Here is a 205,861-nt window from a genome sequence, read left to right on the forward strand (position 1 = left end):
TCTCTCTCTCTCTCTCTGAAACGTGAAGAAAGTCACGTGAGCCTCAGACCCAGGATCCAATCAAAGAAATGAGATGGGCGTGACCGCGCCACATCTGAAAAGGGGTCGCCCAGCTCTAGCAATTCGCTTCTCTCGCTACGCTTCCTTGCGACACTCTCTTCTTTCCGGGCTTTCTTCTTTTCGCTTTTTGTCTTCTCCCTCCGCCGACAAGACAACTCTTCAAAAAGAACACTCTAAGAAAAGGACTTCACGCAACTCCCAATGACGGCTTGTGTCAGTTAGCAGTGCTATACAGAAACTACAGAGTAACGTCAAGTAATTGTCAGTAATCTTTTCTTTGTTTATTTGTGTTCGTGTTTGTAGCCCAATCCAAGTATTTAATTTTACGACTGATCAAAGCAGGTGAAACTTATTCGTGGCCAGAATAAAAGACACCGCTAAGACAGAGGAAAATCGTAAAATAAAGAAGCTAAGTAATTCGAGATTAGTTCTGGGAATCGGAGGAAACAGCTAGCTTTTACCTATCGGGAAGTGGAAAGACCAGCAGCTCTCTGTGAAGGGAATCCCCGACTGATGTCACACCGTCCGAAGGACTTCGAAAAGTGGCTGACTCACCCGGGAGGGTATCTCCCCACTGATCAGACTAACTTCAGCCGTGACAAGTCAAGCCCCAGAGAAACAACAGAGCAAAGATCTGCGGGACATCAGCGGCTGTGATTATAAAACCCGAAATCGGCAGAAAAGTAAGCTAAATTCCTCATTTTCAGAGCTGAACTTGAATTAAATCTCTTGATAAAATCATATCTTGATCAGATTAGATCATAACAAGCCTCACTCCCAAGCCATATCGCCTAGTCTTACTCTAAATTCGAACCGGTTTCACCTGCATTGATTCCGTGAGATTTTGATGATTGTGCTATGTTTATCAAATATTATCTTTCCTCTTAATAAAGTATTTCCATTATTTGAAATAATAGTGTGTGGAGTTTGTTCATTAAGAGTCTGATAATCCTGAAGAACTCACGTAGCGGTGACAGTATTCCCTCTCTAATTAATTGTTAATGTTTTTGTCATTTAAATCAATAATAATACTAATTATTATAAGTTAAATCACTATTAAGCATAACTAGTTCGAATACGGTCACTCCGCTACATTACTGTATTTAGGGTTACATAATTAGATACATATTTCTTTGCAATTTTAGGCCTAATATAAAAATAGGATTACACAGGATAAAAATTGACCTGTTTCCTTAAGATATTTAAAAAAATGTTGAAAAACAGACTTTTTGTTGTTGTGTTTTGTGGAATCACCATATCAAGAGCACAATGTACACTAATTTCACCATTTATTGCTTTAAGTTTGAATTTAATACACTATATACAGTTCTTATATCAGTATTTAGATTGTAAGAAAAAAAACATTGGGCATATTTGTGTATCTATGATATTTATGTAAACGATATCAGATGGGTTTTCTCGCTTCATTGTTCTTGTTTTGTTTTCTTAACTTGGCTTTATCTCAAGCAATATAATTAATGTCTTATTTTGTATTTGTGTTGAATAAACACAATTCTTTACTGCCAGTTACAACCCTCAGTCTCTATTTATTACAAGAAAAGTTAAACTTTATAACAGTGAATGATTATACTTGGTATGTAATTTTGTAATCAGTATTAGTATTCTCAAAGTAAACTAAATGCAGTTTACTGGCATGAAACATGAGCAGATGTATTTTGGTGAAAAATATAATAAGGAAAGCTGCAGAATAAAGAGAGTTGTTAACAACGGCTCAGATGAGTGATACATGCTGTTATCTTAAAATATCAGCACAGTTAGGAGCTTCTCAATCAGAGTGTGTGAACAGTTGTATAAATATGTAACAACTAACTGTTTTCTAGAAATATGCAAACTAATACCTATTTTTGTTAAAGGTGGTATGTGCACATGTTCATATAAAACATCAAATGTTTTATCCAAATCCTCCTTATAATTGTATTTTTCTATATAAAAAAACCAGACTGTCTCAGTCCAGTGTGCTAGACGTTCTTCTCTCTCTGCTCACACCAGAGCAAAGACATATTGAGTTTTTTTAGACAATGCAGAGAACTCAATATCTTGAAAGGCACAATCTGAGATGAGTGCTATTCCTGCTCCATATGTGGGTAATATTTACTTGTTTTGTTGTTTTCAATTACTTATAATATGGAATGTCTCCAAACTCAGGAGACGGCTAACTGCATTACCGAATGTGCTAAAAAACTAAACAGCTTACTGTTACAAATGAATTTCTGTGCTAATTGAAACAGACAAGTCCAAATATAGCCACATGCAAATGTCAGGTTTTTTTTCTCAAACAAACCGTTCCACCTTAAAAGACACAGAGCTTCTGAACATAAACAAACCAGAGAACAGAGTTTTATTTTATTATTATAGTAGCAACGACGAGGTGTTGGTAGAATGACTATAATTATCCCACATCATCGTGGGCCCCGTCTCTTCTGTTGTCTTCTGCCTTCACAACGAGAAGGGTATCTCTGCAGGCTGGAGGCAGCTCCAAGTGGGCCGTACAGCTCCAAGTGGGTGGTACAGTTCCAATTGGGCCGTACAGCTCCAAGTGAGCGTGGAAGAACATTTTAAGCACGACTCAAGCATGTCGCTGGCTTCGAGATATGTAGTTGTCATAAAGGCTCTGGAGACGACCCAGAGGCTAAAGCCCTTTTTATTTGTTTTTTAAAAACAGGGCTGATATGGAGCTGTTTCTAAAAGCTTGTGATGATGAGCAGGGTCTCAGGGTCAATGCGATGTTTGTGGTTACGCTATGCCCCTCACCCCAGAATTTTAAGGTATGTAAACTGGACTGTAAGGCCCTCACCTCAATTATTAAGGCACAGATACTAGACTGCAGGGCACCTTATACACCACAGTTCAGACAGTGTATATAGTTTGATACTTTTAGAAACCTAGGCTGTCTGGTTAACTGTGATGTCCTGCTTTGTGTAAAATGACCTGCACAAAATAGGTATCCTAGTTATTTTCTTTCTTCTAACAAATTTCCATAACTCATGCAGCTCAAATTGCTCTGTTTGAGTATTGTTTGGAAGTTTAAGAGAATGTCAGTGAGTTCTTTGGGACGTTGTGTTAGATTATTGTGTATTTTGTAGTACAGCTGTGTGCCTGGTGACCATGTAATAACTGTTTTGTTTTCAGTATTAATATTGTACCTTGCAAACATTGAGTACATTATATGGAGTACATTTTCAGCATTATGTGATTTACAGACTTGTTTGTGGTTGGCTTAATATGTGAAATTCTTGCAATAAATAGAGAAAATAACCATTTAACTGAGACCACATGTACTGAGAATGATAATGTTTGCTTACATATAGGCTACTACTCACTTCCTAACAAGAGACATGTCAGTAAATATGGGTTTATCAGCACAGCCCAGTGATGGGGTGCTATATATTCTTCGCCTGGCATTAGGTTCATGTTTCTCTACTCCAAAGAATCCAGTTCTATTGTCAGTATTTCTCTACAGGGATTAGAGAGGCAGTGTGTGCACATCTGTGTTAGTAACGGTTGCAACTTAATATAGAATATATTCATTACAAATTTGTCCTCAAATATTCGTACATATTGTGTATTTCTGAAATAAATTAAACTGAATTGGATAAGCGGTTACAGATAATGAATAAATATATGAACTATATTAAAATAAATTGATAGCCCTTCGGGCGGCACGGTAGTGCGGCAGGTAGTGTTGCAGTCACACAGCTCCAGGTTGTGGGTTTGAGCCACACTCCATGTGATGGTCTGTGAGGAGATGAATTAGATAAGCAGTTTCTGACAATGAATGAATCAATGATATTCCTTCTACAAATTCACATGCACAATCCAGGTAATAATAAAGGGAGGCTTTCTGACAGTCTAAGCCAGTGTTATCCAATTCTGATCCTATTCTACCTGTTCAAACAAACTTGATTCAACTAATTTTGTGAGTAGGGTGTTCCAGGACCTGGTTCTGATGCCAAATCAAAGCATGTGTGATCATCTGAATGCAAAGAGTAATACATAATACTCTACAACAAGGACATAGTTCTATAAAGAATCATTTAAAACCATGCAAAGGAACTAAATGAAGTACAATGAACTTCTCTGAATGTCTGTTTATATTCTTAATTGAGCCAAATTTCCTGAAAGGTTGCACCACTATCTTGGAATTCATTAAACAATACCTACATTACAGTGAATTTCCATCTTATTAATTTCACCTAACTTGTAGCTACAGGCACTGACTCTATTGTCATATACACCCACTATGACTGAGTGGTCGTGGAAGGTTTGCTGAATATTATGACTATTTGCAAATTATTAGCACCATTTCTCCCATGTCCATTAATGGAAAGGAGCTGCTTTAAATATTTATTTGAATAGTGGGCCATAAGTGTTACTTAAGGGTTTACACATTTAAACTGATTATAATCCAATACTGTGCTGAGTACAAAACAAATAATACAGTCCTATAATTCTGTAATCAAATTAAAATATTGATTGTAGACATGAGAGGATTTCATAAATTTGCAGTTCACCCCATAATCAGATTACCAAAAATATATCATTAAAATATCAGGAGTGTTATGTATTTCGTTTTCACTGAAACGTAATATTTTAAACTACAACTAGTAGAGGGTACCTAGTTCTGTTGGAGATGAACTATGCCCTTTTTTCAAATTACAAAGGCTGCATTTCCTACATTCGCCTTCCCACAAAACATCTAGATCCCCCACTTGCTGGTTTCTACCCACTTGCGGGCCTCCGGTCTGCAGAGATTTGTACTTGTTTTCACACCTGCCGCGCTCAATAAGGCCACACCAATCATGGCGGATCTGAGGGGCGCTCTCCCAGCCGCCGTGTGTCGTCATCACACTGCGCCCACTGATGGACAGCGTGAGGACTGAGAGTGCCTTGTACACGTGGGTAGGTTTTTGACAAAATAGCAGACACTGAGTGCCCACTGTGTTCATGGTCACCATAACGAAGTTCATGACTCACCATCTTTAATGACAATATAATGTCAATGTAATAATTCTCAGCCGTTGAGCGTTGCTCCATGATCACGGAATTGAGAAACGTTGTTTCGGAGAGACGCGGTATTTCGGCAACATTACATGAAATATTGCCGTTTGGCGATGTGGGGGTCAACACTGCAGAGAATGCCGTTTCTATTTAGAGTCGTCCCTGCTGCCATGATGCTTATTTTCTGATACAACGAGCTCAGTGACCTGAAAAGCCCAAGGCACTTCCCTTCCACTTAGCCAGCACGCTAAAGAATATCCCTAAAGCGCCATTGCGCAAAAGAGTGATGGAAAAGGGTTTTCGAATAAACGGTGACGTTTTTACTGGTTTATACACACTGCTTATGCGACACAGCGCGCGCGGGAGCCCCGGACTGGTCCCGCGATCACAGACTCCCCACGACTCTATTCCTCATCTCTCTCCTCTCCAAACTTTACCACTCTGTTCTCACACCAGCACGCGAGCTTCTTATTGTAGACATAAAGCAGCACTGAGCAAAAGTCTGAGACACAGCATTTTACATTCCTCTCAAAAGAAAAGGAATAAAGAACAAACTCTGCACCACAAATGACACGGTCAAAAATGGATGGAAACACGACTCATTTTTTTCATATTTCTTTATTGCGCAAAACATATGCGAACATTTTGGATGGAAACCCCCCTATTGGCTGGATACAGAATGTGTGTGGGGTATAAGTGGATTGTTCTTGGGCTATATTGGGTAAATGCGCGCACCCGAGTGGTTGTCCGGATTTGACATTTTTGTCTTTTTAGGTGATCTACACGTTTGCCGCATGATTAAGTCATGATTTTCACGGAGAGCCGCATGTCGGGGCAGCATTTAATTCATGTAACAGCTGGGCTGTCGTGCTCCACGAGTGTTTTGGCTGGCTTAAGGCGTGAATGTGAACCGTTTCTGAAGTTGATACCAGAAGATGCAGTCAGAACAAAATATTTTGTCTGGAAAACAGTACCATTCTGTTTGTCCTTTTGCCAAATTAATTTAAGATTAAAAAGCTGCTGTTCAAATTCTGTTTAAAACAAAAGGTAAACAGAAACAGCGCAGTACAGCTGTTGTATCAGTTTCCAAAACATCAACATATACACTGATAAACTGTAATAGTATGACCCCACTCTTTGTATAAGCCCTCACTGACCACACAGAAGTAATATGTAGTTCTACAATTACAGCCTATAATCCACCGGTCACTTATACTTAATGTCAGACATGGAACAGAAATTTGACACATCACACACATGTCATAAATACCATCCACATTTTGAAATACAGTAGTATACTGTATTAGTTATACTACCCAATCCTAAATGTATTAATTATACATGGATTTTCACCTGTTTTCTACCTTTGCTGTGCCTTCTATCCATGTTTCTGTTGATTGATGTACTTCCATTTCAGAATTCTTAGCAGAAAAAGTTAAAATGTTTTGTTTTAGGTGCCTTTCTAATCCAACAGGGCTAATGCAGCGTCTTAAATGAAATGCACCGGAGAACTGCATTTCAGGCTATGCCTCATATTTCCTTGTCCCCATACATTTTTTTTTTTTTTAACAGACTCATACACATTTGTCCCATTAATCAAAGAGATAAGCTTGTGATGTCTCTCTTAGGGGGCAAACAGTTTTGGACAGTTGGGTCAGGGTCATGCTGAGGACCAGGCTGAGCCACGGTGTGTGGAGAATGAACACAAAAGACAGAAGATTAAGTCCATCACTGGAGGAGGTGGACATTCAGCACTCATCACTGGTCAGACACACTCTAAAAACAAATATACTGATTGTCTGTATTTTGAATTTGTTAAAAAGGGAAGGATATGAAGATATTTATTAAATATCACAAACCTCATGTACAATCCTGTGCAGCATTTTTGGACTCCTGGTTAAATTATGTGCTTGGCTGTTTTAAAAGTAAAAATATTTTACATGTCCATTACAGGGAACAAATATGGCAGATGGTTCCAAATTGTCTGCACACACTCCAATAATCTTGAGTTTAACATACTGCAAAAATAGAAACATATGCAGCATAAAGCATTAGCATAAGCATTTTTTAAACATAAGCATTTTTAAAGCCACATTTTATGTCCTTTTCATTCTAGTACATTATTAGCAAGAGTAATTGTATATTAAATTAAATCTTCAGAGTCTGTTTCTCTGTAGTGAATGTTTTTTGTTTCCACTTTTAAAATCAACATGTAATTGGACCAAGGATACGCATATGTTTGCACACAGCTGAAATGTGTACTTCTGCCTTGATAACATGCACAGCCTGATTGAGTAGCTTTGGAGCTAGGTCTGTCATGTGGTAAATGGTGCCCTCTAGATGTCTTCCCTTCTATGTATTCACAGCAAGCAAATTTCTCTCTGTAGAGTCTGGAGAGCTGCTGGTATGTGGACAAAACCACAAAGGACAGCTTGGATTCAGCCACAACTCAGATCTCATGACCTTTCAGCTTTGCCCTTTGCCTGGCAATAAAACTGTTCAGCAAGTGTCTTGTGGCTGGGATTTTACCATCATTCTTACAGGTAACTTTACCTAAAATCATTTCTCTAAAACATTCACTTTTCTGTACCCCTAACACAGAAGGCGTAGACATGTTTGGTGTCTGAAATTCCCTTAGGCCTACTCATAGTTTTTGCTAACTGTGTCTGGCAGATGATGGCTATGTCTTGTCATGTGGCTCCAATGCTTTTGGACAACTGGGTGTGTCACCGGAGATAAATCACTCAGCGCAACCCCTGCTTATCAAGGTGAAAATTGAATATTGTTGCTGTTATACTATATGGGTAATATATGTTATATTCCGGTGTGGTGGTATTTTGGCATTGAAGTTATTAATTCTGACTTAGATACCATTTGATATAATTGATAAAATTCATTATAATTTCCAGCATTGCATAAGTCTACTGTAGTATAATATATAATAAGGGAGTAAATGTTGTAATAAATGTCCCTTTTTTTGTTGTCACTTTAGTCTTTGAGTGAACAGGTCGTCAGTGTAGCAGCTGGGCTTAGACATGCACTCGCAGCAACAGGTATTAATAATCATTCTTAAGCCCTTTTCAGACAGGATTAGTTTTATGGTCCTTTGAAAATGGGGTAATGTAATTGCTACAGGAGTACCTCTGTGATTTTAGTCCCTACTCTTTGCTGTGAATATAATGCATAAATTGAGTAGCCAATACCATTTGTTATTTACACCAATATTCCTTATAGAGTGTGAATCCATACAAAATTATATTGATGTCTTTGTGTAAAATGACATTTTACTCCCCACATAAATTTAATCCTGCACAAAAGGGTTTTATTTATTTATTTATTTTAATCTTTCATTGTCTCTCTTTCCTTGTATTATGGCATTATTTCTTGGTGCATTTGTGCGAGTGTAGGTTCAGGTGGTGTGTATCAGTGGGGAACAGGTTTGTCTGCTCAAGCTAAAAAGGCATTGAATCCTCAACCTGTGCCAGCCCATCTCACCTGCAAGGAGCCCTTTTTGGTCCCAGGTAATCACACACACACACACACACACACACATACATATATATATTTATATGTCCTTCTGTATACAAGAAAGTCAATCTTCTACACATCTATACATATGCTAACAGTGTATTGTTTGATCATGAGCCTTTACTGTATGCAGCTACACATATTCATTCTGTACAGCTATTGCTGATTGTAGGGAAAACTCCAACATTTATATATATTTCTTCACTTTCAGGACTGGACCAGATGACTTCTTTGAAAGTGGCAGCAGGCTCGGCCCATTCTGCCTGCTTAACAGGTGTAAGATAGTTCTATGTTATAACTATATAATTAAGTAAGTAATTAGGCCTGTCACAATAATTACATTATCGATTTATCATATAGTAATGAATGTTACCTCAGTAAAAGCCCATTGTGTTTATTGTGTTTTTGTTTACATATAAATTAACATCATCAATATTTTAGGCACTCACTCTGTTCTGTTCTCTGGTTTTCTCTGGTCTCTTTTTCTGGGGCCTTTAAGGTGATTTGTTTGAAAACAGTGGTGTTATATATTTTTATATTTTATTTATTTGGGATATTTACACATTGTCTATTTTTATAATTCCAGTCTTTGAATGTTCTTAATATAATAGAATTATATTAAATAGAAAGTTAATTGCACTTTAAATATAATTGCATTATTATTGCATAAATAATATAACATTATTTATTGGCATAAAATTGTGTTAATATGACAATAATATACCAATTATTTCTGGAACAATATTTTGTTATAAGCAAGCAAATAATAAAAAAAAATAAATAAGTAACCACAAAATGATTTTTGACTCCAAATGTTAGTATGTTTTTTTTCAATGTTAATGAAAAAATGTTGTGCTTAAATCAGGAAAATGTTGCTGTTTTTAAACAAATTTTCTCTTTATTTGTTATTGTTCATATCGTTCTTGTAGTGGATGGTGATGTTTTCCTATGGGGCAGTAATAAATATGGCCAGCTATGCACCAAAAAGCCCTTCCTTCCAATTCCTACTGCTTTAGATCGAACACTTCTACAAGGAGAGAGAGTCTCTGCTGTACACAGTGGCTGGACACACCTGATCGCTCTAACAGGTATGAAGACACACACTGTAAGTGCATGCATCTGATGTGTTAGTCTTAACACAAGGATGTTTGAGAACAGATTTCTTCTTCTCAAAAAACAAATATCTGCTATTTTGCAAATTTAGATTTAAAAGTCTAAGTGAAACCAAGGACAAAATGTGTTTAAAAATGGAGCATTTTCTTAATGCATGGCCATGTCTGTACTTTTCCACAAAGTGATAGTGGCATCACAAGTGTTTTATGAAAACCAACATATTATTGCTATTAATAATACATGTATATGCAAGTACATGTATTATTTTTTACATTCAGTATTTTTGTTTTTCTTAATGTTAGGGTAGTATTGTAAATGGTGATAAACTTGGTCATCAATTTGGGTCCTGGGTTTGACCCTCACCTTCATGGTTTGTAAGTTGGTATTTGACTTGGCTGTGTGAAACCGTCTCAAGGTGTTGGTGTGCAAGTGACTGGATGAGTGTCTGTTGCCCAGTGATGCCCCCACAGTGAACCTGATCAGGATGATGTAGTTACAGAAATTTGAGTCTGTGCTTAAAAATGGCTGCTGGAGTTATTCAATTGAAACCTACACTCTTCATGACACTGATTTCCCAGCACTGAGTTTGAGTGACTGAGTGGCTCAATATATGAATTAGATATCAAGGGTATTTTTGTCTTCTTGTGTTTGCAGACATGTGTGTAATGGAATCAGAGCCTGGTTAAGAACATTTGTTCTCTAATTTCCAGAAACAGGAAGAGTCTTTACATGGGGCAGAGCCAGTTATGGGCAGCTTGGGAGAAGCAGGCCAGTGAGTGATATCACAAGTTTATCAGATGCCTCAATGACAGCCTTGCCTTCAGAAGTCAAAGTGCTTAATGGAGCCACTCAGGTATGAAAAGCCTTCCGGAATTAGGATCACAATGAACACTATTTGGACATCACCTTTGACAGAGCCTTTAGTACAGGTTAAACCACAGAATTGCAGGAGACCACTGAGACCTAGATTGTGTTTAAAATAGCATACTATGTGTCCTACTAATATAGTATATTGTATGCTACTTTTTCAATATTTAAAATAACACTCATATATCAGGTTAGATGGCAGCCAAGGGATTATGTCTATGGTTGGTTGCTCCAGAAATGTCTGTGCTACATTACGTGGATGCAGTATAGTATTATTGGAAGTTTAGCATTATAGCAAGCTGTGGTTGTATACAGGACAGTTTGTCCATATGTTCACATATTATGACTTTTGTCACACTCAATTAGCAATCAGTATGTTTGAATCCCTTTAAGCCTTAAACTCAGAGCAAAGACTGTATGGTCAGTAGTAAGGGTGCAGTGCACCAAGTGGGACAGCAGGGGGTGACATCACTATAAGGTTTTTCCATCTTTTTTGCATCCTGCCCAGAGACAGCATTCACGCTCATCGAAGGTCACCACTAACCTTGGAGATACAACATTTGTGTATGTAGGGAAACATATACTCAAACCGGTTCAGTTGAACTGAGTGAATTTTATTTGTACTTTGAGATCTTGAAATAAATTTAGATAGATAAGTTGACTGTTCTGGGAACAATGCTAGTTTGTGGCAGAGTGAATAAGAGGACAGTGCGTAATTGTGCTCTTGAACAATCTGAGATAAAGTCAGACATGACATCTATGCCATGCTGGATTTATCTCTGTGTGGATTTCTAGGCACAAGAGTGGCCCTGTCCAAACCCTGTCGCAGTAGCTCAACGTTCTCCTCTCTACTCAGAGAGCTGGACAGGTGTCCTTATGAGACTTGCCTTTGTGTACTCCGCCTCTTTCCTGCCAGTGCACCACTTATCACGTTTAATCTTCAAAAGCTGCTGAGTCTACAGTGTCCCTATCGCCTTTGTTTGGTGTATGCTGCTGATGAGCAAAGGGACAGATTAAGGGTGAAACGAACTTTAATTCTCACTGAAATTGAGGGGAACAAAGTGGAGGAGGATCAACCCTGAGGACTCTCTATATTGTTAGTGAGAGGTTGTAAGTTTTTGTCCTCACAGTTTACTGATGGTAAGTCATTGCCTAAGGATTTAGTTTAATCTAAAACTGTATAGGAATTTATCCTAAAGGAAAGCCTTTTGTAATGAATTCTAAAGTAGATGTCTGTGAAAAGTATATTTAATTCACACTTCATGCTAGATTAGTGACCCTAACAAGATGATTATAATAACTACTACTCTGTATTCTAATGATCTGTTCAAGCAGTAGTTCAGTCTCATTTTCTGTAAATCCTCAGGCACAGTATAATTGTAAAGGAACTGTAAAAAATAAATGTCTGTCTGCTCCAACTGTACAGCTCATTACTATCGTTACATTTCCATGAAATAGAACAGAAAACCTGTTAACATAAACCTCACTGATTATAGTTGTCTTTATGAGGTTGCTGGACTCATGAAATTCATTTTCACATATGAACTCTGGAAAATATCCCAACCTAATTGTGCCCTTTCACACTTGTAACCTCCAGCCAGAGATTTTACACATCAGACGTGTTCTCACAGCTGGAAATGTTCTGCATGGTTTAGGTATGAGGCAGTGCCTGTGTAGTGCATGCATGGGGCACAGCATGAATTCACTGTGACCTCTGAAACATTGCCAGCTCTATCACGTGCACACTTAGATATTACCTGGACTTGGTACTAAGGGGCTAGCAGGGCAAAGTCTAGATGATGCTTTGTACAATAGTTATGGACATTTGCGTTCATACATACAGCTCCTCATACAGTAATGTCCAGTAATGTCATGTCCAGAACTTAATTTATGATGAAAAATGCTTGTGTTGCTCGGCTCCAGTGTCGCTCTGTCTGATTTCAGATAAATAGAGTCCGGATTTATACTGTCAGAATTGAAGTATTTTGGAGTAAGGTCTTCCTGAGCTTGTGAACAACTATAAATTAGAGTAAAGTAGCCAATGTGCCTTGTGTTGCTCTGACCACAGTCCCAGAAAACACACAGAGACAAAGTGTTCCTGTTTTAATTTCTCATTTTAAAAGAAAAGGTAAACAGACCCATATGGTTCTCTGGTCTTTTACCCAGAACACCATCAAGTACAATTTAACACATTGTAAATGATCCTACCCAGCTCCACCGTGTGATGTTGCTTTATTTGAGGCTCTGTGCTCTGCTTCTTTAGCTTGACACACCCACGGATGCTGTCACAGTGGAAGATATGGAAGACGATATAATAATAAAGGCATTTACTTGAAAATTACAACATAACATAAGTTAACATTCTGAATGGGATATTATGATGTTTATTTTTTTCATTTTGTTTTACTCCAGTAGAGATGGAATAAAAACGTGTCCTCAGGATTTTAATTGTAAATACAAACTAGAATGGCCAGTTGATGCAATATAGGCAGGGGTGCAGTGGGATAGAGGAATGTTTAAACAGACATTTTTCAGAAAAATATGACTAATCTGTCAGCCCTAATGTAGAGATTGGGACCCACGCCCTGGTTTTTACCACCACAATTGTATGTATTTATGTGTCTTGATAATGCACCATTTATAACCATTTGCATATCAACAAGCTTAAATGTATTCCTCTTTACTACAGCAGGTCCTGAGAAAGGCACTTGTGTAATTATTAAACAGGACATGCCAGTGTTAATATTAAATGAAAGTTCAACATATTGGAAGAACTTAGGACACATTAAGAGGTTTTTAGTAATAGACACTTATTCTCATTCAGATTAGTTCATTCACACAGTGTCACACAGGTCCTTGCTGAGCTGTGTATTAGGTTGTAGGAGGCCCAGAGAGGGGCAGGTGAAGGCTGTAGTCTCAGAAGCAGATGGGAGAGGTCTGTGCCATTGAGCATAATTGTGCCCCAGTACTTATCCACCTCAGCTATTTTTTTCATCCTTTCTAGACACCCAAGGATGCTTTATAATCAACACTCCAACAGAATGGCATTCCATTCAACATTCAATCAACACACACACGGGCAAGTTTATACTGGATATTTTTTCCAGACACATAAATATTCAATTTATATATAATTATTAACCCTTTGAAACAATCCATCAGTATCCATCAAGGAAAAATGTGAATTATTTGTATTTATTTATTTATTTATTTATTTTTAATGATTGGTCACAATTGTGACTGGTGGGATGATACGGTGTATATACATTTAACATATTTGTCTTATGCAGTCATGTAGATTCTCAGTGAAGCTAAAAGAAAAAACAGCTTAGAATGCTTTGTAGAAGAAGAACTATGTGTGTGTATAAGTGTATATTTAGATGCATTGTGTTATCCCACCGGTTACTATTGTTGCCATCAACATGTTTGCTCCTTCCGTGACCACACTAAACAAAGTTGATTAAATGAAACTCATACATCCAACTTCCTCTTCTTGTGGTGCAACCAGGACATAAAGAGTTCTGTTCATGTGACACTGCACATATTTCACTGAGACACTCCGTTGCTGGAAATGCATTGATATGTTTTTCAAGAACGTATTTAGAGCCACAGTCACTGTTTACAGTCACTATTGTGACCAATCAGATTAAATGAGTATAATAGTGGGTTCACTGTCAGAGGTGAACAATTTGGGGTAAATATCTGATTGCAGTTGCACACAAAGTGTTTTGTTGTTTCTGATTGGTCTAACTGTTAGATAGTAACGAAATATCACAATTTAATACCTTTTATGAGACTGTTCTAGATAATGTAGGCTAGAATTAAAATTGCACTGTGATATTGTGACTTTGATATAAAAACAAATTTTTTTCTATCTAGTTCACTGTAATGAGCTTATTTTGAAGAAAATTGGCAATTGCAACAGCAATTGTGCCATGAAGAAGGAAGAGGACTACAGGGAGCTGTAGATTGGCACTAATCCATCTGCAAATTTTGGTGTTCAAACAATGAAACGGCATTAGACAGCACAGTTTATAGAATGTTCATTCTTCAGATGGTGAACATTGTCACATTTTTGTATTTCAGTATCAGTGTTTGCATATATGGTTACAGCCATAGTAAAATAGTCTCCTTATCAGTTTTTACGTTTGGTTTTGGTCAGCCATGGTTTCCTGTAAGTGCATTGCTATTAGGAAGACTGAGAATATCCTGTTGCACTGCTGAAGGCACACGTTACTAACTGACAGTAATGACTAATCTAGGATGACCTGTATACAAAGACAGCTCATTGATTCAGAAACTGATCCCCCCTCTCCCTCTTTCTCTCTCTCTCTCTCTCTCTCTCTCTCTCTCTCTCCCTTTTTCATTCAGCCTTACATACTCCTACACAAGCACATTCATAAGCCCACAAGATTCTGCAAATTCAAGTAGAGCTTGCATATTGCAATACATATCCCAAAATAGCCTGTTGTTTAGGCTCGCCATGTACTCAGCCTGGTAAACCCAGAAATAATGCTAGAATCTGACATGATATCAGTCAGTTTCAGGGCTGAGCATCAGCGAGGTCACCTCAGTGCTGTGCATTGAGACACATGGCTGAGAGAAAGTGAGGGGTATTGTGCCTCATCACCCATACTTTCAACCTATCCATTACCCCTGCTGCAGTAATGTTGTCAGTTATTATTGCCTTCACGTATACAAGCCCGCATGCAAAAGGAATCTGCATAATGTATCTGAAGCAAAGCAAAAAGTGGATTTTTTGGAACAAAAAGAGGTACAACTGTAAAAGAAGACTACATGTATAAAGATGTATAAATGGTTTCAAAATCTGTTTAATACATGGTCATTAATTGGGCTGTGAACACCTTTTTTATAGTTATTAACACAGAAATAGAAAGGAAAACAGTGACCTTTTTGTGTACGACTGAAAGTGTCAGAGAACTTACTGAAAATGTTAAGGTAAAAAATAAGCAAAGACCTGAGGATGTGTTTTTAGACATTTCATATGTTATATTACACAAATTATCATCAATGTATAAAAAGACAGACTACCAGTTTAAACTTGGTGCTTAAATGGTTAAACTTAGTCACAGATATGTGCTGAAGCTGACACGCTTAATGTCGGCTGATGGAGAAGACAAAGCAAAGTCAGTATTTTGCAAGACATGAGGTTCAACAATGTAGATTGTTGTGAATTGTTGATACACTACAACATAATTAATAATCATTAATAAACAGATTGTAAACCATGTGTAAAACTCTAAGCGTAATCTTATTCTAAAGTGATACCCAATAAGAGTTCCGCTTTATACTTCAATTCACCACCACATTAAAATTCTTTTCAAGGAAGTGGTTCTGAGGTTCTGTCTTCTTATAGAGCCATTTTACATCAAAATTCTGGTTGATGCCATGGGTCCTGCCAAGGTTGCTGTGGCCTTTACAAGCTGTCCTTGCAGTCCATTTACCATCATACATCATGTCAGTGAAGGTTGTTTTCCTATTTTTACATATCCCTGTAGTTTTTTGTGAATGAAGATCTCAATTTTGGTTTGTTCTGATGGTAGAATCAGTTCTAAGGATTTGAATGTTAAATTTCTGTTGTGACAAGAGATTTTCTTTTTGCACAATTTTTAATAGAGTGGTTAATGGTCAAGGACATCTGATATTGATTTGAAAAGCCAACATTATTTTTGCCTCACAAAACATTTGTGGAGTATATATATGTCTGTTTGATCCTTTTAGTTTTAACAATCTTTAAAATGTGTGAGAAGAAATTGGGAATTAAAGTTGATCATTATGTGAGTCTTTGTGTCTCTCTGCATTCCACAGAGGCTGGTCCTTTCATAAATAAACGTACTGGCATTTTTACGATTCCTGGTATAGATTTTTAGACACCAAAATGTGGTCTGGATTCTTGATCCTGGAAGAAGGGATGAAAGGTGTGACTGAGGGTGAAGAGAAGCCACTGATAGTGACCAGGCTAAATTTCTGCAGATTATGTCCCAAAAACTCACATTCATCTCTTTATGCTACATATGTGAACTCTAATTAACTGGCATAGGGTGTTTTACATTTTATCCTGTGTATGATTACTGTCACTGAAAACATTTATGACATAACAAGTGTTATACCCACAATTTCACCATCTTAGTTTTCCTTCCAGGTTTGACTTGTGATACAAATTGTTTTGTTTTGTTTGAAAATAATCTTCTAAACGGTGAGTCAAAAGTCGCAGGACACTCATTTATCTGAATATCCCAGCAAGTAATGGGTGAGGGGACCTATCTTTTAGGGTATATCCATCAAGGGCAAATTTTTTCAATAGGAAGGTGGTCATGTAGCATATCAAAAAATAAAATGCGATTTTTGACTCACCCAGGTTTTATCTCTTACCATTTCCTGCCACCACAGTGAGCACTGTTGTTTTACATTTACATTTACATTTATGCATATGGCAGACGCTTTTATCCAAAGTGACTTACAAAAGAGGATCTAACATTCAAACTACAACACAAATTATACAAAATACCTTACATTAAGTTCAATATGCCAGCAAGTAATAAGTGCATTAAAGAAAGACATTCAGTGCAAGAGATTCTCTCGGAAGAGCTGGGTCTTCAAGGATTTCTTGAATGCGGAGAGGGTTTCTGTTGCTCTGATTCCATTTAAGCTCATTCCACCAGCGTGGTACCAGAGATGAGAATAGCCTCGACTGACCTGTAAGTGGGGTTGGTTGTGTTAGTTAGCGCTCCTTTGAGGAATGGAGAGGGCGGGCGCTAACGTATGGTTTTAAGAGTCGATTGAGGTAGATGGGAGCAGAGCCAGTGAATACTCTGAAGGCCATCATTAGTGATTTAAATTTGATGCGAGCAGCTAGGGGTAGCCAATGCAGCTCAACTAATAGGGGCGTGACATGTGCTCTTTTAGGCTGGTTCAAAACTATTACCTGTTTGCTTCCTCAGTGACAATGATTGTTTTGTGATTGTAAACAAGAACCATAAGTATGGAAGATGTTTAACCCGATTTAAATCTCTTTCCCCAGCATGCACATACACACCTACATGTTTTCACTCATCCAAAGCCATACATCTATACATACAAATAACTGCAGACATCAATCACTGGGCCTATTATTTGTATTTACTGGAATACTGCTTCAGACACAATATGCATTATGATAGAATATGTGATTGTGACTTTGTGTGTGTGTGTGTGTGTGTGAGACCTGTATGTGTAAGAAATATGTTTCAAAAATGTTGTGAAATGAAATGTTTCATTATGGAGGTGGCTTTGTTTTTCTAATTGATACTTTTCTATGAATGTAGATTGCATGTGGATCAGAACACAACCTTGCTGTTGTTGGTGAGTACATTTACTCCATGTTGTTATTCTGTAGTAGAAATATGTGTGTGTATTTCTTGGTAGATAAGCATGGCTGATACATGCAAATATTTTTGTTGGCTAGGGAGAAGTGAAAATATGTATGCATCCTCTACAGGAAACACACTTCTGAATTTGATGTGTTGAATTGTGAACAGCTTCTATGAATAACACAATAACAAAAAATACATTTCATAAACATTTAATCAAATCTAATTTAATTTAGTTTAGCTGAATTGGCTTGGGGCGGCACAGTGGTGCAGCAGGTAGTGTCGCAATCACACAGCTCCAGGAACCTAGAGTTGTGGGTTCAAGTCCCACTCTGGGAGACTCTCTGTGAGGAGTTTGGTGTGTTGTCCCTGTGTTCGCATGGGTTTCCTCTGGGGTGTGTTCCCAACTTGCGCCCTGTGGTTCCGTGTATGCTCATTCATTCATTGTCTGAAACCGCTTATCCAGTTCCAGGCACAAGGCAGGAACACACCCTGGAGGGGGCCCTCCCAAATCATAATAATTTTTAAAGGTTTTATGCTGTCTATTGATGAAAATACTGAATGAAAAACTAATATTTTATATTTTGCAGTCAGTTATATACTGCGTCGATATACAATTAACATCAAGAAACTAAATTTAATTTCTGTTTTTCTTGCTCTGACATTGAGAATTCATGTCAGAATTCATAGGGTTGAGGCTGTGACACTAAGGGAGGATTTGTGACAGAACTCAGTTTGCTATTAGGAGATAGCACTAATGCAGTCTGTAAGAATTAACCACAGCATTGTTTGTGATGCCTTAGAGAGCAATGTCTAGATTTCCATAATTGGAATCTTTTAACCTCTCATTAACTTGAGGATAGATGTGTATCTAAAGTAATTAAGTAGCCAGTTCTGTACAAAGTTTTCTTAGAATCATAGAAAGAGGATGTAACTTTTGTGTCTTGTTCTGTGTCAGACCTGTGAAGCTATGTGGGTACTACCCACCCTACTAATCTAATGGTATTCTAAACTAACATGCACGCTTGACTGAAAGTCATGAAGTTATAGTTCCTCAATTTTCAATACAAGTGACAAAGCTGAAAAAGGACTTTTGGTCTAGATCTTTTTTTTATATACACATTTTTATGTTGTTGACTACATGAAGGACATTCAAACTTCCGATCATCTGCCTGGAAGAACGATAATTGGAACTGCATGCCAACTGCCTTGAGGACTAAACTAGAACAATATTGGTGCTCATTTTACAGACGATATGAAGATGCTGAAATACCTGGTAGTTATTGTCTTTTGCAGCAACATCACACAAGGATGGCACTTGAGAAAATGTGTCATGAGCGTACTTGTTGATGGGATCTCGGACTGTTCTGGCAATCGTGCTGCTTACTGTCGGCGAGTTACAGATCTCAAAGTGGATACTGCAGACCTACCAGCTGATATTCAACAACTGTGTATTAACATGGAAAATCACACTCTGAATGGAGCACTTGTTAATGGTACTTTTGCACGCTTCAAATCCCTGGAGTACCTTCAGATCATTGGCTGTTTTTTTCAAATTAATCCTGGAGCATTTTATGGACTTTCAAATCTAAGGAAATTAGAACTTTTTGGAGGAGGCCCATGTTGTGAGTTTGCAATGTCACGCCAAGTATTTAAGGACATTCCTCAGCTGAAAGAATTCAAAATGTTGGATTTCAATTTTACAGTGGCTGCCAATGATGTTTTTTATGATCTCTCCCAAATTGAAATCTTATATTTTTATGAGCCTTGTGCTTCAGTCTATTCAAAAATAATATGCACAATAACAAATCTGCGATCTTTAAAAGATTTTTTTTACTTTACACAGAAAGAGGAGATATTAGAAGATCCTACCTGTGTCTTTAACAATGTATCTGTTTTTAACAAAACAATCATGCCTAGTATTTCAAGTGTCAGGCTGTCATTTTACACCATTAAATATTTTCATGAGCGAGCATTAGACCTTTTTCAAAACTTGTCTTATTTAAGTTTTGCTAAAAATGACAAGCTGTTCATGTACCTTTCCAGATCTGGCATCAAGAGTGTAGATTTCTTAAATTACGATTCGTCCAGTCTTGTGGTGGAGGATGTTTGCACTGTTGTGTTTAAGTTGTCAGTTAAAAAACTTAAAGTGGGTTTTCACACAGTTAGTAACTTCTCACAATTTATTAGTGACAGCTGTAGCATGCTTGAAGAGTTGAATATCTATGCACGGTTACAGCCTTTAGACTTGCGTTTTATTTATTATATGACAAACCTTACTACTTTGACAGCTAGTACAAATGGACTATGTAAACATTTTGAACACATTTGTATGTCTCCTGTAAATGTCACATGGCTGACTGAGTTGAATATTCAGTCCACTCGAATCTTTACCATTTTTGGCCATCAGTTCAGTTGTTTAGTAAATCTTGAGAAGTTTAATATTACATCTTGTTCTGTCTCACAAATAGAACCTTTTGCTTTCATGGAATTAATCTCATTAAGACTTTTGAGCCTCAACTACAACAACATCAGTGTGATTAGAGCTCATGTATTTGATGGCTTGTACAACCTTTTGGTATTAGACCTTCAAGAAAATCCCCTGCTTCAGATTGAAGAAATGGCATTCAGAACGCTCATTAACCTTCGAGAAATATATTTTAGTTACTCTGGAACAACACCACCAGGGTTTGTGATGAGATGGAATTTAACACATATTTTTGGTAATATTTCACAACACCTGACCTATCTGTTCTTTGCACATATGATGCCATTGGAGTTGATTATTGGCTCTGACATCATGCTGAAAGATCTTAATTTCCATGTGTGGTCATCTACTTTGATTATTGAAGATTGTGAACGTCCATTTTTTCAAGCCATCTCCACTCTTTATGCCAGAACTGAGTACATTCTCTGCGGATCCCAATTTATAGGAAAGTACATTAAAAATATAGAGTACTTTGAATATGTATCTCGTTTTTCAGACAGAATTGGAGATTTGACAGTTATTAATGAACTTGTTCACCTCAAGAAATTGACTCTTTATTATGTGGATCTTTCAAAACAATCAAATGTTGCTGTTATTTTCCACAACCTGACTAAACTAAGGGAGCTCCGCTTGTTTCACTGTAGACTTTTTAGTATTGATGGCTCATTATCAAAGGACCTGAAATCGCTAACTCTTCTAAAGTTTGTGTTCCGAGATTATATAACTGTCTATAATGGTTTTTTTACACCTCTCACCAGCTTAAAGAATTTGTATATGGATCTCCTTCTGCTTTATTGCAATTGTGATAATGTTGAATTTTCCAAGTGGGTGAAGGAGAACAAGAAAGTACAAGCTTATGTCAATATTCCAGAAGTAGATGAATTGCAGTGTTTACCAAACAATGGCTTGGGCACACTCAATTTAAATGTTTATGGGAAAGACAACTGCATTCTTGAGATGGAATTTGTGCTCTTTGTTTTGACTTCCTTGGGTGTGAGCCTCTTCATGCTTGCAGTGCTGCTCTGTCGAATGAATGTGTATGTCATTTTCCCCTTGTATCACATTGTTCGTGCCTGGCTTGAACAAGTTATAAGAAAAGATCAAAGGTTAAAATACCGCTATGATGCCTTTGTTTCTTACTGCAGCAAGGATGAGAACTGGGTAGTAAATGAGCTTTTGCCAAATCTGGAGCAACGAGGCCCACCATTTCTTCGCCTTTGCCTGCACAGCAGGGACTTCCAGCTGGGAAAGTATGTCGTGGACAATATCACAGACAGCCTCTATGAAAGCCGTTACACCCTTTGTCTGGTCAGCCGCAGCTATTTAAGCAGCAACTGGTGCTCTTTGGAGATGCATCTGGCAACCTGCCGCTTGCAAGTGGAGCACAAAGATATCCTAATTTTAGTTTTCCTTGAGAAGATCCCATCTCGGCTGTTGTCTGCGCATCACAGGCTGGCTCGCCTGGTAAAGACTAGAACATATCTTGACTGGCCTCAGGATCCAGATCAACATAATGCATTCTGGGATAGACTGTGGGACAAACTGAAGCCTGAAGCGGGGCATTGAAGAGATGAACGTTGAATTTCAAAGACTCTTATGTTTGAAGTAGGTTTGTAAATCACAGCCACAAGCACCTGGCATGAGCAAAATTTCTTTTCTGCTTCACATCTTGGAATTTTTAAGCTTCTCACAGCAGAAGACATTTACATATATGGGATTATATGGGACTCGGGGTGGAGCTTTAAATCAGCACAAAAGGGAAATTTGGGTTGACTGATAAGAATGACATTTCACATTATTCAACAATCAGCTGCAAATTAACTTTACTATAAGAATTACATTAATAAAATATAAAATTAAATGTAATATAGCTAAAATGCTGCAGTGAATCTGCATTTACATCCTTGTTTTCAGTGTTTTACTTTTGTTTTTCTTTTTCATCTTTCTCTTTGACAAGAAAGTTGTCTCAATAAAGCTTTTGTCTGGGTTCCAGGTTTTTATATGTGATGATTTCATAATTTTTACCAGAGGAAGTCCTGACAGTCTCCTGGTGTTTGATCGCCTGGTGTCATGGAGTCTTATGGAGCAGCTTTCCAAATTGAATGTACAGAGCAAAATGTAGATATTTTTTCTGCAGAGACAAAATAAAAGCAGTGAGCTGGTTTAGGATGCTCTGCTGAGAAAAAAAAGTCCATCATAAACGTTAGGCTTAAAACTTTATTGTTTTGCTTCCTGTCTGGGATCGGCTGATTGGCCTTATTAGTGGCCACCATTTCCCTGTGGGACACAGTTGGGTCCCATCGGAAAATCTTTAGAGGCATCTAGTGTTTGTCAAAGTTCACCTACTAAACCATTAGAATCTCATATATTGGGGTGTCAGCCCATCAGGAAAATTGGGACCAAAGTCCCAGCAGAAGCTTTTCTAGTAGCCTGATGATTTTCTTTATCTAGAAAAACATAACATACAGTAAAAGACTTGTTTCTTCTGTTAAAAGACAGGGAGATGTGAAGTGGAACCATGCTGTTCTCCTTCTGTTCTGGATTAGTGTGCTACTCTATATGTTGCCGTGATCTATAAGTTTGTTGCTATGGGAACAGCCTGATATTTCTTATCAGTAACTGAATGCTGCTGTATTAGTGAATTGGGTGACAGTAATTTGGTAGTGCATTGTATATTTTATGTGAAAACCAGTTTGTCTCTTGCTGTACCAGTAAGCATTTATTTACCAATGAGTGTTTTTTATCCTTACAGCAAAAAGGACAAACACGAACAAACCTGGTTACATTGTGTAAACGTGAAGGGAGGCTGAGAGTTGGTTAACAGCAGGCAGAAATAGGGAGTGTTTTGGAGTGAGCAAATGTGGGGTGTGTGAAGAGAACCGTGGAGCAAGACAGGGGACAAATCTGAGAAAACGTGTTTCCCTTGAGGAAGCAAGCTCACTTCTGGTTGCCTCGGCAACGGCCACTGTTATGTAAGAGTGTTGCCATGGCACGTGTTTCGGTGGTGGTGCAGGCTTGACCACACCCACCAGGCGAATGGCTTAGAGGTGTCTGTGTCCCTGATCAGTCACACAGCCGAAAGATTCTGATTGGTGAGTGAGTGTGTGCAAGTGAAAGTAAGGTTATGAAAGGAGGACTGTATCTATTTACAGAAACACACCAGTGCTTATACATTTATAAGCACTTAAGTGGCACAGAATTTCCCTGTGTTTGCTGTGTGAACTCTTCCCTCCCCAGAGCAGTGTTTGATTGTGTGGTTTGCTAACAGCTCTACTGGATAGCTCCTTGATTGCATTTCCTCTAGTTTCCTCAGTTTTATTTTGATGTTCTGTTCCATTACGTGTGGTCTACATACTGTGCAGAAATGGCTGTACATTTTCCTCAGCATAAGATGAAGAATTATAAAAAATGCCTTTGTTTAAGAGGCTGATATTTTAGAAAAGGCAAGTTGACTGAAAAATAGGCTGAGCTCTGCAAAACCATCAGGTCATTTTAGGCTTAAGATGTGTTGACAAAAAATGCCACATATATTGTTCTTCATTGCAAGGGCTCAACTGGGGCACAAGACTCCTGCTGTATTACTATGGAAATGTCAGAAGGCAAATTAATGCATACTTTCTGAACATATCATTCAGCATTTGTTGTTGGTGGACTTACATAAATAAATTGGAGTGTATTTATTATTTGAAAATTATGTGCATTTTGCAAAAAGTCTCTCGATTTTGCTTAGTTCACCGTACATGATGAAAACTAGAGCGTAACATAGCAGCACATATTTGGCTCAATTCAAACGGCTTATGGAACCATTTATTGGTTCAAGTTTGGAATGGCTGAAGTGCCTCCACTCTGCAAAGTTTTAATGTTCGTTATTAGATTCCTTTTGCTTTTAGTTTTTAAAAAATATTGTACATTATTTGATCACGTTCTTCATCGTAGGGGACCAGATCTTTTCCTGGGGCTGGAATGAACATGGAATGTGTGGAGACGGCTCCTTTTTCAACGTTGAACAACCACAGCCTATCCCTGCCCTCAGGGATGTCCAACCTCTTCTGATCGGCTGCGGAGCAGGGCATTCCATAGCTTTGTGTTTGAAGAACAGTGAACAGTTGGCAAGCTGAAATATTTTTCTCAGGTTTGTGTGTTTATGTTTTTTAATGTGACCTCCTTTGGAGACTGTTCCTGTCAAAGCCCTTATAGACTTTTCAAATAACTTTAAAAAACGAAATCACTACTTAAAGTATCTCAGAATTCTCTTAGTAAGAAAGTTATCACCTGTGAGATTTATTGTGGTGAAGCATGTGCCTGCTCACTTTCCATGTATTGTTGTTGTTTGTACCTATAACTCATTGACCCCATCTCAATATCTCACAGTTGTTTTGAAAGACCTTTATTCGATGAGGAGAGATAAATTCATGTGCTTTCTTTTTCTCTCAAAGTCTGTATAGGCAGCCATGAAGGAGGGGGCTAAAATACTGTCTGGAGTGGTGACACAGATGAATGATGGTCTTCTACTAAAGTCATCATTCTCCTGTTACATCTCATTGGGATGGGCAGGGCTGGGGCAGCCCTGGATTAGTCTTCCTGGCCTCATGGCCACAGGAGCTTCCATTAAACAACCCTTAATTTGACTGCAGGGCTATAAAAGAGGTCAGTTGGCTTACTATGCTGATTAACTGTCAGGAAACTGTCACTGTAAGCATAAACACAAATGGTGCCATTTATTATTCTACTACTGATTATATTCTACTTTTGATTTATTTTTAGTTATATTGTATTATAAAAATTTGTGTATGCAACATAAATCAGGTTAAATTCACTCCCAACACATTCTGTACAGTATATTTTATACATTATATGGTTTGTGGACACCTGCATATTCAATATTTCTTCTGAAATTAAATGTATTAATTTTGAGTTTGTTTTTTCACATGGTATTAAATGGAGGTCCTTCATTTCAGAGAATGCAGTTCTACTACTCTGCAGCACAATACTGGCGTCTTATGCCCCTTTGGTCAAGACATGACATTTAGCTCTAGAGACAAGGATTGTCCACAGACTTTTGAATACATAGTACAAATTTGATAAATTCATCATTACCAATTGTTCACTGAAGTGACAACATTATGACTTCTTAGCAAAAATTATACTATGCATCTGCATTGCTAGCTCTTTGTGATTTCTGTTTGCACCTTTATAAACCTTCCATGACAACCATAAATAAATTGATACCACTGTTTTTTAAAGGGTTATTCCAGTAAGCACCAGTAGGTGTTAGGATTGCCTTGGTCAGTTTTATTAATATTTCACTTACACTATGTCCATTTTTGTAAAAAGCTTATGTATGCCTTATGTAGCTCTGCTAACACTGCTGTCAGTGTTGCCATGACCCTTTGCAAAGATAGTACAGGTTCATGAGCCATAGCTTCACTATATCAAACCAATAGCCTCATATGAGATAGAAATGTGGATTATACGTGATTAATATTTAAGCATGTACAATTTTTTAAGTGAGCAATAATCTGATACAGGTGCATTTTTGTCCCCAAGTGCAAATAAAAGGCTGATGGCTTTTATTTGAAAAAAAAATAAAAATAAATAAAATAAGCACAAAACTCATAATTGCTCTATTTTTTTTATTCTTTTAATTTTTCATAGATTTTCCTCAGAAAATGACACAAAATTGATTTAACAAATCAACCATCAATGAAAACAACATTTTTTTGTATCAATAACCACACTATGCACTGCACTGTGCATGAAACATACACGGGACGTCTTACAGAACAGCACAAACAGTGGAGAGGCCTGTGTAACTGCAGTGACAGCATGTCAAACCCAAAACTGGAAAACTTTTAGGAATGTCATTTATTTGTTTACGTTAAACCCTTTTTAAAATTTTATTTATTTATTTAAACCAGTCAACAAATCCTTGACTGGAAAATGACGAGCTGCCATTTCAACTAAAACTTCGACATGAGTTTTAGGTAATGTGATTGATTTCATGTAGCTTCACACCAAATATTGAGACCCATTTTTTCACACTATGAAGTGTTTTGTTGTCATTCTGGTCTACAGATGCTCTTGTGCTTTTGTGTTGGGTGAATGAGCAGTCCAGCATATTAGTGAAGGATCTGACGTAGACATCCCCAAAGATATGACTGGCAGTGTTCTTGGTTGGTCCCAAAGAATTGGGTAGACTGTACATTTTCACAACAATGGAAAATAAATTTTGACTCAACTTAAGACACAGTAATTTTTTTTTTTTTTTTTAATTTATTTGCCTTCCTATTAAAACCCTGTAACTATATTTCAGATTTGTTATAAATGAGGCTACTAATCTAAACTTCGTTGCTCGTTGTGCAAGATTGTCTGTTGAAAATGTTCTGTCCCATAGCGTTTTCTGACAAAGAGACAGAACCATCCAGACACTCTGTGGCCTCTTATTTCTGCTTTCACAGGCACAAGGTTCAACAGCAAACGAGGGTTTTTGTTTTCTTAAACATTTCAAACACTATTTCAGTTCACACAATGAAGGACTTTTGCATTCATTCAGAATAATGAGTTTGGTCCTGTTGTTGTGTCAGCCAAATCTATTTATAGAGCAGTGCAAACTAGATTTTTTATTTTTTTATAACTATTATTATCCCTTAAAATGAACTGGAATGTTACCAGACTAAATATTAATCTACCAAGAGTTTTAAACTACCTTAACCTCTACTGAAAGGAATGTAAAAAGTGAACAGGTGCAAACAGTGCAAAAGGCATTTACTAAACAGTTGCTACGGTAGTAAAGGAAAAACAAGACGGGGAAAAGTGTTTCTCTGAGTAATGCTTTTTCTCCCTATTTAGTCATGACTGGAGAGGATGTGTAAAGTCAAACATAGGGGATACGTATTGGAGGAACATCTTACAACATTTAAACGGAAGCACACCACAAAACAGATTTTTTCCCCCCCAAAGTCAATAAAGGATAAACAAAAAAATAAAAAACTCACGTTTCGGATGCACCAGCACACAAAAGCACTATATACAACACAGACATCACACACACACACACACACCCAAAACAAGAGGCACTTTACACAGTACAACAGCACAATAATCACTCACAGAACAGAGGTACATATGGCTGAACAACAACAGCTTCTCTGTGCTACTGTGCTACATCTATGCTGAGTTTGTCTCTGTCACTTAAGAATAATGCTGATATACTGTACACACACACGCACGCACGCGCACACACATACACACACACACACATTCACACAAATACGTTCACATGCGTACAAATGTGCACAGACGCACACGCTACAACACTATCAGGTGGGAGATGTGGCTTTATGGTTGACACACATAGTGGTTGGCACACCATGGTTCATAACACACACTGACTCTGTAGGTTGTCTGCTTCGGCTCACTCGCTGGGCTTCTAAAGGACATATAAAAGGAGAGAACACAACAACAACAAACAACAAGGAAAAATCATATTAATACACCAAACAAACACGAACAGAAAAAAGAAAGGACAGATGGATGGGGAAGGAGGAAGGGCGAGGAGCAGCCTGCATCCCCTAAACTGTGCAAGCGAATGTCAGGCGGTGAAATGGCCACTAATGGAAATGGGCTCTGCTGGACACTCATGGAAAACGTGAGTTTACCATGCCATTGCCCATGCTTGGCCAAAGGAAAACTGCATTCACCACAACAGGGCAATGTGTGCAGACACAGAGTATAGTAAACATAGCCGTTGCATGCTGTGGGTACAAACGGACCGGGGCTCTTTAGTCTCATGCTCAAACGCTGTGTTTCATGCTGGAAAGTGAAGCAGGGCAAAGTTGTTGTTGCAGCTCCTGCTTTCTGCCTCTAGTTACAACCCCCTAAAATGTCACATATGATCTCTTTGACCTTGTTGACCTCTCCAGGGTCCTGCTGCATGCAGGGCTCATTTACAGCTGCAACTTTTTTTCAAAGAGGCAGGCATCCAAATAGGATCGAACCAGCGACAGAGAGGGGTGAAAGGTCAAAGAGAAGCCACTGTAAAGGAGGTACATAGCTTGTTGCCAGGCAACGAGGGTGATGTGTATGGGTGTTCTGTCAAATAAAACCCGAGTCCAACACACAGATTCAGTACAAAATTTATTGTCATGCAAGTATTTTTTTTTATTATTTACAGTGTCATTCGCATACTTTTTTTTGCATAAAAGTGCATGCATTTACCTTTCCCCAAAGAAGTCCAAAAGCACATACATATATATTCAGCACTTTTTTGTGTGTGAACTGTTGCACAGAATCATATATAATACATGAACATTGTTCTATATTTGCTACAAAGAACAACAGACCAGAATTGAATCATGATGGTATGAAACTGAATTTATGAAAAATAAACGCTGAACTTTGCTCAACAGCGTGCTGTACTGTTCCTCAGCCGGTTTATACACAGAATAAGTGGAATAGATCTGCTTTCTAAGGTAGATGATTGTTATCAAAGTTAAAGTGCATTATTTCACTATTTGCATTTTAGGGTTGTTTTTTTTCTTCAAGAAGAAAAGTTGAATGGTCAAAGTGACCACTGCTACTGTTAGAAACACGGCATGTGCTCAAACGCACACAAGGTCGTGGTTTTGGGGAAAGGCAAAAAAAATATGTCAGCAAAGAAAAAGTCTTCACTGCTACATGATACTTTATATCATCTGAAATGATATCATACTAGATCTGCATTGTATAATCTGTAAAGAAGCTTTGGATGTAACACAAAAAAATTCTTACAGGTTTTTCAGTAGACTTACATTTTTTTCTCAGTTTCCCATGCAAGGCATGCAAATGCAAATGAGGTTTCTTCAGTCATAGTTTTGTGTGGGTGACGTGTGCATCACTAGAATCATGATTGATTAGTGTTATATTAAACTTTTCTCTTTTTGAACTCAATGTTTACGTTCAGAAAGCTAAGCTATATGAAATAGCCATTTTCTTGTCTTTTCTTTTTTATGATTTTTTTTTAAATATAAAACAAGAGGTGTCCAGTAGCACCTGATGAAAAACCACAGCTTAGAAACACTGAAGGAGGAAAGGGGAGTGTGAGAGAGAAAGGGAAAGCATGATAGTGCAGGGAAGAGAATACAATAAGAAGAAATGACATGACAGTATAGAGATTTGTAGCAGATAGGAAGAAAGTATGAGAGACAATCTAATGTGAGTTGATGGACAAGAGAACAGGAGTGAGGAGAAAACCAGAAGAGTCAGGTCAAGAACAAGAGAAACATCGAGAGAGACAGAGAGAGAGAGAGGATGAGGAGCTGAGAGAGGAAAGCTGATGAGAGACGGATGGTACACAGTGTGGGCAGGCGTCTCAGCGCAGCGCTGCAGAGCAGGGTCTCTGATTGGTTAGTTTGGTTGTCCATGCTACAGGATGGATGGGATGGGGGAGTGGGCCTGCTGCATGAGACAGGGCGGGCTGCAGGGGAGGGCCGACACTGAGGCCACGCCTCCAGACATGCTGCTATGGCTCCATGGCTTTTCATAACCTTCATTTGAAGAGAGAAAGGGCTTTCAGTACACCACAGTGCAGCCTCAAATGCCAGATGTGCAATTGTATGCAATCGTTTGAAGACCCCTGCTCAAACTCCATGCTCTGTTGATTTTCTAAGAGAAAATAGTTACAAACTTAAATAAGACATTGTTTGGCAAATTCTAATTGACCGTTTTTATTTATTAGCTGATTTTAACATACTGGGGTGGGAGGGATAAGACAATTTTTTTTTCTCCAATATTTTTTTTCCATTATGCATTACAATATACAGAGGATATACAGTCATCTGATCAGGGGTGCATAAGCATTTGCATACGACTGTATGTGACTGTATTTGTGCGTGTTTAAATGTGTGCATGTGCTACTGGGGCTAAGTGTGTATGTAAGTGGATGTGATTTTTGGCACTTCAGGGTGTATTAGTGTGTTACCCTGGCATGTAGTTATGTTTATGGTGAACCAGTTGACAGTGACCATTCACCAAGTCAACCGTATCATCCTCCATGCGTGCTATGCATTATGCATTAGTCTGCCTTCTGCATGCATGGGGTGGTATCACAGTGCTAACCAGCACAACACAGCTTTAGAGAGATGCCAAAGAACACAGCCAGACAGATCAGCTCAACAAAACTAGAGCTTATCAGTTACAGCACAAAATCAACCGCAAATTGTCTCTGTTCCTTAGTAGTCCCGCAGATACTGTATTAAAAAAGTGTAAATTGAGATTAAAATCTGCCGATAGCACCCTTGGACATGCAAGAATATCAGGATATTCTGCTCTGCACTCAATCCAGGCCCTGTGTGAGGGAGTTATTTTACTGTGGCATTGACTCACAAACCATCATCATGCCACGCTAAATTCACTGCTTTGTTTGTGCTTTTATTGTGGTAAGTCGAAAAATATCAAGCTGTAGCCAAACTTACTGTGCCCAACATGCACTGCTTGCCACAAAAATCCAATAAAAACATTACTGTGAATGGATTTGTCTGCACTGACTAGTGTGGCAAAATTAATTAGTAGAATGATATTCACAAATTTGTAGACATCTTTTGTAAACGTTGACATCTTGTTGATTCTCTCCTGAATGTATGACTATGGACTGATCAACATTTGCGTTTTACCCTGCTCCACCACTGGAAACATTTTAGTTACAGCACCAGGCCTTTCTTTATGATCTTCTATGAAATGTTCAGTGGCATTTTGAAATTTTAAGCTTCTGTAGCGCTCTAGTTAGACCCTAATAAGTCTTGACTCCAGCCGTCATGTGTTTCCCAGTGATGCTTGGAAACAAGCTTGCCTCAGTACCAAATGGGTAGGATATAATTGGTGTCAGCCTGCTCAAGCAGCAGGAAACAGTCTGAGCCAGCTTTGGGTCATGGCTTTGGAGTTATGTAATGCTCCAGTATGAAACATTCACTCATCTTCTGGACTAATGCTGGTTTGGTGGTGCAGTGTGTCCATGTGATATAACATATTAAAACTGATCCTGAGAACTAAGAGCATCGGACTGGCTGAGTTCTTGTCATGGACCACATGCCTCATATCCCATGCTGCACCTCTCTGAGGTTCACCATCACCAATACCACCCGCCATAGTGAATCTGCATGCATGACTACTTATCAGGCAAGCACTTTCTTTAGTTTCCTTCAATATTAACAGCAGATTTACCAAGAAATTCTAAACTGATTTCGAGGCTCTGACACTGAGCACATACATGTCCACTTAAAGCAGGCTAAGTAAGCTATTTCATATATTACACCTAGCTGATAACTACCAACTGCAGTGTGCCAATGAATATGTATCAAAATACTGTGTTCCATAAATAGACCTGTAGAATATGTTACTACTATGGCTTTTACTTTTATGGCGATGTCTTAAGAGTCAAGCCACAGATTGTTTTGTGAGGCTACCTGCTAAGTGATCACTTTCCTTGAGTAAAAAGGCCATCATGACAGACAGCTGCTCCATTTCACAGTAAGCACTTTATAGGAACTCAGTAATCTGGAGATGGTAAACAGTGATGGGCTGGTTACGTTACGTACCCTTCCTGACTCTTCCCCCTATGTGATTGCCCCGTTCTCCAGAGGTGAGCAGAAAGCAAGGTCTTTCACGGTCTACGGGGCTAAAAACTTCTTCCGGTGACACTGCCTGGTCAATGTGGGGACAGTCCTCATTGGCTAGAGCTGCTTTAGAGGCCTCCCCATTCACTTTAAAATCTGCAGTCACAAACAAGACAGAAGATGCACTTCAGTTTTAGACACAGAGATTGTTCCTCTCACATCTTTAGCTCCATTGCAGCCTAGTCCAGCCAACTTTCCAACACTGCTTTTGTCCTTATTATAGAAGCATTCTTCCAGTGTAATTTGTGACCACACATAAATAAATGTGTTTCTTAAAAAAAAAATATTCAGAATTCCTAAGGGTTTGTATTCTCCACTGGTCCAAGTATTTGGACAGCAATATATAATAATAAGCTGTAATTGAAACAACTATGAGATTAAAATGTAGCCCAAGGTTCATTTCCATATTGAGAGAACCTCTGGCCCGAGCCCCTGGAGGTTGGTTGGTGGGGTCTCACTGAAGACACACCTCGCCTTACCAGCAAGGTAACGCAGACTGATGCAGGATTGAGGCCACATAATTCTCCTCACTCAGTTCAGCCCTGAGTACCTATGGGAAGGCACTCAAAGAGAAACACATGGCAAAGACACACTATTGAGTACAAAGGGCTAAAGAGAGAAGGAGAGAAAGAGAAAGAGGGACAGAGGTAAATGAATGGCAGAAATTCGACATTTAGGCTGTGGATGTTTTGTTTTATTTGGGGTTTTTTGTAAATAAATCATACGTTTGTGAACCTGGCTCCTGTGTCTAGTGCCTGCATCCTGTATTTTATCTGTATATTCTGTATTTTATTTTTTGTATAACATTTGTAACCATACAGAATCAAAAGACACTTTTGTGTGATGCAAGTTTCTTTTGTTCCAATGTCTGGTTCCTACATTCCATAAAGGTTTATGTATCTGTATATGTGGACTATATTGAATAGTCAATTCTGCACAATGACCTGTGATATATTTGGGCTGAATCTGAACAGGGTGTATGCTCTGTAGAAGCAGGGATAAACTGCCTCCACTTAAGCATTTCAGAAATCTAAGTACTCAGGAAGCCACAGCATTTTGCCTAAGTATGACCTCCAGGAAGCCAGACTCCTATGGCTGCATGAGTCTGATGGCTAACAGCTGAGTAATTGAAAGGACTCCGGATGTTTCTGGTAATTGCAAAGATCTGATGACAGCAGCCAGCATGCTCTCAATATGTTTCTGCAGGAAATGCAGTGAGAGGTGCTTGGTTCACCAAAGCATTAACAGTTTCATAATAACACAGCTGGTCAGTTGCAGGAGAGGGAATATATATCTTTGGTCATTTGTACGGTACTGCACTGTATTCTTCTGTGGTCTGTTAGCTTTGCTTTTAATTGTTCATCAGCGCCTCCTTACTTCATTATACAACTGTATAGTGTGGCTGATCTACATTTCAGAATGTTGTACTCGCTGATTTCAGTGGTATTACACGTAGTACTGAAGAGATACAGTAATTGGGATGCACCCAGTATTAGCTATATATAATGGTCATTTATACATGGAATATTGCCCAGGGCTCTATTATAATGCAAGGTAAATATGTAATTATCATAAGAGTATCCAGTGGACTCAAACCAAGTTCAACTCTAAATATAAAAACAAAGAGGATAATGCTGGCTAAGGCTACATACTAAAACTAAATGGATGAAATGCCTCAAAATTGCCTCCAAATCTAGCCCTGTGACACTTATTCCTGAGTGTACAGTAGAAACTTTTTTTCAGTATAGTATGTACCATTATACATTATAGTGATTCTGGACAGTTATTAATATTAATACTTAAGTGTGCATTCAGAAGAAAAAGAAATTGTAAAAAATAAATAAATAAAAACGTTAGTTGATAACATTACTAGTAATATTAAAAATGTTAAATAATTTTCTGCAAATTAAAAACAACAAACGTTCGAAAAAAAATAGCTTAGAGTATGAAAAGAATCAGCATTTCAATATATAAGCATCCCATAATTTCATGAGTAATTTATTTAGAGCACTAACCTTTTAACCCCCCTGGAAGCATATGAAAGAATACAGCAGATGGCAGTGATATTGATGTTAGGGCATTTGTTATTATTGACTATTTATATGTAGGTATATGTTATGTGAATCAGGTTTTCTGTGAAACATCTTACCTTGGTATCTAATCTCTGAGACTTCTTCCTGGGCCAGAGGGCAGGTATCGCTGTGTGTGCTGGGCCTTGGAGAGTTTATGACCGACTTACAGTAGTTGGGAGACTCGAGTTGGAGAATCCGGGGTATATGCTTGCTCTTTTTCTTTGGTAGTTTTTGTTTTGCCATTGCCAGAGAGTAATACATGCCAAAATTGTTGACAATCACAGGCACAGGCATGGCAATGGTCAGCACACCAGCCAGAGCACATAGGGCACCCACCAACATGCCTGATGTCGTTTGAGGATACATGTCACCATAGCCCAATGTTGTCATTGTAACCACAGCCCACCAGAAACCTATAGGAATATTCTTGAAATGCGTGTGTTCACTAGCACGAGGATCGTTGGGATTGGCTCCGATACGTTCAGCGTAGTAAATCATGGTGGCAAAGATGAGGACGCCGAGGGCAAGGAAAATGATTAGAAGGATGAATTCATTAGTGCTGGCACGGAGCGTGTGTCCCAGCACACGAAGACCCACAAAGTGCCGCGTTAACTTGAATATACGCAGGATCCGTACAAATCGCACCACGCGCAGGAAACCTAGCACGTCTTTTGCAGCTTTGGAGGACAGGCCACTTAATCCCACTTCCAAATAGAAAGGCAAGATGGCCACAAAGTCAATGATGTTGAGGGCGTTTTTTACAAATTTGAGTTTGTCAGGACAGAACGTGATTCGTATTAAAAACTCAAAAGTGAACCAGACAACACAGACTCCTTCGATGTACGTCAGCTGCACCATGGTCTCAGTCTCTGGGTAAACTCGCTCCACTGTCTCATTGTCTACCAGTTCAATCTCTGTGCGGTTGATGATAGGGTTAAAGGCCTCATGAGTCTCCAGACAGAATGTTGTGATGGACACCAGGATAAAAAAGAGAGATGCGAAAGCCACCCACTGTGTAGGGAAGAAAGAGAAGAAACACAATTAGCAGAGCAAAACAATAGAGCTTAACTGCTGCAGTTCAAGTTACGAATTACTATTCTTGGTGACAGATTCTCAGGAACCAAGTGATACATTGTGAACTGAGGAACAATTCATGGGAACATTTCCTACAAGTACATTTTCTCCCAGCTCTATACAAAACCGAGCCAAGGGTCAAACGCTTCATCATGGCAATACTAATTCCTCATGAACAGCTGATTCAGCAGGATTTAAAGGAATTCCACCAGGATAACGTTGCTAGTTCAGTTTCTCTATGCACCAAAGAATACTGCTGCGTCAACAGGAGTGTGTCACCTAAGCCCTTCTCCTTCTATTGTTGCTGCTGCTGAAGCTCAAGGTCACTGCATGATCTCAAGGACAGTGGAGAATGGCAGAGTGGCGCCAGCCCAACTGTTCTCCACCTCTTTTGTCTAATTTTAACTTTAGCCCCCCTCACTGGGGACTTTAAGATGCCCCTGGCAAGGTCAGCATGAACAGGCTGTGTAGTCTGGGATATATACAATGATCCCTTGGGGGACTCTGACCCTCTTATACTGCAGTATGAGATGTGAATCAGGATGGGATTGGTTTTCAGTAATGGACAAGTCAGTACGGTAGCAGCTACTGGCAATATGGTTTGCAAACCGGGATACACTGAAATTGTGTAAAAAACTGTGGACCAATGCAAACATCCAACACACACCTTATTGTGATACTAATGCCAATATAGTTTTTTTATAAAATAGAAAAAAATATGCTCTATGCAAGAAGCATTAAGGAGAAGTATTCCATACAAATATTTTCATAAATATTTCATTAAAACATTTTTAATGCCAATTTTTGCCTAATTATTAGTTGTCTCAAATCCCACCTTTTCAGTGAATACCCTCCAATCACACACCTCAGAAGGGTGTGAGTGAGCACGTGCTTCCTATGAGACAAATGAGACCAGCCCCCCATTACTTTTCAAACTGATGTAACACCACTGGACAGTTTAGAGCAAAAGAGGAGAATGCCCAGAATGTAAGGCCAGTTGTGCTCTCTAGTACTCTCAGGCTCGAACAGCCAAAGCATCCAACCTTCAGGCTCCTGGTGATAGGGCCAACTGCCCCGCCACTCAGCAACCACTTGTAACCACTCAGCAACCACATTATCTGACAATAAATATATCATCACAGAGGAAAATGAACAAAATTCATATATTCCCAATGATAAATCTAGCCCTCAGAGACATATGTTTGCTCTAGTCATATGTGATGGGAGCTGGGGTCAAGCAAGTATGTCAACCATCTGGACAGCATCACTAGTTTATGAAGCCAATTATTTTTCATGTAATAACGTGCTGATGCCAATCTGCTCCCAATATAATCCAGCATTTCAATTTATTTCACAAATTTAAAAAAAAATGCTCAGGCCTGCAATAGCAGTTATTTTCCAATATTAAACTGGTTATATGCTCCATAAAGAACCTTCATTTTAGTCTTTTTATTTAAATAGACTCAGGCTTTATTAGTATATAAGTGACAACAAATTAGCAGACATTAATTATATATCTGCATTTAATGGGGCTTTGAGGGACCTTGGTCTGCACGCACTTATCTAGCCATTCTTCTAAAAGCCATCCACACTGCTCAATTTTCAGCTCCTTCCACAACATATTGCTTCTCACAATATCTCTCTCCACAGGCACTTTATATCTGGGTCACCCAGTACTTAGTCAAACAGACAGAATTCCCTGGATGTGCTTTGTTGGCCGTTTGTGGGAAGTAGGGATGTTTTGTTGGAGGCACTGAGCATTCAAACTCACACACACACACATTAACACAAACACACAAATAGGCGCTTTTCATCTATCATTAGGATCACCCGCTAGTCTCTGTGCTCAGGCGGAAAGCCTGTGTTTGGTCTGAGCCTGGTTTGTGTGTCTCTGTGTGTGTCTTGTAAGGACAGCACTGCTTCATCTCATTCTGGGAGAGAGCTGTGGAATGGAACAGCCAGAGCGAGGGACATTAGATTTTAAAAGGAGAGAAGAAATGGAAAGAAGAGGGGGAAGGGAGAAGAAGTGTTGGAGAAAGAGGCACACACCAAAGGAGAGGAGAGCGAGAGAGAGGATTGGAGTAAAGCAGAGGAACAATCAGCTGAAAAAATGAGGAATATAGATTATGGATTATGCCAATGGGAGGACAGGAGAAAGGGGTGTTTTTACAATGGAAGGATGGAAATGAGAGAATTATCTCCTGTGGAGAAAATGAGGAGAGAAGAGAGACAGCATGATAAACATTGGCAGGGCATTAATGGAAGAATGATTGCAGTAAAGAGGGGAAGGTTAAAAGAAAGAGAAATTGAGATAATATGGCAGAAACCTGAGGCTAAGCTGCTTTTCTAGAAGTGTAGGCCCATCTTTGCAGCCCTGTTTTGCAGAGTAACCACACAGACAGCAGAAATGCTGTGAATAATTGATTACAGCAAGAAAAGAGTTTCGTAATCGCCATCACTGCATTTTCTTGGGCTCCCACTAATGGAGCCCACCATCTAATATTGTGGCTAAAAAAGGACTATTTCGAGTCCGACTGTGGATTACTGCACTCATTTATACTACGCTTTAGCGTCTGCGTTCCAAGCACCACTTGCTTAGTAACGACTCACTTTATTTTGCAGCTATTATTACTATAGCCCTTTTCACAAATGCACTGCAACCAAGACATTTATTGGAACGTACCCAAAGGAGCTGTCTGTGTGAACACAAGCTTGTACCGAACATTACCCGTCACCCACCTAATACAAAGTCCAGGCAATGTCAAAGTGAGTTTACAGTGAACTCACGGCATACCTCCTGCACATGCTACACAGACACTGCCCAATTCCTTATCCACATAGTACATACCAGCTGTGAGAAAAGGTATCTAACACAGAAGACCTCCACCTGTACCCTACATGTGTGAAAGAGCCACTCAGGAATATGTCTGGACCAGATATTCCCGATATTTTGGGGAGTTTATATGTCACAATGGCCTGAATGAATGGCTTAGAGCATATATTTTTATGTTTTAGCAACTTTTTTTTTTTTGCAAAATATAACGGCCGGCAACTAAACAAATTATCAGTGTAAAAGTCCATATTAAATCACAATGATTCAATATTCAGTGCTTCTTCTATTTCTTTAATTTGCTGTATGAAAATATATAACAGGTTGTATGTAATATGCAACCAAAGTTAAGCCTTTATGTATTTTCAATATCTCATTTTGAACATCAATCTCACAGATATATCTGGCAATGCTTCAGAAGCAACTGATTTGAAACTTTTAATCATACATGAGTAACGAAGTACAATCTTATAGCTCACTTCTAAGTTTGGCTTGTGCAACAGCAATGACCTCAGCAGGTGTGGTCATAATGTAATTTGCTCTACTGCAATATTAAAGCTAATGACCATCTAGTGTATGTCAGAGCTAAAATACTGACTGACACTTTCTGAGGTCCATCATGGACAATGATGTATAACACCATTTAGCTTCAGCAGATGTTTTTAACTGATGGATACATTTGGAATGTAGAAATGTGGCTGTGTGCTGAAATACTGGACATTCACAACTCATTTCTGTATTCTCCCAGGTTTTCAGCTGATGCTGTGCTGCTGATGCTAAGTGTTTACCATTTTGCAACCTACCCACCCACCTACAAACACACACTTATATGCACACAAATACACTCCTGCTAAGCAGGCTAATGAGTGACATGTGGGAGGATAATTACTGAGAGGGCGAGTCTGGACAAGTCACACTCACTATCTGGACACACATATCAATCTTTATTGCCTGTACACACAAGCTGACCAACACACCAACTGACCAGGTCTTTTCTATTTAACCATTCTCAATATTACATATTAGAAATCAGAAAATGTGTAGATTCATTTATTGTTTTTACCAGTAAATAAAACCTTTATTTGTGATGTAGTCATTGCAAATGCAGGGCAGTGTAAAGCTAAATAGACCCCAAAGGAAATGTAATGTTTTACCATAACCAACAATACCTGCAATATAAACTCAGAGAACACATGAATATTCATTAGTGGACTAAGAGAGTAAAAATAAAACTAAAATACACACTGTGCAACGTCAGGCTCCTGTCACTACCATTTAAAAAACAAAACAGAAAATCAGAAAGTTTCTCAGCAATGTACCATACCATATCAATCCACTCTGAATCATTTGCTTATATATAACTCATTGAATTATGCTGATACACTCTGATGAATCAGTGGAATCCCCGTTTTTAAAATCTCAGAACTATAGGTGTCAGAAACAAAACTTTTGGTGTGTATACCTCAGAAGCTAGAAAAGCAAACATCAGAAAACAATGTCAAACGTCCCTAAAAGGTGTCAGATTTCAGGTTACGTTTCAACAAAGTACAACTAAGCTGATATTCACCCTCACTGTGACAGCATAGCATTTTCATCTGATCCTCTCTAGTGGTTCAGTATTGTTCTGTCATCATTTCAGCATTAGCTCTTGATTAATGTTTATTTTGGTCCATCCTCCAAGAGAGCAACATCCATCATGGTTTAGACAAATTTTCTTTACTATAAATTTAAATTTACAGGTAGATCTACTAAGCGTTTCCAGAAACCATGAAGTTTATCTTCCTCACACACCTTTTAACACTGCATTAAAACAGCCACAGATTGTGCAGTCACACTGATTAATGACCGTGGTAGAGGCCATTCACTGAAACACTGTACAATAGTCTGCTGGTGAATTTCAAACAGATCCCTGACAATAACTGCCTCTACTTGAGCCATGGTAAATAAATACACCTGGCTTTGTTTCTTCTCTGTTGAAGGACAAAACAAGTGAAGAATCTTATTGGTCCCTCTGAGGCTTCCATACGTTAAGTAGAGTTAGAGAGATATGCCAGTGGTGATTGGAGCAAGTAATTGAGTTGTCACGTTAATGTAATTAAGACCTACAATTTGATGGAGGGAGACTATAAATATCTGCACACAATTGAATTGACTCCGGAAAACACATCTAGTTCCTTCACAGTGAGAAAAGGCCTTAGAAGAACAACAGAGACACAATTCTCACGAGGTGCCAGAAGGGTTCCTGAAATCAAAGACCATAATATGCAGAGATTAGAGTGCTCTTGCATTTCTCAGCACTGATCCACAGCTTAAAATGTGACCATTTTTTCACACATGCCTTCCACTGCATTCATTATATACACAGTACCCTGAGGGTTAAAGCACAACATGGAGAAAAGCCTCAGTATAAAAATACTTGGTGTCTTGAAAAGAAATGCATGTTTGATGTCCCAGTCATGTCACAGGCCTGACTCCAGCAGCGATGGTCACAGATTATATAATCCATACATTTTATACTGAGTTTTCTCAAATTACATAAAGTAGTTCCATTAATTAATGTCCAATTATAATTCATCTCATTGTAACAATATTCAATTTGCATTCTGTGTCATTTATTAATCTTTTTTTTTTTTTACTTTTGAACTGTTTAACTTTTAAAAAAGATGTTGCTCCCTAAAAGGTTTGCCTTAATGGGGTGAGAAAGAATGATATGAACACAAGGAATGCATGGATACAGCCGTGAAAAAAAAAACAAAGCACATTCAGAAACAAAGGCTTCATCTGGCCTCTAGGGAAATGTGAAGACTTCATTATGTTGCTACTGGTTGTTTTAGATCAGACAGTTCATCACTCTCTCTGGTGTTATCAGGTGATCCAGGCGCTCTCAGCCATGGCCCACACACTCAGGCCAATCTGGCTCCCAACAGTGGAGCAGCACAGCCCTGGTCACAGCCAAATTAATAAAACTTCTCCTTCCAGCAGCCCAGCATCACCACTTTCATCCTGGAGCAGATTCAAGTAGCCTGGGCCAGTGCTCTATTTGTGTAAAGACCAGCATAGAGACCAGCATATCTCTCTCTCTCTCTCTCTCTCTCTCTCTCTCTCTCTCTCTCTATCTATCTATCTATCTATCTATCTCTCTCCTCTCTTTCATTCTCTCTCTACATTACTCTCCCGATTCCTGTCTCTCCCCCTCCCTTGCTCAATTAAGCTACACACAGTTTTTCTCACAGCCAGCAAACTTTGTGTTTGGAGCCCTGCCATCCTGTGCCTTCCCTCTGCCAGAGCTTTGGGTCAGAATAAACACAACTGACCTGTTTTCACCCTGATTGCCAAAATTAGTGTAAACGCTGGGATCACATTCAGAAGTGTTAAAGAGCTTACTGGCCTCATGGTGAGACTGATGCTGGGAAATCAGTACAATAAGTGTCTGGGCATGGGCCCTGACAGCTGGGGAAAAAAAAACAAAAAACTAATGAGAGTCATACAGAATCACAGCTTTGATGTGCTTGTGTGTGTGTATGTGTGTGTGTGTGTGTGTGGGAGGGGGGGTTTGAGGTTGCTGCATGTAGCACATCAAAGTAAATGAACAGCAGTCAGTGTCAGAACACGCCAGGAGTGAACATGAATAACAGTTGTGCACAGGCTGCACTGTCAATACTTAAAGGAGAATTTTTCAAAATGTATGCATAATTCTGTTCACATTTATATCATTCCGACTTAACATTAAAAAAAATAATTGCAGAAATACTTACAGACTTTTAATACCTTACTAAAGCAGTGACGGGACAATGGTGGGCTGTGAACATACCTTGGTCATTTACAATCTAATGTATATGTGTGTGTGTGTGTGTGTGTGTGTGTGTGTATTAATTTTAATCATTTTAATTTTCTATATTTATTCTAAATAACTGTAAAAAGTTAATGTTATATTGCAGCTAGGGTCAAAAGCTTTTCATATTAGTGGCTCCTAAGTGTTGCAGCAGTCTTAAGTGTTGGCCCCATTGCAGGCCAGGAGTCTAAGACTGCACAAGTAGCCTCACACTCTCTAGGTGTGTAGGATGGAACCCCAACCCTCCGCATCACACAGGCACAGCACAAATCAGTGCAGGGGTTTGATGATCTGACATGACAGATCAGGATAGTTAGCATTCTCTTTGAAGCATTTTCAGCTGTCCAGTGGAGTTGAAATAGCAGCAGTTTGAAAAGGTGGTTGGCTTTACATATCTCAGAGGAAGCATGTCCTTGCTTTCACTATGATTGAGAGAGTCCTAGCTATCAAGGTGGAAGATGGGATGACAAATGATTAGAAGAAAAGTGGACCCCCCATAAAACAGTTTTGGTAACTGCTACCTATCAATTCGATTGTCACTCAGACATTTTCATATTTCACATATAACACACTCTGGGTGATTTTATGTACATCATAGTATTTCAGCTATGCTGGATTTTTGAAAAGCTCATTCAGCTTCCAGACTGAAGTCTTAACTCACAGGTTGACACTAGGCCTGAATGAAAGTAACTGTCAGGATTCGTCATTGATAAGTCAGTGTTAGCTAACATCTGTGAGTTACCACTGTGTTGCTTCATCTCTGCCTTGCAGTTTATAGTATCAGGAAATATTGATGCATCCCTCTTTGAGGTCACTCAATAGTGAAACAAGAGCTCTTGGAATAAGCGGGAATTTTCTGCAGTGATGTCACACATTTGGGCTAATCTTGTGATGGAGAAGGCTTTCATTGTCCATCATTTGTGTAGATTCAGGCTTGTGTAGGCCATTGTGTAATGGGAGACTCTATGTTAGAACTGAAAGGACAGGATGATGGATATGATTGGCTGGTGAGCTAGGTCATTTGGACATAAGGCATTGTGTTAGGTTAGGTATTATTGAGAGCGTGGTAGGTCATGAAAGGAGTGTTAGGTCATGTAAGGCAGTGTGTTGATCATATGGGAGGGCATCATAAATCAAAGACGATGGTGTGTTAGGTCATTTGGGGAGTATGTTAGGTCACACAGGAAAGTGGTAGGTCCCTTAAGATGTGTGATAGGTCATGTATGATGTGCTTGGTTATTATTATGGGAGAGCGTGTTAGGTCATTTAAATTGTGAGTTTGGTCACTTGCAGAGGTGACAGCTTCTCTAATCATCCTAGGCCAGCTTCACATGTGTCAGGGTCATTGTAATATAATTCTGGTAAGGACGGTATTTATATTCCTAACCTGAATTTGTCACCTCTATTTATATGTAATCAAAACCATGACACTCTCTGTGTCTATTAGAAGCCCACAGCACATTTTCAGTTAAAATGAATTGAATATAGTTCACATATGGCCTGGGGGTCCTGTGTAAGCTAAACCCAGTTCCATGCCAGACCGTGTTTTCTGCCCATTTTCAAAGCTCTTTTTATACTCAATTTAAAGATGCCAAGGCAAATTATTACTTCCAAAGCAATCAATCATAAAATATCTACTTATATGATCCATACATTTTTTTATGCCTGCCATGGTTTTACACTTCATTATGTTCCGCTTGTTGGTTTGTTTCTCAGCTTTGATTTGTAATATATCTCAGCTTTGTTTGGTGGTCTTCACAGATGTTCATATTGTGCCTGTCATTATGTAAAGCCTATGTCCTTGCTGACTGTTAATTCTTGTATTGTATTATGGATTTATAATAAATGGAATGATGACTGCATTGCTACCAGTCACCAGCCTGATTTTAAGACATTGTGGAGTGTTTGTAACAGTTTAAATTTATTTTGTGACTTTCTGTGCATCACAAATATCCCAGCACTGGCTATATGAAGAAGTGTGTCAAGTGTTAGGACATGGTAAAATATTATAGGACAATATATTCTGTATTATGGGACAGCACATGAGAGAGAACACTCATTAGCTAAAAGTGGAGAAAACACCAACTTCTTAGGAGTCTAAAGGCCATAAAACTATTTCTCAATTGTTATGTTATACAGGAATTTTCCCAGACTCATCCAAATCAGGAGCTTAGCCAACCTGCGAGATGGGGCAGGGCTGCTACTTGTAGAAAGTTCCCTTTACACAGACAATTACTCCTCCCAATGTTGGAAAAATCACAGTATTTACTAGGGGAGCTGAACCTACTGATCTGAGAAATGCAGATACTCTACAGAAAAAAAGTTAATGGACACCCTTTTATTGCAGAGGCAGCTTGCACTTTTCTGTGAAGTATTTAGAGTAGATTATGGAACAGTTCTGTCAACATTTGATGGTATTCAGCCATGAGAGCCTTAGTGTGGCCAGGTACTGGTGTTGAATGATTATTCCTCGATCACAGACCCTACTCCAACTCATCCCATAGCTACTGAATGGAGTTGCATCGCACCTGAGAGTTGAGACAGTTACACTGCTTCACAGTCCGAAGTTGTGTTGCGGGATTAATGCCCCTATGTTTAAACCTAGGCATTATGGTGACCTCTGGATCATGTGCAGCTGTTCCGGTTCCTGCTTTTCAGTGAAGATGATAAACAGTGCCCACAGTGGTTAAACTCTAAATTACCTGAAATCACTGATTATTACAAGGAATGTCTACAAACCATTGCACACGCAGAGTACTTTAAGTGTTAATTGTATGAACCTCAGTGGATCTTTGGTATCGGTGGTGGGTAAGTCGAATGTCCACCCCTACCCCTTCTCCCCACCACTCCTGCAATCAGTACTGACCTCCTGACCTCTCCCTCGTCCCTGTGTACATAGGGTCACTCACCCGCGCGTATCGTGAAGAGTAGGGGTCCTCAAAGAGCGCCCACATCTTCTTCTGCCAGCGGCTCCAGCGGCCACCCCTGCTGTCCGCCACGTCCCCGTGCGCGAGCCTGCGCGTCATCTCAGCCCCTTCGTCGCCGTCCGCCGCCACCACGTCGTGCGCGCCCTCGCCGACCTCCGCGTCCACCTCATGCGCCAGGTCGGGGGCCGCGCCGCCGAAGTTGACGAGCGCCTCCTCGGCCTCGCGGTGCTGCCGGTAGGTCATCCAGCAGCATGGTTCCACGTCCGTCTCGTCGATGCCCCAGAAGGCGAGCTCCTCTTCGTAGAGTGGGCCGCACACGTCCGCGGGGCAGTGCAGCTTGCCCGTGCGGTAGTAGTTGAGGATGTGCGCAAAGACGCCCGGGTGCCGGTCGAAGAAGAAGTCGCTCTCCACGCCATTCGCTTGCTCGGCGAGGCGCGCCAGCCGCGTGCCAGGCAACGTGCGCAGCGTGCTCCGGTACGTCTCGTGCCTCACGCCGCCAACGTTCAGCACCACGCGCTCCTCGTCGTCGCCCAGGGCCATGGCGGGGTCCTTCACCCCCCTTTGCCGCCCCGCTAGCCCCTATCAGCAGGAGCGTGTGCTGACATTTTGGGGTGGCCGGGGATTAAGAGGAAAGCTGGGCAACCTGAACATGAATCACATATATCACCCCTGGAACCTTAGGCCAACTATTGTTTATAATCTTACAATATGATAATAAGGGTTAAAGGACTACAAATCTTCCACAAGTTGTATAAAACTAAGTTAGGCTATGAGCCTTAAAGGAGGGGTCACATGGGCCCTAATTTGAAATATAGGCTGTTGTAACTAATTACATGTTAATCATGAGTCAGCTAAAGCCCAAAACAGTAGCCTAACTCGTATCCAGTCGCGAACCTGCGGATCAGTGACGTCACATAATGCACCTTTTAATCTCGACAATGAAAGTTACTGCCGACATTATGACTGGCTGCTTTTCCAAATAAGCCCGTTGCGAGGGGAATGTCAGTGTTTTCCAGGTGCTGTGCTGGTGAGTGACAGGTTGTAGAGGGTAATCCTACCAGAGGGGGCGCTCAAGAGCGATGAAGCTCGTCGAACCCAAGCCGACCCTCGAGCTCTGTTCCTGCGGTGAGGCTGAGCCTCGCCTCGGCAACACGGACCCTGAGGAAGGGCGGAGGCAATAGCCTGTAAAACAATGAGCCTGTCATACAAACACGGGCACTCGGGGTAAAGGAGCAGGGGCTGAAGGGCCCCCCTTGAGGGTCTAGCTGGGCACGTGCCTGGTCCCTATAGACTAGACAAAGAGTGAAAATAACAACACACACTGCTCCTCTTCCTCTCCAGTCTGAATTCAGCTATAGTCCAGGCTACTACACTGTACAACAGCCTGCCTCTAATTTGGGAACACAGCCTAATTGTACTGCACGCTATTGGACCGCAGGTTATATACTGAGCTGGGCTGCACTGACTCTGAGGGTGTGTTGACTCCTGCCACTGTACTCGTAGGTTTCACTCAGGGTTCTGAGAAGCTGCTCCCTCTGTGGGATATGTGTGTATAATGTAGAGTTAAACCTGGTCTGAGGTGCACGGACGGACCATAGCTGCACGGCTGAGGCTACAGTAATGCTCTTTGCTCCTTGGTGAACACACAGGCTGTGTACCAGTAGCTACAGTACCTCTCTTCTCTGACAGTGTAAACGAGCGGCGCCTTTGTTTGATTCAGCGCGCCATTCAGCAAATCCCGAGTCCACCTCACCCGCTTCTCACGAGCCAGCAGCGTCCAGCCCAGCCAGCAGAGCCGAGCCGAGCCGGGGTGCGCGCACCTGCAGATACGAGTCGCCAGCTGGGGTCATCGGGCGCAAGGTGACCGAGCGCGGATAGCCTTCATCTCTCTGGTCCTTCAGTGCGCTCCAGTGCTCCTCGGAAGGACGAAGCCACCCCGCCGTGTTGCGCTTGCTCGTCCGTTCACTCGGCTCCAGTCCTCTGAAGCCAGGGGCGCTGGAGCGGAGTCTGCATGGCAGGTGGTGGCGGTGTTTGAGAGCAGAGCGGAGACGGACGCGGCGCGACGGGGGTCCTTCATTCACGGGACGCAGCGCCGTCGCGCGCCAAACGTGCTCCTCCGCATGCAAACGCACTAGCGCACGTGTGTGTCGCTCTGCATCCTCGAGCGCGCATCCTGAATCATTTAACCGCAGGTAGCCTACAGGTACTGTTCTCACGCGCTGCTTGACCTCCCTCCCCCTCTGAGAGTGTGCATGTGCACGCTTGTGTGTGTGTGTGTGCGTGCGTGCGTGCGTGTGCGTGCAATTGTCTTGCCACCCCAGTCAGGACTAAACCTCCTGTCAGTAGGAAAAAGTCTGTAGGTGCGCACTTTTCACCACAAATCAAAAGTGCTTTTGGTCACTGAGGTGAAGGTTCAGTTAGGACCAGGTCCATGTGTAGTTTACCTGGCTACAGTAATACAGAAGTCAGTGGAGACCCTCACAAGTATAGTAAGACCAATACGAGTGTGTGCATGCGTGTGTGTGTGTGTGTGTGTGTGTGTGTGTGTGAGAAAGGTACTGGGTGGAGGGAGAGTGGTGGTAATGGTTTTGGCATAGTTATTGCACGCTTTTAAAGGCGCGTGAAAGACAAACCCCTTGTTGATGTGTCTATCTGAAATGAGCAAACTCAATATCGCACGTGTTTGCATAGTCTCAGGCTGGGGTTTTAATTCAGTGAAATTATTGAAATGCAGGTGTTTTAGCACATAACTTTGTCTGAGCATCCTTTCCAAACACACAATACACGTCATCAAATATTTGTGCAGTCAAAACATTATGTCCTAATGTCAATCTTTTTCAAAGCAAAAATTATAGGTATTATTTATTATTACACACACACACACACCCACACTCATACCATCATGGATGCCTTAACACACCTCTGATTTTCATCAAGATATGAATCAGGTTGTTTGGTCTGAAAATGGATCCACAGTGTCCAGGCTTGAAATAGAAGTGCCATGATCTGTAGTAGACAATAGGTGGCAGCAGTGCTTTATAATCTGCCTCCGATTCCTCTGCATTTCTCTCTCATCTGCAGAACTCATATAACATTATTTTAATTTGTTTAGTTTTATTTATGCTTTTGTTGGTTTGTTTGTGTTTGGAGGGGGTGGGGTGGTTGCTGATTAACAATTGTTTATGCCTTTCACAGGGGCACTCAGGCTACATATTAAAGTATCAGTGGTGGTGATACTGTACAGAGACTAAACCCTTGTGGGTTCGATTCCCGCTCCGGGTGACTGTCTGTTAGGAGTTGGTGTGTTCTCCTTGTGTCTACATGGGTTTCCTCCGGGTGCTTCGGTTTACTCCCACAGTCCAAAAACACACGTTGGTAGGTGGATTGGCGACTCAAAAGTGTCCATAGGTGTGAGTGTGTGTGTTGCCCTGTGAAGGCGCCCCCTCCAGGGTGTATTCCCGCCTTGCACCCAATGATTCCAGGTAGGACCCACCGTGACCCTGACCTGGATAAGCAGTTACAGATAACGAATGAATAATCATTCTTTAATTGTATGTAATTGTTTATCCAATTCAGGGTGACAGATGGTGTTATGATATTTATTCTACTCCTTTACTTCATCACATAACACATTAGATGAACCTACCCTGAATCAAGGCGTAAGACAGCAACATAACAGTGCACATTTTTTTTTTTTTACATCGAAGCTTAGCTCAGACGTCTAGTCTCCTCATTCATGGTGAGTAAAAAAAAAGAAAAGAAAAAAAACCTCAGTAGGATTATAAGACCCATTCAGACACACCCAAACATTTGCCATCCATTCTTGTAGCCACTGGGTGTTCCCAGACCTGGTAGAAATAATTTGTTACTATTAAACAATTTGGAACGAACAAAATATCCATAGTCAACATCTTAAATCGAAGCTTAGCTCACACCTCTAATCCCTTCATTCATCGTAACAAAAAAAAAACAAAACAAAAAAAAACACATGACCCATTCTCTGTCAACTCCAGGCAAGAGTGCGTCAGATACAGGACCGTATGGATAAGAAGGTGTCGCACGGGCGAATGAGGTGTTTCTTCTGTTTGTGGCAAGCATACTGTCCCCTAGTAGAAAGACTATAAGAAAAATTAAGTTTTCCTACAAATATAGAATGCCACAACAGCCCAGCTTTTGGGAAACGGTTGAAAAGAGATGTCTGTGTCCTCTATTGTGGGACTAGTCAGTGGGACTAGTTTTCTCTATCGTGGTAGAATTTTCTTTTTTTTCCCTGCACCATCAATGAGAATCCTAGTTGCTTCCTGGAAGCCCAAGGCTCCATGAGCAAGCCAATCTCAGGCATCGTGGAGCGAAGCCTGAACCCAAGGTGGCCACTGAGGGTTCCCTGACCTGGTGTAAACAATTTGTTACTATTAAAAAATTTGGAATGAACAAATTATCTAGAGTCAATATCTTAAATCAAAACTTAGCTCATACCTCTAATTTCTTCATTCATGGTGACTAAAAGACACTTCAACAGTATCACATGACCCATTTGGGCACACCCATAATTCTACCATCCACTCCAGGCTAGAGGGCGACCTCTGTGGGCCATCTGGATTCTGTCTTTAATAGAACCACAGAGCTCTATTCTCCTCATTTATGGTGATAAAAAAAATTATTCATTCATTATCTGTAACCGCTTATCCAGTTCAGGGTCACGGTGAGTGCAGAGCCTATCTGTAATCATTGGGAATACACCCTGGAGGGGGCGCCAGTCCTTCACAGGGCAATACACACATTCACACCAAAGAACACGTTTTTTTGAGTTGCCAATCCACTTATTAGTGTGAGGTGGAAACACTCGCAGATCCAGAAAGAACACACCTCCTCAGTCCTCAGAGACAGTCACCCAGAGCAGGAATCGAACCCACAACCTCCAGGTCCCTGTTGCGGGGACACGCCCAAAAAGCTGCCATCCAATTCAGAGGGCAAATGCCCTCAGCCAACCTGTCTGATCTTTGCTTAGTTCTTTGCCAACTCCGGGCCAGAGTGTGTCACTGGTCCTGTATGGACTAGAAGGAGTCACAAGAGGGAATGAGGTGTTTATTCTGTTAGCATACTGTTCCCTAGTAGAATGCCTACAAAAAAAATTGGTTTTTGACAGCCTTGAGTCACTAACCATGCCCAAGGGTGTGGCTTTAATCCAGTATGTAGATGATCTATTGATAGCAAACATGCCACACTTTCCTTACTGAAATATCTAGCCAAGGAAGGTCACAAGACCAGCTGAAATAAACTGCAGTTTTGTAAAACAAGGGGGTGGGGGGGGGCACATACACTGGCTGTAGACAGGATGTCAGTAATTGCATAAATTCCTAAGCCATTAACCAAAAAACAACTGTTGTCTTCCCTAGGTATGTCTGCAGGCATGTTTGTGTGTAATCCAGTGTCACTGGCCTATTGCCAATACATCTAATTAATTAATTAATTAATTAATTAATTAATTAATTATATATGCAAGGCCCAAATCCAGCATTAACCACCTGTGGTCTTTGGGGCCTCAGATGGTACTGAATTAAAAGCAGACATGTTTCTGTAGTTGAAAACACTGAATGGGCTCAGAAACACTTTCCAAAACCACTGTCTGTGAACATGATTCATTCTAACGCAAGTTGTTTAGTCTGAATTACAGAACATGCAGCTCCTGAGTCTACCAAAAACTTTAATGACTTGCCATGTACCATGTACACTGTAATTAGCGGGAGCTCAACTGTTTAGCATATAAAGAATAATAATTATTAGTTACTTCCCTATCAGGTGTCTCTGTGTGTCCACCCCTTCTCACCACCGCCAGTCATTCTTCAGCTTGCTCCCCAGTCACTCCCAGCTGGTCATCAGTGCAGTCTCTAGCAAAGTGTCCCTCGTTGCCGCACACATAACATCGGTTCTACCAGTTCTCAGCTCTTCCATTTCCCTTCCCTCTTTGCCCTCCTCTTCATCTACCACAGCCTCTGTGTCCTCTTCCCTGACATACACTGCCTCCATTTCTCACCTGCTGTACCATGGGCAATATGGCGGCAAGTAAGACATCTTCTCGTTTCGCTTTCTGTTTATTTGGGAGAAATCAGTCCCCATTTTCCTCACCAGGATACGTCTCAGTTCATGGGTGGTTGGCTTAAAGGACTGACAGAAGCTGAGTATCTGTTCTGAGAATGGTTCTCTCCCACCTCTATGTGATTAGGTCAGGTCATCCTCTGTCGAGTATCTATGGACCAGTACATGATGTACTGTGACCATGGAGAGTTGAATGGTGTTCTCATACCACTGATACTTTGGTGATGACAAAGCTGGCCCTTTGTAAAATGCAGGTTCTCTCCTCTCCTCTCTTTATGGGATACTTTGGGATCCCATAATCAGTTCTCTCAAATACCTTTTACTTCAGTGTAATTTAGTTCCCCTAGTGCAATAAGAACCTCACACAATTTTCATTACACACACACTTTGTTCTTGCGGAACCCAGAGGCCTCTGTGTTATTCTAGCACATGTCTAATACTAGAAAAGCAATATCAAGGGATGGTCTGCCCCTACGGCTATACCATTGTATACCTAACTGTCAGACAGTCCTGTTATACAGTTCTATAGCTCCGATGAGATACTTTGAAAACTGAGGGGGAGAGAAATTGTTCTACTCACTGTTTTTAGGTCGGACGATGGGTCCTCGAGTGCAATAGGGAAAGAGCGCACTCTTCACTGGTACTTTCCCCCTTGAGCGGTGTTCTTTCTTGATTCAGAGTTTTCTCCTGAAGAGCGTCATCCAAGTGGCTCTGTCCCTTCAGCATCCGAGGGGTGTAGTCATCCTGTTCATGATGCCAAGTTTGTCATGGAAATTATCAAGTAATAAGAAATGAGACTGAAAGTGGTCTCTGAATAACCTTTATTTAGGGCAGCTAAAAGCATGCACTTACCCACTACTCTGCTCTGGTCTGGCCAAAGGAAAAAACACTTTTTTATACCCACACACACAGATAAGCACTTCATTACCATATAAGGGTTATTTTGTAACTGAGCCACATATAAGGGAAGAAAGAGATAATAGTTTTGTGCAGAAACTGAATTCTAAGAATCAACTAAATCCCATACTCATTACAATGAAAAACATCCTTGATCTCCTGTATGCAGGAGTGTAACTCTTTCAAACTTCACTCCCATGTCCTCCCGTCACATTCCTTTTCTACAAAAGACTCAGTTAGTAAAACACTTTGAGAAAATGGAATAATGCAACATACAATCATAAAACAACTCATCTTGAAATAAAACAAAGACTTCTACTAATTGCCAATGATTACTACTAATTATATTATGATTACCATTAAACACTATTCAATGAGCACTCATATAGGTTAAAAAAAGCATACATATAAATAGAACCACAGAGCACTATTCTCTTCATTCATGGGGACGAAAAAAAATCATACCAAAAATACACCTCAGCAAGATCACATGACTCATTTTTACTCACTTGCACTATGCTATTTTGCACAGCTGTACAGAAGTTCTATTTCTGTAACTTCTACAACAATATATAATATAACCTACTTTAGGAATATTTGGAAACATTTATATTCATACTCATATCTGCACAGTATAGATTTTATATTTTATGTTGTCTAATTTATGTCTTAACGCTCTTTTTTTCCTAGTACTTAACTGTATTCTTTAGTTTACTTATTGTTTATTGTACCTCTTTTAGAGTTATGTTTGTTAACAGTCTGTGTACGTGTTACATGTCATACATGTGTTGCTGTCACCAAGACAAATTCCTAGTATGTTTAATATACCTGGCGAAATAAAGAGATTCTGATTCTGATAAAGAGATTCTGATAGACATACCCATAACTTCACCATACACTCACGGCCAGAGGACAACCTCTAGTGACTACTTGGATTCAATATCTTAATTAGAACCACAAAGCTCTACTTTCTTCTTTCATCGTGACTAAAAAGAAATCATACCGCAACACCTCAGCAAGATCACATGACTCATTCAGACATAGCCATAAGTTACACTCCAGGCCAAAGGACAAACTCTGGTGGCTAGCTGGATACTGGTTCTTAAATACAAGGTGGGCCATTTATATGGATACACATTAATAAAATGGGAATGGTTGGTGATATTAACTTCCTGTTTGTGGCACATTAGTATATGGGAGGGGGAAAATTTCAAGATGGGTGGTGACCATGGTGGCCATTTTGATGTCGGCCATTTTGGCTCCAACTTTTGTTTTTTCAATGGCAAGAGGGTCATGTGACACATCAAACTTATTGGGAATTTCACAAGAAAAATAATGGTGTGCTTGGTTCTGCATTCTGTGTCTTAAATAGAACCACAGAGCTCTATTATCTTCATTCATGGTGACTAAAAAAAAATCATACCAAAAAAATCACCTCAGCAGTATCACATGACTCATTCAGACATAGCCATATCTTTGCCATACACACCAGGCCAGAGGACAACCTCTGGTGGAAATGTGGATTCTATCTGGATTCTGCATCTTAAATAGAACCACAGAGCTCTATTCTCTTCATTCATGGTAACTAAAATAAATCATACCAAAAAATCACCTCAGCAGTATCACATGACTCATTCAGACATAGCCATAAGTTGACCATATGCTCCAGGCCAGAGGATGACCTCTGAAGATGTTTTGGATTCTGTGTCTAAAATAGAACCACAGAGCTCTATTCTCTTCATTTTTTTTTATCATGTTATTGGATATCAGTTCTACCTTAAGGGTTTTTTAACTGTTTGAAATCGATATGGACTAAATTTTTCATAATTTTTATACCAGTTTCTATTTACACATCTAAAAACACATGTCCACTATTAAGTTGCAGTTTGTCTCCTCCTGATGGTGTAATTAAATAATTGTAGATAGAAGGATAAAGTTTTTGCAGGGTTGCTGATAGATATATACATTCTTGTTGCATCTGCTAGGACAGGGGTCAGCTACTTTTACCATTCAAAGAGCCATTTGGACCCATTTCACACAGTAAAGAAAACACTGGGAGTCACAAAACCCTTTTGAAATTTTACATTTATGAAGTCAATGAATGACTGCAGAAAAATGAAATAACATTTCTGCATGCAACAAAACATTTTTAACTCCGAAAAAAAGATGTTGTGTTGACGGTTAAGTAAAATATTCAATGTCTATTTGAGTCCTTGTAGTAATGAAAAAACACATTTTAACTCCGAAAAAAAGACGTTCGGATGTCCTAAGAAAGTCAAAAAAAGACTTTTAAATGACTTTCCTCAAACGTCCCATTATAGTCCTCTGAAGTTTTCCTGGTGGTCCTACCAACGTCCTATAAGAACATCCCATCATAGTCCTCTGAATGTTTCCTGATAGTCCTTAAAACATCTTAAGAAAGTCGAAAAAGACTTCCCTTTTTTTTGCATTTGCAAAGGCTGTGAGATTAATAAAACCACGCTTGTTCCTTCAAAACGAATGTCTGTTATTTCTTTGCACTTCACATCAGCTGTAAAGCAAACATGGTTACGTTGTGACAACGTTTGACTATGTTGTGACAACGTTGAAATATAATTCCTCAGGTTGTCACAACCTCCCAGAAAGTTGTCAGAAAACTTTGTCACAAGAATTTCATTTCAGCGATGTGACAACGTAATGACAACCAAAAAGACAACGTTGTGGGCACCAAAAAAAAATACGTTGTCACAACGTTGTCACAACGTAACCGTGTTTGTTGGGTTAAAGGTTCTATAAGAATGTCCCCTGTAACGTTTTGGCGACCCTACAAATTAACACTGGAGTCAAGCTATCCGCACTTTGGAAACTGACGGTCAAGCCATCCGCGCTTCAAATCCGAATGCACGTATAGGCGCGTCATTACGGTTTTTCATTGCGGAGAACACCACATCCGCTTTGGGACAGATAGAGAGTCTGAAACCCGCGTTTGAGCAGCGATGTCTCTGTTACTAAATAAATGCACGCAATGCTAAAATGGACTAAATGGGCTAAAATTAACAAGCCATTAGGAATATATTTCGTTTTAAATCACTTTAAAGAGGCAAACACGCTTTGATTTTATTATTTCATACATTTACGTATTTTTTAACTTTTCTATAAACACTTAACTGGCTTTGAATAGTAATCCTGGTGGACATGTAGAAATACAGATTACATTTTACTGTCATTAAACAGAGGTAGCTCACTGTATAATATTCTCATGGATTTATACTGAATACCTACCAATATGGATTTCTCAAAAACTACCCATAATGCCTAAATCATTCCACTGCCATTAAACAGAGGGACCTCTTGGCTATTACCTGTATGATTTTGGCAACAAGTGGGACACAATCGGGAATAAAATAAAATATGCAATATTATTAAGAGGGCTGAATAATATTGCATGCCCCACTTTTCAGTTTTTTATTTGATATTTTATTTTATTCCCGATTGTGTCCCACTTGTTGTTGATTCTTCACAGAAAAATTAAAATTTCATATATTTGTTTGAATCCTGAAATATGGCAAAAGTTTGAAAAGTTCAAGGGGGCCAAATACTTTCACAAGGCACTATATATTCTGCTGTTGCATCAGTGGTCTCTTCCCTGCAGTTACATAAGCATGGCATGCTGTACTCTGGGTTGCTCTGTAGCGGATGGATGCTCTCATTTGATTGGTTGTCATGTAGGTTATGTTCAAAAACATAGACAGCTAGGGTTAGTTTCCAACCTATACCGAACCACCTCTAACCCCCCCAACTCCAACATCCTAACAACTTGAACGTTAATAATTATCAAAATTATGAAGAACTTGAATTACTGTGTATTTCCAGATTCTGTTTAAAAACAGCTGTGCAGTCTGCCTTCCAAGCATCACAGAAAAACAACTGTAACTCAAATGCTTTTGCCATATGATATGAAAATGCACAAGGTCCTTTCCCATGGGCTTCAGAAAATATCTTTCTTACCTATGCAAAGCATATACAGTGAAATTCTGTAAAAATCATACAGCTGATAGCCAAGAGGTCCCTCTGTTTAATAAGAGTAGAATGGTTTAGGCATTATGGGTAATTCTTGAGAAATCCATATCGGTATATATTGAGTATGACTTTATGAGAAAAGTATACAGTGAAATCTTAACAAAATCATACAGTTGGTAGACAAGATGCCCCTCTGTTTAATGACAGTAGAATGGTTTAGGCATTATGGGTAATTTTTGAGAAATCCATATTGGTAATATTCAGTATGATTTTATGAGAAAAGTACACAGTGAAATTCTACCAAAATCATACAGCTAATAACCAAGAGGCCCCTCTGTTTAATGACAGTGGGATGGTTTAGGCATTATGGGTAATTTGTGAGAAATCCATATTGGTAATATCCAGTAAGTGTTTATGAGAAAAGTACACAGTGAAATTCTGCCAAAATCATACAGCTTATAGCCAAGGGGCCCCTCTGTTTAATGACAGTGGAATGGTTTAGGCATTATGGGTAATTTTTGAGAAATCCATATTGGAATGTATTCAGTATGATTTTATGAGAAAAGTACACAGTGAAATTCTACCAAAATCATACAGCTAATAGCCTCGAGGCCCCTCTGTTTAATGACAGTGGAATGGTTTAGGCATTATTGGTAGTTTTTGAGAAATCCATATTGGTAGGTATTCAGTATAAATCCATGAGAATATTATACAGTGAGCTACCTCTGTTTAATGACAGTAAAATGTAATCTGTATTTCTACATGTTCACCAGGATTACTATTCAAAGCCAGTTAAGTGTTTATAGAAAAGTTAAAAAAATACGTAAATGTATGAAATAATAAAATCAAAGCGTGTTTTGCCTCTTTAAAGTGATTTAAAACGAAATATATTCCTAATGGCTTGTTAATTTTAGCCCATTTAGTCCATTTTAGCATTGCGTGCATTTATTTAGTAACAGAGACATCGCTGCTCAAACGCGGGTTTCAGACTCTCTATCTGTCCCAAAGCGGATGTGGTGTTCTCCGCAATGAAAAACCGTAATGGCGCGCCTATACGTGCATTCGGATTTGAAGCGCGGATGGCTTGACCGTCAGTTTCCAAAGTGCGGATAGCTTGACTCCAGTAAATTAACGTCCAGGGGACGTTTGCAGTGTTGATTTTGGGGACGTCCTGGGAACCTTTTTTGTTATCTGGAATGTGAACTAATGTGTATTATATTTATGTTGCATTTTTAATTTCTTAATGCACAATAAATCAGTCTATTTATCTAGCCTTCCATTGGTCGATCACTACATAGGGAGGAGTGATATTGGTTTGGGATTGAGCCCCTTATGTGTCTGTCTGGAATGGGTCAGGCACCGACTACCAATCACAGCCGCGGAAACAGTCGCCTCCTCCTTTGCTCATACAATGGCTGCTTTAGGAGATCTTTAAACAACTTTCTTTCGCTAATTCGTAACCCACATGTCCGCCTTTGTCAACATGTCTGCCGGTCTTATACTGAAGAATGTACATAAACTCAGCAGCTGTTCCCCGTGGCTGTGTAGACCGCTGTTTTATCACACGGAGAGAGGGGTTTACGGTTATAAAACACGGACAGAGACCCCGGAGAGGGACGCTGAGCTATCACAGTTAGTCCAGGTCGCTTCACTTAAACAAGGTCAGTGCCTTTCATTACTGATAAACAAAACCCAGGAGTCTTCTTGAGTATTGGGCTCACAGCTGCCTTACGTGTGTTAGCTATTTCGTGTAAACATACTCAGGTATTTCGTGTTATTTAATCCCTTTTCTGATTGAAATCTGTATGAAATAACAGTAGAAGACCAGTGCTGTTTAAATTTACTGTGTGTTTGTTATGATATTCTCTGGGAATAGATCATGGACTGGCTCGACTGGTGGAGGCCTATCGCACACATGGGCACAAGGCAGCTAAAATTAACCCTTTACTCCCACACAGTCCTGTCATGGAGAGTGTCCCAGAAATCTCCCTCCTAAATGGAGCCCTTCCAGGAGTCTTCGACACAACAGGTAGGTCTATTGCCACATAATGTTCTTTGCTGATTCTCCCTGCGTTTAAAATTCAAGTATATATTCAGTTGTTCTGTCTGCCATAGGGCAGTGTTTCTCAATGTTCTCACTTTGCCAAACACATGTAAATGAGCCAGCTTGATCCAACCAACTGATCTGAATTTGGGGGTTCAAGCAGGTAAAGCACTAACATGAGCAGGGATGTGGACCTCTAGAAAAGTGTAGGGTTAAGAAATTCTGCTGTGGTGCACACTAGGGTGGTAAAACAAAAAGAAGGCTTTGTCATTTAGTCTGATAAATTGAGCCAAAAGACAAGACTATTGAATAGGAAACGAACTGAGGGACATTCACTCCTTTGGACAGTTCTCAAATCAGGTATTAGTTTAGCTAAAATTAAGTTATGTGGAACAGCCCCAGCAATACACCTGATAGGAGTACTTGGAGAACTACTTGTTTGTACACTCCTTGTTCATTTTATTAGCTCTGCACACCGTGGTTCTACAGTAAAAGTCTGTAGCTATGTAACTAATAAAAATCTGTTGCTGTGCATAGTTTGTTAGCCACATTCTTTCTATCCTTCATTGGTCAGGACCACCACAGGGCATGTATGATTTGGGTTGGGGGTGGTCATTCTCAGTGCTGCAGTGACACTGACATAGTAGTGGTGTGTTAGTTTGTGTTGTGCTGGTATGAGTGCATCAGACACATCAGTTCTACAGAAGCTTTTGATCACCTCAAGACTTAGAATAGTCCATCATCCAAAATATATAGCCAACAGCATCCAGTGATCACCGATGAAAGACTAGAGGATGATCAACACAAACTGTGCAACAAAAGATATGCTACTGTCTCTGACTTTACATCTACCAGGTGGAACTATATAGTAGGTATGTCTAAGTCATACATGCTCGGTAACACATCAATGTTCCAGAGTTTACCTGGAGGAGCTGTATGCGAAAACACAGACACCTGCAACATTCATACAGGATTTTACACAGACATTATCCCACAAGCCCCCTAGTAAAGACTCCTGGTAAAGGCTGAGTCGGTGCATGTGAGGACAGAGAAGCTGATGTTCAAGAATATCTTTTGCATGCGCTGCACAGACGGTGCCCCATGGCTAAAGAACGCAGAAAATTTCCTGCTGAGGGAAAGTGTCTGACACAGAAAATCTCTGCTGTGTGCCTCATGCATGAAAGGACCATTCCTGGACATCTCTGGAGTTTCTCTAGATTTTCTCTGGAGTTCCTGTGTAAAAGAGCTTAATTGAGTTAAGAGTGAGTGGCCACAATTTGTTCTACACTGTCAGTAAAGCTATTACTGAGGTGGTACACTCAAGGGAACATATTCATTCATATTCAGTGTCTTTAGTTAGGGAACATAGCTAATTAAAAATTGTGTTAATTTCCTGTCCCTTTTCCCCTCTCTCTCTTTCCTCTCTTTCCCCCTACTTCCCTCTCTGAGAGTCATCTAAATGATCTAATTTGTGGTTCTTCCTTAAGGTTTAAAGCATTTTGGGAAAGCAAGGGCCAGTTCAGAGGAGGTAGTAGCTTACTTGGAGAGCACTTACTGTGGCAGGATCTCTGTGGAGATTGGCCAGCTGCAGAGTCTGGCAGAAAGAGTGTGGTTGGCGGACCGCTTTGAGGAGCTCAAAAAGGAGACGTTTTCTCCTGAGGAGAGGAGGAAACTGGCAAAACTCATGCTTGAATCACAGGTAGGAGCTCGTTGAACATTCTTGGTTCAGAGTAACTGCTTGGATATTGCTGCATCAAGGATACTTTGGGATATAGCATGTATTTTTCCATAACACAAGTTCTTCCTTCTCGAAGTTTGCACATTTTGTCAGCTGAGTGGATTTAATTAGATAAGATGCAGATATGAAATAATCTTGCATCATGGAAGTGTGACATGTAAAGCTCATTGCCAAAGACTACAAATTTCTTTTTGTGACTTTGACTGCTTGTGTTGTTTTCTTATATCACAATAGGAGTTTGACCACTTTCTAGCCACTAAATTTGCCACAGTGAAACGCTATGGAGGTGAGGGAGCAGAAAGCATGATGGGATTTTTCTTTGAGCTATTCCGTTCTGCAGCAACAACCGGAGTGACAGATGTGATTATGGGAATGCCTCACCGTGGCAGACTCAACTTGCTTACTGGACTTCTGCACTTCCCACCCGAAGTGAGTTAAAAAAAAAAAAAAAAAAAAGTAGAACTCTGTTTTATATCTAAATTTAGTGATAATTTAAAGTGCAATGTCAATATGGTCTCACTATAGAAAAAGATAATATACTGGAATATTTTTTTTGTTTGCAGACACTTGATAAAAGAGAATATTAATACGGGTATGATATATAGATTAAATAGCTCAAACCTGTGTAATATTAAATGTGTTACAGCAAAATATATAATCTGTGAAACTGGTCTAAAACAGATTATTATTATTATTGTTGTTGTTATTGTTATTATTATTATTATTATAAATAATAATAGTAATCAAATAACTTTTCTTACAAGTGAGAAATGTTTTTCCACTATTTTCATTACTGGAGCATCTACTGTGGAGAAATCTGTAAGGTATCTAGTGGATTTAAAAAAAAAAGAAAATATAAGAACAAAAGACAGCATTGTGAGTGAGTACAGAATGTTCATACAGTTAAGGCCAAATGTTTAAAGTGTAATTCAGTCAAGTTTGAATTCAATTTTTCAGTTCAGTCAGGCGTGGTGTGGAAACATTTTCATCTGATTTTAAACTTTCTGGACTGAAGCCTTGGTGAAGTAAACACAAATAAGGCCAGATTGTAGAATGTGGCAATATATCTTCCTATGGGGATGTGCTGGGCCTGATAATTTTTGGAATAGTTTGGGGGTGAAAAAAAATATTACTACGCATAGTTCCAGACTACCAGTGGGGTAGACTTAATTAGACAAGAAAATAAGCCTTTGTTAGTGGCCCTCTCACATTTTGGATATTATTATTTTGCATCTTGATGTGGCTTGAGTTTTGCAAATTAGTCAATATCGCTCTAGCTACACGTTCAAAGTGAAGTAAGGCTCATTAACAAAATTTACTATTTGCAGTAGCTGTAGAGGGGACAAAGAGGTGGCCTTTGTGCACTTCATATACTTTAAAATGAAATTTGTTTTCTTTACTCTTTAAACATTTGCTGTTTTTGGAGGTTTGTGGAATGTGAGCACAGAGGAAATAGATTAAAAATAAAAGGTATAAAAGCCTCTATGGCTATTAGCCATAGCAAAATAAGCATCAACAATTTGGATTACGCTGAAACATGAAAAATATTGATGTACTGAACAGTGAGCAGTGATAAGTTTGTCAATAGTGAAACAATTTGGCATTAAGTATTGCTGCTGGAATGATATGAAAATGTCATTCCATACTTCCTGCTACTTTTGATTAGATATAATGATTGATCAACAGGTTCTGTGGATCATTGAGTAACCAGGTGGAGAAAATGCTGATAAATATGCCTATGTATAAAGAATTTTCCTTCCTTTGTTCCAGTTAATGTTTCGTAAAATGAGAGGCCTGAGTGAGTTTCCAGAGAGTTCTCCGTCAATCGGAGATGTGCTGTCTCACTTGACTTCTTCAGTGGATCTTGATTTGGGAGTTGGACAACCACTTCATGTGACTATGCTGCCTAACCCGTCCCATCTTGAGGCCATCAACCCAGTGACGATGGGGAAGACACGTGGCCGGCAGCAGGTCAGACAGGAAGGGGATTACTCTAATGACATCCACGCTCAGCCTGGAGACAAAGTCATCTGTCTGCAGGTACTGGAGCTAGACTGCTGTGCAGGCTGAGTAATTCACTCATTTTCACTCAATCGAGTTTATCACCAGGGGATGCTATTTAGCGCCTTGCACCAATAACACCATGTGCGTTTGTAATTAAGTATCGGTGACAATGTAATGTGTGGTATTTTTCTTTATGAAAGAGACAGCTTTCATTTGTCATGTCACAGTTACATGAATAGTTAACTAATAGTTACTTCAGACATTATCAGTGTACCTATAACCACTATTTTCTAAGTGTTATATAGCTTTTGGTTAAATACTTTTCTGCTTTCTTGTAAATTAAGGAAATATATAGTCGCTAAACAAACTTTTAGTTTACTACATTTTTATCATTTGAACATTATAGTTGCCCTTCATATTTGTGATAAGCTTGCATGATGAATGTGTAGCAGAGTCAGTGATAATTTATTATTTGATTGATAATTTAGTATTTAATTCATTTTGCTAAGCTCCATAGTTGGGAGCCATTAAATAATATGTAGTGTCTTTACTTGTCCAATCTTAGCTTGGACATGTAGGTCATCATATTGGATGACTTTACATATTATATAGTAGAATTAGCTAGAATTAATCATTATTAATGAATTATTATGCTCATTGTTCCGGTGTAGGTTTTTGGCTCAGAAATTGAATCTGACCCAAAAGTAATAGTTCTGTACAAAAAAGGTGCCCACACCAACAGATGAGCAAGGATTAGTTTTATCATACAACTGGTTTATTCATTGTAATATCAAATATTGAATATTGATTATACATTCATATAATGAAATGGATTACAGTGATACTGAGGGAGCAATGAGATTAATATATGGGAGAATATCTCTATGATAATTACGATAAATTTTAAAAATGCTATAGTTTATCCCAACAAAGCATTCAGCACCAATCTCCTGAGCTTATGAAAGAAATGAAACCAAGTGACCTTACGTGTCCCTGGAGAGGAGTGAAGATGACTTGCAGGACATCACAGGCATGCTGGGCTTTCTTCTCATAGACACGGGCCTTGTAGCATTGCACTTCTTCCATTTGGCTTTTGGTCAAAGGATATGGCGACCACTCCATCTGAGCTGGTGGGGTTCTGAAAGTCACGTGGGGATTCTCTGTCATCGCTGATCTGCCTCCTTATGGGAGACACGTCTATGCAGGTCTTCCCTGGGCCTTTACTCAGAAGATTTTTCTAAGGGAGCATGTGGCCTTCTTCATTGCTGATCCTGAAGCTCTTGTCACCATTTGAGGGTCAGAGGTCTGAGGTCTCTTTCATGCTCTGGGTGTGGCATTGCACTTTGCTGGATTTAAACTATAGCTTTTCTTAAAATATAATTTTTCTACTAGAAAAAAAAAAAACTTCAGGTTGGAATTTCTGGGCTCTCTTACTTGAGCTTCCAGGCTGGAAGCAGATTCATCCTTCTCCTTCATTCTACCCTTCCTCTTTCCTTTTCTCTCTACATTTTCTTTACATGTTCTGAGTTTGCTCTGTCTGGACCCTGCTTGAAGAGCCCAATCCTGTTTAAGAGAGAGACATAAGAGTCTGTGTTCTCTCTGGAAGAGAGTGAAATCTGTTAGAGACTAGGAGCATAGGAGCCTTCAGGAGTTCTGAAGAGTCCTCCTTGTGAGTTCTGTGAGTTCTCTCACCAGTTCTCTCTTCTAACTTAGAAATCTGCCACTGATAGATCCTCAGGGATTGAGGATTGGAGCATCTCTTGCTCCTGATTGGATGTTTCCTGTACCCAATTTATGACACTTGACAAAACGATTTAAGGAAGGTTCCTGTTGAATGAATATCCAACAATTCTGAATCATGCTTTTACAATATAAAAGATTATATTGATTATAAGATTATAAAACAAAGTAATAACATTCAGACAAAAGCATGTTTTACATAATTCTTAACCAAATAACACACAGAGGGGCTACCTTGGTTCATACATAAGTTCATACAAAAAGGTGATTTTAAACACACGTAAATTAATTCCACCAGTTTTGATTGTCTAAATGGAATTAATTTCACACAGTCCTACCCATATGTAACTTCAGAATGTTTTAAACCAATGGGAATTATGTCTCTGCCATCACCAAAGATTCCTCTCTTGAACCTACAAGACCTTGGGTCATTAACCGTCCCTGTAGTGTGGTCTACGATCTCTCTCTGCTCTGTTATCTCAAATTCCAATCTGGGTTTATGTGATGAGAGGAGTGACTGAGAGTGAAGAGAGGCCACTGATAACTTTCGGCATATTTAAATCCCAAAAAGTCACAATCCATTTATTAGAAATGAATGCACATTCATCTTAATGTACATCAAATGAACCCATAAAAAGGCTCCAATTGTACTCGAAAAAACCTTTTACATTAATTCCACTAAAGGTTAAGAAGATATTTTCCTTCTCCTGTAAACTTTTTTTTTTTTGTTTTTGACAGCGACAATATATTTTTTCCCAAGTCACATTTTTCCTCTTGTTTCCAAAAATAGTTGTTTCTTGAAATATGTTCATTCTGGTTATGTATCACCTCTTCAGGTTCATGGCGATGCCTCATTCTCAGGTCAGGGAATTGTACCAGAGACTTTCACCCTGTCAAACCTACCTCACTTCAGAGTTGGTGGAAGCATCCACCTGATTGTGAACAACCAAGTGGGCTATACTACTCCTTCTGATAGGGGTCGCTCATCATTGTACTGCAGTGATGTTGGTATGCCTTATCAATAATTCTGAATGTCTTGTGATATTTAGACTTGTAATATTTTGTACAGTTGATTTTGATGGAAAGAAACCTGACTTTTATATCTGTTTTGTGGTAGATGAAATTAGACCAATCCTTTTGCTGGAATAAATATAATAGTTTTTAATATTTAATATTTCTTTGATAAATACGAAAGTTCTCATATAAGCATCACTTTTTTTTTGTTATACATTTTCAGTCCTGGTCATAATGTGTATTTCTTAGCCCATAAAACCATAAAATGTGCTTACAAAATCGTTTATGTATTTTATGTTTTAAAAAACCCAGAAACGTTACCTAATTTAGTACTATGTGTTTCTACTTGCAATTATGCACAAATGTTCATGCAAAATATAAATCTGATTATATAATAGATTAATGGTTCAAAGCCTTCAGAGTGTGCATAATTTAGCAAGGTGTAAATACTTAAATACAGCAGTTAAGGGGTTGTACTCTCCAGTCTTTGTTATGCAACAATTAGATTAATATCAGTTATAATACAGTTCAGTACAAATGTTAGTACGTGTAGTGAATGATAGGTTTTATGTGTCCTGCAGGTAAGATGGTGGGTTGCGCTGTGATTCATGTGAATGGAGATGATGCTGAAGATGTGCTCAGAGCTACCCGGCTGGCCGTGGATTACCAGAGACGTTTCAGAAAGGATGTTATTGTTGACTTGCTGTGTTATCGCCAGTGGGGTCACAATGAGCTAGACGAGCCCTTCTTCACAAACCCAGTAATGTACAAAATCATCCGGTGAGTACACTGTCTCTTTCTGCGCCTGTGTATTTGGGACATTTTAGATTCACTTGCATGCACATGAAGAGTTTAGGAATGTACTTATTTCTTAAATGCATACTTTTTCATAACCAACTTCAAAGTGCTTTAAGCTCAACAGAACTGAATACATCACATTAGTGTGCTTATAACTACTTTTCTTGTCATATTCTCTAGCTCAAGGAAGAGCATCCCTGATTTGTATGCTGACCAGTTGATTTCAGAAGGGCTGATGGCTGAGGAAGAGTGTGGTCACATCAAAACAGCTTATTACTCTATGCTCAATGACCGTCTGGCCAACATGACTTTTTTCAGTCCTCCACCCACTAATCTCCAGGGTCGCTGGGGAGGTCTAGTGGAGCCTCAGAACAGGATTTCATCTTGGGACACTGGTGTGTCTGTACCTCTGCTTCAGTTTGTTGGAGCCAAGTCAGTTGATATACCTGAGGAGATTCAGATGCATAGTCATCTAAGAAAGACTCATATACAGGTAGGAATTTCTAGTGAACTTTTTCTGTATACAGCGCTGTATATAGAGCTGTATATAAACTGACAGGGTCATTTTTTTTTTTCTTTATTTACAGCGGGTTCAGATCAGAGTGAGATATGATACACATGTGGAAATATAGTAGAGTTCCAAACTGTCCTGCCAGGCTTGAAACTGCGGAGAAAATTAGCTAACGCAGAGTTGTGCCTCTGGCCAACGCACCTCATGTCATGCTAAACACAGTCACAGAGAGACACACAAATGACGGGTGTTCTGGTTTTACTTCGTATTATTTATATAACACAATGTAAATGAATGTGTTCAGCTCCACTGTGTGATAACACTTTATTTGAGGCTCTGAGCTCTTTCTATAGCTTCTAAAGCTTGACATGGCCACGGACAACATCACGATTCATGGAACTAACTTTTCTTTGTTCTCAGCCGAGATCAAACTTTTCTGGTTCTCAAACTTATTTGTCGGTGGACATGCACTGAAAGGTTTCTTATTAGGTTTGTGAATGGGAACTGTTTTTGTACTTTATTGGTGGAAAAGCGCTGTTGGTGTGACTAGCTTTTAGAATGCTCATTCTTATGTGCTCCCTCACTTCTGCACACCATTCACATATTCTTCCTCAGAACCTGTGTCAGGCGGTGATGGTTTTTTGTTTTTTTTTTGTTTGTTTGTTTTTAATCTGTAGAAACTTTAATTAGAATTATTTACATCCCATTCAGCCCACCCTGCTGTGAACAACATGTAGAGTCCTAATGAATAATTTGCTGTGTAAGATATGCTACAGCAGGTTAATACAGTAGGGAAGTGATTCCAAATGTCTCTCACAACCTGTCATGCAAGGAACAGCAGATTATAATGAACACATGTAAGCTAGAGCCTAATATACAACGACTGAGCATGTGCTGACAGGACACAAAGGACCTTACCTGGCCTGTCCACTCGCAGCAAAGCCTGTTATGCTTTCATAGAGTCCTGACTGATAGAAAAAGGCACCACTGGTGTGCAATTTTGGCCCCCAAGTCTGCTGTACAAGCAGTCCCTTGAAGAGTGTCTTACTCTTTATAAGACAGTAACAAGGAAACGTGTTTATGAAACATTTCCTGCAGTCATTATAATTCTTTTGTATGCAATGACCAGCACTGAAATTAAGTAGTTTTTCTGGTTTGGCATAAAAATGTGGAAGCTCTGCTGAAGGTTGCAGTTTATTCATGTATGTACTAGTGTCCTTTAAAAGTTGCTGGAAGTGACTGAATGAAGTGTGTTTCCTGTTCAATTTTACAGTCAAGGCTACAGAAACTTGAAGAGGGAACCAAGCTGGACTGGTCTACGGCAGAAGCCCTAGCTTTTGGTACACTACTTTGCCAAGGTAAGCACTCCCTCTATTAGACCAAGAATAAATTCTAACACCAGGTATTTCTGATGTGTTATTTTCTGAAGGATAATGCTTTGTGTTTGCAATCATGCTTGGAGAGAACATTATGGCTGAGCCTGGTTGTAATGTAAAAGCAATTTTTTCCCCTCATTGAAGGCTTCAATGTGCGGATCAGTGGGCAAGATGTGGGCCGTGGTACATTTAGCCAGCGTCATGCAATGGTTGTATGCCAGGAAACCAATGAGATGTACATCCCACTCAATAACATAGACCCTCAGCAGAAAGTCTTCCTGGAGGTCAGATTAGCAGTTTCACAAATTAACCGAGTAAAATTAACTTTTATATGTTGGTTTAAATAAAGTACTCATACTGATTTGTGCCATTTTTAAATTTTTTTTTTGGCTTTTTTTTAATCAAAGCTGTGAACACTGAATATACCAAGTGTTTTTTCAGGTGTGTAACAGTGCATTGTCTGAAGAGGCAGTGTTGGGTTTTGAGTATGGAATGAGTATTGCACAGCCAAACCTACTGCCAATCTGGGAGGCTCAGTTTGGAGATTTCTTTAATGGAGCTCAAATAATCTTCGACACCTTTATCTCTGGAGGTACAACTTTTCTTAAAGAATGAATACAGTTAAAATTCTTAATTATAAGAAACACATGATCTCTGTTTACTGGTTATTGATCACAACACCAGACTACAGATTAATAAAAACACTGATATAATGTTAAAATGGTTCAGTAGAGCTATGTGTAACGTGATCTTTTTCTAGGTGAGGCAAAATGGTTGCTGCAGAGTGGCATGGTGGTGCTTCTGCCACATGGCTATGATGGAGCTGGACCTGAACATTCTTCCTGCCGAATTGAACGTTTCCTACAGGTGAACATGTGCACACACTTCAACACAAAAAAAGGACTTGCACTTGTCTCTGGTCAGGCACAAGAATTGATGGTATTGAATGTACTGAGATCAAGCTTTTCCTTCCCTGAGCAGATGTGTGACAGTAAAGAAGGAGGAGTTGACAGTGATACAGTAAACATGGGGATGGTGAATCCTACAACCCCTGCTCAGTATTTCCACCTCCTGAGGAGACAAATGATCAGAAACTTCCGCAAACCACTCATTGTGGCTTCTCCCAAAACGCTACTACGATTCTCTGTGAGTTTTCTGTGTTGTAAGATATGATTGTGATATTTTTATTTACTTTTCTTTAGTGCAGATTTGATTGGTACCTCGCTATGTTTATTTTTCTCTTACACTAGGGGGCAGTGTCAAGCTTAGAAGAAATGGGACCTGGCACTTCTTTCAAGCCTGTAATTGGTGATACCTCTGTAAAACCAGAAAAGTGAGCACTGTTACGGCAAAACATATCCCACTGAATTGGATTCAGTTTAGTTTAAATGTTGCTTATGAGATGATGATGATGATGATTATTATTATTATTAATTAATTAATTGATTAATTAAGTAATCAGTTCTATCTAATTTGTGGTACCAGTGTACAGCGGGTGATCCTTTGCTCAGGTAAGCACTATTATGCACTGCTGAAGCAGAGGGAGACATTGCCTGAAGCATCTAAGAACACAGCACTGATCAGACTGGAGGAGCTGTGCCCCTTCCCCACAGATTCTCTGCAACAGGAGCTCAGCAAATACTGCAACGCCAAAGGTGAGGCTTGGCATACCTCTAGTAGGCAGTTTCTTAGTTTGATACTGGGACTTACAGGCCTAAAAAAATTGTTAGCTTTCTTGCTCTGCATTTTTTTTTGCGCTTTGCCACAAGTTTCCTGTCAGTGCTATCCTTATGTATCATTAATAAGTATAAGTGTAGGTTTTCTTCTAAAAAATGCAGATCTTGGCAGTATTGTCTAAACATTCAGCATTTCAAGTAAAATAAACAAATTTTTTGTAAATTAATGCATGTGGGAATTTAATGACTTATGTTGTAAAAACGTAAATTATTTAACACTAACTGAAAAATTTACTAAATTTGACCACTTTTATTTAGCGACTTAAACACCGCATCACTATTGCTGAGTTCAGAAGGTTGAGGTCAGGCCAGTTATTCCACACCAAACTCGCTCATTCATGTCTTTATGGACCTTGCTTTGTGCACTGGTGTCCAGTCATGTTGGAACAGGAAGGGGCCATGCCACATCCCACACTATAATCCCCCCTCCATCAAAGATTACACTTCACACTATTCTCCTGATATCCGCCAAACCCAGACTCGTCTATCGGCTTGCCAGACGAAGAAGTGTGATTCCTCACTCCAGAAAGCATGTCTCCGCTGCAGTAGAGTACAGTGGCACCACGCTTTACATCGTTTGCCATGGAATCCCATTCTATGAAGCTCACTACACACTGCTCCTGAGCTAATCTGAAGGCCACATGAAGTCTGGAGGTCTGTAAAGATTGATTTTGCAGAAAGTTGGCGACCTCTGTACAGTATGCACCTCAACATATTCTGACTCTGCTCTGTCATTTTAAGTGGACTACCACTTTGTGGCTGAGTTGGTGTTGTTCCCAATCACTTTCACTTTGTTGTAATACCACAGACATGTTGACTGGAATATTTATTGGCAAGGAAATTTCATAACTGGACTTGTTACACAGGAGGCATCTTAACACAGGGCCATGCTGGAATTCACTGAACTCCTAAGAGTGACCCATTCATTCACAAATGTTTGTCAAAGCAGTCTTAGATGCTTGGTTTTATACATATGTGGCCATGTATGAGTAAGTGGAGTGAATACTTTTGGCAATATAGTGTAGCTTATGTTAGTTTAAAGCTATAAAGAGGAGATTTTTTTATTTTATTTTGCTGAATATAGTATGTTTAAACTTTAATATGTCGCACTGTTGTGGTAGGACATTGTTTTTTAGCTGGAGAACTTGATCAAAATGCAATCAGAGCCTTTTAAACCCTCTCCTAACACTTTATTTGTAGAATTTATCTGGAGCCAAGAAGAACCACAGAATATGGGATGTTGGTCATTTGTGTCACCTAGATTTGAAAAACAACTTGCCTGTAAGGTGAGGATGTGTAATATGTTTTCTGACCTGCTAATTCCACGTTTGCCCTTTTGGCCCAAAATGATCTATTGTACTTTATCAGATAGTTTGGCAGACAATGTACTTAAAATAAGTACCTACTAACTTGCTCATTACTTGGTTTTTGGCTTTTACTCCTAGCTGCGAGTGATCAGTAGGCCTGCTCTGCCTGCACCAGCTGTTGGCATTGGAACCCTCCATAATCAACAGCAAGAAGCCATCCTCACAGCCTCCTTCTCTTGAGACTACACTACGCAATACAAATCTTTTGCTCAATACAGCACAATACTAGTAGAGTATAGTAAAGCCTACAGAACAATTCTCCCAAACAATTTAAATTATATCCTTTTAATATGCTTTATATTTACATATTTTCAAGCTTTTAGGGCCCTTTCACACTACCCAATTGGCAGTATCATGTTTGTATTTTAGATTTTGTTAAAAGGTAAAATACAAGTGAAGCTGGACAAAGATTAAAGAAAGAAATAAACGAAAAAATGTGACATACTTGCAGGTGCTAAGTATGCAGGTATTTATCTGAAGTCTAGATTAACAATTTATATTTATATATTTTTTTTCATTTTCAGTTTTAAATGCTTATTTATCTAGCAGGCATAGGTAATTGAAAGAGTGAAAAATTCAGAGTGGTGCCCTATAATGGGAAGAGTTATTTCTTTTTCTTGAAATGTGCATTGTTTACATGTACACACTTGCACATGTTTATACAACGTGCATTGTTTAGTTAAAATAGTAGTCATTGAATCAGCACCATGGCTCCTTAACTACTAAGATGTTTTATGTGAAGTGTTTTGTAACATGTTAGAAAAAAAAAAGATATGGTATAGGTACATTATTGGTCACTAAAGTTAAAACAGTGTAAATGTATCTTTTAAAGGTACAACAGTGATTTTTAAAATCCATTTTTTCCCCTAATGTTAGGGGTAGAGGCCTTACAGTCTCTTCTCCAGAAAGAGGTGAATAATAGTAAGATTTCATTATAGACCTGTGTAAAATAAATGAATATTAAAATAATTTCTGGAGATAAATGGCTGTATGAAATCAATACAATTTTAAAATCAACATTTATAATAGAATAAGTTAGTTATGTTCACTAACTACGGGGACAGAATGTGTATATTTGAGAGTGCCACTGCAGTGACAGTTTTTCTTACATTGTATAAATTAGTGTTCTACTCAGATATTTTTGTCTGAATGCTACTGGACAATTTACTTGAATTTCTAATGCGAAAAAATTAATTATCTAGTTGACATTATACTGTTGATTTAGACATTTTGTGAATGTGTGACTAGTCTTACTATATCTGGGAACAATCTGTTTGTTGGTATGTTATGTAAGTAGTTAGTTTTCAGAACAGGGACTTCATCTCATCTTACTTCTGTTAAGATATTTCATGGAGGGCAATAAACATGATTTATGAAATAAAACACCTGCATTTGTGACTTTTTTGCGTGTCATGTTCTGGCAGGTCTGGGAGTAAAGCTGATATTGCTGAGTCCTATTATTTAGCCAAAATGTGTTCTATTAAACAGTTCACTGCTTTTTTGTTCCCCTGAAATAACTTTGATGGGCCCAGAACCATCTCAGGAACCTTTCTCACATTATTTTGTAAGGTGAGGGAGTGTAAACCACTAGGAAAAAACTTACACTAAGGCAACACTACTCCAATTTAACTCTGCTAAATTAGGTTAAAGATAAGAGATAACTGCTGTAACTGCTTATCCAGTTCATGTTCGCGGTGGGTCCGGGGCCTACCCGGTATCACTGGTTGCAAGGCAGAAACACACCCTGGAGGGGGCGCCAGCGATACACACACACACACACACACACACACACACACACCAATCCACCTACCACCATGTGTTTTTGGAATGTGGGAGGAAACCCACGCGGACACGGGGAGAACACACCAACTCCTCACAGTCAGTCACCCAGAGCTGTACTTGAACCCACAACCTGCTGCGCCACCATGCCATTCCAATGAGATATTTATACACTGATCAGCCATAACATTATGACCATTTTGTTTCTACACTCTTTGTCCATTCTCTCAGGAACCCTCTTATTTCTACATTAACATACTCCAATTCGTTCATTTCTCAATGTGTGTGCATGTATATACACAGGTGATTGTCATAAAATTAGAATATCATGCAAAAATATATTTCAGTAATTCCATTCAAAAAGTGAATCTTCTATATTATACTCATTCATTACACACAGACATATTTCAAGTGTTTATTTTTTTTAGTTTGATTATTATAACTGACCCCTAATGAAAACCCCAAATTCAGTATCTCAGAAAATTAAAATATTACTTAAGACCAATACAAAAAAAGGATTTTTAGAAATGCTACGTCTCCTTTTGCCTGAATTACTGCAGCAATGCGGCGTGGCATGGAGTCAGTCTGTGGCACTGCTCAGGTGTTATGAGAACCCAGGTTGCATTGTTGAGTCTGGTGTATTGCATCTTCCTCTTCACAATACCCCATGGATTTTCTATGGGGTTAAAGTCAGGCATATTTGCTGGCCAATTAAGAACAGGGATACCATGGTCTTAAACCAGGTACTGGTAGCTTTGTCACTGTGTGTTCAGATACCAAGTCCTGTTGGAAATTGAAATTTGCATCTCCATAAAGTTGATCAGCAGCAGGAAAAATTACATGCTCTAAAACTTCCTGGTAGATGGCTGCATTGACCTTGGACCTCAGAAAAGTTGACCAAGATGACATGGCACCCCAAACCATCACTATTCTAATTTTATGACTGAGCATGGACAGCCTGCTTTAAATCACATCACAGATTTTCAATAATATTCAGGTCTGGGGACTGAGATGGCCATTCCAGAACATTGTACTTGTTCCTCTGCATGAATGCCTTAGTAGATTTTGAGCAGTGTTTAGACTCGTTGTCTTGTTGGAGTATCCAGGCCCCAGCACAACTTCAACTTTGTCACTGATTCTTGGACATTGTTCTCAAAAATCTGCTGATATTGACTGGAATCCACAACTTTAACAAGATTCCCAGTACCTGCATTGGCCACACAGCCCCACAGCATGATGGAACTGCCACAAAATTTTACTGTGGGTAGCAAGCGTTTGTCTTGGAATGCTGTGTTCTTTTTCCGCCATGCATAACACCCCTTATGTCCAAATAACTCATTTTAGTTTCATCAGTCCACAGCACCTTATTCCAGAATGAAGCTGGCTTGTCCATATGTGCTTTAGCATACCTCCAGCGACTCTTTCTGTGGCGTGTGCGCAGAAAAGGCTTCTTCTGCATTACTCTCCCATACAGCCTCTCCTTGTGAAAAATGTGCTGAATAGCTGAACGATGCACTGTGACACCATCTGCAGTAAGATGATGTTGTAGGTCTTTGGAGCTGGTCTGTGGGTTGACTACGACTGTTCACACCATCCTTCACCTCTGCTTATCTGAGACTTTTCTTGCCTGCCACTTTGAACCTTAACTAGAACTGTGCCTGTGGTCTTCCATTTCCTCACTATGTTCCTCACGGTGGAAACTGACAGTTGAAATCTCTGAGGTAGCTTTTTGTATCCTTCCCCTAAACCATGATGTTGAACAATCTTTGTGTTGAGGTCATTTAAGAGTTGTTGTGAGGCTCCCATGTTGCCACTCTTCAGTGAAGATGAAAAGAGGAGAAAAACTTGCAATTGGCCCCATTAACGCTTTCTCATTATAGGATTCAACTGTGTATTTAGGTCAAGGGTCAATGAGCTTAAAAAACAAATGTTGTGTTCCAATGATTAGTGCTAAAGGTTTTCAAATCAATAAAACGACAAGGGTGCCCACATTTATGCACCTGCCTAATTTTGTTTAAATAATTATTGCACACTTTCTATAAACTTAATTTCACTTCTTGAATATCCCTGTGTTCGTCTGCTATATGATATATTTAACTGAAATTGCTGATCTCAACAACCATGGATTTATAAAGGAAAATTGTGATAATTATCAGGGGTGCCCAAACATTTTCATACCACTGTATACAGAGAGAGAGAGAGAGTGAGTTGGGTATTGCATTAATAGTAAAATCCTCCTCTGGTCTTCAATTAAACCCTTCAACACATCTCTATTGATAAAAAGTACACATTTAGATGTTATTTCTACCACAATACTTGCAATGCTTTCAGTGGCTTAGATTCAGTTACACTCTCTGCCACATGCCTGCAGCTCAGAAGTGCCACCCTGTAAGATGACAGGATTTGGTTCCTTAGGTTACTGACGTAAAAAACCCTGGCTGACTGAATTTGCCCATTTAAGGCTTTCTTTTGTTATAGTGCTGTTTCCAAATGGAAATGCCTTGGTGCTAACGGTTTATTTTACTCTTCATATATATTCTAGCGTAAACAACATCATAAACATTGTATCAAGTTTAAAAGCCCGATTTATTTTTTTTTCTAGAACGGGACTGTAACATTAATGAACACAGTTGTTTCAGGGTAACAGGACTGCTCCTTGTGATGCTGTTCCTCTCTGGCAGCCCTCCTGTGGTGAGTGTGGTGTAGTGTGTGTTCGTGTGCTCTCAGTAAATGAGTCACAGTCTATGTTCTGTGTGAGTATGATAATTGTACAGTGAGACAGTCGCCTCAGCGCTGGCTTCTGCTGTGCCCCCAAAGCCCAGTCCTCTCAGAGTTAAAGACAGAAATGAGTCAGACATGTGTGGAGTTTGTGTGCGTGTTCCTCTGGACTGTTTCTCTCGGCAGAGGCGAGTCTGAGAGGCGTTCTCTGCAGCAGTCACTCCTCGATGGGATTAGTCACATTTTAAACTCGAGCTGCCACACACGGCTTCGTGTTGATGGTAGTGGACAGTGATCCTGCGGTGGACAAACACACGACTGAGCAGCGCTGCTTTCCCCTCCGCCGTTAGATTGTCTCGCGCTGTAACCGCACCCTGGGTCACAGAAGTGGAGATCTCGGCGTGTGTTATTTTCTGCTGTTAGCCCCGGCGCCAACATGGCCAGGGGAAACGAGGAGTCCGTCAACGGCTCTTGGAAGAAACAGGTCGATGACATTAAGAAGATTTTCGAGTTTAAGGAGATCCTGGGAACGTGAGTAGCGTTTCTAACCACACACGCACTGGATTTGGTCCTCGTACAATCCAGTGTGCGATGTTTGAAGCCATTCTGAAACTTCAGCACGACGCTACAGTAAACGTTTACGTATTTGGCACATTAGAAGCTGCACGTATCGATTATAAACCGTTAGACTTTCACATAAGGTAAATTGAACTCCACACAGTCACAGCTCTGCTCCTCACACTTGAGGAATGTCAGCCTCCAACTAGACAAGTCCCACGAACAGAAAAGCCTTCCCTCGTTCTGTCTAGATCAGTGTAAAAGCCACAATTAGGAATATGTACAGGTGTTTTAGCTGTAACCTAATTAGTGCACTCCCATTCATTGCAGAAATCACTCTACATGTCTATGCACATGACATAACTTGATATGTAATGTCTCCGAGGTTTGGTAACATTGGAATGGACATATAGCTTGCTATAGAACCTACAGCTAACCTTGTTTATCATTTGTACTGCACTAAATGTAGTGGATCATCAAAGTATGATTTCTTAATGAAACGTGTTCTTGAAATCCTGGTGATATTTACAAAATGCTCTGTAAAACATGTTGTGGTGTAATTTGTCATGATAACAGTAAATTATGCTATAGACCCCCTCTAATATACACCTCTTTTTCTCCATCGAGGATAGGGAATACATAACTAAGCAGAGCTTGATTATGTCTGTTTTTATGCCACTGATATGGTAATTCATTCAGAGCCTTGTAAACTGGAGGAAGAATGAGGTGGAGCATTCCCTCACATCTGATCAAATGTAAATGAAGCGTCAGGGCTGGTTTTATGTGAGTAAATAAAGGTTACTGTTCAAAACAAACTTGCTTTTTGCTAGGATTGCTCTGAAAGACTAGCCCAGTTTATTCATGTTGAACCATTAGAGGCTTTTAAACCTGTAATTACCTTGTGTACTAACTTGTGTTGTAAACAAAGCTAAGCCCTGCCAAGCTCTAATTGTTTGTTTATTTTAGACACCACCCAGTGTAAGTGGCAGAGTTTACTTTTTTTCAGTGTTATTACCATCAGAATATTTTTAAAAGACCATCGGATATCAAAGAATTAATGATGTCAGTGTTGTCAGTTAACATGGTGACATTGAGGTGGATATTGGATGGTGAATTAATATCCTAAAAATAACATTTAGTCTTGACAAGTGCCAGTAAAACAAAACAAAACAAAAATTCTTCTGTGCAAAAAGCTGGATAGGTCAACAGCCTGCAACGAGGCATCTGCAGACATAAAGATCCTTATACAAAAATGTTGTATTCATGAATGACATAAAAGATTCTCTTGTACCTCAGTATAAGGAAAAAAGAGTGGCAAGTTGTTTTGGCAAGATTTCTTAAAATAAACATCCCAGTGGACAAGGAAAAACTGGAGCACAAGAAAGTACCTTTCACTTAAGAAATAATTAATTTTAACAGCATGAAATGGATAATTGAAAATAATTTACTGTATTTGGAAGGTTTAATTACAGTTATCATCCTTGGTTGTTTCAGTAGAGATAAACATTAGATAAGGGTCCCTTTGGCTTATAGCTTACTCCATAAATAAAACTTTTGTGGAAATCATCTTGCAATTACAACAGCAGAATCCCATACTGGACTGCTTTACTGTTAAACTCTGTTATAATCTGGAGATTTGTCCATTAATCACCTGTGGATCAGCATTATCCCACTAAACACACACACACACACGCTCGCGCGCACACAAATAAAGTGTTCCCAAAACTGCAGTGGAATAAAACAATATTGATGGCTGAGAGGCTTTAATTACAGCTTGGAAATACTTGTTCAAAATCTTTACAAACAAACACTCTGCTTGAACAGTACTTTTCAGAGCTTCTTAAATTAGAAAATTGGAAGTCTTTCCAAAAGTTAGTAGTTTAGTCTGTGTGAAAGCAAATTGAAACCTGGAACAGGTTCTACCTGGATTATGTCCTGAGGATTTCCTATCCCATCTCTTATATAAGAATCTGTTAATGCGTCTTACACAAGATAGTTCACTCTGATTAGTCTGCTTACTGATAGACCAGTTAACATCATGTAATAACACTAAAATAGTATAAAATAACATATATATATATATATATATATATATACATATATTAAAAAACATTAATATACACTCTCTGAAAAAATTGGTCACTAAAGATACACGCAGTCAAGCAGTGAAGATGTACAACAGTGGTGTTAAAGTCCAGTTTTGTTCCCTAAATGTACATTACATTCTCTTCTCCAGAAAAAGAGGTGAATATTTGTAATATAAAATAACATAATATAAGTCCTGGATATGAAATTTGGCATATGAAATAAACATAATATTAAAATCTACAATTACAAGTAGTGAGCTTCATGGAATGGGCTTCCATGACTGAGATGGGGATGGCCCCTATCCTGTTCCAAAATGATTGTGCACCACTGCACAAAGCAAGGCTCATAAAGACATAGATGGGCAAGTTTGGTGTGGAAGAACTTGACTGGCCTGTAGCGAGCCCTGACCTCAATCCGACAGAACACCTTTGGAATGAATTAGATCGGAGACTGTGAGCCAGGCCTTTCTCATCCAACATCAGCATGTGACCTCATAAATGTGGTTAGAAAGCCTTCTCAGCAGAGTTGAAGCTGTTATAGCTGCAAAGGATGGGCTGATACATTAAACCCTATGAACCGTAGGAATGGGATGTCACTCAATTTCATATGTGTACGAAGGCAGACGAGCAAATACTTTTGGCAATGTAGTGTACATTCTTACTCAAACCTCTCAACTTTCATTCTCATCACTTTTCTTGTTCAAGTTAAAGCACCACAGCTGAGACACGGGCAGCATGTGGTCATAATTGTGCCCCAGTCCTTTCAAAAATAACTCAGTCATTCCCTCCAGTGGTGACTCAAATGAAACTCATTCTTAATCTGCACTATCCCACACATGCACACACAAAAATACACTGCACTGTCATGCACTGCACAGATCCACCTCATTATTGTTCTCTGGATGCATATCAGAACTTAATCCTGCAACCATTTTGGATTAAGACTTTCATAATCCTCATTATGCCTAGGATGATGTACCTGAATGCACTTGCCCTCGTGCACACAATGTATTCAGTATGTTTCTATCACTGTTATTCATTCACAGCATGTCATACACTTGTTAATGTTTTTGGATGATGACACATTAGGGGTCCAAGCACTGAAGGTGCCTTTTCTTATTTGGTTTGTTTTTATCTTCTTTGCATTTTCTTCTTTTTCCTATATGAAATGCAATGGGCAGCCTAAACTGTAAAGCCTACAGACTTGATATTTGGTCAACAGGTTGTAAACTCTCCTGCTAATCATGCACTCAAGCTCAGCCATGATGGTAATGCGTTGAGATCCATATCTCCTACCCCATGTGATTTAGAGATTAAATTCTTTTTTAACGGTTTCCTCAGGTCAGAGACTACAAAAAAGCCTCAATAACCTATAAGCTCTGCCCACTTAAATTTTGACCTAATTTGCATAATATGCAAGATCCCACACATTTATGAGCGCAAACTATTCTCTGGATATCACGTATGTGGTATCAGCACAATCCGAAAGACCAAAACTTTAACAATTATCCAAAAAAAAGTTGGAATCTCATCACTGCTTGGCTTCCATGGCAGCACTTCCTAAGCACATAAAAAGTTTCATAATGATAGCCACTAGGTGGTGCAATTAAAATTTTCAGTATGAAAATATGGAATATCTCAGTGAAACATAAGTATATCGACAAGCAATTTTATATACTCTGCATAATGTCTCACAATTTTGCAATTACAATATTAAACAAATATGAGTGGGTGGAGCGCTATAAACTCTTTGAGATATAACTCAATCAAACTTGGCCCAAATCAAACCAAAATGAATATGCATGTGCATGGCATTACTTTGAAAGAGTGTACAATATATGCTCAAAATGCATATAAAGGGGGCGCTACAATTGGGTAAAAACTGGTTGCATAGCTTTTTTATTTATTAAAGCGCCACCTAGGGATGCAGTAACTCAAAAATGAGAATATTTCTGAAGCCTATGGGAAAGGACCTTCTGCATTTTCATAACATATGGCAAAAATATTTTTGAGATACAGCTGTATTTGTGTGGTGCTTGGAAGGCAGGCTGCACGGCTGTTTTTAAGCAGAGTCAGGAAGTCACTCAATAATGAATGTTCAACATATTTTTGATAATGATTAAAGTTCAGGTTGTTAAGATTCTCCTGATACCACATATGTTAATATTGGGTTAAAATCCAGGAACGAGTTTGCATTCCAATATATGCGGGTTAAATCTCACCTGTGCATTCAAAGTCTGTTATGCTCTCATCAGCTCATCACCCCTCTCTCTCCCACTTCTACTCACATACACACACACACACACACACACACACACACACACACACACACACACACACACACACACTCTGACAGAGGCCCACAGTGATAAAATGACACAAACAACACATACTCACACAAGTTGCTTTTACACCAATCAAACACAACGTTATGACCACCTCCTTGTTTCTACATTCACAGTCCATTCTCTCAGCTCCACTCTCCAGCGGAGTGCTTTGTAGTTCTACAATTACAGACTCTGGAGTGAAGTATACACACACTACCAAAGAGCATTCCAATAGCATGTAAGGCCTCATACTTAGAAATCAGAGCAAAATTTACCTCTACAATTACAGATAACAAATCGTGCTTCAGCAGATGAGGTACTGTCACTGCCTTTATATCTATAAGGTATATCAACAAGGTAGGTGTGTCTAAAATATGGAACGTGTGTTGACACTGGTTTTAAAATCTCCAGCAGCACTGCTGTGTCTAATCCACTCAAAAGAGTGCAACTCACACTGACATATCACCATGGAGGTCCTGAACACTGGGGTGAGAAACCAGGGTGAAACTCCTGAGTGAGATATGTGCTCTTTGCTGTATCTGTATCCCAGCACCTGCCTTCACCTATAAACTTTGCCTCCCTTTACATCTCCACAAAACACCAAGGACCAACTTTAAAAACATCACAAAAAATATCCATATAGGGTTATTATTTGGGGACAAATTTTCGCTTAATGTGGGTTAAATCTCACCAGTACATTAAAAGCACAGTCTCACATTCCTACACACACACAACACACACACACACACTGTCTGACCAGGGCCCAGATCAACTCCTCCCTTTCACAATCCATCTTTACAGAGACAACAGAACACCAAGAACCACCTTTAAAAACATTACAAAAACCAACCTAAAGTATGGCTTCTGTCTCAGAAAAGGTCATAGGCTGACGCATTGGGGGTCTTCTAGCGAATATAGTGCTTGGACACCTTAAATATATTTTATCTTGCTTTTGCCACAAAATGGCACAGAGAAAAACCTCAAACCAGTTTGCACACCTTCAGGTCTTTCTAAATGTTTCATTAATTTGAATTACAGTGGGAAACCCAGTGTCTGTACTCAACAGTAACATGGTAAATATCCTGTTCTTGAGTTTTCATTTGAATGATCTTTCAAACCCCAAAGTTTTATGACAACTAAGAATCTTCAGGATGGTCCTGTTATGTGATCAGAGATGGCATGTTAACACCTAAAAAGAGTTTAAAACCTAAGGTTTGTTACAATAATCCCATAAACTCTGTCTTGACATTTAATTTAACTTTTTTTAAAGCATTTATTAATGTAAAGATACACATATGCACTTTATCTGGGACATAATGTGTAATGTAGTTTTAAAACCTATTTAAGGTACCAAATTGAAACTAAAGCACCACTGGTTTACATTTGAGGGTAAATGTTTAGTGTTTGTAGCTTTAAGGGAGTAAAATTTACCAGGACAATCATTTTATTAAATGTATCCCCTTATAATCGTTAAAACACCCAACAGTACAGATATTACAAACATATTAATATCAGGTTATAAATAAAGCTTGACTACTATAACATAAGTATCTTTTGTGGGTTGAAATGGCTGTTAAGATTTTATCATACAGTGATGCATGATGCTTGCAGAGGGAGTTCCACCGTGTGGAAACTTCCGGTGGTTTCATTGGTTTGCTTCTCATTGCAACACAAAACTAAAATATTCTTTCTACCTGATGCAAACAAAGGGAAACTCCTGTTGTGATTTTGTAAAAACAATAGAGCAGTGAGTGCAGGAAGAACATCAGACCTGCAATCACATGACCATTTAGTAAAATTCTCAATTATTTAATGTAGTGTAGTGCTAAGATATATACGTGTGCAGTGTTTAAACACACATGTAGGTTTATGTATTGTTGTTCCTACAGTGTATTTTGTAAAACAGTCTATGTTTGCAGATTAGGCCTAGCCAAAGGAATTCAAGACCTGATAATATTTGATCCACACTGACCGTGTAGTTCAGCTAAATAGGCTGAATTAATGTCCAGAAAATCAGCCTGAAATGTCTGCTGCTTGCAATGCTCCCCCCTGAGCTGTTTGACTGCATCTCCTCCACTTGCAAAGGGCAGTTTCTATTAACCTGCTTATGTTTTCTCAAAATACATGAGGGAGAGATTAAATCAAGCATGTGTAATTGGTTCTAATGTCATTAACACATGAATAATCATTGTTTACTGCATAGTTTTCTTATAAAGCCTATTTGATACAAGACAAGGACCTTTTGGAGTGATACATATGCCAGAAAAACATACTAACCTCAGGACCTGTCCTTACAAGTGCGAACATGCTATGTGTATTAGAGTGGGTCAATTTTCATGGGGTATTAATTTTTTATCATATCTTATCCCATACTATTTATCCTGGGTTTTTTTTTCAGCTGCATAATTTATTTTGAGTATAGTTTATTTTCTACTCGAGCTAGACAGAGATCTGATTAGTTTTCTGTTGCATAAATCTGATTAGTTCTCTACTTCAGATCTGATTAGTTTGTTGTTCTGTTTTTGCAGTTGCAGTGACAGCTGTTTCTGTTCTTGCTGCTGTTGCTGGTGACAACAGAAGGTGGCTAATGTATTGTGTTCATACCATATTGATGGCAATGCCCCACTGCAAACCTCAAACATCAAAACAGTACCTTTAGGTGTTTTCATTTACTCAACTCCCAGAGGTTTTTTTAAGATATGTGTCAGTTTAAAAAAAAAAGTAAAGGCTTAAAAATCAATTTATCACTCAATCATAAGGTTCTTTATGCATTTAAACAAATTAGCAAAAATAATTGTCTATGGAACCAAGAGTTGTTCTTCTCTAACATCGCTTAAAGACATTAATACAATAATATAAAATAATTGTCACTCAAACACTGTTATCAGATTAACTAGGACACTGTTAACCCTCTATGTTTAACTGCTAAAGAGCAATTAAAATTTGGGTTTAGTACAATCTCTTTTTCTTAACAGTTCACACCTCTCCACAAAGCTGCTGGTTTTCTGACATCAAAGAAAGGTGTATAACAGATGTAATATAAATTAAAATATTATATAAATTCTTTTAAAAATAACGTTCATCTGCTTGCACACATATGAATTCAAAAAATTCTGTTCACTTCTAATTTGGCAATATGATGTTTTAAGTTATTTATACATTATTTTACTGCAACCTCTGTGTCATGCAGAAGACCTGTGGAGTGAACCAAGCAATGGTCAATTGGTGGGTTTGACCTGAACTCCTGTGACCTTGCGCTGGGAGCTCTGTGTGTGTGTGTGTGCGTGTGTGTGTGTGTGTGTGTGTGTGTGCGCGCGCGTGTGTGTGTGTGTGTAAGGGATTACTGGGGATTTTTAGTGACCGCTGAAGGCTTAGCTGCAGACTGCAACCCACAGTTGATTTAAGAACCAACTATGGGCAACTGATTACGGTCAGTAGATATAAAAGGACGATCCTGAAGAGTTTTTTTCAGAAGTGTGTGTTTGTGGTGTATGTGTGGGTGTGTGTGGGTTGGTGGGTGTGTGTGGGTGTGTGTGTGTGAATAGAAGTGAATAAAAATGCACCAAGTGCATGTATGGTTCCCACTTGAGCCAGCAGCTTTTCTCATGTTTTCATGTTTCCCTTTTTAAACTCATCCCTTTTAAAAATGCTTTCCTATAAGTGATTTCTCTCTACACTTCTTTTTTAGGGGAGCGTTCTCAGAAGTGGTTCTCGCTCAGGAGAGGGCCACAGGGAAGATGTATGCAGTGAAATGTATCCCTAAGAAAGCTCTAAGAGGAAAGGAGAGCAGCATTGAAAATGAAATTGCTGTACTCAGGAAGTAGGTATCTTTGAACATACAGAATTCCTCTGCATGAAACATTCAAATCATTACTTAAATTGTTAATCAATATTGAAGATTTTGTATATTAATTGTATTCACTTGACTGAATTTGGAGAGCACAGTTTAGAGGGCTTTTCCTATTTTAAGTGCAACATCCTGTCATGTGCACTCATACACACCCACATGTAAACTATATATGTTTACAGGCAGTTGCATAAACTGATTCTAATGCATTAGATCTTTTCAGCCTCATATGGTTCCGATAATTAGCAGGACACAAGGTTGCTGTTAAACAGTTAAAATATTTTAAATGTGTTTAGACTAATGAACAGTACTATGTTATATAGCAAATTTTAAAAATGTATAAAGATATAGTAAACAGCATAACCTGAATTTATGACATATTAAAAGAGGATCACAAATCTCAAAAGAAGAACACTTGATGAAAGATTTATTGCAAATTAAATTAAATATTGTAAATTACAATATATATTTTACTATACAAACACAATATATGGAAGGATTGAGACATTTTGTATAATGGAAAAAGAACAAGAATCTGTATTGTTAATTCTCTTAAACCTTTATTTAACAAAAAATGTAAAGAAATTATTTTGATCACTGACCAGCTTGATGGTATATTGTAAATACTGGCATTTGATGTCTGTATTGCACATTTAAAAGAAAAAGTTGAAAAAAGGCTGAGGCAAATTAAGAGTGAAAATTGTAAAGATTATTATAATTACAGTTTTAATATATTCCACTAAAAAATGACCATCGTCCAAAGGCTCATTCTTTGCAAACAGAAGGCTTGTGGCTAACCATTTTTTTCCCAAACATTTCTAACAGAACTTTTTTTTCATGTAAGATTGCAAGGAATTTAGATCCTTGACCATCCTAATATTGTTAAATGAAATCTCAGTATGTGTGTGGGACAAGGCTAGACACATCTATTGAATGTGTGTGACATTCGAGGCTTCAGATGGCACTGCATGAAAAACCATCATGCCTTTGTGATAAATATAGTCACATTGGCTTGGGAGTACTTTGGAACACATCCAGAAATGCAACCTGAAGCTCTCTTACGCAATAAGATGAGAAATGAGGGAAATGTGCACTGTGATCAGATGTGTTCACATTTCAACTAGTTTTTGGAAAAAATAAATGTCATGTGGGTGGCACGTGATGTAACAGGTAGTGTTAGTATCACACAGCTCCAAGGTCCTGGGGTTGTGGGTTTGAGACCCGCTCCAGGTGACTGTCTGTGAGTTCTCCCCGTGTCTGCATGGGATGCCTCCAAGTGCTGTGGTTTCCTCCCACTGTTTAAAAACACATTTTGGTAGGTGGATTGGCTACTTAAATGTGTCCATAAGTGTGTATGTGAGTGAATATGTGAGTGTGTGTTGCCCTGCGAATGACTGGAGCCCCCTCCAGGGTCTGATCCTGCCTTGCGCCAAGTGATTCTGTGTAGGCTCCGGACCCACCATGACCCTGAGCTGGATAAGTGCTTACAGACAATGAATGAATGAATAAATTAATAAATGCCAAGCTGTTTGTGCTAAAAGCAAAGAGAACCATACAGTGTCCAAAAGCCAGCCTTGGTCATGGTATGGACAATGCATCTGAGACTGTACTACGTGAGACAAAGAGGCATTTATTTGGGTTTTAGAGTGTCATATACTACCTTCAAAGCGACTTTTTTTTTGCAGGAAGTCTGTGGTTATTTCAACAAGAGGATGCCAGACCTCATTCTGCACATGCTCCATGTGCATGACCTTCTTAGACACAGAGTGCATGTGCAAGAGTTTTATGCAGCAAGAATGGGCAAAAATCCACTCGCAATCTAAAACAATTAGTATCCTCAATTCCCCCAAAAAATTAAAAACTGTTATTAAAAGGGAATATGATAAAAAAAACAATTAAGTTGATCATACAAAGCAAGTCTTTGGAATGACATTATATAATTTAATACATTTCTGTTCACAGACATTCTTTGCATTTTGGATAAAATGTCTAATTACTGTTTATACAAAGTTTTATTGGTTGGACCATTTTGACTGACACTTACTCAAATAACTACTTGAATAGGTAATTTGTATATTACTCAGTAATGAATCTAATTGCTTATGTCTGATGCTTTATTAAATTTGAAAGTAAAACATTGGTATGATATTGTATAAGACAGATGTTGAGCAGAAGTGAGGAATTAAGCAATGCTAAGTGGTGTTTTCTCTCTTGTATAAGAGTGAGATGAGTCAGGCTTTTAGAGGTCTCTCAGTCACTCACTCTGTCTGTCTCTCATTCTCAATCTCTCTGTTCTACCTGTCCTACACATTCACCTGCACCTTGTGTGCTGCGGTGTTGTGTAAGGCACACACATACACACACTTTCTCCGCCCTCATCAGTGACTCATGCAGCCTCCTCTGCAGCTCTCACTATTCCTCACACGTATGCGTGCAAGCACCAGCATGGTTGTCATGGTAAAAGAGGAACGAGCGCTAAAAGCAAGGGCTGTTTGTGATGAGGAAGAGGGGCTGTGCAGACAGCTAGGGATCAGCTGCTTGTCGCTCTGCAGCAGACAAACCTAGACATGCTCATTTAACTTGATAACAAAAGTGTGCTTAGACATGCTACCTAGCTGTCCAAGTTTTTATTCATCGTTTCATTTACTTTATGATGTAACAGTGCATGTACAGCTTATATTATGTGTATAAAGAAGCATGAAACAAACTAAAATGCTCTGGAGCTGTCCCACATGGCCTTGTGTTTGAATACAACTTTATATATTACGCAATGGAGTTTCATTTTCCTTCTTATTTTGTTCGAATAGTAAATGCTCTTAAGGTGAGCCGTTGCCATTTAAAGCAGCTATTTGTATGATGTACTGGCCTCTTTTTATCCACATATGAGCATGCCCACACCACCAGCCTGAGAACAGAAGGAACGCAATGTGTGAACTGTTTTAATAGTCTGATGGGGTTATTCGTTCATCATGGTGCATTCATATTCATATTTATAGCATTGGTTTGAAGAATTTTGCATTTGTTTGTTCATATTTGCCTTAATGATGCTTTTACAGCCTTTATTTTGGCCCTTGATCATGCGTTTTTTTTCTTTCTGACACAGTTTCCAAGGTGTGGCTCTATTTCCATTGCAGACTGCAAGTAATTAGATATATAATGTTTGTTGTTTTGTCCCTGTACTTTGGCATGCTGGATTTAACATCAGTCAATGACTGTGAGGATAAAATATATATCATATCAGCTTTTATTTGAAGGTATTTACATGAATGCTGAATTTTTATGTACACAGAACCCCTTTTCAGTAATAATGTATTAATATGTTTAGTACGTAAATGCCTATTTGCCGTCTGTTATACATCAGTGGCGGAACACTATCTGCTCTCGTAATGCTCTATAGTGCTCTATTGTGGCAGTTTTTGCTGAATGTCTTAAGTAAATGAAATTCACACTCAGCAGGGTTCAGATTAGGTGAATGTTTTGTCCACCTAAGAACTGAAATATGAGGACTTGTTTTTTTACTCATCATTTTCCATCAGACTAGTGCAGGTTACACTTCATCTTCTCAAGGCTGGGTCCTAGAACTCTACAAGGTTTTCCCCTGAACTCTTGATCTATGTAACATGACCTTTCCCTTCTTTCTTTTCAGGGGTTTGCCCTTAGTTATGATGTATTTTCTTTTCCACCCACATCCTGAAACAGGCCTCCTTTCACATTTAACGTATTCTTCTGTCATCCACCATAACTTACTGAAGTTTTTGAAGCATTTGAAGTTGTTTTCTTATTTTGCTTATATTTCTGATCAATTTATTCAGCTAACACTGACACTTCTTTGCTTTTCATTCTGAGAGACAACAAGAACACACTACAAATGCATTCATGTGTGTGAAATATTGAAGAGATGACGCATAGCTAGCTGGGAAACAGCTGAATAGGGAGGTGTTCAGTTACATATGGTTTCCTAAAATGGGTTGTATTAAATGGAATTAGAACATGGCTTTTTGTTTGCTCATACAAGCAGCATTTTATTGGGTTACACAATAGCTCACAGTGTACAGTAAAAGACAATAGGAGTTAAAAGTTACAGATATTACACCTCACAGCAGACTAGTTACTGAAAAGATGTGATGTCTGTAAGCTTCATATATTATAATATATATCTATATTTTAACCTTTTGCACATTAGCAATTAAATGCATTTTGTTGGAGGCCCTTTGTTTTAGCACTATGCATTTTTCTTTAGCAATGATAACTGACTATATTCTTTTATTTATCAAAACAGTAATTAACTAGGTTTTTGTCATCAAAGTTGCTCAGGTGATTTCATTGTATTCAAATGCTTTCTTTTATTGTGGAATATTGTGGAAAACTCATAATCAAAGTTAAGTTCCAAGTCCAATGTACTACAGCGCAAAGCCAGGACCACAGAAGCTCTGGCACAGCTCTGTTATTAAAAGACTGAACTTTATTTCAGTTGAGAGCCTATGAGTGTGTAGGTGCTAAAGATATTTTAAACCTGTATAGAACTGCTTTGCCTTGAGTCTGTTCACAATACCACAGTACAATGGTGTAGACATAAATAACACTGAATGATTGTTATTTATTGCTTCAGGATCAAGCATGAGAACATTGTTGCCCTTGAGGATATTTATGAGAGCCCCAACCATCTGTATCTCATCATGCAACTGTGAGTAAAAACATAATGAAAGTGGCTGCTTTGGCGCGCCCTATGCAGAATCTGCACTTTTACCACCAAGATAATCCAGCTCCATTGTTATAAATTGAACTGCAAAAGCAATTAACATACTGATTAATATAATATTAAACCATGCAAATGTGGCGCTGTGCACTAGTATTACTTTTCTCAGTTTCATGAGGGCATGTGAGAAAGCAGTTGTCATGGCACCTGCTGTTATTTTTGTAACATGATATATCCAGTCGATTTCAAACAGAATCAGCAGTGGGTTGTTGTGGTTTTTAGTTTCAGAAATAGAAATCCAAACTTTGTGATTTGTAATGTTACATAATGCCATGTAGCATTTATATTCGTGGGATACTGAGGGAAGGAAATAGGTTTTCAGGTTCCATTGTGTTTTTCCTAGTGTCTCTGGTGGAGAGCTGTTTGATCGGATTGTGGAAAGAGGCTTTTACACTGAGCAAGATGCGAGTGCTTTGATAAAGCAAGTTCTGAATGCAGTCAACTACCTTCATTCACTGGGAATAGTGCACAGAGACCTCAAGGTATGGGCCACTTGTGTCATCCTACCAAAGAAAGTCATTAAACAGAGGATCGAGAGCAGAGACATGGAATGAAATATTGTGAACTTTGTAGCTGTAACATAGTTCAGTTTAACATACTATGGCTTTTCTTTTGTTCAAGTACACCTGGTGTCTTCTCTCTCTTCATAGCCAGAGAATTTGTTGTACTTCAACCAAGACGAGTCCAAAATCATGATAAGCGACTTTGGCCTATCCAAGATGGAAGGAGCCACAAATGATATCATGTCCACAGCTTGTGGAACTCCAGGATATGTTGGTGAGGTTGTCAATAACAGAATTGCTTGAATTTACACATCCTGCCCACATTTAGGAACTTTAAATATATTTTGTATTGCACTAACAGAGAAACAGCAAGATATTTGGTTCCATGTTTCATTATTTTCCACATTTAGTTGTTCACAAAAGATGTTTCATTTTTTTTCAGTGTTTCTTGTTCAATTTTTTATTTTTGATCTTTTATCATTAGCTCCAGAGGTCTTGGCTCAGAAGCCCTACAGTAAAGCAGTAGATTGTTGGTCTATTGGTGTCATTTCTTACATACTGTGAGTAGCTATTCCCATACTCAGATACTTGTGCTTAAATGTTCTGAAAAATAATACTTTCATTATAAAGGGTATAACCTGAGAGTTTTCTGTGCTACAGGTTGTGTGGCTATCCGCCATTTTATGATGAGAATGATTCCAAACTCTTCGAGCAAATCCTTAAAGCTGACTATGAGTTTGACTCACCGTACTGGGACGATATCTCAGACTCGGGTGAATACTGATTTGGTATTTCATTATGTCACAGTCTTAAATCACATGCAGCAATAATGTAAAGTCCTGTAAAGTACACTGTCAGAAAACTTGTCTCTGTGGTGGTACCCTCAAGGGTACATATTTGTACCTTTAATGAGGGAACATGAATGTACCTTATTCTATTATAACTGTAGATTTTAAAATTGTGTTGATTTCATATGCCACATTTCAGCACCACTGTTGTACCTTTACATTGTTGTACATTTACACTGTTGTTACCTTTAGTAACCAATAATGTACCTCTACCGTACCTTTTTTCTGAGGATGTATTCAATTTTACCTGAGGATTGCAGACAGGCTTTGGTTAAAAAAAGAAATCATGTTTAACTGATGCTATTTGTATGAACTGTTGTCTCACAGCCAAAGATTTTATCCGTAATCTGATGCAGAAGGATCCAGAGAAGAGGTTCACATGTGATGAGTCTCTTCTGCACCCCTGGTTAGTGCTACTTTCTGAATGAAAATAAAGGTTATACGCTTAAAGATGCTTCAAACTGGAATAGAAGGGATTAGCTCAAACCTAAATAGCATTTATCACAGAACTGAACACAATATGAAAAACAAACCTAGGTACATACATTTACAAACAGAATTAAGTATATTTTAAGTATATATATATATTTCAATTATTTAATTATTCATTAAGTGTGTGTTTCTCAACCCTAGTGCTGGAGGCACCATGCCCTGCACATTTTAGTGGTTTTGCTGCTTCAAAACTCCCACTGCAACTCTGTGAAGTTTGTTCATTAACAGATTAGTTGAATAAGGTGTATTAAGGGAAGGAAAAGTAATAAATATGCACAGCAGGGTGCCTCCAGGACCAGAGTTAAGAAACAATGCATTAAGTAATATAAAAGAAATGACAAAAAATTATAATAATAATAATACAGGTGTTTGTCCCCAAAAAAATTTAAGTACATTTCTTATGGTTTGTAACTTATATTGTAACTTATAAAAATGTATTTCTATGTTTCTACATTTATATATTTAAAATGTATGTTATTAAATATTTTGATACATGGACTGTCCATTAAACAAATAAGTATCTTTCCCTGTATTTTAGGATAGCTGGCAACACTGCTCTTCGTAAGAACATCCATGAGTCTGTCAGTCGGCAGATGAAGAAGAACTTCGCTAAAGCCAAATGGAGAGTGAGTAATGTGTCTTTGGCTCAAACTGGGCCTCGTGACAGAAGGAAGAGAAGGAAAATGAGTCCAGTGCCATATGCAGCCTACAACACAGTAGCATATGCAGTGTAAAACACAGATATTGCAGTATAGGTCAGGAACTGTAACCATCCGACCTCCCTCTGTCTTACAGCAAGCTTTTAATGCTACAGCTGTGATCCGACACATGAAGCGTCTGCAGCTGGGCAGCAGTTTAGGCAGCAGTATTGACTCCTCGCAGCACAGGAACCAAAACCAACCTCCCGTGCCTGTCAAGAGCCAGTCTGTTGATGTGTCTTCCATCAGCCATAAGGACTGTAAGCTAATAATAATAACTTTATTTTTTCTACTTGTACCTTATGGATTAATATATGATACAGCATAACATTCACTATGTTTATTTACATTGATATATATAATACTTTAATACTTTAGTTCAGCACATAATACAATACATGCAGTTTCTGACATACATTTATGATATGTGTAATGCTCTTATTCAGAGTGGCTTACAGTTTTAATTATTTTATACTACTTAGACATGGGTACAGTACACTATAAGGATAAAAGTATAGTGACCGCTTTATATTACACCCTGTTCTACACCCAATGGGAGTAACATTGGACTGTTTCTGCCTTTGTAGCAAAAACAGCAGGTTTGGAGTTTATTTAGTCAGTAGAGCATTGGTGTCTTAGCACTCTGTGACCCCACCTCAGTAACTTTAGCAACAGAGTTTTTGTGGTTCCTAAATACTGTTAGTGTTCTATTCACTAAATAGCTGTTCAGTGATATTACTCACAGTATATCACAGAATTTCTAGGAGGGAAGAACTTTCACAAACTGAGTTGTTGTATTAGTGATATCCTATTACAGTACCACAACAACTCTTTAGAATGAAACAATACCCAATACCTTTGTCCATATAGTGTATTCTGGGGTAAGAGAAAAATTGCGAAAGCAAGTTATTTTGAGGTTCCAACTTGTGATGTTTGTACTTTATTTCCATTATTTTGTACCTTTTCTATTGGTGCATTCAAAAGATTTTCAGTATGCAATGTTAAAATTGAAAAAACAACAAAAATGGAGACAAGGAGTTTTGAGACAAAGCTGAATTCCTGAATCATTGACAAGAGTATTTTTCTGTAGATGGATCCCAGAAAGGCTCAAACACAGGGGCGAAAGAGACGCGATGTTCACGCCCTTCCACTGTCACCACCATCATCACTGGGTCCAAGTGATACCTCTATCTCAAAAAGACCATAGCACCTTCAGATTTTAAAACACACTGTTCACCGCCCATTGATTCTATCTCTCAGTTTTGACCAGCTCTTATTCCAGCAGATGCTGGTCAGCAGCACATATTTCACCGTGCCTGAATGTGCCATGTACTCCTCCTCGAGGAATTTAATCAAATGGTGTGACAAGAGACTTTCGCTGAAAGCTGCTGTTGATCCCTATGGCTCCTGATTTGTTTTGTGGAGCGTTAATGAAGTGATGCACTTTGGAGTTAGAGTGAATGAACGGATTTAAGCTGATTTTATTCTGGAATTCTGAAGAAATACCATAAATTAGATATATAATCTATAGAGTTATAATACAGCATATTTATTTCTGCTGTTTTCTGGGTTTCTACTATTATGACTGGACAATAAAATACAGCAGCATTTTCCATTTAAACCAAATGAGACGTCAGATAATCACATACAGTCAAGTTCAGGTTAGATGTCCTCCAGAACTGCAGCTATGTTTTAAGATAATGTCAGTTACATATTGGTGATTGGTTGCATGACCAACTACAATCCAGTAATGAACTATTACAATATATAAGAACATGTTGTTTTATCAATTTTTATGATGTCAACTTCATGTTTACAAAACAGTAATTCAGTCATTTGTAAGAGAAATAAGTCAACTATATGATTATCAAACTGTATGACTAGAGCATGTTTCATCTTAGGGCCCAGTTTCCCACAGCACTGTACTGTAAAAGCTGTAGTGTCTCTGAAGTGATACTTACTTTTACAGTGTTGTTTATGGTATTGGTCTGGGTAAAAAAAGACACTGAATTATCACTTATTTTTCATCTGTGTGTAAGTCACTGAGTAGCATAGAGCTGTAGTATCGTAGTACTGAAAGATACAGTATCATTTGTGTAGGTATTGTTGCAGTGTGATTTGTTTGATGATGTAAGATTCTTGGTATGAAATGTAACCTGGAGTTTGTATTTTTGAAAGTGAGTGGACATTTATATTTTCATGTATTCTTGTGTATTTTTTGGAGTGCTCTTGAATTGATTTTTTTTTTCATTTTATTGATATTTATAAACACTCAGGTGGAATTTTGAAGGTGTTTTGCAGCAGTTCTCTAGATCCAGCTTTTATTATGTTTACTTCTTTTTTTATGTCAGATTAATACAAAACAGTTACCGTAAGAACATATTTAGTATGCCACAAGGTATATTTTTGACTGCATTTGTGTTACACAGTGTTTCCTTCACTTGAAGAAGGCTCTTGAGAAGGATAAGATGAGCAGATTTGCCTGAGGAATGAAATGAGTGGTACTTTGTGTTTGCACAACTAAATCAAATATATGACTGGATTTAATACACCCTCCCTTACTGCTGTGTGCTCTATTGTGTGAAATATGACTCTGGGAAAGATGGAAAACAGAATTCTCCTGGTGTGCTCAGTATTTCTTCACAGTCTGTGAATTTAGCAGCTAGGTGCAGCTTCTTTCGTTCACATCCCATACACAACCAAAGCGAGAGGCAATACTCATGCTTCTGCTTCCCACATTCAGGGTTTATTCAATATCCCACTACTGAACTAAGTGGTTTTCATCGTTCAAAAGAGAAAAAAAAGTGTAGTTCCCAGTTGTATATCTTTTATTTACTTGCTGTACCACATTACATTCAATCTCAGCTTGCTCCTTGTCAAATGCAATTGGCTGAGTTCCTATTGTGAGTCTGATTACAGGTACTGGCCTAATATCTATAGTTTGCACAGTCATATGGGTGTGTTATCACATTATTATAATAGCTGTATGATATATTCTACATAATTTTTAATGTTAAAATAGCTTTAAGAATAACTACAACGGAACATAGCCTGAGCTCAAATAAAAGTGTCATTTGCAGCATGTCATACTATAACTGTTACAAAAGTATACATCCATAACCAATTTAAAACTGAAGAGTATACTACACTACAGCATGCAATTTCCCAGATTTGCTTTGAATATATTGTACAATAATTCCAGGTATATCTGAAATGACTGGGATATTCAGTTAGCTATATATATGGATATGTATTTTGTGCAATTCCATGTGGATAGTGTCCGTGTCCTAGCATGACTGTGGTAGACTTAAACACACTTATATTCTGCTTAGAGGCAGAATCACACAGGTGGTTAGCACAAAAACCATTATGCAGAGATATTTGTACTAAGATCAAGAATGAATTCCTAGATCTGTTCTATGTCTGGTAAAAGGCTTGTATTTTTCATGGCATAAGGCTTTAGGTTGGGAAGGTTCTCACTCCTTTTAATGCTCCATCTGCCTGCCTCCCCACAAGCAACTGAAGCTTTAAAGCTTTTGTCCAGCAGAGGGTGCTGTGGTTCTGATCCAATAAATGAGCGCTTAACAAATTTATGCGTTCTTGCTGGTGATGATGGTTTTACTCACATGATGGCTACACAACGGTCAGGGAATATTTTTGTTAGGTAGCACATTTCCTCTTTTCCTCTTGGGAAATAAGCGCTGCTGGGTAGTTTTAAATGGTGTGGCGGTTGTACTCATAAGAGGGGTCCAGGCCGTCATAGTGGAACTCCCTCCACTGCTCTGTCTTCTCACGGGTTCTCTCATCTTGCTCTGAAAAACATGTTCGGTGAAAAAAAATAATCAGCTCTCAATAGACTGATCTGGAGATACAGCAGCACCCCGGTACAAAGGTTGGATATACTCACAGTTTTAGACCATTTTAGAACATAAATAATATAATACACAACATAATATATAATACATAATATGGAAGAAGGCATATTACGCAGAAGGGAAAAAAATAATGTGGAGCCACCTGAAATGGAAACGATCTAAAGGAAATAAATCATTATATACAAAGATAAAGAGAATACACAAGACATGCAGCAAACTCTATTATTAAATTAAATATTATTCATTATTTATATATTTATTTAAATCTTTTTAACTATCTATCTTCAGGAAAATGCACTCTGCAATAAAAGTTGGCATGCTGAAACTGAATGTGAAAAGAAGCTAGAATACATAACAAGACAATGATCCAGATTCATTCATTCATTATCTGTAAGCGCTTATCCAGTTCAGGGTCGTGGTGGGTCCAGAGCCTACATGAAATCATTGGGCGCAAGGTGGGAACACACCCTGGAGGGGTCGCCAGTCCTTCACAGTACAACATACACACACTCACACCCACAGACACTTTTGAGTCGCCAAACCACCTACCAACATGTGTTTTTGGACTGTGGGAGGAAACCGGGGCACCCAGAGGAAACCCATGCGGACACGGGGAGAACACAACACACTCTTTACTGACAGTCACCCGGAGCTGGATTCGAACCCACAACCTCCAGGTCCCTGGAGCTGTGTGACTGTGACACTACCTGCATTTTGCTATAAAGAAAGCATGATTCATTCATTCATTATCTGTAAGCGCTTATCCAGTTCAGGGTCGCGGTGGATCCAGAGCCTACCTGGAATCACTGGGTGCAAGGCGGGAACACACCCTGGAGGGGGCAGCAGTCCTTTGCAAGGCAACACAGACACTCACACATTCACTCACACACTCACACCTACGGACACTTTTGAGTCGCCAATCCACCTACCAACGTGTGGTTTTTTTTGGACTGTGGGAGGAAACCGAAACACCAAAGGTGTACAAAGTACATCATAGACTGGGCCATGCTTTGTCAGGTAATATACAGAGATTTTATAAATGACATATTCACCGTCATGCTCTTCCTCTGCGTAACTCTCAAACTCATTCCTCTGCTCCTCATGGTATTCTCTCTTCCTTTCATCAGCTGCCAGCCTCTGTCTCTGCTCAGCTGTAGTGTAAACATTAAAATGAAAAACAATGTTCAGAGGGACAGTTAAAATCAGTAGACACTAGATATGAATGGAGTGTTTTATAACAGTTTTGAACTTAAATGCAAAGCAGATGTCAGTGTTCTGATGTATTCTAAAGTTGAGGCAAAACAAGGTTTATTTTGATATTGCGGTCTGACAATTAATTTTACGTTAATTAAAGTTTTCTTCTTTGGCCTGCAATTTCAGCATTTAGCTCCTAGTTGCATGAAGAATGAACACAAATCAGAGGACGTATTACTGCGTGTACTGTAGGCGTTCAGACAGATGACAGATGTTAATGTAGACTGATAAATGCTTGATGCTTTTGTATCATTAGGTGCAAGATTACCCATCATTACTTATCATGGTTCCTCAATACTGAGTATTTTACAATTTTGAAGCCCAGTGGTATATAAATCTATAATACTGTAAAATATTACAATAGTAATTGGAAAATGATTTATATTTAAATTATTGTAAACCTAGCTTTTAACACATACACACTTAGTCTGGTTTTGCAGGCTAACGTTTTCAAGAAGAAGAGCTATTGTCACTAAAGTAGCTTATGGTGTTGTGTATAAATGAGAATTTCTTGTTGGTACATATATAAACCTGTTCTAATACCAAAACAAACAAACAAAAATAAAATGAGGTGTTCCAGGTTCTAAGGGAAAATCTGAACATGTCCTGTATTATGTACAAGTAGTTCCAGACTTGACATAGCCATATGGTCAGCATTAATGAGCATGCTGCACCACCTCAACAAGGGCAGCATTCATAGATATTGGTGTCCTCGCAACATGGCAGCTCCTGGTTTGTAGAAGAGCCGTATTTCAGATTCTGTATGATAACCCCTGACCTAACCGACCACTTCCCTTAACTCTTAACTCTCCTTGACAAAAATTCAGTCTGTACTTGGCCCAAAGCTGACTGTTTTGGTCTTTAAATAATCTAAATATCACATTTAAATATAATGTTTGCCATGACATGGCATACCTCAGTCTTAAACATATTTTAAAATAAACAATCAGAATTAAAGAAAAAGTGTAATAAATGTTGTAACAACTACAGTCAAAAGCCAAACAAAAGCCAAGTCTAAACCTTTAGACCACAGGCTCTGACAGTGACCGTGGGCTGAAACCTGCTTTCTCCATGTTGGCCTGTGGCTCCTGCTCACCGCTGTGGTTAGCCTCTACTGCATTCCTCAGCAGACTCAAAACATAGTGGTCAGGGGCAGCACCTGCAGAGCCCATGCTTCTCTCAAAGGCTGTCTTAGATGTTTACAGCTGGGATTACTTTTTTTAATATTATTTGTACACAGCATTAAGAAATCCTCAAATCCTTGAAAAATTTGCTTTGACAAGGTGTTAATCAAACATTACTTTGCTAAGGAGTTTTCAGTCAGGCATTTCTTCACAGTATTTGTTCCAAACACAGAAGCAGCCACCTTCAACACAGACTCTTTACAAACGGTATCCTACATACAGACAGCCATATTTGTCAACAGTCCAGATACTGTAGTTTCACTGGCACTTCATTGAGACATTGTGCTGGAAGTCATTAATGTGTATAACAACTCATAAAACATTTCTTAAGTGACCATCAGCTGGAGAACATCAATAAACTCACCATTGATCTCATCCTGTGATTTCACTGCCCTCTTGCCACGACGCTTGAAAAAGCTGCTGGCATCACTCTCGTGCATGAAAATCCTCTTTAGTCCACCTTAGAATAACATAAATAAAGTAACTACCTGGGCCATGTATCATCTGTATCAAGTATGCTGAGGTCTTCATGTGAAACACAGAGACACTGGAATCTAGACATAGCCACTACTATTATATGAAAGTGATCATTTTCGTGGTCACCTTGTGGGCTTGCTGCATTCTTGCCCACCTTTCCCTCAGATTCACTGTTAACCTCATGGAGCACTGTAATAAACCAGAAAGAATGTCACAGCCTTTCTGTGAGCCTTTCATGCCACAAAGCAATCATAGCTACAAGGTAAACACTTCTAAACTCTAGTATTGTTGTTGTTGTTGTTTGGGTTAGGTCCAGAAGTATAATCTCTAGAAAGTAATGCTCCTGAAACATTCTATATGCTGTTTTTAAAGGTATAGCAACATCTTTCACCTCCTGTGTGTCATACTCACAGGTGAAGACGAACAACACAGTCAGACAGGTGAGAAAGACAAGTCGCGTCCACCACATTTTAAGAGCCGTGTCCAAGCTGCACAAGGTCAGAGGCAAAGGGTATCCACACAGATCTTTGTTGGGGATTGTGACTGAAGGGGCAGTGGCAGGAATTTGGGAGATCAGGAGGGTGGGTGATGGGAGGGGCATAGGGAATGTGTTTCCTGAGGGTTGACTCTAAGTCATTATAAGAACTCTAGCTGTGACTAGGGCTTCCTTGTAAGAACCACCAAAACTAAATTATGATATTAGCACAAATCAATAATTAATTGTACATTTTACCACGATTATGATTATTTTGATTTTGTATTTTACAGTTTAGTGACTATGGCTTGTACTGTAAATATGCTCCAGTATTAAAGCTGGGATATTTTTTCTAATGTTGCTGGGAGCTTGTTCCTCTCTTGATTTCTGTATTTGGTGTGTGATTGTGCTTTGATCGCTGAAACAGTGATCTTTTTTCACAGTGTTTACAGTTGACTTCTTTTTGTTCAGTGTCATCTTAATTAAAGTCAAAATACAGCACGTCCAAACCACAGACGCTGGGTTTTTCTTTGGTAAATCGCTCGGTCGGCCTCTGCATTGAGGTTCTCCACCATGTTGCAGATAGGGGCAGAATCATGTGACTATAATGTGGTAGTGTGATATTAAAAGGACAGTAAATGAACACAGTGGGAACATAACAGAATTATGTATATAATCGATATAGACAAGATTATGTTCTGAATGTCAATACATTTTTGATTAACTGCCCAGCCCTACTCTAAATGTAAATGCACTGACAAGGAATCATTCATTTTTTTTCTCATTCTCCCTTACAGATTTGCAGTCTGACTTTCTGACACTGATTTTCTCCATTAGAATGAGGGTTATGTTAGGTTTTGGATTAAGATTAAGTTCAGACTGAACAGATTCAAGTTCAGTTGCATTAAGATGGATAATAAAGACAATCTACAAAGCATCTACTCTTGACTACCAAAATAAAGTGTTACTGTTATGACAGCATGCAATGTGGGTGAAGGCCAGTAGTAAATATATGAAATTCACATTGTCTCAGAAGGTAATGGAAACTCATTTGATGTTTCTGTCATATATATTCCTCCTTTTAATGATGTCCTGTATTTTTTGTGAATATGTAAAAAAAGGTTCTGGCTATGACTCATATCTGGTTGTCTAAATATCACCATCTTAACTTGAAATACCACAGAAAGAGACAGGTGAGAGAAAGGTGGGTGTAGGTGAATGGTGGAATTAACAGTTAGTTCACAGAAAATAAGGAACAGGAAATCATATGTTCCCCTAACATCAGTTAAGCCATATCTTAACAGAAAATTCTGAGTGTTTACATTTTGCTCTTTAAGCCAAAACTTAATCAATGCAAGTAAACATTTAGCCAGCTACACATACAAATTCAGCTTACCCAGCCCCTGTCTGGTGCCAGGCCCAGCAGAAGCAGCTTTAGGCTCAGAGCTTCATAGTCCTACCAATGAACAAGCCCTACTCCCAACTGAAATAGCAGGTGACCAGCATAGTGCCTTTAATTCTTACACAGGGAATCAGCACAGCATCAAGTAATATTTATTTGGATCCAGAGAATGTTTCATTTATGACTTAACTACAAGAATTTATTTGTTTGTCTGATTTTAAGTTCTCTTGAATAGGTGACTTTATAAGCTGAAGTTAGTTTTTGTCATTTGTTTTATTTATTTGTATATTTTCCATTCAGCATTTCAGAATTAGCTTCTTAACATTGAATAAAAATATGTAGAATGAGAAGCTAACTTCAAAATTGGATTTTTTTTCTGCATCTCATCTTAACATTTTGCTTCTTCTTGACACACAATGAAATAAACGAAATTGATTATTTTTACTGCAGCATTGTGTTTAATCATGTTACAAACGAATCATACATTTAAATAATAATTTAATTCTCACAGGAAATATGTTTGATTATTAAATACACTTTCATTCATTCATTCATTGTCTGTAACCACTTATCAATTTCAGGGTTAGGGTGGGTCCAGAACCTAGCTGGAATCATTGGACGCAAGGCGAGTTTCATTTATTTCAGATCACCAGAAGAAATGATTAATTTAGCAGTAAATCAGCTACCCACTTTGTAAACATAAGCCACTCTTGTAGTCTCTGTATAAAATTTGTTGTCATGCTCCAGTCCATTGAACTGTTTTTGGTGCAGTTATTGGTCTGGTTTTGAGAGAATGTGCCTAGGCCCCTTCACACAAGAGCTCCTCTCATACATAGACTGTAGCGCAGCAGCTACTGAGGTGTGTACTCACTGGGGTTTTATCTGGAGTCTGGCCAAGCCACAAACTGACCGTATGAATGTATGATTTTGAGGAATTTTGTCTCTAAGGAAAAGGCAGATGCGGAAACGTGTGAAGGTGTCTAAGAGGAAAATGCAACAAGTTTGTTTTTGTTTGGGACTGTCAATAATTCCTTAAAGTTTTTGATGGCTTCAAAGTCCCATAGGTCCATTTGTGTGCTGCGCTGAATTATACCTAGCAATAAAGAAATAAACTGGACTCATTTTGGGTTATTTTGCTTACAAATTTAAATTATTACAACAATAATTAGCTTCTTAATAGTTTATTAAGTTGGTAATTCATTAACTCCATGTACTACAATGCAAACTAATTGTGTTATTCCTAGACTGAGATATATTAATAAATGATTAACTATAATTAATTCATAACTGAACGCTCATAATTTAAAGTGAACATTTAAAAATTTCACAACATGAGGCACATTTTTCTGGTTCACAACTGTTGTGCAGTTAGATTTACAATGCTCTTGCAAGCTTATTTTTAGGCTCCTGTCAAAACTTACTTTAGTCTCCAAAAAGGCTTTATAGCAGACAGCCTAAAATGTTATCATTATATGAATTGTAACTGATGTTGTATAGCCAATTATGCGCACAACTAACCTACTCTCAGTTTGTATGAAACTGGCTGAACACAGCACCTGATTTTGGCTAGATGACAGAGTGCCAAGTGCTTATTTGACAGAATAAGTGGTTTAATGTGTAATTCCTGTAAACTGTGAACAAATACATAGATTTAACCTTTTTCACAATTCCACATATTTCATGTCCCCAAATTTTTCATTTGGCAAGTCAGTTAGAATGTATACTTTGTACTAATGACTACTGATTTTTGGATCCTAACAAGTCTGGTTCCCCTCAACAAGCAATTTCAAAACAACTAAAATGACTACAATGACATTTGGTCTGAAACTGAATATGAGAACATAGGAACTGGTGAAGGGACTGCAGTCATAAGGTACCAGCGTGTTTACACACACCATTGAAAGAGCGCTATGATGCCATAGCCTGAAAGAGTTCTCTGCAAGAAATATGTCCCTACCCAGGTAAAAAAGACAGACTGGAGGTTGCACCTGATCGTCAGGACAAAAATATGGTTGAGTAAAACAAAAACTGGTCAGTAATAATCAGTGCTATGGAAAAAATGTGAGACATGGGGAGTGGCAACATTATGGTGTGGACAGTTTTGCCAGGAAAGCAACTGGTGAACTTCAGAAAGTAGATAGCATCATAATGACGGAGGATAGATTATACCTTATTAGGAATACTGAATCAGCCCCGAATGGCCTCAGTCAGAAAGCTGAAACCTAGAAACAAATCTTTCAGACAGAACATGATCCTATGCATTACTCCAAATTTGTGACAAAATGTCTTAAGTGCAGCTAGGTGAATGTATTAACTGAATTACACTAGTTCTGTCAGGGGGAGTGGGCTACAACTCCAGTGGCGTGGAAAGCTTGTGCAAGGCTACTGTAAGCATTGGATTCAGGTTCAGCAAATAATAGACCAAGCCACAAATACTGTCAAAGTCTAGATTGTTAATCCGCTGAAAATCTGATACAGAAAATAGAACCTGAAATAAATTACTATTAGTTATTATTATACTACCTTACTTGACTACCTCACATGGTAGTTTCAGTAATATTCAGCAGGCTTCTGTCTTCAGAATAAGTTATTATATGTTATATTTCATATTTGCAGTTTATTTCTTTGAGGTATTCAATGAGTGAATGTGTTCGTTTGTGTGTGTGTGTGTGTGTGTATGTGTGTGTGTGTGTGTGTGTATTTGTGATTGACTAATCAACAGAGGGCAGAGATAACTAACTTAAACACAACCACGGGTTCAGCTGCCCATGCACTGAGGAGGAGTTCACCAGGTGGCCTTTGATTGGTCAGCTGAAGCTGGTGTCCTTCACTAGACATGGTCCCTCACACACCTTTTTTTTTACAGTTCAAAAGTGCGTGGACATCAGAGCTGATAAACCATTGCTTTACAATGCCACGTTTTACGGTGCATGTGAGGGATGAGTGGCTAATGGTTCCCTGTAAGGACACAGCCAACACTGTGAACTGGTTAGGACTGGAGGCTCTCAAACGATATGCCAAGAACAAGCCTGATAATGGAGGAATCCAGCATATAAAAGAGGTGCGCTTTGTGGCCAGGAGGTGTCAGGGACAAGGATTGCTGGATGGTGATGATATAATAGACGATGTCTTGGAAGACAATGACTTTGTGGAGCTCGGTAATGTTATTTCCTTTAACAGTTCCCATCAATTTGCTATGTAAGAACTGATTATCTGCTGCATGCATATGTCCAAAGTTTGTAGACATCTTCTCACCCAGTCTTCCTTCTGAAATCATTAGTTTCATAGGGAGTTGCAGTAACAGCCTCTACTCTTGCAGGAAAGCATTACACTAGGTACTGAAACATTGTAAATATTTGATTGCATTCAGCCACAAAAAGATTCATAAGGTTAAGTCCCAATGTTGGATGATTAATTCTGAATCAAAAGTGGCACTCCAATTGATCCCAGTAGTATTGAATGGTGTTCTATCATTCCAAAGAACATAGTCCCACAGCTTCAGAGCCCAATACTTCTCTTGGACATCGTACAAGCTGTTTGTGCACTGTGTCAGCAATGAATGCAGCTTTAAGTACCTGAACTAATTAGAATTGGTGGTTACAAATTTTCTTTGGACATATAGTGTATATAAGGATAATTACATACTTTAAAAGAACTGGTCTTACAAGGCAAATCTTCACAAACCAATGTCTTGGATTAATTTTAATTTGTATAGAGATTGAAGGAGACACCATGTCATCTGACTTCATACCCAGCCAACCTGGAATGTCATATTTGTATCCTTTTAAACATCATAAGAGGCACTGTACTAAAGGTTGTCAGATCACATTTCACCACACTTTCTGACAAGTTTTGCACTCTTTCAAAAATGTATTGGAATTAACTTAAACCATTGCTTTGACAATTTCAAAGTTGAACTTTTTTATGTTAGAGTTTTACATTTTAGAGAATGCAGAATACAATTAAAACTGCAAGGAGATGTATAGCCTGTATATATATATATATATATATATATATATATATAGATAGATAGATAGATAGATAGATAGATATATAGATATACATACAGGGTGGGCCATTTATATGTATACACCTTAATAAAATTGGAATGGTTGGTGAAATTAACTTGACAAGCTATATGTGAATGTTTAACCTACACCACCTTAACAAGAGAAACAGAACAAGACCTTACAGAGAGCCACATGAGGTAAGATTATTTATTAAAGGTGCACTAGACAATTATATTTCATGTTGTTACTAATTCAAATTAGCTATAAAATATGAAATTACTTCAGCATGCTGGACTTGAGAAACTCTGTTGGAAATCACTCCCTATTCACTATTCACTATATTACTCACTATACAGTGCATTATTATATGAAACTGGATTTGGGTTTTTACCAAACAGCGTGGTGGATTATAGGTATCCATTGTCTACTAGTGTAAACTGGTTTAACACTGCATTTTGTAATGCATTGTGGGATTGTTTGAGTGCATTGAAAACTGTCCACTATGTTTTTAGACACTAGAAAATGAGCCCAGTTTTGGGCACAGCATCTGTCTGAAAATCTGCACTCTGAGACAAAGTGTCTGTCTTTGATGCTGTGGTCTGTCTGCTTGTGCACTTGAGGTTGCCTTAACTACTAGTGCATTTGTCAGGATTCGGGGTGCATAGCCTCTGGTGGTTAGATAGTTGAACTGAAATAACACAGACAGGATTTCTAGTGCAACTTTAAGTCATTATACGTATTCTCTGAATGTGCAAGTGAAAAATATCTTGCATATTTAAAATGATTTTGCATTTGTGATTAATCAAAATTAATCATTTTTATGTGTTTGGCTGTGTTCAGTACATTTTTCTAGATGGAAATAGTTTGAGTTCCACTGATCTAGTCAACCTAGGACAAGGCCTCTACAAGATTAAGGTAAAACAAAAAAATAATAATACAGCCAAGGAACTTCAAATTATGATTTGTTGATTTTCTATGTAGAAATAATAAGTAATAATAATAAGTTGAAGATTTAGCAAAATTAGAGCACAGTTTCACTGGCTAATTTCTGCATGCTCAGAACAGAACAAAAATGTGCCATAACACTCATAAAGCCTACTTTATTTCCAATTTGCAGATAAAGTGTAAAATGCATTAAAATGTGCAGGAACATTCTCCCTGTGGAGGAACACATACTATATTTGACTTTTTTATATTTGAATATCAACAAAACTGTTTGAAAAGCTTGTACTTTGAATACTACTAACATTACACAATACATGTAATTATTATAATTATAATAAACTTTCCCAATCACAGCTGCCACATAAATCCTAACATGCAGCACTGCTCTAACTTATTTTGCCTGATGTTTTGACATAAGTAAAATGTGCATGGTTATGGGAATCTGTCTTTAGCTGACCCCTGAGGCTGAGAAGAAAGTAGAGCAGTCAAGAGAACTTCTGGACACCATAGTAAAAGAAAAGAAAGGTAAAGAAGTGTAGCTTTATTTAGCAATGTGTACTGAGTCTACCTCTCCTCTTTATACTTAATCCATATATATCCTATAGATCTATATCTAAATAAAACCATTTTGGTTAGATACTGTAGAGTTGTTTTAAACTTACTCATGCAGTGGTATGCAAAAGTTTGGACCCACCAGGTCAAATGATATGTTCTTGGAAGAAATGTGTTCTACATGGTGTTTGTGTTAACTTAATTTTAGCTGCAACATTAATAAGACATGTATTTTCACCAGTGGTGCACAAATGTGCAAATGATTCTAAGTGTCTATTGCGAGTTTAATATTTCAAATCAGACATTGTACTGAAATCTAATTGTTGAATCTGCTCTCCAGTTGTGTATGGTATCACCACTGGATTTGGGAAGTTTGCCCGGACTGTCATTCCCATCAGCAAACTCAAGTACAGTCATTTTTTTGTCAGTCATGGTATTGGGGTAGTTTCATGTTTCCTTTGTTTTGTCTGATTTAAATTCAGCTGAAAATATCTCAAATTTGCATCAGAATTGGATTTATACTTTTTTTTCTTATAGGGAACTCCAGGAGAATCTTATTCGCTCACACTCAGCAGGTGAGATCAAGGTGTAATTTAAATGTTTAAATGTGTTCTACTTGAAATCTGGCTTCTCCTGTCTTTTATTACTCTGTGTGTTACTTTGTGTTACTGTATGTGTGGACAGGTCTGGGCAGTCCTCTGAGTCCTGAGCGGACTCGCATGCTGCTGGCCCTCAGGATAAATGTTCTGGCTAAAGGACACAGCGGCATCTCTCTGGAAACCCTCCACACCATGATCCAGGCCTTCAATGGTACATAAAAGCCTCTAGCAGTGCTGAGCTCAGGGGAATACTGCCTTGCACTTTTGGAAGTGTCTGAGAATTCTCTCAGAAATACAAAAGCTCTTTCAGAAAACACTTCGGTATTAACATCTGAGAATAGATGCTTCTTTGATGGTCCCTTATTTAAAAAGCCTTTCACTGACAGGAATTTATAATTTTTCTTTGATGTTGTGTCTCAAACAGAATCAACATCAGTTTTATTTTGGCAAATATGGTACATATAAAAATTAACTCTACCTTAATTTTTCACATGTAAGTGATTTGCTTTTTGTCAGTGCACACCAGTACAATGAAATTTAGACTCTGCATTTACCATATACACAGCAGTGAACACAAAAACAGACAGATTATTAGAGGCAGTGACTACACCCTGAGCGCCGTGTGGCCACCTCAGCTCCCGAGGAACAGTTTGGTGTTAAATTACTTGCTCAAGCCATGTGTGTTGAGAAAGGCGAAACTGCTGTTCTTTCATTCCCCCATCCGCATTTTTTCTGCCAGTCCTGAGCATCAAACCTTTCAATCCCATGCTCACTAATCTAAACTTTTGGTCATGGCTGCACCTGTTTAAAGAATTACAACACATAACATACTAAACAGACCAGGTAACTATGTGAGACAGATAGAAAACACTGAAAATATAAAAAATTTTAGACCTCAGGCCCTCTGAACCTTTTGTATAATCTTGATTATTATTTCTGGCAAGGCATTAAACCAGATATTATTTCTGTGAGGATTATTTCTGTGGGCTCCCACTTTGATGGAGGAATTTTATTGGTAATATAATATCATACTTTATTATTGTCATATTCTTGTAAAAATATTATATAATTAATAATCAGACAATTAACATATAATATTATTGTTTTTACTGCATTTTACAAAATACCCCAAAGTTACTGGAAATAGGGTTATACACTAATGTGAAAATATTAGATCTCCCCTGGTCAATGAGTGGGTCTGGTGTCTACCCTTTACCAAAGGGTCCCCAGAGCTTTGACTGTATGTGTAAAGTCTCAGGAAACAGTTGTGTCTTCTTGCTTAGATGTTCTATGTGTTGTTTTTCAGCTTCATGTCTATCATTTGTCCCTGAGAAAGGGACAGTGGGGGCCAGTGGAGATCTGGCCCCTCTCTCTCACCTGGCTTTGGGGCTGATGGGAGAAGGGAAGATGTGGTCACCTAAGAGTGGCTGGGCAGATGCCAAATACGTAAGTGTCCACTACTCATGCTATATTCATGTCACGTTCCAAAGGACAAGATGAAAGCAGAGCTTTAGGATATCTATTTACTTTTGCTCACCCCCTTTAAAGTTTGACCTATGACCTTTTCATTGCCCACAGGTTTTAGAAGCCCATGGACTGAGGCCTATTTCGCTGAAACCAAAAGAGGTGCTACTCTGATCTTTTGTGTCAGGCTTTAACTACATTTATCTCTGTTGACATAGTTCTGCTGTCCTCACCTGAGGAATGTGTCCTTCACCCACCTGCTGTCTTTTGCAACTGACCTGGACTATATAATTATATCATAGGGTTTTATATAGTGTTTTTCATGTTTTGTTTTGTTTTTAACTTTGTTTAAAAAGTAAAATATATGCATAGAGTGGCACGGTAGTGCAGCAGGTAGTGTCGCAGTCACAGCTCCAGGGACCTGGAGGTTGTGGGTTCAAGTCCCGCTCCGGGTGACTGTCTGTAAGGAGTTTGGTGTGTTCTCCCTGTGTCTGTGTGGGTTTCCTCCCACGGTCCAAAAACACAGGTAGGTGGATTGGCAACTCAAAAGTGTCTGTAAGCGTATGTGTGAGTGTGTTGCCTTGTGAAGGACTGGCGCCCCCTCCAGGACGTGTTCCTGCCTTGCGCCCAATGATTCTGGGTAGGCTCCGGACCCACCACCTCCCTGAAATGGATAATATTAGTATTTCATATTAATACATAAGTATAGTAATAAATTACATTTGATACTAACAATATTATCTCCATTTAAAAATGTTTATTATGAACTACTTATGGCAGGGTCTGGCTTTGATTAACGGAACACAGATGATCACCTCACTGGGGGCAGAGTCTGTTGAGAGGGCAGAGTCTGTTGCCAGGCAAGCTGACATCATTGCTGCACTCACACTGGAAGTCCTGAAGGGGACCACCAAAGCATTCGACAGTGGTGGGAAATTATGTTTTGTGAAATATTTTTCATGTTTTATTTTATGTTCTTAAACTAAAGTTCACATCTGGACAGATCTAGTTAATCATTACTTTGTGTAGCAACATAAACAGATTGGGTTTATTAGTTTTCTATAGCCTTTTACAGCTTCTATAGCATTCAGGTTTTGGCTCTATTTATTATGGAGATTTTTTGTGACAATATTATATAATTAAATGAATAAATAAATATTTCAGTAAAAGGAGAATTCATTAATTAAAATTTTCATTAAATATCTTAAAATAAAAGTAAAAATTTGCAATAAAAGCTGGGCAGCACACAGCAGGTAGTATCACAGTCACACAGCTTCAGGGACCTGAAGATTGTGGGTTTAAGTCCCGCTCCAGGTGACGCGTAGGTTTCCTCTGGGTGCTCCGGTTTCCTCTCACGCTCCAAAAACACACATTGGTAGGTGGATTGGTGACTCAAATGTATCTGTAGGCCTGAGTGTGTGAGTGAATGTGTAACTAACTACTAATGATAATTTTAAGAGGACAACATTTCCGATAGGCTAAGATTTGTTCTTCTTGGCAGCTCGTGCTAACTACAGGCTGTCTGTCAGGTGCTAGGGTGGAACCTGATGGAGTGGAAGATAATGGAGCAGCAGGGATGTTTCTCAATGCCTATTCAATTAAATTTGCAGACTCATTTAAAAGTTCAGGGCAGGTTCATTTTGGCTTGTTAAAGTTATTAACATTAGTAGACTGAAATATGAATCAAAGGTATGTGATTAATCTGCCAATCTAGCCAATCAATCTGTCTGAATTGGAGTTAAGCCCTCCCACTCACGGATGATGGATGATATTGACAGATTGAATTATTTCATGGTGCAAGGCGCAAAAAACAAATATATAAATTGTTTTATAATCATGATTAAATAAGTCAAATAATATGATTTAAGCGTTTATTAAATTTTAATTCTTTAATAAAACATTTAATTAATTCTCCTTTTAATTAAATTCTTTCTTTATTGATTTATTTATATAATATTGTCACAAAATATCCTCCATACTTTATCGGTCACTACATAATAGGAATGGTTTGAGATTGTCATTTAACCAGATGGTCATTTGCATATTTGTAATATAAATCTATTGTAATCTATTGTAATGTCTGTAAAATGTATATTTGCATATATATCATGTGCTCATGATTTTTTTATGTTATACATTTATAACTGTAAATCAAATTCAGCTTTGCTCCAAACCTCTCACAGACATTCATGAGCTGCGTCCTCATCCAGGACAGAAGGAGGTGGCTTTGCGTTTCCGTGCTCTTCTGGATTCTGATCACCACCCGTCAGAGATTGCAGGTAAAATGATCTAATGAGCAGTTTGCAAACACAAAATACACTTCTGTGTAACAATTTGGGCATGCTGGTCAATGTTTCTTCGAGTTCTTCGTTATAATGAATGAATTCATCTTCTGTAACCGCTTATCCAGTTCAGGGTCACGGTGGGTCCTGAGCCTACCTGGATTCACTGGGCGCAAGGTGGGAACACACCCTGGAGGGGGCGACAGTCCTCCTCATGGCAACACACTCACACACTCACACCTATGGACATTTTTGAGTCACCAATCCACCTACCAATGTACATTTTTGGACCACGGGAGGACACCTATGCAGACACGTGGAGAACACACCAAACTCCTCACAGACAGTCACCCGGAGCAGGACTTCCCTGGAGCTGTGTGATAGTGACAATACCTGCACCGCCACCGTGCCAACCACAGAACATATATATATAACTTTTGTTCAAGCTGCTTTCTTAATACCTAAATGAACTGTGTATTGTCCATTGAGCACATGAGAGACAATGGGTAATTGCTTGTGCATGTTTCAGTAATTTGACCATGAGTGTCCAACCTTCCACATTAAATATTGCAGGTTTTTCTGTCAGTAATCTGTGTTTATATCTTTCTGTTTTTAGAAAGCCATAGGTTTTGTGACAGGGTCCAGGATGCGTACACCATGCGCTGCTGTCCCCAGGTAAAGCCAGACTCTGCTTTCAACAAAGCAATCTTCAGCCTTTATCATCACTTATGAGCCATCTGTTTTAATTAACTTACTTTCACAGGTCCATGGCATTGTCACTGACACAATTAGTTTTGTGAGAAATATCATCAATACAGAAATCAACAGTGCTACAGATAACCCTGTATCCTTTATGTATTCATTTGTGATTATTATAAACTATCCCTAGAGAAAGCATTTTGTTTGTTCACTTTGGCAACCCTTGTCTGATTTGAACATTTTGAATAAGAAGATCTTACCATCACCAAACTTACAAGTGTTCTTACCATGACAAATCATCTAGATGGTGTTTGCTGAGAGAGGAGAGACCATTTCTGGAGGCAATTTCCATGGAGAGTATCCAGCAAAGGTATTGCTAATACACTGTAAAAATCAAAAAATTAAATAAAACAAAAATAAGTTAAGTGTTTTGGTCTAAAAGCACTGAAGACCATTTTCATAAATGCTATCTAACATTCATTATTAATGTTGTTGTTAGTGGATTTTATGCCACATACATCATTTTGGAATGAAAAAAAGCATTAATAAAATAAAATGGAATGAAAATGTCTCACTTTACAAAAAGCCAGTGACCATGTCAGTTGGCTCAAAACAAAACAAATACAAACACAAGCCTTTCCAGAAAAAAAATAACATTTATAACTGATTACTTGATTATTTTGATGTCAGAGTTTTTTTCCCAAGCAAATAATTTAATGGACATATAATGGAAATTTGGGACAGTACTGTGTGAATGTGGAATGCATGTTAATTTGTTTCCACCTGTGTGTGTGTGTGTGTGTGTGTGTTCCTTTCCAGGCCCTAGATTATTTAGCTATAGGAGTGCATGAGTTGGCGTCTATCAGTGAGAGGAGGATTGAACGTCTTTGTAACCCGTCTCTTAGTGAACTGCCTGCCTTTTTGGTTAACGAGGGAGGACTGAACTCTGGCTTCATGATTGCACACTGCACTGCTGCAGCCCTTGGTCATTAATTTATACATAAAACAATAAACTTTGTATTCTGTTCAAACAATAACCCAAACTTTCACATATGATTTTATAACATACTCCTAATGTAACAGTCATGCCACTAGCAATTTGCCATAAATAAAAATTAGAAAATATAGATTTTCTTTCCTTGCAGTTTCTGAAAACAAGGTGCTGTGCCACCCCTCCTCAGTGGACTCTTTATCCACCAGCGCGGCAACTGAAGATCATGTGTCTATGGGCGGCTGGGCTGCCCGGAAAGCACTAAGAGTCATTGAGCATGTAGAGCAAGGTATGAGCACCTTCAGGTTATATCCACCACACTAAATATAATTTGCAGAAAAGCTGTCACTGCGATGGTACTCTCAGGGGTACATTTCTGTACCTTCAGTTAGGGAACATAATTGTACCATGTTATATATTAATTGTAGTTTTTAGGATTGTGCTGATTCCATGCCCCAGTTTAATCTCCAGGACTGATATCATGTTTTTTTATTTTACAAATTCTATAATGAAATTTTACATATATATAATGTACCTTTAGGGAACAAAACTGGATTTTAAAACCACTGTGGTATGTTTAAAGGCACATCTACATAGTTTGTAATTTTAGTGACCAAATATGTCCTCTACACTACAAGTGTCAAAGGCTCAATAAATCAAATATTGACTGATAACTACAAATATACAAATATGTGTATATCCAACATTTTGTATATGTTCAGTCATCTTGAGACATCTGCAGCTTTATCTCTCTTAATAGCAAAAAGGACACATTCCACCTACTCTCCTTTTTTTTGTATCAGTGACAGAAATAAATGTGTGGTTTAAATATTTCAGTTCAGTTCCGTTTAAATTAGGTTTCACAGCTGTAACAGAATTAAAACTGAATAAAATAAAGCTTACTCAGCAAAACATATTAATAACTGTTTTTAGAGATTATATACTTGTTTAGAATATTAATATTTATGTACAGCGCCGAGGTGTAAGTATGTGATTCTGAAGCTGTGCTGTGTGTGTGTTTTCTCGCTAAGTACTTGCGATTGAACTGCTGGCCGCTTGTCAGGGGATTGAATTCCTCCGTCCTCTCCGGACCACCACGCCATTGGAGAAGGTATATGACCTTGTGCGTTCTGTAGTCAAGTAAGTATCTTTTATCAATCCCTTTTATAAACATGTCAATACAAATCTTACAGCTTAAAACACTTAAAACCCTTCACATTGTAAATGAATATTTACTAATTCATTTTCTTTTCCCATCCTCTTTCTATCTCATTATAGGCCCTGGATTAAAGATAGGTTTATGTCTGCAGATATTGAGGCAGTCCATCGGCTCCTTGTAGACCAGAAGGTAACTGTAATTCACGTTGTATTCACTGTGTGAGACAGTAGTCTTTGAAGGATGTTTTTATTGACTGTTAATCAGCCTTGTAATTCAGAGCATCATGTGATATTCAGTGTGAAAATGAATCCAGGACAAAACATATCAGTGTGCATCAGCAGCGAACGAATTCATTCCTGTCCAGTGGTTTATGCCTCTTCCACCTCTTCAAAAATCTAAAAGTAACAAAGTATAATAAGTGTATGAACTGGCCATCTAGACACTGTTTAATTCAGTTTAATTCAGGCTTGACGGATAAAATTTCCATTTTCATCTGATAGGATTGTAGATTTATTCACAAATTTGCCCAATGACTGATGTAAGACCTACATGGCTGGGAGCTTGGTTGTTTTCCTCTACAGCTCAATGAATTCTAGTGATTGTAAAATGTATTTGCATACTAGATATTGTAGTGTGGGGAACACTGCTATGCAAATCTGACTTGGTCACCCAGAACAAATCTTGACTATAACCACTCTACACTGGTTTGATCCCCAGTGATGCCTCAGTCTTCCAAGGCCTGGAAGATTATTTTAATTTATGAGGATAGAACAAAAATAAACTGTTTGAAGGGAAGCAAGCAAACTGATCTCCAATTCCAAGCTGCTCCTCATTCCAGAGCAACCCTTTTCCCATTTTGTGTGCAGGTGTGGAACGTGGCTAAGCCGTACATTGAGAAGTACTGCACTGAGCTCTTACCAGAATCACGCCCCTGCTCTCCCACCGCCTTCTCCCTGGAGCCACCTTCGTCACCACGGAAACGTGTCCGACTGGAGTGACCAAGAACCCACTGAGATCCTATAAAGGCTAAAGATACATTATTCTTAATGCAGATAAATATCAACCCTACTATATGCTGTATTGGAAATTTTTAGGAAAACTTTGATGCCTTCATATTAAATGTAGTGTGATCTGAAACGTAGATGCCCATTAAAACATGTCTAGTCTTCATTCATCATTTTTTTCAGTCATCACTAATCCACTGTAAACTCATGAAACAAAAGACAGAGCTGTTGAAGTTGTGGCAATTTGGAAACCAGATAGATAAACATTTTTTGATGCAATATCAAATCATCAGGTTCGCTGAGAGTACAGTGCAAATCTCTTAGGACATCTGAGAAAATTACATGTAAATCTGTTGGTCTGATATATTGTCATGTGATGTGTGTGTTAGTTAGTTTTGTTAGTTCAGTTGACGTAATTCCAGGTTGAATCTAATAGATTTTCATTCTGTTAAATCAGAAATAAGGCTGATGGAATTTCTATATCCATCTACCACTTTGAAATCAGAAGTCTATCTGCATTTTTCTTACCAAAATATTTATATTCAGTAAACACTTTTTCACAATTGTTTAACATTGATCACAATGGGCCCAGAGCCAGTCACCCACACTCACACAGTCACTCATATGCTCAAAACTGTGGACAGTTTTGTACAGCTAATCCACCTACCAATGTAAACATTTGGCTTGTGAGATAACTGTCCAATAGGAACAGAATTGAGGGATATTCCTATTGGACAGTCCTCAAATTTAGGCTTAAATTAGCTGGCTAACTAAGAAATCCTGCTTTGTGGAATACACCACCCCCCATTGGTGGAGACATATGAATTGTCTCCGTGGTAGAACAATACAGGACTGATATAACACATATGCTATTCTATGTGCTTTTAAATTATTCCGACTAAACATCCATCCATCCATCCATTATCTGTAACCGCTTATCCAATTTAGGGTCGCGGGGGGCCAGAGCCTGGAATCATTGGGCGCTGCAGAACCAGATAGGGAAATGTTGCATGTGATCCAGCTCCTCCCTAGTTGTGTTTTCCTTGGATTAGACTAAAACTGGCTCCTCCCAGTACAACCGTACCCTTACCCTAACCCTAACCCCAACCCCAACCTCCCAGAAAGATTTGGATGTGGGCGGAGCTGGATTTGATGCAACTCCACCCAGTGGATTTCTGTCTCTGCATTGAGGAATACTTCGATCAAATTATTGGTGGGAACAATTCAATAATCTCTGGATATTGGTGGTCCACCTCCGTCCATGCTAATTCTACACCCTTGCCCCTTAGTAAAGGTTTTTTTTGTGAAACACATATTTTAATGCTACAGGGTGTTTTACTTGCAAAACCAAACTTGCTAACAAGCTGAATTCATACTGTATATTTATTTAAAGACAGAGAAATCTTGTAATATGAGCTGAACATAAATGTTTTCTGACTCCCATAGAGAGAGTTTGATTTCTTTTTTTGGGCCTGGAGCCTTGCCTGGGCTTGATGGGTGGTTATGAATGGCGTTTCCTATGGCTATACCAATATATTGTCTTACGTTATTGGTTAATAAAATAATAAGCTGATTTAAAACAGTAAATGGTTGGCACCAGTAAATAAAAAAACGGCTGATTTCTAAACAAAAATGTTTGATATATGCTAACTGGATATGATTTTCAGGTTTAAAGCAGTATCATCACAGATGTATTCCTTTGTCAGTATAGTTTTATTTTTTCCATGTATAAAATGTGTTGAATTTCAAATTGGGTCATATGGGTCTTATAATTAGCTGCACTACAGTATACAGTGTAAATGAAAGAAGGGTCAGCTATAGAAGCACGGCAGGGAGCAGCATGTCACATGCAGCTGTTGTGTGTTACCAATCCTTAACAATACTACTCTCTGCCTCTCTCTCTCTTTCTCTCTCTCTCTCTCTCTCTCTCTCTCTCTCTCTCTCTCTCTCTCTCTCTATCTCTATCTCTGTGTGTGTGTTCTTTTCCTTCCCTCCTAAGAGGAGAGAGAACAGCAGAAACTGAGTAGGACTGAATTAGGAAACAGAGAAAAGCCTAAGCTAAGTTTTAATTTGCATTGCTGAGAATTACAAGGAGTTACAGTACACGCAAGGAGAGGAAATTCCATCTTCAAGTAAGTTTCTGAAAGACAATGCATCAGAGATTCTACAATCCATACATTTGCTTTAATGTTATATGCAATGAGCAATTTGCAAAGTGAAACATCAGACAGGCTACAGTTTAAATTCAAATTTCAAAGTAGATCATGAAATTGCTTTCTTTTTGTTCAGTTTTTTTTTTTTGTATGATGTATTCCTCCTGCATGGACATTTACAATTTAACACCACTGCATCCTGCCAGGTTTGTAAATGTTATTCCTGAAACATTGTTCCTGTGAATTTTCGTTGTTCCCTTTCCTTCAGGAATCATCGTGTTCTATTGCAATATTTTTATTAGTGTTGCTCACGTTTCTTTTACCCATGCCATCCAAAGACATGTGTTTGAATCTGCTTTTTTGGGCTGTAATTGATTTTCATGATCTCTGCTGTTCAAGTAAAAGTGTGTTGATTTCAGAGTCATGAGTCTGGATGAGGATACGCGCTGGCTGGAGTGGGTCACCAAACAATTTGAGAGCATTGCAGGAGAAGACAAAGAGATAGACCTGAACCAGTTTAAAACAGCTCTAAAAGTCAAAGAGGTGAGGGATGGCTGAGGGTGTGAATTTTAGAGAAACAGGAATTACCAAAAAAGTTTAAAAAGACTTTATAATCCAAATGGAAAACATCTTTATTTGGTGTACAGCTACAGGGAGTCTGAACTTTCTTGGTCTGGCTCTCTATGTCCATACTTGTTGATTTCTTACATATTCTCTTGTTTTCTTTGCCCATCCCTGCAGTGGGATGACATTTCAAATAATATATCTGGATGAAAATTAATGAATGAATGTAAAAAGACCCACCTGCCTCATTGGTCCACCTTGTAGAAATCAGAGATGCAGAGCAGCAGGTGTGGACTGCAGTATGTAACTGTAGAACTACAACGTGCACTTATATGTTAAGTGAGTGTGTGTATATTATTAGAGAAAAAGAGATATCCCAAAATCATCATAAAATATCACCTCTTGTGTTTACAAGCATATTTTTTTAGAACCTACAAAACTGTGATTTACTGAATGTTGCCGTGGGTGTTGCTGAGGGTTTACAGTGACTTTAAAGCTGCCGCTAGTCGGTGTAAATTGTGTGTAGGCACATGTTAATGTATGGTTACGGTTTCTAGAGGAAGCCCTTTATATTGTGATTAATTTATCTGCGGTTCTAACTCTCACTGTGCTGCAATGTTCACTTAACTCTAAAACATTAAAACAAACCAACCAAGAAAACCAAGTTTGGGACCGTTTGTTACGACCATTCCAAACACTGTGAAGACATGCTGAAAAAACATTTCAAACTAGGAGCTGTTATGTGTCTTCTTTTAGCCACAATGCAATACAACTGAATGAATTTTGTGAATAGTTATAGTGCTGATAAGAATCTAATTGCTTCAAAGTCTTTATCCATTCATAGGGTTGTTATATGGTTTATTAAATGTAATATAAAATAATGAATATTTATTATACATTCAAATAATGGAATGTAGTACAGCTATACATGAGGGAGATTCATACCCCTATGCTAACTACCCTAAATTCTAAAACTCCCAGCAAAGCATTCAGCACTAATCTGCTGAGTTATGAAAGAATTTAACCAGTAACCTTATGTGTCCCTGGAGAGGAGTGGAGATGGTTTGCAGGACTTCACAGACGTGCTGTGCTTCCTGGAACTTCTCGCAGACACGAGCCTTGTAGCATTGCACTTCTTCCCTCTGGGCTTTTAGTCAAAGACACAGCCTTGGACATGGCAACCAGTCTGTTGGAGCTGGTGGCATTTTGATGGTACATGTGGGGAGTCTCCTTCGTTGCTGATCTGCTTCCTTGTATGAGACAAGTGTCCATGCATGTCTCTCCTGGGCATTTGCTCAGAGATGCCACCACAGAAGGTGATCATTCAGATGGAGCATGTGGCCCTCTCCTTTGTTGATGATCCTGAAGCTGACCCCCAGGCCTGAGGTCTCTTTCATGCCCTGGGCAATGTGTCAAGCTTTGCTGAATTTAAACTGTAGCTTTTTAATATTACTACTAGAAATAAAGATAAAACTTCTGTTGGAATTTCTGGGCTCTCTTAGCTGAGCATACAATTTACAGCACTTGACAAGACACAGACACCTGTTGAATGAGTATCCAAGATTTCTGAATCATGCTTTTTCACTTATTAAAGATTATATGTTAACACAAAGTAATATCATTCAGACAATGTTTTACATAATTTATAACCAAATAACACACATATATGAACATCTTGGTGGTTCCTAAATGAAGTTCATACAAAAGGTAATTTTAAACACATGATTATAATTCCCATTTTTGATTGTCTAACTGGAATTAAATCTTGCAACATTGTTTACTATGTGATAAACTTTTTATGGAAATGAAATGATTAAGGAATGTTCGATTACTTTAGCTTTAACAGCCTCTATAATGTGTGAGTGGAAATTGAATTAAAGTGGGACATCATGCGAGTCTTTGTGTCTCTCTGCATTCCACTGAGGTGAGCTCGTCCTGTCATAAATAAGCGTATTGTATTGCAGACTTTTAGGCACCAAACTTTATCAAGATTCCTGATCCTGGGAAAAGGGAGTGAAAAAGTGGCCGAGATTGAAGGGCGGTCACTGGTATTGACCAGGCCAAGTTTCTGCAGATTAGGTCTCAAAAAGTCAAACATGTTATTAGAAATTAATGCACATTCATCATACTGCACTACAATAATAAGAATTCTGTTCTTCTTCTCTGTTGCAGTCTTTCTTTGCAGAGCGGTTCTTTGCTCTGTTTGACTCTGATGGCAGTAACTCTATCAGTCTGGATGAGTTGCTCAAGGCTCTGAACCTCCTTATCCATGGAAATGAGACTGACAAGCTGCGCTTCCTCTTCCAGGTTTATGATGTAGACGGTCAGTTTCCTCATAATCCACAATGAGAAATATATGATGATACATTCATAGAAGTGACTATTTATTATTTGTACATATTATCTATAAAGTACATCTCACATGAAATAAAGACATGGCCACAGTCATGTTTGTAATATGTTAAGTACAGAGTCTGTGATACATCAAGACCTCTACATCAAGAGCTTTTTTTTTCATAACATGAAGAAGGAGAAAGTTCTTCAGTGACTTGTGTGTCAAATGCCAAACATTTGTTTTTTTCCTCCAGTCCCATCCAATTCTTCCATTTCTGGAGTATATTTTTAAAGTGTGTTTTGTGATTGCTGATGTTACAGGTAGTGGTTCTATTGACCCAGATGAATTGCGCACAGTGCTGAAGTCCTGCCTGATGGAAAGTGCTATTTCTCTGCCTGAAGAGAAACTGGACGACCTGACTCTGGCCCTGTTTGAGTCAGCTGATAAAGACAATAGTGGCTCCATCACGTTTGAGGAGTTAAAGGCAGAACTGGAGAACTTCCCTGAGGTCATGGAGAACCTTACCATCAGGTAGGAGCAAGAGAAGAGAAAAGAAGCAGATTCAACCCCCTGTCCCCACCCCCCCCAAAAATATTATAGATTCCTCTTGTATCATATATTGTAGTCCCTTAGTCTTAAGATCCCTTTATCTGGGTCCTCACAGAGTTCCTCACAGTCAGCTGCGCTTACATATTTGTACCCTGGTAGTTGCTGAGTAATTCATAGTAGTTCAAAGCCTTGTGTTCCTCCCTCTTTCCCAGGTGGTTGTGAGACTAGGCAGTGCTAGCATCAAAGATAAGTTTGAAAATTTCTATTAGAGTTTCATATGGTGTTTTGGTAGCTCATTATTATGTTGATTCTTCTCAGTGCTGCCAACTGGTTAAAGCCTCCTGATCTGGAACAGCAAACAAAGCAGACCCCACGCTACCTGACCCGAGCGTACTGGCACAACAACAGCAGAAAACTGCTCTTCCTCTGTCTGTACTCTCTCCTTAACGTGTTCCTCTTCATCATATACATGCTGCAACATGCTCCTGGTGGACTCTGGTTAATGTTGGCAAAGGGCTGTGGAATATGTCTCGACCTCAACTGCACTTTTATTATGGTCAGTATCTTATTCTGAAATGCAGACTGGATTTTTTTCCCAATGACACCTCAATGTCTGAAGCTAAAGGTTTATATAATGTTAATTGAATTAGACACCATACTGTAGCCTGCTGTTGTGTGCAGGTGCTGATGTTACGTCGCTGTCTGACCTGGCTGAGGGCCACCTGGGTGGTGAGAGTCTTACCCTTAGACCAGAACATCCTGCTGCACCAGATAGTGGGTTACGCTGTACTCGTCTTCAGTGTGGGGCACACACTGGCTCACGTCATAAACTTTGGTAAACAAATTGTGAAACTGTGAAAAACTGCCATTCTCACAACATTTGAGCTGCAGTAATTGAAGCTGTAGTTGAATGGAGATCATTTAGGATTACAGTGAGAAAATGAGATCTAGTAGATTCCAGCAATCAAACATTTGCTAATCTGTTTAAATTAATACAACTGATTCACACCTAGCAATTCTATGAATCCCACTTATTGAATGTATATCATATTAAAGGTTTTTCTCTCTGAATGATCTGTCTGTGTATGCTCTGCCATCACTCAGTTCGCCTAACTAAAGCAGATGACAGTTATCAGCTGTGGGAATATCTCTTAACCACTCGTCCTGGTATTGGCTGGATAAAAGGCACTGCCTCCATCACAGGGGTGGTCCTGCAAGTCCTTATCTGCCTCATGGTGGTCTGTTCCAGCACATTTGTCAGACGCAGTGGTCACTTTGAGGTAAGAGGGACAAGTGATTTCTCACATTAGGGCAGTAATTTAAAAGATGTTTTAAAAGTCTGACTTAAAACTTTGAGTTCAATGAACTTGACAGTCAAACTGAATCAAATTGACAGATCAAAGACAGATCTTTCTTCTGCCATCTTACAAGTAGTTAAAGTAACAAAAATTGTAAAGCTTAAAATTTTCTTTACACAAATACATACAGCAAGGATGTAAAGTGTTGATGTTTCTCTGCTGAGCTGAACTTAAATGTAATGTCAAGTTCATCTTGTACACATTTGTCAAATATTTTAGAGCCTTGGCCTTTGCTTGTGCAAATTAAAGTAGAAATACACTGATTTCTCTGAATTGTCTTTCAATAAGCTAATGCGTATTGAATGGAGTATTATGTTAATGCAATTAACTGCATAATGCTTTAAAAATGACAATAAAACCTTGTGTCTGTGGCACAAAAATATATAAACTAGGATAGTCTTATGATGATAAATGTAGTGAAGATGTTACAGAAATATTTGTATATGACAGCGATGGCTTTATTTATGTGGGTTTAGGTGTTCTACTGGTCCCATCTCTCCTATATCTGGGTTTGGGCACTACTCATAATCCACTGTGCCAACTTTTGGAAATGGTTTGTAGCACCTGGTATAATTTTTCTTGTGGAGAAGATAGTTGGCATTGCAGTGTCTCGCATGGGTGGCCTGTACATCGTTGAGGTCAACTTACTGCCATCTAAGGTACCATCAAACTCTGTGGTTTAGTATGTAGGAGATTATATATTCTGGTAATTATGTTTGTATTGGCCTGTAGAAGGGTTCTTTATAATGTGCAGTCTGTAAGAATCTAGACAGGCACTGTAATTGTTGTAGATCTCATATCTTTCTTGGTTGTAGATCATTTCATTGGATATTAAACCAAATGACCCTGAAGTTAAAGCACTTCAGCTTCTTAGCCATTGTTTCATTTCAATTAGAAGAAGCTGGAGTACAGAATCTAATCATGAAAATGTTGTCCTTGCCCAGTTATGTATGGACCACACTGTAGCATTAGTCCAGATATTTACAGTTAAGCCTTTTTTTTTCGTTTAACATTGAAGGTAACTCATCTGGTGATCAAGCGCCCACCATTCTTCCAGTTCAAACCTGGAGACTATGTCTACATCAATATACCAGTCATAGCCAAGTATGAGTGGCACCCCTTCACTATCAGCAGTGCCCCTGAGCAGCAAGGTACAGTGCACATGCTCTAAATTTACTGTTAAGTTTACCCAAATATGACTAATAGTCAATAGGCCTAGATTTGAGGCCCCTTATTCCAGTGCTGCTCAAAGAGTACATTAGATTTGGCTAAACAGTTTCTTACCCTATGCCCACCCCCCTCACCCAAAGACAGATATTTTGTACTTTATATAATTACTATATTATTGTAAACATAAATTGGTATTTACTATTTTAGTAACAATATATGGTTTGAATATTTGGGCAGGCCGGATCTGTACATTTGAACAAATAAACAGAATAAAAAAAATAGTGGGAGGTGTTAAAGCATCTAAATGAGACAAAAATAAATTGCATTAAATGTTATTCTAAACATCTCATCCTTTTCACTGCAAGACAAAACTAATAAGCCTTTAAAATGTATATATAGCATGGCTTTCAGTGATGTGTGGTAACAAAGTAATTTATTGCTACAGACACACTATGGCTGCATGTGCGCTCAATGGGACAGTGGACTAATCGACTCTTCGAGTATTTTAGACAATCTGAGAGCCAAGCCATCTGCAACAAGAGGCTCACCGCCAGCCTGAGGAGCCGCCGCCACCAGAGCAGAACTCAAGTTAGTGAACACATCTCATCTCCTCCTTTTCCGGAGAGATTTCTATTTGTTTTTGCATTGTTTCTATAACGTCCAACTTACTTACCAAATTACTTTGTAGTACACATATTAATCAGTTTATGCGCCATAGATGGATTCCTAATATGTTGGAATAGGTTTGGTTCTGAATCTCTGATGCATCCAGGCCATTTGTTGTTTTTTGCTTAATGTGAAGAAGAATCAGCTGAGGCATTAAGTTTAAACTGATCTGTTTTTCTCAAACATGTCCCTGACAGGAGGATCTGTTCAGGACCATGAGTTGTGATGGAACTGTAGCATCTAACGAGGACGATGCTGTGGCGTTAACCCTGTATCGGATGAATGGAGCACGTAATGCTCCCCAGAGGCCTCATGTTGACCCCACAGTGCAGGCAGAACTAGGAGATGCTCCTTCAGCTACTAGAGAGGTCCGTTCTGCTTCTACTGGATTTGCTAAATGGCCGGTACTATACTTGCTAGCTGCCCCAGATTTGACCAGATAGTAACAATTTTGGTGGAAGCTGTTACCATTTAATTCATATGGGCCTCTTATGTGGTTTGATTTATCAACATTTACTGCAAAATGCAATAATCATACATCTGGCCATGTAGTATATATAGATATGTTGTGTATTATTGTTATATTCAGACTTTTACTGCATAAATTGCTGTATTATACAGCAATAAAACAACATTGTAATCTGTATTCTTCCAGATATCCACTAAACTGAGTGAGAATCACAGGTATTGTAATATCAAGGTTAGTGAGAATAATTTTGTGATTGTCATAATTTAATAGTAATATTATTAACTGTTTTTACAGCATTTCATGTGTGCTAATAGATATGAGTATAAATTGTATGATACTACCTTATACTATAAATATATATATATATATATATATATATATATATATATATATATATATATATATATATATATATATATATAAACTGGAATTGTGGTGTATAAAGATTTTCTTTCTCTGTACTGCAGTGTTATGTGGATGGGCCCTTTGGCACTCCTACCAGGCAGATCTTTGCTTCAGAGCATGCAGTGCTGATAGGAGCTGGCATTGGGATCACACCTTTTGCATCCATTTTACAGAGCATTTTATACCGGTGAGATCCCACAGCACAGTTTTTAGCCTTTGAAATGTATTACAGTGAAGCACCTGTGATACCATTCAGTGAATTTCCAGTCAAGGAAAAATTATGTTATAAAAGGCTTCCTACATTTAATTCAGACTCATTTAATTTTGAAATATTAATATTGTTTTACGTTTCTTAGAAGACTTCTTGGTTTAATGTATGTTTTCTCCTGACACTGAAATATAAAAATATACATACTATATTTCATGTATCTTAAATACATAAGCGGTAATCTCTGCACTTTCCTGTACATCATAAACCTATGCACAGAAGAAAAAACATGGAGAATATGAAGTATTCTGTAAGATGATGTGAAAAAAGCAAAACCACTTTGTTTTACTTTGTCTTCTGCTGCAGCTATCGAATGAGGAAGCAGAACTGTCCTAACTGTAACTACTCCTGGTGTGAGACTATCAAAGACAATGAGATGAAGCTAAGGAAGGTGAGACCTGACCACATTTCACTGCAGGGAGTAATTTTATTGGCAGAATGGACAATGAATGTACAAAACATGGAGGTTGTTTTATACCAACGAGCCACAACAAACTCCTTGTTTCCATAATCATGGTCCATACTTTCTGCTCCACTGACCATACAGGAGACCTTTGTAGTTCTACAATTACAGACTGTAGTCCACCTTTTGCTAAGCATGCTTTGTTTGCCCCATTTCACCCTGTTCTTAAATGGTCAGGGCCCACACAGGACCCCCTCAGAGCAGGTATGATTTTGGTGGTGGATAATTCTCTGTCCTGCAGTGACATTGACGTGGTGATAATGTGTTAATGTGTATTGTGCTGGTATAAGTGGTTCAGACACAGCAGTGCTGCTGGAGTTTTAAACCCCTCAGTTTGCTGAGCAACAGATGGCCTCTAGTCTGTAGTTATAGACAAACAAAGTGCTTTTGTATAGTCAGTGGAGCCAAGAGAAAGGCCAATTAATGTAGAAACAAGGAGGTTATTATAATGTTATAGCTGGGCAGTGTATTGTTTTGGCTGATAAGTGTGTATCAGTGTTACTGGAAAAACTGAATTTGAGCAAAACAGATATTATGTAAATTTGACATTTTTAAACAATTTGGTCTGAGGGTTTAAACTGGCTTATAGATGGACCATTACATTCTCTTCCTTCTACAGGTGGACTTCATCTGGATAAACCGGGATCAGAAATCCTTTGAGTGGTTTGTGAGCCTGCTTACCAAGCTGGAGATGGACCAGGCTGATGAGGAACCTGAGGGTGAGAGAAAGCAAGAGAGAGTGACTGACAGACAGACAAAGAGATACTAGATTTTTGATGGTTTGCCTTGCCTTTCCAGGTCGATTTTTGGAGATGCACATGTACATGACCTCAGCTCTTAGTAAAAATGACATGAAAGCTATAGGACTGCAGATGGCTCTGGATCTTTTGGCAAAGAAAGAGAAGAGAGACTCGATCACTGGCCTCCGCACACGCACTCAGCCAGGCCGACCAGACTGGGGCAAGGTGGGAGTCAAGATGCCTGCTTCGTTGGAACATCGGCATTCACAGCTTTATAGCCTCTAATACTCATACAGCATATCTAATTCTGTGTGATGTAGCTGTATTTTCTGTGATCATTCTGGAGCAGATAATCCATTAGGATTCCTTGTGTTCTGTGGGTTATGCTCTAGGTATTCCAGAAAGTATTTGAAGAGAAGAAAGGAAAAGTCCATGTGTTCTACTGTGGCGCTCCAGCTCTTGCCAAGGTCATTAAGGCTCACTGTGAAAAATATGGATTCAACTTCTACAAGGAAAACTTCTGAGACTTCTCTCACCTCTCCAAACACATTCATCAGTTTTGTCTTACTCTGCACCTTTTGTGAAAACTACTGCTTGTTCTTCCCTGAACCACCAGCATCAGACTTCAGTCTTTAAACTGCCACTTTCTCCTTTTAGAAGTTGTATTAGTCAGTGTTTGTGTATCCCTGCACCTGCCTTACACATTGAATCTCATTAATGTTACAACACTAGAATGTTAGTAATAACCTTTAAATTATTTTAAATACTAATAATGTAGATTACATTTTGCACCAGTAATTTACAGGTGCATCTCAAAAACTTAGAATATCATCGAAAAATTAATTTATTTTAGTAATTGAATTCAAAAAGTGAAACGTATATAGATTCATTACCAACAGTCATCTATTTCAGGTGTATATTTCTTGATAATTATTATGTATATAATGTAATATAATATTAATGTAATATTGAAAATTATGGCTTATAGCCAATGAAAACTCAATAGTCATTATCTCAGAAAATTAAAATAATCAACACAAAACACCTGCAAAAGTTTCCTAAGCCTTTAAAATGGTCCTTTAGTTTGGTTCAGTAAGCTACACAATCATGGGGAAGACTTGACAGATGTCCAGAAGGCAGTCATTGACACCTTCCTGCTGTTTCCAAGCATGTTAATGGAAAGTTGAGGGGAAGGAAAAAGTGTGGTAGAAAAGGTGCACAAGCAACAGGGATAACCACAGCCTCAAAAGGATTGTCAAGAAAAGGCCATTCAGAAACACAGATGTATCCAGGACATGGGCTACAACTGTCGCATCCCTTGTGTCAGTCCACTCATGACCCAGAGACAACGGCAGAAACATCTCACCTGGGCCAAAGAGAAAAAGGACTGGACTGTTGCTCAGCGGTCCAAAGTCTTCTTTTCAGATGAAAGTAAATTTTGCATTTGATTTGGAAATCAAGATCTCAGTCTGGGGGAAGAGTGGAGAGGCACACAATACAAGCTGCTTGAGTCTAGTGTCAAGGTTCCACAGTCAGTGATGGTTTGGGGAGCCATGTCTTCTGCTGGTGTTATATTAAGTCCAATGTCAGAGCAGCCATCTATCAGGAAATTTTAGAGCACTTCATGCTTCCCTCTGCTGACAAGCTTTATGAAGATGTGGATTACATTTTCCAGCAGGACTTGACCCCTGTCCACACTGCCAAAATTAGCAATACCTGGTTTAATGACCACAGTATCACTGTGCATGATTGGCCAGCAAACTCGCCTGACCTAAACTCCATAGTGAATCTATTTTCAAGAGGAAGATGTGAGTCACACAATGCAGACCAGCTGAAGGCCGCTATCAAAGCAACCTGGCCTTCCATAACAACTCAGCAGTGCCACAGGTTGATCACCTCCACGCTATGCTGCATTGATGCAGTAATCCATGTATAAGAAGCCACAACCAAGCATTTAGTGCATATACAGTACATGCTTTTCAATTAGTCTTATATAATATTCAAATTTCTCACAATAATGATTTTTGGGTTTTCATTGGCTGTCAGCCATAATCATCAACATTAAAAGAAATAAACGTTTGAAATAAATCACTCCGTTTGTAATGACTCTATATGAGTTTCACTTTTTGAATTGAATTAATTAAATAAATTAACTTTTTGATGATATTCTAATTTATTCAGATGCCCCTGCATGTATACATTTAAATATTAAATATGCTTTTAGAATTTTTAATCAGTCGTTCTAAATGTGCAGTGAGCTAATGGTGTTTTAATAGCAACATAATTCAATGTATTTTCTTTTTACTGTGTCTTAAAACAGTATATTAATATATTCTGCTTAGGAAACAGCGCATATGTTATCATTTACATTGTATTTGTGCATGTCTTTTACTTTATCTTTAATTCTTATTCTTAAATTTCTATTATATATAGCCTTTATTATTATTATTGCTATTATTATTATTTTTAAATCTGGTGCATGCCTATACATTTATTAACTATGGAGTGTACATATAAAGTATATACCTAAAATGAGTACAGCAAATGTAACATGAATAACACACACACACACACACACACGTGTGTGTGTGTATATATACATAGATACTGATGACATCAGTTTGGAAAGCACATCTTTGGACGTGTGTTCTGCTCTTCTTCACATATTAATAATTTCCACTATACTTGAGAAATAGTTTTATGCAGCCCCACTTTCCAATTAAAGATCATCGTTCTTTTGACAGTGCATCTGGTGGCATCTCTCACACAAGTAAGCAATGCACAAAGACCCAGCCATCGACCTGAAATAAAACTGAATCTTTTTCATTAGATCAGGCCATGTTTTCCTTTCCTCCCTGCTCAGCTCTAATGCTCACATGCCTAACCCATTTGGCGGTGGACAGGTGTCTGCTCTGACGCTGACCAGTCTGCAGCTTTTGGGTCTAGCATCATTCCCAATGCACATTAATAAACACTGGGCACCCATGAGCGTGTCAAAGGCGGTCCTGCTTGGGCGAGTTTTTTTTCTGAATCATCCACATGCCTTTAATAGTGCTAGCGGACTATTAAGTATTTTAAAATTCATTTAATATCCAGAATTTCACGTTCATGTTACGGTCTGCATGGCAATTGTTATTAGAAAAAAAATTAAAGCATAGTTCATCTGACATGTCACATAGTAAATTTGCAAAAGCCACGCCTCCCCGGTTATTGATTGGCCAGTGTTAGTGTCTCCGGCGCTTTGATTGGCTCAACTCTGTGTCACTCCGTGTCGTACAGTGATGCAGGGTTGGAAGAAGAGGGCTTTGTTTGTGCCCAGTTTTATTGTTCGTTGCTTATTAAATAGCTTTTAATTTTAGATTTTAGTGGTCCTTTCATATTCTACCCAGCTGGAGAGTTCAGATGCAGGTAAGCGGTTCGCTTTCTATTTTCTATTTCTGCCCAAAAACCCCCTCTTTCCCACTGAACATCACGTGAATACCCGTCGCCTGAGACCCAAACCCTGCTGCCAGCTGTCAGAATTAAAATGAGCATTCTTACAACTTAGAGGCGTCGATAAATATTAAAGGTTTCACAGCAGTAGAATTTAAGAACAGATTATAACGGCCTCCGAGTAAACGTCCTCCAATCCATCTCCGTTATCCCTTCAGGACTTAGCCTATTGTAAACTGTACACCCTACAATGGCTATTCAGTCGGTCTTATGTAAAATCAGTGACCACTATTTCTTGTCTCCCATGATAGAAAACATCTAAAGAAGCTTTATTATATTATTAAAGGTTTTCCACTAAGCAGTGGTTTTTATCTTGCCTGTAGTACTGGATCAACATAATCACAAAATTACTAATGTGTTTCTAACCTCTGATACACTGATATGATGTAGCTCAGTTGTCCCATGATCATTGTTGGAATTCCTTCTGGCAGCCAGCAGCAGAGCCTGAAGGCATACTTTGGGCAGGCCACTCCTGCAGGGTTCTTCCTGATGTCTCCCAGTACAACATCTGCTGCCTCTGCATGGCTGTGATGTGAGGATGCGCTGCCTGGTGGCGAGAGTCAACCACAAGACTCTGATTGTCATCTGTGCAGTCTTTGCTCTGATTACTGTGCTATTATGGAACAAGTGCTCCAGCGATGTGGCTTTCCATACCCCGACCAAGCCCCAACTTGAGCCTGCACCCACCCCGGAGGAAGAGGAGGATAATGGGCAGCCACCAGAGGCACCACCAGTGGCTAGAGAGGTCCCATATGAGCAGATCGACTGCCTCATCAATGAGGATGTCACCATCAAAGGGCGCCGGGAGGGCAGTGAGGTGTATCTGCCCTTCAGCTGGGTGGAGAAGTACTTTGATGTATATGGACGTCTGGTGCAATTTGAAGGTATGGAGCGCTTTGAATTCTACCACAGTTACTCACGGGTGTATGCTCAGAGGGAGCCCTATCATCCAGATGGAGTCTTTATGTCCTTTGAGGCCTACAACGTGGAAGTGAGAGAGCGGGTGAAGTGCATCAGTGGAGTGGAAGGTATGTGGTGTCTTCCGCTAAGATATCTTATGATGAGGAAATCATAAGATATGAGTTTATCCACATGAGTTTCCTCCGGGTGCTCCTGTTTACTCCCACAGTCTAAAAACTTTGGTAGATGGATTGGTGAATCAAATGTGTCCATAGGTATGACTGAATGTGTGAGTGTGTGTCGCCCTGTGAAGGACTGGCACACCCTGCAGGGTGTGTTCCTGCTTTGCGCACTGTGATTCCGGATAGGCTTTGCACCAACCACAACCCTGAACTAGATAAGTGGTTACAGACAGTGAATTAATTAATAAAAATATTCTACCATAAGCAGGTGAGTATAAAAGGAATGAAATGAATATCCCACAATGGTACAGTCTTACAAGCAAAAAGAAGTTATATCTCACAAGTCATAAAAGAATGTATAATATATAATAGTGTGAAATATTTAAGGACGCAGAAGAAATCTTAGTCTTTGTTTAGGGCACGCCCAGAGACACCTGAATGTATGTGATCTTCAGGCCCTTAAGTACACTGCCATACTTTGAGAGCTGCAGGCTTGATTCCACAGAAACAATGTTGTCGTTTAACACAATCCACCTCTTAAAAAAAAACTAAATAAATAAATAATATAAAGCAACATAAAACTCTATTATTCAGTGCAGAAAAATATGAGTTGTCTCGGCCCAAGCTCATCTTGCATGGTCTGAAAGACAGTGGAAAGAGATTAGTCCATTAAATTATTAATTAACATAACATAACAAATTAACATAAAGCTTTCTGTGGCAAAGATAAATGGCACCATCCAGACTGTTATGTGAGATGCAATAATGAGCTGTCATTTTATGGAGATGCATTAGTGCCCAGAGAATAAGTGACTTACATATGTGTGAAGGTATTGTTGACCCTATTTACACCTAGTCACTTCATGAGTATCTGGATTGTATCCTGATAAGATTTTAGTGACATTTGTTAGTCAAATGCGTCTCTGGTTAGTTGGACTGAAATCCGGTGCTGTGTGGGACGCAATATGCAAATCTGCCTGTTATGCAGCAAGTTGTTTATCTGTTCAGTCTCTTCTCGTGCTGTGCTAAAGAAGTCTTAAAATCTTTAAATCTTACTGGGGTGCGTTTAAATCATGCTGGGAGGAGTTTAAATCATACTGGGAGGAGTTTTAGTTGTCAAATGCATCATGGAGAGACAGATATGATTATACTGCAATAATATGTGGCTGAAATGCATCTGAGACAACCTCCTAAACTGGTTTGAGCAGTTTTTTATGTTTTAAATGTGTCGTCTGTATTTTTACACTAGCATTTTTATGTGGCTTGGCCTTATCGAGATATAATCCTGATATTCAAGATGGATGAAGTGACTATAGGTGTAAATTAGGTCTTTTACTTGAATATATTATTGGGTTTTTAGAGATATCATGCTGTTATCAAGTCACTGTCTCTGTTCTTGGCACGTCCATGTTTATTTCAAGCAATAATAAAATGCCAGGCCTCATTCTGCATGTGCTACAACATGAGTGTTACTTCATGAACTACTACAGACAGGTGTAATTAAAAGGAGAAATGATGTAACACAATAGTAAACAAACCTCTGTCCCAAAATATTTTTGAGTGTGTTGCAGATTCTAAATATGTTCATATTTAGAAAATACCATTACTTTTTTTTCAGTTAAAATACTATTTGTAAATCAATTTAATTTCAAGACACAATACAAATCAAAGATTCTTGTCTCATTCCATTTTCCAACTTTGCTAGAAACAGGGTTTGTAATTTTAAATTTAAAGTCAAATTAAATTTCTATAAATAACCCATACATATCTAAAATCCTTTTTTCTAACTTTATATCTGTTTGATTTTTTTCAGGTGTGCCCATATCCACTCAGTGGGGCCCACAGGGCTACTTTTATCCTATACAGATTGCACAGTATGGGTTAAGCCACTACAGTAAAAACCTCACAGAAAAGCCACCTGATATAAAGTCATATGGTATAGTGGAAGACACAGATGGCAGCCTCAGTCCCTGGACAGTCCCCAAGGGCTGCTCCCTTTCCAAGGTCCATGAGCCTGGCCACCCGACTGTTGTTCACCAGTTCATCACACCAGGTAATTTCTCCCATAGTTAAGATATTCAGTGAATACAAGTTAGTGACAGAGATTGACACCAAAATTTAACACAGTATAGTTCTGGTGTTGATATACTCAAGATACCAGATATACTGGTTTTATTATTCTGGTTGGATTAAGAGGAAAGTTTATTTTATGGCATCACAATAGGTTCTAAAGTTCTGAGAACCAAAAAACAGAAACCATAATCAATAAATGACATTTTATTGATTATAATGAAATTGAGAAAACTGTCATTACTATTGAGAGTTATAAAAACAGGTTTGTAAACAGAATATTTATGTATGTAATTCTCTATTTTGAGTTCATATTCTTGAAGAATGCATTTTCACTTTCATTCTGCCTTTTCTCAGTTCTCAGTTGCGCTTCTCTCTCTTGCTGTCGCCTCCAGAAGTTTCTCGCTTTTGATTGACAGGATCTAGGCAGTCATTGGTTGCTGAAATTAAGCCCTGCCCACCCATTCTGCACACCCTAGATAACCAGTTAGTAGTTTGACTCTAAGCTTCTATGACAAACTGTGCAATCCTGAAAGACATAATCGTTAAAAATCGTTGATATGGCTTACCTGTGTTTGCCGGTCAGCCATTTTCCAAGCAGGGTAAGATTGACGTGCTCTTGCCAGGTGTGCAGAATGGGCTGGGTGGGCCGGGCTTAACTTCAGCAGCCAATGGCTGTCTAAATCCCACACCCCCCAACCCCCCAGCACAAAAAAAGCCAAAAGTGAGAAACTTCTGGAAGTGGCAGCGAGACGGAGAGAAGCGCTGCTGAGAAAAGGCAAAAAGAAAGTGAAAACAATCTCTTTAAGAATATAAACTCAAAACAGATGATTATATACAGAAATATTCTGTTTACAAACCTGTTTTTATAACTCTCAATATTAATGACAGGTATCTCAATTACAGAATGTGATTTATTGGTTATGGATTCTGTTTTTATTTTTGGTTCTCAAAACTTTAGAACCTATTTTGATGCCATTTTTTCCATAAAATAATCAGCAAAACTATTCAAATTTGAGGAACAGCTATTTTTATATTATTTACTTCTGCCAACTTAGCAGAAGACCTATTTTGAATCCCTAATACAAATATTTATGAGACAAAACACGTAAGTGTATGTGGCAAGGCAAGTCAAATCTACAGCTGAAATTAATGGGAACCCAAGACGTCATTTTCATTATCCTAGTTGATTGCATACTTCAATCTGTAAACATAATTGTTTAAACAATTTGTTTATTATTAAACTGCCTTATAAATAGTGCATAAACTATTTGCTATGATAAAGATCAGTATTCTAATATTTCACATACACCGAATGACTGCAAAATCAAGATAAATATTCTCAGCCTTTTCCTCACAGCAATGTATTTAAATTTTTCCCCTTTGTTTTGTGCAGATAATTTTGAGGGTGTATCTCTGACTCTGGACAACTCAAAAGATTTTGTCCTCTCCTTCAATGTGAAGTTCACTTCCAATGGCAGCATATCAGTGGTGCTAGAGACAACAGAGAGAGGACCCCCTTATGTCATCCACTACATCACTAGCTCTCTTCTAATTTCTTTTAAGGACAGGCAGGTCACTTATGGCATTGGTACCAGAACAGCCTGGAGTGTGCTGAGTCGGGACTTGGTGACTGACCTGCGTAAGGGAGTTGGTTTGTCCAACACTAAAGTGGTTAAAGCAACTCGGATCATGCCCAGACGTGTTGTCCAGCTGGAACTACGCGGCTCAGGCTTTATCAGCAATATCACCATCTCCTCCACAGCCCACATGGCTGCTTTCTTTGCTGCGAGTGATTGGCTCCTTCGCAATCAGGATGAACGTGGTGGATGGCCCATCAAAGTGGCTCGGAAGTTGGGAGAAGGTTTCAGGACTTTGGAGCCTGGCTGGTACTCAGCCATGGCCCAGGGCCAAGCAATGTCTACACTGGTGAGGGCTTACCTGATCACACATGACCCAGTGTATCTCAGCGCTGCCATGAAAGCCACAGCACCTTTCAAACGAATCTCAGAGCAGCATGGAGTGAAGGCCCTGTTCATGAACAAGTACGACTGGTACGAAGAGTACCCAACAGTCCCTAGCTCTTTTGTGCTTAATGGCTTCATCTACTCTCTGATTGGACTGTTTGATGTGGCAGAAATAGCAGGAGACAAATTTGGCAGAGAGGCAGGAATACTGTTCAGCCGAGGATTAGAGTCACTGAAAGCCATGCTGCCATTGTTTGATACAGGTTCAGGGACTGTGTATGACCTGAGACATTTCACATTGGGTGTGGCACCAAATCTAGCACGTTGGGACTACCACACCACTCACATAAATCAGCTGCAGCTGCTAGCCTCCATTGATAGTTCTCCCATTTTCAGAGACTACGCAAAACGTTGGAAGACTTATCTGAAAGGGGGTCGTGCTAAGCACAACTAGTTACTCCAAAAAGAATGATTTTGATTTTTACTTCAAAGAACGTCCTGAAATGTTAAAGACAGAATATGTATGTCCTTTCATACTATAGACGTTTTGACGAGAGGTGTAAGAAATGGCACAGTTAGTAAAATCTAACTGTTATGATAGTTCAAAACTGCATCCAATTAAGGACAATTTTTTTACTGGATGAAACCAGCTATAATTAACATGCAGATTTGAATCCTTTCTAAAAGATATTTAAGATAGCTGCTTTTAATTAATTGAACAAACCATATGTGAAATTAGTGTATTCTATGGAAACATAAGTAAAAGCTATGATAACTTAAAATGAAGTGATTTAAATGTAGCATTTTAAAGTAATTGGGAGGATAGCTTATTTTATATAGATTGAGCTGGTTTAACTAACTATAATAGACACAGACCAGTCCATTCTTTTAGCAGGTCATACAGGAGCAATGAAGTAGCAGTTTTACAATTAGAGACTGTAGTTTGTCTGTTGCTCTTCATACTTTATTTGCCCCATTTCAGTCTGTCCTTCAATGGTCAGAACCCCCACAGGTATGGTTTGGGTGGTCGATCAGTGCTGCGGTTACACTGATGCGTGTGTTGTGTTGGAATGGGTGTTCACTCACTGTCCACCCTGTTAGACACAACTACCTTATTGGTCCACCTTGGGTTAGGGTTAAACCTAATCCTTGATGAAAAGTCAGATAGTTCTTCTCATCTGTTCAGCTCAGTTCTTGCTGCATAGTTTGTGTTGGTCGTCCTCTGTCCTTCATCATTGGACATGGGACGCTGCCCACAAGACACTGTTGGCTGGATCTTTTTGACTTGTGGGCAATTCTTCGTCCAGCAGTGACACCATGGGATTGAGAAAATCCAGCAGGCCTGCTGTGTTTGATCCACTTGTACCAGCTCAACACCACCACAACAGTGTCACTGCAGCACTGGGAATGATCAACCACCCACATCATATCTGCTGTGTGGGGGTCGTGTTGCAGTCCTGAGCATTGAAGAACAGTGAAAGGTGAAAGGAGGCAAATAAAATATGCAGAGCAAGAGATGACAATAATAAAAACCATAATAAACACATAGTCAACAGATAGACAAACGGAAGTCAGTCTGAAATTGTAGATCTACAGAGTGCTCCTGTGTGGTCAGTGAATGTGAAAGAATGGACAGTAAGTGCAGAGATGACCATGTTTTGCCTGATCAGTGTACATAAAATGTGCATTGTGTGGCTGTATTGTAAAGGACATAGAACTAGTGAAATGGTAGTTGGTATTAGCAGAGTCCTAAAATGACTCTGTTCAAGAAATTTTTTGTCATAATTGTACTGAGAAAATCATCCCCAGATTAACTTACTTAGTACATCTTACACATCAATCCTTATTGCGTGATTTTATAATGCCCCCAAATTGTAGGGGATTTGACCATTATACATGAATGGCTGTACTAAAAATGATAGACATTTAGTATAGCAGTGACGCAGAAAAAGTGATTTAAATATTTAAATGCACTTTAAGGTAAGCACATTTGTTAAAACTAGCAATGATATACTCAGATATGAACAAATGTGAAAGATGTAAACTTTTTGCAGCTCCATAAGAATGAAGCTGGTCTTTTTATATGATGATTGTGGGCTTATTCAAGGTCTTGTGGCGTGTGCAATAGATTTCAGTGATGTACCATTATTGTTACTACTTTTTTTTGTGGTAACTGTCATTTTGAAATTTATTTATTTATATAATCCAATATTTAATATTGAGTCTCAGCTCAGTACAGATCTCTGATAAATGTGCTGGTGTAGGGATTCTTTTGATGGTTTTTATATGATAAAGTGCTTTAGCGTTCAAATAAAAGTGTTTAGGCATTACTGCGTGCACTTAAAACTTGTATGTCACTTCTCAATGTTAGTTCTAAAAAAATGATTCTATTAAAATGCATAGAGCTACTTTGTTAAAGTACAAAATATAGGTGTCATTTTACACTGAGGTTTTTTTATGTGCATAAAAATCATTACATTTATTATCACAAGGAGCGCTGGTGGAAAAAATACATCCCCTACAATTGCATTAGCACAAAAAAGCAGCCCTTTAATTTGGAAAGATATGCATTGACTACCATTATCTTCTAAGATTTAAAAAAATGTATTATATTGAAAACTAGAAATGATCTGAGAACTATGAACTTGACTGAATTATTATTATCCAGCATGTGATCTTAGATCCATAGATTCTGACTTTCAACAAATACCTTCCAAAAAGTACAAAAGAGAAATCTTTCTGTTTCTTATTCCTGTCCACAGAAGTAATGTATTCCTTATTTTGTTTGCAGTTTTATCTTTACAAATGATTCTGATTCTGAAGCTGTTTCTCTGTGTTATTGATGCTGCTGATATCCTCAGAATAACATCATATACACATTCCAGAAACAGTCAAACACAGGTGTACATCAAATTATTAATGACTAATTATTAGGCGTCATGTACAGGTGCTTTTTATGTTTATCACCATACATACTCATTAATCTTCACCCATTTATCCTGATCAGTGGGAGTGCGGGTCTGCAGCCTTCTTGGAAACATTAAATGCAAGTAAGGAACACAACCTGGACAGGCTGCTGCTTCATCACTGAGCATCACATACTCACACAGTCACACACACTCAAAGTCACCACCCCCACCCCCAAACACACACCTACCTAACATACAATCCACCTACCTAACAACATTTTTTTTATTACAGAAGGAAACTATAATAATAATATAATATATTAATTATATAATAATAGATTATATAATAATAATCATATAATCTATACTTTTTTAAATAGAAGGCAACACAAGGAGTCTGTGTGGATTTGTGCTTGTGCAGAGAGTGCAGATACTGAAATTAGCTCAATATATATATATATTTTTAAATCTCAGTTTCTGAATCAGTTCTGATTAAATATCAGCTCTGAGAGTGACTGAACATAGGTTCATACATTATAGTGCCAAAAGTGTTCCCTCATCCATCCAAATAATTGAATTCAGGTGTTCCAATCACTTGGCCATGGCCAAACATCTGTAAAAGAAAGGGTCTCTCTCAGGAACTCAGTAAATTCCAGTGTGGTACCGTGATACAATGCCACCTGTGTAACAAGTCCAGTCGTGAAATTTCCTGACTATTAAATATTCCACTGTCAATTCTCAGTGGTCTTACAACAAAGTGGAAGCAACTGGGAACAACAGCAACGCTGCCATGAAGTGGTAGGCCATGTAAAATGACAGTGGGGAAAGAGGATGCGGAGTCACATAGTTCACAGATGTCGCCAACTTTCTACAGAGTCAACTGCTACAGGGGGGGGATGAGCTCTCGGCCCTCGCTGCCATTGTATACTAAACCTATGTGTGCTTTTAGGTCCTTTACACCTTTATTTGCTACACATGTGAAAGCATGGCAATTTCTTTTTTAATTCATCCGAGAATTTACATTTACGTTTCGGCATAGCTGCTCGAGATGAGGGTAGGTACATGAGCTTTGCCTGAAACAAGGACTACTGACGTGCAGACTGACCAATTAAATGTTTACAGAGAAGGTTATCGACCAATCAGAAGATTTTAAGATTTTAGGCCACTTCATCACTCCCCCTTCTCACTCAAGCGAACCAAATGGAGTAGGGGAGGGCGGGACTAGTTTGTGAACGAAACGTTTCTCGAAATTCTATGGAAATTCTAGAAAAACAAAATCACGGACGTTTGTGAAATTCTGCCCGGACATTTTTTAAGTCTAAAAAAAGAGGACATGTCCGGGTAAAAGAGGATGTCTGGTTACCCTACTTCAGACTAGTTCAAGAACAGTGTGTAGAAAGCTTCATGGAATAGGTTTCCATGGCAGAGCAGCTGTATCCAAGCCTTAAATCACCAAGCACAATGCAGAGCGTTGGATACAGTGGTGTAAGTACGTCACCAATGGACTCTAGAGCAGTGGAGACGTGTACTCTGGAGTGATGGATCACGCTTCTCCATCTGGCGATCCGGGTTCCATGTTTGCCAGAAGAACGGTACTTGTCTGACTGCATTTTGCCAAGTGTAAAGTTTAGTGGAGGGGGATAATGGTGTATGGTTGTTTTTCATGAGTTGGGCTCTGCCCCTTAGTTCCAGTGAAAGGAACTCTTAATGCTTCAGCATACCAAGAGGTTTAGGACAAGTTGATCTTCCCAAGTTTGTGAAAACAATATGGCATGACCCTTCCTGTTCCAACATGACTGCACACCAGTGCACAAAGCAAGGTCCATAACCACATGGATAAGCAAGTTTAGATAAGTGAGTTAGAGCAGAGACTGTGAGCCAGGCCTTTCTCATCCAACATCAGCATTTGACCTCATAAATGTGCTTCTGGAAGAATGGTCAAAAATTCCTATAAACACACTCCAACCTTGTGTAAGCTCTTTCTAGAGAGGTTAAAGCTGTTATAGCTGCAAAGGGTGGCATATTAAATCCTATGGATTAAGAATGGGATGCCACTCGATTTCATGTGTGCACATGCGAAGACAAACAATCACTCAATACTTTTGGCAATATAGTATATTTTTTGCTAAGAAGTTCCAGGTTCAAGTTCCCTCAGAAATTAAATGGCTTTGAGGCAGGTACATACAACTTATTCAAGACAATTCCGTGAGTTATTTTAATATTTTATACTAACTTCCAGTAGATTTATAGCAATAAATGTCTTATAGGAAATTGTAAAAATATATATTTATATATCATTACTACCTCTGTTTGTTCAAGCTCTCTGCAGAGTGGCTAAGGACAATAAGATTAGTCTCATGACATATATATATATATATATATATATATATATATATATATATATATATATATATATATATATATATACACATTTTCAGCCCAATAGCTGAACTGAATTAGGTGATCTATGTTTATGTTCAACTGGAAGCAATTAATGAGATTTTCCAAAAAACATCCATATATTGATTAATTTAATTTCATGCAGATGATTCTTAACAGTGTTTTAGTGCATCGTGTGGCAAATATTTATCTGTTAAATTGATATTCCAAAGAAAAATAGCTTGTGGGACAAAATATTTAAAGTTTCAAATCACTTTTCTTAGCACAGGGCTTGGCATGCCTCAATTTCTGACAGAGGCATTGCTACGATGGCATATTTGGTTGAGCTTTTTGGATTGTTTGTTTGGGCAAGAACAACAAAAAATTCCTTTTTCTACAAAGATTATGTAAACAAGGGAGTAGTGTAATTTCTTGAAGGGGGTTTTCTACAGAATACCATTAGGGATTTGGTGGTCTAGGTCACAGCCATTGGTAAATGGTTGTTTTTACTATTATTAGAAAAATCTAATTATTGAGGCAGGCACAAAAGTATTTTAATTGTTAAAGACCTCCTCCAGTAAAAATGAATATACCCTGTTAACTTGTCCATGTGGTATTTTTAATGTTAGAAACCATACCATGGGTGAACGGTGAAGCATTTCTGTTTTGCAATTACAAACAGGCAAATTCAGACACCCAGGATTTCACAAATAAAATAAACCAATCCATCACCTTGTGGGATGGGGTTATAGAGTTGCAGGTGAGTAGTCATTTTATATATGTTTAATATACTGTACATAGTAAATTAATGGGAAGGTGTTGAGGCTTTAGGGATTTTTTATTATTATTTTATTTGAAAATTACTTCTAATTTGTACCCATATTTTGATGAACAGTTACATGTTTGGCGGTGGGACCAGAAGAAGATTTAAGGACGTCTATTCATTTAAAATCAATACACAATTTAAAACATCATCCTACCTGGCTAAAATCTGACGTCAAACTGGTTAAATCCGAATTCGTGCGCTCTGTGTGCTGTTATTTTCCCTGCCTTGGAGATGCTCCCTGCCTCTGAGCTCGATTGGGAGGCCTGCCTACGCCGAGGCGTCCACAGACCAATAAGCTAGTGCAGCTAACGCCGTATTTTTCGCCGTCGTTTTGCAGGAGTCGTATTTAAAGTGGGGGTTAATGAGCATGGCCTGAGTGAGGGGTCTCTGTGGGACATGAGTGTGTGGTGGCGGGTGTGCTTGAGCGCGTCGTGTGTGTCCGGAGGCTGTGCGAGGCGGTAATGGTCCGCTGTGCTTCGGAGAGTGAACAGAGCTTCGCTAACATTAGCTGTGTTAGTCCTTCCACCACCATCATCATCATCATCTTCGTCTTTACACGCTCTTCAGGCGGACATCTAGTGCCAAAGGTACCTCTCCTCCGACAATTTGTCGTGTTCACTCCTCTTTTGATCGCGCAGGTCTCCTCGGGCCGCTGCTGTCGGTGAAAGCCTGTGTTCTGGTCGTTTAAAATCAGCAGGAGCTGGCTCTCTGCTGCTGCTAGCTCTGTGTTGCTAATGTAATCATTGCTAGCTGCCAACCCGTTTCCATATTTGGGCGGTACTCACACTGCTGGAGTCCCTCGATATCTGTGTCTCTGTACCTCTCTGTCTATGCCATATTATCCAAGTTATAGTTCGCTAAGCTCAGACAACGTGGGAATGTTTTAAAGGTGTGTATTCCGTGTTGTGTTGTGTTATGGTGTTGTAACGTTTCTCTTCTCCACGGAGCTCTGTTCCTGAGAGCCCGAGCAGATCTGACGCAGTTCTCCAGCGGAGAGCACCGCTCATGGAGCTGCTCTTATTTACTAAATGATTAAGAGTTACAAAGCATGGTTGGATATTTTTGGATTAAGCTCTATAAAATATATAGGGCCTCCTTTATCGTTTAAAACCTCCCCAAAATGACATCAGTTCAACGCACTGACGCAAAATGACAAAATAGGGGAGGGGGAGGGGCGAGAAGTGTCCCCTTCACTTCTTGAAATGATTGTCAATAAAAGTTCCTAGCTTAAGAGCCCTGCATGTGACATACCTTCATATTGAAATGTAATGCCTGCGAGTGAATTGCTTCACGAAAACGACAGAAAAACGTGAAAACTGTGTACTTAATGCATGGGAACCAGAAATAAAATTAAAATATATTCATTTAATTATCTCGTTCCCATAATTTCGTTTATTTCCAAGGGATATCATCAGCAGAGCTGCTTACATAGTTTAAAGCATTGATAATATATCTTGCATCATTAAAATGTCATTGCAGGTCCCTTTTTTATTTTTTACCGGGGGGGGGCGGGGGGATTTCTTCTCAAATATATTTTCTTTAATAATGTAATGTTTAAAGTTGCATGCAGATTAGTGTGAGAAATGCAGCAACACACTGGAAACTGCCATTGGAATAAAATTATTAGATTGAAAATATATTAAATGAATGGTGCTGCTTTGTTCGTGAATACAGTAGCTAGTTATTGTGCTTTAATATCTGCATATAAATCATTACTTATACCACAATCTCAAGCTGTTGGTGTTAGTAGTAGACCCCTTGGGCAGCTCAAGAAATATTTTTGTTTGCCAGTTTGAAGCTACTTTTAATGTCAGATTAGACTTTACAATGAAATGACTTTATTTTTAATTTGTTTTGTAGCAAGTAGTGTTTGTGCAACTAAGTAGAGAGCAACATATGGGAAGTCTCATCTGTTCATGTGTGTCAGTCAGCTGACAAAATCAATCACTAGAGGTTGGACATAGAGACTTTGTTGTTTTTGTAAAAGAACACACTGCTGGTCTGAGGTTATGACTAGTCTACAATGTGTAGTAGGTTAAGACAGGAATTATAAAATTTTTAACCGTTTTTGGTCAATTCAGTCGATAAAGGAACCTGTGTGCAGTTGCAGAAAAATTGCCACATTAAATATGTACACAGATGTGGTGACAGGTACCAGACCCCAGGAGAGCCCCTGAAATCTATCTAAAATTATTTGTAGTAGTTATGAAAATGCTGCCTGATAGACACTATATATATATATATATACATACAATAATTTTGAACAGAGGATTTTGGCCTAAAACAAATTTTTAAAACTCATTCATATTGTATGTACGTTTCAAGTATCAGTATTACCTACATAACATTACAAAACATGACTTGCTTTGTTTTTTAAATCTTAGTTTCATTACAGTAAACTAATTAACGTAAGATCATTCTGAATTGTTTCTATGATTGATCTACAAAAACGCCAGTATATTTTCTAGTTGTTTTGTAATATTCTAATAACAGTTATAAGATTTGAGCTGAACTGATATTTTAAAATATATCACCCTTGATTAGATATGAAGTGAGAAGAGTGTCCTCTGTCCCTGTATCCTGTGCCTCATACACACCCAAAGTATGTGTTTTTATTTATTAATTTATTTTTTGTAGTATCCCATTAAAATACCATATAATGGCTGATTTGACAGAATCCGTTTCTGAACATATACTTTGTTCTCTCACAGTCTGCATGGCCTGTGTTCTGCTGAGTTCGTGATTGGCCTTTGTTTGAAGAAGGGCCGAGCCAGGCGCTCAGCCTGAGAAAGAGAGAGAGAGATGTCTGTGCAGAACAGGAATGCAGTGCTGGTGCTGTCGGGTCGAGAGCGTGGGGCCCGAATGTTGGGATCCCAGCGGCTCTTGCAGCAGTTGGTGGAGGAAAGAACTCGCTGGATGAAACTGCAGAGTCAGGTAGACCTATCCTTTCAGCTCTAAAATATTCAATACTGCCTGTGCAGTTTATTGTGCCATATTCTGTGATATATGTGTAAACAAGTGTGTTTAGAAAATAAATGTTTCTGCTTTGTGACACAGCATGCTCTTGCTGAAATAATCAAAACCAATTGAAATAACATCAACGGAAAGTAGAACGACAGTTCTACTTTCCGTTGATGTTATTTAAATTGGTTTTGATTATTTCTTTGTTATATTTCCAACAGAAAGTAGAACTTCCAGATAACCCTCGCTCAACGTTCTTGCTGGCCTTCAGTCCAGACAGGTAAGCCATTAAGGGTTATGAATACATTAGCACATTTATTATTGTGTTATTTTTGTACTAGTATTTTCTATTAAAACCCCATAAGTATGATCAGGTTACAATAACTCCTGGCTATGTTTGTAATGTGCTTATATTTTCACAGGAATCTTATGGCCTCCACTCATGTTAACCACAACATTTACATAACAGAGGTGAAGACAGGAAAGTGTCTGCACTCTCTGGTGGGTCATCGGCGGACACCGTGGTGTCTAACATTTCACCCAACTATCCCAGGCCTGGTGGCTTCTGGATGCCTTGACGGAGAAGTTCGCATCTGGGATTTACATGTAAGTACCTGTTCAAAGCTTTACACGTAAGCGTCAGGTCACTGAGTTTTTTTAGATTTTGTAGCTTTAGACAAAATGTGATGGATATTATCAGTAAGAGCTGTCATTTTGTAAACATAAGAAAATGTTTTTGTAATATACATTTTCTTTTTAAACCTGAGCATCAGTGTCTGTATCGCATAATAACATTACTAGTGGCCTAATCCTCCCATCTAGGCTAGACATGATTGTATGTTTTTAAAAAGTTAGCTGATGTCTACAACATAGCTATAATTTTGGCAGTTGCTTTTATCCAGAATGATTCTTGATCATGTGAATGCTATGTCTTGTCCAGTGAGTGTTAATGGTGCAGTGTGGTGTCCTTGCCCAAACAGGGAATCGAAACCTAGTCTGTCAAGAGAAGAGCAATGCTGTTGCTACACTCTACCAACATCAACAGCTGTTAGTGCTTCTTCAGCACTGTTTATTTTAACAAACAAGTATATTTAAATGGAATTGTGGAAATACCATAATTGGTCAGCCTTCATATTTGGTAACAAAGTCCTGGATTTTCAAACATTTAGGTTTAGTTTCTCAGCCAGCGTTTGTGCTTACTATGGCAATTTATTTTCTTTTCAAATGAGAATCTCCATACAGATTACTGTATAGTCCAGGCCCTTGTTTAGTTGATTTGGAAAGCTGACCCCATAATGTTCAACTGTCTAGTCATCATCTGAATCACATTTAGGAAGTCCAGAAAACTTAATGTCATGTCAGAAACATTTACAAATTAACTTATATCTAAAGTTGACCTTTAATGGTAATTGTGTATTTGAGGAAGCCTGACTTAGAATCAAACCTCTTGGCCCATAGATACCTTACTGAAGATTGAGGTCTTAATCGTTCAATTGATGGCTTATATTGGGTGTTTTTTACTTTCTCCAAGTAAGCATGTGATTGCAGATAAGATAAATGCAATTAACATTTTTTTGTTTTTATTTCTTCGAATTAAACACTGCCAGGATGTTGAGGTGCATTTTGCTTGTTGTGCAGGGTGGCAGCGAGAGTTGGTTTACAGAGGGGAATGTAGCCATTGCATCTTTGGCCTTCCATCCCACTGCCCAGCTGCTGCTAATTGCCACCAACAATGAGCTGCACTTCTGGGACTGGAGTCGTCCCGAGCCTTTCGCTGTAGTCAAGACTGGCAGTGAGACAGAGCGTGTCAGGTAAAACATTTTGTAATAGAATGTTTGACAGTTAAGTAGATTTTCAATGGTGCATGTTTGTACTTTTAAATATTTGCACATTCTTTGTATTTCCTTCTCAGGCTAGTAAGGTTTGATCCTCTTGGCCACAATCTTTTGACTGCTATTGTGAACCCATCCAACCAGCAGGTACACATCTATTTAAAATTTTCCAAGTTTTTACATTCTTTTGATATGAACGTTGTTGCATTTGTGGGTGTTTTGCTAGATTCCTTAGTTAATAATATAAGTTATGATGAAAATCCAACCTGTCCAGTAGTTGAAGCTAAGGAATATTAGTCAGTCTTCACATACAAACAAAAAAAGTACAGTAAAGCGGTAGCATACAGTTGCATACACTTAAACTAATGCTTTGTTAAAACATCTTTTGACTTAATGACAGCATATTGCCTTTTTTTTTGGTTAGGCATGGGAAACACTATCGTGGGAATCTCTGCCTGGTTTTTCCTGTAAAACCGCTTTAAATCTGTCAGATTGCAAGGGCATCCCATGCATAGCCCATTTCAGGTCACCCATACAGATATTCGGCTGGGTCTTTCCTGATCTTTTGGTGAAGCCATTCTTTTGTTGTGTGGGTTGCTTTGAGTTGTTTTTGAGTTGTCATGCTGAATGGTCATATTCCTCTTCATCTTCAGGGTTTTTTTTTTTTTTTTTTTTTGGCCAATATTGACAGATATTCGAAACCGATCTAAATTCCCTCCACCTTGAATAATGTTCTAGTTAAGGATCAACAGGCCTAAAGCACAATGCTGCCTTCACCATGCTTTACTGTGGTTATGGTGTTCATTTAGTGATGTGCTTTTCTGCCAAAAACTGTTTGGATTAAGGCCAGAAAGTTCAACTTTGTTTCACCACACCATATCACATTTTCCCAAATGCTCTTGGCAGAACTTATGTAAGTTGTTGCAAAATGTAGCTGGGCATTTTTTTACACTGTTGTCACGTGTAGTACACAACCAGCGCTTGCCAGAAATTCCTGCAGCTCCTGTAATGTTGCTGTAGGGCTCTTGGCAGCCTCCCAGACCTGTTTTTCTTCTTGTGTTCTCATCAAATTTGAAAGGACATCCAATTCTGTGTAAAGTCACTGTTGTGTCTTATTTTATCAATTTTTTGATGATTATGAGTGAGATTCTTTGATGCTTTGTGATTGCTTTGTTACCAAGTACATATCAGTAAAACCATACTAACACAGATGAACTAAATATGGGGTTGAATAGAGTCATTTTAATTTGTGACAGGTGTACACTGACTACTGTTTAAAATGAGTCTAAATGTAGTTGTTTAATTCTGAACACATGCACATCCTTAATAATAACAGGATGTGAACACTTATGCCATCACATTAGTTTATATATATTTTCCTCCTCTAAATGATTTAAGTTTTGTTTTTCAGTTGAATTGAACAGATTTACATTAAAGATGTAAATAAATCTGAATTGATTGGTCTTGGCCAAGTTTTTTTTTTTTTTTTTTTCTCCCTCTTCCCTCCCTTCAATCACACACTTTTTTTTTTTTGCATCACAAAAACCTGCCATTTTAACTGGTGTGTAGACAGTTTCTAAAAGTCTTGCTTCGTGGAATACACCTTTCTTTATAATTATTAGCCAATAAATCTATATAATAATTCATATTCTTTATAATTTCTGGTGTAATTTTGCTCACATAGTAGTTCTGAATTCAGTTTTGAGTCTTGTTCCTCTTATGTGTTTTGTAGAATGAGGAGGACTCTGAGGTTCCCATGGACAGCATGGAAATGGCCCTGTTCCGCCAGCGCTCCCTGTTACGTTCCCCTCCGGTCCGCCGCACCCCAATCTTGCACAATTTCTTGCACATTCTTTCTTCACGGTCCTCTGGCGCGGCTCCTGGGGACCAGGCTCGAGCTCCTCCAGAACCCCATGAGCCTCCTGCCAGCATGTCACTGTTCCAGTATCATGGACGTGGGGCTGAGCTGGGTGATCACCCTTCACAGCAGGGCTGCACTCAACACCTGGGTCTTGGTTGCCTTTGCAGCCGCTGTGCTGCTTCTCAAAATGTTCTTGGTCAGAATCCCTCAACTCTACCACCTTCAGACTCTCCGCGTTCTCACCAACACCCACAGACTCATGCCCCTTCTGGCCCCTCTGCCTTCTCAGCCACTCCCAGTCAATCACGGCCGCCTTCAGACAGGCCTTCTGCTTTTAGTAGTGTGTATAGCGCTGCAGCGGGAACCTCGCTGCACAGAGGTCTTTCGTCTCTAAGAACTAGCCTGCCTTTGGGCCCTCAGTCGGGCAGTCCACTGGAGCCGGTGAGATTGCCTGGGGCAGAGTGGTCGGGCAGTTTGCTTACTGCAGGGCCTGAGGCTGCTCTTGGACCTGCTTCTGCAGTTATAGGGGCCAGGGGTGTTGTACTCCCTCCTAGGACTAGCTCATCATCCATGGGCTTGCACACTTTACATAGATATCCCAATGGATCGTCTTCCTCCCCCATATACACATCTGCCACAGAAGGCCGTGGCCTGGTGATGCCTGATGCAGACCCCAGGCAGGGTAGAGCCAACGATGGCACCAGCAGTGGCCATCATCCTTTTTATGACAGTGCTCAGCGGAACAACCCTGCATCCATTCGAAATGTCCTCCAGTGCAACCTGAGCCGCTACTTTATGGAGTATGAACGCATGCAGGACTTGGAGAGACCGGGAGGCAGCCGAGAGGTGGCAGGTCAGGGTCCAGTGCAGGAACTGCTGGCCAACAGCATCGACTCTGAGAGGCCCGGGCCCTCCCACCGAAGCTCCTCTCATCCTACTGATGGAAGCGCCAGTACTGGACCAGCACTGCCTCACAGTCACCCAAACCGCTGCCGCTCATGCCACAATCTCCTCACCTTCAATCATGACACTCAGCGCTGGGAGCGCTCAGGCCAAGCTTCCTCCACCACTGCTCAGGAGAGTGCCTCTTGGCAGCTGCCCATGCCTGCTTTTGAGGACCCTGCTCAGAGCTCTAGAGGGGAGTCCCATGCCTCAGACATGAGAGCTCTGGACCCAACCGAGGCATCATCCAGCATGCGGGGACAGCAACCCATGGGACTGGTGTACAACCAGGAGACAGGTCAATGGGAGAGAGTGTATAGGCAAGCCACCGCCAGCCCCTCCGCAGAAGCAACACAAGAAGCCTTAAACCCAGAGGTGCCTGTGGACAACCCTGATGAGGACACACTCAGAAGGTAGCACTGACTTTGGGATGTTTTCTGATTTAGTAATATAATGTATTGAAATGCAAATTGAACCCTGAAAGGTACCATGTCAAAAAGCAAACAAAATTCAAACCAGGTTTGGAGCTCTATAAGTCACATTTCTGATTTGAGCCACAGCAACATGTTTGAATGCAGAGACAGATCTATGAAAATGTAGAATTCTGGTTTATTCATTTAGTCAAAATTACAATGAAAAACAGTCTGTCTGTGCATGTGCAGAAAAAGTTCTTAAGCAGTTTCTCTTTTTTTCAGGAGGCTTTTAGAGTCATCGCTCTTCCCTTTCTCCCGTTATGACATGTCTGGTTCCCGGGATCATCCTATTTACCCAGATCCCGCAAGGTATATGAATGACACTGAAACTCATTTAGCTGAAATGTAACTGCGCTTTGGTTTCATGCTGACTTTGTCTTCTTCAGGCTGTCTCCTGCTGCATATTATGCTCAGAGGATGATCCAGTATCTGTCCCGGAGGGAAAGCATTCGTCAGCGCTCTTTACAGAACCGCCTGCGCACCCTCTCTTCTTCCTCTGACAACCAGGCTGGCAACCCAGCCACAGCACCAGCAGAGGGCAGTGATGCTGATTATGAGGAGATAGAGTGGGTTACATTTCTCCCTATATTCTCAGTCTTAGGCTGAAACAACTTAAAGCTGACCCAAGCACCAATTAGACCTTGTACATGTTTGTGTTCGGTTAGCAGCATTAACCAAAAAGAGTGTTTCTTTTTTCAATACACATATAACATAAACTCTTAGTTTTATAGTTGCTTATAGTATAGAGACCGTATAATAAATTATGCATAATATTAATTTATAAAGACAGTCTGTTTTTATAATTAGACCAGCTGCAAAGTATAATAGTCTTTGTAATTGTAGAATTATAAATTGTCGACACCAATTGCAGGCTCTGATAGGGTTAATAGAAAGTACCCAGTAGTTTTGATCCTCTAGATGGGTCAATCTATCAGACACAAAGAAATAAAAAATAATAAAAAATCATTAATTACAGGGGCCACAAGGTATGTATTTTCACAAATAAGCTCTCTCTCTCTCTCACACTTACACACACACACAACTGCCATACTACAGTAACCACAACTTCTAATGACAACTGTAAACCAAATCCAAATGTTTTGGATTCAAGGGTTTCAATTCCAGACGCATGAAGCATGACATTTTTGGGAGTGGACTCCTATTCACTGTTTATTTAAAATTTATTCCACCACTCCCACTCTGAACAGAGATACTGTTCTAACTCTAAGTGCAGTATCTAAGTTCTAAGATACTGCGCTGTGAACAGAGACACCCTGAATATAACAACGGATATTTCAGAGTAATATCTGCTCTATGTTGCAGGACTAAGAGGAAGAAAAAAAAATTTAGGACAGAAATAGTGTTGACACACCATTTTAAACCAAAATTTACTCACATCCCTAAAGGAAAGCCCTCGTTCCTCCATAGCGGGAACCTTTTTGTCATGTGTAGAATTATTTCAGAGTGTGGTTCTAGGCCTGTCCTGCTGAGAAACAAAACAAAGAATACAAAATTATCAAATGGCCCAAAGTTTTTATTATGAGTGGAAGATTCGGATGTACAGAGTAAGAGCCGCATGCAACTCACACTATTGCAGTGTTGGCTAACCTGGGGCTTGTATGTTGTAGTATTGTGTCTTAAGCTGGTTGTTTTAAATTGCTTTTCCTGTAACTGCTGGCTGATTTTTGTTCCTTTTTTCTTTTTTTCTGTAACAGTGTATTATATGCAAAAAGTTCCTAGTATTTTATTTATTTTTAATTCCAGGGAGCCTGGAGACAGGACTAGACACAGAATGCCACGCAATGCACGAATGTCTGCACCCTCACTTGGCCGTTTTGTGCCAAGGTCAGTTAATCTGCACTGTTATTTCTATATAGAAATGACATTTTAAATATGTGGTTTTGCTAAAAACAGTAGTAATTATTTCAAATGAAGTTGTTGTATAACATGCACATTTATTTTTGAAGGAGGTTCCTGTTGCCTGAATATCTTCCATATGCTGGTATTTTTCATGAGAGAGGTCAGTCAGGTCTGGCAACCCACTCCTCAATCAACAGAGTATTAGCAGGTACATATAATATTTAGATTTTAACGTCTGTGTTCCGCATGAAACCATTCATGCGGAACCTGCAGTAAATCTTTGATAAAAGTATATAGTTTTTAAATATATTTTTTAATATATATTATTATATATTAATAATGCTTATTAATACTTAATACTTTAATTCAATGTGAATTTGCTTTAATTACAAAAAGATACAATTATGTTATTATGGGTATTGGGTATTCAACGGTGCTAATTATCAGTTATCATATCTGCCCAAAAAAATTTAAAATTGGAGCATGCCTAGAAATAAGTTAAATGTTGCTAATGAACCAGCAAAGAGCTCTTCATTTTCCTGAAAATCTCGATGCTGTTCTCAATTGTAATGTATTTTATTTTATTTTTATTTTTTAAATTTATTTATTTATTTTATTTATTTTTTTATTTTTTTATATAAAGGTGCATCGATTGGTGATGGCCAATCAGCAGTGGCAAGTAATATAGCGAACACTACATACAGACTGCAGTGGTGGGATTTCACAAAGTTTGACCTACCTGAGATCAGCAATGGTGACTTTTTATTTACTTTTTTGAAGAAATGCAATAATTTAGGTACATTTAGAAAGTCAGAAAAAAATTAAGCATTAGAGGTTCAGGTTTTATGTAGACATGTCATTTCTAGTTTCTTGCTGTGAATAGAAATTACAATAATTAAATTCCATGATTATGCCTAGTTCAGAAAGCTTGTGGCCTTTTTTAAATGTCAACCACAACTAATGCTCTTTATCTTTTGTAGCCTCTGTGAATGTGCTGGTTCCACACTGTAAGATCTACAATGATGCTAGCTGTGATATATCGGCGGACGGGCAGCTCTTAGCTGTGTTTATACCCAGCAGTCAGCGAGGCTTTCCAGATGAGGGCATTCTTGCCATCTACTCTCTTGCTCCTCACAACTTGGGAGAGATGCTTTACACCAAGAGATTTGGTCAGTGAGCTGCGCTTATTGATGGGAGACCTGTTCCTGAAGATGTGTTAATAAATCAATGTCTTTATAAACGACTTGCATGTTCTTAAGTGCCTTTAAAGTAATCAATAAATATTAATGCAGGATGGCTCTTCAGAAACTGGTCTGGTTAGAGAAAAAATAATTTCAGTATGTACAGTGTTTAATGACTTTTATAATTAAATAACTAATACATTGTCCCATTTTCCCCATGATATCTCCAGGTCCCAATGCCATCTCTGTCAGCCTGTCTCCAATGGGCTGCTATGTGATGGTGGGATTGGCCTCTCGCAGAATCCTCCTCCATCCTACTACTGACCACATGGTGGCACAAGTGTTCCGCCTTCAGCAGCCCCATGGCGGAGAGACATCCATTAGGGTCAGGGGCATATATGAATGTTTGCTCTTTTCTATTATTTGTATCACTTTTCTGTACCCCTTCTTTTAACTCTCTTTTACTTGTGGTGTAGATGGTGTATAACGTGGTGTACCCAATGGCTCCAGACCAGCGTAGGCATGTCAGCATTAACTCGGCACGCTGGTTGCCTGAACCTGGGATGGGCCTGGCTTACGGGACCAACAAGGGAGATTTAGTCATCTGCCGACCTGTGTGAGTGATCCTCAGGCGCCATCTAGTTTTTAAACTCAGATTTGTGCGTTCTGTCTGTCACCAAAACAATGCTTTTAGTAACAAGAAATAAGAACTTTACACTAATATGTAAAAGACGCATAAAATATATGTTGTCCACAAAGTTAAAATAGCATTTAATATAAATCTGGAAAAGTGTAAACTGCTTCTTCTTGAGGTAGGCATAGTTGACAAATTTAAGAGTTTAGTGGGTCAGCTCTTGTCTTTTGGAACTCAAAGCTGTCAAGGATTTCACTGCTAACAGAGTTTGGAGGCAACGTATTTGAGTCCCTGTTTTAGGCTAATAACTGTTGCTTTATTAGAAACTAGCAACATAAAAGCCCATATAGGAGATCAAAATGTATGATTTATGAATATAATAGCTATAATGATGAATTGGCCAATTACTTCATCAATGTGTTTTTTTTTTTTTTTTAAACTATTTACCCCAATATACTTGTGTGTATTAAAACCAAAATGGTGATTTGTGTTTGCAGTGATTACAGGAATGATGGTGACAACAGTGCTGACCAGAGCTCAGATCCTCTGTTCAACATCAACAGCAACAGCAGCAGTCGTACTCGAGGAGTGGAGCGACCAGGGTCAGAAAACACTCTGTTCTCAGTGCTCTTTCAAAGTTCCAGAGACATTCAGTTATTTGCTACTTTATAATGCATTGGCCTATTCACCTCCAATGATTTTGCCCATTTATATGCTCTGATAAAGAACGAGTAGGTCTGGCTGGCGTTTGGACAGGGATATGGGCCTGATGAATGCTATTGGCCTGCAGCCTCGGCAGCCCGCTCCCTCCGTGACCTCCCAGGGCACCCAGACACCGGTGGTGCGTCTCCAGAACGCAGAGACACAAACTGAGAGAGAGCTTCCCTCAACAAGTGTGTTTCAGACCATACACACACCCCGACACTGTAAGAGTTTCACAAACAGACATGCAGTAGTTTAATTCATCTTTATACTAATTTAAGTATTGACTAAGCCATTTTCAGCACTAGTGTGGGGAATAATGAGGTGATGTGTTTATTGTAAGTTTGTATATAAAAGTTATCATTAACTTTTTAGTGTTATTTGTGGACACTACAAAGATTAGTGTTTTTATTTGATGTAACTGTTCCTTTTTATATTAACTGTGCCTTTTTTTAAATCTGTTCTTTTTTCAGTGGTGGAGACTAGTGAGGTGCAGACTTCTAGCACAGAGAGACTCTCACACAGCGATTCACGACAAACATCGGCATCCACACTGGGCCATGGAGCAGCCTCCCAGGAACCCTCAACCCATACTGACACTCTGACCACCAGCAATGGTAACTATGTATACATTTTTGTTTTTGTTGTCTCTGCCGTTTTTTCTTTCCAATGTATTCTTCCTGTGCTCTTTGCTCCCTTTCTCTCCTGTCTCCACTTATTACTTGCAGCTTGGCTGATGCCAGAGGCACCGATTGAAAAGCAAACCGAATTTAAACTGAACAAGGCTCTGGTGCAGAGTGCTGCGTAGTGTTTGCTTGAATGATTCAGACAGTTATTGGTATACAATTGCCTGTTATTGTTGGTCTAATCCAGTTTCCCCCATCTTTCAGATTTGCAGGCATCTTTGATCATTTGTGGACAGTCAATCTCAAAACTCACAATAAAAAAAGTGGAAGACAAAAGTATATGCTTCACATATTTGCCTCATTTTGCCCATCTTATGAATAAACCCCTTTTAATGTTTTTAATGAATAATTAATTTAATTAATTAATAGTCTATCAATATCGACTCCAAATATGTGCATATTATTCAGGTTTTAATCTTTTAACTATCCAATAACTTGAGAATAAATAAGTAGGTGATATGAAAATATATCTGCTATGTATTTGAGAAAACCAAGATTTAATCATAATATTAGGTGGTTCTTGTGTCTGAGTATTTCTCAGAGATGGTCTGGTATCCCCTCCAGAGTAATAAATAAATAAAACGGGTGGCCTGTCCAGGTTATGTTTCCTGCCTTTCGAAGTCACCCCTTTTTCAAATAAGTGACGTGTGGTGAGCATACTAATGCAAATTGGTGTCTAGGAAAGTATGAAGTGTTAGTAAGTAACTATGTTTTGTCATATTCTCTCAGGAGAGGCCCAGGCTGAGCCTGGCTTGGGAGAGGATGCTCTGTCCCGGATTCGGCGTTTGATGGCTGAAGGTGGTATGACTGCTGTGGTCCAGAGAGAGCGCAGCACCACTATGGCCTCCATGGGTGGCTTTGGCAACAACATCGTGGTCAGTCACCGTATTCACCGCGGATCTCAGACTCCAGCCGGAGCGGCACAGTCCAGCAATCCAGAACCTGGCCCTAGCACTGGACAGTTATTCTCTTTCAGTTCAGAAGATTCTGCTCCTTCTGGCTCTCTTTCATCACAGATACCCTCTAGTCCTGCTATTCTGTCTGTAGGCTCCAGCACAGTATTAGAATCTGTGGCACCGCCTGTGGCCATGGAGGACGTGTTGGTGGACGGTCAGGCAGAGCCCCAACCCCAGCCTTCCTCCAGTAGTGTATACACATCTGACATCCACAGCAACAACAACCACAGCAACAACAGTCATGAGAGCAGTAGCAGAGATTATTCGGGTGACCTGTACAGCAGATAGTGCTACTTTTTGGCTGTTAAAGAAACCTATACATCTCATTGTAGCAGGCTGGTCTGCACATGGCAGGCGGGGAGTAGTTCTTTGTAGAACCTGATGGGATGGAACATTAGGACGGACCTGCATGACTGTTTTTGCCTCCTCCTGCTTTGGCCTTATTGCAGAAGAATGAGTGCCAAGTTTCCATACAGTCTCCCTGTTCAGAGGAGACGTCAGCCTGCCTCTCATACAAACGTTATACTGACCTTTATTTCTTTTGTTGAAGGCCATCATTATTGCACTTGGTCATTGCACTTCACTTGTAGTTTTGCTTCCTTTGATACGAGTCTTGGATGTTTGATCATTCCATGCCAGAAAGGGCTTCTACTTGAGTTATTCTTGTACTGGGGTACGGAATCTGTGGGGTTCAGTTTACTGCTCTTTCAAGTGTCATCAGTGTCATCCACAGCCAATCAAAGTGCCAGGCAAGGCTGCGGGAACAGGTCTGTTGGTCCTTGTTGGCCTCAACCAGGGCTGTCGGACCATATGTTCATTTCTGTAAACAAATCATTTTCGCTTGAGGAAAGGTGCAGATCCAAAAGGACTCTGTCATTAGGCACTGCTGTTAATTCTGTAATCATGTTTTCTTCACTGTTAGATATGGTTTGTGTGTTTGCAGAGCAGAGATTATGATGACAGTGGTTTAACGGTTCCACATTTATCCTCTCAGATGTTCTAGACCTTCAACAAACAGCATGTACTCAAAGGAGCATAGGATTTCGCCAGAATGTTTTACAGCGATGGCTTTTAAGTTACTTTAAAGTTGGTTTGAACAATATTTATTTGGACTAATTGTTAACTAACATTTTTTTTTTTTACAACCTGGTGATGTCTAAAGTTAATTACCAGTTTATTCAGATCCAATTTTAAGACCCTTAAAAAGGGCAGAGAATTGAAAGCTAGCACCATGTCAATAATCTTTGCCTGCAGTGAAATGTCTGAAGTGGTTGGGTTGGGCTGGTTTGCTTTTTGGGCTCCAATCCCAAGACAATGCTGCTTGTGCTCACCTAAGTTCAGCCTGCAATTCTAACTAACGGTTCTGTCTTGATCCCCACCAGTCACAGCATGCCTAGGACACCTAAAGTGACAACTAGTATCTGATTGCACTAATAAACACCCTGGTTTCTCCTCAAACTACCCATGCGGGGACGAGAGTCATCACACAAGGACAGACTGGACATATCTCCCTTAACTAAGCTGGGTATTGGAGGAAAAAAAATACTTGAATTTGAATTGCATACAGTAGAATATCTCTAATGGGTGAGGCAAGGTATTCTTATTAGAGAAACAGCCTTGAACCAGCTACTGTGCTGAAACACACATTGCGTAAAATGACTGAAGAGGGTCCGTGTGCTTGTGCGTGCGTGTACTACTGTGCATGAATGGTTGTATCACAGGTAAGTGTAGCATCTCCAACAAAGAAATGATGAATCAAGAAAAAGACTTGAAAGTTCAGGTTTTTTTTTTTTTAAAGATAGATAATATAATGTTTTCTCGTACGTCGCTGACCTTCTGATATTCATCAACCTGTGGTCAGAGATGTCTGATGTAGAGCTTTCCTCATTCCTCTGTTTGAGGGGAGGAAATGTACACGTGGAACATCCTGGCTTGATTTTATTTGGTGTCTGAAAAACTGAGCCTGTGGTTCTTTTAATAGTTTGGGTAAATTTGACAATGTGCCCTTCAATAGCCCCCCTTTTAGCTGACTTGTATTTATCCCTTGTTTTTACCACCATGAAAGAAAAAAATGCTGAAGGACCCTCACCTTCACTGTTTAATGCCTTGATTATGGGAGATTTGGTCAGTGTTGAAATTCATGCACCACATTTTTCATAAGGAACTGAGTACGAGTGAGAGAGAACATTGAGATGTTGAAAAAGTTGGACTTGACTGTCGAGCCTTTATGCCTTTTTAAGCTTTGAGTGGTTTTGATTGCTATTGTTTAAAATGTTAGTAGAACTAAAATCTCGTCGTTGGTGCTGTTTATTTATTTTACACTTCATAAAGTTAGCCTGGTACAGTTGTGGAGTATTCCGACAGAATTTCTACTTTTTTTTTTCTCCTTCCCCTCCTCTCTCCTCTCCCCCAACACTGTTACCAAGCTGAGAACTGAAATAGAGCAATATGAGGTAAGGACACAGGGACAGAAGTGTTATTGAACAAATTGCATCATTCACTTTTCATGAATGGCTGTAGGATCTGTTATCTTTAATTATGTTGAAATCATAAGCATCAGTTCATAAGGGTTACTTATTTTCCTCTCTATAATTTGCCTATTTCAGACCATGCAGTACACTCTTAAGTTTGAGACAATGTCTTGTGTGTCTCTAGGGTTTGTTTTAGTGTTTTAGGCTTACTTAAAGCTCATGTACATATTTACAGTTGAAGCATATACAATTAGAGAAGATACCAGCAATGTAAAACAACTTGTAAATGGACAGATGTATGTTACTGACTCTCTACAGTTTGTGTCTTCACTGCTGGGTCAGTGCTGAAAAAAAAAATCAAAGGCATGAATATGATAATTGGTGGTATAACAACCCTTATCTCTCTCCTCTCCCCCCCCCCCCCCAAAAAAAATATCCCCTTGTCCTCAATTATGAGGAGAAACTTTTATCAAGTAAAAATGCGTGAACGTCATTCTTTCGTTAGCTAATATAGGGGTTAGGTGTTTGTTTAACAAAGTGCTGTGGGACACCAAAGATCCAGTGTTATGATGATGGTTAAAAGAGATTTAATAAAATGGGAATATTGAAAATACCCAGCTGCTTGTGTTGCTTTTGTTTGTTAGCTCTGCTGAAACCCTGGAAGTTGAAGGCTGAAATTCCTGGAGATTAAATGTGACACATGAAATCAACAGAACTAAATAGGGAACATAATTATACCTTATTCTGACTAAAGATACTGAATATGTTCCCTTGAGTGTACCAGCACTGGGACAGTTCTTCTGACTGTGCTAGTGCCCATGTTAAGGCTAATGCTGGCCAATCCCGTGTTCTTTATTCAGGTTGTACTTCATTAAAGTCCTCCGTTCATACTGTTCTAGAATACGGTCGAGTGATGGATCAAACGAGCTCATGACCTGCTCTCCAACATGAAAACCAGACCTAGGTGCAGAGAAAAATCCTATAGCTGCAGCATAGTAAAAATTCAGGAGAGGGAAGTAACATTCTTTACTTATAATGCAAGTCAATGTAAACCTCATTCTAATATTTTGATGACAACTTCCATCAAAAGCTTCATCCTCCAGCCCTGTACTATGCAAATCCAGCCTACACTTTCAGAAAACAAGAAGCAGAGACATGTGAGAAAGAAAAGGAGAGTGCAATGAAGACCATTCTACTCATTTTTCTCGACTCTAATTCTGCATCTGGACTTCATACAGTAACAGTGGGGAACATTACCTTGTTTCCTTGCTGTGTTCCTGTCACACACAGACACTGCTACATCAACAGCTGTGTAAACTGCCTGCTGCATACTGTAGCACTGTAGTCTTCAGAAAACGGTACTGTGACACTTTGAAAAGCTTGTCATCCAAATAAATAAAACAGTAGGAGGCTGTACGCTCATGGCTCACTTACACATTCAGAGGAGCCTGGGCCAGCTGCCAGTGCTGCATGTTGACTGTGCCTGTTTTGTACGGAAGATTTACAGCAGAGTACAAAGAAAAGTTGCTCAATTTATATTCCATGTGCGTTTTGAGCGATTTACAAGAGAAAACCATTGAAAATACACATTTCTTATTTATTCACAGACCTGAAGAAGTACTCAGTTAGTGATGTTGAGTTTTTGATTGTACATTACAAATCTACAAACAAGGACGTGTTTAAGCATAGATATTGGTAGGTGGTCTACCTTTGCAAAATGTACTAAAGATCTGAGGTTTCTCGTCATAGGACACAATTATTCCAGTGGAGGTTTTTTTTCCTTGTTAATTAAATCTTTAAGTTTCTTTTTTTTTCTATTTTTGCAGTTTTAGGATTCATTTTCCAAGGGCCAAAAAAAAACAACATTGTTTCTGTTTCATGCACATCTACGCCTTTAGTAAACACAGTGGTATGCTGTGCTTTCCTAATCATATATATGAAAAGTAAATTACAGTTAACAACATTCTACAGAAATTATTTAAAAATACAACAATGGAAACAACCATAACTGTAGCATCAAAAGACAGAATCAAATATAGATAGGGTTACAGTTTTTTTCCTCATTGCAAATTAACCTCCACTCAGCAACACTACACTCACTGTACTGAGCATTAAGGAGGGGTTCGTGGGGATGTTCCATTGAGGATTTGGAGAGTGGTGGGTGGACAGCAACGCTAATTTTCTTTCCCCTTCTTTACCTTCCTCTCCGGGCCCTTGACTTTAACCGGCTTTGGAGTGCAGGGTTTGGACACTTTAATGGTCGACTGGCAGTCAGCGTTGAACATGGCTTTCTTCAGTGTCCCCATTCTGCTCCGAGTGCCGGTGGATGTGTCGCACTCGGCCCAGCGGCCAAACTTATACTTGCAGTCAGCTACAGTAAAACAAAAATGTGTTTAAATAGTTTGAAATAAGCTGCTATAGTATGAGAGTGTAATATTTCTGGTTAGATTTGTTGTAGGTTTGAATCACAATGATACTTCAGTAACAAAGAATATATTACATCCAAGGAAATAGCCTCCTCTCTCTCTTACCACCAAAATCCTTCTTCCAGTTGCATGGCACTTTACACTTGTGTTTCTTGGACTCTCCATTGCAGGTGGCCTCTCGAACTCCCAGGCCACAATCCCCAGTGTTGGGCACACATCTCCCGTACACCCAGTCAGAACATTCAGTATCTACTTTTCCTTTGTCTGGAGCAACAGAATATCAAAACAAGGGTGCGTTATGTTACTTATACTAATAACAGAGCAAATAAACAGAGCAAATGGGGAAATATGATAGCAGCATGAACTGACCTTTTCTCTTTACGGCTTCTGCAGTGATTGTCAGAGCAACCAGCAGCACAACTGTAGTTGAGAATACACTCCGCATCCTGTGAAGAGCAGAATATTGTCAGTGGAAAAATTCCAGGCGTGAGACGTCAATGACAAAAGTTTACCCTTAAACTGAGACACATTAAAATGTAAAGTATGTTTCAGATACTTGAGAAAGTAAGTGATTATTGGCTTTAAAAAACACTACACACTTGTTGGACCAATATGAAATTCTAATTAAATTGTTAGCTCTTCCGCACAGTAGGGTAGATTCACAGTGTGTCTGTATTTGATCAATCATGGTACTGAAATGGAGACGATCTGTAGAACTGGGGTTTGCAATTTACACTGTATGCCTTCATGCAGTGATGAGTAATGAACTGGCTAATGTGTTTGGATAGATGGGAACAGGTCCAATATGTGTGTGTGTGTGTGTGTGTGCTGTGTGAAGCTCATCCAACACTCATGCAGCAAATGTGTAAAATCAAAAATATTTGATTTTACAAATACTCCCATTAGAAATTGAGTCTTGAACATTACATGAGCTGTTTTTAGTAAAAGCACTTAAGACAATCTTCTTAAGGAGACAGACTTCTCAAAATTCTCTGGCACTTTACTACTTCACAGGAAGAAATACACAGCATCACATTGCACAATGTGAGTGCGCTATTTCAGGCTAGATTTGTTACAGGATTAAATCACATAGGCATCAACCGCTAGAGCATGGCTGCACAACTCCAGTGCTGGAGGGCCAGCTCAGACACACCTAATTCTGCAATAATATTTAGGTTTAGTGGGTGTGTTTTGAGGAATAGCTACCAAATTATGCTCTACACCAGCTCTCCAGATTCAGAATTGTGCATTCTTGCTCTAGAGCCAAAAACCCTTAAATTACCAGGTTAAATTTACGGATAGCCATAGTACATTTCCCTGTCACTGAGTTTAATAATCATACAAGCCCAATCTATGGCTTTTATGTTAATTGGGCAAAGTTTAAGGGAATATTGTATTAAATAATAAACACTGTATTCAAGTTATAAGGCTGTATACCTTCAAACATAAGGAGAACCGCATAAACCCTAGATTGAAACATATGGAAATGGATTAATAACCCCCCCCCCGTATTCTATCCCACATTTGCTGTTAATATTGGCTCTTTATCAAAGCCTGCCGTTGCCTCTAGCTACAACTACATAGAAAATGGTCTTTCAGATCTTTCAGTTCTGGTACTGCTGACTGCATTTACGTTTACATTTACAGTCTTTAGCGGATGCTCTTATCCAGAGCGTGCTTAGTGTTCAGACAGGATGTGTATCCTAGCTAGTACAAATAGGTTTAAGTTCAAACTCCCCTTGAACTCAGACACTGTCAGAACATGAGCCAGTGCTGAGACCGAGGAAGAACAAAACTTCCCCAATAAATTACATGATGGAAAAAATACAGAACAGATAAAAGCTTGCTCTTTATCACACAGGAGCGCAACATGTTGATGCAAGTGGAAAATTTTATTCGAGTGAACTTTACATGGTCATAAAACGCATGGGAGCGCATAACATTTTGCACTATCACAGGGACAGTTTAATCCCTCATTTTTGTAATTCTGTTTTCACGTGGCTTTTTATAAAGACATAATAGACTAACAAAGCACTAAACACTGAAACAAAAACACTCTGCTCTGTAAGCATTGGTCCATTTACTGAGAAAATCTATGCAGTGAAACCACTACAGTGAGCCTTTCACATTATTCTAAAGGTCCAATGCCACAGGAAACTTCATTTTCCTCACCAAGCATAAAGGAGCCATTTGGCCTGAGTTATTTTGTTGAGATGTGCATGTATGAATGGGGATCTGGCCAGCGACCCATACACTTTATTGCCAAAAGTATTAGTCATCTACCTTTGAACGATGAACTTGAGTGACATATCATTCTTAATCCATAGGGTTTAATGTTGTCCACCCACCCTTTGCAGCTATAACAGCTTTTCTGGGAAGGCTTTCCACAAGATTTAGGAGTTTGTATATGGAAAATTCTGACAATTTTTCCAGAACTGCATTTGTGCACTGATGTTGGAAGAGAAGCCCTGGCTTGGTGTTTCCGCTCTAATTCATCCCTAAAGTGTTTTATCCGGTTGAGGTCAGGACACTGTAAAGGCCAGTCATGTTCTTCCACACCAAACTCTCTCATATGTCTTTATGGACCTTGCTTTGTGCACTGGTGCATAATAATTTTGGAACAGGAAGGTGCTATCCCCAAACTGTTCCCACAAATTTGACTGTGGAATATTTAGTAGCAAGGAAATTTCACGATGGAATTCACCAAGCTCCTGAAAGTGACCCATTCTTTCACTAATGTTTGTAGAAGCAGTCTGCATGCCTAGGAGCTTGGTTTTATACAACTGTGGCCATTGGGATAGCTGAATTTAATTATTTGGCTGGCTGAGTGAATACTTTTGACAATATAATGTATCTGCCTGCCACAGACATCCCTTAATTCAAGAGTGTTCAAAAAGTCTTTAACTAACTGTGTCATATACTGTGTTTTTGATTGAAATATAATTTAGTACCTTTGTAGAACTGGTTCCAATATACACTGTAATTAATGACTTTTATTTATTTATTTTTTATACTGATGGTGTGACAAATGTATTTCAGCAGTACTAGACTTGCCTGGGCTTGCCTGTTTCAACCATTTCAAAGCATATTTACTTATAGATCCACATATTCTCTCTATAAGAGTTTATATTATATATATATATATATAATTCTCTTTTTTTCAAACAAAGGCATAAATACATCTGTCCTAAAATCACAGTTCCAGACGTATTTTGTTTTATATATATTTTTTGGGACGATAAGTGGCTCTTATTTAGAAAGAAAAATAGGGGTAAAGGGGGGGCGGAAAAAAACACCCTAAACAGATCTCATAAAGTCTTTTCTAAACAAATGGTCGACTCACACGCTTCAGAGCTAGCAACACCCAGTATCACCATAAAGCCCCAGTGTGTGAGTCCTTTTAAAGTGCCCCTCTTTCTCTATTCTCGCAGCTCTCTCTATTCCCAGGAAGCACACCCACAACACTTCTGCTTTTCATTATCCTCATCCCTCCATTAAAAGCTGTCCCTCTTTCAGTGCTGCTGTCTGCGGCACGGCTGCCTTTCTTCAGTGCCTCATAAATGTAGAGAGGGGCTTTTTGTGGAAAAAGAAACAGGAGATCGGCAGGGGTGCCCACACTCCACCCTCCCCGCTCCTTCTTCCTCAGCCTGGGCCAGAGATAGAGAGGAAGGAAGAGAGAGAGAGAGGGGGCGGTGGAGAGAGAGGAAATGGAGATACATTTCAGAGGAATTATATATATATAGAAGGAGGGAGACGTGAACCAGAGACGAGGAAAAAATGTACTGAAACTGAAAATAGGGAAAGAGGAAATGGAGGAAAAGAAAAAATATACCGAGGGAAGAGGGAGCGCAGATAGACAAGAAAAAGTGTGCTAGAGAAGAAATGCGAAATGAAGAGAGAAAAGAACTAGAGGGACGAAAAAAGAGAAAGAGAGGAAACAGAAAGAAAGGCCAAAGTGCTTAAAGGCCTCCAGCTCAGTCTTAGAAGAGCCCGATTCAGTGGCTCCAAACAAAGATAGCTCTCGCCTGTTTTCCTTCTCTTTTTAAAAAGAGCCCTGAACACAGACCCCATGCTGTGTCCCCCGGCAGGCCCGCTGAATATAAGCTTATTTGCATGGGAAGACAAAAACAGCTCTGTGAAAGAGCGAGAGAGAGATGGAGAGATTTTTTTTTTTAATGCAAGGCCTGGACATTTAGAGAACTTCCTCCCAACGTCCAGAGAGTTCAGAGGCGAACACACTGGGGTCTGCTTTTAAAGCTGAGGAGCTCCAGGCAGATTTCTGCCAGCTATGGTCTATGTCTGCATTTCCATTAAGAGCAGAGCTGATGCCATGGGAAAGAAAAAATACAAATCAACAGGAGGGGGGCGCTCGGAAACCCCCCACCCCCGCCCTCGCGCACACACACAACACACACACACACACACACACATACACACCCGCCTCGGTCTGAAATGAACTGGAGAAGCGGGTCAGCAGAGCTGGCACCAACAGCAGTTCTGGCACTCGAAAGGGCAACATCTCCATCATTGAAGTACCCTCCTGCCCCCAGAGACCCCCCCCCCCCCACACACACACACACACATATACACAGCAAGAGCAGCAGAGCACAAGCCTCTTCAAATGGCATAGCTGCAGAGAGGGTCTTAAGCCATGGCCCCTGAACAAACAATAAACCTTTTCATCCTTGAAACAGTCTATTTTGCCACTTCTCTGTCAGCAGTGCCAACTCAGATTAACAGAGGAGGAACGCTGAAGAAAGAGAGGACAGCACTACTACACTGGGCTTTCCTTTTCTTAAACCCAGGAACAGAACAATGAAGACACCGCACAGTAACAGAACAAGGGTAAGTACACAGTAAAGCAAGAACCGGACATTGATAGTTAACCGAGCTGTTTATAAGAGCGCGCAAATATAACTCTGCAAGAAGTACAAGTGCTGTTAAATCCTGCTAATATTCCCTTAAAACAGTGCTCCTTATTTTGGAAAACCATGTCTGATAATGCAGATAGAATTTCCTACTTGCCTTGCGCTGAGGGAGAGCTCCTTCACCAGCAGAAATATGTGTCTGTCCTGCTTTCCGACCGACAGCTCCTCCCTCCGTTTAGCATCCTTTTTTCCTCCACCCGTTTTCAGACTAACTCCGCCCACTCTTTCCTGAGTGGTCACTGCTTCCAACATAAACACACGCACAGCTGGTGGTCCCCAAAAAGTCCTCACAGTATGAGTGTTTAAACCGTGTTTGGTCCCCACAATGTGTCTTTACACACACAGACGTGTTTGTTTTTATGCATTGTGCTGCCCTTGCACAGTCTCCCATTCAAACTGTGGAGAATAACCCTCACTAAGAAGGTACATACTGTCGACAGAAAAAATAGGTGGTCTGCGTCTCAAACCGCCCTAAATAATCCGTCTCAATAAATAATAAATCAACTGTACTACACCATTATCAGTACAGCGGCCTTTCATAGCTGTGTGTTTAGTGTGGATGGTTTGAGACACAGCCGAGCAGCTCGCCGCTCGAATTTTTACCACCAGCCAATCACAGCGCAGTAGGGCGGGGCTTGTCTGAAAACGGGCGTGAAACAAAAAGCATGTCTCGCCTCTGACCACTCTTTGTTTTTCGGGAAACTAGTTTGAGCTGGTCGCACTAGACTAAACAAAAATGCGCCTCACACTGCGACCATTAATCCACATGACCCAAAGTTACATATTACTTAGTTACAAATTATAATATATCATTTAACTCCTCATTTAAAGTCATGTATTGTGTATATGTGCTTTGCTTTAGTGGCTGTAGGTGATGTAAATGAGCAGACTTGAACATGCTGAAGTCCAAATACAGTTCATTAACACAGCCACAGTTGTTACAGGAGAATGAGCCTTTTACATCTGGCATGTAATATTTTTGCACAACAATGACGTAATACCCCAAAGCCAGTAGAACTAGCAGAGTTGCAGCTGATGCATTTTTAAATTTACGACATATTACAGAGAAAAGATAATATTGTGTTAGGAGTCTTTCCCAGTGTGGTGTAACACTGGGAACAACCTTTGCCTGCCATTAACAAGTTATCAGCTACACTCCACCAACCACAGTATGTTAGAAGGGTAAACAACATATACATACATGATATATAACCTATTCACAGTATAACCAATGTAACGATATTGAATTTTTTTGTAGTTTAACTGACATTATAAGCATAATTCACAACCAAGCCCAGCTCCCTGTAGAACAGCTCGGTGTGAAACTGCTATGGAAGTTTAAACACAAAAATCCAAGTACAGTCTAAATCAAAAGAAAAACATTGAAATGTAAGAATTTTATTATTATTTTTAAACAAGTAGACAATAACAAATCATCCCAAAGAACAAACATACAGATACCAATTCTGATTTCCTTTATATATATATATATATATATTTATATATTTATTTATATTTCCTATGCCTATTTAAGTCAATAATGTGATATAAATGCTTGAACTGAGTAATGGAATAATATAAATATTCACACATATTTATGTGTGCATATAGAAACACACACACACACACACCATCTATAATATACTTGAATTGCACAGCAACTCAAAACAGAGCATTGATAATGCACGCATAACTCTACGATGAAAAACATAAAAAAAACATATGTAATGGCAATGACAGCAGAGCAGTCAGCATTCTCTTACCAAACAGTAAGTATCTTAAATACTTTATGATATTTGTTAACAACATGAGAACACCAGACTGAACACATGAAATAACTAAATGAGAATCTCTGCAAGGAAAAGTAAAAACAATTTAAGATATTTGAATATTTTTCCCTCCACCCCCACAGCATCAGTTTGACAGATCCTCCTAACATCAATCTATTTTAATGACTTTATGTTTGGAATGTGGTCATTATGGCTAATTGAAGAGTCGTCACCACCGATGGGTGTCCACTCAGAACTAATGACCTAATATTTTGGCCCCAGAACACTTAAAATATTTTACAATAAAGGAATATGTAGTAGTCTATGTTTTATAATAACTCTCGAAAAAATATCAGCATAGAGTTCTCCAGAAAGTTTCTAAGGGAGGAACAGAGTCCAGTATTTGGAAGCAAGGAAAAAAGAGAGATAGGGCTTGACATAGTGACCTGACATGATACATACAACCAAGCTATTAATTATGTTAAGAATTTAGAACTAAATTCAAGCTTTTCCCCAAAAGAACAACAAAAAACGTCCCAAAAGCAGTAGCCACTTAAACAAGCTTTAAAAAGCAGATGGCTGTCCAACTCTAATTCAGCCAGAGTGACAAAAGTTGCAGGAGTAAAACTAAAAATAATTAAGCAGATCATATAATTACTTAAACATCTGAATAAAATCTCAGATTATAATATTTATTATAAGAGCAAAGCATGTTACTGAGTCAAAAGCAGGATTAATGGCTTTTAAGGAAGGAAGAAACACTTCTACTCAATTTATTCCCTTCACGTAAATTAATTTGCATTGAGGTGTAAGCGGTTTGCTTCTTGTTTTAAAGCTCCAGTCCCTCCATACACAATTCCTCTAGACCTGAAGTCCATACATTTTTGCACATAATTTTTTGTATGTAGACCAAAACTGCAAAAGCACATTCATGCGCTCGGACAAAGAACAACTTATTAAAATGATACACTGGCTTTACATTCAAAAGAGAAAAAGGACAGTCTCTTTTCCTGCTAACATATTCCAATGTTGACATTCCACCATGCTGAGTTTGTTTTCAGGGTTGGGAGAGTCTTAGAAGCAGGTTACACTGCTGTCTCCTGGTCATCCCTCTGGATCATCTGGTAGTGCTGCCGGTTCTCCAGATACTCGACCAGCTGCCAGTCCTGAGCTTTCTCTGCATGTGCCTTGGCTGTGTCACCCTAAAAGTAGCACAAAGACGATGTTAGCACTATGCTCCTCCAAGTCTTTTTCCATCTTCAAAACTAACTCCACACTGCCTAAATGCCCCCCCCCCATACTGTAAACAAACTTTGGTTTGTGAAAGGTGCTACATAAGTGTAGGTAAAAATAAATAATAATTCAAAACTAAATTAAAGAATTGTGTGATTTATGTCAATCTCACTTGTAGGTCAGTCATGGTGAGGGAAGCACCAGCTTCCACCAGATAAACACAGATCGTCCTGTGGCATAGAGCTGCAGCCTTATGCAGAGCTGTCTCACCACTGAAACGAGTATAAAAACACATACGTCTACAACTCAATTTAAAACAACAGAAACAATGTACAGTATATGAAATCAATCAATCAATCAGTCAGGTGGAGGTGAAGGAAGTTAAAGCCAGAAAGACTGTGTGTTGCCCAATATTTTTAGCAGTTCTACTTACGTCTCTTTCTCCATTGCATCCAGTATAGAAGGTGGAGCTGCTCAGTGTAACATAGGAAAAAAAAAAAGAACATTAGATAGAACTACACACAACACCAGTAATCAATTTTTTAAAGACTGAGTAACTAAGACATTGCACCATTTTTAATGATGTATTTGACCATATCTTTGTTCCCCACATCTACAGCATAGTGAAGCAGAGTGCAGCCCAGTGCATCATACACTGCCAGACTGGCCCCTTCCTTGTGAAGCTCCACCAGCTGCAAAAATTACACCATAAATGAGTAAAGACCTATAGTGGAATGTGAAAGATGTGGTAGGACTACGAAGCAATTTCATACCTTTTCAAAGTTCCCAGACTTGACACTCTCATTTAGCATCTTAATAGTCTCTATATGGTAAAATAAATAACAGCAATTAAGTTTTAGCCCAGCTTGTAGTTTTCAAAGTGACATTTCCACATACAAAATATGACTTGAAAAAAGCAGCTAAGAACCAAAAAGTTCTTGATGCACAAGCCTCAAGGCACGCTGTGATTTTTCACACTAATTGTTCATTGATCTATTCTCTGGATCCCTATATCATCTACAACACATTTACATAAGCAAATAAAATCTAACCCCAGAAGTTTCTTTAAAACTGTGAAAGTGAAGCTCTGTGTCATTCTTTGTTTCTGCAAGCTACACTTTAAAAACAGCAGCACAATATTAAAGATTTAGGAAAAACCCTTTAACTGGTCAAGAAACATAACATTCTGTGAAGGTCTTTAAACCTTTAAAAGTTTCTTCACACTCACACAACATATTTACAAACATGGAACAAAAGTGATTCCTCTGTGGCACTGTATAAATAGACTTCTGGCAACATATTTTATTTGTGTAGAAGCCTCACTTCTCTTCACACCCTTTCAATAATTCAAACAAGGACCCAGAGCACGTAATACGATAAGTTGCCCGTAATTGGTAAGAACATTAACGCTGAGCTGACTTTTGTCAAGTTCAATTAGAAACACTGCCCACAGCATTTTTAAAACTCATTTTCAGGTTTGATTGATTGTACCTTCATCAGCTGTGTTCCAGACATCATCATCTGCCCTGTGAGTTCAGGAGGCAAACAGAGGATGAATTCAGAACTTTGTTGTTGTACATTAGCACCACATTGATACCACTATATAAAAGAAAGGTGTGTGTGCGCGTGAGAGAGAGAGACGTTATGATTTTTTAAGTGATAAATTTAACACTGATACAACCCATTTACAGTCACTTCTTGATCTCTTTTGGGATTTGATCCCAAACATACAGGTCATGCATTCTGGATATTACATTTCTAATAACGCTCAGTGTTTTACTGTTTTAAATTATTACAGAATCACACACAGCTCTACAGTTCTGGGGACATCTCCAAATGTCTCCATTTTTACTATTTCCATGCAGATTATTTGACATCTATGAATTTATAGAATAGTAGTATCACATTAGACACAGATGTTACAGATGGTTTAATATTGGGGAAAACTATGATTTGAAGCTATCTACAACTGTGGGGTGTGACAGATACAAAACCTGCTGTAATTATGTTAGACTTTGTAAAGTCACAGTTTTGATCTCCTATTTCAAAGACAATGGAGGGAAATGAGCCTCCCTGAAAGTATTTGTTCAAGCACAAGCTTTGTTTGCCAATTCTTCTGGTTCTATTCATGCTGAAACACGCCTCATTCACCCATGTGCACAAAAGATTCAATCTTAGTTTTGGTAGCAGCCCTGAAACTGAAGTGTTTTGGTACAGGATCAAATTCCCCATTGTATTTCCAGCTACATTGTATCAAGCAGCATATTCTCTGAGTACTTTTAAATTTCACACTTCTTATTAACTGGCATTTACATAGGCTGGAGTATCAACACTCAGATTTAAACTTTCACCTGCAACGGTCTTTATTTATGGACACTGATGCATCTGTGCATCCCTCTGCATTGGTGCCATCACATAATATTGGCTTCCTCTGACCCGCAGCCTGTTCCTCATTAACCCTGGAGAAGACGAGCAGAAGGAGAGAACAATAGAGAACACAATGGCACTGCTGATATGTATATTACGGCTCTATAATGAGTGTCTATTGCAGGGGATTTAACAGAGGGGGAGGGGCAATTTCATTTACAGTAAAAAAAACAATAGCAATAGGAAAGAAAAGAGGTCTGACAGATGGATGATGATTTACTAAGTGAGAACACACGCTGCTTTCAGGGGAGGGGTAGACGCCATATGTGTTGAGAAACAGATTTATACTGAGTGGAAAGAGGTTGAATTGACCAACCAATGGCTAACATTCTTGACTGGGTCATAGATTTTCTTAATCTGACATAATTTGTAAAAGATAAACTAGAAAATAAACATAAAAATTTATTTGTTTTACATCATATTTGCAAACTCACAAGGACTCATAGGAATAACAATATGATAGTACTCTAATACCAAGCAGCACATTTTACTTCCGTACAGCCTGTCTACTGATGCTGTTAACACACATAAATAAAACGCTTGGTCAGTGAACTTTACATTTTTATTACATTTTATAATTTGGCTACTAAATTTTGAATCTTTGAAATCATCGTTTTTATTGAGCTTTATATTATGATAATGACATTAAGCTTAAAAACATGACCATTTTTAAAATTATATTAATTTTATTCCCCAACATGCAAAAGCTATAAGAAAAAATAAAAATGTAAATCACCCTAGGTTTTTGGCAAGACTGAACTTGTCCTCCCATTCAAGAATACCATAGCAACACTGTTAATAATGAGAATCACTTAAAATCTATACTTTGTTTTCATTGTGTATGCACTGAATTCTAATTGTGGCACTAGTTTTGCTCTCACTCTTATTGTACCTGCACAGTGGAGAGGGGGCTGGAGAGCATGCTGGGTAGGCAAACTGGTCAGAGCTACTGGAGCTCTCTCCCTCTGCCTCCACCTTTCCCGGCATTCCCGGAGATGTGCCTACTGTCTCCTTAGTGACCAGCTCCGGATCCAGGATGAAAAGCTCATCCTGGGAGATCTCAGTCACATAGTTTAGATGCTCCTTTAGTGAACAATATAAAAAGATGCAAGTATTTTAGAGCAAAACTGTATGGAATATAAAGATAACGCATAATTATTTACTGTTTGTATAGCTACTAAAATTCTGTCATTAAAAAAAAAAAAAAAAAAAAAAAAAAAAAAAAAATCCCTAGTAATTATCAGTATATCTTACCTGAGCACGGTCTATTCTGTAGAAGCGATCTGCAGTTGTAGCTGTGAATGTACATCAAAATTTGCTTAAAAAAATGTAAAGATAATCATTTCATAGCTACAGTAACTTAATGCTGACTTTAGGAATAAAATGCTTAATATAATAATAATAATAATAACAACAACAACAACAAGAATACATTTAATTTACAGTGTGGATTTACTTTAAAACTAAGTGGTGTTAGCAGTGCTTCTAATTTCTAAATTATATCTTACAGTCCAAGAAGCACCATTTTGGAGAAAGCTTTGGTATTTTTACAGTTTCTGAATTCTCATCACATTCCTGTGGAAGAGAGGGAGACAAGACTTTTTACTGAAATCACAGGACACTTTCATGACATCCATCGTTAATTTTATAAAGGGGAAATTGTCTTTTATAAGTGATTAAAATTGCATCTGATATTTACAGTGAATCTAACAGCAGCACAGCGATATAATGAATTGATTATATTATATGGAAGTCTCGTACACTACTGGCTTTTACACACAAACTGGGTTGGAATTATTAGAAGTGAACAAGTACCTCATGCAACTTCTCAATTTGCAGTCGACAAGCCTCCAAATCACTGTCCCCAGAGACCGTGATGACACCCAGAGGAATTGCTGAGAAAACGGATAGAAACAAGGGCACAAAGTGTCACTGAGGCAAAACACAAAACCATACTCTTCTGGAGCAGTCCCTAAACATGAGTGAGTAAATGAGAAATAATGACCTTCTGCTGCACTTTCTATGAGTGAGTGAGTGAGTGAGTGAGTGAGTGAGTGAGTATGTGCATGAGTTACAAGTCAGTTTTACTAGGTCTTTTGCATCAAAAAAAAGAAAGTTTTCAGTAACACAGGTTTCAATTACTATTTACTACTGTCCTAAAAATACCTTAAATTGAGTTTGAGGACAATGAGACATTATGGGATAGCGGATCTAAATGCATCTCCTAAATAGATTTAGCTACAATTCATGCTTTCAGAATGAGATTTTAACCATTTGTAAGATGTTAAGTGTTGATTTATGTAGAATACATTATAATTTTACATGTATATATTTTTTTAAATAAGTCGTTTACTATGGTTTCACAGCTTTAATTGATGTATACTTTAAATATTTTGATGTTTCTGACTCATTATAAACCAAATCCTGTGCCAAAGTATCTATGTTTACAGTTTCTGTTTACATATGAGTTTATTTTTTCAGCAAGGGGAGCTCAGAGCCTATTAGAACATTTCGTGAAATATTGAGAATCCATTGAGATTCTTTATAGGAGGACTGAGATGTGTTTTAGCCTAGATTCTTTACCACCTCTGTTTATAGTACAGCAGTTTATAGTATGTATTATTTTTAGTGTACAACATAAAAATTCAGTGTCACTCACAGGCCTCCTTCAGCTTGTCTTTGTCATAGTGTAGAATCTCATAATCATGCATGCTGATTCTGCTCACACGAATCTGCAGCTGTTCAGAGATGGGCTGCTGACTAGCACCGCAAACAAAAAAAGATGTGACCACTACAGTATTACCATAACAATTGTATTAATTTATATTTTATTTATTAAATGTTAGTACAAGGTTTGCCTTTTGAGTTTAGAACATATCTATGTAGATGTGTCAAATATTTTTCTCTAAACAAATCTGAATTAAAACAATAACCACTTAAATGCCCAGCACTGTTGCATCCTAATGCTTTTTATTCAGTACCAACATGGACTACAATATACTCCAGAGAGGAGTAGATAAGTATTTATCACTCTGGGAGACTCTGGGGACTCACTCATTAAGCTGAGGGAGGGAGATCCGCCTCTTGGTTTTCTGCACCATGTTGGCTTGGTTCCTGAGGGAGATACGGATGATGGAGGGGGCCAGTCTGCAGGGCTCACCATCCACCTGCACAGGGATAGGCTTAAAGGTGGTAAGCATCACCTCCCGACACTGATGCAGCCTCTCTCCACGGCCTCCCACCTGCAGAGTGGCCTGCACATCAACCAGAACCCAGCAACCCAGCCAGTTACTCCCGATGTCATATAAAATACAGTCATAATGTTTTTCGTTCAGGGATAAACTGACAGTTGCTACCTCACAAAAAACGATTAAAGCCTATATGAGGTTACTCAGCAACTTAAAAAGGATAGGTCTTAGGTGGATTGTTTTATGCTGCAGTAACCTTTGCATCAGTGGAGCAAAAAAAAGCCTACAAAAACTGACATTTGGGATAATGATTTTTTCAAGTTATTCATTTAATCCAATCTACATTATAGATTGTATTTTGTTCTCACTGACTCAAATGTAACTTGGATGCTGAGGTGACTTTACCAGAGACGTCATGGTGAATCCAATAACTTCTATGCAGCCATCGTCATGTCTCTGAGGCTCAAAATCTTGGTGTTCACTCGGGTTACCCCATGGCATCGTACCAGCACAGTATCTTCAAATAACCAATACACATTACTCAATATTTTCTTCATAATACCTACACTACAGCACTCAAGAGACCCACGACAGGACTTGGGAAGTAGCCGTTACATACCTAGGAATGTTGAGGAAGAGCAGACACTGCAACTTCATATCCTGAACTTTATTAGTGAGATCTGTTCCATCACACTGGACAAACCAACCCACAAAGAAAAAACACAGATGAGTATGCATTAAGGACACATTTCAAATATATGTACTGAAGAAATGAAGACCAGAAGTATAATTTAACTAATTCCAGTAGCTCAGAAATAATAATAGGAAAAAAAAAAAAAAGCTTGTCTGAAGAGATTATACCACATGCAATTATTCAATATTTTCAGGAGTTTCTGGATATGAAATAAAAATAAGTCACTTACGACCACTCTAATGTTCTTAGACAAGTCTTTGGAGCTGCGCATGATGAAGTCAGAAAATGCAGTCTAGTAAAAGACAAATACGTTAGACAAACAAACAAACATAGCAGAAGACCTCTAAAGCATGGTCGCAGACTCACCCCTGCATAAAACATCTTGTTCCGAAGACGGCTGTTGAATTTTTCTGGTTTGGCCTCTGTGAAAATGGTAGGAAAGTTCAAAAGAACATATTTCAGCATTAGATTCACACAAAAAAAATTAAACTTAAATGAACAAACAAACAAATAAACATTATATTTGAAAATACAAACCTCTGGATTCGTGGAATTCCAGGGTCACATGTGCATCAAAACCCAGGCTGAAGTAGTTATTGAAGACATCCATGGGAAGCTAATCATATGGATACAAATATAGTATTTGCTGTAATATTTCCAGTTCTGTATAAATCTACTTCTTTCATAAAAGTGATGAGAGTAAAGAGTAGATGTTCCTGAGCTCATGATGAAAGCTGACCTTGTCTGATTGCTGCTCATCCTTCTCCTCCTCAGTCACCTCCGGGTTGGGCTCCACACTCATATTCCATCGGTCCAGCTGCACAACGATCCCGTCCTCCACATGAGACAGGATTTTAGATACAGGCTCATCTGTGTAGCCCTGAACACATCAAACCAACAGCGCAAGAACTGTCAGACATAAATATCAATGCCAGTGATGTACATACCAATAAGAGTCAATGGGCAAGATAATGCTGCATTACTTCTGTACATCACAATTCAAAAATTTAAGTGACATTAGGTAAGACTGTCACTCACCCCTCCCCAGTTGAGTGTTCTGGCCAGGTCATTCCCAGTGCCAAGAGGGAGGACAGCTACAGCAGGCTGAGGATCCAGCTTCAGCTCATCCAGCACAGACAAGATCCAGCCAACCTGCACATCCAGCAAAAAGCAAATCTTTCATCCTAACTTTTGAATTTTTAATTACAATTATACGCTACACAAAAAACACTTTGGAATTTGTACTCCTAATACATTTGAGTGAGGTATCTGACATTAGCCTCACTGCCAGAACTTTAACATGAAATCTCTCTACTTTGCTTGTTGGCGAGAAAATATGCAGTTTTACTGACCGTTCCATCTCCTCCACATACCAGGATTCGCAAGTTGGGCACTTTGCGGTACATTTCTAACCTTAATTAAAAGCAGAAAGGAGAACAACTATGAAAACATGAAGTAAAATAAGAGTAGGAAGGAAACATTTCAGATCATTTCATAAGCACAAATTTCAGTTCTTACCCTTCTTTAGGCCCTCCCTGAGTGAGATCAAACACTTGTCGTGGGTTTAGGTACCACATCAAAGACCTGATGATTTTTGCTCCCTTACAAAGCAGGAAAAACAGATGTAAATTGTTGAAAGGTCAGTTGGGGATTGGTACTGTCATATGCATTTTACACTTTATAAGTCAGGAACACTTCACCAGCCAAGAACATGCCATTTCATTTAATACAACAGGGCTGAAGCCTTCTGGAAAATACTGACCTGATTTCCACCACTCTTTGGGTTCACAAACACAAGCAATGGCTTCATGAGTTGAGAGGGTATTGGCTTCACTATAAACTGCTTCCATTTTCCATCCTAGTGGAAGGATTAGGTACAAAGGCTTACTATCATACTAAACACAGCAGCACTTTGACTAACCACTCCAGTGCTACTGGAATTCACTTTCCTCACTGCGTAATTTAGTGTTTTGAGAATAACGGAAAGTGTTCAGTTGAATGGGTTACCTCTGGTCCTTTTTTGCTGGCCCTGCTTTTAAGAGATATCTTCTTTCTTCTTTTACTTGACTTCAGCGATGCCTGCATGGAGCAGAGTTTAAAGTCAGCTTTCTGGGTTATTTGGCAACACCTATTTAAGAGTAGTAAACGATCAACAATGCTTTGCAAGCTGAGCTTTTCCCTGGGCTTTAATGTCTCTAACCCCTGCATTTCGGGGTCAGTTAATGTGTGGAACGGTCTGATTTACACACATAAGCACTGGTTTCTCAGTCTGTTAAAATCTGATAAGAGCATGAACTGATTTACAAATGCAATGTTGACTTAGTGCTCTAGTGGCATAATCAAAAAAGACTGTCATAAAAGAGATATATACACATTCAGAAATTATAGGCAATATTAATGTCTTGGGAAGAGGGTTAGATGAGCATGTACCTGCTGTCTGCGGACCCTGATGATCCAGGTAGGAGGCACTATAACAGCAGCATGAGGCCCAAGAGAACATGTCTCCTCTATCTGCTGCAGCATGAAGCACGATACTTTATTGTGGTACTGTAAACAAGACACAGACCAATCGACTCAAACTTTTACCAAATCAACTGCCACAGGGACAGTCAAAGAGAGCAACCTCCAACAAACATCTTCAAGTAACTCACTGCCTGTTTACACCAAGAACAGCTGATGGCCACTATATCTTTACTGTGGAAGGCAAACTTCTGCTGGAAACCCTGAGAATAGAGAAGTGAAATGAGTACAATTAAGAGATGAACAAAAAAACAAGCTAAATTAGAAAATAAACATATGAGGATGAGACCAAATGATCATGCTTTCTGACATACCAAACATTAGGGCATATATATCAACTTATGATCCACTTTGAAACAAACAATGACATCATCTTTATAAGAGAACTAACAAAATAACAGAAACCAAAAGGTGTAAAGCATTCTGGGTAGTTATATAACTGTGTATATATATATATATATAAATATATATATATAAATAAATAAAAAGCCCTTAAACCTCAGTAGATTTGGCCAAATTTGGTCAATTTCTACTGAAAATGAAACTCATACGCCAAACAAAGTATCATTGCAGCTTTCCAGCGGCTATAATGATCCCTTTTACTAAAGATGGACAGTAACCTATAATATACCTTTCCACACTGTCTGCATTTTCCCTCTTGTCGTCTCCTATGGACCCAGTGATGCCTTACAGCAGAGGTCTGTGGAAAAAAACAAAATCCCAGTCAGAATGCACATCTTAGATTCTCTTTGCTAAATCGAAACCACAGAAACCAAAGATAATAGTACACTGACTCACCTCTCGTATATTTCTCATTCCTGGTTCCCTAAATGATGGCTTACATCTGAAATTAATCTGCAGACAAATTCATGGCTTAGTTAAGAGAGACATATTATACCACATGATTTACAAATATGAATATACAAGGATTTCATAGTTTTAGGTCTTACCTTCTCTAACTGGTCCATGCACATTGTGTGGACAGATATTTTGCATGCAGCACATTTGTAGCGAGGCACTGATTTTTGCTGTTTGTGAGAAAAAAAAAAAAAATATTCACAGTTAGGACAAATACCTGTCAGTGGACCTGTGCTTACACAGTTTCAACAGAGGCGGGAGCTCTTGCATAAGGTTCCCCAAAGATACGCAGGATAATATGCACTAGAGATCGAAATTCAAAACGAGATTTTAGTTCCTCTTTTTAAAAATAACATAATCTTTTGCCCATGATACTAATTAGTAATTCTCTACCTCATGGCACTGATGGTGGTGTAAGAAAAAGGAAAAGTGAAGAAAAGCAGCATATGTGCTCACCAGTGCTTTGGCAAAGCAGTGAATCTCTCCGACATAGCAGAAATCCCCTGAAAGACTGGTCTCAAACCAGACGTGCTGTCCATACTGGGCATTCTCCTGTGGAGGACAGTAAACCAAGACAAGAACTGAAGCAAATCTGAAACTAGATTTATCATCAATACTGGCCCTGCCCAACTGTTACATTTATATTAATAAAACAGTTAATATGATATTAAAATTAATTCTAAGGAGTTTTAGTGTTATCTTCACAGTGCTAGGTAGCACAAGCATGGAAGTTCAGGGAAACTCACAGTGTTCGGTAGCTGTGTGATTGAGGGAGAATCACTGACAGGTGAAATTGGCACACATGCATAAGTTAAATTAAGCAGAAAGTTTTTGCATGTGATACAATTTTAATTTGTTTATATTTACAAAATACAATGAGGTTGGTCAGTAAAAACACTGGAACTCTTTTTGTTGTTCCTTTGTCAGTAAAGTACAGTAAAGGATCAAAAATAGATTTAGTTTTTTGTAATTTCTTTAGATTTTACAAAAAAAGTATTTGTCAGCACTTTGCCGAAATGGGTAATCCAGCTTTGTTTACTTTGATTTAGATTACATTTCCTTTGAGGAACTGCTTACTGCCAGTACAAACCACAAGGATGCAATTATGAGTAAATGAATGCAGAATTGCTAGCTGTCCATAACATGCCATTATAGCATACTGATCCTGGTCAAAGATTTCTTTTAGACGAGAGGGACTCACTGTCCAGTCGACTGTCTGGGAGACCTCTCTGTTATTTTCAATTTTGGCTGGAGCCGTGGCACTGGAATGGGCAGGCAGCTGTTGAACACCAGACTTAGCAATAGCTTTCCTGAAACAACACAAATGGACACATACTGATGATCTCTATTTTGCATTAGAACCTAAGCCAGTCATCACTCTTTACCAGACAGCACACACAAGTGTTTCTATATGGGTAGCTCAGCTGCATACAAGCAAGTTTTATCCATTGTTAAAAATTGGCCCTGCATATATGCCCACACACACGTTCAATCCTTGTGGGGCCAATTGGAGTGTGCTGGCTAAGTTATGGTCATTCAAATTCAGGAATATATTTAAGTTGCTTCTGTTTATGCTCATATCAATCCATGGGTGTATGGAGCACTCCAGTACATGATTTACACTGGGTTTTCTATCCCTTTTATATTGTTCTAACCAAACTACACTGTTATCTTCACTAAATGCACACAATATCCCATACGTAATTACAACAGACTATAGATTAGTCAAGACATGCTGTCCTTGTCGACAGTAGGACACCCTCAGGTTCTTCTAACAATTTCTGCCATTTTATATACACACCAGGCATGTTAAACACTGCAATTACTGTAGTAGTTATTGCATTCTGTTGTAATGCTTTGTTAGTAAACAAAGGATAACACACCATCCATTTTTTTCTCTGTGGCTTGATATAGATCTCCCACTGATTAGGACTTCAGGAGCCGGACTCGAGGCCTATCATCAATATTTGTTTAGAAAATCAACAAACATTGTTGACCGCAATTGGTCCATGTACATTTTGTACATAGGTGTCCCTCTATTGCCAGGACAAAAACCCCACAAAATGCAGGAATGTGAATTATACAGTCTGATTAATTTCTCCTGCACAAAAACAAAACCCAACCTTATCCCTTACACAAAAAGACTGAAAATGTGAGCTTTTCTGATTTTAGCATTGGTAACATTTCATGAGTGGCTTAGGATGATGATGCTTCAGATGTATTTTTGCTTCCTGTGTTAATCAAGACTTTGTTCACTGTGACCTTTGTGTCCAATCCCTGCTGTTCAAATCAGTGACGCTTAGCAACCTGAGGAAGGGCGGCCCACTGGGTGATCACTGGCACTGATTAGTCATGTCTCTGTGCTATAGTACTTGCCCCACTAATGAGCTAGCGCCATGGAGCTCACATCCACAGGACAGAGAATTAGAAGGTCAGCACAGAAGGGGAAAAAAAGCATTATATACAGACAGCCCCTTCACTCGACTCAGATTTCCTATCTAAATGTTCAAGCTAATAAGTGCAGGCCATTAAAACCACAAAACCTTTTGGGGCTTCATCATAACGGCTCTTATTTGACTGCACTGAGAGTTCTCTTGGATTTTTAAAAGCTATAAACATGACGATTTTAATGCAAAGACAGATTTATTGAGAATAAAAAAATTATGAAACTAGGAAGGCAGAGGTTCCAGTAACACAATCATTTTCTGGAATATACTCCAGGGTGGAAATGGGTGCTACACCATGTACCAACTGCAAAAACAATGGGGCACAACATATCACCATTTTAAAACACAAGCAAACGGTGATTAAAACAATAATCTCAAATACTTGAATAGCTATGGCTCTACATAAGGCACAGTAATAAGCACACACTGTTAAAATATGCAGTTTCTGGCCCCAAACACACAATTAGGAGTTTCAGTCAATCTAAGTTGCAATGTTAATACACAAATTATACGATTCAGGTAAATGCATTTGTGGTGTATCTGAACACTGCTGCAACTTGTAAAGGCCAGTCTGGTCCATTTAAGAGCACATTCTTCAACTTACTTTGCACCCCTTGCTACTAAAATATACGGAAAATGTGATGGTCTATTTTATGGATTCACTTTACCCACTTGTTTAAAGTAAACATGAAAGAAAGGGACGATTTGTTGTAGATTAATCAAAATTAGCCAGAAGTTATGATTGGTTCTGTTCTATACGTAAAAAATAACAACATTTTCCAAAGAACCCTTGGGCCTGATGACCAGTGCTACAAACCAAGGCTGTAATTTGGACTGAATTGAAGTAAAGGTTCTACATACGAGAGAAATCCACTCCATGACTCCAGTCTGGGGTCATAATGGGCTCCCATTAGTGGGCTAAGCGAAGTGTGAGTCTTCCAGCAGGAGGAGTTTCTGCGACTGGGCAGTGGTAGCCCTCTCCCTGGCCATGGGCTGCCCGCCTTGGAGATGGTGGAGATGCGTCTACGGCGCCTCCGCTGGCTACTGCGACAGTAGCGACCCTGTGGGCCAGTTTCAGGATGTCCCAAGTGGGAGGAGTTCCTCCTGAGGCAACGTGGGACCCGGATTAATGGGTGGGCCTGCACTCGCTCTATGACCACCCCCAAAGGCAGGCACTCTTGCTGGCACAATGTTGATGAGTTCTTAAACTCCCATTCTGAAGAATCTGCTTCTGTAAGACACTCTTCATAAGTCTCAGAGTAATGATTGTTGTCGGAGTCAGCAGTGGAGCTTGGGCTATCACTGTTACTATCACTGTCCCCTTCTGAGAGCAGGGGGTCTGAACAGATGCGGGACTTGGGGGTACTTCCTTTAAGCTCCACTTGGCCGATGGCAGAGTCAGGAACGTCCTCGTCCTCCTCTGTCATCTGGATAAGGCTGGCCAGCAGCATGGAAGGGCCAAGAAGATGTGTATCAATGTTGCGAAGCTTGCTGGCCTTCTTCCTGCGCACAGCAAAGCGTGGGTTTGCTCCTGGGGTGGTGGTGCTTGAGCGGCGTCTTGCACTGCCACATTTCCCTGAACGGCTGAAAGCAGCGTGGGGCAGCGGCTGCAGGTGGACACTGGACCGCCTGCGATGGGCTAGACCGGCCGATGGCAGACCAACACTTGAGCGCCGACGAGCACGGCTGGTTGGCACTGCAACGCTAGGCCTTCTGATTCGACAAGGCTCAGGCTCCTCCCCTTGTGGCCTGGCAAGTCCCGCCTCCTTCCTTTTGAAATGACGCCGAAAAAATGTGTCCATGGTGGCCACTGTAGGACAGCTCCCTGTCTAAAACTTCTCTGTGGCTGTTGATGCAAAGTTCATCCCATCAGCAAAGAATATTCATTTCAAGGCAAGTCTAAAGCCTTTAATGTCATGCTGCTTTGCACACAGCTCTAAGACTTTCCTTTGATGATATTAATCCCTGTTTAATTCCAGCCCTTACTGTAATTACCAGACAATTTATTCAGCATGTAGTTTCTATACATAATCTATTGCTGGTGCAGCTTTCCATACAATTAATGTACTGCCATGTTCCCAAATTACTCTTAAAGCATGAAATAATGTAGCCACTAAGAGCCAGAAATGTACATTCAAAGCTACTTTCATAACATACACTGTGCCTCAGCACATCTGTTTAAATATTACATAATAAACATATTCCTTGTAATTCGCTGATAGCATTTTTCTGCTTCATGTTGCAACCTGCTGCCTTGTAAAGTTCTGATGGCATCATCCTTCAGTGATGTTGCAAGGCATATGAGGAAATGAGGCAGTGTACACCTCCTGATTATCTCTGTTTGACACCGAGATGGCCCAAGTAGATTAATAGGGATTTCTGATCCTTCACTAATGGCTGCCTCTGCTAATTATATCCTTTCCCTATCTCGTTTAGAGGTGCTGAGCAGCAGTTTGGTTTCTTCTAAAGTTATTAAAACCTGTGTACATTGCCCTCTACACACGTTACATGACGCTGCACTGCATTTAATAGATACAAATTTCCTCCACTGACTAAAGAACAAACAGTAACATGCAGTGATGAAACAGAAAATTATCCTCGCAAAACATTAATCAAAAAAGCCATGTTTCCAGCTTTACTGGAAGCAGAAGTGTATAGGGGCTCTCTGGGTTGTGCCACTGAATAACAACAACATCAAATCCATCAGCAGCTTGTTTGGATCTCACTGGCCTAACCTGTGATCTAAATGCAGACTATTTTCAGCCAAGCCAGCTGAGGTAACAGGATATGATTAGGAAGCTCTCTAGGTCTTTCCTGCTTCTCTCTACTCACTCAATTTCCATTCACATCCTCCCATTAACAAACATTTTGCAGCAATCAAGACAATATTTACAATACAGCTAAATCAAATACAGCTGACTGCGATCTTGGATTTATTTTTCTCATATGAACAGCTCAACTTCTGCCTGCAGTCTGATTAAATATCTCACATTAAGGGTCAATTATCAAGAAAAACGACATTGTACTTGAACTGATTGAGCTTAGAATTACACCAATAGTGAGTCAAAATAATTCTAAAGTATATCTAAAGTAGTTCCAGAAAGATAAAAATGACAAGACCTAATTAAAATAAGCAACTCACTGCTTAAAAATCTGGAATGATTCTAGTGCTTACATTCAGCCAGTGTCCAAAAAAAACTTCCTTAGCACAGTCAAAGAACCAAAACATCTAGTTGTCGCTACATATACCTGTTTAAAAAAATGGTCCTGCATTAATGAACCTGACTCAACTGAAACATCTGTAAATGTCCCTGTATCAAAGTAGAGAAAAGTAGGAGCATATGACCTGACAGATGTAGCCGTCCTCCTCCTGTTCCCAAACACAATGGACCAAGAGTGGATGACAGAGGGAAAGAGAGTGTGAAAGGGGGAAGAGAGAGAGAGGGAGAGATCAGGTAAAGGAACAGAGGGGGAGCTAGAAAGCTCAGAGACACACAGGGCTCATCGATTGGCTGTTTAATAGACAGCAGGAGCCAAGCCAAAACCTACGCCTGTGGTTTAAAATAATGTCAGATTACCAAAAAGTAGCAACACATTGTGCTTGTGACTGACACACACCCTCATACTTGCATACACACTTGTGTGTGTGTGTGTGTGTGTGTAAAACAGTTTGTTGTGAAGACTTCCTAAGTTCATTTCCAATTGAAAAATGCAGCCTACTTGTCTATATCCTAAAGACACTAAACCTACAGAGGCTACATCACAAGCTGTGAGTGGAAGACCACAGCTCTAATGATGATCTAATCAAACATATCCTTTTGCAAATAGTTCAGTGGTTACTTTCAAACACATGCTTTAGTGAAATGATTTAGAGGAAACATTATCCAATATTAAACAATCAAACAAACAAAAAAATGAGTGTTGAAATAATCAAATTTTTAACCAATTCTGTGACTGAAGGGAGTCCGACTGTTGTTTGTGGTTTTGCACACATATTAGAAGCATTTGATTTCTTCTGACTGGTCTCTATAGAGGCAGTTCACAAGTTTACCTTGAAACTTAGAAGATTTCAGAATAATGTCACAGAAAAAAGAAAAAGAAAAAAAAAAAAAAAAAAAAAAAAAACTACTCCAGTTCACTCAGTAGAAAGGCTTTTCAAAGAATCAAGGTAGCTCCTCAGTGGTATTTTTATAAGAACATTTTTGCACCTTTTAAGACTCTAAATGTGTACCTGTGTTTGGATTTCACTGTGTACTGGTCTACATCTAATGTTTGATTTCCTTTTTTAATATTTTATTTATTTTTTAATCATAAGAGAAAATGTCCTGCAGCTGACCAGAGGTCAGTCCAGTGCAAGGCAAGCCTCTTCCATTCTGTCAGCTCTTCACTATGCTTTTCCCCAGATAAAAAGACACAGCAGAGGCACTTCAACAACACCACAATGCCATTCATTTCCACTTCAAGGCCCTTGGGCTCCTGCATTATGTATCACTGTCGATAAACCAGCCCAAGGCCTGAAAAAAACTGCATACTAATTTAACACCATAGAAAGCAGGCCAGGCCTGGACGCCCGCTGGCTGTTTATTATGAGCCTCACTTAAAATACAGTGTGTCAATGCCCTCCACTTCATTAGATTCTCATCCTCGGCAACACTTCCGCTCGTGACAGACGTACTACAGCACACAAAGCACAACCCACATGAGGAAACAATTACTATACTTTGGGGGGGCGGGGGGATTCTGCTTCCCACTGTGTCTGTTATCATAGAGGAGGACCTGGCAACCATACTGACAAACAGATCTTAGTGTGGGATACAGAGGAAAACTTTCTGCACTGATTTGCACCCATCATGTCTTAAACCTACTGTAAAAACAACAGGGAATTTAAGAAAACAGCTGTTTAAAAATAAAATGATGATGGCAGTTTTTTGACATTGGCATACACTACTACATTGAGAGGTATCTTGCAATTGATATGTGAATTGTAAATCTAATTGTATGAGACTAATAATTAGATTCTGAAACTTACTAACAATCAGAGGGCTTTAGCCTGTATGATTCTGCTAAATGGACGGACTTAAAGACGCTGGATGAAGAGAGAGGTCAGTGTTGTGAACCTGTAACACTTCTGCCATCTGGTGGCAAAAATATATTCTGCAACTGCCACTAGAGACATGAAAACAGGCCAAAAATGGTCCAATCCCAATACTTCTCAATGTTCAACTGTGCTCAGTGTGCCCACAAAAAAAAACGCTTGATAAAAGATTACATACAGCAAAGGAATAACATCACCGTAATTCAAGGACCTTTAAATGCACTAATGTCTCCATGTGGGCGCTCTGTAGGACTCCCAGATCCTAGGCATCACTAGGATTCTAACATGTGATTAAAAGGTGTACACATAAGACTCCTGCACTTATTATTATTTGGAAAATTATTAATTGGAGAGACATGACACTAATAACCTAAAAAGAAATAAAAAACAATGCTACATTCAGTCACAAGTTGGACAATTAGCACACAGCCATAAATATGGGAAGAGTCCCTTATACACAATCCCTTAACTCACAGAATCATAAAAATAGTGATAACAGATTTTTAATTATTGTTACAGACTTCTTATTCATATTAAATTCTTTATTATTGCAGCCTGTCTGCTAAATCTAATGCAGCAATTTATTAATCAGTGAAGTGTATACTGTTACTTGTCTATAACAAACATTTTTAACATTAAAATTACATGTAATATTGTACAGCTCATTGTTTTATTTTGTTTAGTTTGTTTATTACGATGCAGACACATGTAGATACATATTTTCGAAAGAATTGAATGCCTGTATTTGCAGAAAAACCAATACACCGTTTTATAATTGTTTCCTATGAAATCCATGTGATCACTGTATTTTGACTATAAACCTATCCACATTAAGTGCAGTATTTTTGCAGCTTTTTAGCAAGTCCAGCCTCATTTGAGGTTCGGCAGCTCAACCTTGGCCCCACAGCCAAACTTCCACCCAACGGCTGGCCTGATTCCTCAGAGTCACAGCTCAGGGGAGCATCCTTACAGCCCCAAAGAAAGCATGCGTGCGCACACACATACTCACACACACACACTCACACTAGCCCATCCTGAGACTCTGACCCTGATCTATACATAGCAGGAGTGGAGCAGGAGTGCTAGTAAAGATAGCAGCAGAAATGGGTCTGTCCCTTCTCAGGACTTGACTGGTTCATGCAAACACATACAACTCTCGTAGATCTTAAGGTTGCACAATATAGAGTTTCCTAATCCTTATCACAACACACAATATACTGATATGTCAGAAAATAGAAAGGAGCCAGTTTTGCTGTGTGCCTTGAGTCATTTTTGGAGTGTTTGTGTAAATATAAATTATTTCATTCACATTATCAAACAAACCACATTAATCAATTTTTATATTAATTCAGGTCAAGTCCATTTTAAGAATCATTTATCTGGGTAAATCCTAGTAAATTTATTCAATTGCAAGTAACAAATTTCATGGACAAGCTGTGTTATGGATCTAAGATTTTTCCCCAGTAAAATAGAGCACTACTGGGTATGTCTGGGTGATCCATTTTTGATGAGTCCCTAGACCCTCTAATGAAGAGCTGTCCAGTTCAAAAGTACCAGAGTTAAGCACATTTCAGTAAAAGGTGACTGAGCAGCAGAACCACCAACTTTGCTGGACCACAGTCTTTCAGGAATTTTTACTCGATATTCTAAAGCAGGGGTGTCAAACTGGGCCACATGTCTGTAGAGATTAGCATTTTTACTCTTTAAACAGCCTCAAGTTACAAATGAAGGCTTTGCTGATGAAGAGTTGAAGCAGAGGTGCTTAATGAGATAGAGCTGCAGAATTTGGCCAGGATCTCTGTTTTATAGCACTGCATTCAAGGCATTTGAAAGGAATCGGCTTGTTTGAAAAGAGAGCCGCCATGCCGAGATGTAGCCATGGGGCTGTTCATTAGCCAATGAAATTTGCAGAAAAATCACTTTTGCATTTCAGCTCCACTGCCTCGGTGGACTCCCACTTTCTCAAAGCTAAACTCAGGTGTCTGCACAGCGTGTGACATTATCAGATTACACTAGCTCAACGAACACACACTAACAGAGGGGGCAAAAACAGGTGCCTCATCCCTCCACAGAACAGGTGGAGCACCCACACACACTCATATGTACATGTTCACAAATACATTCACTAAACAAAAGAGCTGGAGGGTGTTATATGGTGGATTTTATGGCAGAGACATAGGACACCACGTCAACATATACGAGTTTTGTATATCAGGTTTTCTTGAGCACGTTACGGGTTATCAGTACTTGTAGAACATTCATCACCTATATGACTCTTAAACAATAATTGGAGTTATGTAATAACACACTTTCAGGAGGAGGACCACGCCCAAACTCTTCCCTTCAATACTATATATACCTTCCCCGGTCACGTCATTTCCGCAACAGACAAACTCACTCCTAACTCTGCCCCGTCTCCACCCTTTCTCTGGCCTTCACGTACATTTTGAGGCCGCCCTGAACTTCTGTCCAAAACATATATCTGAGTTTGTCTGCCTAACTCAGCCCTCACAAAAAGCCATCAAAATAAAGCCTGATATTTCCTTACCTTTAAAGCATTATACTAAAAGGCAGCTGCTATGTTTTAGATCATAGTTTTATTTTTTTCCTCAGACATATGCAGGCTTGCATCCAAATGTTCCTTTACTACACTGACAGTAAAACATCAACTACACTTGATGGGTGGGGCTGAAACGATTATTCGGGTAACTCAAATAATTTGATTACTAAAATACAGGCTTCGTTTAATTTATGTCACCTAAGCTTGGGTATCGTCGTTTTACACAGATTATTTTAACTGACACGCATTTCAAAAGATTTAAGGTGGCACAATTTATTTTGCTCTCAACGGCAATGGCGAAACACACACACACGTTACATCTCAAAACACTCCTTTCCCATACATAGGGTAGTAATAATAAATGCAACATGGACAAATGAATTTATGACTACATGAATAACAGCCAATTGCTTGCTCATTTTAAGAAATCTTTCATTTTGCATAACACAATTGATATAGTTGTTTCAAAATACAAATGTATGCATTATCCGATTACTTGACAAAAAACAAATTGACAGAAAACTCGATCCCAAAAATATTCGATAGTTGCAGCCCTACTGAGAGGTAAACACATTTTGCACTCACAATAAAACAGTAATGACACTGACAGTAAGACACTACAATCATAAACTTTTATGACGTGAACATCTTTGTAGTTTTAATCGAAGTTGTGAGGCATTGTTTTACATGTTCACAAAAGGAGCCATAAAACCAAGTCTTACACTATACAAAGGCAGACTGTACTTTCAGGACAGTTGTACCTTGATCTCTAGGATCATTTGCAATTTGCTTCTACGCTGAGCTTCTGTAAAAGGTCAAATCTTGAAGTTGTGGCACGTTGGCTGTGTATGGTGTTGTCTCAGACTGAATCATGATGTTCTCATCATCACATTCCATTCTGCAACAGTGGAGCTACTCACAGCTTGCCACTCATCAGCAATCATCCCAATCTCATATCACTCTCACCAGGGTTGTTTCAAGGAAAGCCTCACTCAAAACTTTTTTTTTTTTTTTTTTTGAGTTTGACACTTTCCCATTTCAAAAATCTGGGTGGACACAATCAAAGCAACATTTCCTTAAAAATATAACTCACAAAAAACTCACATGTCCGCATAAAACCTTTGTTTCTATGCATTATATGGACATTACATTGACTTTCAATTGTTTGTGGAGATTTGCCCTAACTTTAAACATAACATGTCTAAAGGGGCCATTTATAAATAAAGCATTGTCATGTTAATTTGAGGACCTGAAGCTTCTACCAACCCACAAACTGTGAGATTAAAGTCTGAGGAACTGGGATAAAGCGAGTCATTCTGGTTTTGTGCTGCATCCTAAATAGAGCACAGACATTTCAGGGTTGCCGCACCTCTTTGTCTGAGTATCTCCAATCGTTGCATTGTACCTGATTTTATGTGAAAGGGCAAAGACGAGGTTTACTAGGGCAGAACAAACACAAGAATTGAAGAGAAAATGTACTGTTCAAATATGGCCAACAGGAATAAGAATAGAAAAATAATCAGGTGAAAATGGCTGAACCCATCCTGACTCCTGAGTTCTAGCACTGTCTTGATCTAAGGCTCATAGTCACTTAAAAGAACAGCAGCTGAAACCAGTCATTCTGAACAGGGCTGTTCAGGACAGCAAGCAAACTGTGCTCTGTTGTTTGATCCATGTGGTACTTGATAAAGTCCTCTAAACTTGGCCTGATTTTAAAAAATGTCTTCACCTTAAAATTTAACAAAATGCTGGGGACTAGCTTGTGGTCCCAACAAGGAAGAAATGTCTTTAAAATGTGGGTTCCAACAACACATACTGTTAAACACCACCTTAAACTACGTTTTCATCTTAAAATGTAATGACTTATATTGTGGGGACTTGCTGGTGAAAAAGAAAAGTTCACATTGTGAGTGTGTAAATATGTTGTGTGCTTCTCTCTAAAAAAATCCTCTAGACAGACCAGTAGCACCAGTCTGCTCACATATACCCGCACCACTTAAATGTCAGATGGGATGACGCAACTACAATGTGAATTAAATAATATAAAATTTATCTTTCTAATTTTCTATATAGTGTATAATCTGACTACATGTACCATAATCCATATAAAGACCGGCCATAACACTTTAGTTTTTGCTTCAATAGAACTCTTTATACTGAAAATCCGCCAAGAACTTAAGTCAACTCAGAAAGCCAAGGCCAGAAGTACACCTCACAGGTGGGTGTGACTATTGTCCCAACAGGTTCACAAATATAGATCAAAATTAATTGCTTTACCAATCCATTAAAGACACCCATTTTTAGTGACCCGCAAGAGACTGCAGGATTAATATAACCGCTTGATGAAATGTGAACTTGCACATTTTAAAAATATCACACCTTGGGATCAGTCACGATGAGAATGCTATATGGGGTATGACTTTGTCAACACAACAAAAAGTAGGAGAAAGACGTTGTTGAAAGCATGGTGCAATTGTACTGGAAATCTTTCCGGCTGAACGGTGGGGACAAATTCATGAGACTAAAGTCATAACACAAACAAATAAGAGGAACAGTGTCTGATTAGCAGAGGCTTTACATAGAAGAAATACAGATCTATCCACAACTTTCAAGATTTGGCCTCTACAAAAGTTAAGCCTAGAAGAAAACTGCAAATGATCATAAAGTTCAAGGTGCAACTGTCCTGAAAGTACACAGTCTGCTTTTGTTTAATTTAAGACTTATGGCTCCTTTTATGATACTTTTATTAGCAATTTGCTATTATTCTCAGTAAGTCAGGTAACCTAAACATGTGCCTGTCTACTCATCAGACTTGATTTTGAGCTGAAGTTGTGTAGCAAAACTGAAAAAAAAAATACAAAATGAAACTGAAGGCACCTGATGTAGAGATCTCAGCAAAGTCACACAGTGATTTGATGAACTAATCAACCATTTCTCATCCCTCATTTTAGTCGAATGATATTTCTTCTAGAGCAATATTACAGGAATCATCATATGGTCTCCTGAATTAAAGAGTAACATTTGAAGAATACATGATTGTTCTGGGATCTTCAGAACAAATGTGCTTTTTAAGTAACGTTTCAAAAGAACAACTTCTGAAACTCAAAATAATATTTTAACAGATTATTAAAGAACAGTTTTTCTAAACAAGTTGTTAGTGTGAAGAACAGAGATGACAAAGACTCCTTACTCTTTTCCCAGAAACGTACAGTCACAAACATTATTGGTACACACCTGGTCAAACATGTTTAACTGATTTTCTAATGGAATGAATGGTTGACAGGTACACTTCTATAGGGCTTTTGTAGACCCACAAAGCACTTTACATTTTTTAGAACATCAGCAGATCACCTCAACAAGTGTGCAGTATCCATCTGGATGATGCAATGGCAGCCAGCCAGTGTGACAGAACACTCACCGCACATCAGCTGTTAGAGAGGAAGTGAGGGGGATTAACTGAGCCAGTTTATTGCAGATGGGGGAGATCAGGAGGCCAGAAGTAGCCACAGTGACAGATTTTACAGGACACAGGTGTAACACCCCTAATCATTTTGAGGAAATGCTTAAGGACCTTTAAGCCCTCAGAGAGTCAAGACCTCATTTTTTCAGATCACCAAGTGGGCTAGACTGGAAGAGGCATTTTAACTTACTGACTAGTCCTGGAGTTGGGGGTTCAAACCCTGTCTAAGGTGACTGTCTGTGAGACGTTTGGTGTGTTCTCCCAGTGTCTGTGTAGGTTTTCTCTGAGTGCTCAGGTTTCCTCCCACAGTCTAAAATCATTTGCTGGTAAGTGGATTAATAGTTCAAAATTTGTCCACAAAAAGTTGTGAGTGACTGGGTTAAGTTGTGAAGCCCTGTGATGGACTGATGCCCCCTGTACAAGGCGTGATCCTGCCTAGTGTCCAGTGATTTGGGGTAGGCTCTAAACTGCCCACGATCTAAACAATATAAATCAGTTACAGAAAATTAATGAATAAATTATAATAATTTGGCGGCACGGTGGCGCAGCAGGTAGTGTCGCAGCAGGTAGTGTCGCAGTCACACAGCTCCAGGGACCTGTGGGTTCGATTCCTGCTCCGGGTGACTGTCAGTGAGGAGTTGGTGTGTTCTCCCTGTGTCCGCGTGGGTTTCTTCCGGGTGCTCTGGTTTCCTCCCACAGTCCAAAAACAAACGTTGGTAGATGGATTGGTGACTCAAAAGTGTCCGTAGGTGTGTGTGTGTGTGAGTGAATGTGTGCATGTCTGTGTTGCCCTGTGAAGGACTGGCGCCCCCTCCAGGGTGTATTCCCGCCTTGTGCCCAATGATTCCAGGTAGGCTCTGGACCCACCGTGACCCTGAACTGGATAAGCGGTTACAGAAAATGAATGAATGTATGAATTATAATAATTTGGCACATGTACAGAGTATTAAGGCATATAAATGCATAACTATATTTTGATTTTTTTATATACATGATTTAAATTCTATTGGTGTGTTTGGAAAAATCTGCATTTTTCCCCATTGAATTTACTCAAGTTGTATATTCATTCATTCATTCATTTTCTGTAACCAATTTATCAAGTTGTGCATCACTTTGGGTCCAAGAGCCCACCTGGAATCACTGGATGCAATGCAGGGTTACACTGGAAATTCATTCATTATCTGCAACCGCTTATCCAGTTCAGGGTCGCGGTGGGTCCAGATCCTACCTGGAATCATTGGGCGCAAGACGGGAATACACCCTGGAGGGGGCGCCAGTCCTTCACAGGGCAACACACTCACACATGCGGAGGAAACCCATGCGTACACAGGGAGAATACACCAACTCCCTAAGCGGGACTTGAACCCACAACCTCCAGGTGCCTGGCGCGGTGTGACTGCGACTCTACCTGCTGCGACACCAACTCACACCTATGCTGGAACACAGTGTGCTGCCCGGTTATATATATATTCAAGATTTATTTTCACATTCTTGTTTAAATCTCTTTGTAAATCTACTTTATAATCTACATTTTCCTGTACACCAATATCACATAGTTTAAAAAAAAAAAAAAATTCCACGTAAACGTAAAAGTCATTGATACGAAAACACCAAAGCATCTCAAGCATTTCTAATGTATTTTGGATCAAACCTTCCTATTTTGAAATGCCATACACACATGTACGGCCAATGCTATGCAGCCAGTTGCAGTCTGGCTAAACTAAGCTTGCCTAGTCTTGTTGGTCGCGTCTGAAAAATTGTGCAATTTATTCAATGCACGGCCCTCATGGAGATTCACACAGACAGCAGGGACAGCGCCCTCTGTTGGCACCACCATCAATACCTACAGCAGCCAATGAAGCTTTCTTTGGAGTTCGCACATTCTACAACAGGTCAGGTCCAAACCTGTTTAGAGTCTGTGGCTTTGCATGTTCTGGTATTCAGCTGTTATGGTTGCTGGCTACATATTTAAGTGAAGCTAACTCCACATTGGGCTTCATTTAAAAATATTTTACACTTCTACACATTTTATGAAACAAGTATTTTTAATTTCCTGGATTAAAAAAAACTTTTAAATATATGATCTCTACATTATGGCACATTTTATATTTTTAAATATGACAATGTCACTAAACAAATGGAAATTGGCATCCTTACGTTTGTTCCCTGCTGTGAATCTCTAATCATATTTTTTAAACTAAATTTTACATACACCTAGGCTAAAGACATTTAAAACTAATTCACTCGAATCATTTTAAAATACATTTGATATAGTTAATTTAGGGTATGTACTTTATTTACACAAGATGCAATTTGAAAATAATAACCAAGTAATTTAATTTGTGTTTCATTTTATATATTACATTCTCTACGGATCAAATGTTTTAATACACTGCCTTATTATTTGGTGGATTGTTATCAAAAACTTACAGTAGTCTTGCACAAGCTTCTCACACTACTGATCCGGAGGGTTAGCCCACTACTCTTGACAGAACTGGCCTAAATCAGTCACCTTTGTTGTCTCCCTTGATTAGACACTTTATTCAACAAATGTTCTAGGGAACTTCTTAAATGGATAGCATGCTTTCAGATTATGATGAAGTAGCATCCTTTCAATGGTAGACATAGATACATTGCTACCACAGTTACTTGCCTGTTCTTTTTGGTTTTATTTTAATCTTTCAGAACAAAATATGTCCAACTTTTGGAGCTAATTTGTGTTTCTTTTCTGAATAATGTGTTTATGTTGTCTCAGATTAGCATTTATTTTTTGTACAGTTGCTTGTGATAATTTAATTGTTTGGAAAAGATTTTTTGTGATGGGGGTAATAATTAGCTCAGAACAGTTGGACAATCAGAAGCATCAAGTTCCTCAGATTGATTGAAGGGAGTAAGTTGTGTAAATGTACATTTCTGAACTAGGGATGCACTAATATGAGAATTCTGGGCAGATGTTGATGTCCGATATTATACATGGACTTATCTGCTGATGCCAATACTGATATCCCTGATTAACATTACAGACAACTGGTCTCCTGAGAAAATTGTTAGCCAAGTTTATTTAGCTAACTGTTCCTTACAGAGACTGGTGACAGCTTTAAAAAGTTAAATTAAATAAAGTTCTCCTCAAACCATTAGAAATAATGAATAATACATATACGAAAGTTAACTTAAAGCAAAAGATTAAACAGAAATAAATACCAGTAGACCTATAACAACGTAACTATTCTACAATACAATGATACAGAAATAAAAGCTTCAGCACTGCCTTTGTGCTTCTCCACACAGTTGGGGGGAGAATCTGAGTGAATTATTTTTTCTACAACTTAATCTGTCATTTTTATTTTTTATTTTTGTCATCCAGTCTTTATCTGGCATAAAATAAATGATTTAGCAATTATCACTTATAAATATTAATAATAAATATTACCAAAATTAAAGCATAAATCTGATGCCTATTAATAAACAATAATCTGTCATTTCTGATGTCCTCATGCATCACTATTCTGAACCACTGAAAATCTGCATTTGTTCTAAAATAATAAATCTGACTCTAATCAGTCATTTTAAAATAAATTTTAATATAAAATAAACAAAGCAGACATCCTAACTGATTTGCCAAATTAAATATATATGGGGACATGAAACCTGTGTTGTGAAATAATGAGATTTAAAATCTTTATTGCCTCTGTGTATGTTAACTTTTTTCCAGGGGGTTTTGACAGGGACTGGGGGTCTAAACTTTAGTAGCACTCTGCTGAAGGTGTTTATGACTGAGACTGAAAACCCTTGGAAATCAGCCACAAATACAAGTGCCCACACGCGGGCACACACACACACACTCACTTTCTCCTGAAGAGGCCAAGTGCGCTGAACGTCCTGGTGCTGTTCCTGGAAGGCGGCACTGTAGGGGTTGAGGGGGACAGGTCCGAACATGACGATGAACAAGAGTCTGGAGCAGCCGGTTCCTCGCCGTCCACCACATCATCCAGGTGACCTGGGCTCCCGTCCCTTTCTCCATCTCCATGACCTTCCATCACGAGCTCAAACTGAGACCAGCAGTCCTCCACTCAATGACAGACACACTACAGCAAAGCAGAATGAGTGCAGGTAGAAATAATCCATAACAAACACACGAGTTCCTTCAGCAGGCTGTTCCACCGCACGAAGAGGAAGAGGGAGGGGGGATTAAAAAAAACTCCGAAAAAAAGAGTCAGGAAATTGAAAGTTTCGTTTACTTCACAAAACACCTCTTCTCCTCCATGGTCCAGACGTTCATTCCACAAAACAGGTGAGGCTCTCTGTCAGAGACAGCAGGAAGTGTAGTTGTCTGTGGGCTGTAAACTTTCTTTTCTGCTCCTCCATGCTCCGGTTCCTGCTGATGACTTTCTCGCTGTGCTTACTCCACCCCCTTACAAACACCACAACTTCGCCGTGGGCTCAGGCTTCTCTCCAGGTGCAGTGTCTTTTTTCTCCCTTTCCCCTTTCTCTGCTTTCTTTCTTTCTCTTCTGACACTCACACAAATCAGCGGGAGGTCCAGGAAGTGTCAAACCTTCAGGCAGGAGCAGCAGGACTCCTAGGTTTCTAGATATCTACCTCTTCGAGCCTCGCCCTGGATAGAGCCACGCTCGTCTCTACTCCACTTTCATGCGTTTCCTGCCTGACTGGCTCACTCAAACACAAACACGCTTTCTTTTATCAGTTCACCTCAGTGAGCTGGCTCCAGCCCTCCCTCACACCTCCTCTCATTGGCTCACGTTCGGCTGAAACTCTGTCGCCACCTACTGGGGAAGAATTGAACATGTATCTATCCAAGAAAGACTGGGGTCTGCCTGCTCCAAATCAGGGGTCCTGACTACTGTGAGCATAACTGAAAGTGCCCAGAAGTGTCATTACTGCAGGTTTAGTAAAGGTGTAACACACATATCCTAATTTTTCCAACAACATTTTCAAGAATATTTGTGCAAAAGTCCAAAGTCTGTCATTCAGTCATCTTCTGTCACTGTCTCATTCAGATCTGGGTCACTGTGGGTCCGGAGCCTACCTGGAATCATTGAGTGAAAGACACACAGTCCCTCCATCTACCTCCACCTGCCATATGCCAATTTCCCCATTTTAACCTTGACATGAATGGGCAAAATAAAGTTGATAAAAATCATTTTAACGTGTGTTTTTGGACTGTGGGAGGAAACCGGAGCACCCGGAGGAAACCCACGCGGACTCGGGGAGAACACACCAACTCCTCACAGACAGTCACCCAGAGCGGGAATCGAACCCACAACCTACAGGTCCCTGGAGCTGTGTGACTGCCCCATATTCATTCAGTTAAACTATATTTATTACAAACTATTAAAATATATTTTTACATAGTCATAAACTCTGCACCCAAATGTGAGGCAAATAGTTACACAGATGTAGAATACAGAAAATAAAAAAATACCTCAATCAATACAGTTTAACCACCATCCTTAGGCCAACACATTACATTTACCTTCATCCTCCACAAACAGAACATTTTCTATATGCACTCAGTTAGATTCCGAGTTGGGGTCTTTAATGTGGGTAATAGTGGTACTGCTATGGCTGCACTTGTGCTCTACAGCTTGAGCCATGGTCAGCCTCCCTCCTACTCAGCTTTACATAAACCCGGGTGGACACAAGCCTATGCCGCACAAGCCACACATCCCGGGGCTGCTTTTAGAACACACGCTACAGCCAGCCACGGGTTTACACACAGGCTGCTTCTCACACACACACACACACACCTGTGGTGGTAATGGCCTAGTCCATCAGTTCTTTGACAGACTGATCAAACTCCTTCTGCAGTGTCAGTTTGATACATATTAGTAAGCTGAGTTCTACACTAACCAAGTAACATTATTACAGTAAATAGTAATATTCAGTGTGTGGGTTTAACCCCTTCCAAATCTCTCCTCTTGATGTTAACTTGATGAAATGTTAACAAGGTAAAACCGTGAGTATCACTGGAGGGGGGATTTAAATCTGAGCCCAGTTTGTCTCTTTATTGAGAGCTTTCCTAAATCACCAGGGTCTTTTCCTCAGGAGATTTTGTTAGACATCATACAGAAACTACAAATGTATAAAAACAGTCATATTGATTTACATTGGGAAATTTAACAACCTCAAATCCCAGGCTGTTTACATCCCATGACTTACTGCTGAGTAATTATATGTACCCCCCAGTGTTGAGCTGTAGATCCATGTAGTTGTGTTTTATGTTTAGTTGTATTATTTTGAGATGAGTTGGAGTGAAAGTTTTTGATCAGTACCACACACTTACCAATGCATGTTTTTGCAATGTGGGGGGGACACACCAAACCCCTCAGGGCAGTCACCCAACGCAGGTCTCGAACCCACAACCCCAGGACTCTGGACCTATGTGACAGTGATGCTACCTGTTGCACCACTGCCCCTTGCACTGAAATAAATACATGAATCTGTCCAAAATTACTAAAAGCAATGAACCCCAGACAATTTGCCATCTCGGCTGAAATTGCTGCACTATTCCCATGTTTCTGACTTCAGACGTCATGCTGCATAAACTCAACTCTAACATTTAAGATCAGTTAAATCTCTCATATCCAGCTTTTTTTACTTTGAACTACTAACAGAACTCTGCTAAATCTAAATTTTACAGTTTCACAAACTCAAAAAGAAGAAATTGTTGAAAATATTCGAATTATTGTGAATTGAGTGAAAATTTTCAATATGTTTTAAATTAGAATCACTCAATCCAGTTCATTACTTTGAACATTAGGGTTTACAGTGTAAGATCCATTAAAAGTGGTGAATCTGTCAGTTTATATCAACTAAAAGTGAGAGCAAGGCTGTGGTGTCAACATTCTAGGTAGGAACATGCTGATTCATCTTTGCGGCAGCATTGTGCTGGAGCTTTGAAGCATCTGAGGTAAGTGTAAAGTCAGTTTTTTCCTGGTTTGAATGTGTTGCGTGGTGTGAGAATGTTGTACACTGTGGGTCTGCAGTGGAGAGGTGCTGTGGACTACAGAAGTGCACTTCTTTTGCACCATGTGCGGCTGATATTCATGAGCTCATGGATATAATCCCCTCCTACACACGGCATGTTGTTAGATAACATATTGAGCACTTCAGGTAGGATGGACGCAGGAGGGATTTGCAAGGAAGAGGGTGGAAGGGAGAAAGAGAAAGTTAAAAGGAAAAAGCAAGAGGAATATAAATAATGAAAGACAGGGAAGAAAAGAAATGAGGAATATAGTTAAGACCCTCCTAACTCACCATCCTTCATAAACTCTCAGCTGAGTCAATAAAAAAACAATTACTTCCAGCACGAATGTGGAGACAGCGGTTCAATACGACACACTGCAGCAATTACCCACAGTGCCTTGCTGCAGGAGTATGTCTATAATGAAAATATCAAATCTTCTTTGGCTCACACTTTGAAAATATCCATGATTAATCCAAGCTTTCATTTGGTTAAGTGATACGCAGACATTGCAGAGAGCGAGGAGTACCTGTCAGGTAATGTGATTGGAGCTGTTTCAACCCAGGCTTGAGGTTAAAATGAGGTGACACCTCACAGCGCTGTGTCTCTTTGCTTTCTCCATTTCATTTCAGCTGAGCATGGCTGAGACGTCACCTGCTCATTTCAAATCGGGAGCATGCTGTCGGGAGCCCCCATGATCAGTCTCCTGAGCTGATACAGTGTGTAGAGACAAGATTGCAGTCAGCAGCAAGAAGAGTCACACATCACTAAACACAAGCCCAAATCCATACGGTTCGAAGCTAACACTGTTACACAAAGAGGCAATAAAAAGCCCTGAAAGGAGCTGAAGTACTCAATAGGAGGACGCTACAGGGCCTTGCGAGGCTGTCAATTATTATCTCCAAGCATTCTGGCTGTAAATGAAGTTGATAAGTCCAGACATCTTTGAGTCTGAAGTTAACTTCTTTCCTTCTGCACTGGAGTGCCAAAGCTAATTTAGCTAAAGTTTATATCTCCATAATTAGCACTTTGTAAAACACGCTGTAAAAAACACACATCTCAAACTACATCTAATTGATAAGGAATGTCAAATAGATGTACATATATTGTTTCTGAGTCTATATATAACATACTGACAGAATGACCCACTTGGCAGGCTGTTACAGTGAGGGATATCATCATCAGAGAATTATGAAACATGTAAATCCAAACATGTCTTGGCTGTCTAAGTGTTGGCCCAATCATCACTCATTGATGCCTCTGCAATTCAAACCTGGGAGTTCAAAAAAGTACAAATGGCTTTGCTCTCTCTAGGGTTGGTGAAATAGTCCCCTTTTTTCCACCGTTCACTGCCAGCACAGATGGCATTTTCCTCCAGAATATTCAGCTGTAAAATGATGTTACATTAGCTGCGGTTCAAGTACCTTGTTCCTAAAACCACCACTGTAAAAAAAGTCAGTAAGTCAGTACGTTTATCTAATTTCATACCAAACCACGCTGGTTTACTGATTTCATCTCAACCGTTGAATGGCACAGCAACTTGACATATAGCCTGTACTGTACATGAAATCTGAAAAGGGTGATTTTGGTTTGTTAAAGGCACGTCCCAGTTTTTGTGGCCTCTCCACATCTGGAGTCTATTTCTGGCCGCTCTCCTCTGTATGGATGCCCCTCAGGCACCACTACACTCCTGTAGAGACTGATAACATCTATTTTAGTTTATCCTCACTACTTATTCACTGCTAGTTCACAGCTGTTCTTAATCAACAATTTAATAAGAGATGTCATTGTTTAAATGTAGATCATTTCTCTAATAATGATGACAAAGAAGGATTTGGACATTGTGTTCCATCTGACATTACTTGCTACTGTTTATAGACTCTTCACATTAGGAAGGCTTATGTAAAAATATAGACAAATATCTACTTTTGAGCATGTATGTTATTGTCAGATTTGCAGCACCATAAAAACTAGACAAGCAATATCACAATTATTGTTTAACTCATATTGCTCATATCTACTGGGCAGCAAAGCGCTCATTTTCCAGAAACACACAAATGAGTAAAGACAAGAAATAATTACTTGAGATGACTGAAATGGGTCAACTCATTTTTTATAGTTTTTTGTGTTGTTTTCTGCTGTGTATACGCATGTGTGTGTGTGTGTGTGTGTGTAAAAGTATTGAGTTTACACAGCACTCAGAAAGCTAGGCTCTGTCTGATTACAGTTTTGCTTGAAAAAGCAGACCATGTGTATGCTGGTAAATTGACTGGCACCAGATCCGGAGACCAAAGAACAGTGCACAGGCCAGAGCCCATTATGTTCTGTGCAACCCCTTTAATGTCTGCATCACAGCGTGCTTTGAGCTCCAGCTCAGCCTACACAAAGACTGCTCTGCGCTGATGAATTTAAAGTTACTTTGGGGACATTGTTGTTTGATGTGATGGGCCAGGTGTGGCTCAGTATCCTTTGTTGTAACAAACCCACTGTCATCAAACCATCCAAGCTTATGTTGCTCACACGACACAGGGACCCAGTCGTCTAAAGCCTGGTTGTGGCATCAGTAAAGAAGCATATTAAAACAATGGTCAGTGCTTTCTTATGTCAATTCTAGTTTGCTAATTTTTGCAGGTTAATTTGTAGTGGTCATAAAAACAAAAAACACAGTCCTTTGACTTGTTGATAGGTTACAAATGGTTGCAAACATCTCAGTGGGGTTCTAGAACCTGGTCTATTAGAAGAGGTAATTAGAGTAATCTACTCAAGAAAAAGCTTAAGAAAAAATTGGCTAACTTTCTTAGAATAATGACTTAATTAGAGTTCCCAAGTGGGGAAATAAAACACTTAAGTAACTGCTCAAAAACAAGTTGAAGTTTTGAGTAACTTCTAAAAAAGTAGTACCTTTTTTTAAAAAAGTAATACACCCTGCATTTATCAGCACAGGAAGTGAATTTACTAGATTCTGTTCCTCTATTTAAAGGCACTCTTGATCTAAAATATAATAAACATCCAAAAACATGATCTAGTTGTTCTTTGTCTGATCAGTGTTGTGAAATTGTTTTATCATTAAATAAATAAATTAATCCTATTGGGTCAGGAAAACCAGCATAAATGCTTCTGTGTTGAGGCTTGAACAATGAACACATTGTGCCCATCTGTTAGTAGTTGTGACTGTCTTTTAAACTGGTTTATCTCTTCTATTAGCAGTTCAAAAGATCTATGTTAAATTTACAACTCAAGATAACATTGTTGATGTTGTAAAAATCATGCAACGTGATATTAGCATTCTTTCAAATTTCAGTTTAATTAACATTTTATTTAACATTTTTAATTAAGGCAGTCATCAACATCATATATTTTAAACAGCACAGGCTTTGTGCCATGGTGGAATACTTTATAATTTCGATTATTAGTATTTAGGATTTTAAGAAATTCAGATTTTTCCATATAAATATCTGTATGCAACCACTTATTGAAAAGATTTTAATTCCACAGTCTGGATTTCTTAAATGTACAACACATACAGAGAAAATAGTGTAAAATTAATTTCAGAAGTAAAGAAAAAAAGAGAAAAAACTATCCTTTTCTCTCTTCTCCCTATTCCATTATCCAAAAAGCTCCTAATCTAAAGCCTCTGCGAAACCTGAAAACAAAGTTACGTTTCTGGACAATATCACCTCTGAGTTGTTTTAATGCAGCCTGCTACAATAAAGCCGACCATGACAAAGGCTCTGTAATGAGAAGCTAATGCAATTTGGGTGTTTTCATATGGAGCGGATGGTGGTGCCTTGTTTAGCTGAAAGGGAGAATCAGCTGCTCTTTGACAATTTGCCTGTTAGAAAATGGTCAGTTACACAGAGTTTTAACTTTTCTTCTCTTTTCCCTTATCTTCTTCTTCTTTTTCTTCTTCTTCTTTTTCACTTTTGTCTTGGAGTAGTAGGGCCCAGGGTCAGGCTCTTCAGCTTGGTGTTGGGTCTATTTCTCTTAAAACTGTGAAGTTAAAACCCAGCATCTGTTTTTGCATTTTAAAATAGGTCAAGGTACTGAAAATAATATGAAAATTAGGTAAAGACCAGGAAAATTGAGCCAGGTACACTGCTGGGCCAAGTTTGTTTTTTGTTGTTGTGTAGAGTTCTATACAAAAACATACAGTGTTTGTAAGATTGTAAACTTTTAAGAACTTTATTTGCTGCTGTGTTCAAATGATGTAGTAAAAACTAAAAATACACAAAAACAGAGATACATGTTTTTCTTTGCACAGTGACAATATATTGTGAAAATGAGACTTTGAGAGCATCCAGTTCTTTAAATAAAACAGGACACCCACTCACACCTGACTGTCATCCCAATGATTGAAAACACCTGACACCTGATTTCACCTTCTAATTATTTCCTAATCCTAAAGGTTCAGATACTGTTGCCACTCAGAGATGTTACACTGAATCATTTTCCTTGATACATAAATAATACATTTTAATATCATTAGTTTGTTTTTATGTCCCTTTTAGGGCTTGTGTTAAAACCTACTAAAGTTTTAGATTAAATTTATATGGAAATATTGAAAATTCTAAAGGGTTCACAGATATTCAGCATTGAAGTACGTTTCTCTGAGATTTGCAAGTACAGTGGAGGTGCAAGTGCCGAAGTCATGGTGAGTTGCCATGCTCCCTTTGTCCTACACAGTCAGCAGCATTTTAAATAATTTCATAAAACACATCATTGAGTCACTGGACTCAATTAGACAGTGGCAGTAATTCAATTTTACTGCAAACATTACCCAAGTATTATTGTTAAAAAAGAGGACATCTTTTTTTAAAGTTCAATTTAGCAAATACAATATTTATGTAGCGGCACGGTGGTGCAGCAGGTAGTGTCGCAGTCACACAGCTCCAGGGGCCTGGAGGTTGTGTGTTCAATTCCCACTCCGGGTGACTGTCTGTGAGGAGTGTGGTGTGTTCTCCCCGTGTCCGCATGGGTTTCCTCCGGGTTCTCCGGTTTCCTCCCACAGTCAGAAAACACACGTTGGTAGGTTGATTGGCGACTAAAAGGTGTCCGTAGGTGTGAGTGAATGTGTCTGTTTTGCCCTGTGAAGGACTGGCGCCCCCTCTAGGGTGTATTCCTGCCTTGCGCCCAATGATTCCAGGTAGGCTCTGGACCCACTGCAACCCTGAACTGGATAAGCGATTACAGATAATGAATGAATGAATAATTATGTAGCTGCCATTTGCCTAGACAGCTAGCTAGCAACATTTACAAATTATATTACAAACTTTAAAATGAGTAAGAGCTAAAATAACTAAACGAAACTAAAGAAAAAAAGTGCCTATGAATTCAATTCATTTTTAAATAACCTACAGAGCTACAGAGAATTCATGTAGATCCTAAACTAAGATACATGGAATGTTGGCCCTGTTTTATTATAATTTAGCAAGTTACATTAATACCATTTAGCAAGTTTGAATCCTAAAACCCCTTACAATTCTTAACTTTTAAAATATAATTTGGAACTAAGCTAATGTTTTTAATATACAGGATCACTGCAGGGAGAAACCGTTTTGCACAATAGCTAAAACTGTCTGTAAACAATGCACCCTGAACTACACAGGTGCAGGTCATAAAATTAGAACATCATGAAAAGTTGCTTTATTACAGTAATTCCATTCAAAAAGTGGAACTTGTATATTATATTCATTCATTACACACAGACTGATATATTTCAAATGTTTGTTTCTTTTATTTGATGATTATAACTGACAACTAATGCAAAACCCCAAATTCAGTATCTCAGAAAATTAGAATATTGTAAAAAGGTTCAATACTGAAGACACCTGGTGCCACACTCTAATCAGCTCATTAACTCAAAACACCTGCAAAGGCCTTTAAATGGTCTCTCAGTCTAATTCTGTATGCTACACAATCATGGGGAAGACTGCTGACTTGACAGTTGTCCAAAATACGACCATTGACATCTTATACAAGCATGGCAAGACAAAAAAAGTCATTGTAAAGAAGCTGGCTGTACACAGAGCTCTGTGTCCAAGCACAATAATACAGAGGAGAATGGAAGGAAAAGATATGGTAGAAAAAGTGTACAAGCAATAGAGATAACTGCACCCTGGAGAGGATTGTGAAACAAAACCCATTCAAAAATGTGGGGGAGACTGGACTGCAGCTGGACTCAGTACTTCAAGAACCACCACACACAGACATATGCAAGACATTGGTTTCAGCTGTCGCATTCCTTGTGTCAAGCCACTCTTCAACAAGAGACAGCGTCAGAAGCGTCTTGCTTCCAAAAAGAACTGGACTGCTGCTGAGTGGTCCAATGTTATGTTCTCTGATAAAAGTAAATTTTGCATTTCCTTTTGGAAATCATGGACCCAGAGTCAGGAGGAAGAAAGGAGAGGCACAGAATCCACTTTGCTTGAGGTGCAGTATGAAGTTTCTGGTAACACTTTAAATTAGAGCCCGCTAGTTACTGAGTAAGTACAGAGTAAGTAACTGTTAAGTAAACTGTAAGATAAAATAAGTACTGAGTAGGTAAGGAGTATGATACTAGAAATATGTGGTTATTACTGGGTATCTTACAAACATTTTACAAATGAGGCATGGTGTCATACAGAGAAAGTACCTATTAGGAAAACCATAAGATATATTAAGTACTGAGTAAGTAAAGGGTATACTAGAAATATGTGGTTATTACTGGTATCTTACAAACATTTTACAAATAAGGCATGTAACTACATTCTGAATCCATTGTACTTCTGAGCATAAATATAGATTTTAAAGTGAAAAGTATTATAAATAATTCAGTGCATTTCTGAATGTAATTATAGATCCTTTAAAATTATTTACAGTGCACCTACAGAGAAGGACATGGTTGGCGACTTTCATTACAGGCACTAGTGGAGTTTCAAGGTGCTTTGTACTCATTAGGTTCAGGACGTGATTTACCATAATAATCATCATCACATACTTCAGATATACAAACTGGATTCTAAAAACGTTGGGACACTAAACAAATTGTGAATAAAAACTGAATGCAATGATGTGGAGGTGCCAACATCTAATATTTTATTCAGAACAGAACACAAATCACAGATCAAAAGTTTAAACTGACAGAATGTATCATTTTAAGGGAAAAATATGTTGTTTCAAAATTTCATGCCATCAACAAATCCCAAAAAAGTTGGGACAAGGCCATTTTTTACCACTGTGTGGCATCCCCCCTTCTTCTTACAACACTCAACAGACGTCTGGTGACAGAGGAGACCAGTTTCTCAAGTTTAGAAATAGGAATGCTCTCTCATTCATGTCTAATACAGGCCTCTAACTGTTCAATCGTCTTGGGCCTTCGTTGTCGCACCTTCCTCTTTATGATGCACCAAATGTTCTCTATAGGTGAAAGATCTGGACTGCAGGCTGCCATTTCAGTCCCCAGATTCTTCTCCTACGTAGCCATGATGTTGTGATTGCTGCAGAATGTGGTCTATCATTATCTTGTTGAAAAATGCAGGGTCTTCCCTGAAAGAGATGACGTCTAGATGAGAGCATATGTTGTTCTAGAACCTGAACATAGTTCTCTGCATTAATGGTGCTTTTCCAGACATGCAAGCTGCCCATGCCACAAGCACTCATGCAACCCCATACCATCAGTGATGCAGGCTTCTGAACGGAGCGTTGATAACAACTTGGGTTATCCTTGTCCTCTCTGGTCCAGATGACATGGCGTCCCAGTGTTCCATAAAGAACTTCAAATCGTGACTCATCTGACCACAGAACAGTCTTCCATTTTGACACACTCCATTTTTAAAAGACCCCTGGCCCAGTGCAAACGTCTGAGCTTGTGGAGCTTGCTTAGAAATGGCTTCCTCTTTGCACTGTAGAGTTTCAGTTAGCAACAGCGGATAGCACGGTGGATTGTGTTCACTGACAATGCTTTCTGGAAGTATTCCTGAGCCCACTCTGTTATTTCTTTGACAGTGGTATTCCTGTTTGAGGTGCAGTGACGTTTAAGGGCCCGGAGATCACGAGCATCCAGTAGAGTTTTATGGCCTTGACCCTTACGCACAGCAATTGTTCCAGATTCTCTAAAACATTTTGAAGACTTAGGGCTTATGAGGGCTTATGAATGAAAGGTTGTTGGCAGAAGAATTGGGGGCGGTGCGAGTGAAGAAACAGTATTGTCCTCCTCCCTCGATCCACAGCTAAGGAGCCCTTGAGCAAGGCACCAAACCCACAACTGCTCCCCGAGCGTTGGGGATGACTGCCCACTGCTCTGGGTATGTGTTCCCAGCCCCTAGGGCACTATTGTGTGTGTGTTCACTACCACAGATGAGTTAAATGTGGAAGACACATTTTGTTGTACAATGACAAATAATTGCACATTTAATTTTCATTTAATTGACCCTCCTCAAAAAGTAAACTTAAATTAAAAATAAACAATAAATATGTTACATTTATGTAAACATGCTTATGTTAGTTTAAACACACAGTAATGATTGTTTGCTAATAGACTAATTCAAGACAGCTGAACTCAAGTCAAAAACAACAACATAATAACAATAATCAAAGGAATAATACCAGCAGCAATGATAAAACACCACAGTTGATGGGTTCTTTTGTGGTTCAGTGGTAGTGTTTATAACGATTAAATAACCATGCTGTTAGGTGCATTTCTTTTATGTGTTTTCTAGACATGATAATTAGGAGAATCATCTGGAATCACTGACACTGAGTTTGTTTAAAGTCTCTTTTTGACATGGAAATAATAAACTGAAGAAACTCAGTAGAGCTGCACTCTGCCAGGCTCTTTGGTTTATATATTTAAAAATATATTACTATAACTGAACTGTAAATTTTACATTAGTTACAGTACACTCTAAAATGTGTGTGTAAATAAGACTGAGGAGGATAATGCTGGCTAGGCAGCTAGCTGCTTCTACTACTAATGATTGGATTCCCTGATCCAGGGGTCTGTTGGTCAAGATAATGCTGAGTACTGTGTCTCCCTCTACTGCCCAAAATAAAGACCAACAGCTTCATCGGTGCTCCTCCAGTTATCCTTGTACTTAACTTATCAGTGTTTACATTTATGGCTGTCACTGTCTGCGAGGATCTTTAGATTGTATTAGTCTGAACCTGGTTCTTTCAAATACTGCACTTGAAAAGTGTATTCAAATTATCTATATGTCTATGTGTTAGAGTCCTATGATCTAGAGTCCTTGGACAAGGCCATAAGATTTCCTTTCTCTTGAAATGTGGAGGAAAATATTCACCGTCCTCCAATAGGCTCCACACAAAACAATGTATAGGTTAGAACTGCAGCTTGTGACGAATCATGAAAGTATAATATAAGCACTGTACAGTTAATGAAAGGGACGGTGTGCAGAAGTGGTGTCCTTTGAATGCTTCATTCAATTCCTGGTCTAAGAATCCTATTTTCAAGTTGGTTTCTGCTCATATGTTCCACCTCTTTACATAATGTATTCTGTCAGCTTCATTGTCAGAAAACCACAAGTTTAGCCTCTCCTCCCACTAGTCTGGACAATAAGATGGAAATTTAATTTTAAAATTAGTTTTTTTTTTTTTTAAATATCCTCCCATCCGAGATTCAGATGCAAAAGTGAATGGTGATGGAAAGCATAGCTTAAGTCACAGCAAGATACAGATTATATTGACGATTAATATTGTATTTTATAGACTGATTTTCTGTCT

At 39.0% G+C, this 205,861-nt stretch overlaps 11 protein-coding genes across 19 annotated transcripts; 7 read left to right on the forward strand and 4 right to left on the reverse strand.

Annotated features, from left to right (window-relative positions):
* The first annotated feature begins 4,907 nt into the window (after positions 1-4,907).
* Positions 4,908-26,017, forward strand: sergef (secretion regulating guanine nucleotide exchange factor). 4 transcript variants are annotated; one of them, XR_010802087.1, is made up of 13 exons: positions 4,908-4,980; positions 6,708-6,843; positions 7,467-7,622; positions 7,753-7,847; positions 8,072-8,132; positions 8,487-8,600; positions 8,819-8,881; positions 9,537-9,695; positions 10,431-10,573; positions 17,913-17,949; positions 24,382-24,577; positions 24,882-25,092; positions 25,390-26,017. XR_010802087.1 is itself a non-coding variant. In XM_066666808.1 (12 exons), exons 1-11 carry the CDS (start codon positions 4,942-4,944, stop codon positions 24,561-24,563), a joined length of 1,185 nt encoding a protein of 394 aa, XP_066522905.1. In that variant the 5' UTR covers positions 4,908-4,941; the 3' UTR covers positions 24,564-24,577; positions 24,882-26,017. The 4 variants fall into 4 exon arrangements, 2 of the variants coding, with proteins under 2 accessions (XP_066522905.1, XP_066522904.1); XR_010802088.1 differs by having other exon boundaries at positions 25,404-26,017; XM_066666808.1 differs by having other exon boundaries at positions 24,882-26,017.
* A 60-nt stretch (positions 26,018-26,077) lies between these two features.
* On the reverse strand, positions 26,078-47,055 carry kcnc1b (potassium voltage-gated channel, Shaw-related subfamily, member 1b). 4 transcript variants are annotated; one of them, XM_066666804.1, is made up of 5 exons: positions 46,649-47,055; positions 44,811-45,471; positions 34,243-35,176; positions 32,016-32,189; positions 27,986-29,969 (listed from the first exon to the last, which is right to left on the reverse strand). In XM_066666804.1, the coding sequence occupies exons 2-5, from the start codon at positions 45,366-45,368 to the stop codon at positions 29,848-29,850; spliced, it is 1,788 nt and encodes a 595-aa protein (XP_066522901.1). In that variant the 5' UTR covers positions 45,369-45,471; positions 46,649-47,055; the 3' UTR covers positions 27,986-29,847. The 4 variants fall into 4 exon arrangements, with proteins under 4 accessions (XP_066522903.1, XP_066522901.1, XP_066522900.1 ...); XM_066666803.1 differs by having other exon boundaries at positions 45,887-47,055; XM_066666806.1 differs by lacking the exon at positions 27,986-29,969 and adding an exon at positions 26,078-27,874 and having other exon boundaries at positions 44,811-47,055.
* Positions 47,056-57,221: 10,166 nt separating this feature from the next.
* On the forward strand, positions 57,222-71,502 carry dhtkd1 (dehydrogenase E1 and transketolase domain containing 1). Its single transcript, XM_066667899.1, has 17 exons — positions 57,222-57,481; positions 57,697-57,849; positions 59,352-59,563; positions 59,837-60,031; positions 61,373-61,642; positions 64,183-64,354; positions 64,942-65,140; positions 65,339-65,651; positions 66,943-67,027; positions 67,190-67,329; positions 67,487-67,637; positions 67,806-67,912; positions 68,027-68,191; positions 68,296-68,378; positions 68,531-68,700; positions 69,982-70,067; positions 70,227-71,502. Exons 1-17 carry the CDS (start codon positions 57,286-57,288, stop codon positions 70,326-70,328), a joined length of 2,799 nt encoding a protein of 932 aa, XP_066523996.1. The 5' UTR covers positions 57,222-57,285; the 3' UTR covers positions 70,329-71,502.
* Positions 71,503-74,793: 3,291 nt separating this feature from the next.
* camk1db (calcium/calmodulin-dependent protein kinase 1Db) lies at positions 74,794-93,318 on the forward strand. The gene is made up of 11 exons (XM_066668071.1): positions 74,794-75,176; positions 83,306-83,437; positions 88,074-88,148; positions 88,564-88,702; positions 88,871-88,997; positions 89,208-89,283; positions 89,384-89,496; positions 89,899-89,977; positions 90,602-90,689; positions 90,859-91,021; positions 91,852-93,318. Exons 1-11 carry the CDS (start codon positions 75,082-75,084, stop codon positions 91,941-91,943), a joined length of 1,179 nt encoding a protein of 392 aa, XP_066524168.1. The 5' UTR covers positions 74,794-75,081; the 3' UTR covers positions 91,944-93,318.
* A 1,058-nt stretch (positions 93,319-94,376) lies between these two features.
* Positions 94,377-98,075, reverse strand: ucmab (upper zone of growth plate and cartilage matrix associated b). Its single transcript, XM_066668072.1, has 5 exons — positions 97,963-98,075; positions 97,678-97,740; positions 97,439-97,534; positions 95,689-95,787; positions 94,377-94,573 (listed from the first exon to the last, which is right to left on the reverse strand). The coding sequence occupies exons 1-5, from the start codon at positions 98,018-98,020 to the stop codon at positions 94,476-94,478; spliced, it is 414 nt and encodes a 137-aa protein (XP_066524169.1). The 5' UTR covers positions 98,021-98,075; the 3' UTR covers positions 94,377-94,475.
* A 4,264-nt stretch (positions 98,076-102,339) lies between these two features.
* On the forward strand, positions 102,340-114,598 carry hal (histidine ammonia-lyase). Its single transcript, XM_066668928.1, has 20 exons — positions 102,340-102,586; positions 103,144-103,204; positions 103,608-103,635; positions 104,279-104,353; positions 104,836-104,908; positions 105,276-105,342; positions 105,473-105,510; positions 105,620-105,745; positions 106,841-106,980; positions 107,113-107,160; positions 107,779-107,926; positions 109,182-109,277; positions 109,897-109,955; positions 110,044-110,124; positions 110,284-110,349; positions 110,799-110,964; positions 111,125-111,259; positions 112,002-112,110; positions 112,249-112,318; positions 112,996-114,598. The coding sequence occupies exons 1-20, from the start codon at positions 102,340-102,342 to the stop codon at positions 113,125-113,127; spliced, it is 1,965 nt and encodes a 654-aa protein (XP_066525025.1). The 3' UTR covers positions 113,128-114,598.
* Positions 114,599-115,195: 597 nt separating this feature from the next.
* On the forward strand, positions 115,196-124,999 carry nox5 (NADPH oxidase, EF-hand calcium binding domain 5). The gene is made up of 16 exons (XM_066669427.1): positions 115,196-115,265; positions 115,706-115,829; positions 118,023-118,173; positions 118,506-118,716; positions 119,053-119,290; positions 119,416-119,569; positions 119,839-120,014; positions 120,569-120,751; positions 121,111-121,243; positions 121,708-121,850; positions 122,584-122,628; positions 122,865-122,989; positions 123,377-123,461; positions 124,153-124,252; positions 124,332-124,498; positions 124,666-124,999. The coding sequence occupies exons 2-16, from the start codon at positions 115,710-115,712 to the stop codon at positions 124,795-124,797; spliced, it is 2,163 nt and encodes a 720-aa protein (XP_066525524.1). The 5' UTR covers positions 115,196-115,265; positions 115,706-115,709; the 3' UTR covers positions 124,798-124,999.
* A 2,547-nt stretch (positions 125,000-127,546) lies between these two features.
* glcea (glucuronic acid epimerase a) lies at positions 127,547-135,182 on the forward strand. Its single transcript, XM_066669428.1, has 4 exons — positions 127,547-127,681; positions 128,197-128,793; positions 130,660-130,899; positions 132,313-135,182. Exons 2-4 carry the CDS (start codon positions 128,304-128,306, stop codon positions 133,335-133,337), a joined length of 1,755 nt encoding a protein of 584 aa, XP_066525525.1. The 5' UTR covers positions 127,547-127,681; positions 128,197-128,303; the 3' UTR covers positions 133,338-135,182.
* Positions 135,183-139,242: 4,060 nt separating this feature from the next.
* Positions 139,243-157,419, forward strand: ambra1b (autophagy/beclin-1 regulator 1b). Of its 2 annotated transcripts, none has more exons than XM_066669426.1 (20): positions 139,243-139,584; positions 141,542-141,599; positions 141,709-141,931; positions 142,180-142,238; positions 142,381-142,564; positions 143,597-143,769; positions 143,871-143,937; positions 145,523-147,006; positions 147,289-147,375; positions 147,453-147,632; positions 148,831-148,911; positions 149,034-149,134; positions 149,570-149,680; positions 149,907-150,095; positions 150,338-150,492; positions 150,584-150,723; positions 151,239-151,343; positions 151,468-151,634; positions 151,917-152,060; positions 152,859-157,419. In XM_066669426.1, exons 3-20 carry the CDS (start codon positions 141,800-141,802, stop codon positions 153,371-153,373), a joined length of 4,074 nt encoding a protein of 1,357 aa, XP_066525523.1. In that variant the 5' UTR covers positions 139,243-139,584; positions 141,542-141,599; positions 141,709-141,799; the 3' UTR covers positions 153,374-157,419. The 2 variants fall into 2 exon arrangements, with proteins under 2 accessions (XP_066525523.1, XP_066525522.1); XM_066669425.1 differs by having other exon boundaries at positions 139,244-139,584; positions 151,468-151,667.
* On the reverse strand, positions 157,212-163,105 carry mdkb (midkine b). The gene is made up of 4 exons (XM_066669429.1): positions 163,008-163,105; positions 158,352-158,428; positions 158,088-158,246; positions 157,212-157,927 (listed from the first exon to the last, which is right to left on the reverse strand). The coding sequence occupies exons 2-4, from the start codon at positions 158,425-158,427 to the stop codon at positions 157,731-157,733; spliced, it is 432 nt and encodes a 143-aa protein (XP_066525526.1). The 5' UTR covers position 158,428; positions 163,008-163,105; the 3' UTR covers positions 157,212-157,730.
* A 1,246-nt stretch (positions 163,106-164,351) lies between these two features.
* dgkzb (diacylglycerol kinase, zeta b) lies at positions 164,352-193,878 on the reverse strand. Of its 2 annotated transcripts, XM_066667169.1 has the most exons (33): positions 193,008-193,106; positions 178,908-179,892; positions 176,801-176,909; positions 176,056-176,151; positions 175,692-175,769; positions 175,540-175,596; positions 175,373-175,441; positions 174,873-174,944; positions 174,652-174,768; positions 174,229-174,300; positions 173,984-174,079; positions 173,740-173,822; positions 173,574-173,634; positions 173,260-173,373; positions 172,961-173,101; positions 172,759-172,837; positions 172,588-172,643; positions 172,451-172,513; positions 172,147-172,220; positions 171,933-172,044; positions 171,394-171,593; positions 170,999-171,099; positions 170,155-170,234; positions 169,848-169,914; positions 169,594-169,634; positions 169,232-169,422; positions 168,264-168,371; positions 167,404-167,438; positions 166,686-166,735; positions 166,484-166,604; positions 166,346-166,382; positions 166,085-166,184; positions 164,352-165,881 (listed from the first exon to the last, which is right to left on the reverse strand). In XM_066667169.1, exons 2-33 carry the CDS (start codon positions 179,846-179,848, stop codon positions 165,765-165,767), a joined length of 3,738 nt encoding a protein of 1,245 aa, XP_066523266.1. In that variant the 5' UTR covers positions 179,849-179,892; positions 193,008-193,106; the 3' UTR covers positions 164,352-165,764. The 2 variants fall into 2 exon arrangements, with proteins under 2 accessions (XP_066523266.1, XP_066523267.1); XM_066667170.1 differs by lacking the exon at positions 178,908-179,892 and having other exon boundaries at positions 193,008-193,878.
* Positions 193,879-205,861: the final 11,983 nt, after the last annotated feature.

This window comes from Hoplias malabaricus, chromosome 4 (assembly GCF_029633855.1).
Source record: "Hoplias malabaricus isolate fHopMal1 chromosome 4, fHopMal1.hap1, whole genome shotgun sequence".
Classification (NCBI taxonomy): Eukaryota; Metazoa; Chordata; class Actinopteri; order Characiformes; family Erythrinidae; genus Hoplias; species Hoplias malabaricus.

Excerpts from the sequence above, each read along its gene's own strand:
- nox5 (XM_066669427.1), top strand. The coding sequence starts at position 115,710 with ATGAGTCTGGATGAGGATACGCGCTGGCTGGAGTGGGTCACCAAACAA. Across the intron at positions 121,244-121,707 it reads CAGTGCCCCTGAGCAGCAAG|ACACACTATGGCTGCATGTG; the intron begins GTACAGTGCACA and ends TTATTGCTACAG. Across the intron at positions 124,253-124,331 it reads GGCTGATGAGGAACCTGAGG|GTCGATTTTTGGAGATGCAC; the intron begins GTGAGAGAAAGC and ends TTGCCTTTCCAG.
- kcnc1b (XM_066666804.1), bottom strand. The coding sequence starts at position 45,368 with ATGGCCCTGGGCGACGACGAGGAGCGCGTGGTGCTGAACGTTGGCGGC. Across the intron at positions 35,177-44,810 it reads ACTCTTCACGATACGCGCGG|TGGGTGGCTTTCGCATCTCT; the intron begins GTGAGTGACCCT and ends TTCCCTACACAG. Across the intron at positions 32,190-34,242 it reads CTCAGAGATTAGATACCAAG|ATTTTAAAGTGAATGGGGAG; the intron begins GTAAGATGTTTC and ends TTGTGACTGCAG.
- dhtkd1 (XM_066667899.1), top strand. The coding sequence starts at position 57,286 with ATGTCCGCCTTTGTCAACATGTCTGCCGGTCTTATACTGAAGAATGTA. Across the intron at positions 67,330-67,486 it reads AGCAGAAAGTCTTCCTGGAG|GTGTGTAACAGTGCATTGTC; the intron begins GTCAGATTAGCA and ends GTGTTTTTTCAG. Across the intron at positions 68,701-69,981 it reads CAAATACTGCAACGCCAAAG|AATTTATCTGGAGCCAAGAA; the intron begins GTGAGGCTTGGC and ends CTTTATTTGTAG.
- ucmab (XM_066668072.1), bottom strand. The coding sequence starts at position 98,020 with ATGTGGTGGACGCGACTTGTCTTTCTCACCTGTCTGACTGTGTTGTTC. Across the intron at positions 97,741-97,962 it reads TGTGTTGTTCGTCTTCACCT|TGCTCCATGAGGTTAACAGT; the intron begins GTGAGTATGACA and ends GGTTTATTACAG. Across the intron at positions 94,574-95,688 it reads CGCAGAGGAAGAGCATGACG|AGCAAGATGAGAGAACCCGT; the intron begins GTGAATATGTCA and ends CATGTTTTTCAG.
- sergef (XM_066666807.1), top strand. The coding sequence starts at position 4,942 with ATGGACAGCGTGAGGACTGAGAGTGCCTTGTACACGTGG. Across the intron at positions 6,844-7,466 it reads ACATTCAGCACTCATCACTG|AGTCTGGAGAGCTGCTGGTA; the intron begins GTCAGACACACT and ends TTCTCTCTGTAG. Across the intron at positions 7,848-8,071 it reads CGCAACCCCTGCTTATCAAG|TCTTTGAGTGAACAGGTCGT; the intron begins GTGAAAATTGAA and ends TTGTCACTTTAG.
- mdkb (XM_066669429.1), bottom strand. The coding sequence starts at position 158,427 with ATGCGGAGTGTATTCTCAACTACAGTTGTGCTGCTGGTTGCTCTGACA. Across the intron at positions 158,247-158,351 it reads AGAAGCCGTAAAGAGAAAAG|ACAAAGGAAAAGTAGATACT; the intron begins GTCAGTTCATGC and ends CTGTTGCTCCAG. Across the intron at positions 157,928-158,087 it reads CTGGAAGAAGGATTTTGGTG|CTGACTGCAAGTATAAGTTT; the intron begins GTAAGAGAGAGA and ends GTTTTACTGTAG.
- camk1db (XM_066668071.1), top strand. The coding sequence starts at position 75,082 with ATGGCCAGGGGAAACGAGGAGTCCGTCAACGGCTCTTGGAAGAAACAG. Across the intron at positions 75,177-83,305 it reads TTTAAGGAGATCCTGGGAAC|GGGAGCGTTCTCAGAAGTGG; the intron begins GTGAGTAGCGTT and ends CTTCTTTTTTAG. Across the intron at positions 89,284-89,383 it reads GGTGTCATTTCTTACATACT|GTTGTGTGGCTATCCGCCAT; the intron begins GTGAGTAGCTAT and ends TCTGTGCTACAG.
- glcea (XM_066669428.1), top strand. The coding sequence starts at position 128,304 with ATGCGCTGCCTGGTGGCGAGAGTCAACCACAAGACTCTGATTGTCATC. Across the intron at positions 128,794-130,659 it reads GTGCATCAGTGGAGTGGAAG|GTGTGCCCATATCCACTCAG; the intron begins GTATGTGGTGTC and ends GATTTTTTTCAG. Across the intron at positions 130,900-132,312 it reads TCACCAGTTCATCACACCAG|ATAATTTTGAGGGTGTATCT; the intron begins GTAATTTCTCCC and ends TGTTTTGTGCAG.
- ambra1b (XM_066669425.1), top strand. The coding sequence starts at position 141,800 with ATGTCTGTGCAGAACAGGAATGCAGTGCTGGTGCTGTCGGGTCGAGAG. Across the intron at positions 142,239-142,380 it reads CTGGCCTTCAGTCCAGACAG|GAATCTTATGGCCTCCACTC; the intron begins GTAAGCCATTAA and ends ATATTTTCACAG. Across the intron at positions 147,376-147,452 it reads ATTTACCCAGATCCCGCAAG|GCTGTCTCCTGCTGCATATT; the intron begins GTATATGAATGA and ends TGTCTTCTTCAG.
- hal (XM_066668928.1), top strand. The coding sequence starts at position 102,340 with ATGCCACGTTTTACGGTGCATGTGAGGGATGAGTGGCTAATGGTTCCC. Across the intron at positions 110,350-110,798 it reads ATGGAGAGTATCCAGCAAAG|GCCCTAGATTATTTAGCTAT; the intron begins GTATTGCTAATA and ends GTTCCTTTCCAG. Across the intron at positions 112,319-112,995 it reads GGCTCCTTGTAGACCAGAAG|GTGTGGAACGTGGCTAAGCC; the intron begins GTAACTGTAATT and ends TTTTGTGTGCAG.
- dgkzb (XM_066667169.1), bottom strand. The coding sequence starts at position 179,848 with ATGGACACATTTTTTCGGCGTCATTTCAAAAGGAAGGAGGCGGGACTT. Across the intron at positions 173,102-173,259 it reads GAACACTCAACTGGGGAGGG|GGCTACACAGATGAGCCTGT; the intron begins GTGAGTGACAGT and ends TGATGTGTTCAG. Across the intron at positions 172,045-172,146 it reads CTCTTCCTCAACATTCCTAG|ATACTGTGCTGGTACGATGC; the intron begins GTATGTAACGGC and ends GGTTATTTGAAG.